Source organism: Cnephaeus nilssonii, assembly GCF_951640355.1.
Source record: "Cnephaeus nilssonii genome assembly, chromosome: 10".
NCBI lineage: Eukaryota > Metazoa > Chordata > Mammalia > Chiroptera > Vespertilionidae > Cnephaeus > Cnephaeus nilssonii.
This window is the reverse complement of record NC_137081.1, coordinates 57,906,019-58,194,376: the sequence shown is the minus strand read 5'-3', so window position 1 is coordinate 58,194,376 and position 288,358 is coordinate 57,906,019. Positions and strand designations below refer to the sequence as shown.

Sequence of the window (288,358 nt, the reverse complement as noted above, 5' to 3'; positions counted from 1 at the left end):
AGAGCAGAGATTTTAATTTTGCTCATGACTAATAACCAACATCTAGAACAGTGCTGAGTACATAATGGGAGCACAAAAGTAGTCACTGAATTAGTGAATGAATGACTATCATCTTGTTTTCTCTACTACGCTGCTGTAAAAAGGAAGGAACTCCTACCATTTGCAACAGCATGGATGGACCTGGAGAGCATTATGCTAAGCGAAATAAGTCAGTCAAAGAAAGATAAATATCACATGATCTCATTCATTTGTGGAATATAATGAACAACATAAACTGATGAACAAAAACAGATCCAGAGACAGAGAGGCATTGATCAGACCATCAAACCTCAGAGGGAAGGTAGGGGAGGGTGGGGATAAGGGGGAGAGATCAACCAAAAGACTTGTATGCATGCATATAAGCCTAACTAATGGACACAGACACCAGGGGGGTGAGGGCATGAATGGGGGGGGGCAATGGGGGGATAAGGACACATATGTAATACCTTAATCCATAAAAAAAAAATATTTTAAAAAATAAAAAAAGTTGAGAGAGGTTTTATAAGGAAGGAAAAGGACATCGTGACTACCAGTAAGTTTGTTTTATGGAGACATGCAGAGGTTGTAATGGTGAAGCAAAGAAAGTAAAGGGTATTGGCCAATATTTGTTGTGTACCTACTTGTGCCAAGCTTTTTTTAACATTGCTTTTAATCTTCACAGCACTCTCTGAGGTAGATTTTATTACCACATTCTAAGATAAGGACACTGAGGCACAGAGATATTAGTGACTTGACTAATGAAACCATACTGTTTGTTTTAAGTAAAATTTAAACCTAGAATTGTTTGACTCGAAAATACACATTCTTTTTACTAATATTGTAATATGTCCCCTCAAAGTTCCAAAATAGAAGGAAAAAAAATGGCAAGCCCAAATACAGAGGTGGAATGGGGGAATACAGATAATAGGAGACAGTTTTACCAAAAAGTAACATAAATGCTGTTTTAGAGACTCACAGGAAAATGTTTCAAAAATAAATAGTGAAAAATCATGTTACGTCCAAATTTCATTGGCTTTGATATTGTTTTTTATGGGAGATATAATTATATACTATTGTAGTTACAATATATATTGAGTTCACACATAATAATGATCATAGCAAACAGGAAAACTTCATTAGCAAACTCTGATTTTTTTTCTCTACTAGAATTTTTAGATAACTTCGAATATTTATCTCAATGGTTACAATTAATTTTAACAGCTTCGGCACTAAGTTCATGGTTGCAATTTCAAGAAAAGTGCACCTAATGAGTCACATATAAGTGAGATCATATGGCATTTGTCTTTATCTGATCTGATATTTTATTGTATATTTTTCATTGTTTCTTTATTAGCAATTTTGTAAGATCAATTTTATAGGAAAAAACAAGTTAGTATATTCTCAGACATGATAGATTGAAATTTGTTTTTCATTACTAATAGTTTAAAAGTTTTTTACAGCTTCACAATTCATATTGTTAATGTCACATATTTTTTTATATTCAAATTTGGCAAACCTTCCATCAAGTTTCTGTCATATCTATATATATAAAAGGTAATATGCAAAGTGTCCCCTTGGGAGTTCAACCAGGAGACCAGGAGTTTGATCGCTCTCTATGATGTGCGCTGACCACCAGGGGGCAGTATGGAACAAAGGAAGACCCGGCCCCAATAGGCCCTGATCGCCAGCCAGGCCTAAGGACCCTACCCATGCACGAATTTCATGCACTGGGCCTTTAGTATAAGCTATAAGATTTTAAGATATTTCAAGTTTCCTTGTGTAGTAACTAATATTTAATATTGTTTGAAATGACAGTAGTCATTAACCAGTTTGTCTTAACCATCTTTGTTATAGTGTCTTATTGTGGGTTTTTTATTATCTTCATCAATGTCAGTAATTCATGTCAAAGCACCAGCAAATTTATACATTTCTCAATGTGTCTGTATGATTCATTCCTCTTTGTTAATTAAATTATCAAACAATTGAGAGCCTGTTCATTCTTTTTATTCATAATTCATCTCTTCCTCTTAATGAACTATAGCTTTTAGTATGATCTGAAAAAAATGTTTTATTTCTCAATATCAGAATAGTTTCTGATGATTTAATTGCTCAATTTATCACTTTTGCTTCATATTTCATTGTTTGATTTAAATGGTCTCTCAGTTTTTAATAAATATTTTTAGAGATGAAAAAGAAGGCATCCTTCAGTTATCTCATAATCAGAAGTTTCAAATTGCTCACTTCTGTTATTGAAATATTCCAAAATATCTTTTTAAATATACTTCTTGATTCAGAATATATTTTTTCCTTTTAACAAAAACATGACCATGTGAATGCATTGTTGGAGTTCTCGAGGCTTTGGAAAGAGCGTGTACATGTGAGTGGCTCTAAGGCTTAAGCTTCACTCATTTCACAAAAATTCTCCTCCAAATGTAGTCACTGACAAATCTTGATCCAGCAAGAAAGAAGCCAAGAGAATAAATACCTCAACATCTCTCTACTGCTGGTGCCTCCCATTGGCCAAACCCAACCAGATGAGCAGATCTGGAGGAACAAACAGAAAATATATAGCCCAGTTAATTGTGTTTGAATAATTACTGTTTTCTGAGTCTTCCATTTTTATAGGATTTATTCCTTTTGGGGGGCTTTTGTGCTTGTGGTCAGAGAAGGAAAGCAAAATAAAGAAAGTGATTGGTATTTGCTCACAGAAATCACTTCCTCAAGAAGCACTTACTAGCCTAAGTATGCCTGTGAATACTGTACAATCTTGGTTCGGCAAAGCATATTCATCCCATAATACATTCACATATCATAATCATTTTGAAAGCTTCAACACATGTCTTCTAATGGTGTCACTCTATATAATGAGATATGCAAATTAGAATGTTATAGAGAGTCTTAATTGCATTATATCATTCAGAGTTGTAAATGTTCAGCTAGTTACAGCCCAGGTAGGGCAATCACAAGAAGAAAAGAAAAAAAGAAATATTCCTTTCACTGTTTGACCCAAAAATGAAATAGACTTACATTGCTAATAGGCATATTAATATGCTCCTCAGACATCTATAGTAACAGTGGGTTAACAGGGATGGCCTCAAGAGATGTATCAGCATTCCTTATAAATGCTTTATGATTCCTGGCTTCAGTGTTTTGGGGTCCTTAGGCACTATAGCATATATTGTTTTAGAGCTTATTATAAACCCCAAGGAATAAAAAAAAAAGAAAAACTTAAATCAAATTGTCATGTAAATATGGCTTGTCATGTAAAAAGAAGAATTGAGCATAACATATCTGCTAAAGAGAAAATGCATTTTCTTTCATATACTTTCCCTGTAACTAAGTACTAATTTCCTTATGTTATTTCTAAACTCTAAATTTTGTCATAATTTGGCAAGATATGAAAATGGAACCTGCGAACCTTTTTCCATCTCAAAGTAGGTGACTTCTTCCAGGTATCACCAACTTCTACTAGTAAGCAAGCAAGGAATCTCTAATACATTGTTCTACAAGACTACAGTAACATGACAATCCATTTTCATATCTCCATCTCCACTGTGCATTATTCTATGCATGTAAGATCAGGTCCAAGAGCAGCAGACCACTGAAATAAAGAATAATATCGGGAGAAACCAAGATGGTGGCATAGGTAAGCACCTAAACTGCTGCCTTGCACAACAATTTCAAAACTACAACTAAAAGACAGAACAGACATCATCCAGAACCACAGGAAAGCTGGCTGAGTGGAAATTCTACAACTAGAAGGAAAGAGAAAAGCTCACGGAGAATCAGAGGAGCTGCAAATGGCTGAGGTACAGAGACACGCGCACAGAGAGGAAGGGCAGCTGAGTGCCTGGCTGGCTTTCTCTGGCGGGAGGGGGAAGGAAGCCCCTGACTGCACTGAACCCCAGTTCCGGCTGAAACCCCGTGGACCCAGGCTCATACGGGGGAAGTCTGGACTGTCAGGTAGAGAGAAAGGCACACAGAGACTCGGCGACTCGGGGGAGCCGCGGCGGGCAGGGGTCTCAAGGCACACGCGCAAGTGCACGCAGAGAAGACTGAATGAGGTGGTTGCTGCGGGCTTTCCCTAGTGGAAGGGAGTCAGAAGCTCCTGACTACACTGAACCCCAGTTCCAGGTGAGCCCCTGGGGACCCGCGCTCTTACGGGGGGAATCTGGACTGTCAGGTGGAAACTCAGGGGAGCCGCGGAAGGCAAAGGTCTGGAGGCACACGCGCAAGGGCAGGGCTGATAGGAAGCCAAGACTGTCTGCTCAGCCCTGAGACTCCACCCCATCCAAGCTGAGCACAGAGGCTTTTGCAATTTTACAAGTCTGGTCCTATAAGGCTGTCTCCAGCACAGAAGGTCTCCCGGCATGGACACAGCTGATATAGCCAATTGGCCTGTAGGTCAATTCCTCCCAGTGATACCAACAACAATCAAGACTTAACTACAACAAGGCTGTACACACAGTCCACAAAGGGGTGCACCAAGAGCGTCCACCTCAGGTAACTGGGGAGGCCAACCCACTGGGCCATATAGGAAACCTAGCACACAAAGCTACCCTACCAACTCAGGGAAGCAGTGAAAATGCGGAGACAAAGAAACAGATCACAAACAAAAGAAATGGAGGAAAACGAACGACTGGATATAGAATTCAAAACCACGGTTATAAGGTTTTTGAAGAATTTCCTAGAAAAGGCCGATAAATTTAGTGAGACCCTTGAGGATATGAAAAAGGACCAACTAGAAATTAAACATACACTGACTGAAATAAAAAATATTATACAGAGACCCAACAGCAGACTAGAGGAACGCAAGAATCAAGTCAAAGATTTAAAATACAAAGAAGCAAAAAACACTCAACCTGAAAAGAAAAAAGAATCCAAAAAGTTAAAAATAGTGTAAGAAGCCTCTGGGACAACTTCCAGCGTACCAACATCAGAATTATGGGGGTGCCAGAAGAAGAGAGAGAGCAAGATACTGAAAACCTATTTGAGGAAATAATGACTAAAAACTTCCCCCACCTGGTGAAAGTCCAGGAAGTGCACAGAACCCCAAACAAAAGGAATCCAAACAGGACCACACCAAGACACATCATAATTAAAATGCCAAGAGCAAAAGACAAAGAGAGAATATTAAAAGCAGCAAGAGAAAAACAGTTAATTACCTACAAGGGAGCACCCATACAATTGTCAGCTGATTTCTCAACAGAACCTATGCAGGCCAGACAGGAGTGGCAAGAAATATTCAAAGTGATGAATAGCAAGAACCTACAACCAAGATTACTCTACCCAGCAAACTTATCATTCAGAATGGAAGGTCAGATAAAGAGCTTCACAGATAAGAAAACGCTAAAGGAGTTCACCACCACCAAACCAGTATTATATGAAATGCTGAAAGGTATTCTTTAAGAAGAGGAAGAAGAAAAAAGTAAAGATAAAAATTATGAACAACAAATACATCTCTATCAACAAGTGAACCTAAAAATCAAGTGAATTAAAAATTTGAGGAACAGAATAAACTGGTGAATATAATAGAATCAGTGGCATAGGAAGGGAGTGGACTGATAATTCTCAGAGGGAAAGGGGTATGGGGGCTTCAGGAAGAGACTGGACAAAAATCGTACACCTATGGATGAGGACAGTGTGGGGGAGGTAAGGGCAGAGGGTGGGGTGGGAACCAGGTGGAGGGGAGCTATGGGGGGGAGGAGAAACAATTGTAATAATCTGAACAATAAAGATTTATTAAATTTAAAAAAAATAATAAGAATATCGCAGGCCTGGCCAGTGTAGCTCAGCGGTTGAGTGTCGATCTATGAACCAGAAGGTCACAGTGCAATCCCTGGTCAGGGCACATGCTTGGGTTGCGGGCTCGATCCCCAGTGTGGGGTGTGCAGGAGGCAGCTGATCAATGATTCTCTCTCATCATTGATGTTGCTATCCCTCTCTCTCCTTTTCCCTTCCTCTCTCTAAAATCAATTTAATATTTTTATAAAAGAATAATATCTTAGATAAATCAATTCTTTATTTAAAAATTACCACCATTCTCTCCAATATCCATCCCCACTCCCTTCTACCACCAAAGCCCCATCACAACCACCACCATCACTACTAGTATATCCCTGTTACCAAGAAACCACTGTGCTGGGACCATACATTTTCAGAGTTTGGAATAACTTCTCTTTCAAGCCACACAGATCTATTTAGAATTCTAAAAATTCAAGGCAAAATATTTCCTAAGATGATCCAACTCTACCATTTGATCCTTGGAAAAAGCATCCATTTTATTCATTTATCTAATGAGCAGTAACACTTAGTAGCTTCATAACTATTTCACATTGAATACATTCAAAAGTTTCTGGTTAACTCTCCAAAACACATTAGCTGAATTGAGCCCATATTTCTGACAACAGCATTACTATCACATTTATCAAGTCTCCTATTTTGTTATTCTTTCCTCCCTCTTATTCACTCTCTATTGCAACTTAATCCCCAGTTATATTAGATTTTTTTCCTTAAATATTTCTCATATTCTATTTCCTTCCTTCTCATTCCCTTCCAGCATCAATGCTCTTACCATTTCATACCTAGTTCATTGCATGAACTTTATAAGTCACTTCTACCCAACCTCTTTTACAAATTACTTCCAAATTAATATTCAAAAATAACTAATTTTTTCACCTTTACTATTTACTTTCCAATTCTGGTTTCTTTGCATCATGACGCTACCATTTAGAGCCTTTTCCCTTCCTTCCCAATTCTGGACGCTAAAGTGGCCACCACACATTTGTTTTATGGTATCTTGATAATTTTAGTCATAAAATTTCCAAGGTGAAAAGACTGTTGTTGTCATCAAATGTAGCCCCTTATTGTCAGAAATGACATATTTGGTAGATGATAGTGCAGGTTCAATCCACTTTTTCTGATTCCACCTTCTCAGGTAAAAGCTTTTTACTGAGGTCAAAGATTGCTGACATGGTGTAAATTGACAAAGGTAGTAGAAAAAGGAGGTAATTTGGTCAAGGGGGTCAGAAAAACACACAACACATAGGAATTCTTATTCAAAAATATCAATTCCCTCATATCTTAGTCCATTATTATACCTTCATTTTTCTGAGTCTTAAAAGTCAGTGGGCTGGAATTATACTGAGTGGAAAAAAAAGCTAATCTCAAAAGGTTACAAACTGTACGATTCCACTTATATAACACTTTTGAAATGATAAGATTATAGAGATAAGGAACAGATTAGTGGTCACCAAGAGTTAGTAAAAGAGGTGGGGGAGGGGCACTGCTTGCTATTAAAAGATAGCACATGGGATACTTGTGACTTAACTTCTGTATCTTGACTGTGGTTCCACAAATCTACCCATGTGGTAATAGTATAGAACTAAACACACACACACACACACACACACACACACACACACACACACACACATAAATTCATATAAAGCTGACAAAACTGAAATAAGGTCAGTGAATTTTATCAATGTCAATTTCCCAGGTGTGATACTATACTATAGTTATGCAAGATGTTATTGTTGGGAGAAACTGAATGAAGGATACATGGAATGTCTTCATACTATTTCTTACAACTGCATGTGACTCTGCAAATGAACTCAAAAATAAGTTTAGTGGGGTTTTTTGTAAGTCAGTGGCAGTGGGACTGTTGGCTTTAATTTGATTTCCAAACACCTTAATTGCTGTCCAGTTTAAAAAGCAAAATCCTTTAGGGATAGCACCAGGATATTCTGGATATGACTGGCATTCCTGAAAGAAAAGCAGAAACATATCTGCTATATCAGTTTTGCTGAGTGTTGACTCTAAATGTAAATGTTAAAGTTAGGAAATCATAGCATTATTGAATAGTGCTAAAGTTTCACTGTCTTGCTTCTTTTTAACATTCTTTTTTTTTTATTTAAAATCTTTATTGTTGAAAGTATTACTTGAATAGTGCTAAAGTTTCACTGTCTTAGACCCTGCTAGGTAGGTCTGATACATGTCTCATAATAATCATTGAATAAATATTTATTGAGCATATACTATATATCAAGATCTTTTATTTTACATTTAGGGTCAAACATTTTAGAAATGGAGCCATTTTAAAGGGCCTCTAATCCAACCCTTTTATTTTATAACACTCCAAACAGTTATCTAGAGAGGTTAAGTCCCTCACTCAAGGCACAGGAAATTGTTCAAACAAACTCAGTATATTTGACCATTTCTCATTTTATTTATTTAGGTAATAAAAAATACTTTTTCTTCCTCACTGTTTCCACTCTTCACTACACATAGAGCTCAACATCCATCCTTCAAATATGCATCTTCCAAAGCCTGCACATGTCAAGGCCATCACAGATTCTATTCTTCTATCCAATCCACAAGTCTTGTTCTTAATCCTGATTCACTATGCCTACAACTGTTATTTCTTCTGTTTTTCTCATGTTATCCCAGTAAAAGAGAATGAGAGAGGGGGAGGGGCAGGAGGGAGAGAGGAAGGGGGAGGGAGGGAGAGAGAGAGAGAGAGAGAGAGAGAGATAAGAATACAAACCCAATGGAACCAAGGAGAATCCTAAATCAGAGCTAAGTCAAGGATACACCTGGAAAAGTGTTAAGATGCCAACAAGAGTATTTGCTATTAGACATTTGTAATACTTTCAACAATAAAGATAATTTTTAAAAGATTATTTGTTATTAAAGTTCAATTAATCATGAATGGTTTGCACGTTCAAAGAAAATGTCTAGAGACAAATTGCAAACAAAAAACAATTGCGTACCTGACACAGCAGCTCAGGTTGGTTTAGCTCATGTGAAGGCTCTGCCCAACCTAAGCCATAAACCTAATCTGCGTGATAGGAGGGCTATAAAAGGATGCCCTGACAATCTATTGAGCAGCAGAAAATTACTTCACAATCATTTTATTATGCTTATGATTCTGAGCGTCTGGAAGGCTGGCAGAACACAGCAGGAAAGGTTTGTCATTGCTCCACAATCTCTGAGACCTCAGCTGTGGTTGTTCAACTAGCCATAGATGGATGGATAACTCAACTGGGCCATATGTCTGGGCCTTCAATATTCTTAACTTGGTATCTGCCGAGTGTGGAATATTTAAGATGATTCCTTCACTCACATGTCTGGCACCTGAGCTGGGATCACTGAAGTAAATGGGGGCTAGCTTACATCTCTCTTTCAACACACATCCTTTCTGCATGACCAGTTTGGACTTTCTTACAACCTGTCCATGGTTGACTTTGAACATTTTTAGGTAGCAACAATTCAGCTCTTCTACACTCCTGATGGTCCTGCTCGATGTTTTACATTATATTATGCCTCTTACATCCTATTAACATTACATTAAACTCTATCTTACATTGAATCCTAAAGTCAACTCTGATACAAAGAACTCTTAAAACAACAACAAAAGAAAAATGGGCCAAAGACCTGAACAGACCTCTCACCAAAGAAGATATACAGATGGCACATAAGTGCATGAAAAGATGCTCCACATTATATGTCTTCATTGAAGTGCAAATTAAAACAACAATGGGACACTACCATATGCCTATTTGAATGGCCAAAATCTGAAACATCAGCAACACCAATGCTGGCAAGGATGTGGAGTAATAGAGATTTTCACTTGTTGCTGGTGTGAATGCAAAATGGTACAACCACATTGGAAGGCATTTTGGTAGTTTCATACAAAATTAAACATATTCTTACCATACAATACAATAATTGCACACCTTGGTATGCACTCAAAAGAACTGAATACTTATGTCCCCACAAAAATACCTGCACAGGGATATTTATAGCAGTTATATTCATAATTGCTGATTATAAACAGCTAAGACATATTTCAGTAAGTTAATAGATTAATAAACTGTGGTACATCCAGACAATGGAATATTATTCAGAGCTAGAAAGAAATTCTCTACAAGTCATGAAAGACATGGAGGAACCTTAAATGCATATTGCTAAGTGAAAGAAGCTACATACCGTATGATTCCAACTACACGATATTCTGGAAAAAACAAAACTATAGGGACAGTAAAAAGATTAATGTTTGCCAGGGTTTGGGTGCAGAAAGAGATGAATAGGCAGAACACAGGATTTTTTGGGCAGTGAAAATACTCTGCATGATATTATAATGATAGATACATGTTATTATTATACTAGTGGCCCGGTGCACGAAATTTGTGCACACGGGGGGGGGGGGGGGAAGGTGTCCCTCAGCCTGGCCTGCACCCTCTGGGACCCCTTGAGGGATGTCCAACTGCCAGGGGATGTCCCTGAAGGATCAGGCCTAAACCGGCAGTCAGACATCCCTCTCACAATCCAGGACTGCTGGCTCTTAACCACTCACCTGCCTGCCTGCCCTATTGCCCATAACCACTCTGCCTGTCGGCCTGCTTGCCCCCAACTTCCCCGCCCCCTGCTGGCCTGCTCGCCCCCAACTGCCCCCCCCCCCGCTGGCCTGATCATCCCCAAATGCTCTCCCCTGCTAGCCTCATGGCCCTCAACAGCCCTCCCCAGTAAGAGGCCCATCCACGGCCCAGCGTGGAACGCTTGCCTCATCGCCACAGCGATGAAGCAAGCATTCCACCAGGCTGCTCACGCTGCCCACTCTCAGCGGCCGACCCCCGGGACTGGGGGACTCTGGTGGGGCTGAGAGGACTGGGCTCTGCCATCTTGTGGCTATGGGCACCGCCATCTTAGTGATGGAGTGATGGTTAATTTGCATAGTACCCTTTTATTAGATAAGATATTTGCCCAAACCCATAGAATGTACCACACCAAGAGTGAACCATAATGTGAGCTATAGACTTTTGAGTAAATATGATGTGTCAATATAGGTTCATTGATTATTACAAATGTATCGCTCTGATGGGGGAAGTCGATAATAGGGGTTTTTGCTTATGTGGGAGTAAGGGGCATATGAAAAATCTCTGTACCTTCCTCTTAATTTTGCTGTGAATTAAAACTGCTCTAATAAAATAGTCTTTTTTTAAAAAAGCTCTGACAAATAGCACTGTAATATCATAGTAAATATTTGATCAAAACTACACATCACCCACCCGGCTGGTGTGGCTCAGAGGTTGAGCATCAACCTATGAATAAAGAGGTCACAGTTCGATTCCCAGTCTGGGCCATGTCTGGGTTGCGGGCTTGATACCCAGTGTGGGGCATGCAGGAGGCAGCCAATCAATGATTCTCTCTCATCACTGATATTTCTATCTCCCTCTCCCTTCCTCTCTGAAATCAATAAAAATATTTTTTTTAATTACACATCACCCCATGCCAGGTTCAGGATACCCCACTGAGAACCACTAGAACAGAATTATTACATTTAAATCAGTGATTAGAAGGGTTTCGGTGGTTCAAGTTCCTAAACATATAATCTGATCTGGATGAGTACAGGCAAAGTTTGTTTCATTGCCACTATAAAATGCTGGGTTGAGTCGTGTTTGCAAATAAAAGTGTAGAAACACTGTTTTCCCCAGAGTAGGCTAGAGCAGATTGCCCAGAAGGCTGAGGATGCCATTGGCACCAATCACTCCGTCAAAGGACTCCCCACCCTTGTGCTGAGCCTTAGTAGCCTGGCCAATGCAGCTCAGCACCCCTGTTCTCCTCCACAGGAAGTATGTGATGTCCCACAGCTCTCATCTTCCTCCTAAAAACTGACTTGTCCAAAAATAAAAAAATAAACCTATCTGTCCCATGTACTCTCCCCTTAGACCCCCAAACTTGTTTAAGAGATAGCTAGATTACTTAGCAATGTAATCCATGCTAATGTTATAGGGTACTCCACAAGTTTACTGCTTCCGTAGCAAGATAACCATTTGCTTTATAGACCCTTCTAGAAAACCTGTCTCCTCTCAAATGAATAATTTTTGTGGCAGGATTATCAGGCTCCACAGCAGGTGTCTGGGAGCAATCTGGAAATAAATGGTCTTTTGTGACAGTCAGATTATATCATAATGAGCACCAATATAAACATTAAAATTGTGAAATCTAACATTAAAATTTTTCATTATATACAACTGAATGTTTTTGTGTTAGTTCATTCTGGAGTCAGTATAGTGTATTGATTAAAATCAATGGCTCTGGAGCCTGGTTATCAAGGCTTAAATTCTGGCTCCAATTTGTTGGCTGCTTGACTTTGGACAAGTTACTTAACCTCTCAGTGCTTCCATTTCCTCATCTATAAAATGGAGAATATAATAATGCCCTCTTCATAGGGTTGTTTTGATAATTAAAGGAGTTAATACACGTAAAGGATATATAGTAAGCACTTGATTAAAGATAGTAAATAATTAGTCATTCATTTGTAACCGGCTTGTTCCCAAAAGGTTTAAACAAGCCAAATGAATAAATAAAAGATTGTGTATGTAAACCAATTCTATATTTATGATGCTATCTTTTTAGGAATAATAAACAAAAGAAGTTGCTGCTGAACAAGAAAAAAACAGTGTTACTCATCAATAAATACTAATTACTATCATCTCAAATCATATCTTTGAAATGACTCAATACTGAGAAGTGAGAAAGAAGAATAAATTCACCAACTAGAAAACAATAAAGTAGAGCTTCCTGTTTAGTTATCTGTATTTCCCACTAGATTGCATTTTCTAAAGTAGCTGGGACTATGACTTTCTTTTCATTTTAATTCCCAGTTCTAGCATATTGCTTGGCACATACCAGGTGCTCAGTACATTTTGAAATGAGTTAATACTAGGAGTCTTAAGAAGCAGAGTATATTATGCAAAACATTAAATTTCTACTTGTCTCTGTAATTCATTCTATGGGGGGATTTGCGACATAGTTATTCTATGCATCAAATTATATTAAAGTCTGAAATGTTCTAGGTCAGCCTAAAACAATGGAGATGTCAAGTTCATGTGTGTATATTGTTTCTAAGTAAGATTTCATATATACATACAAACACTAGAAATGTTTTTAAGTAACTTGCATAGCTTCATTTGTCTAGAAAAAAATCATTTACCCAGATATTTTTCATTTCCTAACAATGTAAACTTAATATCCTCTCCCTGTGGTGAAGGCCTGGGGGAGGGGGCAGGGTGGGCTAGAAGAGGTCAATGGGAGGAAATGGGGGACACATGTAATACTTTCAGCAATAACGATCCTATCTAATAAAAGAGTAATATGCAAATTGACCATCACTCCAACATACAAGATGGCTTCCCCCATGTGGTCAAAGATGGCTGCCCCCATGTGGACACAAGATGACCACCACAAGATGGCCAGCAGGGGAGGGCAGTTGGGAGGGACCAGGCCTGCAAGGGAGGGCAGTTGTGGGCGATCAAGCCTGCAGTTAGGGGTGAGCAGGCTGGCAGAGGAGGGAAGTTGGGGGCGACCGGGCCTGCATGAGAGGGCAGTTAGAGGCAAACAGGCTGGCAGGGGAACAGTTAGGCATCAATTAGGCTGGCAGGGGAGTGGTTAGAGGGTGATTAGGCTGGCAGGCAGAAGTGATTAGGGGCAATCAGGAAGGCAGGCAGGAGAGCAGTTGGGAGCCATCAGTCCTGGATTGTGAGAGGGATGTCCGATTGCCCTACCGGGATCAGGCCTAAACGGGCAATCGGACAATCCTCGAGGGGTCACAGATTGGAGAGGGTGCAGGCTGGGCTGAGGGACACACACCCCCGTGCACGAATTTCGTGAACTGGGCTTCTAGTTTAAAAATAAATAAGTAAGTAAATAAATAAATAAATAAATAAACATCATCTACCAGTATTCAGGTAACACAATGTACATACTTCTAGCACGGCTGGATATGTAGTGTATGTGTGATTTTTGTGAATGCTCCATTAGAGTAAGCATCTGTGTCTTTCTTTTTAATATATTTTTATTGAGGAAGAAAGAGCAATGATGAGAGAGAATCATTGATCAGCTGCCTCCTGCATGCTCCCTCCACCTTCCCATTGGGGATCAAGCCCACAACCTGTGGCCTGACCAGGAATCTAACCATGACCATCTGGTTCATAAGTCGATGCTCAACCACTGAGCCACACTGGGCAGTCTGTCTTTCATTTTTATATCCCCCATGATATAAAAGAAACCTAATAACAGTTAGTTTAATCAATCAATACCTTACTTTCTAAATGAATTCCTCCGTTAGGCATTTTGACCCATAGAAAAGTCATCTTTATCTAAGACATCACCTTCAAATAAGAATGATAGCATCTCTTGGTATTTTGTGTTGGTGGCTACCCATTGTCCTCGGGATGATGTTAACATTGCTTGTAAGGTCCTGTGCGATCCAGATCCTGCTTATTTCTTCAGACCCATATCCTGTCATTTTCTACTGCACAGTGTCCCGGGAGCTCTGAGTGAGTAGCAGTTTATGAATTGGCTAACCAATTCTTTGTGAGGATCAAAAAGAAAAACTTCAAGACTCTAGCCAATCTATTACTCAAAAGAATAATTCTAGGTATAAATTCTTTATCTGGTTGAAATCAATAAGAAAGAATACAGGTTACTCAGCAAGGGCTTCAATGATGGCTCTTTTCTCTGATTTTTTGATTGTTAGTTTCTAAGCATGATATTATCTTGTTCCTGAATTATAATTTATTTTGATTAGAGATTGATTCTTTCTTTAGTAAATATTTATAACTTTGAAACAGATACATTAGGCAGCTGCAAATACATGATTTTAACAATAGACATTATATTTGTTTTCATCATAAGTTTTCAATAAAATATAAATATATAAATAAAATGCCAATGAAATATAAAAGTGCATGATTTCCATAGACATGGTGGCATCTTTCTAACCATACTTGAGTGCTTAACACACCTCCATGCAATAGTGATTTATGCAGATCTATTATTGTAAATGGTGAAATTTTTTTTAATTTCTTTATTGATTAAGGTATCACATATTTGTCCTCATCCCCCCATTCCCATCCCACACCCCTCCCCACGGATGCCCCCACCCCCCTGTTGTCCTTAACCGCTGGTTAGGCTCATATGCTTGCACACAAGTCCTTTGGTTGATCTCTCCCCTTTACCCCCTCCCTTCTGTACCCTCCCTCTGAGGCCCGACAGTCTGATCCATGCCTCCTTGTGTAAATGGTGAAATTTTTACCTTTGCTGAATCTATTGTGTTTTCTAATTCTTTCAAACCCAAATGTTTGTTTTTAATGTGAGCTATACTAGTATTTTAGCTACATCAATATTTATATACTCTTCCTCTTACATAAAAAATCATAATTTAAATATATTGTTTTTTCTTAGGGCATGTATTTTTTATTTCAGAAATTAAGCATTTCCTTGAAAAAGAAGAATAGCATAAAATGGACATTTCTTGATGGAGAAGTAAAATAGTTTAGGAATGACAATTAATTGTTTTCACCCTAAACAGTTTACACCCATATTTTTTTTTTGCTTACCTTAACAGAAACTTCAAAAGGACAATCATGACATGTAAAAATTAAAAAGAGATCATATTCCACAAACATCTGTCTATAGAAGAATTCATAGTCTTCAAGTGGACCATGCAATCTGATACTTTAAAAGGCAACCTGGACACCCAGAACTGCCTTTAAAATCAGAACACATTACTACATTGTGGTTTGGGGTTACCTCTGCATAAGATTTATCTGCAGCAAGATATATATATATATGACAAACCCCAAACTGATTTATCTGCAGCAAGATATATATATATATATATATATATATATATATATATATATATATATATATATGTATGACAAACCCCAAACTGAACTTAGAGTCTGAAGCTGAGAGTTGATACAAAGAACCCTGAATAGGTCTCTTCTTAAAGGAAACAGGTGACATCAGGATCAAGTACTATCAACAAGCTCTTCATGATGAGAGAAAAGAATACCAAGGTCCCTTAAAACCCTTGCCTTCTTGATACAGCTTGTTTCAAAGGACAGGTATTTTTTCCAAGACCTATTATTGAATAAATTTATATTCTTTACAGCAGTATATATTTTTAATTTAAATATGGTTTATTTTGTAATGTGCAAAATTTTTCTGTAAACTTTTCAAGGATGTTACAAACTTGAAGTACTCATATACTATTTATTCTTCTACATAGTATAAAAAATCAAAGAAAACTAAGTTAGTCATTCACACAAAAAGAAGATGTACCTCTTGATCATAGGTTGACTCACCTGTGTGGTAGCTGATGTATCCTTCTTTGCTTCTCTCTTCTCACTAAAGAAAATTAATTATCAGTCATTCCTTGAGACTCTCACAGCCAAAGGCTATTGAATCAATCTTGATAAATGATTTTCTCTGTACTCTATACTTTATGCATTCTTCAAGAAAAGCAGAAAATGTTAGAAAACAATGTGACAAATATGTTTTCAATTAATAAAGTATAAAACAATCAGAAATAAAGTTCAGCTTGTTGCATAACTATAAAACTATTTCTCAAACTAGGATATTCACACTTTTCAAGCTATAAATTACAGTGGAAGAAAATATATTAAACCCACAGGATTGAAATGAGGGGTGGATGTCTCTTGGTTAATTTCATTTGATAATGAAAAAGATTAGTTGTGATTTTTTTTTATTTGCAACCTCATACATGAGAACATGGTCCCTATAGTTGGGGTAGAGGGTAGGGATATCAATGCAGGAGTCTATATAATAGTAGAAAAAGTTTCTTCACCTTCTCTTGGTCCTATACTCCTCCCCACCACTAACCACTGTCAAATGGGTGGTAGCAACATTCCAGAAGGTTGTCTATGCAATATATATATATATATATATATATATATATATATATATATATATATGGCATTATATGCAACACATGCATAGAATAATATCATTTGTAAATGCATATACTGAGATCATATTACACATGCTACATAACTGAAACTATTTATTATACTTAATTATATCCTAGAGATTTACCATAGCCAGATTTATATATCTTACCTTATATATTTTTTACCAATTATGTTGGATTCTATAGTTTGAATAGATCATAGTTTATTTAATAATTTCCCTAAAAGACATTTTAGCTGTTTCAGACTTCACTCTTAGGGACAATGCTACACTGTGCACCCAGGTGGCTTATATTCTTTTGCTTAAGGAGAATTTCTCCAGGAGGGAAACTTAATTTTGGAAACTATTGTCATAGGTACAGCCAAACTGTCTTCCAAAAATGTTATCTCAACAGTTTTAGGAGAAGCCTTATTTCCCCTCATCTCACCAACAAAGGATATTGTCAATGCACTTAATTTTTGCTGTTGAAAAAATGGTCTCTGATTATTACTTGTTAGAAATAAGAGTCCAAAAACAGTTATAGTAAAAAAATTAATTCAGAAAGTCTAAAATCCTTAGTTTTCCCTCGGGAGTTCCCAAAAGAGAGAACAAAGAATAAACAGGAAAAAAATTATCAAAAAAATAATTGAGAATATTTTCTCAAAACTGATTGGCATTCTAGATGAAGAAGGCTCACTAAACACACAGCACAGCATAATAAATTAAGCCCAGAATTATAAAATTTAATAATACTAAAGTTAAAAATGAGATCCTAAGCCCTGGCTGGTGTGATTTGATTGAACATCATCCTATGTACCAAGAGGTCACTGGTTTGATTCACAGTCAGGGCACATGACTGGGTTTCAGGCTAGATCCCCAGTAGGGGACATGCAGGAGGCAGCCAATCAATGATGTTTCTCTCTGATCGATGTTTCTATCTCTCCAACCTATCATGTCTTCTCTCTCTAAAAACCAATAAAACATGTTTTAAAAATAAGTCAAGTTTAATTTTGACTATAAAAGTTATAATAATGTGCTATTGACTGGATTCAAATTATGATATAGCTGCACTGAAAGAATGGAGGAAGTAGAAATGAAAAGAAGCAGAGGGAAGTAGAATAGGCTTGGAAGAGAGAAAATTTCCCATGTCATAATGGGAAGTTAATAAACAAGTATCTAAAATAGGAAAATCAAGAAATAGAAAAGTAATCAATGTTTTGAAAAACTGCTGAATGGGGTTACTTCTGGGGATAGAAACTGGTGGCTTCAAGGAACTGCTGAACTTATAACCCTTTTAATACTGTTTAATTGTTTTTAAACTATATAAATATATTGCTTTAAATAAAAGCTATACTTCATCTTTATATTAGAGTATGGCAGAAAATTTAAAAAGAGTGTGTCTTGTACCAATAGCAGGGAGGGTTCTTGAAGTTTCCACATTGCCCAGTACAGGTCATAGAAAACCAAGTTGGAGTATTTAGAGTTCCTAATAATTACTCTCCACACGTAGCATCTATTGCCACCACTCTAACGCTCAACCCTAAAACCTGAGAATCAGATTATACTCTCTCCTTTCCTTTACTAGTACTCCTCACAGTTAGTCCATTTCCGAGTTATTTCCACGCTTCCTCTAAAGCAGGGGAGGGAACCTTTTTTTCTGCCAAGGACCATTTGGATATTTATAACAGTATTTGCTTAATATAATTCAATTAATATAAATGTATGTTGCTATCCAAAGAGCGCCTAGATTTATTGAATTTCGAGTTCTTCTTGCAGTTGCCTTGGCAGGGCCAGACCAAATGATTTTGCCGGCCTTATACAGCCCTCAGACCAGACATGCCCCCCCACCTCCACCCCCAACTAAAGCATCTCCTGGATGCATGCTCTTTCCCTGGATAGCCACGGTCACTACCTTCATTTAAGTACCCATCTTTCTCTAAATGTCTACCACATCCTCCCAGGCAGTCTCCCTATTTCTTGCGTCAACTTCTCACCCTCGATTCATCCAGTGTAGCTAACGTGATCTTTATAAAAACTTAATCCGGTGATTTTATTTCCTAGTTGAAATTTAATTAATTTCTGCCTATTGCCTATTGGTCAAAATATAGAATGTGAGTTCCTTTGTATGGCTTTACAGAATCCAGGTTCTGAATATCAATCTAACTAATCACCTGCCAATACCCTATCTTGAATTTTATATGCCAGCATTTAAAAAAAAAAAATCCCAGGCCTTTTCATAGTATATGCCTTTAATCTTGCATTCCTTTTTTGTTGTAGAAGTAAACTCCTAAACTTTCTGCAAAACAGAAGATGTTCCCAGCTTTCTTGGGCACTCCATCCCAATATATGGTTCATAGAAGCTATTAACATATGGTGCTGAAAAGTGTTTATTTTTCGGGTATGTTTTTCTTATTAGATTGTAGGAGACCTGAGGGCAATGACTATGGATTTTGTTCTTTGTATTCTCAGCATTCCTGTACTTGTACATAGAGAATTTGTCATCAAGAATGGTCCACTAGCCTGGCCAGCTCGGCTCAGTGGTTAAGCGACAACCTATGAACCAGGAGATCACGGTTCGATTCCCGGTCAAAGCACATGCCCGGATTGTGGGCTCAATCCCTAGTGGGGGGCATGCAGGAGGCAGCCATCAATAATCCTCTCTCATCATTGATGTTTCTATCTCTCTCTCCTAAATCAATTATATATATATATATATATATATAATAAAAGAAAAAAACTGGTCCAGTAAATGAATCCAGAAGAGGCCCTTCACACTGAACATCATTACAAACCACCAAATACAACTGAAAAATTAAATAGAAGGGAAGGTGAAATTGAAATAAAATATATTTATCTTCTCAGAGCCCAGTAATATAGCAATATAGCAGTAATAAAAATAATAATAACTTACTGGGGATTATCATGTACCAGGGTATTTTTCTTTCATTTACAGGTGAGGACATTGAGGCACTGATAAATAGATAAATTGTTCAAGGGAACGCGTAGTACTTGGCAATGTTCAACAAGCATAGATGTTCAGTTGCTTACCAATCATTGCTGTTTTTATTTCAGTGCTCACACAAAGTACCAGGAATCTTGCTCTATCTTGTATATGATACAATGCATTGGATTCTTAAGTTATGGAATAATTATTATCTTGCATTTAGTCAACTCCCCTATTTAAATACAAGTCTTCAAAATGGTTGCCCAGCATACTCCTAAAAGATTATAAAGTCACCATTCCTGTCATCAGCATAAACTAGGTCAATTTTTCCCTTAAAAATCCCAAATAGAAAAGAACAAGGGGAGCAAGACCTATAAACTGAATATTGTATACACTTACAAAAACTAAAAAAGCTCTAAAACAAGGTTTTGTCCTATGGATGATGTAAACACATTCTATTTCCATATACCTAGCTTGTTTTAAGCAGACTAACTTTGAACCTGTAAAGAAATAAGTTTTATTTTAATTACCGGACAAATGTTTTGCTTGCCTTTGGTTAGGTACGCCATTATTTATGCCCTAATTAGCATAAATAATGGCAATTTAGTATCTCTATATCCTATCTAATAATAGAGTAACATGTAAATTACCATCACTCCGCTACGCCCACGATTGGGCGGCAGGAGGCTGGGGGGGCGGGACTCGGGGTGGCCTATCTAGCCATTGAGAGGTACGGATCCGCTGCCACTGAGGGGGGCTACGCTGCTGTTGAGAGGCGCAGGGAGCGGGAGTCCCGCCCCCTGCATCTCTCAATGGCCAGATCGAGGCCAGATCCGTGGCCGCTGAGGGGGCCTGCACGGACACCCAGCTGCGCCTCTCAACGGCAGGGTAGCCAGGTGTCCGCGGCAGCCCCCCACAGCGGCCGTTGAGAGGCGCAGGGGGCGGGAGTCCCGACCCCTGCGCCTCTCAACAGCAGGGTAGCCCCCCTCAGTGGCCACGGACCATCAAAAGCGTGGGAGCTGGGTGTCTGTCCACTCAGGCACCAGGCCTTTCAGAAGCCTCCACCATGCCAGAGGCTTCTGAAAGGCCTGGTGCACCAGCAGACAGGCACCCAGCTCCCCGCGATCAAAAGCAAAAGCGTGGGAGCTGGATGCCTTTCCGCTCAGACACCAGGCCTTTCAGAAACCTCCGCCACGCCGGAGGCTTCTGAAAGGCCTGGTGCACCAGCGATCAAAAGCGAAAGCGTGGCAGCTGGATGCCTGTCCACTCAGACACCAGGCCTTTCAGAAGCCTCTGCTGCGCTGGAGGCTTCTGAAAGGCCTGGTGCGCTAGCGGACAGGCACCCAGCTCCCCGTGATCAAAAGCAAAAGCGTGTAGGGGACCCTACACGTGCATGATTCAATCATGCACTGGGCCTCTAGTCCTATCTAATAAAGAAGGAATATGCTAATTGACTGCCCCGCACTCAAAGATGGCAGCACCCACAGCCAATAAGGAGGAAATATGCTAATTGACTGCCCCACCCTCGAAGATTGCAGCACCCACAGCCACAAGATGGTGGCTCCCAGTCCCCTCAGCCCCACTGGGGTGGCAGGCACAAGGCAAGGCCAGCCCCGCCCCCTCCCCCCCACGCAGGCAGGCTTGGCCGCTCCGTGCACCTGCCTCCAGAGTCCCCCAGTCCCTTCAGCCCCCCAGCCGCCCAGGGCAGGCAGGCCCGGCCTTGCTGCCCAGGGCCGCCCAAGGCTCAGGTAACCAGGGCCAGCCGAGGCTTGCACTGCCAGCAGTGGCAGCAGCAGAGGTGTGATGGGGCATCTCCTTCCCCTGATCGCTGGGTCGCCTCCCACCCCTGAGGGCTCCCAGACTGTGAGAGGGGGTAGGCTGGGCTGAGGGACCCCCCTCCAGTGCATGAATTTTCATGCACTAGGCCTCTAGTATAATAATGTATGTCTATTCTTTCAAGCATTTCCTACGCATTGTGCACATCTTTAGAACATAAGTCATTATTTATAAACCCACAACAAAAGTGATAAGCAACAAAGCTTACCATTGTCAAAAACTCTCATATTCACACCAACTCAAAGACATCTTATTCTTTGGGAAAAAAATCAATTGAAGCTATTCACATATGTTAAAGAATCACTTCAAAAAAACTACTTTTTCTATAAATAAATGCATTCTGTATAAGTCAGCCAAATGTACATAATGTAATTTAGATACACTTGGCAACCTAAAAATACTTGGGAAATTATTCACTAAATCATTCACTAAATGCTATAATATTCTGTCACTGTATCATAATATTTTATATGCAAAATATGCCCTTCCTAAAATGGGTCTAAAAACAGTCATTTCTGAGATGTTTATCTGGAATATAAATGTGTTAATGCACTATGGGATAGAACACTTGAGTGACTAAGAATTTTCACTAGGTCCCAGAAATTTATCAAAAGATAAATCTTTCATTTATTTGAATGACATACTAAAAGTAGTTAGCATCTAAATATTGAAGTGCTCATAAAATTTTTTTCAGAACCCCATTCCATGATACTGTACTCTTGGTTCAGTTGAAGATAAAATGGAATGTTGTCTTTGACATGCAAGAGAAGCAAGGGAAGACAGCCTTAGTCAACTTGTGAAGCCACCTAAGTTTTTTCACTTTATTATCCTATAAACAAGTAAGTATTTATCTAAGAAGATAGAAATTGCTGTCTCAAAATAAATCTAACTTACAAAGTAGGCACTATAAATACCACACAAGTTATGTTATAGTTAATAATAATGTTCTTGAATCCAAAGAAAATTGGTTATGGTGTACAATAATGTAGTGAATTTGAAAGGTTCTAGACAACTCATTTATACAGTCTCATTGCATAAGACTCAGCTTCCTTAATAAGGTCCTTTCATCCTGATTGGCCTTGTCCCATGCTTTCAAAAGACAGGCAGAAAGGAACCACAAACAGCACAGGCAAAAAAAAAAAAAAAATGCATATTCACTTCAAAATTTTTTGTGGTCAAAAACCTAAGCTCAAAATAATATAAAGATTAAACTGAACAAAAGTTTTAACAGGAAAATTGAAAGGTTTAGATTAAGATTCCACAATGGAGCCATTACAAGATTAAAAAGGAAAAAAATTATTTTTTATAACTCAGTATCACTTACAACAAATTTTTGGTTATTGAACAAATTAGAATAATAAAAAAGGCTTTGCCATTAAACAGTTTTAGAACATAGGTATAAGCACTGTAAATATGGTAATCCAAAATTCAACATCCCTTTAAATGATCCGAAGAATTAAGAATGCTTGAAATAAGCTCATCATAAAACTGAAAACAAAAACCAACCTCCTCCTTTATCCACTTTGGTATTTTTAAGTGCACAATTAGTTACAGCAGAAATGTTTCTTGTTAGAAAAGTTTATCATTAGTTTTACAAGAAAAAAGTCAACGATAGCAGATTTGTTTACTTTAATTTTTGTGCAAAAATAAGGTCATTTTTCCACTAAGTCATTAACACAGAAACAAAAGTAAAGCAGTTTAGCAATTATAAATGTTTGCTTACAGCATAGTTTACCTGTGTAATCTCTTTGCTATCGCTTTTAAGGCAAAATGATTACATTAAATCTCTGGGCTGAAGAGTTTGCTAAAATAAAAAACAGAAATTATAACCATTTCCAAAATTAAAAAAATCTCCTGAAGTCATATAGCATCCTCTCCACTTAATAAAACTGCGTAGTAAAATATAGTTTATTGACTTTTATTATGGCAATGCATTTTTAAAGAAATAATTATAATAAAGAACACCAATTGGGATCCCCTGCAGAAGAGGAAGAGGATACCACACAGACACTCTATATGTCATCTTGAAACTGAAAGTATGTGTCACGTTTTGGCATAAAACACACCTATTAGAAATTAAAAATACTCCAGAGAGAGCCAATTGCCTATAATTGACTCAAGCTATCATGCACTGGCTATAAACAACTCCCTCCCCCACCCCCCCCCAAAAAAAAAAGGTAGAAACAAATGTTGCTTGTCTTTTTCTTTCCTTTATTCTAACCAGCACAGTAAATCCACCAGAGTTCAGATATCAACGTTTACTACATCGCTTATGAGAAAATACCTGTATGTTCCCCCGGGATGATACCTCACTGTTTCAAGCTGAAAGTATACGTATAGGAAATATCAGTTCAAATACAGACAGACTATCAGGCAGTATTATCAGGGAATCATACACAGGATCCTATCCAGAAATAATTACACGCAGCCTTCTGCAGCATGCACGCCCTGGAAGCCTGCATATGTTGGCTTCTCAGCAGCCTGACAGCAGGCAGTTTCAAAGTGCATGGGGAGTGGAGAGCTCATGTTAATGAGATTCTCCTTCTGCATCTCTCTACCTCACATGCTGCATCTTCCAGCACAGGAAAATCACTCTCTTACTAAGAGAAAGCAGGAAATCCTACGAGCCTTGAGGTCGCTTCTTTTCTTGTTTTCATCTTGCCATCAATGTTTTTAGATCCATTTCTATGTCTCATTGATACTGGGAGACATCTTTTTCTTTGCTTGGCTTCTAGAGCCGCGTGCTTTGTAATATCCTTCCCCTCACTCCCATGCTTATTATATTTTAAAGTGGCCACTTCGTTCCAGTTAGACTTTTCCCTTCCAAGCTGAGCCAGACTTCAGAGGGGCATGCCAGAAAAAATACTAATAAAAGACAAGTGAGAACACTTCCCACTTCCTTTATCAATTTGATACTGGGCTGAGTTCCATCCACATCGCTTCCATTATGAGGAGCGCAATTCCATGACAGGAATATTCTTTAAAAGAAAACATTAAAATCTTCCTCTCACATTGACCAAGGGAAGATTACCCTTCTACAGAATATATGGTCAAGAGTAGACCTAGTGCTAAGACCTATGAAAGTAGACATGGAGCTATTTTTTGGATAGCTTAATTTAAGATTCACTCTGGCCTTTATTTGAATATGCCATATTTAATTTAAACTACATATAAAGATGTTCATGTTCTAAATTGAAGTACACTATTGGTTTTTGTCCTCCTTTTCTTCCTTCTCATCTAAAAGTTTTCCTGGTAATAAATAAGCAGCCTTTTTTTGCATTAAAAAAAAAGTTAAGTAATATAGTTTACTAATCCCTCAAAATTGCTGCTATTATTTTACAACTAACATCACTTCGCATCATTTTTCTGGGAACCTACCAAATTCCTCTTGACTTCTTTTCCTCCTCTTAGTTATTGCCACCTTGGACCAATCTAAACAATTCATCTCCTACCTTGGTATTTACACTCTTCAAATAATCACACATGGTTTCTTGTCTCTCCTCCCCCTCTACTGCTTGTCTTGTTTAGGTAAGCAACACATAATTGGTTCTTTTCATCTTGCCTCATAAGTCAATTGCTTCAGCCCTTTATCATTTTTGCTGTGGTTCTCTGAAATCTGTCCAATTTGTCAACATCCCTCCGGTGCTAGGAAGTTTGGGGCTGCATGCAGGATTCTGGCACTGCCTCGGCAATGCTTTGCACAGAGAAAGATTAGCACGTCTCTTGTTCTGATGGTGAGAACTCCCTGGGCATGCAGCTTTAAAAGTATAAAAGGTTTTTTTTGCTCTAATTTTACATTGAGTGTTTTTACCCAATTTTTAATCTAGCCTTTATGCCAAGCATTATCATTTCACAAATATTTCTCTTGCATGGATACTCCATATTTCAAATTTGTTATGCTGAGACATACTTGCTTTCATCACTCTCAGCTGAGAAGTTGTATTTTCTCCCTGGATGCCTGACCTCTCTTTGTGCCACTGTATGTCACCAAGTTCTCCATCCAGTACCAAAGATCACTAATATGACCTTTGCCCATTATAAGAATTATTAATAATAAGGTTAAATAAAAACCTTATGACAGACCCCCTACTGAATCACTCCACATCAGGTTATTGCCAGACAGCAGTTGATTTAATTTAATTTAATTTATGAATTTTCAGCACATGTGACAGTGTTCATGTTAATTTGAGTAAGACTTCAGATAAGATATTGTGAAAATGTATCATGAGTTTCATGTTCCTTTTAGTCACCAGTTTTGCAATTTGATCAACGGGTTGTTAAGTTTGACTGCTGTGCTTCAGTCTTCAGTTTGGGAAGTTACTGTTATTAGCTGGAGGGGGAAAAAATGATTAGGCTATTCATAGCACTGGGGGATTGATTTCTCTAAGTGAAAGCCATAGGAACACAGACTTTTAAAAATAATAAGTGTTCATTGCAAAATCATATACATTTAATAATATGCCTACTTTTCATATTTATGGTCCTGTTTCACTAAGTTATCATCAAAATTTATGAATATGTCTACATAATGCAAGTATTTGTATTCTAGTTACAGGAAAGCAAAAAAAAAAATGCTTATTTACAGCTTCTTGTTTATAGTACCTTGCCTTTTCTATATCAGACACTGCTACTTGCAATCTAATGAATGATGCATTTCTCACCCACACCAATTTTCCTATAATCATCAAATTTCATAACTATTTTATAGTATGCTACATTGGAATGCTTATTTTGAATACATGTTAAGGGAAATTAACTCAAGAAAAGACAAGCTCTTGATTTTCTTTTTTTTTTTTTTTTTTTTGCTTCTCAGTTGAGTACATACAAGAAATGTAATGAATGAGTCAACAGTACATATTTTGATGAAAGCAATGTTAAGCATACAAAACACTGCACCTCCAAGAACAAAAACCCTTGCATCTTTACCTAAGTCATAACAGTGGAAATGAGATTCACAGTCTTGTTAGTGTCAGACTACAATCATTCACATTGCCCTACAAATCAGAATAATACTCTTCAAAGAACAGCAGTGCACCTTCAATGTTAAAGTTTCCTGTTGTTTGTGTTTCACAAATGAAAATTTTTCTCAGGAAGATCCTCAAAGGGATGTGAACGGCCTACGGCTTTGTTATTCAAGAAAGAGAAACTGGTGGATAGTATGTGCAACTTGGTCTCTTGATACTATTTGAATTCCAAGATGCAACATTAAATACTTGTGCTAACTGAAAGCAAATTTACGGTATCCTTGTCAAACCCCAGGCCACAGTTACCATGTATGTCATGGAGGTGATGTGCTAGTCCTCAGGGAGAAGGTACAAAGGAAAGTGCACATAAAATGTCCACTCCGGAGGAAAAGCAGCCCTGACACCCGAGACAGAGGAAGTTGCCCCTTTGTCCTCCCGCCTGGAAGTACGGGGCTGTCCTGGCATGTGACAACAGGTGGAGATTAAAACCAGGAGAAACATCTGGGACAGAAAAATGTCAAAGCCTTAGAATCAGTTACCGTCTTACAGAGAATAGCATTTCAAGAGAAGCCAGGTTACGAGCAACCTCGGCTTTAAAGAGGGAAATGGTAATTAGCAACTTATTAGTTCTGAGTTACAGAACTTTGAGCCAAATTTCTCCTTAGACAAGTCTCACTAGACATTAGAACAGACTTTGTATAGCACTCAGGTTTGGCCCACAAGGCAAAAAGTGGGAGCAAATGCTTTTCAGTCAAAGTGGTTGCTTTTTCCAGCACTCTTCTAGCAACAGGATAGTCATAAATTTGAAAAATGTCTCACCCAAGATCAACTAATTCTTTTGAACTCATTTACTGAGTTTCATCTGGAGAACTGACTTAGAAGATGGTTCAAAGGAAAGATGACCACAGTATCAAGCCTCTATCTTATTCACAGAATGCTGTTGTAGTCTCTGATTCTATATATATTTCAGCATGTATTTTTGTACAATATACTTACCTCAAGGCCACCTAGATTTCTCAGTTCAATTGGTAATTCCCTACTAGGGACTTTTTCACCCTTTTCAAAAATAAATGAATAAAGGACCATTTTAAAGGCTACTCAGACTGATTTTAAAACCTATATTCATTACGTCAGATTCTAGTACACAAATTCCTCAGCTTCTGAGAGCATAATAATTCCACAGAATTGCTTTTCCTTATTTGCTAATCTAGGACACTAGCAAATTTGAGATGTTTGACATGGGTCAAATATATTTTATCATATATATTTCTTTAAAAACTAAAAATCAGATCATCTCTATTTAAATAGAGCCCTCTTCTTCCTGCCATACCATGAAAAGCAGTCATAGCCTAACTCATTAAATCATTATTTGCATAAATACCAACAAATCATTCATCCAATAAGCAGATTCATAAACCCCAAATATAAACACCAAAAGCTGCATTTCAGGGAGAAAACGGGCACTCTTGAGGGGGTGGGAATGAAAGACAGAGCAGTACACCATACATGAAATGTCAAACATGTCAAAACACTCATGAATACCAACATCTCCCACCACACCACGACCAATTGTAAAGGTTATTTAGGGCTAACGCATCTGCAAGTGCAGGTTTTACAGCAGCAGATTTAATTTTTCTTAGGTATATTAAAAATAAGGCACTGATGTTTCTCATGTTTTTGTTGCTGTTTCCACACACGTGGCCCATGCACACTACTGCTGAGAGCAGGACCATCACACAAAACACAGATTCTTGGCATCAAATAGGTTCATTATGGATTTCTGGAAGCTTCTTTTTAGCTGTATCCATTCAGGATGCAGGGGGGATAATTAGGCAAAAGACGAAGAAAGCAAATGTACATTCCTCAAAACTGAACGCCCCTGTTAGGGTCTCCATAATTCAACTTTTCAGAACTTCACGTCAGAAAGGCACTTTCAGAGGCCCTCACAATGCTTCCTTGTCCCTAAGTCACTGCTTATGAATTATTTCCGGGTAGCTGCAGACAAGTGAGTTTTATAAAAACAAGAAGCATAACACATGTAGAACATACTTATCCTATTCCCGGCACTGAGATAAGAAAAGCTTAAATTAAATGTCAAAGACGAGCAAAATCTATTGTATAAGCAAACAGCTGACCTAAATCCACCATATTTTGTTTGTCAAGTGCGTATATTCCAATAAATTTTGTAATATAATTAGACTATTTTTTCGACCCTTTGACCACGCCAAGTTAGACGCAGATAGCCTCCTGAAGAAATATTACTCTCAGCTTGACACTAAGCAAAATCTATTTATGCCATTAGGTAGATTGTGAGAGTAGCTTTTAAGATGTGAATTGGAGTTAAACATTGTAGGCCACAAGAACAGGAGAAGTAGAAAGAAAGAGAAAATGGCTCGTGCACAGCCATTTACAAAGTGGTCTGCTCCAGGCTGTGACTAACGTGAACTTGCTGATGTGCAATTTGGGGTACCTGATAGGAAACCGAGAAGCTGGCTAAAAATCAAATGATTACAAAAATTCAAACAGCTTGAAAAGGAAAAACATCTTTTTCTTTTTACTACCTTTAATAAGACTTTTTCAGGGATAAAAACACATGTAGCAATCATTCTCATTCTTTTCTTAAGCAGTAAGCATGCAACCCAAACTCCAAGCATTTACTACAAAAAGCAATCTAAGAGAAGTGTTATTCTCTTTTTAAAAGGAACAAGGGCAATATACCATTATCACTACCCCTATGAAAGGAGTCTAAACACTCCTGAGACAATATTCTCAACTCTCTGCAGAAACCTATAGTCAGCCCTAGCTGGTTTGGCTCAGTGGATAGAACATCAGCCTGCAGACTGAAGGGTTCCTGGTTCAATTCCAGCCAAGGGCCCATAGCCGGGTTGTGGACTTGATCCTCAGCAGGGGGCATGCAGGAGGCCGCCAATCAATGATTCTCTCTCCTCATTGATGTTTCTATCTCTCTCCCTCTACCTTCCTCTCTGAAATCAATAAAAATATTTTTTAAAAATAAGTAAAAGAAACCCATAGTCAGTTTCTTCAGGAGTGGTGGAGAAAGGTACAATCCTGCACCAAGTAGGGCAAAAGCAAGGCAGTTGGACTTACATGTCCGGGTTCTGAGTTCAAATTCCACTCTCCCACCTACTTTACAGGCCAAGACATTTAACAACAGCTTTTAGCCTCACCTCCTCATTTGTGAAATGAAAGTGATAATGTGAACCTCACAGAGTGGAGCTGAGAGGATTACATGACACGCGATCCAGCCTTGCAATCTATGGTAGGTAGAGTTACTGTGATGGGGGAACCCCAGAAACCATGGAAGTTGGCTTCCTATGCGACCTGGCTCTGACCTGCACACTGGCCCAAATCTCTGCAGGCTCCACCACCCCTGTGTAGAGATCGCAGCCCCCTTAGGAAACAAGGCCTTTCAAAGCCCTTCAGCTAGAATTGGGACAACAGGGGATGAACCGCTCCAATGGTTTTGTTCCTTTTAATTCTTTTGTGACAACTTGGAATTTCTGTGAGGTCCCCAAGCCACCTCAAGTGTTACTTAGACCTTCCACTGTAGCCTCCACATCCAACTTTCATCTCATACCTGCCCATCCACCCCTTGCACCTTATGTGCCCTTTTTATTTGCTGTTACTTATCTCTCTCCTTTTCTTGAAGCCCATCCACACTATTGTTGATGCCCTGGAATCCTGTATTTCTAAGACACTTTAGTCCTCATCTTCTATGCCTTCAATTCTAGTATTCTGATTAAATACACCCTTCTGTTTTTACCCCCTCTTCTTCCATCTCCTCAGTCCCCACTCATGTGATCATTGGCAGTGTGATCCATTATATTTATCCATCCCTATCTCTACCTATTTCCTTCAAAAGCTTTTGCTTCTTTCCTTACTGTGGTCAATAGCATATAGAAGAGAATGACTAGCATATGGTGAGTGGGCAATGTGCCATTCACTGCCCTCCCTTCTCTCTAGCTTCCCCCATGAACATCATCGCCGGTCACTCTCTTCCCAGGTACTAGGTTGCCAAGGGAAAGGTAAGGAGGGCAGCTTTACATGCCTATACCCTGGGCCTTACTTGGGATACTTAGCAAGGGCCCAAGCACATGACAAGCCAGAGGATAAAGAGATGTAGAATCCGCCCAGCAGACAAGGCTCAGTGGTTGAGCACCGACCTATGAACCAGGAAGTTGGGTTGGATTCCCAGTCAGGGCACATGCCCAGGTTGCAGGCTTGATCACCAGTGTGGGGCCTGCAGGAAGCAGCCAATCAATGATTCTTTCTCATCACTGATGTTTCTATCTCTTGCTCCCTCTTCCTCTTTGAAATCAATAAAAAAAAAAATTTTTTTTAAGAGATGTAGAATCCCATGGGAGTTGGGAAGGGGTTAGGAGAAAATGGGGGGAGGGGGACAGAAGAAGACTGATCACAAAATTACATTTCTAAAATTCCCTTTTCAGCAGCCCCTCTCCTTCATTTCCAGCACAGTCTGGATAGTCCTCAGTGACCCTCCAACTTTTGGACTGGGACCCAACACTCATAAATATATTTTATACTGTGGCCCAAGAAAAGTTTCAGAAAACAATGCTAAGACTTGTTATATTTTAGCTACTCTATGCAAAGCACCCATGTTTTCTATTCTGTCATTCGTTTATTTCTCTGAAAGAAAAGTATGATCACAACCCATTGTACTGGTTTTGCAAACCACGAATGGGTCAGGACCCTCAGTTCGAAAAACACTGGCCTCCTTGCAGCCTACTACTGATGGAGCATCTTCCCTCTCTCTACCCCGCCCCCTTTTCCAAAGCCAATTTAACGTGAGCTAGTCAACGCAGTCCTCTCCTGCAAGCGTCCACAGGCAGAGCATCTTGGCGGGTCCAGTTCCTCTGGCAGCCCCTGTAGTCCCATGGAGAACACGCACAGCAGTCCCTGGACCACCCTCTACTAACCGGGGGGAGTCTCTAAAGGAAACTCAGGCACTGTATGTGATATGACAGGTAGGGAATATTCTGGAAATCCTAGTTTCTATAAATATAAAGGTAGAAATATAAAGATATAGGAGTTTAGGTAGAAATATAAAGATATAGGAGTTTAGGTAGAAATATAAAGATATAGGAGTGAGAGAGATGAACTGGGGCGGGGGTGGGGGGGTGGGGGGGACGGGGGATGGAGAAACCCATCTCTCCAAGGAACCTGGTCCCTGCTCGGTGTTATGTCCGGTCCAGCTGAGCACGACAAACAGAGCTGGGCTAAGCCCTGTCCCGCAGCCGGTGTCTTCACTGGAGAAAAGAGTGCGCCTGGGCAGGAGAATAACAGGACTGGCTGTTCCTCCACCCGCACCCGGCGCACCACTCTTTTGGCCACTTGAGGAGTCACTACCTCTGGTGTGCGCGGGCCTAGGACTAACACGTGTTGCCAGGAGACCTGAAAGCAGGGCCGGGATGCGCGCGACCTCTCCTCCGAGCTGCGGGGTGGAGCACGTGGCACACGTGTGGCGTGGGTCTGTGGGCCCCTCTCCCGGCCCTTCCCGCAGTTGGGACGCGCCTCCAACTCGTGCCCTGGTGCCTATGGCCCCGCCCACAACTAGGAAAAAAAAAATTTCCCTAGTGTGGTGTGCATGGAGCTCCAACTCCTCTCACGCCTCGGGGAACCCGAGACTGACCACTCATCTGTGGGTGCAGGGAAATCAGGGGGCACCCTGGACTGCACGTGCTCGCGCCGTGACGCACAGGACCTGGCCAGACCACGACTGGAACCTGTTGCCGCCGGTTGGCCCAGTGGGACCTGGAACAGTTGGGAAAGAAGCAGGGAACAGCTGGGGTGGGCAGGGCTGGAAACAGAGGAAACAGAGTTAACCCGGCGATTTCTTCCTAATTGCTCCCGGGCTCCCTCGGCAAAGTCTCCTGGCGCGACCTGCCCAGTCAAACTCTAAGTCTCCAAAACGCAATGAGCAGAGCAGGGCGCTTGCGTCTCCACTTGCGCGCCCAGCCCAACCACAAATGGACACACGCCCTCTCCAGTGATCCTGGGGCCTCAAAAATCAGACACCACTGGGGAGTGGGGAGTGGGCGGTGGGGAGTGAGAAGGCGTGGGGCTGGGCGAAAGAGGTCAGAGCCAGGCTCTCGGGAGTTTTCCGCCACCTTCTGTTGGACCTAGAGCTCCCGACGGAGCGTGGGGCCAGGGGTGTGGCTCTCCTGAGCCCCGGCGCGCGCCGGCGGCGCCAGCGGGACTTGCCCTTAGGAAACGCAAAGTCAAGGTCGAAGGGAAGACCTTGCAGACACCAGCGGTCGTTTCCAGCCGCGCTCGGGAAACACTCGAAGGGAAAATGGCTTTAAATGACAGCTTCGCCATCCTACATGGTTCTGTGTAACATCCAATTTGGCGCTTTTAGTAAACGTAAAAAAGTACAAATGAAAATCGGGTGTTGTGTGTTTCTTTTATTATTAAGAACGAATTACTTTCACAAACGACGGCCCTGTTTGGAATTCACATCTTGCTCTCCCGGTAAAATCAGCTTCGGGAAACATAAGCCCAGAACATGCTGCTATGGGCAACGTGCTCTTTCTGCTTTGAGTGCTGTCAGACGCGGGGAGCTAAGCAGATCCTTTCCCCAAGACGCTTCCGACCGGGTGCGCTTTTTAGTAGCGGCTGAGACCTACGGGGAGAAAGGGAAGACTGAACCCCAACCCCGTCGGTCCTCTGTGAAACTGAAAAACTGAGGCAAGTGCCGGCTCGAGGGGTGCCCGGGAAGCTTGGATGGCAGAGAAATTCCCAGGTGCGCCCAGGAAGCTCCAGTTCCCGTTCCTGGATAACGGGGACAGGTTGGGGGCCGCAAAAAAAAAGCCTTAAAAATCCTTTCAGAGAAGGATGTCTTAGACATCCATAACTCTGTTCAATTGTTAAAGTAATCCTGAAAAAAAAAAGTTTTTACATCCGCACGACTGGATACCCTCATTTTCCCTCTCGCCATGAGAGAACCCCCCTCCTTCATTGTTGGGGTGGCTTCCTGCACACAGGACCTCCAGATCATCTCCTCTCGCTGACAGAGGAGAGACGGGTCCGGAGACACCCACCCCCCAGCCCTCACTCTCCGCAGCCACCTCCGCGCCGCCGCGCGGCGGATGAAAAGGGAAGCGGAGCAGGATGCTGGAGGCGCGGAGACACGCAACGCGCGCGGCCTCTGCAAGTGCGCTGGGGTCGCCACCCTCTATAGGACCTGGTGGGGTGGAAATGGATCCTGTGGCGGGAAACTCTGTGGTTAAAATATGACAATGAAATAAAACTCTGCCCTCACAGACCTGTTTGTATCTTGAAAGTATTCACCGCTGCCGACTAGGTTTAAAATAATTGGATAATTGGATATCCGTGTTGACGCATTGATGCCCGCAAAGCCAAAACGTTCTCCGGGCAAAGTGAAACTGAACCTTCAAGTGACATTCTTAAGTTGGCAAGAAGATCTGTGTCTCTTCGTCGGGCTCCTGGCACTCCGTGAACACGTGTCCCATAAGACTCAGGATGGGTATTTTGAGTGGAGACGGCACTCAAACTCTCTAGGGATGGAGTCAGGCACCACAAAGAACTACACGGGACAGGGTGGTTGGGTGCCGCTGTCATTGCAGGGTGCTATCGGCTCCCTGAACCAGGCTTCTCTCTCTTGTTAGAATCAGGACCAGAGACTCCCCACCCCCCCCCCACCCCCACACACACACACACACACACCCAAAGTGGAAGGCCAGAGCGAGTGCAGCCTGAGCGCCTAGGGCATCCGCAGCGATGCAGCGATCGCCAGGCCCGCAGGGAGGCAGAGCCCCACAAGTAGCAGGTGGCAGCGCATCTTGGTGCTTTGAATTAAGGGCATCTCTCCATAAAGTCAGGGCGTTCTAAGCAACCACTCCAAGTGGGTCTAGCCACCGTGAAGTTTTAAAATTAGACCTTCCCTCTGAACTGAAAGATGTATGGTCAAGTCTTCGGAACAATGATTATGTATTTTCATAGCTGGAACGATGCACAATAACTGACATTCTTAAAAGGACGTTGGGGGAGGAGTGAGAAACGAAGCCCCCATCACAAAGTTTTCATCTCTTCCCAAAGAAGTTTTATGCCACGGCTCGCTTTTGCAATGCAGCGCGTCTGTTGCTTCTCCTGAGTTTCACCCCTAGGAAGACTGGGACAGGAAAAGTCCTTAGCTGCGCGGATCTCAGCAGATCCAGGGGGGATGCCGTGGGAGGATCACAACCCTCACACCCCGGGTGCGCAGCCTGGAGTTGGAAAGCGAGCCAGTAACGGTGAAGCAGAAAAGCACTCGCCACCCTGCGACTTCGGTTTGACAATGGAATGCAGGCGGAGGCGGTGCAGGGCGCGCGCGGCCGCTGCGAGAGGGCCATCCCTCCCTCCCTTCACCCCAAATTCTCGGAAGAGGGGCGCACCGCCCGGCACCTCTTGGCCTGGGGTGATGCACAGCCGCTTCCTGAAGGGAGAACCGGCAGCAGAGTGAGTTCCTTTCTGGGTTCAACTCCCGGGGATTCTGAGTCGGAAAGTTATTGTCTCGGCTGCAGACACCTGGGAGGTGAGGGCTGCCGGCTCTACAGACTTGCAGCATTTCTAAAGAGCGTTCTTTCTGCTTATGAGTGTCCGCTTTGGTTGGGCAGAAGTTGTGACAATAAAAAAGGCAAGCCTCGTCTATTCAACAAAGCCAGGAAAGTGAACACGTCGCTTACATTTCATCGCTTTTGCCCCTTTTGCCCCTCAGTTACCTGCAGAGAAATGCCTCTCCTAAAAACAACCTCAGTGACTAGCAGACCTGCTTTCTCTCCTTAACCCACCCGCAAAACTCCTCTTCTTAAAGGGGCAGGGAGGCAAAGTAAAAATAACCTGAGGAGTCTCAAGGTAAGTTACTCTTCTCGCTCTGTTTTTTAAGAACAATAACACTCTGGAAATGTCAGTGGCCGGAAGGAGGCCGGGAATTCACCGGGGTCAGTGAAGAAAGCGGTCCCCACGATCGGCTCTCTATGAAGTCACAGCTGTCCTGAGGCAAAACTCAGTGGACAGCTGCACAGGGGTGGAGGCTGGGAGGCAGCTCAGACTTGAAGCGGCTTCTACAGCATTAAGTTACTTTCGTGATAAAAGTTGAGGATGGGTGGAATCCTAGAGGTTGTGGTATAACTTACTTATACCAGGCCCAGGACCTGACAAACGGATATTTTATTATTTATTTGAGAAACTTTTAAGGTGAAATATTATTAGAAAACTACAAACTGAACCTCATCACCATCCATGGAAGAAAGAAAGAAGTCGTAAGGAATGTCTCTTCAGAGTTCTGCTCTACGTCAAAGGCCACTGACCCAAGGCCCAAAGGAACCCGAATGCTTGGTCCTTCCACCGACTCTTTACAACAGTGTTAAGTAGAAGAATTAGAAAACTCCGAGATTAAGTACAACACACTTCACATCCACGTTGACTTCCTGGATCTTAATGAGATATTTCCTAAACATTGTGCAAGACAAAAACTTGACAGGACTTTGGGCCTTGCAAAAGTTCAAAAGCTGCTTGGTCTCCTGAATGTCCCTTCTGAAAGCTGCACCTATCAGCCAACTTAACGGAAGAGTGGAGATAGTCTCAATTGCTTCTGATAAATGTAGGTTGCCACCGTGGAAAATTCTGATTAGGGGAAAATATTGGACTGAAATCTCTGGAAATTAGTCCAATCCCCCCAGTTTCTTTTGCCAGCATAGAGCTAGGCTGTCAGTTTGAAACTCAGATGTTGAAGAAGGGGCCTGTCCCAAACCAAACTCCAACTCTAGCTATTGTATATTGCCATTTTTTCCCTCACCCAGAAAGAAGACCGAGTTTTGTTCATTTACATAGTTTATTGTTGTAAACATTAAAATTGTCTTTCTCAAAGAAAGAATTTATCAGAAAAAAAAATCAGTGTCTCTAACTGTCATACACCATAGAAAAAAAAGGCAGTGACTCATATCATGTGCCATACTGGAAATATACAAAGAAAAATACTACAGAATATGGCAATATTAAAATTCTTACTCAAACATAAAATAATATATTAACTGACAATTTTAGACATTAAAAAAAAAACAAAAAAATTCAAAGTGCTCAGTAATTTCCAGGGAGTTATGTGTATTATAAGCACTCTGGAAACAGTCAAAAGCTGCTGCATGCAAGTTTTGTTTAGCTTTAGACAACAAAATAATCAAGATATAAACTTTCTTTTATCAACATCAACGGTACATACAACACTTACAAACAAGGAATGTTGGACGGTGTTACAAACACTATGTGTCCCTTTTGTCAGGATGTTCTGGTGTGTAGTACTTGTGCCCACCTATTTTACAATTGAGAAAATGTTTAAGCTCAGATAACTACCAATCTTTATAAAATCTAACAGACTACATAGTGTCTGAAATACTATTTATATAATATAGACATTACTGAAGTAGCAAGTGCCTATAACATTTCAACCTAGAATCAACATGCTGGTCCCTTTTTTGTGTAGTTATAATTTTTTTTTTTTTTGCAAACAACACTTATCTTTTAGAATTTGCAATATTTATTCATAAATAGGCACAAAATAATTTAAAAAGCCAAACTGCATTGGGTAAAATTTACAAGCCTTTGCCTTCTTCAACTCATGCCACCCACGCAACATTTAGTTTTACTATATATTACAGCTTTCTTTACAGCAGAAAACTTTGAAGTCTTTTAAAGGGCAATACTTATGGGTCCCCTTACGATGTGTGTGTGTGTGTGTGTGTGTGTGTGTGTGTGTGTGTGTGTGTCTGTGTGTGTGTATATATATATAACATTTCTCTTAACTGCAACAACCAAATGTGGCCAAACATTTCCCATCATACATTAGGAATCTTTCTTCTGAACAGTTAACTGATTTTTAAACTGATAATAAAAAGTTTATACCACTGCATTGTGTGTAGTCCACGCTCTAAATCCAGGATGCCCCGAGCCAAAATGCCCTTTCAGGTTCTGCCTGCAGGTTAGGAAATAGCAACAGTTTTTGTTTTCTGTTTTTTTGTTTTCCTTTAAGGATTAAGGGGCTGGGGGCTTATGGATGGGGTGGGGTGGCTAGAGCTGAGACAGCTCAAGGGGTTATCTCTGCCCTTGTGACTTGCCCCCTCTGGACAGTTTTAGGTTTTCTTTCCAGTTCCTTTGAAGTGCATGGGAGGAGGTCTAGAAAGGTAAAGTATCCAGAAAAAGTTTGTCAATTATTGCTGGCGGTGGTACCAAGTCTTCCAGTTTCAGGTAGAAAATGCGCTGTAGACCCTGTGTGCAAAGAGTACGGAGTTCTGGGAGCTTCCCCAACAGTTTGGACAAGTAGTTGGGGCGGTTCAAACCCCCGTTATTGAAAGTCACGTGGTCTTTGAGACAATTGACAATCTTGTTTTGTAGTTCTTCCACTCTCTTGGGTTCCTTGAGCCCATGTCTCTCTGCAGAAAACACAATCCGAAACAAAAGAATGCAAAAAGCAGTTAGCTAGCTGGCAAAACCAGGGAAGGTGGGAGGCAAGGGGAAACTGGGACAAATCCTGCTGGACCGTTTTGGAGGAGAGCCTTGCGCCTGTGGTACTGACCTGTGACCATAGCCAGGGCAGCAATGCAGGAGAAGGCAGAAATGTCGATGTTCATGTTCTGCAAGTTGGAGGAGAATTCAACAATGGAATCAATCCATTCCCCAAAGCCACGAACGCATTGCAACCTGTGCAAGACCACCCCATTGCAAAAGATGAGTTTACCCTCCACTGGGTTGGACCTGCAATTAATACCAAAGAGAGAGAGGGGAGAAAAAGAGAGAGAGAAAAGCTAAACAACTAATTACTTGAAGAGCAATAAATGAGGGATTTAAGAGGCACCTAATTACCGAAGAGTTAATAAAATGTAGACCAGTGGACCTTGAAAGGGTTCAATTTCATAACAATCAAGAACGCCCCCTATCCCACCTCCATGACATTCATCCAAGACTTCTGGGCTCACTCCTTCCCTTCTCTACCTGTTCCTATTACCCTATCCCTCTTTTCCCCTCTTTCATTTCCTATTCTGACCACTTCTCTTTCCTTCCTTTTATTTCCCTTTTCCTCTTTCTTTGCTTGTCTTGATTGCTCTCTTCCTTCTTTCCCAACCTCCCTGATTGCTTCCTCAGTTACCTGTATGCTAATCGCAGCACAAACAGTTCTAAGAAAGCCGATTCAAAAAGCAGGTCCTGGTCGGCTTTGGGCAGGTCAGCAAAGCCCGGAATCTTCTCGGCCCAGCCCCTGATGATCTCCATGGAGCCAGTCAGGAGATCATAGAATTGTTGGATATGCTGGGTGTCATCTCCACTCATCTGATAGTCAGGGTTCGCCTGGAACTGGAATTTCATTTTAAAAAGCACTTAATGAGGTTCTCTAAAATATATAACCCGTGAAATTGCTAACCCCGTTTCTAGTAGTGGAGCCAGGTTTTTATAACAATTAAACCTCTCTCTGACCAGTAAGGAAATTAGATGTTCCGGGGCAATTAATTCAATTAGGGATGGTGCTATGAGGTCGCTGCTTTAAATATGTAAATTACCATTTCCATACAGACTAAATACAGTGCCATCCAGCCCTGGGAAACGTTCACTCTTATCTCCACAAAACAATTGACATGTTAGTATTCATGCCAGTCCCAGAGTGGGTCTCGAGCAGAGACGCCCTTTGCAAATCTTAATAAAATTGCAGTGACTGTGACTTCTAAGTTTGCCCGACACACTTCCTCCAATTAAAGCCCTCACATTCCTCACAGCTGGGGCACAAGAAGGCTCTGACCACTTGATCCCCCACCCCACTGCCATTCCTCGGACACACTGTCTTTCCCTTCCCCGACCCCCAAGCCGCCAGCCCCCACCCTGACGGTGCCAGAGAGGGTGAGGATTAAAGCATCTCTGTGGAAGGTTAGGAATCCATCCAAGTGGGGGCTTTTCACGCAGCCTCCGGTGTGGACATCAGAGGCATAAGCATTTGGGTATGTGGTGGTGGGAAAGGGGCTCAAAGAGGTTTGACCACTCTGGCCTAGCACTTCTTCCTTCCGCTGCACTGTCCTCCCGTCTACACTTGTCTGTGGGTCTGCCCTCCTCCGGTGGCCCTCCCCAGAGCTGTGAGAACACAGTCTTGCTTGCCTCCTTTTATCCTGAGTCTGGGGGTTGGTGACGGGAGTGGGGAGGGGTTCCTGCCCATCTGTCGGTTTGTCCACATGATACCCCCCTCCAGCTTCTTACCCTGGAATAGTCCAGGCTGGTCATAGCCGGGTTGGAGTCGACATGGGCCCTGACGAGGGCACTGATCAGACTCACCGGGGGCGAGGGGGGAGAGGGCTCCTGTGGGCTCTTCGGTTTGGAAGGTAAACGACCTCTCCGGCCTTTTAAACTGTCCGTGCGAACCACTGCAAAGAGAGAGCCGTTAGTGTCACTGGGCCTAGCGGGTCCCAGCTGCCTCCTCGGCCCCTCCCGGGGATGGCTGCAGCTGGGGGGAGTGCGGCCCCACTGCTTGTAAAGCCTTGGCTGACGAGAAGCATAAAAAATGCGGGGCTGTTTTATGTCCTCTTCCAAATGGGTCATATAGTTTAAAAGACGAGAAGAGCCAGTCGGCTTTCTCTAGGGCAGGACGACGGGCAAGCAGGCAGCTGCCCGTAGGTGGAGGCCGGCCGCGGGTGGGGGGACCGGGACACCCTGGCTCTGTCTGTAGAAAGTGGGGTGGGAGTAGGGGCCGCGGTTTCCCCAGGGCACAGACTGCGGAGTGGGCTGCTTGCCCGGACCGACCTTCTTTGACCATCCCAACAGCCAGGCACTTCTGAAACCGGCAGTACTGACAGCGATTCCTGCGCCGCTTGTCCACTGGGCAGTTTTTATTTGCTAAACACACGTATTTTGCGTTCTTTTGCACCGTGCGCTGCAAAACAAAAAGACAATCAAGGCCGAACATTAATTTTCCCTTGAAAATCCAGCAACCCAAGGACTGCAGAAACAATTTCCGAAAGACTGGGGTCTACACTCCCTTTCCACAAACAAACACATATGCCTAACTGCTTTCTTTCTTTCTTTCTTTTTTTCCTTTTCCTTTCTCTTTCTTTTCTTTTTCCTCCCCCAGGGCATGTTACAGAAGAAAATTGATAGCGTTAACATTTGAGCTAACCTTGCCGCTCCTTGCTGTGTTTTATATGCCAAGAGAAGAAGAAGGAGACGCTCAGTAAATACAAATCCGTGGGCATTCATATTATTTACATTCCTTGGAGACCTTCTCTATTTAAAATGATAAGATTATTCAATCAGGATGGCGAAATAAAGAGATCACTTAATTTGACCATAGGGAATTCTGTTCCACTTGGTTAGCTCAGACACGGTTCTCTGTCCTAACCAATTTCAATCTGAACAGAAAGGACGGCTCTGCGCACATGCAAATGACCCTCTTCCAACTCTCGCTCCAGCAACTTGGGGCGGAGGCCTGCCGGGTCGGCTTTGTGCGGGGGATGCGACCCCGGGTCTCCGGGTCTCCGGGGTCTCCCTGCTTTCTTTTCTCAGGCAGGCACCCCGATGCCCCCACCGCAACCTCTGCGGACCCCGGAAAAGAACCTTCCGGGACGGGCGGGAGCTGAGCCGCCTGCACCCCGGCTGAGCGCGCACACCACACCGAGGCTCCGGGCTGCATGGGGGCCCCTACCTGCCTCCGCCGGCCCCGTCCTCGCTCACCTTGAAGAAACCCTTGCAGCCCTCGCAGGTGCGCACGCCGTAGTGCTGGCAGGCCGCGTTGTCGCCGCACACCGCGCACAGCCCCTCGTTGGAGGGGGAGCCCCGCGACGGCGGCGAGGGCACCTGCGTGTCGAGCAGCTGCGACGCGTGGCCGATCTGCAGGCCCGGGAAGCCCATGGACGCGGGCTTGCGGATGGGGTTGGGCACCGCGAAGGTCTGCCCGTCTACAACGTGGTGGCTGCCCGCCGGGTCCGGGTTCATGGGGACGTGCAGGGGCCCGTCGAAGCGCATCTGGCAGCTGGACACGGGGGTGCCGGGGGGCGACTGCTTAAAGGAGAAGAGGGAGAGGCGGGAGACGGGCGTTTTCCTCTGCTCGATCATGTGCGTGGTGGCCACGTAGTTCTGGTGGAAGTTGTGGAGGGAGCCGGGGTCGTCCCACATGGGGCTGTGCTGCACCTGGAAGCCCGGGGTGGAGGACGTCGGGGGCGAGGAGGGCTTGTAGTAAACCGACCCGGAGTGCGGCATCATCTCCTCCGACTGGGGGGGCAGGTGGCTGTGCTGCTGGTAGTTGTGCATCTGAATGTCTTCTACCTTAATGGAAGACTGCTGTCCGGACAGGGGCATTTGGTACAAGCAAGGTGGCTTGACGTCGTAGCCTGTGCTGTAGTTGTCCATAAAGGTACTGAAGCTGGGGAGAGAAGTGGTGGCAGTGATTTCAGTGTTGGTGAGGTCCATGCTAAACTTGACAAACTCTGGAGTTAAGAAATCGGAGCTGTATTCTCCCGAAGAGTGGTAACTGTAGCTCTGAGAAGCGGGGCTGGCTCCTTGAGGCGAGGACCCATACTGCGCCTGAACACAAGGCATGGCTGGAAATGAAACAGGGTAACAATATACACTCAGCCTGGTCAACTGAACCCCTTCTCCCGGGCTCGGGGGCACCTGGAGCTGCACCGGCAGCCCGCGGCGGTCGGAGCGCGCGGAGGGGCGCGAGGGGAAGGGCGGAGTTCGCGAAGGCAGAGCCGCGCGGGGCGTGGGAAAGGCTGATCAAATGAAGACCCGGAGCTAGAAAGCCGCGGAGGGTCCTCCCGGCTCTTTTCAAACGCCTCCCCCGCGACCCCCTTTCCTGGACAACCCAGCTCAAATGAGCCTCTCCCTCCGTTAGCTCGGGTTCAGCAAGCTCATCCTAGAGATGAAGTTGAACTGCACAATGAGAAAGTTGTTCCCGAGGGCGGCGGGTTAGAAAACCTTAAGTTACAGGCTTTTGCTGAGGAAGATCGCATTGCCCCTGGTCTTGATATTTAGGGGATTGGGGGTGGGGGTGGGGTGGGGGCGGGGGGGGGGGAGAGAAAGAAATCAAGTTGCACTAACCTTCAGCCGAGTTACAGGCGTTTTCAAGGAACTTAAAGGTGGACAGTGTCGTAAAGCAATGAAGGATAAAGTTTCCAAGATTTTTAGAAAAGCATTGGAGAGCCCAGCCTGTCAGATCTCCTCCCTGAAATACAGACACAGAAAGCTTCAGGGTGCCTTTCCCGACAGATTCGGCCCGGCACCTGCAGACTCACCAGGCAGGCCCTTCTGTGCCTTCCGTGATTCTTTCACTGGAAACGTAGCAGTTAAAATGAAGGTGTGAAGGAGATGGCTGAAAACAACAGAAAATGCCACCCATTGCACTGTGTAAATCCTTGCAGAGAGAGGGCTCTGAGGAACCAAAGGCATTCCATGGACTTACTTAATTCTTATGAGGCAATAAATCGGTCCCTTTGGTAGGGTGTATGGGGGTGGGGGAGTGTCATTTCCCATTTCAGTTTAATTCTGACCCGAAAAGAGGAAACCAGAGTTTAATAAAATACAGCATTGGAACCTTCTCTGATTTTTTTTCCATTTGGTGAAACTGGCTTTTTCTTTTGGGATTGGGGAAGAAAGTAGAGGTCAAGAGTATAAAATAAGGAAACCTCTTCCTCCACCCCTATGAGTTACAAGACGTTAGTTAGCCAGGCCTGGGCCGCCTGACGATCATCTGAATGTGCTCTTGACAGAGGAGATCGGGGAAACAGGTGAACTGGCAGGTAGTTGTCCAAGAAACTTATCTTTCAACATCTTTAATGGCCAAGGGGTGGGAAGAGCAGGCGCTACTTTTGCAGCCGCATCTTCGGTCAGTTGCAGGGGGAGGGCAATGTCGGGCAGTTGCAGGGGGAGGGCAATGTTGCCGATCTGGTGTTGGCACGGTGCTGGAAGGGCTTTCCTACACAGCAAACGGAACCTTCCCTAACAGCCTGCCATGGCCTGCCTACTTGCTGGAACAAGGCATGCTTGTATCCTGGTAATTTTCAGATGTTCCTACTTGGAAGGCATTCTACAGCATAGATGATCTTATTAAAAATGAGAAAGAAAGCCAAACATCCACACCTTCTGTTGCCCTTGCCCCCCCCCCAATCTTGCTTCATGGGGGAGGGAGGCTAACCAGAAAAAGGGGAAAGAATTAGACTCTTGACCACCACAGCCCCTGAGAAATAAGCCTGTGCTGGATCTTACCCGCCTAGTTACTTCACAGCTCCCTAACTGCACTCTTTACATAGTCTCCCCGTCTGTCTCTGACACACTCACATACACAGCGCGGCGTACATCGAACCAGAAATTTCACACAAATTAGTAACAGGACACTCTTCCCCACCCCTCTCCTTACTCAACAATACCCAGGAAACACCGGCTCCTGGCCAGCCACGGGGACACAGTTCCCAAGCAACACGCAAACTGAAGTACTCTCTCCCTGTCACTTTGTGGGGAGCGTCCGGACCGTCCCCTCGTATACACGGGACTTGGCGTCTCCGCGTCCAAAGGCCACAATCAATTTCGCACTCAGAGCAAACTTCAAGCACATTTATTTCCGCGGACAAGTCCACGGCTCCTCGGCTCCCCGAACTGTGCAAGTCTCCCTGCAAGTCCACCAACGAGGAGCCTGGAAGCCTCTGTTGGGAGCCACCTCCCCGCTAGTGCCAACGCCGGTGTTGGGACAAATGCCCTCGGTAGCTGCGCGCACCTACCCCCCATCCTCCCGCCCCGCTCGCGTTCCGCGCCTCTGGGCGCCCACTTCCAGAGAACCTATACCGAAGAGGTAGAAAGGAGAGACGTGCAAAAGAAGAAAGAAGGATTAAAAAATAAAAATTAAAAAAAAAATAAAAAAGACCGCGAACTGCACGGACGGCACCTACTCATTTAGGAGTTTCCCCGCGTCTCTCTTCATTCATTCAACTCGGCCGAAGTGTAGTTCGCTCTGGGAGTCCGGGAGCAGGGTCGGGGAGGGGTGGGCGAGAGGGGCGAAGGGAGCCGAGACGCCGAGAGCCGAGAGGGAGCCGCGGAAGGCGGCCGGCGGGACCGGCGAGCAGGACCGCGGCGCCGAGCGCGAGCCTCCGGGAGGACTGGCCGCGGCGGCCAATGTGCCTTTGTTTATGTGGCTCGCGCCGCCGCGGCCGACACGCACCTAAAGTCTCCGCGCGTCAGCGCGCGTCAGAGCCCGCCGCCCAATCGCCGCGCCGCCGCGCTCCCCGGACTCCTGGCCGCCGCTCGCTTTGGTATATTTCCGACCTGACGTCACGAGCAGGGCCGATGTTAAGGTGGGAACCATTCTGGGTTCACCTTGGTGACCAGTGTGGTGGGTTTTTTGGGGTGTGTGTGTGTGCTTTTTTTCCGAAAGAGGTGTGACCTCTCCACTCTGGACTGCTCAGCCCGCAGAGCAGCGACATCTCACCCACCTCCCCAAACCCCCGCGCCACCGCTGCCGCCCGGCCGCTCACACGTGAGGGAAGGTGCAACAAAAGCCGGGGCGGAGGGGACCCCTGGTGTGGGCCCGGCAGCTAGCACCTGGACCCGCCGCGATGGGGTGTGCCTGACGGCGCTCTAACCTCACTGACCCACAATCGTCATCTCCGTTAGCGGAGGCGCCAGCAGATGTCCCAGGACTCGGCACGCTCCGAGGGCTCGGGCAATTGGGGTGGGATTTCCCTAGCCCAGTGCATCCCCCCCCTTCTCCCTTTCCCCGTCCCTGGCCGCCGCCTCCTCCTCTGGAATATTCATATTCTCCCCCCCCCCACACACACACACACACAGAGTCCAAGGCGGAAGGGGCTAACTTGTGTTCCCTTCTTTCCTTGCAGTGCCCACGTGCGAGGGAGGACGTGGTGCGTGGGATGGGGAGGGGAGTGGAGGGTAAAGGAGGAGGTAGGCAGTGACCCAGCCCTTTGGGGACCCCAAAAGCCGGAGTGGGGCGTCGTTCACTTTCCCTTCGCAGACAATGCAGCCGAGCAGAGGGCAACAGGTGCGCCTTGGGCAGAGAGATGCCCTAATCCCACCCTATGCGAACTCGGGCACTCTCGACCCTCCTCGGCGCCCATCACCTCCTAGCCTCCCACGAGTTGTAGGTAAATAAATGGACCCTCCTCCGAAGCACAGGGCTCTGACCGCCTCCACGGGAGAGCCCAGAAGGAAAGACAAAACCTAGGGAGGAGCGGGCAGGGTCGCTCCGCTGAGCAGCATGTCCCGCCCTCCCAGAAGTGTGGGCTCTGGGAGCACGCCGCACCCCGCGGCCCTCCGAGCCCCGCCAACTCCGCTCGGCAAGTCCATCCCCCCCCCCCCCCCGCCCCCCGCGCTGATGGGGCAAGGCGCTTTCTAGCAAAGGAAACGCCGCTTCTCCCAACCCCGGGCCGGTCCCTGGGCCTGAGCTGGGCCGGCCTCTGGGGGCTTCCCCGTTGGGGCTAGAAGAGGCTGGGACGACGGGAGGGGAGGGGTCGGGGGCTCTTCCTTCGGCCCGCGGGGTTCCGGCCGCCTCTCCTCTCTCCGCCGCGCTAGCTTCCAGCCGTGGGGGCCCCTGGGCCACTCCCCGCCCCCGCCCTCCTGGGGTTCCCAGGACTGGCCCCAAGCGCCGCGGAACTTAGCCGCGCCTCGGAGCCACCCAGCTCTAAGCTGCACCCCCGCCTTTGCCCGCTCCCCGCCGCCTCCTGCTGCCCAGAGGCAGGAGAGGAGAAGCCATCAGGTGCCCTGCGGCTGCCCCGAGAGGCCGCGGGCTCTCCTGCGCTGCAGCCTCGAGAAAACCTACGTGACCACCTTAAGTTCCCCCAGATGTTGCGACTGCCGCCGCTGCTCTGCCGCCGCTGCGGCTCAGCGGTGCCTGTGCAGGCGCGAGGGGGGAAAAAATTAACCCAGGAAGTGTGCAAATGTGAGTGTGTGAGTGTGTGAGTGTGTGAGTGTGTGTGTGAGTGTGTGTGTGTGTGTGTGTGTGTGTGTGTGTGTGTGTGTGTGTGTGTGTGTGTGTGTGTTTGGGGGAGGGTGTAGTGGCGAGCGAAGGCGTGTGAGTAGAGGGCTCAGGAGAGGAGGGCGAAGAATAGCTGATTAGCATGAGTTCGGTAGCGTCAGAGCCCCGTGGGCAGAGTCGACTCCACGCGAACGAAAGGGAAAAAGTGAGAGTTTGGAGAGCCGGGGAGAAGGAAAGGGGTGGAGGTGGCGGTGACGCAGGGGCGCAGGCATTGACGCACCGGCTCGGCTGCGCCCAAAATAGCAGCTCTAGCTCGGTGGCGCCCTCCCGGGTTCCCTTCCCCTTCCGCCGGGGAGCCGGGCGCGCCCAGGGGGAGCTTGCCTGGATCCCAGCGGTGGGCCGGGCTCCCGGCCGCTATTTTCAGGCAGACGGAAACTCAAGCACAGCCTTGCTGGGGTGGCAGTTATTATTTTTTAATATATTCCTAGGAAAGCGGGGGCTGGGGAACCATGACCCTTCATACACAAATAGGCATATCTAAGTAGAACTAGTTCCTCCGCAGGCTCCTCCACCCTTGTTGCGGTTAAAAAAAAAAAAAAACTAAAAAAAAAACCCACTCCCATAGCCCTGGGTTGAGTCTGGGGACAACGTGAGAATTTTCTCCCAGAGAGTGGGAAAATGTTCTGGAGTTCTTAAAGTGAGCTCCAAGGAATACATACTGTGATTCGTTACTCTGTACCAGCAACCTGTGGAGTCTGGCTTCTTGATAACATAGACTTTGCCCAAGTCTTAATGCACCCAAGATGGAGAGGCAGTTTTCACAGTAGCTTAATATAATAATTATTAATGACTTGGAATGCAGTAATTAAATGTAACATTAAAATGCGAGAACAGGTGGGCTTATTTCCTTCTTACTACAATCCATTTAAGAGTTCTCTGGGAAGAGAACTAGTTCCTGGGAAGCTTTACTTCTGAGACACACCATATGCAAGACTGAAATACTCACTTAAATTATTGGCTAAGCTACTCCTAGAGCGGGCCTTTTCGGTAGGGGTCGGATGTGCTGGGGTGGAAAGGATCCAGTACAGGCTTCAGAAATTGTAAAGGAGGACTATGCTCAAAACTCCAAATTCCTGTGTCCCCACCAGGTTCTGAGGAAAGTGTCAGTAGGACCGCCCACGACTGTAATTGACTGATTCTGTCAGTAGGGGGCCTGACTCCACAACGTTCAGGAGGATAAACACACACACACACACACACACACACACACACACACACACACACACACGAGAGAGAGAGAGAGAGAGAGAGAGAGAGAGAGAGAGAGAGAGAGAGAGAGAGAGAGAGCTATTACTCCTTAGGCCAATCCCGAGGAGAGCGTGCTGCAGGCCCCAATATTCATATTGTGCTGGAATTCATAAATATTTACAAATCTGTGATTCTCTTCCATTTGTCCGGAAAAAGGGAAAGAGTTTAACACATGGAGTTAGGTTCACAATAGATTTTCTTTATTTCCTCCTGCTCATGTTTAACTCACTGTTAGGTCAGGGGGGTAAGCGGGGGGAGATCAAAATGGTAATAAAATCTTTCATTTTATCGCCAAGCAGTTCAAATTGGCATACAGTTTGGAAAAATGAAAGCATGTTTTTAAAAATCCTATGATTACATGTTTAAATAAATTATAGTTTAGAAGAGGATTCCTGTGGGTATATTTGCTAGAACATAAGAAAATGATTTTGTGCATGCAGGTTTAATTACACATATAATGGAATCAAAATGTACAATTGAACAACCTTTTAGAAAATGTTAAAAATGATGCTTTAGGCTAAAAGGAACTGAAATTGTGCATTTATATGACTGCAACCCTTCAAGATTCTTGAACATAGATTCTTGAAAATAAACTATTTCATAACTCAATTAAAATAACAATAATGCTTTTTAGGGCTCAGTATCTGATATAACTTTATATTATTGCCATTTACAGTTATCCCCAATTGGTGGTCTATTTTCTTAACAATTTAAAAGAAATGGGAGTAAAAGTTTGTCCTACCCCTAAGTAGCTCCTTTTTTTGAATCCAATAAAATTTAAAATTATTATTCCTATCAACATATGCTACTATTAGATGACCTCAGTAAAGCATTTAGGAAAGTAATACTATGATATTATATGTTATCATAGTAACCAATATTAAGCAGGACATATTGGCACATGTATGGAAAATATTTTTATAAAAATATCAATATAATATATACATTCACATTTAAACCAAAGTAGAAAAATATGAAAAATCAACATAAATAATACATACATTCACATCTAAACCAAGGCTAGGTAGATTATACTTAATAAAATTGAGCTTTTGGTATAATTTAGAAAGCAAACATGAATGTAATCACTTAGGATTTTCTATCTTAATGCATGTGAAGGGGGCCTTTAGGGATTTACTTCTCTAGTCTCCCAAAATGAACTCAGACTAGCCCTTACAATTCAGATATGGTGAATATACATAACTCTTACGTTGTAAGAATCAAGGTAACTCTAGGATATGTCATAATAAAATTACTTAATGAAACCCATTTTAAGCATAAAAATGAGATATACATTTTAAGTTATATTTAGACAAACACATTCATGGCATTATTTCCATTTGGCAAGGAAGTTTTACTTTATTGATTGAAGGAAAAAAATTTTTGAAAAAAATCTGTTTCTGAAAATGCAAAATCCTTTTTTAATATTAAGGGGTTTGGTTTTGGGGTTTTTTTGTTTTGTTTTTTAGTTTTTTTGGATTTTTTTTTTTTTTTTTTTTTTTGCTTTTGCCACTTCATTTGACTGAATAGGATATTAATCAACCAATAATTTGTTCCTTTGCTATAGGATGTTTAGAGAAAGAGTCAATTGCTTAGCTGACATTCACATTTTGGATAGTTGTGCTTTTACTCAATTTTACCTGGCCCATTTTCATCAAAAACCACTTAATGCAAAGACTTTCAAAAATTCTTTCTTACTTTGATTCAGAACCCAGTTCTAGATGTGCAGAAGAAAAGAGGACATTTTTTTCTAGAACCATCTACTTGTAAATTAAAATTGTAAAACTGAATATATGGTGAAACCTCATGCCACTCAAAAAGTATTTTGCATAATAAAAATCCTTCACCTTTTCTCTAATTTTGACTCTGGACAATCATTGCCTATTCACTTTTACACATTTCATATTTTCTTTTTTATTGTGATAAAATACACATAACACAACTTTATTATCTTTACCATCTTAACCATTTTTAATTGTACAGTTCAGTGGTGTTAAATACATTCACACTGTTGTGCACTCATCACCACCATCCCTTCTAATAACTCTTCATCTTATAAAACTGAAATCGTATACCCATTAAACAATAACTCTCCCTGTTCCCCTCCTCCCAGCCCCTGGCAACCACCAATATTGTCATCTGTAACAACTTTTTTTATTAAGCAAGGAAGTGTAACTTTGGTTTTAGATTTCATTGCTAATTTCAGTAAACATGGGGGTCATTACAATGTACAAAGTCCTAAAAGACATTTTAAAGATTCTGAACATAAGTTGCTATATGCTAAGAAAATATCCAGGATACTTGAAATTTTAAAAGTAGCTATTAACATTAGTAACCATCACAGTATTATATAGCATTTTGTTTAAGTAGATGAAATACATACACGTTGCAACCGTTTTTATGTGTATACCTCATTTGGCTAGTTTTTGTTCTACCTTTAATGATAAAAATAACCACTTTTGATTTTTTTCCTCAAACTAACTGGGTGATAACATAGACTCAGGGCCTAAACTAACCTCTTAATTTAATAAAAAATAAAGATACAATACTAATATGACATATATATGCCATTTTCTCATCATAATTCTGCAATTACCAAGCCTATAACTTTAATACCATAAAAGTAACTTATAGCAAGGACCCTTATAGTGATAAGCAATAAAGCTAATTACCATATCCTTTGAATACATGTAATATAAATTTCATTGCTCACTTAAAAGTTCTAAAGTTAACAGCATAAACTTGAAGTTAAGTAATTAAGTAATCCTTATATAGACACTTATTAAAGTATTTATACATATTATCTTAAATCTACATCTATCATTTTGCCAATTAAAATTAGGACTTTAATTGCAATTAAGTAATTTAATTGCCAATTGAACAGCAAAATTGCTAAGTGACTAATTTTAATTACCAATCATGACTGGGGAGGGAGCTAATCAAGTTACATCAAGCAGTACCAGAGTAATGATGTGAAGAGAAAAAAAAAAGTAGAACAAACATTCCAGGCTACATGCTTTAAAAAAGTAAGAAAGAAAGAAAGAAAACGAGACATAAATTAAATAAATGCAAACATAATCTTATAAATGCATAAAATACTGTATTTCAATATCTGCATACAGAACATGAATAGAACAAGGTTAAAGAAGCCCCTGTCAATCTTCAGTCAAAGTAGGGAAAACCAAGTCAAAATTTTATGTGGTATTTACATGGCACTCACCCTAACCCAGATAAAAACAAAGCTGTATATGTAGCTGAGAATAAAAGACTGTTTTCTGCTTGGCTGGTTAAATATTTACAGATTGACAGTTTTTAAAAATTCTTTAAAAATGAAATGCTATAAAAGAGAGAAACAAGTTTCCAATGCAGCAACGTGAGTTTAAATTTGAGAAGCAAACAGGGCCAGTGCAGTGGGATTATATACTCTTTCCTGCTGGCTCTCCTCCCCTCCCCCACTCACTGGAATGAAGTTCTAATACAGGCCTGATGCCTATTCATAACCTGTCCCATGTTACCTTGAGAAACGCATAAATCTGTCCTATTTTAAATGTTTTAAAATACATTCGTGAATTAAAAATAACAATTAAAAGAAAGCATCTAGGATTGCATCACAATTAAAATTACTTAGAACATGGGGAATATACCTTGTCCTAAAAGTATTTCTCATTTTTTCACTAAAAATAAACATACCAGCTCAAGATAAAGCCTGTAAATCAGAAAGCAACCAAAAAACAAAAACAAAAACAAAAAAACACTGGTAAAAATCTTCTTGGCCATTACAAACACATTCTCAAAAGTTTTCATATCCAAATTATATTAGCAATATGAAAGGCAAGATAATATTGAAAGAGAGAAGTGAGGTTGAGAGCTAAAAAAGGAAGGAAGGAAGGAAGGAAGGAAGGAAGGAAGGAAGGAAGGAAGGAAGGAAGGAAGGAAGGAAGGAAGGAAGAAAGAAAGAAAGAAAGAAAGAAAGAAAGAAAGAAAGAAAGAAAGAAAGAAAGAAAGAAAGAAAGAAAGAAAGAAAGAAAGAAAGAAAGCAGTTTCCGTATAGATAATAATGCTAGCACTTTCCAGCTATAGGATTGCCTTGGCAGCCAGCCACCTCATTTAGAGTAACAATGGAAATCCATCAAATCTTCATTTAAAATAAAGTCATGATGCAAAATGCATATCTTGATTCTGTTACTGTGTGTGTGTGTGTGTGTGTGTGTGTGTGTGTGTGTGTGTATACCAAAAACATACATAGTTTGTATATAAAAGGGCCCAAATTATTCATGAACTATATGTAATGTTATAACTTGAGAAAAAACAAATAGTGCCACTTAGGATTTTATTGACTAATGGACTTTAATTCTGAAATGAAGCATAGCAGGACTTTAGCCTGGCTTTTGAAGGAGGAACACATTAATACCCTCAGGGCCTAACAAAAGGCTGCAATATCTGTTCACGACGATAACAACTTTGTAAGACAAGTTCTGTGTGACTGATTGAAGGGCACACTTACTGTCTATTCAGAAGTCATGAAGATGGAGTCATTATTGACAAGCTCACTACTGATCAAGGTTAAAACTCATTGAGTGTTGATGTCACAGAAATAAAATCTCAGCCATTACAAGATTACCAAAAACAGCCTCCAGAAAAGGTTGCCATAACTCACATATATCTTAGTATGCTCTGTGTAAGAGTTTCTGCTAGATAGACACAAATTATCTTATATTATTTGACAATAATATCAAACTTATTGCATTAACTCGAGCACTAAGTAACCAATTATCAGCCATCACAAAAGGAGAAAAATGGAGAAACATTATATGGTAATTTAAAAACAGCCCTGAAAGGACATGAGGTATAGACAAACTTTCAAAATGTTAACTTTCTGAAACTTGACATGACTGAAAATATATACTTTTAAAGACTGTTTATGTCTATTTTGTATTTCGCTAATCCATCAGTTCACATGAATTAACATGGTTTGCATATTGTTATAAGCAAAGTCTTTTAAAAGATAATATATGTCTATAGCTTTCAGGTAAACATGAAAAATGTTATAGTGAGTCATTTTACTAAAAATAAAATAAAATAAAACACCCTAAGTTTCTTGTTTCTCAGTGTTGCCTCTCTGCATTAGTGAAAGAAAAATGAGGGATACAGTAAAGGACAACCATGTTTATCATCTGAAATTAGAGGCAATAAATTAAATATATTAGTCACCAGGGTTTGTAAAAATAAGACCTGTGAAATATTACAGAATCATTCCAGGAGGATCTGAACAGAGACTTCAGTATGCTGTCACTGACATGTTGGGGGTGGGGTGTTGGGGGGAACAAATGACCAGTACCATCACATACAGGATTCAAGTTGAAGTACACATGTAGTATGTGGTGTGTATATGTATAGAAATTGGTTTCCTCCTTATTTTTCTTATATTTCACATTTCTAAGCACGGTTTTTCTGTAAGTTACTTTCCAAAGTTTAATAATGATTGAAGTTATTGGGAAAAAAATACACAAATACACAAAATTTCAAATAGCTAATGAATGGATTTAGGAGTTCTATTGAAACAACTCAACACCACTTTTCATAGGAGTCCTTTAATTGTGAGTTTCAAAAGTATGGTGTTCCTAAGATTGCTACTCTTAAGTAACTAGCTCTGAAAATCATATTTTCCATTTTCCCATACCCTCATTGATTACTATTTGGAGGGCTGATTGGCAATATCCAAGAAAACAAGTATTGCTAAACTTTACAAACTTTGTATCACCCAGAGGTGAGAAGAGGAAGGCAACACAGAAACAGATTTTAAGCCAGAATGATTGACAGAGCCCCTCAAATATAAAGAGGTGTTACAGAATCTGAAATGTGGCTCTGTAGTTCAATTTATACCACAGAAACGGTGAAATGCTATCTTCCTGTTGTTATAACGTTATCAGGTCAAGGGATATAAATTGTGCCAGGTAATTTATTTTACCGTTCAGAGAGTCATTAAGTTCCTCCCAGAATATATGTGATTGACATCCCTGGAGGTGAAAGGCTAAAAGAACCATATGGCAACATGTTGCATTCCGTCTGCTATCTGCCCATCCGTGCTTAAGCTGCCATTAGCAACATCTGTACCTTACGGAAATCCAGCTGCGCCGACGCCGGCTGACGGAATTGTACTTGGGGGGGGGGGGGGGGGGGGAGGGCAATCTAGCTTAGCGCCATTAACTTGAGACTTAAAGTCTATCTACCAGGACGGATGGAAGCTTTCACAATTAGACGAGACGACACAAATGCTTTATTAAAGTTTAATTTTGAACTCCCAATTAGCGAAACTGCGTTACAAATCGATTGCAATTTCCTAGAAGGCACCGCAAGTTCTCTGCCTGCCTGCCACGTGCGAGGCTCCAGAGCAAGCTTCCCCAGCTCTCGGCCGCTGAAAGGGGAGGGTTCAGAGCTGGTCTCCGCATCCCAGGAAGTCCCTAAAAATCCTCGCCAGCCCCTCCTTCTGCGAGACGGGGGGGGGGGGGGGGCGTAAAAGGACAGATCCCGCGGGAGGGGCGCAGAGGGTGGGAAGGGAGGACTCCCAAGTCCCGGGCGCCCGGAGGGAGTGGGGGATGGACGGAGGAAGGGCGGCGGGAGGCGGCGGGGCGGAGAGGGGAGGGGGGGTTCCTCCAGCACCCCGGCCTCTCGGGAGGAGCCTCCTCTAGTCAGTTACGCAGAAGTTTCTCTTTCGCTCTTGGCGCTCAGCACCCAGATGGGCTTCCGGCGCGCCGGCCTCGGGGCGCAGGAGCGGGGCGACCGGAGTCCCAGAAGGGCTGCCCGGCGGTCACACGCACCCCGCGTCCCCTCCCCCACCCCAAACAAAGCCCGGGTCCGGGTCCAGGATACGTTACCTGCCGGCGCTCCCGGCCCCGCGGTCTCCGGATTCCCCGCCGGCCGTGCCTGGTGTGCGTCCTGCTCCCCGGGACGCACCAAGTGGTCCCCCTGCGGGCTAAATCCCCCCTCTCTCACCAAGTAGGGGGAAGACGGGGGGAACGGGGGAAGTGGGAGCGAAAGCTGGGCCAAAGGGAACTTACTGATTTAAAAAAAGAAAAGAAAAAGAAAGAAAAAGGTACAGCTGGCGAGGGCCGGTCAGGGCCACGGGAAGAAAAGGCCGGCCACCTTTCGGGGGACCGCGGGCGGGCGGGAGGGGGTCGGGGAGCGGCCACCAGTCCCCCTCCCCCGGCCCCCAGCGGCGGCGGCAGCTGCACACACAGAAGCCCATTGTCACCGGCTCCCGACGCGCAGCCCCGCGGACTCGGCCCCGCGGCCAAGCGCGTCAGCGGCCCCGTCAGCCGGGCCGGGCTCCGTGACGCGCGCGCAGCCCGCTCTATAAATAACCCGCCGCCGGGCGCCCGGGCGGCTTCCCAGTGACGCCGGGGCCGGGCGTGGGAGGAGGAGGGCGCCGGGAACAATGAACCCGCCCCGGCCACCCCCGCTCCCTCCGCCCTCCCGCGGCCGGGCTCCCGGCGCCCCGCACGGACCGCGCGCGAGGGGGAAGGATGGAGGCGAGCCGGCGTCCTCCCGTCCCGGTGGGACACCGGGGGTCGGGGCCCCGTGGGGATTCATGAGCTCCACACCGGGGACCGGAGGGGACAGGGAACTTGGCGACGAGGTGAACGCGGGTCGTTGTTGGTGCTCTTAGAGGGATTTAGACCTCTGGGTGCTTTCTGCGCTCTCCCACACGCTTTCTAGTGCAGGTCCACTGTGGGTGCGGTAGTAAATCCTCCCTTCCAAACAAAAAACTTGCATCTTAACTGTCCTGATCTCGCATTTTAAAGTATATGCGTGTGTTTGCATCTCATGGGGTGTTCCGAGTACATCCCACCCCGTATATGGACCATATCCTTGCTTTCCTCAAACTCCACCTGAATTATTTGTCTAGTTTTGTGTGTGCGTCTTTTTGCAAGCCAGGCCTACGTTACTCCTGTAAGTTGGGGTGCCCGTTAGAAGCAGCGTGGGTATGGCTCCCAGGACTGGTGCTGCTGTCAGCCCCAGAGCATTTACATGTCTTTGGGCCTTAGCAAAGGCCTTGAACATAGCACATTTGAATTTTCCAGAAGTCTCCAATCTGTCAATGGTTCTCGAGTTTCATCAACGCTGCTTTCTCTATAGGTACATTTTTTTGTGGGGACTTTCTGTTCTAGCTCCCATACTTGGGCGATTCTGCCTCACACCCCGACACTTCTCTGCCCATTAAGGTGCCATATACAACTGGAGGTAGTCACTTTTCTAGGGACCATCAGTTAATAGACTAGTAAAATACTCTCTCCTCCTGAGCAAAATGTCTTAGATTATATGAACTCCACATTTCCTGGGATGCTGAGAGAGACTTTGCCCATGCAAGCAGAGTGCTGAAGTGAGCTGCATGGATAGAGTAAGTTAAAAGGCTGGCAAAATAATGCTCCACAATCTCCACCCAAAATGGTGTAGTGAAGGGTTCGCTGAGGGGGGTGTTGGAAGACTAGGAAGTTTAGATTTTAATTATAACTTCATTGTACCTCTGTGCCCCCTTGCAGAACTCAGCCGCTCCCTGCCTCAGTTTCCTCGTCTTCCAAAGGAAGGACTGATGGCTTCTAAGCCCCTTTGAACACTAACATTCTAGGACGCCAAAGGACACAATTGTGTTCAGGCATGAAATTACTAATATGAGCACCCAGTGTCTCATGGGAATCGGATAACCAAATGTAGAATAATTTATTTTTTTTCAATTTTTTTATTAAGGTATTATATGTGTACATATCTTACCATTGCCCCCCCCACACCCCACTCCCATACATGCCCTCACCCCCCAGAGTTTCAAATGTAGAATAATTTAGCTCCTGCCTATGATTTTGTGCATTTTACAAAAACAAAGTATATTAGGGCCAGTTGAGAAAAAGAATGAATTCAATTATACCATTAAAACTAAATGCTTCATTTATATGACAGCAGACATAATTACAGTCTGATGATGTTTTAGGCCCTTTCCAACACCATATTCTTTTATGTGAATTAATGACTTATGGGTAGCAAAATGCACTAGGACCATTTTCTCTAATTTTGCCCCCATTCTGGCTTGGGTGGAGGAAGTTTTCTGTTGAAAGACACTTCAGTGAGTGGTATTTGTGGGGCAGGCTAAGGTCTGCTTCCGATGGAACCTCCTCAGAGAGTCAGAATCTGCCTCATTCTCCTGTCTCCAGGTTGGTGAAGGCAGAAAATGTAAAACTGGCAGAAACACATTTAGAGCCAAAACATTTGCTTCACATAGACACTATCAAAGTGTGATCACAACTAAAAGTTAACCAGTATTTTCCCGGTTCCAAAAGCACATCTGTCTCCCTTTTCCATAAAATGTTTGGTATCTCTGATTTCATTTTGTATTAAAGTTCCTTCTTCTGTAACTTAGAAAGAGCTATTTTTCTTTCTTTCACTGCTACTTTACTAACACTTCCAGCTTCTCACATAGCTTTAAATCAAAACTCTTTTTTTCTTATTCCTTATCCTTTTTTTTTCATGTGGTCAATTTCATTCGCCATTATCTTTACCCTTAAATGTTGAACAGAATGAGAATTAGGGTATACAGGCTAAAATTGAAACATTCTCAATTTTAGAGGGAGGAAATAAAACTTGGTTCTAGGACTAATAGAAATGCAGTGGGGGGAATAAAACACACCACACTTTCTTCCAAACAAAACAAACAAACAAACAAAAACAAACCTTCGTGCTAAAATTTGCTAAATAAGAGACTGAAAATATGGAAAATCTCTTTATTTGGGGCTCCTTGATAGCATAAAGCTTATTACAATTTTTCAAACATACTAAAGGTTTTAGAATGTGGACATTTCTCAATATTTTTGAAGTTTCTGTCTACCTGAGGGTAAATCCTTTGAAAAGACTTCTCTACAGTCACAGTATTGAAAAATTTATTAAAGAAACTACTGTGCACTCTTGCCTTATTACTCAGTTAATCCTGCTCTATATTTAGAGAGTGGTGCCAGCCAGGTTGAGGCATCAAAGGAATGAGCACAAATATTTGCCATGTCCCATGCAGTATAGTTTTTTGGTGATAGAAAATTCATTTTGGAAAATATCAAATGGATAAATAGGTTAACAAGAAAAGCGATGGGAGATTCTCAGTACTCCAAATGAAAGGAAAGGAACAACCAAGGTTATAAAACTAGAAGCTTTCTGCATTTACAAAACCAAGAAATGGAAGGTTTTTAAAAGAAAACAAATTCAGCAACATTAACAAGGCTCCCCACATCAGTTCAAAATATGGACATCCTATCTAATAAGAGAGTAATATGCAAATCATCACTCTGCTACACTCACAAGCCACACCCACCAGCCAGTCAGAGTGAGTATGCAAATTAAACCAAAAACATGGCGGCAGCCCCGCCCCCCAGCCGCTCCAGGCCTGTGGGAGTCGGAGAAGTCAGGCGTCAGTGCCTGAGGCTGGCTGCAGCCACGGAGACCAAGAAGCCACCTGCCCCATGATCCCAGGCTTCAGCCAGCTGGAGAAGCTGCCCACCCCATGTCCACCCGCTCCACGTCCTGGGGGAGATGGAGAAACCGGACCCCAGTACCTGAGGCTGGCTGCATCCCGGAACATGAAGAAGCCACCTGCCCTATGATCCCAGGCCGCAGCCAGAAGGAGAAGTCGCCCCCACTGCATCCGAGGGAAGATGGAGAAGCCACCCGCCTGCAGTCCAGGCGCCAGCACCTGCAGCTGGCTACAGCCTGGTAAATGAGAAGCCACCCACCCCGCAGTCCCGGGCACCAGTAACTGTGGCTGGCTGTGGCCTGGGAGACAGAGAAGCCGCCCACCCTGCGGCCCTGGGCTCCAGCACTTGCAGCTGCAGCACAGGCGAAGCCACCTGCCCACCATCCCCTGAGGCTGCAGCCAGCCTGGGCGCCTATGGCTGACCAGAGGGAGGGAAGCCCGGATCCCGGGTGCCTGTGGTCGGCTGGAGGAGGGAATCCTGGGTACCAGGTGCGGGCAGAGGCAGAGGTAGTTAGGGGCAATCAAGCCAGCAGGAGAGCAGTTAGGGACAATCAGGCTGGTAAGCAGAAGCAGTTAGGGGCAATCAGGCAGGCAGGCGAGCAGTTAGGAGCCAGCAGTTCTGAAATGTGAGAGGGATGTCCAACTGCTGGTTATCCCATGAGGGGTCCCAGATTGGAGAGGGTGCAGGCCAGGCTGAGGGACACCCTCCCGGCTGCCCCCCATGCACGAATTTCGTGCACTGGGCCTCTAGTATATACATAACTGCTCCTTTGGATAAGGTGGTCCTGGTTTTGATGGCTCATCCCCAGAACTGCACAGACTTTGATAACTCATTGATGGGACCTATTGCAAACAATGTTGATGTTGAGATATAAATTCTAACATCAAACCAGAATTTTGTTAATAGTGAATTAAAAAAAAATTATTTGTGAAGGTTCAAAGTCCTAGGCCTCTTTGCCCTCTGGTCCATTCCTGGCTCTTCTTTCTTCTGTTCTCTGTCACGAGCAGCATTTCCCTACATTCCTTAGGAGCTGGCTGCCAGCTGGGTCTGACCCATGGGAAGAAACAGTGGGAAAGGGGAGAGCTGGAGGAGGGGAAAAGCAGGGTATTCCTCACTGTGCCCCCACACTCCTGACAAGTGTCCCATGATTCATTTGTTTCTAACCTTCAGTTGTTATTAACACCTGCACAGACTTATGGGGTAGGGGTACAGGCAATCAAGGAAGAGAACAATGCCGAAACCGGTTTGGCTCAGTGGATAGAGCGTCGGCCTGCGGACTCAAGGGTCCCAGGTTCGATTCCGGTCAAGGGCATGTACCTTGGTTGCGGGCACATCCCCAATGGGGGTGTGCAAGAGGCAGCTGATCGATGTTTCTCTCTCATCGATGTTTCTAACTCTCTGTCCCTCTCTCTTCCTCTCTGTAAAAAATCAATAAAATATATTAAAAAAAAAAAAAAAAGGAAGAGAACAACATAGCGAAGTATAACCTGCACACCGCAGCTCTCTAAGACTAGCCGTATGGTCCTGAGGCAGGATAGTAAGATGGGAAAATTGCTTGGCAAGTGGAATGGGACACAGAGACAGACAGCCGATTCAAATTGGCCCCATCCAGTACCCTCACCCACCTGCTTCCTTCTCCCTTGCAAGACCACTCCCTTTAACCTTAAGCCCTCAGGACAGTGAGGTTCTGATCAGCATCAAATAATCTTAGGAACAAAGCCTCAGATCTGAGTTTTGGTCAACAAGAGGTGACATCTAGGCCTCAGTGGTGTTTCAGCTCCAGGCCCAGAAAAGCAGCAAAACAGATGAAGCAACACCATGACTGACATCAGGACCAGATGCAGTGACAAATGACCTCCTACCCTAGTACTGACCAATCATTAGAGACCATGACCCTGAAAGGACACACCTGGAAAACTGATGAATATTCTACTGAGATCCTCCCCTGAGACCTCCCCTAAAACTCTCGCCTTTAGAAAACAGATAAAAATCCTTAAGACAAAGGATCCAGCATAGGCTTTCTCTCTCTCTCTAGAGCATGCCTGTGCCTCTCCACCCCCGCCCCCCTTCTTTTCTAAGGCACATATCTTTTGCTTTCTTACTCCAAGGGCCCTTCTTTAGCCTCTGTAACTTGTTTCCTGAGTCCATGCTGGCTCACTTACTCTGCCTCTGACCTTCTTTCTAAAAGGCTAAATAAATGTCTTGCATTAGTCTTCTTGGCTCTGAATTCTTTCTTTGCCAACCTCAAGGCCTGAAGTCTAAGACCACCGCTTACAGACCCAACCTCCGGCAAATATCAGAGAAATGAGTGGTGGCCTGAGGAGCAATGAGAACAAGGCCCCTGACAACTTGGGAACAGACAGGACCGGTGGAAGGTGGGAGGGGAGAGGGAGGGAAAAGTTTGCCCAAAGTATCAGAGCCTCCTGTCCATTCTACCTTTGAGAACTGAATCCCTGTACCCACCACTTTCCTCCCTCTAAAAATCTGGCTATTTTTTCCCTCTTCCTTCAATTCTCATCATTTTTTATCTGGATTTTTGGCAACAGCCACCTATGTTGTCTCTTGTGACCAGTGGCTTTCTTGCTGTGGTCTGGTTCTATCACCATGGGTGTCTTTCTAAAGAGCACTGGCCCATGATCTCCCCCTGCCAGTATCTCCAATAACAACCTTCTTTCTGCCCTAACTGGTTTGGCTCAGTGGATAGAGCGTCAGCCTGCGGACTGAAAGGTCCTGGGTTCGATTCCAGTCAAGGGCATGTACCTTGGTTGCAGGCACATCCCCAGTAGGAGGTGTGCAGGAGGCAGCTGATCGATGTTTCTCTCTCATCAATGTTTCTAACTCGCTATCCCTCTCTCTTCCTCTCTATAAAAAATCAATAAAATATATTTCAAAAAAAAACAACCTTCTTTCTGCCTGTTATTGTCTTCAGGATTTCTATAGAAAGTAGCAACTTTCCTTTGGAGCTTTGTCTTTAAATAAGTGCCATTAAAGTTATTTGTCATGCTAATAGAATTCCATTTAAAGAATTATCCATTTAAAGATTACCCAAGTTTTCAATATTGAGACAGATGGCACCACAGTAGAAGCAACAATGCCCTCAAAAATCTGTCAAATTGGGGAAAGTAAATGTTCACACAGTGATCAAAAGACTTGTGGAATATGCTTTTTTAAAAATAAATCTATAATTCCATCAAATATTTCTGGTCCTAGATGAATCTGGGTGCGGAGAGATGGTAATACGGGATATGATAGACAGCATGGTGGACTGGTGAACATAAATTTTGGATACAAAGGGATTAATTTGGGGGCAAGGCTCTTCACCTCTGCACCTCATCTTTGTCATGTGGTTATATCAGGGGCTTTATGACACACGGAGCCCACTTAATTTCCTGAAATTAAGCTAAATTTAGCATTTTCAAAAGTCTTCTTCAAAGTTAAGTTTATGCCCAAATTTCTAATATGCATAATAGTTTATAAACACAGAGAAGAGAATGGAAGAACAAGAAAATATGTCCCTCTAACTGTCCCAACAAATCATGCCATTGAAAAGGGACCCACTCACAGCTTTGAAATCCAGTCTAGAGTCCCCATTACCCCTCTAGTTTATATCTCTGGTTTATCTTGGTTGGATGGATAGCATAAAGCTGATATATGGAGTCTTGTCTTCCTGTGTATCATAGAGAAGAACATCACTGATGTCTTCATAAGTGTCATTAATATAAGATTTCTCCTATATCAATAATAATGTGATAATACATTCAACCTTGGTATTTAGTTTACATGCCTTAAATTTAAAAGCTCTTCACCCATTGCTGCCCACATATGCTGACAACTGTTCTGATCCCAGCAGGAGTAACAGATTTTATTTCTAAAGCATTGCAGAACCACAACCAGAATGTTATTATTAGAGGAAAGATCTCATACTGGCTTTGCGATAGAGAAACAAGAAAGAATCAAGATGAAAATAATCTATGCTATTTTTAAATGCCCCACATTTTCAATATTGTAATTCAATTTGGTTTTCAAAGGTAACATTCAAATGACTTAAAATGCAAAAGGTATAATTTCTCATTCCCCTGCCATCCAGTTCTTTCCAGGCTAACCCAATGTTATAAAATGTAAGCACACATGTTTATTTAAGAAAGTATATATATATATTTTTTTACCCTTAACAACTTATTTTGGAGATAGTTTGTATCAGGACGCAAAGGAGTTTTAAATTATTTTTTCTGGTTGCATACTATTCCATTGCAAGGATAGACATAATTTTCTTCACAAGTATCAAGTGAATGGACATTTAAGTTGTTTCCAAACTTTACTAATGCAAAATATTCCCTCTTATTTTACTTGTGGACAAATATTTCTTTAGTATAAATGCCTAGAAGTTGTATTTATTGGTTGAAACTATGTTATAATTTTTTAAGGAATATAATTTATTCATTTTTGAATTGTGATAAAACATTCAAAAGGGCCCTGGCCAGTGTTTCTCAGTAGTTAGAGCATCAGACTGACCACCTGGGGTGGGGAGGGGTTGCAGGTTTCACTCCCTATCAAGGGCACCTACCTGGGTTGCAGGTTTGATCCCTGGCCCCACTCAGTGTACATGCAGGAGACAACCAATCAATGTGTCTCTCTCACATCAATGTTTCTCACTCTCTCTCTCTCTCTCAATATATCTTCCAGTAGACACAGAGAAAGAATGTCTCGGAGACAAATTTTTTGAGAACTTGAATTTCTAAAAATCTCTTTATTCTTCCCTCTCATCTAATTAATAATTTGGGTGGTAATACAGTTTTAGGTGGGAAATACTTTTTTTAAAAATTAATATGCATTGCTCCAATCTCACATTTAAGAAATACAATGCCAGCCCTCGCTGGTTTGGCTCAGTGGATGGAACGTTGGCCTGCGGACTGAAGGGTCCCAGGTTTGATTCCTGTCAAGGGCACATGCCTGGGTTGCAGGCTCGATCCCTAGTGTGGGGCATGCAGGAGGCAGCCTATCAATGATTCTCTCTCATCATTGGTGTTTCTGTCTCTCTCTCCCTCTCCCTTCCTCTCTGAAATCAATTAAAATATATATATTTTAAAAAAATACAATGCCAAAAGGGTGGTGGGGGAGGATCAGAGCAGGCTAGAAGAGGTTAATGGGGGAAAAAGGAGGACCTATGTAATACTTTCAACAATAAAGATTAAAAGGAAAAAAAAAATACAATGCCATTATGATTTCTGCCACAATTTTCCCTCTCTGAAAAGTTTCATGATCTTTGTTGCTAGTGTTCTAAAATTTTTCAATGATATGTCTCAATGTGATTTTATTTTCATCTATTATATTAAGCACTGGATAAGATTTTCAATCTGGAAATTAATGTCTTATAATTATGGGGAATTTTCTTGAGTTATTTCATTGATGATTTCCTCTTAAATGTTTTTTTTCCCTATTTCTGAAAATTACACTAGAGGCCCGGTGCATGAAATTCATGCACAGGTAGGGTCCCTCCCTTCCCTGGCTGCTGGCTGCCAGCGAAGGCCTTCCTTCATTCTGTGCTGCCCCTGGTGGTCAGCGCATGTCATAGCAAGCAATCGGTCTCCTGGTCTAACTTCTGCAGGGACAATTTGCATATTAGGCTTTTATATATATAGATAACTCTTGGACTTTTCCTCCAATTTTACCACGTTTTTTCTACTCTTTTTCATTTAATTTTGCTTTTGCTGTATTTTTTTTTTACAAAATTCATGAATTTTCTTTTTAAAAATATTTTTTTTATTGATTTCAGAGAGGAAGGAAGAGAAAGAGAGATAGAAACATCAATGATGAGAGAGAATCAGTGATTGGTTGCCTCCTACATGCCTCCCACTGGGGATTGAGCCTGCAATCCTGGCATATTCCCTGACTGAGAATCGAACCATAACCTCCTGGTTCACAGGTCAATGCTCAATCACTGAGCCATGCCGGCCAGGCTAAATTTTATTTTTCAACTGATATTCTTATATACTTCCAATTTTTTGTTTATTTTTATGGTGGCAAAATATATATAACATAAAGTTCATCATTTTAAGCAATTTTAGGGGTTACAGTTCAGTGGCAATAGTTGTATTCACATTGTTTTACAACCACCCCACCAGCCATCTCCAGAACTTTATCATCCTCCTATACTGAAACTCTATACCCATTGAAAAATAACTCCCCATTTCTTCCTTCAATCACCCTGGCAACCAACATTTTATTTTATTTTTTCTCTATGACTTTGATAGACTCATATAAGTGAAATCACATAATATTTTTTTCTTTTCTATCTGGTGTATTTCATTTAGTATAATATCTTCAAGGGCCATCTATGTAAAAGCATGTCAGAATTTCATTCCTTTTTTTTAAAAATATATTTTATTGATTTTTTACAGAGAGGAAGGGAGAGGGATAGAGAGCTAGAAACATCGATGAGAGAGAAACATCGACCAGCTGCCTCCTGCACACCCCCTACTGGGGATGTGCCCACAACCAATGTACATGCCCTTGACCGGAATCGAACCTGGAACCTTTCAGTCTGCAGACCGATGCTCTATCCACTGAGCCCAACCAGTTTTGGCTTCATTCCTTTTTAAGACCAAATAATATTCCATTGTATTCATATACCATATTTTGTTTGTCCAGTCTTCTATCAGTGGATGTATGGTGTTTCCATATTTTGGCTATAATGCTGCTATAAACATTGGGTATCATATTTTTAATTTATATTAATATACTAGAGGCCCAGTGCACAAATTTGTGCACGGATGGGATCCCTTGGCTTGGCCAGCGATCAGGGCGATCAAGGCCATCTCGCCCAGTCCCTGGCCGGCTGTAGGAGGTTGGCTGTGGGAGTGCCCTGACCACCAAGGGGCAGCTCTTGCATTGAGCGTCTGCCCCCTGGTGGTCAGTGTGCATTGTAGTGACCCATCATAACGGTCACTTAGGCTTTTATATATATAGATATAGAAATATACTTATATATTTATATATATTTCATGAGTTCTCTGAATGTTCCATTTGTGTAGTATTAATCATTATTTCATAATTCTCTGAGGATATAAGCTGGAAATATATATATTTAAATTTATATATCCTATCTAATAAATGAGTAATATGCAGATTGACCATCACTCCAACACACAAGATGGCTGCCCCCATGTGGTCAAAGATGGCTGCCCCCATGTGGACACAAGATGGCCATCACAAGATGGCCAGCAGGGGAGGGCAATTGGGAGGGACCAGGCCTGCAAGAGAGGGCAGTTAAGGGTGACCAGGCTGGCAGAGGAGGGAAGTTGGGGGTGACTGAGCCTGCAGGGAAGGGCAGTTGGAGGAGACCCAGGCCTGCAGTGGAGAGCAGTTGGGGGGGACCAGGCCTGCAGGGGAGGGCAGTTAGGGGTGACCAGGCCTGCAAGGGAGGGCAGTTAGGGGTGTCTAGGCCTGCAGGGGAGGGCAGTTAGGGGCAAACAGGCTGGCAGGGGAGCAGTTAGGCATCAATCAGGCTGGCAGGGGAGTGGTTAGGGGGTGATCAGGCTGGCAGGCAGAAGCGGTTAGAGGCAATCAGGAAGGCAGGCAGGTGAGCAGTTGGGAGCCAGCAGTCCTGGATTGTGAGAGAGATGTCCGGTGGGATCGGGCCTAGACGGGCAGTCAGACATCCCTTGAGGGGTCCCAGATTGGAGAGGGTGCAGGCTGGGCTGAGGGACACCCCCCCCTCCGTGCACGAATTTCGTGCACCGGGCCTCTAGTATAAATTTATTTTTCCCTGCATAATGGTACCCATTTCCTCCAAGTTGTATTTGGTTGCTTATTTCTTTTGGTCTTGTTTTCCCTGTTAGAGGTTTTCTCAGGTATTTTGTAATCCTTGATTTTCTGCTCTTGATTGAGAATGAAAAAATAAAATCTGATTGGGAGCTCTGAGTGTATGGGCCCTAAGGGGCCCACGGACCCTGAGCTTTACTGCAGGGTGACCTGGGAAGGCTGTTTGTTGGGCATCCCTCCTGGTTGGGAGTATAGTTAGGTCTTTCCTATTGGGATGGTCAGAGTACCAGAGAAAAGCCCACCTATCTCCTTCCTGGAAGGTTGAGGTCTGGCTGCCAGTGTCCTGGGAACAAGTGTAGGAAGGAGTTTGAGGAGGTCTTTCCAATAGAATATTCAGCTCTTCAACTGTGCCTGGCCCCTTCAGTCCAAAATAAAGCCACAGACTTATTCCAAGGTGGGGAGATTCAGTCTCCCAGTGGTATGGAGTTGGGAAGGATATCAAAGGAGGTAATTGCTGCTTCTTTCAGCTCTCACCTCATTCTTTTTGAGCACTGGCTTTCCCTCCTTCACTTTCAGTTCCAGAATTACCCAGTGCTAGCATTTCTTAAACCATTTGAGGTTTCTATTATATTCTTGCGGATGATTCTCAGCTTCCCTCGTGATCAGCTTAGTTTCCACTGTGGGGTCCGCTAAGTCAGTCAGGATTTATCTACCTCCAATTTTCCAAAGTATGTTGTTGTTTAATTCCTCTCTTTCTCCCCATCTTTCCCTGTCTTAAAAAAAAAAAATGTCTTGAAGATTGTTGTCACCATATTTTCTGAAGTGGTGATAGTTAATGTGCATGTGTGTTCAGTTCTTGCCTTAACTCCACACAGGCCCAGCATATTTCATGCTTTTCTGGAAAAGAGGATAAGGATTTCCTTGATTCACCAAGCTTCCAATAGGCTTAGGGATCAGAATTTAGTTTTATTCCATTCATTAATGTAATGTCGCCTTGCTGAAAATTCTCCCATTTCCTCATTTTGAGGGAACATTTAGAAACTAGTTTATTTATCCACAACTAAGGCATTAAAATTTGGCCTAAATCATAGAAAATACTCTTTCTGAAAAGGCAATTAACATGTCAGCAAATTAATCTGATTTTTAGAGATACAATTTGCCTGCAGACACTTTATTAGAAGGAATAATCATTGAGAAAGTATATTTACTTATGAGGGATTTTTAAATTATAAATGATTTGTTATTTGGTCCCCATTTACCAAAAAAAAATGGGCTCCTCTAAAGTGGTCTTTTTGAAGACGTTTCACATATCTTTTCAAGGTCATGGTAATTGGCCAAGTTAAAGAACTGCTGCAAGTAATTGAGGTAAATCTGCAAGAAAAAAATAAACTTAAAAATAAAAATGGCACCTGTTTATTACCCAGATATATCTGTTCCCTCTGCTTCATTTTAGTCATAGCTGTTTAATTTCCTGAAACAGAAAACAAACAGATTTTTTACTAATGTCAGTACTGCAGAGCTAGCATAGGACAGAAGAGCCAGCTGTACTCGATTTCATCTTATGCATCATCAACAAAATTGGCAGCTAAGTTCTGATTTCAGAGCCTTTATGGTTAATGGTGATGTACAAGCTGTGCTTGATTTTCAGATACAAGACTGATCTTTGCTGACAGAAAAATCTATTTTTGATTTATAAATTGAGCAAATTTGATGCAAATTTATTGGTGTAGGATAAACGCAGATCATGAAGATATCATTTTTAGACACATTTCTAACCCTAAAACCACTTCAGTTTATTATTATTATAAGCATCATCATCCTGATAAATAATCCTATATAATAAAAGGCTAATATGCAAATTGTCCCCTTGACCAGGAGTTCGATCAGGGAGCGAGGCCAGCCAGCCAACCGCCCGTGGCCGCTCCTCCCGGCTGGCCCACCTAATCAGCCCTGATTGGGGCAGGCCAGCCAGACCCCACCACTGCAGAAATTCGTGCACCAGGCCTTTAATAGCATTATAATGATGGTAACTAAGTATTTAACTAAAATTGCAGTTAAGGTTTGTGAATGAGTCATAGTATCGACAAGTCTCATACTTAAAAATGTAACAATGAAAAAGAGCAATAAAACTAATTAGCATTCAATTCTATTAGCATCCCTGTCCTGGGTATAAGGCTAATTCAGAATCATATATTGCAAGTAGTCATGGATAAAAGTCTTCTGAGGTTATGTAAAGAATGGTGGAACAAACAGGTGTGGAAAGGGAAAAATATGCTTCCTTGGTTATAAGCTCTTTGACAACAGAAATTGTATCTCAATCATTGCTTAGAGCAGCTATAATATTTTTTAATTCATACAAATCAATTTCATCATCATACTTCTTAATGGTGTACCACTGAAAGTTTTTTAGAAGCAGCAATAATGGCCTTATGCAAAATTATCCTAATATATAAAAACCCTGGGTCCGTTACATCCGCAACGACCGGGAGGCTCAACCTACCGTAAGTCAGTCCTGCAGTCAGTGCTGGGTTGCTGTGGCAACCTGATCAGCCCTGATTGGGGCAGGCCGGCCAGACCCCACCACTGCAGAAATTCGTGCACCAGGCCTTTAGTAGCATTATAATGATGGTAACTAAGTATTTAACTAAATACTTGGTAACACAGCACTGACTGCTGAGGGGGCTGCAAATCAGGCCCAGAGAGAGGCCTGAAGAGAGAAGTAGGGTCTGATCCATAGCCTCTGTGGCATCTGTTGATCAGCACTTGCCTCTCTAGCTCCGGGCCTGGTCAGCAGCCACGCCTCTATTTCTCTCCAGGCCTCCACCGGGGCTGCTGATCATCCCCACCTTTCTGATCAGGCCCTGTTGATAGGCCCAGAGACACTGACTGGCATAGTGTCAATCAACCAATCAGAACTAAATCTGGGTCAACTGTGAGGAGCCAATGGCTGCTTAAGAAGCAGAGCTTTTGATGCTGACTGGCATAGAAACTGACCACTCAGAACCAAATCTGGGTCAACTGTGAGGAGCCAATGGCTTCCTAGGAGGAGGAGCTTTTGATGCTGACTGGCATAGAAACCGACCAATCAGAACCAAATTGGCCATCAGAGGAGGGCAGTTGGGGGCAATCAGGTCAGCAGGGGAGAGCAGTTGGGGGCGAGATCAGGCTGGCAGGGGAGGGATGTTGGGGATAAGATCAGGCTAGCAGTGGAGGGCAGTTGGGGGGGACCAGGCCTGCAGGAGAGGGCAGTTGGGGGCCATCATGCTGGCAGGGGAGGAAAATTGGGGGAATCAGGCTTGCAGAGGAGGGCAGTTGGGGGCGATCAGGCCAGCAGGAGAGAGCAGCTGGGGGCGAGATCAGCCTGGCAGGGGAGGGATGTTAGGGACAAGATCAGGATGACAGGGGAGGGCAGTTGGGGGCAACCAGGCCGGCAGGGGAGGGCAGTTGCGGGGGACCAGGCCTGCAGGGGAGGGCAGTTGGGGGCCATCAGGCCACCAGGGGAGGGCAATTGGGGGGTCAGGCTTGCAGGGGAGGACAGTTGGGGGCGACCAGGCCAACAGGGGAGGGCAGTTGGAGGCCATCAGGCCGGCAGGGGAGCAGTTAAGTGTTAATCAGGCCAGCAGGGGAGCATTTAGTGATCAGGCAGGCAGGCAGGCAGGCAAATAGTTAGGAGCCAGCAGTCCTGGATTGTGAGAGGGATGTCCAACTGCTGGTTTAGGCCTGATCCCACAGGGGTCGGACATCCCCCGAGGAGACCCAGATTGGAGAGGGTGCAGACTGGGCTGAGGGACAACCCCCTGCCCAGTGCATGAATTTTGTGCACTGGGCCTCTAGTATAGCTATAAAATAGTGTCTTAGATGTTCTTCCATCTTGTCCCCACTTAGGAGCCCCCACTACACATACCCAGTTCTTTTATGCTTCCTGCTCTCTATCCCCTACTCTTAATTCATACCTTCCCCCTTCCTTAGTCCATACCTGTCACGCCATAATTTTATCAAAACTTATCTGTCCTTTGTCCAATTACTTTAAGATTTTGCAAAGACATACATGTTAAGAACTTGAAAATATTTATTTTTTAAATATGTTATCTTTCTAGGAATACAAATTTGCTTTTTGTAAGAGGAATTGTTTTTATTTTTTTGCAAGATTCTATTTATTTTTGTTGTTGTTAATCCTCACCAGATGATATTTTTCCATTGATTTTTTATTTTGTCTATTTATTTTTTAATACCAGGAGCCCAGTGCACAAATTCGTGCACCTTGAAAGGAACTGTGGGCCACGAGGTTGCAGTGGGCACAGGGGCAGGTCTCAGCCCATCCTCCCGCCCCCGCCCAGCCCCTCCTGCTGTGGCCCCTGCTCCCACCACTGCTCCCATGCGCTGACAGCTTGAAGCAATTGGGGCCGGCACCAGCAGTGGGTGCAAGTGGGGCTGGTGCCATTAGCAGGTGTAAGAGGTGGCTGCTGGCCCCGATTGCTTTTCAGGAGCAGGGGGAGGTGTAGAAGCCCTGAGGGGCGATCAGGGCCGGCATCCGCCGCTTGCACCTGCTGATGGCACAGAGCAATCGGGGTTGGCGTCAGGCACCGGCAGCTGGTGCGAACAGGGCCAGAGCCCTCAGCAGGTGTGAGCACTGGGTGGGACCGCAGTGTGTGGGAGCAAAGAATTTTTAGTAACCACCAAAGGCTTGCCCCAATGACAGTGACCAGTGCCCCTGCCTTGGTCTGATGCCCCCGCTCACCTGCTCCACCATCCTGCCACGGCCAACGCCCGCCATGTTCTGCACTCTGATGCCTGCTGCTGTGGCCCGCCATGTTCCGCGTGTACCTCTGGAGGTCAGCACACATCATAGCGACCAGTTGTTCCATTGTTCTGCCATTCGGTCTATTTGCATATTAGCCTTTTTTTATATAGGATATTTTTATTGATTTGAGAGAGGAAGGGGGAGAGAGAGAGAGAGATAGAAACATCAATGATAAGAGAAAATCATTGATCGGCTGCCTTCTGCACGCCCCCTACTGGGGATTGAGCCCGCAACCTCGACATGTACTCTTGACCGGAAATGAACCGGGGGCCCTTCAGTCTGTAGGCCGACACTTTATCCACTGAGCCAAACTGGCTAGGGCAAGAGGAACTCTTTTAAAAAAAAAATTATATATGTATATATATATAATTTCAGATAGGAAGGGAGAGGGAGAGAGAGATAGAAATATCAATGATGAGAGAGAATTATTGATTGGCTGCCTCCTGCACACCCCCTACTGGGGATCGAGCCTGCAATCTGGGCATGTTCCCTTGACTGGAAACTACCCAGGACCTCCCTTAACCAGAATCAGTCTGCAGGCCAGTGCTCTATCCACTGAGCCAAATTGGCTAAGGCAAGAGGAATTCTTAAAGACCTGTTGCCAACAGTTGAAATATCACATCTTTCTGTCTATCAAGAGTGGCAAAAATCCATATCCTACAATAATCAACTTTTACTTATTGATTCTACCCAGCTTAAAATGTGTGTTTCTGAAGCATAATGAGATGCAGATAACATCAAGGGTTTTGTGGTCAAATGGATCTGGTTTTGAAACTCAACTCTGCCACTTACTAGCTGTTAGTCACAATTTGCTTGTACAGGGTGGACAAAAGTAGGTTTACAGTTGTGAGTACACAAAACACAGTTTAGTCTTGTATTATTATTCATTAATTATTGTATTAATTATTTGTAAACCTACTTTTGCCCACCCCTGTATTTAAGATAGAACACCTGTACCTGCCTCATAGGGTTGTTGAAGAAGCAAATTAATTCATGCATATAAAATTATTAAAAAATTAATGTTGAGTAATAGTAGGGCTTCAATAAATGTGAGCTGCTATTATTATTTATGTGATCGATATTGTATAAGTATTCTTGCTAAATTACTGGTTTTTCTTGGTATCACATATATATAGCTCTAAATGAATCTGATGCAAGACACCAGTCCCTCAAATAGACAATTTGATGTCTAACATACATATATATATATATATATATATATATATATATATATATGCTTATATATACATATATATGCTTATATTTATAAATATATACATATATTACACATATATATATATTCAAAGGATATATAAACCTATATAAACCAAGAATATGTAAGTCATCAAGCTTTGTTCAACTTTGTTTCCCCAAGACTGCATATAATAATTGATAAATGAGTGTTCAATTTTGTTCAATCCACTATGAAATGTCTTTGATTATAATATATTTTTATCTATTAGGAAGAAGTGGTTTGAATGAAGAAAAAAGATGGATGGATTTTCACACTATATACTTTCACTGAATCAAACCATTTTGTGTGTGTTTCTTCAGTACGATCAAATGAAGCATTCTCTTCAAAGGCCCATCTCTTTGTCATCAGTATAACAGAAACCTCACACATTATAAGCAATAAACCAGTATCCCAGGGCCTAATTTACTATCAAGAAGCAGATTAAATACCTTCAGATTACTAGCAAAATATACCCAAGTATACTCCAGGGGTCTTAAAGAGTTAATATCTCCCTAAGTGCTACCTGGTCTATTATCAGGGAATAATTTAAACATTTAGGGAATGTTTTAATAATATCAACAAATCAACAGTAGCATCAGTGATGTTTGGTCCAATTCTGCAGGGAATAATTAGGTGTGGTAGTTAAAAACCTTTTAGAAATGAGGGAGAAAACCTGTTCTAGAATCATTAAAAATTAGCATCTAAGAGATCATTTGTGGGTACAGTGTTTACTTAGAATTTGCAGTGAACTCAACCCAGGGATCTTTTAAAATTATTTCTATACTAGAGGCCTGATGCATGAAATTCATGCAAGAGTAGGCCTTCCTTCCCCCAGCTGCCGGCACCTGCTTCCCTCTAGCACCTGGGACCCGGGCTTCCCTCGCAGCCCTGGCTTTGTCCAGAAGGTCGTCCAGAAGGATGTCCAGTCTAATTAGCATATTATGCTTTTATTATTATAGATATTGAGTTCAAGTTGCTCTCACAGTGAGTGATTTATGAGTGACTCTTAGTAAGTCTGATATAAAACACTATTCCCTCAGATAGACAAATTGATGTCCAACAAAATCTAAAAGTCTATTTGATTGGAACCTGTTAAATCATTTTTAAAATATATTTTAGTTGATTTCAGAGAGGAAGGGAGAGGGAGAGATAGAAACATCAATGATGAGAAAGAATCATTGATCAGCTGCCTCCTGCACTCCCGCTACTGGGGATCAAGCCAGCAACCCTGGCATGTGCCCTTGACTGGAATCGAACTTGAGACCCTCTAATCTGTAGGCTGATGCTCTATTCACTGAGCCCAACCAGCTAGGGCAATTTTTAAAACTGGAGATACCCGATGTGACTGAATTTTTGGATGTAGATATGAGTGGAGTAAGAAAACCTTGCCCATTTCCATATTTACCAGTGCTTGAGTCTTCTTTCTTTAGAAGCTCAATGCATTTCCACTTAATTGAAGCCTTGCCTTTCCCTTTCTTCTTGAATTGGAATCAACTCACGAAGTCAACAACACTGAGCATCCTAGAGAAGAGGTAGTCTAAGCCTCTAGCTCCAGGTAAATTAGAGTCACTTACCATTCCGTATTACACTGGGGCCACTCAAAAGCAGATGTTCTCATCAAAAGGAATGCTCCTTGCCCCATCACAGTAGTTCCATGTCAAGGTCTTCTCTCATTCCTGGCCACCACATCTGGGAACTGCAGGAGCCAACAGTCGCTTGGGAGCATCACATCACCCACCTTAAACTGGCTCTCCTTATTCTCCAGGAAAGTATCAAACACCCATTCACCCACATTCCTACATCTGACCTCACTTATCATGCCAAGGCCAAGCTCATTTTATTACCCATGGATCAAATCCAGCCCCTTGCCTGTTTTTGTAAATACAGTTTTATTGGAACACAATCACACCCATTTCTTTACATATTGTCTATGGCTGCTTTCGCACTAAACAGGCAAAGTTCAGTAGTTGTGACCAAGGCCATCTGGCCTGCCAAATGTGACATATTTACTGAATGGCACTTTTTAGAAGAAGTTTGCTGACCCGTAGCCTGGACATTCATCCTCATACTGACCTGCACATCCACTCCTGTGACCTGCTCTTTCGCTTCTGCTGCCCACCCAAGCCCTTGCACCCTGCCACTTGAAGCTAACAGTTCATCATCAGCAAATGTGTCTGCATCCTCAACTTCATCTCTGAATGTTCCCTTTGTTCTCTTACTCTAAGTAAAACCTGGATGTGCCCTCTTGAAATCACTTCTGTTGCATCATAGTGAGTGTAGGCCATTTTTCTTTAACATCCTATATAACGTGACAGACCTGATCCTGGAATGGGTGTTCACCTTGCTCTTCAGTGCCACTTCCAAATCTATTCTCCTCCCTCATCTTCTAAAATCCCAGCTCTTTGAAGTTTGTGTCATCAGACTTTGTCATCTATTATTCTTCCTTGTCGTTGTCATCTAGAGAACTCAGTTGCCTTCTTATTTGGTAATGTTAGCACCCACCTGATTGTCTTTTTGTTATTCTGCCATTATTCTCACAGACTTCCTTCTTGCTGCTTTAAATACCTCGTACCGTAGACTCTCAGTTTCTGAACCTTCCCACTTTACAGTAGAATAATGTTGTTCTTCACCCACACGCAGCCACTTTCTCATAGTGTCATACTTTTGACCTTGGGATCATCAATGAATTCATCATCTCCAAATCTCCAAGTTCAAGCATTCCACTCTCTGACTCCTACCACCTCACAGCTCATTAAATGAGGTACATATACACAAACATTTTGATTTTATTAAGACTTTCAAAAATGTTGAGTTTGCGACTGTATCATTGTCAGTCTGCCCTCCTCAGATCTTCTTTTCCCTCTATACCCAGCTTGGATTCTATGATACATTATTAAGACACCCTTTGAAAACACCCTTTGCTCCTTTCTTCTGCCACCCTCTTTCACCTGCTGAGCTGTAACCCTGGTTACTATCAATAGTTTCCATGCACCAAAACAAACAAATATCGATGAGGACACAATAACTACACTGGCCAGGAACACTTCAAATTCTGACTATACACCTCAGTTGGATAGTTGCATTAGTCAGGTTTCTCAGAGAAACATACCAATAGGAGATAAATGATAGATGATAGATAAGTAGATAGATGATAGATAGATAGATAGATAGATAGATAGATAGATAGATAGATAGATAGATAGATAGATAGATGTATTATAAAGAATTAGTTGCCCTAGCCGGTTTGGTTCAGTGGATAGAGTGTTGGCCTGAATACTGAAAGGTCCCAGGTTTGATTCCGGTCAAGGGCACATGCCAAGGCTGTGGGCTCAATCCCCAGTGAGGAGCTTGCAAGAGGCAGGTGGTCAATGGTTCTCTTTCATCATTGATGTTTCTATCTCTCCCTCTTCCTTCCTCTCTGAAATCAATAAAAAAGTATTTTTTTAAAAAGAATTAGTTCATGCAATTATGGAGTCTGAGAAGTCTTAAGATCTGCAGTCACCAAGCTGGAGACCCAGAAGAGTGGATGGTATAGTTCCAGTCTGTGTCCAGATGGCTGAACCAAGAAAACCAATGATGTAAGGTCCAGTACAAGTCCGAATCTGAAGCCAGAAAAAGATGCATGTCACAGCTCCAAGACAGTCAGGTAGAGAGAGGGAATTTTCCAAATGTTTTTCTCAGCCAGAAACACCCTCACAGACATATCTAGCATAATGTTTAACTAAATAGTTGGGCACCTCATGGCCCAGTCAAATTAACATAAAATTAACCATCACAGAAGTCAAGAGCAATCTTACTACTTCTATAGGACTTTTGCATTCCTGCTTTCCAAAATGACACTTCACATCTTGTCTTTGCTCTTTGTATCTCCTAACCCATTTTACTCTCTGCTTATGACATTGTTTCATAATTCATTGAGAAAACGGAAGTAATTCAATAAGAATTTCCTCACCTTTCCAATCTAAAATTGTCCACCCCCCTCACTCTGTACCTGTTCCCTGACTGCCTTGTTTTATTATAGAACAAGTGTCTCTGTTGCCCCTCTATTTTCACTCTGGATTCCATTCTCCCTCACCTCTCATGGGCTTGGTTTCTCAGTTACCTCCTCATCCTCTCCTAAATCATCATTTGTCTACTCAATTACTCTCATTATCACAAACCACCTCTAGTAACTACTTTCTTACACACACACACACACACACACACACACACACACACACCACAATTACAACTGCAACAATAACAATAGCAATAAACAGTAGCAAAATACCCTCACTTCACTTTACATCCTCTTCCAATCGCCTCTTGGGTCTCCACTAAAATGTTTTCTCAGAGGAGTCTTTCCGGCCACCTATTTAAAAATTGCATACAGTTACTCTTTATCACATCATTCTATTTGAAGTCTCCATATTGCATTTATCACTCAGTTATATGCACATTCGTTGATTGTGAATGTGTACTGTTTTTCTCCCCTCAATATTACATTAGCTCTATGAAAGCAGGCAACTTCTGTCGTTTCACCTCTCACATATGACATACATAAAAGGCCCTTAATGTGATTTTTAAACAATTGAATGAACTATTTTCTGTGGTTTTTTTTTCTGTCTACTACTAGACCACAGGATCCTCAAGGGAAAGGACTTCATGTCTTATCTGTCTTTGTAGTTGGTTTCATAAAGACTTGTTGAATGCGTGAATGAATCATTGACATAAATGAGCAATAACCTAAAGATGAAAGTTATTAACTAACATGATGTTCTGCTTTTAAATTTTGCATTGGCATTTTTACTTTAAAAAAAATCAGAATGATTTCTTTTAGGGTAATACTAATTCCTCTAAAACTAGTACTAATTTGTGTGACATACATATTCATCTAAATTAATTTTTCTAACTTTAACTACGGCTTATAAATAAATAAGTATACATTTATGTATGTAGATGGATGGCTATATATACACCTACCCACACATATATAAAACATATGTTAGCCCAGTTCTAAGAATCTGCCAGAGTTTCTTGGTAAGACTTGCCAAATGCAATCATGTGACAGGATGACAGTTCTCTTCTCTGGGAGAAGTCCAGACTTCCAGTGTCTGGGACAGAAATAATATAGACCAAGAAACACATATAGCTGATGATAGATAATTTTTGGCTCCTATAATGTGAGGTTTGGTCTTCTTATTGGGAGACTTCGAAAATCATTAGTCCAGGAATTATTCTTATTTCTACTCAGTTGAAAAATTTTCTTCTTGTGTTTCTATATTCAAGCACACTGTGAAGACAGTTTGCCTGGTCAAGATGGATTTATATTAAACTTTGCCACCCAGTGATAGCATGAGATATTTTTTGCCAGGATAGCTGCCTTATTTTTATCAGTATGTATCAAAATATACCCAATTAATTGCAGCTGCTTTCCCGTTGTCAATAATACAGTACTGCTTACGAGTGAAGATATTTTCATTCTCAGGTGGGACTGATTATGAGGAGATGACAGGGGCACTTCTATGACTGTGTTTATTCACAGAGGATGACACAGTTAGGAGTGCTTTCAGCTGCAAGCAACAAGAAAACCAACAGACAGTGGTTTCAACAAAGTTGGGTTCAGTGGGTCAGTGACATTTAGGCTGCCATCTCTGCAATTTGCTGGCCTTCCCCTCAAAGTCCAATGATGACTGCAGCACAAAAGTGTTCTGGCACACTTGTCCTAGCAAAAACAGTGTTCACGTGCAGCAAGGAGGAGGTAGTACAGGTGATTTTCTCCTTGTACCCTATCCTCTTATCAAAGAGAGAAAATTCTATCTTGAAACCCTTCAACAGACTTCTCATTACACGTTATTGACTACAAGTTGGTCCCATGACAATACCTAGACCAGTTACTGGAGCCACTTTCCTGAGAACTAGGGATTGTTGTTTGATTTCTGAACAAATTAGGGGCTTCATTTGAGAGAATAAAAAGGGGAATGGCTTTACGTTGGCAAGGAAGAGTGCCTCCCACAGAAGGTTGCCAAGAACATTCATGAGGCTTCATGGAGGAGATCGTGCTTAAGTTGAATCTTGAATTCAAGTAGAAGTAGACTGGAGATAGAGTCTTGAAAGGCTGAAAGGCACTGAGAGCTGCTCTACATGTATATGGAACAACCAGAGAAAGGCAGTAGACATTTGTAGAGTTGTGAGGGAAATCACTGCAAAGGTTGACAGGGGCCATGTCATGAAGGCAGTGTGGAGGAAGCAGGAAGTCAAGTTCTCACACCTTCAGGCATGCATTCTGAGATGATTAAAGTTGCAAATAAATACCAGACTGGGCTTTCCCTCCATAAGTGGTTGAGAAAATCTAAACATTTCAAGGACAATGCTGTCATTTCTCTATTTTTAAAGAAGAAAGGTGAGAGTAGTCATTACTTAGGATATTTTTTTTTCTCCCTCTCTCCCTAGCTAAATCTTGCTTGGGGGTCTCTCACTTGTTTGCTAAACCATATCGTACTCAATGTGTTATGGCGCCTCAGAGGACTTGCCAACTACACTTTCTCTGCTAAAACCTTTACAGAAAAGAAGCTGAGTGCTTGGAATGAAGTCAGTCCTGCTACCTTGATCATTATTTACTAGAGGCCCAGTGCACAGATTCGTGCACCGGTGGGGTTCCTCGGCCTGGCCTGTGCCCTTTCACAATCCAGGACCCCTCGGGGGATGTCGGATAGCTGGTTTCGGCCCAATCCCCACAGGCCCAATCCAGACAGGAGGGACCCTGATCCTGTGCGTTGTGCATCTATCCCCTGGTGGTCAGTGTGCATCATAGCGACCAGTCGACCAGTCGTTAGGTCGTTTGGTTGCTTAGGCTTTTATATATATAGATTAGACCAAGTGATGAGTACCTGAGCCAAAAGCTGCCCAACAGGAATGTACCTTATTGGGTATTCACAGACCAACATAACCAGAGTTTTCACTTTGGGAAGGTTAGCAGAGTCAGGGATGGGTGGGTGCCCAAAATGTCCATAGTAGAAACAAGGTGCAAAGGAGGGAGGAGAGAGCAGAGAGAGAAAATAAGAGAAAGAGGGAAATTGAACAATAACTGAGCTCTAGCAAGGAACATAATAAGTCTTTGATCTTGGAAACTAGGGCGGCGGGGGGGTGGGGGGCGGGCGGAACAGAGAGAGTGTCAACTATTGATCAGTTCTTTAGTGACCTGGATCAAATTGTCATCACCATTCTCATCAGACCATAGGAATCATCTAATTTATTTTCGAAATGTGATTTAATCTTATCCCCACCTCCAAAGAATATAATATAGTCAGATATAATTATTAATGAAGGTTGCAATTATATATTATTTTGAATCAGGTTGAATTACTGCTCATTTTCTAGGGTATCTGAGGAGTGAGGTCTTTGGGAAGTCATGTCAATATTTCCTTTGTGTGAATTTGTAGTTAATGGATCATAGAGATGTCTTTCTTTCTTCTCTGGGTAGTTCTGAGTAAGAAAGCAGTAGTTGGCCCTAGCCAGTTTTGCTCAATGGATAGAGCGTCGGCCTGAGGACTGCAGGGTCACAGGTTCAATTCCTGTCAAGGGCATGTACATAAGGGCATGTATCTAGATTGCCAGTGTGTGGGAGGCAACCAATTGATGTTTCTCTCTGTCATCAATGTTTCTCTCTGTGTCTCTCCTTTCCACTCTCTCTAAAAATCAATGGAAAAATATCCTCAGTAGTTATTAGGAACTGAGGGCCAGAAGATCCATGATTCATGGATCTGCCAGGATGAGGAATATAGTCTGAAGGGCAAATAGAAGCAGGATCTGTTCCAGTTGAAGCATACCTATGTCTCCCAGAAGAGTAATTTAGTTCCACATCGTGACTACTCAGAATTACCTGGAGTATTTTGGAAAAAAAAAAAAATTCCAGACCTTACTCAAGTCCTGCTGAATCAGAATATAACTTTTGTGTAGCTGGCCCAGCAATGATGGAGCTTTCTCCTATACACATGAAAAGTGCCCATGTAATGATGGCATCAGGTCTTTCTTGAGAGGGACTGTCTTTTGTTTTCAGATGATGGCTATCTGAAGTTTTGCTAGAATGGTATTCCTTTTATGAAACTGTTGTGACAAAACATCAGACTTTTAAAAAATGTTCTTAATAAAATAAAAATTAGTAAAACTATTGCTAGGTTTTGACTTTGGGTCATTTATCAACATCACTATCCATATTTTTCTGATTTAAAATAAGAGTAATAAAATATAACAGCATTATTTTGTGGATATTAAATGAGATAACATGTATAATATGTCTGACATAAGAAACCCTTAAAATTCTCTCTTCCTAAGTAAGATACTTTGGCTTGCAAAGTTTGCCACCTCGGTGTTAAAAATAAAGATGACCTGCTGTTTCAGGTAAGCGACAAGTCTAGATCAGTGTTGGGCATCAGCTATAGCTGAAGCAGGACTCTGGCTCTAAGATTCTTTCTGTTCTACCCTCTGGGTTTTGGTTTGGCCTCTGGCTAGTTTCTCAAGGAGGCTGCCAGGATCCACATAGTGAGAGAGAATGCTGTTCCTGAAACTAGAAACAAAATCCCATCCCTAAGGAGATTTGACCACCCGTGAGCTAATGACTATGGCCAGGGAATGCCAATCACTGACTGGCTTAGCCGAGGTAGTGTGTTCCTGAACCAATGCTGTGCTAAAGGAGATGGGATCACCTAGTCAGTTTAACACAGCAGGACCAGTCCCTGAAGCTGGAGATGCTATTATATCCCATCAAAACTGAAAGCATGCCACACAATGGGCAAGAGGAGAATTAAAGTTGTGGGAATTACCACAATTCCCCTCAGCCTTATTCCCAAATATATTTGCTATTGGCTACCTGCATACAGTGGCCCCCTTCACAGACCTTCACTGCCTGCTTCTAGTAGTTTGGGTTACAATGAAAGAAGCTACTAATATTGTACTCAAGGGAAAAGGTTATTTACTTCACTTAAAACTTAGAAGAACTGAAATGTTACTGAAGTGTGAAAAATATAGAAAATTAGAAGGGAGAAGAAAGGTTCTTATCTTACCAGAGAAGATAACCATCATTAAAATTTAAAGTATTATCATTGTCTTTCTCTTATGTGTGTGTATATTATGGATAAAGATAGAGATATAGATATAGTATTGATATAGCATACATAGATATAGATACAGATATAGATATAGATAGATATAAGTAAGTAAAACTTTGTATAAGGCATTGTGTATATAATGTATTTTTACATTTTATTTTAAATTGAACTTTAAACATATATGTGTTTTTCATTATAAGAGGAATGGCCATTTTAAAATGGAAAAATAAAGAAGTATAAAATAAAAAGGAAAGAGAAGGAAGGAAGGAAAAATGGAAATCTCATCGTGATACTATTTCTATTTTGCAGGAAGGCATCAAATATTTGTTTTATGTTGCTGAGGTAAAGCTATTTATATTTATGTTTTAAGCATGATTAAAAGAAATGCTCATTTGTCTTAGATGACATAATATTTACCACTGGATGGTTTATTAGTCTTTCCCAATTAAAAAAAATGACTCAGGTAATCAATATGAGTTTTAAAGATGTGGAAAATCATAACTCAAGCTTCCTAGCAATAAAGAATGACCACTATTGCTATACATGGCTCTATTTTATGGAAGAGAGAAAGGGGGCTTGCATATAATAATTCTGTTAGTGTGGCTCACAACTTAGTAAATAAGTTAGCCATTTTCATCTTATTTTTAATCAAAGTAGTATATGCGTATAATTTTAAAAGACAAATATAAACACAGGAGTCCTCTGCTCTACTTCTCCTAGTGAATCCAATTGTCCTGGTCCATCTTCCCAGAGATGAGCACTTTCAGCTCTTTTAGCTTTGTCTTCTAGACTCTCCTGTCATGTTTCTTCATGCTTTTAGTGCCATTCATCATTATTGATTTTTTAAAATATATTTTATTGATTTCAGAGAGGAAAGGAGAGGGTGGGAGAGATAGAAACATCAATGATGAGAGAGAATCATCGAACACCTGCCTCCTGCATACCCCACACTGGGAATTGAGCCCACAACCTAGGCATGTGCCCTGACCAGGAATGGAACCCTGATCTCCTGGTTCATAGGTTGAAGCTCAACCAGCTGGGTCATCGTTATTGATTTAAGACAATACTTAGCTCCCAACTCTAGATGATGAGTATATAGCACTCTTCCACTCCCCCTCCCACCCTCCAAGTATTATTATATCACAATTTTTGGTGAAACCAACATAAAGTACTTATATTGCTGTGTCCATATAAATGTTGTTTAAAGATAAATATATAATTTATTGTGTCTGTATTTCCTTTCTTCTATAACTTTGCTTTCCAGAGTTAATTATTGTCTAATTTTGTTGTTGTTATGTTTTACTTTCTGTATATTTTACATTATTTACCTCTCAAAAATCTTAATCTTAATATTAAAAATTAAACTGTCCCACTGAAGTGAAAAACAGCAATAGAGTCAAACATATCAAGTTCCTCTTTCTTGCTTCCTTGCTTGTTTTGTGTGCTAGCCCCTCACCCCATCTTTCCTCCTGTTACACCTTTTTAGATACCTGTTGTATTCCTGAGCCTTCCCAGTATCCATCCATCTGTTTTCCTTCTTCCAAATGTTTTGACCTCCCCTCGTCAATAATTTCTTTTCACATTATTTTCTTCCTGTGGGTTTATATCATATTTTATTCCTTTGTTTTTATTTTTGTAAAATGTATGCAAGGTTCAGAGAGAAACAAATATAATCATTAACCAGAAGTTGTTTATCCTTTTTAAACAAGTGATAAAACTAGAGAACAACTGATAATATTTTATGTTGTCACTAAACATGGTTCTATGTAAATTGACAGGTACAGATTTGCAAATAAACATTCATGTTCAGCTAATTAACAAAGGAAAAGGAAGAAAGGTTAGGGAATCATTGTGGATTAAGATTTTCCAAAATTGCAGAATTCACCTGATATCACATTTTCAATTGGATTAATGAAAGGAATCCAGGTGAAGTAAGAAAAACTGTGCAAGTTCTTTTATATCACTCCTTCACTATTTTTGATTTCTTAATTCTAAATCATCTCAGAGTTTTCCAGACTAGAACTCCAGGACATGATACTTTCTGAGACAATGCATATCAAAGGATCGTTTTATTTGCCCTCATGCTTGAAAGACAGCTTGTTTAAGTATAAATGTTTGTAATTGTTTTTTCCTTTAAATCTCTTTAGATGTTTGTTTCCCCGTTGTCTTGGAAAGGTGCTGTTGTGCAGGCATGCGAAGATGGCTTTTTGTTCCTTTCCATACAGCCTACCTCGTTACTTCTGAGACTTTTTCTTTTAGGTCTTGAAATCATAAATGTGGACAAATTTGGGTTATATACTATTGACAGTGAAAAATCAATAAGTAGTTACTTTAACATATATATTGACACATTTCTGGGATTAGGGTAAAATATGGAACAATGGTATAATCAAAGGTTCTTTGAATCAAATACAGATGGTCTTGCTTAATGATCTATCCTAATTAAAAGATGTCTTAATTTTTAAATCAGCTTTTCAATGGAGTCACAAGTGAGGTTATAAATTAAAGGCCTGTATGGCCTGGCTGGCGTGGCTCAGTGGTTGAGCATCGACCTAGGAACCAGGAGGTCATGGTTTGATTCCCGGTCAGGGCACATGCCCAGTGTGGGGCGCACAAGAGGCAGCTGGTCCATGATTCTCATCATTGATGTTTCTATCTCCTCCTCTCTAAAATCAATAAAAAAATATATTTAAAAAAATAAATTAAAGGCCTGTAAAAAGCTGAATCACTTAATTATCTGGAAATTTTTTCCTTTAAAATCTGTGTAAATCTATGTTATTACTTGTACCCTCTTTATTTCAAACTCTTTATTTCAGAATGTTAAAGCCATGAAGGCTAGTGTTTACCCTTTTTGTAGAAGCTGCATATATGGAGCTTCAGCTTTTATTACATAAAGTGGACATTGTTACAATCCTACTTTTATGGGCAAAAGAAAGTAAGAAAACTATTTCAGCTGATTTTATTATCATTTCAATGTTTCACTTTTTAAAAAAAATTTTTTTATTAAGGTATTATATGTGTACATATCTTACTATTGTGCCCACCCCACCCCATTCCCATACATGCCCTCACCCCCCCCCCCCCCGAGTCACTTTTATTTTTAATTGGAGAAGTTTTCTATTCAAATTACAAGTGCTGTTTTGATTTCTCCTAATCGTTTTTTTTTTTCCCTTAGTCACTTTTTATTGACTTTGTTCATGTTACAAGAGTTCTTGCTCTGCCAAACCATGCCTGAGAATTCAAAAAAAGAAATGGTACAATGGACAGCCTCTCCCCCATCACACAGCATATTAAAACTTGATTCATGTGCATTTTGACAATTTCACAGTCTTTTAAAAAGTTATAACAAGAGTTGGTTTTAAATCTCCTGCAGGTCTTCAGTTTTCTGGTACAGTAAGCCATTAAATAAGTTTCACATACCCATCTCAGTTCATTCCTCAGTAACATAACCCTCAACAAAATTTTGCTGGGAAAAAAAAAAAGCATACTTTTCAGGGAAAATATGTGGCTTAAGGTCCAAGAGATTTGTTAAAATTTTTGGTTCTTAAATGAAGTCTTCAGTTTAACCAAGAATCCCTTATTTCTCACTTAATCATCCAACCTCTCCTTTGCTTGTTCAGCAGCTCACCCAAACACATCTGAAGGCAGGCATCCCAGCCCACCACCTCAGAGAACACCAACATTATTGCTCAGGAATGCTTGGCAGTCCTGTCAGGAGATCCTGGAACCCCCCAGGAGTCCGATTCCTGTGTTGACAACTTTTATCAAGACTAAAGTCCCACAGAAATATGCTCCCATATCAGGATAGTTTTACTCACCCGTTTGCTTCAATCTTGCCAGTAGCAAGTCTGCCACTCTCCCCATTTGCTTTTTTTAAAAAATATTTTTTGTAATTTTTTGTATTTATTTCAGAAAGGAAGGGAGAGAGAGATCAAAACATCAATGATGAGAGAGAATCATTGATTGGCTGCCTTCTGCACACTCTCCCACTGGAGATCGAGCCCACAACCCAAGCATGTGCCCTGACCAGGAATCAAACTGTGACCTTCTGGTTCATAGGTCAACACTCAACCATTGACCCATGCTGGCTGGGCTCCTCCTAATCCTAAAGGTAGGTCAGGTGTAACCCATTGCTATCTTTGCAGGGCCTAGACAAGCAGTTGGCGTAGTGTGGGTGCACTGTGGCTTGTGTGAATTTATATCAGAGTACTTTTAAGCTAGGAGTCTCGATGGCCTTCTTCTCATCACTGCATGCTCCTCTGGGCCTCCCACATCAGATGGTTTGACTTCTGGCTTTAGTTGTGGATCTTTCATCCGGAAGCACAGGATATTTGTCTTTGAGAGGTCCATTGTCCATCCCAGCCAGGGCACTGCCAACAGCATATTTGACAACATGTTGAGATTTGAGGTCAGGGCTAAGGCACTTGTTGTGAAGCTGTAGTCTAGTTGAATATGTGCTAAAGGAAATGCAAGTCTTGAAACCTGCTCAGGATGATGAGATTTATCTAGATGGCAGAACTATAGCAAACAAGGAATTATTAAATTTCTTGACAAAAAGCATAAGGAATTGGAATTCATACAGCCCAAGAGAGTTTTAGTCAGATTGTAGGCACTGAAGTTTTAGGGACATCACTATTTCTTTCATATCCTCAGGGCATATATACCTCTATAGTAAATCAAACTATATTTTATTCCTATTGAAGAGTATAATCCATTTAATCTCCATTGTCCAACAGAGAATTTTTAAATCATGTTCTCTGACCATTATTTTAATGAGCAAGTGAAGTCCTGTGTAGCTTGAGTATTTCAACAACTGTCAACCAGGCTTGTAAGCAGAAACTACTAGTATAATGGCTGGACTATTGTATTTACCCAATCAAAACAAGATAACTCAAGAATTAAAACAAGCAAAATAGAGCCAGACTCATAGGTAGAGAGCAGGCAGACAGCTCTGGTGGTGGTGGTGGTGGTGGTGGTGGAGGTGCTAGAGGAGTGGGGGGAGTGAAGGGATTGAGCATAAAAGAAAAAAAGAACTCATGGGCATGGACAATAGTGTGATGATTTCAGGCAGGGGAGGAGAGTAGAAGAGGGCATAGAGGGTATAAATGGTGATGGAAAAATACAATACGAATTAATTAAACATCATAAATTATACTCAAAATGCTTGTTTCAGCTTCTGAACTTGCCATGAGTCTGTGAGAGATCTGGTTAGGTTCTGAATGGCCTTCCTGATGGGTAGGAGCAAGCTAACCTCCTACCCTCCCTAGAATTGCTCTACTGCAAACTTCTCTCGTCTCTGGCACCTTTGTTTAGGATCATGATGGCTCAGAAGAGCCAAAATCACTTAGAAAAAGTTTCATTCAAGTCCTAGCCCTATCACAAAATGGAAATCAAAACTAAATAAATCACAAATAACAGTCATAGGAAAGTCCTTAAATACCTCAAATTATAGGATATTTCTTTATCATGCAATTTGAAATTCAAGGCAATAAATAAAATTTTTCAAGGCAGTAAAGGAAATTACATATATATATATATGTAATAATTCAAAGCAATAAGGAACTTCTCAAATTCTTCCCAGAATTACTCTATTTATGTGTCCTGGGTATGACTTAGAGCAGTGATTCTCAACCTTCCTCATGCCGCGACCCTTTAATACAGTTCCTCATGACCTTGCTAGCAGTTCTCAACCTGTGGGTTGCAACCCACAGGTTGAAAACCACTGCTGTAGAGCCTAAGACCATCGGAAAACACAGATATTTACATTATGATTCATTAACAGTAGCAAAATTACAGTTATGAAGTAGCAACGAAAATAATTTTATGGTTGGGGGTCACCACAACATGAGGAACTGTATTAAAGGGTCACGGCATTCGAAAGGTTGAAAACCACTGACTTAGAGTATGCCTCCAAACTCTATGGTATCTGTATTCCAGGTAACTAATTTATATATTCTATTCCATATATATTCTATTCCATTAATTCTATAGAAAGAGCTAACATTTATTATTTCTATGTGGTAGTGTTCTAAGTGCTTTTCATATATTTACTCAATCTCCTTTAGCTTTTGTTATTTCTATTTAGAAACTGAGGCACACAAAGGATAGTAACTTTCTCAAGGATGCACAGGAAAGAAGTAGCAGAACTAGAATCCAATCCTAGGTAATCAGAATGCAGCATCAGGGTGCTTAATCACACACAATAATGCCTCTCTAAAATTCTTAATTTGCTACACATATTTATCAAGTGCTATGATTTTAAATAGACTTTCCTGAGTGGAAGAAAGAAGCAAAGAGAACTGTTAAAAAATGTTAGGACCAAATGTTACACTGCTATGTTCGTTTTTAAAAAAATCTTTCATCACTGCCCTAATGAGTACAAAGGAATGTGTCCCCATCCAGATACAACACCAAACTGAGTGTTACAGAAATGGATATGAACTCAGAATCACTGGTGATTATAGATAAGCGACATGGGAGAACCTAATCTAAACAAATTGATTTGAGCTAAACACAAAGCTCAAGTTAATGGCACCACCTAGAAATGCTCACTGAAAGGCTAAATCTTTGGATTTTTGTACTATTTGGAAGAGGAGTGGGTTCTGCTAATAGGACAGACTTCATGCAACATATGTTAAGAAAAAAATTGGAAGCACTTAAAAAATACAAGTTGGAAGCTCAATCTTGCAAAAGAGAAAAAAAAATACCTTAAAATATTTTGGAGCTTTTAGGAGAAAGTCAATAATAAAATTAGTACGAACACAGAGAAAGGGGTTTATGAGTCAAGTGACTGTTGTTTTTCTAAATGTCAGCATGGAAACCCAAACAGAAAGAGGTAAGTTGGGTCCCTGGAAAGACTGACTGAGAAAGCTGAGTGTTAAGTGTGTGACGCGGTTGATGGCAACCAAAAATTGTCAAGTGCATGATGACAAAGTATTTCCTGGAACTAGGGGCTGCTGCAAGACATATAAACAAGGGTAATGTTGTAGGGGCCTGTGCTTTAAACCAAGGTGGGATCTGTATGTGGCAGTACTACCAGCGGTATGAACAACGTTCCCAGACAGAGGTCTCTGGAACTTGGAAACCACTCGTAGATAGTTTGAGCTGAGCTTTATACTGAATTAACAACCGTTGTATACAGCCGAAGAAAATAACCAACTTTAAAATACAACTTGCTCTCAGCTTTTATTGTGACATCATGGAAAATAACCAATTTTGGAACATAAACTTGCACTCTGCTTTCATTTTAATGTCATGGTCCTGAAAATATAGTACTTGGCTATTGACAGAGACTGGGACTTACTTCATTACAGCTTTTAGGGTTTCACCCTGAAAATCATATTTAATTGAGTTCTTAACTTTAATTCAAAATTGCCTACTCTAAGGAAAGCAGGAAAGTGTGTTCTAGTTCAAAGTTTCCAAATCTCTGTAAGTCTTAATTTTCTCAGCTATAAAAAGGAAGGATTGGTGTAAATCCTTTATAATAGTTTGCAGGGCTCTGGCTGGGTAGCTAGGTTAGTTAGAGTGTTGTCTTGATACGCCAAGGTTGTGGGAATAAGGGTTCAATCCCCAATCAGGGCACATAGAAAAATCAACCTGTGAATGCATAAATAAATGGAACAACAAATTGATGTTTCTCTCTCTCTCCCTCTCCCTAAAATCAATAAAAAATTTTTTTTAAAGTTTGTGGGGGTTTTGGTTATTTTTATCCTCATAAACAAACTCAGATGTTGTTGATATGAGGTCTCTAGAGTGACTATTAGTTTCAACAGAAGAGAAGCCTGTGTGGTGTGTGTGTGTGTGTGTGTGTGTGTGTGTGTGTGTGTGTATCAGACACACAGAGGTAAGCATATATGTATATAATACATATAATACTCATCAGTGAATATGATGTTCAGGAAATTTATCACGCTATAAACTAAATAAGAAACCCTCTGTGAATACCAGAAAGCTTCCCTAATATACTTCTCCAGAACAATTTTTTTCCCCACAGAGTAAGAAAAGCACTTTGCAAATTACCTAAAACACAGTCTAAATAGAGTTGTGACTCCTTCTAAAGCCTTGGGTGTTTCAGGCTCACACCTTACCATTTACGTTTCAGTTGGTGGAAACAATGAAGTGTTTTTGTTTAAGTCTTTCCCCTCTAATTAAACAGAGATGGAACTGAGTCAACAATGGAGTTCTGGAAGCAGACAAACTGAAAATGTCAATAAGCTATTAAAGACATGCTCTCTCTAAATATCTCTCTAAAGATACTGGGAAGTTGCATTGATCCTGAATTCTTAAGAAGAGGTAAAGACCTTTAGATCAGAAAGCAGGACTAAGAGAAGCTCTGAAATCTTAGCCTAATGACTCTATCTCCTTTCAAATTCTTTCTGATCCAGAGGCAGGGAAAACAAGGCCAAGGCTTGTAAATTTTCAAGGAGGGAGAAAATCCCACAATCCTTTGGACATGCAACAATTGTGTTCTCTCCTAATCCTTCTGTAAAACGGAGGAAATTTCTTCAGCAGAAAGCCCCCAGTGCTCAGAAGCAGACTAGCTGGATGGCATACGATGATTTTGTCTTTTATCTATTTTTATACTTGGGGTTGGGATGAGAGTCTATATACTAGTATATTGACCACAGAGCAGTCTCAGCTTCTATAAAACTTTTACCTAACCCATTAGATCTCAAATCTATGGTGATGGCTGCATAAATTTGGGAATATACCAACAACCAATGAACTGTATACTTTAAATGGGTGAATTTTATAGTATGTAAATTATATCTCAACAAAGTTGTTATAAACATTTTTAGTGTGTGGCATAAAATAGAATACAGTTTCTTGAGTCTCAGCCCAAAGGGCTGAATCCCTAAATGCTAAGTCCAGGCAACTGTATTTTAAACATCTCAAGTGACTCCAATGAAATGACCCAAGGTTCACTCTTTTAAGGAAATCTAAAAGAGATGGGTAATTCTACTAAACAAGAAAAAATCCCCCCAAAGTTCAGAATAATCAATAATAATTAAAGGAGTATCCATCCTTCAGATAAATTTAATCCAATTTTTAATTCTCCATTATGAATGTGAATATTATCAGTATTTCAAGAACCATGATAAATTTTTACTGGAACTAGGTCAGGAGTCCCCTCAGATAACTTATATGAGCATTGAATGAGCCAGAAGGGAATTTTTCTTACTGTATATTTTCTTACTGACTCCTCACTAAGACCCTGTTGAGTGATAGGAGCTGTAAAAGTCACCTGTCTTCTACAGATGGGAAGGTAGAGATTCAGCAAGGTTAAATGTCGTGCCTAAAACACCTAACTGATAACTCACCAATCTGCTTGGATACTAGGTTTTCCGACTCCTAGTTCAGCACTCTTTTCACCATAAATACCTGTCTTTAAAAAATGCTTCTTCAGCATGTACCAGCACGGCTTGCCCCTAACCTTTAGAAGCTATTGTTTGAGCACATTTATGAAGTTTCTATTGTTAATGATGCTAAGAACCTGTACATCTTTTTTCTACCTGTACCACAAAAAGAAAATGCACAATTTAACATATTTCCCCCACTTCTCTGTAACAGTTTTTGTCTAAAAAACTGGATTAATGTATATCGCAATGTGGTTATGTGAATGTGTGTGTGTGTGTGTGTGTGTGTGTGTGTGTGTGTGTGGAAAAATAGCACATTATTCTAATGTGAAATTGTAAAACAGAATCATTTACTAATTTGTATGTGAACTGTTCAAAGAAACTAACATGTATTTGATATTTACCATGCTGTAAATCTACCTCCCTCCAGTCATCAACCTTCCCCCACCCCCATTCCTTAAAGACATGCATCTGGCTGCTCTATCCAGACCCCACTATCCCTCTAAGGTGAATTAATGTTCCCTTGAACATCTCAAGCCTATCAATTCCTTGATCATCTCATCTGTATTAACCATCGCCTCCATTCTACTTTAGATATTCACTTCCAGGGCTATGTCATTGCTCTGATCTTCCCTGTCTTTGAAATATTTATTCCAAAGATCCCACTGATCACACCTCAAAAAATTCATTCTCATTTGACCTCAAAAAATTCTTCAGCCGAAACCGGTTTGGCTTAGTGGATAGAGCGTCGGCCTGCGGACTCAAGGGTCCCAGGTTCGATTCCGGTCAAGGGCATGTACCTTGGTTGCGGGCACATCCCCAGTAGGGGGTGTGCAAGAGGCAGCTGATCGATGTTTCTCTCTCATCGATGTTTCTAACACTCTATCCCTCTCTCTTCCTCTCTGTAAAAAATCAATAAAGTATATTAAAAAAAAAAATTCTTCAAGCATCTGGTCAACCATTTCCTCTCTACTTCCTTTCAGGAAAATCTTAGAGTTCCTGCTCACCTCTTTAGTCATACCTTTGTCAATTCCCAAATTTTCTGGCCTTGTTGTCCTTTCATCACAGGCACCCCTTTCTTGGGCCCCACTGCTGGACTGGGGACTCTCTACATTCCTTTCTCCAGACTCATCTGGGTCTCAATGCTGCCTGGAAATTTTTTTTTCTAGTTTTTCTACTTTTATCAAATCTTTAAACATAATGGCTTGGCCACGAGACCATGTAGATGCCCTCTCTTCTTCACAGAGAAAATAGAAGATTTCATCATGGGAAAATCTTCAATTTACTATCACCAAGTATACCACAACTCATCCCTTCCTGCTTTTCTTTTGCTGCAATAAAGCAGGTGTATATCCTTTGTACCCAAGGAAGTCACTTAAGGAACTTTTCACATATCTTTATTGCCTCCCTCTCTTCTGACTCCTTTATATTTTCATTCAGACATACTGAATCTCCCATCTTAAAATAAAACCAAAACCAAAAAGATTGCCTTTATTACCCTTAGGAGTTCTTCTATCTACCATTTGTTCACGTATTTGCTCAAATCAGAAGCATCTTTTATTCCTTCCTTCTTCTTATCCCCTATACCCGATTGACATGCAAGTTCTGCCAAACCCATTTCCTCAGTGTCTCTTTATTCATCTCAGTCTCTCTATTTCCAATGCAAAGGCTCTCAATCAGTGTTGTCCAGTAGAAAAGTAATGTGAGCCATATGTGTAAATTTTAAAATTTGCTAGTTGCCACAAAGAAAGTAAGAAGAAACAATGAAATTAATTTTAACCATGTACTTTATTTAATCCAATGTATTAAAAAATATGATTTCAATATGTAGTCATAATAAAAAAATTATTGATGGGATATTTACCTTCTCAATTTAGACTAACCACATCTAAATAGACGTGTTGCTAGTGGCTACCATAGTGGACAGTGCAGCCATAGAGCATCATCTCTTGCCCAATTCTTTGCTGAATGCCAGGAGAAAGCTTCCAGTTGTTTCCTGTTGGGGCCCCCCTCCCATATGTTCTATATATCACAGCCAGAATGATTTTCTAAAAATAAAATTTCATGTTGTTTTCCTCCGTAGGACTCTGCATGGTTTCTCACATCTATAAGCTTGTATGATATTTACAAGGCTCTGCATAAACTAGATCTCACCTACTTTCCAGCTTCAGCTCTTCCTTTTCAGATTCTATAATATAGCACATACCTCCCCTCCCCCACACCCACTCCCCACCCCCATCCCCCCACACACACTAATTTTATTTTTGGCCTTTAAAGCTACTTTGACCTTCTTGGATTCTAGATCACTGCATATTCTGCTCCTTCTACTTAGAAAGCTCTTCTTCATCCTTCTGGTCCCCATTCATTCTCAATAGGTTAACTGCTGCTCATACTTTAAGTCTCCCCAGAAACCTTCCCTTACATGTGTTCATCCTGTGTGCTCATATGGAACTCTTTAGTTTCCTCTACCATATCCTTTATTGCACAATTGATACTTTCTTTATATTTCGCTGCCTTCCCCTCGTGACAGTCACAACAGGGACAGTACTACCTGTGTCACTTTTTTTTGTCCCCAACTCCACCTAGCATCTGGTAGGTGATAGATATTCACCGAGTAAGTGAATGAATAAATGAATAAATGCCATCTTTTTTTAGTACCAGAAAAAAGCAAAACAAAACTTTTCTATTTGCAAATTCTCCTGTGATTTAAAATGCCTTTTTGTTTGTTTGTTTTTTGTATGCTTTCTTGATTCCTTGGCTCTCACTAATTTTCAGATGAATTTGTTTCCAAAGAAATAATATCTTTAAGGTAGGTTTTAAAATTTCTCATAGAGAATAACTAAAAATTGCATAGCCTCTATTAGAAGAATCAACATTTGATTTTGTAGTGAAATAACTTAGTAAGGGTAACAATGACCTTGATGTCACTAAAATTAATGGGCATTTTACATCTTGGATCTATGCCCTGATTTCTCAGGTGCCAGTATTTTAAAACTCACCTCCACTTTGAAACATTATTTTCCCATTGGGATCCCTAAAACCTTATTCTTCTGGTTTTCCTCCTGTCTCCCTAGCTGTTCCTTTTCATTCTCCTTTCTCAGCCTTTAAATGTTTGAGTTCCTCAAAGCTAGACTTTTAGTTCTTTCCTGTCTCCTTCACCGCTCTCTCCCTAAATAGTCCCATCCAGTCATGGCTTTATTTTCTCTATACCAGTGTTTCTCAAATATACATTTCAATGCCAAATCTCTAGTCTTGTCTCCAAATCTATCATCCAAGTATCTACTGAAGATCTCCCTTTGTAGAGATAATGCATCCCAAATTGAATAAAATCAAGATAGAATTAATGAGCACCTATAAAGCTCACTCTCTCTCCAATGTTTTCTGTTTTATTGAATGATACCGCCATGCTTGTAATTATTCAAGTCAGAACACTGGAAATCATCTTATACACTCCTCTTCTAATCTCTATTTCCAATCAATATTTAGTCAATCAATATTAGAAATTTTAATATTAATTAAGATGTATAGAATTCTTAAAGCATATATGTATTATACATTTTCACTATACATATGCAAATATATACAAATATATTTTCAGAGCTATGAAACTTTTTTCTGGGGATTCCACACAATATTTATATAAATGCTGTTATTACCCTTTTTGTATATCAGTGGGAAACTCTTTAGTTTCCTGAGTAAGTAAGGATAAGGGTAATATCATAGTTGGCATCAGCTTTGTTAGTCAAGATGGACAAGAAATATGAGCATTTGGGATACCAGTTAACATTTATATCTATTTCTCACTTTTTAAGGAGTTTGTAACATAATAACAAAAACTTAGAATTGGAGGGGAGCAGCATGAAGTACAATCTTTGGGAGCTAAACCTCTGAATCCCAAGGAAAATCTACGGCTGCTTTCCTCTTAATTTGCTTCTAATCAGTTAGGGATAGTTAAAACACAGAGGAGCTATTGAGAAAGAGTATCTCCTTAGGCTGTAATTGCCTTTCCTCCCTTTCCCTTTTGGTGATCACTAAGCAAGAAAGTTCTCTATCCTTTCATTACCTAGCGTCAGTGAAGAGGAAAATCACTGGCTGCCATCCAGCCTGTCTGAGCCCAACTTCCCTGGCGGGGCCGAGAGAGCCTTAGCCTGGTGTTGTAAAACTGACAATACAGCTCATCAAAGAGGTAACATATGTCTATATGTTTACTCTGTCCATGAGAGAATAATTCTTTTTATCAATTAGAAGTCAGGTTCTATTATGGAAAAGAGAGATCCTAAATAAAGTGGCTGGAACATGAAGAAAATTTCTTTCTCATAAAATCCAGGTGCAGATAGCTTAGGGCTGGTGGCTCCACAGCTGCTTGGAACCCAAGCTGTGCCCACCTCCCCAGGGTGCCCTCCCTCTTTAAGTTTCAACCCACACTCTTCTCCAACCCTCACTTAGTAGCTATATTTAGTCACAAGAGCACGTTCTGGCAAATGGGATGTGAGGGGAAATATGTCCTTAGAGGAAGGAGATGTGCCTCTTTCTCCAGGGTCTGGCAGGACTGGAAATCTCATCGTTCTGGTGGCCTTGTGTGCAGCTGCAAGTCAGAAGATCTAGTATCATGGAAGGGAGATCAGATATTGGAGACAAATAGCAGCCTTTGGCACAAGTTTAGAAAGGGTTTCTTTCTTTCTTTCTTTTTTAATTCTTTATTGTTAAAAGCATTACATCAGTCTCCTTTTCCCCCCATTGACCTCTCCCCAGCCATCCCCAACCCCCAGCACATGCTCTCCTTCTCCCACCCCCCCAGTCTGTGTCCATTGGTTATGCTCATATGCATGCATACACGTCCTTTGGTTGATTTCTTACCCCCTCACCCCCCCTCACCTTCCCTCATAAGTTAGACAGTCTGTTTGATGCTTCAATGACTCTGGTTCTATTTTTGCTCATCAGTTTATGTTGTTCATTATATTCCACAAATGAGTGAGATCATGTGATATTTATCTTTCTCTGACTTACTTATTTCGCTTAGCATAATGCTCTCTAGTTCTATCCATGCTGTAGCAAATGGTAAGAGCTCCTTTTTTACAGCAGCGTAGTATTCCATTGTGTAGATGTAGCAGTTTTCTAATCCACTCATCTCCATCATGATGGGCACTTAGGCTGTTTCCAGATCTTAGCTATTGTGAATTGTGCTGCTATGAACATAAGGGTGCATATATCCTTTCTGTTTGGAGTTTCTGTTTTCTTGGGATATATTCCTAGAAGTGGGATTACTGGGTCAAATGGAAGTTCCATTTTTAGTTTTTTGAGGAAACTCCATACTGTTTTCCACATTGGCTGCACCAGTCTGCATTCCCACCAGCAATGCAGGAGGGTTCCTTTTTCTCCCATCCTCTCCAACACTTGTTGTTTGTTGATTTGTTGATGATAGCCATTCTGACAGGTTTGAGATGGTATCTCGTTGTTTTGATTTGCATCTCTCATATGATTCATGACTTTGAGCATGTTTTCATATGTCTCTTGGCTTTCTGTATGTTCTCTTTGGAAAAGTGTCTATTTAGGTCCTGCACATTTTTTTTGATTGGATTGTTTATCTTTCTTTTGTTAAGTTGTGTGAGTTCTCTATAAATTTTGGAGATTAAACCCTTATCGGAAATAACATTGGCAAATATGTTCTCCCATGCAGTGGGCTTTCTTGTTGTTTTGTTGATGGTTTCTTTTGCTGTGCACAAGCTTTTTATTTTGATGTAGTCCCATTTGTTTATTTTCTCCTTAGTTTCCATTGCCCTAGGAGCTGTATCAGTAAAGATATTGCTACGACAACTGTCTGCTATTTTGGTGCCCATGGCTTCTTTTAAGATGTTTATGGTTTCCCGTCTTACATTTAGGTCCTTTATCCATTTTGAGTTTATTTTTGTGAATGGTGTAAGTTGGTGTTCTAATTTCATTTTTTTTTTTGCATGTATCTGTCCAATTTCCCCAACACCATTTACTGAAGAGACTGTCTTGATTCTATTGTATTCTCTTGCCTCCTTTGTCAATTATTAATTGAGCATAATGGCTTGGGTCGATTTCTGGGTTCTATGTTCTGTTCCATTGGTCTATATATCTGTTCTTATGCCAGTACCAGACAATTTTGAGAACATCGGCTTTATAGTATAGCTTGATATCTGGTATTATGATCCCTCCAATTTTGTCCTTCTTTCTCAAGATGGCTGTGGCTATTCGGGGTCTTTTTTATTCCAGACAAATTTTTGGAGAGTTTGTTCTAAGTCTTTGAAGTATGCCATTGGTATTTTAATGAGGATTGCATTGAATCTATAGATTGCTTTGGGTAGTATGGACATTTTAATGATGTTGATTCTGCCAATCCATGAACATGGTATATTCTTCCATTTGTTTATGTCTTCCTCTATCTCTTTTTTCAACATCCTGTAATTTTCTGAATACAAGTATTTTACCTCCTTGGTTAACTTTATTCCTAGGTATCTTAATTATTTTTGTTACAATGGTAAATGGGATTTTTTGTTTATTTGTTTGTTTCTCTTTCTGTGAGTTCATTACTGGTGTATAAAAAAGCCATAGCTTTCTGGGTGTTAATTTTGTATCCTGGTACATTGCCAAATTCATTTATTAGTTCTAGTAGTTTTTTGATGGAGTCTTTAGGGTTTTCTATGTATAATATCATATCATCTGTGAATAAGGATAATTTTACTTCTTCTTTTTCAATTTGGGTGCCTTTCATTTCTTCTTCTTGTCTGATTGCTATTGCTAGCACTTCCAGTACTATGTCGAACAGGAGTGGTGAAAGTGGGCATCCCTGTCTTGTTCCTGTTCTTAGGGGAAATGACTTTAGTTTTTGCCCATTGAGTATGATGTTGGCTGTAGGTTTGTCATATAAGGCTTTTATTATGTTGAGGTATGATCCCTCTATTCCTACTTTGCTGAGAGTTTTTATCAGGAAAGGATGTTGAATTTTGTCAAATGCCTTTTCTGCATCAACTGATATGATTATGTGATTTTTGTCTCTGTTTGTTTATGTGATGTATCACATTTATTGTTTTGTGGATATTGTACCAGCCTTGCATCCCTGGAATAAATCCCACTTGGTCATGGTGTATTATCTTTCTAATGTAATGCTGAATCTGATTTGCTAGAATATTGTTGAGGATTTTGGCATCTATGTTCATCAGGGATATTGGCCTGTAATTGTCTTTCTTTGTAGTGTCTTTATCTGGTTTTGGGATTAGGGTAATGCTGGCTTCATAGAAAGAGCTTGGAAGTGTGCCTTCCTCTTGAATTTTTTGGAATAGTCTGAGAAGGATAGGTTTTAGTTCACCTTTGAATGTTTGGTAAAACTCCCCTGTGAAGCCATCTGGCCCCCGGCTTTTGTTTGCTGGGAGCTTTTTGATCACTGCTTCAATTTCCTCCTTAGGTATTGGCCTGTTGAGATTTTTTTTATTCTTCTTGATTGAGTTTTGGAAGGTCATATTTTTCTAGAAATATATCCATTTCCTCTAGGTTGTTTAGTTTGTTGGAGTAGAGTTGTTCATAGTATTTTTTTTTTTTTTACAATCCTTTGTATTTCTGTGGGGTCTGTTGTTATTTCTCCCCTTAAAAAGGATTTCTTTAGACTTAACGCTAATCATACAGCCTAGGGCAGTGGTCGGCAAACTGCCGCTCGCAAGCCACATGTGGCTCACGAGCCGTGGTTTGCTGCTCTGTTGAGTAATGAGTTTGCTGACCACTGGCCTAGGGGTACAGATTTAAGGCTGAGATAAACTTGATTTGACTTCTGCTTTCAACATCTCATCTATAGGAACTTGGGCAAGTTAAAATGTTCTTGTGTGTTTGTTTCTCCCTTTGGTACTTCATGCAAAATTCCATTATAAAATTCACTGGGTTGGATTCCAATTTATCTCTGTGTTCCCCTGTGTTTAGTTAAGCACCCAACACATACTTTGCACTCTCTACCCTTGTAATAGTTATTGGAAACTGTAGTTTCCCTAACTAACAGCCATTTCCTTCTTTCCTTCTACATTCACAAATCATTGTCTTTCATCTTCCAATTTTCCTCTTTCGTGTATCATCTTTTTTCTTTTCCAGATCAGTTGTGCAGTTTGCGTGTGTAAGTTTTCACTGTCACATCAATCCCATTCCATTATTAACACATTTTGTTCCTTTACATACCCCCTTTAAGACTTTATTGGGGTATAACTTACATATAAAATTCAACCATTTTAACTGCACAATTAAGTAATTTTTGGTAATTTTACTGAGATGTGAAAACATCACCATAATCCAATTTTAAAATATCTTCATCACTCCAATAGAATCCCTTATGCCTATTTATCTTTAAAGACACATTTTACCAATTTCCCACTTGAAATTGTAAGTCAGCATGTATTAATTATATGCCTATTGAGAACTCAGTGGGTGCTTGGTGCTATGGGAATTCATATAGAATAAAATACAATACCTAATCTCAAGGGGGTCAGCTAGCTGCAAAATGAGACCTCAGTCAGAGACCACCATGAGAAAGTGTGTGTCTTATTTGTAGCTTTTGTGAATGGGCCAGTACTACACGACTACAGAAACTCCTATGGTTGAGCAGATTGTCTAAATTTGGAAAAATCTTTCATACCCCATATACATGGATATTTTTTCTCCTTCCAGTCTTTTTTAAATTTATTTTTTTAAACTTAAGTAAACAGTTGGTTCCTTCCAGTCTTAAAACACCCTTTCTTAAACTTACTGATCATTGATAGCTTCCAGAAGTATGGGCTTTTGTAACATCTCCCTTAAATGCCATCTTAAATATGTACCTCCTTCTGTTTCCACATATTTGTAAGCAGAATCTATGTTATAGAATTTTCATCTTTCCAAGTAGGATGTAACTTACTGTTCAATAAATACTTGTAATTCTAAATGCAAAGTATGGTCACATAACTTTTCACGTTGGGGTACTTATTGAAAAGAGGAATGTTTATTAACTTTCTCTGAATTAAATGTAACCAGTAGCTTTTTGGGGGCCCCCAGGTTATTATTAATGATAATTAACTGTGGTGATGAAGAATTCTTAGTAGTTATGACCTGAAGATTAAAATAATGTGTTGCAAATTGCCCTAGCTGGTTTGGCTCAGTGGATAAAGCGTCGGCCTGGGGACTGGAGAGTTCTGGGTTTTATTCCGGTCAAGTGCAGATTACACTCCTCCTATCCCTTTCCTAGTGTCTTGTAGAGTCTTTTTAATTAATGGTTGAATTGAGATATAATTGACATATAACATTGTGTTGGTGAGGTATACAGCATAATGATTTAATGTCTGTATATATTGCAAAATGATTAACACAATACGTTAACAACCACCACTAAACATCTCTTGTTGACATGCAAATAGTCTTCAAGCAGAGGCTCTCAGGCTTAGCTGCACTTTGGACTAAACAGGGAGTTTAAATAGGTACTGATGTCTGGACCCACTCCTAGAGCTTCTGATTTAATTGGTTGGGGTCGGGCTCACACAAGCATCAGCATTTTTAAAGGCTCTGCCAGTAATCCCAAAGTGCTGTGAGGAGTAAGAAGTGCTGCTTGGACTGCGAATACGCATGCCAGCTCAGAGCCAGCTCTGATGGAAAGATCCTCTACACCTGCTGGACAGAGTGCCAAGAGCTGCAGCAAGCGAGGGGACGGAACTGTGGAGACAGTGCCAGAGAGAAACGTCACCTGCCTCAAAGTGAGGGCCTAAGATCAGTCGGTGTGAATAGTGTGTGTGTAATGTGTGTGACAGAGAGAGAGAGAGCGGCAATGGGGGAAATCGGTCCCCAATCAAGAGAGATATGAGGAGGGTGGAACATAGAACTGGGCTTTTAAATTAATTTATTGTTAATTATAATTGACATAGTATTATATCAGTTTTAGGTGTACAGCACAATGATTCAACATTTATGTATCTCGCAAAGTGATCACAAGTCTAGTAACCATCTGTTTCCATACATAGTTATTATGATGTTTTTGACTCTATTCCCCATGCTGTGACCTTGACCCAGCTCCCCTGACACCAAATCTCTCCCCTGCTCCTTCCCAGTTATTGTATAATTGGAAGTTTGTACCTCTTAATCCCCTTTCCCCTCGCTTCACTCCCCCAGCAATGATCAGAACTGGAATTTTTAATATTCCGTTACGTTGGACCTTTAGTCAGCCTCTCTTCACCTGTGAGCAGAGCTGGGACAGTTTTATGCACATACAACATAGTGGCAATCCAACAAGTTTTCCTGACAAGACCACCTAATTCAAAACCGGGCTTCCTGTTTTATCTTTCCCATCAACCACCGAGGCTGAAAAACCCCACTGGGTCTTTCTTTTCGATGAAGCCAGTCCCGTAAATCAACTTCACATCCTCTGTTGGCTTCAGAACTTGGCTTCATTTTCTTTATCAAATGCATCTAGTTAGGCCTTGGACTGGTAGAAAAGGAGGAGTGGGCCTTTTACAGGGGGCCTTTTCTGGCTTCAGCTCTGAAATGTCCGAATTTTGTGAGAAAGAAGTCCCAGAAAGGGAGGAGGGCCTCACGTAATGGACAGATTAGCCACAGCGTGAGGAAAGGATCCTAAAGAGGATGTCAAGGTGAGGTCACCAGAGGCAAAGTGCTTCTTTTCCAATTACCTTAATATTACAGTTATAGTTTGCACTGGTGAAATCCTTGGGACGGAGAAACGGCTCTGCCCCTATTTCCTGATTCAGAATCAACTGATGTTCAAATTCTAGGGCCTCAAGATGGAATGCAGGGGTGGTTTGGAAATGTTCTGGCTTGGCGTGGAGCTCCTTAATGACTGTCCCATGACGTGGCTTTTTTCTTTTCTTCTTTTTTTTCTTTTTTTAGCATTCTGTATTATTGTATTATTAGCTCAGCATGTGGTTTGTTCTAGTTAAAAACAAAATCTGATTAGGAGCCACTATTTGTTTAAATTACCGTAAGCAAACACAGCAACATTTATTTTTAATCTAGGAGTTAATGATGAAGCTTGTGGTTTACCCAGTTTTTTTGAAACGTCTGCTTTTCCGCTCTGGCTTTGGGCCTGCTGACCATTTCATTTCTAAGGGGCGACTGCTGCCACTAAGGGAGTGGGCATTCTAGGCCCCCGTTGTGCCACCTGTTGAGGTCCATCTTAGCCCTGGTGGTTGAAGTGACCTTGACCCAGCTCCCCTGGCACCAAGTCTCTCTCTCCCCGGCTCCTTCCCATGAGAGTGTCTGAGGCTTCTACCACCCATCCTTCTCCTGTGCGGGGTGGTAGCAGTCTAAACTGCCTCGGGAAGGCCAAACACATACCCTCTAACTGTAAATAGCTCACGCTATTTACCTAGCAGGCAAACAGCTGGAGAGGAGCAATTTCTTCATTTGGGGCTGGAGTGCGATTGGTGGTGAGGGACAATTCAGAGGAATTCAAAGGTGTTCAGTGACTTGCATTACCATCACAGCAATCAGTCAGATGGGTCCAAGATGTAAGTATCAAACAGAGAAAGACCCATCTTGAGCAAGTCACCCGCCCTGACTTTATCATCATTTATATATAATTAAACCACAAAGAGAGTAGCGGTGTCATTTTCTTTCTTTCCGTCTAGGCCCCATGAAAAAGAAGAGCATGTTGCGAAATCATTTTCATCTCCAAGAGCTGTCTGGAACGCCCACATGCCACCAATTTGCAGAGATTTGGCGCGAACACGTCTTTTTCCGGGGATGAGGGTTTATTTCGGGGGTTGTCATAAGGTTTTCGGGTTCGCACAGAAAGTCCCCACCGCTCCGCTTCAGAAACAGGTCTCCTGAGGCACCAGGGAGACGCTGGCATCCCGGATGCTGGGTCCCCGGAGTCTCCACCCGCCTTAAGGAGGCACCCCGACTTCCGAATCTCCCGCTCGGACGGCGGGTTCGTGGCGGGGCAAGGTGCCCGAGTGTCCTTTACCCAAACCCCAGGCGCCCGGCAAGAGTGCGCAGAGGCTGGTAGGTCCTCGCTGGGTCCTACGCTGCTGGCTGCGCGGGGTCCAGAAGCATCACGGAAAGCAGCTAAACACGGGAGCAGGAGGGGTAGAAATGGGCTACAGAAGCACGCACCAGAATGAACGCTTAAGAAATTAGTGCAGAAATGAGACCAGTAAAAAGGAGAATGAATGAAAGTCTATTCCAGGAGACAAGTTGCCGGCTGGGGGATGTAGCTCAGTGGTAGAGCGCGCGCTTCGCATGTGTGAGGTCCCGGGTTCAATCCCCGGCATCTCCAAACAGCCATTGACTCTTTTTCTCCCCCTTCTATTCATATCCTACAAGGACACAATGCATAACTTTTGCTCTCATGGTTTATAGGACGTCCCCCCATAAAAATCTAAAAGGGAAGCCGAAAACCAGTAAAGCTTCCCTTTCAAAGTAAAAGTGAAACGGGAAATTTGCCGTGATTCATTTCTTTATTTGCATAAGGTAAACATTTTTGAACACCTAAAGACATGTTAAACGAAAATGAAAGCAAAACTGCAAGTTGCATTGGCCGGGAATCGAACCCGGGCCTCCCGCGTGGCAGGCGAGAATTCTACCACTGAACCACCAATGCTTACAGGTGCAAAGTCCTTCCAGATTCACCTAAAAGAGATATTTCCATATGAGTATTGTAATATTTCTGAAATTATATAGTATTTATGTATTCAGTGTTAGAGAAAGCAATGTAATGCTTAATTAAATAATTATCAAAAATATTGAGAACACATTAACATTTACAAAAAATCTCATTAATTTGTGTTGAACTTTATGAGGAGATACTTCTGAAGCTGTCCTTGGTGAAGGAGACAAATGAAAATGTTGTTATGTATATAGAGAATTACACAACTGCCTATCTGTATTTTTAGATATTTAGATAATTTAAAATAACTTACCCCGCCCCCCCCCCCCCCCCCCCCCCGCTTTTGTCAGGGATTTGGAGTAGGGACAAGGAAACAGTGAAGGGGAACTGGGATCCTGAACCAAATTATAAGGATAAATTGTGATGTGAACAGGGAACTTTGAAGCATTGGCGATTCTAGCCAAGTGACCTAATTCTTTAAACTGCCCTTTCTTTCTTTATAAAAGACTTTTCAACATTAACATATGAATCTGATCTCTTATCCTTAGTTTCCATGAAAAGTAAAAATTGAAAACCATACAACGAGGATAGATGAGGAGGAGAAGGTAAAGTGAAAAAATGCATTTATGGAAATGAATCTAAATATATGATAGAAAGCTCTGGATTTAGGCATCATTGGCTCTTTATCTCTGGGAAGAAAATTTCCACCAATTTTCAAAATCACTGAAGACCGAGGAGGATTTGGGGGGAAAGTATTAGAAATTAACAGTAAACACATAGCAGTGTCTAGGTGCTAGGCTATGTAAGTACATTACACATGGACGTTAATCCATCGAGGTAAATATTATAATTACTTCAACTTAATAAATGAGGAAACTGAGGCTCATCGAAAGATTGGAACACATGTAGTATCATATTTAACATCTAGGTGCTTAGCCACCACCCTGTTTGGCCTACAACAGACTAAATCACTGAGTACTTGCACCAGAAATATTGTATTTAACTCAGGATATTCTAGATGAAGAATAGTAGAGTGAGAAACATCATAAAAGGCTACTGAAATAATGTAAGAATTTCTGTTAAAATTTATTTTTAAGGACTTTTTAGCATATGGATGAAGAAAAATATTGAAGACAAATACATTACAGGATTATAAAACATAGGAGATATGAAGAGATTAGGGAAGCAAAAAATCTAGACTATAATTCTAAATAATCTGTTAAAAAAAAACAAGGTCAAATCATTTTACCTCTCTGAACCTCAGTTCTTTAAAATGAGAGAACTGGAGGAGAACTGTGGTCTTTAAATTGCATTCTGAAGGGCTCTAGCTTTCCAGAAGGGCTTCAGGGCCATTGGCTGGTAAGGCCTCCACCAGCTTATGTTTATACTCTCCCATTTATTTGCATTTGTTTGCTGAGTTACATGTCTGAAGTAAAAAAAATAATTAAATAAAATTGAAAAGCCCTGAACTAAATGACCTAAGTTCCTTTGAACTCCGGAATACTATGATTGGAAATAAAATAACAATCTAAAAAAAAAAAAGACAACTCTGTGTGAGAAACACTACCAAAAGTTTAAAACAGGCGGAAGGAATCAAAAATCAAATAAGAAGTATGATGTAATGGCAAACATTATTAGTCGCCTACCAAAGGTCATTTTACTTTCTTTCTTACTAAAAGTTGGGGCCAATCTCCCTCACCCCAGGGACAAATGTGGTACACTAAGCCAGTATCCCATTTTCCTTTCCAAAGATCTATCTGGGATGGGTTTCTGACAGTTCCTGCCAATGAGAGGGACGTATAGTCACCTAGTAGGAGCTTCTGAGAAGGGATGGGAAATCTCTTCTGCCTTATTTTCCTGCTTGTAACACTGCCATATGAGGTATGCTTGGAGCTCCCCAGACATCTTGCGACTTGAAGACTGACTGAGGATGACCCAGCAGAAAGATGGAAAGAGACGCTGCGATTGTATTGATTTAATACACACAGCTTATTTCTGGCCCAGGTTACTATCCTGGGATGTTCTCCTTTCAGACTTTTGGTTAAGTAAGACAATGACAGCTCTCTATTGTCCAAGCCCCATGGAGTTGGCATTTTGTTACATGTAGCCAAAATCATTCAGGGAGTGTGTGTGTGTGTGTGTGTGTGTGTGTGTCCATCAGTTCACACACTTTCTTATACAAGTCTTAGACAAATCTATTCTGTAGAGAATAAATACCTTGAGATTTGGGTAAGGCTAACTTTCCCCCAAATCTGTTTTCCTCTGTCACAATGGTAGAAATGTGAAACAGGTCTAGCCAAATATTTCCCTCCCCACTGTATTTAGAGATGGATATGTGACCACACCAGGGACAATCAAATCTTTACCAAAAGTTTCTTGCCAGAGCTATTAGCAAAGACTATCTTTCACCTGAGTGAACAAACAGGTGTAATTTGTAGCTGAGATGGCAAACATCTCTAATATGACACTGAGCCCCTAGAAGCAGCCGGGCCTGACTGGAACAAATTCTAGATTTTGGTTTATGTGAATCAGTAGATTGTCTTTATTTTTTAAAGTTAGTTTAAGTAGCATTTATATTACTTGCATCTGAACAACATAAATTGAGAGACTATTTTACCACGAACATAGAAATTTAGAGAACTCATTACCCCAGAATGTGATAAAGGCTGAAAATGTGAAAGTATAAGAAACTCTTAGAGAAATTCATCAATGGTAGAATTACAAAGGGACAAGGAAACCCATGAGAAAAATTGGTTGAAATAATGTTAATTCGGTAGCAAGAGAAGCCAGTGAAGATTTTTTCAACAGAAGGATCAGAGCATTTGAAGGGATGACACGGCCAACAGTGTGTTAGAGAAGTGAAAGTTTAAAATAGAGAAATTCACCCAGGAGGTAGTTCAATGGCAGTGGAGAGGCAATGAGGTCCTGAACCAGGGTGAGAACTCTAGCATGAGGTTCATGGCAAGGCAGAATGAGGAAGAAAAATGAATGTAGGAATCTAGCCTAAGTGACCGGCAGAACAGTGGTATAATGTCAGGAAGTCAGGGGGAGAAAGGCCTGGAAGCCACAGGGTGGAGTAAAATGTTTACTCTTGAAAAGACTACACAAGTAGGTGGAGATGCCTACTGGGCAGCTGACATCAAGATCTGGAGAAATAAGGCTGCAGAGGTGGAGTTGAGAGTCAACTGCACAGAAGTGAAAGGTAAGAATGGAGAGGTGGAGGAAATCACAGACAGAGAAGAGAGCTGAGGCCAGAGACTTGGGAAGATCTATTTTAAGGAGTGGAAGGAGTGGAGGAGCCAGAGGTAGAGAAACAGAAGAGTGGGGTGTCAAGGCTTCTTCAGGCCAGCACAGCCTGCTCCCCTTTTCTAAATCTCAGTAACACATTATGACAGATACATGTATTATTATATTTCACAGATACACTCTATATTAATTCAGTTTCACATCTTAGATGCTATGGCAGACAGTGATTTTGTCATTGGTATGGTCAAGCAGGGAAAGACCACAAGATAGCCAACAGTGCCTTCTGGGTGGCACACACTAACACTTTCCCTAGTCTGCTGTGATCCCATGCTCTGTTGAGCGGCCCCACTGAGGTGGGTAGAAAGGAAGAAGGCAGGGAGTTCCATGACATGTTACACAATTGTCTCATTTAGGAAACCTGGTCATTGTGACAGCCCAATGGGCAGGCAGGGGGTTGTAAGTAGCATCATATCAGTCAAGGCACCTAGTCCCTGATTGCTGCTGGCTCACTGTGCAAATGTGGCCAGATTTATATCATCTGAAGAAAGCAAACCATTAAGAAACAGAAATAGTTCATATAATACACAGCCACCAAAGCAATGACTTTTTTTTTTTTTTTAACTTGTGAGCGATTGTATTGATTTAATACACACAGCTTATTTCTGTCCCAGGTTACAAACTAGCCCTGGGGAAATGGTGGAGCCAGTCATTTGGATTGCCCTTTACTGGCTGGGAATTAAATCATTACTTATTCCGTTTTAGAATCACAAGTAGTACCCCAAGGCCTACTTTCCTAAGGATCAAACCAAGGCCTGGAAATGAAGAATCCAGGTGTGGTGCTCGGATGCATGCAGATGTTGAGAAGGCAGCATTTTCCCTGGAAAGCTGTCACTGCAAAATCTTCTTGCTCCTGATCTGCCCATTCCTAGCTCTCCAGCATGTCTCAACTGGACGACAAGTCTGGTTTCCCCTATTAAAATGGCACTGAAGTTCACTGGTCCTCCTCATGCCCATCCCTCTACCTAGTGTAGAGCTTTACCAGCTCACTCCCAAGGCTACCTGGGAAACCTCGGATTTATGTCCTTTGCCATCCTGCCTGCTGCTACCAGTTGAATTTTTTTCCTCCCTCTCCTACTCCTTCCCACTTCTCCCTTTCTCTCTCTGTTTCTTATCTCCTTAATTTTTGAAAATTCAATCATTCCTTTATTGCTGGTTCAAGAATTGATTTAATTTTAAACCCATACAGAGTCCTCAGGGTGGAGGAAATGTGGGTGTAAATTTCTTTTCTCCTTTTCTTGATACCCATCACTGGGCACAGCATTTATTTAAATACTTGAGCTGTGCCCCTTGGCTAACCACCACCTAACTGCAGAAATGGCCATCCTCTCCTTCCCAAGGGCTCTCTCTTCTTCCTCACAAGTCATGTGGTCTTTTAAAATTTGCTTGTTCTTATAAATAACCCATGCATAGGATGCAAAATTTAAAAAGTATAAGAGTATGTGTTAAAATTTGGTGGTTACAAGATAGGAGGGGAGTTGGGAGATGGATGATAAAGGGGAAAGGATTAAGAAGTACAAATTGGTAGTTATAAAATAGTCATAGGGATGTAAATTACAGCAGAGTTAATATAGTAAACTAGAGGCCCAGTGCATGAAATTCGTGCACGGAGGGGAGTGGTTCCTCAGCCCGGCCTGCACCCTCTCCAATCTGGGACCCCTCTGGCTGAAAAATCTCCTCCCCTCCCCCCCCCCCCCCCCCCGAATGCTGGTTTAGCCGATCAGGCCTAAACCAGCATTCGGACATCCCTCTTGCAATCCGGAACGACTGGCTCCTAACCACTTGCCTGCCTGCCTGCCTGCCTGATCGCCCCTAACTGCCCTCCCTTGCTGGCCTGATCTTGCCTCCAACTGCCCTCCCCTGCTGACCTGATTGCCCCTAACCCCATACTGCCCTGATCTCGCCCCCAACCGCCCTCCCCTACCAGCCTGATTGCCCCTAACCCCATGCCGCCCTGATGTCGCCCCCAACCACCCTCCCCTACCAGCCTGATTGCCCCTAACTGCCTCTGCCTCAGGCCCCACCACTATGGCTTTGTCTGGAAGGAAATCAAATGTCTGGAATATGGCTGGTCGACCCAGTCTAATTAGCATATTACCCTTTTATTAGTATAGATAGATTATATAGGATAGGATTGCTTAAATGGGGCGGGGAGGGGGGGCTTTTTCAGGAGGAGGAGATGCTCTTGGCAGACAAAAACACATAATCCCTATATCTGGACTGATAGCCAGCCATATGCACTATACCACCAAATCAGTCATTAAAAAATTGAATCGCTTTCTTACACCTTACACCAAACAGCTGCTGCCCTTAAAACCCCTCCTCAGCCCCTACCTTAGGTTCTGCCTTTGCAGGTCACCCAGTGTAGGTTCTGATTGGTCAGCTTCTATGCCAGTCAGCATCAAAAGCTCCACCTCCTAGGCAGCCATAGGCACCTTGCAGTTCACCCAGATTTGGTTCTAATTGGTCAGTTTCTATGCCAGTCAGTGTCAAAAGCTCCGCCTCCTAGGCAGCCATTGGCTCCTCACATTTCACCCAGATTTGGTTCTGATTGGTTGGTTTCCTTGCCAGGCAGCATCTCTGGGCCTATCTCTGGGCCTGATCAGAGGGGCGGGGCTGATCAGCAGCTACCCCAGGCTGCCGGCCAGCGGGCTGAACTGCTGACCTCTGGGAGAAAGAGAGAGGCTTGGCTGCTGGCAAGGCCCGGAGAGAGAAGCAAGGTCTGATCCGCTTCTCTCTTTGGGCCTAGCCAGCAGCCATGGCCGCTTGCTGATCAGCCCCGCCTCTTTCTCTCTCCAAGAGGTCAGTAGTTCAGCCTGCAACTACAGAGTCCTCATGAAACATTATAGTATAGTAGGTCATAGAACGGTCTAATTTCCCTGTGTTCAAACCTGCCTACCCAGAGCCCACTCTGCTGGTGCTGACAATCCAGAGCATCTCCTCTTCCAAATCTTGGCTTTTTAGGGGTGTGAATTCTGTGGTTTCCTCTTCCCTATTGCCCTGGACTTGTCAACTTTCTTGCTTCTTGGTACTCCCTCTTCTGGGCATTTATCTCTAACTAAAAGCTCTGTAGGCTCAGTTCAACTCACTTGTGAGGATCCTCATTGGTTGCCACTGGGCAATGCTTTTTACAACTGTCTGCCCCCTCAGCATTTTGCACAAATTTAGTTTTCTGTCTATACTAACATAATGGACACATCCATCTTTTAAGTTGTTCATAAATACCTTAAGCTTTTTCCTGCCAGGATTGAGTTATCCTGGCAGTGAAGTTGTGGAAGGAAGATATCTCAATAGAAACTTACAGATTTAACTTTTATTGAACACTAAGAACCATTAACACATGTGTTTTATTTTTTATTTACACTCCTTTATTGCAAGGGGCTGTACTGCAAAGTCATATATATACTGTTTGTCTATTTTGCTCCTTAGCACTCACAATCATCTTATCTTCAGTTTATGCTTAAAAGGTTAATACTGCTATTAGTTACTTAGAGACCTCTTCACTCTTCCTCTTTCCTCTATAATATGTATACAATATTTACCCAAAAAAGATATTGTGCTGGTGAAAGGAATATTCCATTTGGTCAATTAACCGAATGTCTAACACAGGCTAATTATTTCCAATTTAATGTGATTTTTCTCACTTCTAAGATGGAATCTATGTAGTAGAAGAAAAACAACAGTGTTGATGAAAATAAGTAAAACTACATATAGTATTTTTTTAAAAAATATTTTTATTGATTTCAAAGAGAAAGGTTTAGAAAGAGAGGGAGAGAGAGAGAGAGAGAGAGAGAGAGAGAGAGAGAGAGAAACATCAATGAGGAGAGAGCATCATTGATTGGCTGCCTCCTGCAGGCCCCATACTGGGGATTGAGCCCAATTAAGCCTGCAACCCAGGTATGTGCCCTGACCAGGAATCAAACCATGACTTCCTGGTTCACAGGTTGATGCTCAACCACTAAGCCACACTGGCTGGGCACTGCATATAGTATTTTTTTAAAGTATATTTTATTGATTTTTTACAGAGAGGAAGGGAGAGGAAGATAGAGTTAGAAACATCAATGAGAGAGAAACACCAATCATCTGCCTCCTGCACACCCCCTACTGGGGATGTGCCCGCAACCAAGGTACATGTCCTTGACCGGAATCAAACCTGGGACCCTTGAGTCCGCAAGCCGACGCTCTATCCACTGAGCCAAACCAGTCAGGGAGCAAAATAATTACTACCCAAAACCAGAACAATTCTAGTTAACAGATGAAAAAACTAGGGTTTAAGATCCTTCAAAAAGTAAGCAGAGGGTTGGTGTTCTGACTCCAGAGTTTATACTTTTGACAACTGGCCTATACCACATAACAAATTTACTCTGATTTGCGCAACTTTTCAGTCATATTAAGCTCTGTATATTAAATAATGTTCCAGTGAACATTTCTAGCAGTTTTTCCTTTAGCACCAAGTAGCTGGAAGACATCAAGCTAATAAGATGTCTTCTACTCTGATCTTAAGAGTCATCAAAACTGAAGTTGTTCCTCAGAAAGGTAAGAAATTCTAAATATAATTGCCATATTCTGACTCAATGATCCTAAATTATAGAACCAAGATATATAAAAATAACATTTAAATTTTAAATCATTGATAAGAATTCTTCCCATGGAATTCTTTATAAGTTTTAAGAAATATGCCTGGCCAGAAAAATATGTTGGGTGAAAAGCCAACCCCACTCAGATATTAAGTAGTTTCCTTCACTCAGTGTAGCATCCTGAGTGAAAGTGCTTGCTCAAGTCAGTTGAGAACACTGGTAACCACCCAAAGATTCCACTAGCAGTGTTGAGTAATAAAGATGTAAGCTTTATCAGTCCACCTTAGAAAGTACTACAGACAGTTGTGTGAAACTATTGTGGCATGGTATAATGATTAAAAGTACAGGATCTAGTCAATGCTACCGAGGTTTAAATCCCATCCCCATCTCTAGCTCTGTGAACTTAGGCAAGCCATTTACCTGTCTCAATTTTTTCCTTGGTAAAATGGACAGACAACTGTACTTACCTCAAAGGGTTGCTGTGAGAAGTAAATGGGCTAATGCATAAAGTTCTTCCATAGTGTCTGGAACATAATCAGCTTAGCTCAAAAAATGTTAGCTATTAATAATAATAAATGAGAATATGGTAAAACCTGCTTATAATCAGTATAAAAATAAATAACATGGTTATAAGGACAAAGAAATATAGAACTGAGAGAAGAAACTACATCCAGGGGTGGGCAAAAGTAAGTTTACAGTTGTTTGTATGGAAAATAATACAATAATCCTATCTAATAGAAGAGTAATATGCAAATTGACCGTATCTCCGCTACACCCACAAGCCACGCCCACCAGCCAATCAAGAGTGAGTATGCAAATTAACCCAACCAAGATGGCTGCAGCCACAGAGAGAGCAGGAGGCTTGGGTAGCCCCTGGCAATGGAGAAAGCCAAGCTTCCCCCTGCCCTGGCAGGCCCAGGCCTCCGCTCAAGGCTACAAAGTTTCAATTATAGAAGATAAATAAATCCCAGATACCAGGGCCTCCGCTTGGGTCACCGGGGGGTGTGGCCGGCCTGAAAACCACCACAGGCCCCTTGCCCAGGCCACCCCATGCCCCAAGGGAACCCCCACCCTGATCCAGGACACCCTTCAGGGCAAACCAGCTGGCTCCCACCCATGCACCAGGCCTCTATCCTATCTAATCCTATCTAATAAAAGGATAATATACAAATTGACCATCACTCCAACACACAAGATGGCTGCCCCCATGTGGTCAAAGATGACTGCCCCCATGTGGACACAAGGTGGCCACCACAAAATGGCCAGCAGGGGAGGGCAGCTGGGAGGGACCAGGCCTGCAAGGGAGGGCAGTTGTAGGCGATGAGGCCAGCAGGGGAGGGCAGTTGGGAGGGACCAGGCCTGCAAGGGAGGGCAGTTGTAGGCGATGAGGCCAGCAGGGGAGGGCAGTTGGGAGGGACCAGGCCTGCAGGGGAGGGCAGTTAGGGGTGAGCAGGCTGGCAGAGGAGAGAAGTTGGGGGCAACCTGGCCTGCAGGGAAGGGCAGTTGGGGGGGACCCAGGCCTGCAGGGGAGAGCAGTTGGGGGGGACCAGGCCTGCAGGGGAGGGCAGTTAAGGGTGACTAGGCCTGCAGGGGAGGGCAGTTAGGGGTGACTAGGCCTGCAGGGGAGGGCAGTTAGGGGCAAACAGGCTGGCAGGGGAGTGGTTATGGGGTGATCAGGCTGGCAGGCAGAAGCAGTTAGGGGCAATCAGGAAGGCAGGCAGGTGAGCAGTTGGGAGCCAGCAGTCCTGGATTGTGAGAGGGATGTCTGACTGCCCATTTAGGACATCCCTCAAGTGGTCCCAGATTGGAGATGGTGCAGGCTGGGCTGAGAGACACCCCGCCTCCCCTGTGTACGAATTTCGTGCACCGGGCCTCTAGTTAATAAATAAAAATACAAGAATAAGTTGTGCTTCATGTACTCACAACTGTAGACCCACTTTTGCCAACCCCTGTAGTAGCCAAAATATACTTTTACTAAGTTAGCAAAAATAGCAGTTCTTTATTTTATCAATATTTCATAATCTTTTCTTAGACTGTTTGAGGCTATTTTGGTAGAAGTAATGTCAAAATTAATAATCATGATGGCCCTTTTTATTATAGTATACTTATGGTTACAAAGTACTTTCATAGGCATTTTGCTTTGCAAAAACTGTCTGATAGTAATATTTCCTTGTTTTATTAGTGTGGAAACTGAGGGTTAGAAAAATATAGCTATTATTTTAAAGAGGCAGAACTAACACAGGTTTGTTTCTGGTTTGTTTTTTTGTTTGTTTGTTTTTTTTCATTCTAAGTTCTTCAGTGGGAGTATGGAGAATGTAGATTTATATACTTAACACAATTAGTGAATCAGCAGAAAGTATTCAATTGGATTGAGTTTGCTTCAAAAACCCAGTCATGTCTGCTTACATAATTTGCAATGTTAAATTTAAAAGTTTTGATTCAAATGCACAACTCACTTGGAGACAAAGTTTGATTATCCTTATAACTGAAGGACAGAATCTTTATGCCATTCTTGCTGTCACTAAAATTAAAAATTTTAATACAATTACAGAGAACATATTGATCTATTTTCATCTTAGTGTTCTAAATAAAACTGCTTTCAGAACTGATGTTTTAAAGTACACTAATAGTTTTTTAACATAGAAGACCTACAATTTACTACTTACCTATTTTTTTTGTTGTTCTTCAGATATTATATAAACTGAAAGTTAAAACCAACATTTCTGTAATAACAATTCTGAGGCAGAAGAGAAAATCAACGTGAGGTCAAGCATTCATATTAAAATTTAAAGCATAGCTCTATTATCTGAAAGTATTCATAATGCTTTTTACAGATATACTAGTATATAAATGTGTTTCTATCCTAAGAAATAGCTTAGATATTCACATTCTTTATGGAAAAGATGTGAACCAAATGATCTCAAGTTATTTTCTAGCTCTGCAGTTCCATGACATTTTAATGGTTTTAGTAGCATCATATTATTGGTGAACTTTATTTAAAAAGGGAATCAAGCCCTAGCTGGTTTGGCTCAGTGGATAGAGTGTTGGCCTGCAGACTGAAGGGTCCCAGGTTTGATTCTGGTCAAGGGCACATGCCTGGGTTGTGGGCTCGATCCCCAGTAGTGGGTGTGCAGGAGGCAGCTGATCAATGATTCTCTCTCATCACTGATGTTTCTATCTCTCTCTTCCTCTCTAAAATCAATAAAAAATATATTTTTTAAAAAAAGTAATAAACTTTTTACATTCAAAGTCAATGAGATCTGAAAAGTTTTTCAAAGGTAATTATATTTTTTAGCATTAGCATGACTTTAATGAGTATTTACTTTTTAAATTATTGTGATTCCAATGACATTTGAATTAAAAATGGGGAATGTCATCAGTTTCTCCATATATATTCTAAATAACAGTGATGGTCCCAGAAGGGATCAATATGTTGTTAAATAAGGACTGAAGGTATTACATAATATCTAACTAGACTCAGTGATTATATTGTTATGATTCGTGCTCCTATTTCCTCTATCTTTTAGACACTATAATGATACATCCTATATAATAAAAGCCTAATATGCTAAGTGTCAGACCATAGTGTCCGGTTCAACCAGACACTATGACATGTACTGACCACCAGGGGGCAATGCTCCAACCGGTAGGTTAGCTTGCTGCTGGGGTCTGGCTGATTGGGACTGGGCGAGATGGGCCAGACATGCCCTGAAGCCCTCTCATGGTTCCTCTCTGGCTCCAATCGTGTACCAGTGGGGCCCCTCGGCCTGGCCTGTGCCCTCTCACAATCCAGGACCCCTTGGAGGGGGCTTAGGACCCCTCAGTCGCTTAAGCTTTTATATATATAGATGTTTTTATTGATTTTAGAGAGAGAGGAAGGGACAAAGAGATAGCCTCTTTCAGCCCAATCCCCACAGGCTAGGCCGAGGAAACCCACCAGTGCATGAATCTGTGCACTGGGCCTCTAGTGTAGAATAAGAAGGAAGTCTAATCCAAACTTTTTGCTTTTCATTAATTATTTTAGTTGTTCATTAAATAGTTTTTGAGGATTTGTATATGCCTGGCACTCTTTGAGTCACATGAACAAAACAGACAAAAATCCTGTCCTGTGGCACTAACAGTCTAATGTGGGAAGATCAATAAGACACAAAAAGTAAGACAAAATGTATATAGTGGAAAGTGCTGCAGAGAAAAATAACCACAGAAAGAGTGGAAGGTGCTGTTTGTTTGTGTTTTATTTTTTTAAATATATTTTTATTGATTTCAGAGAGGAAGGGAGAGAGAGATTGAAGCATCTGTGATGAGAGAGAATCATTTATCAGCTGTCTCTTGTAAGCCTCCTAATGGGGATCCAACCTGCAACCCGGGTATGTGCCCTTGACATGAGTTGAACCTGGGACCCTTCAGTCCATAGGCTGACACTCTATAGACTGAGCCAAACCAGATAGAGCTATTTGTGTTTTATTGTTAACTAGAGGCCTGGTGCACGAATTCATGCATGGTGTGGGGTCCCTCAGCATGGCCGGCGATCGGGGCTGATTGGGGGAACCGGCTGGCCGGGGGGGAGGGACTGCAGGAGGTTGGTCAACCAGAGGAGGGACCGTGGGAGGTTGGCCGGCCAGCTGCGGGAGGTTGGCTGGCTATAGGAGGTTGGCTGTGGGAGTGCACTGACCACCAAGGGGCAGCTCTTGCATTGAGCATCTGCCCCCTGGTGGTCAGTGCGCATCATAGCAACTGGTTGACCAGTCATTTGGTTGTTCGGTCGTTCGGTCGCTTAGGCTTTTATATATATAGATGTTTTCATTGATTTTAGAGAGAGAGGAAGGGACAAAGAGATAGCCTCCTTCCTCCACATGCCCCCTACTGGGGACCAAGCCCAAAACCCGGGCATGTGACTTGACTGGGAATCGAACCACTGACCTCTTGGTGCTTGGGTCATTGCTCAACCACTGAACACACCAGTAGGGCTGGAAGGTACTGTTTTTTTTTTAAGAAACAGCAGAGGTCCGATGGCTGCAATGGAATGAAGGAGGGGAAAGTGATGGTTGATGAGATAAGGGAGATAGGTGGGTAGGCGGTGGCCATGGTAAGGACCAGGGCTTTGGCTCTGAATGATAAGGGAAGCCATTCAAATATTTTAATTAGAGGAAAGGCCTGACTTTAATTAACAGGGTTAGACTGGCTGCTGAGTTGAGAATAGACTGGGGCAAGAAAGTAAGCAATGAGTCAAATTACAAGTTAAATAACCCATGCAAAAGATGATGGAGGCTGAAACCAAGATGGTAGTAGTGATGATGATGGGAAGTTGTTGGACTCCAAATATATTTTGCGACCAGAATCAGGAGTTGGATGCCACCAAAGCTAAAAAAAAATCAGTCTCAGATAGGCTGTGGTTTGACTAAGAACAAGTGGCCTCTTACTAACAGTTAGCATAGGATCACAGGTCTTCTACCTCACCTTATATTTTTCCCAAAAACCTCACTTGTATAAGAATTGAAACTTGCCCTGACTGGTTTGGCTCAGTGGATAGAGCGTCGGCCTTCGGACTGAAGGGTCCCGGGTTTGATTCCAGTCAAGGGCATGTACTCTGGTTGCGGGCACATCCCCAGTGGGGGGCGTGCAGGAGGCAGCTGATCAATGTTTCTCTCTCATCGATGTTTCTAACTCTATCCCTCTCCCTTCCTCTCTGTAAAAAAAAATCAATAAAATATATTTTTTTAAAAAAAGAATTGAAATAACTCATCCTTTAAAATCACACTGGAAAAAATTTAAATATATATATATAACTTAAACAAATGTATCAGAATTCATGGTTCAAAATTAAATGAAAACATTTCTATATCTTCCCATGCTTCATATCATTTTATCCTAAAATTTAAACTCATTTGTCTGACATAGCTCTGGATTGATTTTTTTCTGTTTATCCAAGTAGTTAACATCTGACTCTATTCCTTCACTTATGCATTCCTTTAAAAGTGAATTTTTTTTTCAGACTTTAAATTGAATTTTAGAGAGAGAAACATCAATGTGAGAGCAGGACATCAGCTGCCTCCTGCACACCCCCTACCTGGGCATGTGCCCTGACTTGAAATCAAACCGGCAACATTTTGGTGCATTGGAGGACTCCCAACTGAGTCACACCAGCCAGGGCTAAAAATGATTCTTGAGTGCCTATAAAGATGCCAGATCCTGGAGCTTAGCTACAACCTGACTCCACTGAAACCTCAACTTGGCTGTCCTCAGTCACTGTTGGTCACTCACTGCTGTGTCACTGATACACGTCTTGATATGTCTATCACCCTGAATTATATTTATCTATATAACTGCCTGGTTTTCTCATAATATTTTAAGCACATTGAAGGATTAAGTCTTATTTTTTCTTTGCATTTTCAGAAACTAGCATAATGCCTCATACCCAGAAAGTATTCATTGAAGGGTGAATTAATCAAATTTACTCAGAAGAATCTGGCCTTGGAGCACTTCCTGTTTTCTCTTTGATCTAATTCCTTGCAAGGTGAAAGAGCAATAAAAAAGGATTGCTGGAAAGTTACAAAATATTATCTACTAGGGGCCCGGTGCATGAAATTCGTGCACTGGTGGTGGGGGGTCCCTCAGCCCAGCCTGCCCCCTCTCACATACTGGGAGCCCTCAGGGGATGTCCTACTGAGGCAACCAGGCTGATCAGGGGAAGGCACCAGCCCCATCACCCCACTGCTGCAGCCACTGCTAGTCACCGCAGCCACCAAGGTGTTTTCATCAACACAGACTCCAGTCCCTTCACCATGAAAAAATGACAACTTTCTTTAGGCATTTTCAAGATGTGTCTTTCATAGGATATGACATTTCTTTCTTTCTTTTTTTTTTTTTTATCCTCACCTGAGGATATGTTTCCAATGATTTTTAGAGAATGTAGAAGAGAAAGGGAAAGACAGAGAGAAACATCAAAGTGAGAGGAACACTTTGATTGGTTGCCTCCCACATGAGCCCTGATCTGGGCCCCAGCCAGGGAGGATCCTGCAACCTAGGTACATGCCCTTGATCAGAATCGAACCCAGACCCTGCGGTCGGCAAGTCTAGGCATTATCCACTGAGCCAAACTGGCTAGGGCAGAATATGACATTTCTTAGCCCTCCAGCAGTGGACCTTCCTTTTTTTCTCCAGGAGTGTGGTGGAAAAACCCTAGATCACCTTTGTGGATTCTTATACCCAAGTTACTAAGAATATTACCAGTGGCATACAGGGAGATTAGCCAATGAGTGGTCAGAAAAGGTGTTTCCTCTGTAGTTCACACAGATTGCCAATAGCCTCCGATCTCTGGCTCCACCCCTGCCAAGGCCTAAAGGCTTGGGGCCTGGGCAGGGGCCCCCCAGCTCCCTCCAATCGCCAGATCCACCCCTGCCAAGGCCTAAAGCCTCGGGGCCTGGGCAGGGGACCCCAGGTCCCTCCGATCAACCGATCTCCTGGCTGCACCCCTGTCCAGGCCCCAAGCCTCTGGCCCGGGCTTGGGGCCTGGGCAGGGGACCCCCAGCTCCCTCCGATCGCTGGCTCCGCCCCAGCTCCTTCTGATTGCCCAATTGCCCGGCTCCGCCCCTGCCCAGGAGCCCCCTGGCTCAGGCCCTTCCCAGGTTGCTCAGGACCCATAGGGGGCCTACCTCAGAGTGACCTGGGTGCTGAGAAAGTTCCCGGGACCCAGGCTGCTGGGTGTCTACATATGCAAATTAACCTCCATCTTTGTTGGGTTAATTTGCATACTTACTCTGATTGGCTGTGGGCATAGCAGAGGTACGGTCAATTTACATGTTTGTCTATTATTAGGCATGATATACGTATATAAAAGTCTAGGTGACTGTTACCACCGAACAACCAGAACAACTGGTCGCTATGATGTGCACTGACCACCAGGTGGCAGACGCTCAACTCAGGAGCTGCCTCCTGGTGGTCAGTGCGCTTCCACAGCCAACCTCCCTCAGCTGGCAGCCGGCCAACCTCCCCCAGTTCTTCCCCCTCCCTCCTCCACTCCCGCACAAGTTTGTGCACTGGGCCTCTAGTTTTATTAATAAGTACTTAGGTATACTCTGAGACTGCATAAAATTAAACATATGCCTTACAATAAAATTATGATTCATTTAATGAGTTAGGCCCAAATCTTATAAATAGGCAATGATTTCCCATTTGTATCTTGTATTCAAGTTCCTAAATAAGATGCTAAAAATAAGTTAGGATTTATTCCTCAGTTTACCAAATATTTATTGAGCACCTGTTATGTCACAGTTTGCCAAACACTCTAAGTTCATGAGATGCTTTTAGGTGGCATGTGCACACTTTAAAAGTTTTAATTTATTTTAATTTGTTTATATTAATGTTTAATTTATGGAAATTATTTCTTAGGAAAATGTTAGATTAAAAGTAAACTACTTAAAAGGTAATTACATTAAACAGTAAATTGGTTTGAAGAAAAATGTTAATAACAAAGGAAGCAAAAATGGTGAGCTGGTACTATAGTGTAACCCCTGACATTTGTTTGTTTTTTTCCTTTTGTAATGCAAATGTGACTTAAGCTTTTGATTGTCCTTTCAAAGAGGCATCCTTCAAAGATGGTTATCTGGAATAAACTCATTGCTAGCCATTGACTAGATAAAAAGCCAGGTCACCTTCCCCAACTGAGGCTCCTTACTATCAGAGATCTTGGTTGATTTCAAGGACTGACCCTGTGGGCCGTTTGTATTATCTTCCTGTGCTTTAAATTCCTGCTATGTGCAAAATTTATCAACAAAGATTGAGCCCAGGAAACCCCAATCCCCCACCTTCTAGCCCAATTAAAGCAGAACCCCGGGCCCTAAATGCTCTCTCCTGTGGCCCCAGGTGTGCTATATAATCTCCAGGTCTAGTAAGTTATAAACTTCAGTCTTTTCAAAGTTTCTTGTTGGTTTTATAGAATGTATCAGGTGACCGAAAAATACATAGGAGTACTTGGAGATACAGGAAAAGCCCATTCATTTTCAGATTTTTCGCATGTACTAGTACAGTGACTCAGGGGAGACTGTTTCTCTCCAAATCCTGAGCAAACCAATATGGAGGAAGCTCTTCCTTTATACCCTTTGGTTTCTTTGTCCCCCAAATATGGATGGGACTTCCGGACCTTTCATGGGCTTTGCAAAAAGCCCCATGTGTTGGGATGGGGGCCATGAGACCACACCTAAAAGCTTGGCCTGATGCCAGCACTATGAATAATGCCAAACTATTATTCATAGTTTATGGCCTCTGTAAAATGGAAGTATTTAGGTAAACAGGTCTTGCAAGACCAGATTGTGGAGAAAGGGGCAGTGACTTAATTATAGGCTATCAAGAATGTACATTAGGCCCTGGCTGGTTTGGCTCAGTGGATAGAGCATCGGCCTGAGGACTGAACCGTCCCAGGTTCGATTCTGGTCAAGGGCATGTACCTTGGTTGCGGGCACATCCCCAGTGGGAGGTGTGCAGGAGGCAGCTGACTGATGTTTCGCTCTCATCAATGTTTCTAACTCTCTATCTGTCTCCCTTCCTCTCTGTAAAAAAATCAATAAAATAAAATTAAAAAAAGAATGTACATTAGGTTACTGGCACAGATTCAGATTGCTAGCCTCACCCCCCCCCCCCCAAATGTCTTATTTTCCCCATCATTCCTCCTCTCTTCTCACCCCCCCGCCCCCCCCGCCCCCTGCCTTGATCCTCAAGCTGCTTTTTCAGCCTTGGGGATTCAATAGAAGACTCGAAGCTAGGGAATAGGGTGTTCAGCAGCTTGAATCTTTTTTCATTTTAATCAATCCAAGGGATTGTAATGGCAGTCCAGAGGTCTGGTCTGGAGTAACATCTGGGGCTGATTGGGCTTGTTATAGGTGGGGTGCTCTCCCGTGTCCCCACCTGTTGCTAGTGAAAGTGGACTTCTTGTGATGTCACAAGAAAGGGAATTTTCTGAGACTTGCTCAGGAGAATTATTGATATTTATTTGCTTGGAATTAACCCCCTGCGTTTCCAAGGTTCCATTTCCCTCCATTCAGACAAGGAAAAAGTCCTCTTTTGAAATAGGAATTTTTAGGGGTGAAAAGGGCAGGTTTAGGGAATTTTTAAAATTAAGGGGGTCCATGGAAGAAACACAGGGCTACAGAGCTACGAAGTTTACATTTCCATAAGACAAGGGAGTTGGGAGAGGCAGCAGTTACATTTCCATAAGACAAGGAAACTCCGAGTAGCAAAAGGTCTATATTTACAAAATAAAGAAGGAGGGCCTCACATGTCCCCTGTGAGATTTGACCTTTGAGCTCAGGAGTTGCTATAGTGACCAAATCAAAAGGGGGGATAGTGGCTAATCAGAGGGGATATCAGGACACAGGGACTTGCAGCCTTTATAAACTGTGGAAGAAGGGATGGGGTGGGACTCTTTCCCCCTCCCCACCTGGGAGTCTGTGCCTGTTCTTCAATAAATTCCCACCTTTGCTATACCATCTTCCATCTTTGGTTTCATCCTTCAACTCCAACGGACAAAGAACCCAGGGGAACACCGCATGTTCCAGTCCCAAAATCCCATATCACTTTTGTCTTCAGCAGAGCTAGGGTTAAAGCCGTTGCTCTGGAGTTTCTGCTTCATACTTACACTGTCCAGTCCAGCATCTGGCTAGGTTAGCTTGTGTTCCCAGCTGCAGTCCACTGCGTAGGGTCCACAGGCCATGGCCATGCAGCTTCTAGGGCCACATTTGTCAAGGAACAAGTGAATGCAAAAAAATAGGAGCGAAGCAAGAACAACAAGAGAGAAAGAATTCCTTTGTGAATTTTAACCTTCTAAGATTTCGCACACTTGCTCCATCCACTCTGGCCAATCCATGATTCCCTAGGCTACCCTAACAGGCTGGTATATTCCCTATATCACCCCAATTTACTGCACATATGCCCATCTTCCCCTTTGTCCCCTCCCTTCCCCCAGTGATCTGCAGGGAATAGATTGGTGGTTCCCTGAAGGAGTGTGAAATTGTAGTTTTCTGGTGAAGCTGCCCAGGTGACCATGCTTATAATGCCTGGCCTTCCCTTTGCTTTTTTCCTATTATTATTAACTAGAGGCCCGGTGCACAAAATTCGTGCACTGGGAGGGAGAGTGTCCCTCAGCCCAGCCTGAACTCTTTCCAATCTGGGACCCCTCGGGGGATGTCCAACTGCCCGTTTAGGCCTGATCAGGGCCTAAACTGGCAGTCATACATCCATCTCACAATCTGGGACTGCTGGCTCCCAACCACCCACCTGACTGCTTGCCTGATTGCCCCTAACAGCTTCTGAATGCCAGCCTGACCACCCCTAACCACTCCCCTGCCAGCCTGATGGATGCCTAACTGCTCCCCTGCTAGCCCGATTGCCCCCAACTGCCCTCCCCTACCAGCCCAGTCGCCCCCAACTGCCTCCCCTGCCAGCCTGGTTGCCCCTAACTACCCTCCCCTGCAGGCCTGGTCACCCTCAACTGCCCTTCCCTGCTGGATGGGTCGCCCCCAACTGCCTCCCCTGCCAGCCTGGTTGCCCCCAACTGCCCTCCCCTGCTGGCCTGGTCACCCACAACTGCCCTCTCCTGTTGGCCATCTTGTGGTGGCCATTTTGTGACCCCATGAGGGTGGCCATCTTGTGTGAGGGCATGATAGTCAATTTGCATATTACCTCTTTCTTATATAGGATTATCTCCATTATATAAGATAACTAGCTAATTACAGTGGTAACAGGTTGAGGCCAGTACAAAGCATGTAAAAATATCAAAAGTTTGAGAAGTAATTATACCATGAATCATAAAATGGCAAACGAGATTTCTACAAACCCCTTTTTCTCTGACCAGTCAAGTTGACCGTGAAGTATTATAGCAGGTAATGAAGCTTAGTTTCAAGAAGAAATAGCTTCTTTCCATTTTTAAGAAGAAAGAATCAGCATTCCAATTTTTTTTCTTGTTGTTATTGTTGGCATTAAACTTATACATCTAAGGGACCTAAAGTTCCTCAGATATTCCCTTTTGGTTTTCTCTTTTTCTTGATCTCTTTTGTCTTTTTTAAAAATCCTCACCCAAGGATATGCTTTTTATTGATTTGAGAAAGGAAAAAAGGGAGAGAGAGAGAGAGAGAGAGAGAGAGAAACATTGATTGGTTGCCTCATATACTCACCCCGGCTCAGGATAGAACACAAAACCTTACGGGATGATGCTCCAACCAACTGAGCCACCATGCCAGGGCCCCCTCTTTTGTCTTTTGTCATCATTATCTGACTTATCATCAATAAGAACAAGTTTGAAGAGACAGAATGTTGTTGAATTTGCATTACCAAAAAGGGAGATTGGTTTCCTATCATCTTCTTAGATTTTACCTAAGTTTTTTTTCCCCACTACCCACTTGACATAATTTTTTTTTAATATTTATTGTTGAAAGTATTACATAAGTCCCCTCTTTTCCCCAATTGACCTCTTCCAGCCTGCTCCTCCCCCCACCCAGGCCCTTACCACTCCACTGTCTGTGTCCATGGGTTACACGTATATACCTAAGTATTCTTATAGTGAAATAAACATCGATGAATACCAATCAAAAACTTGTAAGTGTTCTATGGCTATTTCTGTGTCTTTTTTGTTTTTGTTAATAAAAACCAACCATTGACTTATCTAAAATAAAATATAGAGAATGAGGACAACTAAATTTACATTGCATTTTTTAAGTTCTAACAAACTTTGAAAAATTTCTGTAAGTGTATTTGAAACATAAGGAATTGTGGGATCAAAATTATTACTTGATCCAACATAAATTTTCCCTTTGGGTTTATTGAAAATATTACCATAACGATCTGAAATAATTATTGAACTATTTAATGAAACTTTTGACATCCTAACAAATGTTCAGATTTGATTACAAGATGGTTTTTTTAGCCAGATTTCTAAAAAGACTAACGCAATGAAATTTGTAGCTCCACAGGATGTATTCTACCAAGTTTGCACCTTTTATTTATTTATTTTTAAATATGTATTTTTATTGATTTCAGAGAGGAAAGGAGAGGGAGAGAGAGAGATAGAAACATCAGTGATGAGAGAGAATCATTGATTGGCTGCCTCCTGCACACCCCCCACTGGGGATCGAGCCCAAAACCTGGGCATGTGCCCTTGACCTGAATCGAACCCGGGACCCTTCAGTCCACAGGCTGATGCTCTATCCACTGAGCCAAACCAGGTAGGGTCAAAGTTTGCACCTTTTAAAATATCAACTAGTAATGGTAAATAAAAGCTCCATCATTGCCACTATTTACTTTTAGTTCCAGCTGCATAATTTTACAATTTAAAAGGTTGATCAATAGAAACTGACAAGAAAAATAAAACCAAAACCAATTTTATTTCATTTAGTATTTATTGATCATACTTCAAGCTATTTCAGTCTTTTTTGCTACAAGTACCCATAAAGTCATTTATACCTAGAAAAGAGTTAGAAATTGATATATAAGCAGAAGGGGATAACTAGGGGACTATTAATAGACCATTTGGACCTCATTTTTTCTCATTACTTTTCCTGGAATATTTGTGGAGTCTTATATACCACAGGTTTATCCTTCTGGGATTTTTTTTTTCCACCCAGGTTACTCAATTGATGCTGGAAACAATTTTGAGATACAAAGCTTCTTGATGCATCTTCCCAGTGTCCAGTATTATCTGAATTCTAGGTCCCCCAAAACCAAATGGATGGGATTTCTACTTTTCATGGGAATTTTTTTTGTGTTGGATCTACTCCCAGATTATTTACTGACAGCTATCCTATAGATGGGGGGTTATCAAATTTTAATCTATATATAAATCATCCAGGAAACTTGTTAATGTGCCAATTCTGTATAGCAGGTCTAGGATAAGGTCTGATATTCTGCATTTCTAATAAGTATACATGTGATGCTTTTGCTGCTTACACAGGAACAGCTCTTTGAGTAGCAAAGGTCTACAGCAGAGTTGTTCAACACGGTGCAGTCTGTTCAGCATGGTGTCGTCTGAGGACTACCTACATACAAATTAGCTGAGGATGCTCATTAGAATGCAGATCCTTCATCCTCAACCTGTTTTTACAGAGGCAAAATCTGTGTAGGTGCCCTTTACTCCTAAACCCAAGCATTTTTTAAAAAAATATTTTTATTGATTTTAGAGAGGAAGGGAGAGGGAAAAAGAGAGAGAAACATCAATGATGAGAGAGTATCATTGATCAGCTGCCTCCCGAACCCACATTGGGGATCCAGCTTGCCACAGGGCATGTGCCCTGACTGGGAATCTAACCATGACTTCCTGGTTCTTGGTCAATGCTCAACCACTGAGCCACACCGGTGGGCTAAACTCAAACATTTTAAAACAAGTGCTCTAGGTTATTTTTACATACATTTACTATAAAACGACAACAGCAACTTTGCATCAAGCAGCCTGTCATCTGTACTTTTCATGGGAGCAGAAAGAGGTTCTCGAGTAGGTATGGGCAGAGTGGGCTAGGAGGTAGCAGTGGTTTGCCCTTCTTGAAAATTCTGTCTGATGATGTGGGTCATGGAAATGTGCATGCTAGCATTTCAAAAATGCTCCAACTACTTACACTATGCTTGAGAATTGAAAGGGGGGAAAAAAACCATAACTCTTTTTTCTTTATATCCTTTACCATAGATTACCAGAAAAGTTATCTTTTAAAATTACTGGTCCTTAAAATCTATTTAGCCCCAAGCCAAAGATGCCTTGCTTTAGAGCAGCGATTTTCAACCAATGTGGCAAGGTACACGGGTGTACCACAAGAGGTACACCTGTGTGCTGCAATAAATTTTAGAACATGCAATACCTGACTATTTAGTCAGGAGCACTGACCTTTTTTCCCTTAGACTGTCAAATAAAAAAATGTCCAACAGCCAACACAATAGCCATTCAGTGTGACTGAATCAAAATTATACCTTTTTTTTTGGGTCAGATCAGTAAAAACCTATTTTTGGTGTACCGCTGAATTTTAGTAATTAGTTTATATGTGCCATGAGATGAAAAAGGTTGAAAATTGCTGCTTTAGAGTATGACCTCACCTCTGAGCAACTTGAAGATAAGGAACTCTTTCCTGTTCATGTTTTCCTCCCCTAACCTCATACTGAGGTCAAAAGAGTCAGTATGAGGCTTTGGCTAAAAGTAAATGACAAAGATTTATTCAAGGGTCTTAGGATTTGCAAATCACAAACACAGGTGGGCAATACCCAGTGTTACAAAGGAGAAAGAAAAGTTTGAGAGATTTTACAGTGAAAAGCACACATTTGAAAAAGTCAGTTCTTAGCCCACAGATTGGCTCAGGATGGTAATCTCCCAGATGCCAGGTAGTCTGGATAATGGATGCCAGGTGGCCTGAATAATGAAATATTCTTTCTTAAGCATGACAAGTGGTTATCTGTAAGAGTTATACAGGGTGAGCAAAAGCAGGTTTACAGTTGTTTGTATGGAAAATACAATAATTAATAAATAATAATATAAGAATAATCTGTGTTTTACATACTTACAACTGTAAACCAAGTTTTGACCACTCCCATATACATCTCCAGCACATGAACATTCTTTCTTAAGTCCTTCAGAGATTTATCTATAGAATTTAGGTACGTCCCAGCCCTGGTGCACAACTGAATGTTCAAAAGTTTAAGTTTCAGTTATCCTGTGAACCAAAAGGTCACAGATTCGATTCTCAGTCAGGGCACATACTAAGGTTGTGGGTTTGATCTCCAGTTGGAATGGTATGAGAGGCAACCAATCAATGTTTCTCTCTCTCCCTTTCTCTCTAAAATCAATAAAAACATATTTAAAAAACAAAACAAAACAAAACAAAAAACATTGCTTAAAAAATAAAAAGTTTTAAGTTCCAGACTAGTTAAAGCAAGAATAGAATTGTTTCCTTATTCCTCAACCTACTTGTTTTTAATAATTTAGCAGCTTGACCAGAGTGACTCCATTTTATTTCTTCATTCTTTTCCCTCAACCTCTCTTCTGCTTATCCTTCAACACCCAGCTCTGGTACACCTTCCACTGAAAGCTTTCCTTGGGCAAAGCTAGTAACAGGTGTTAATTTTTTTTTAATGTTCATCATCTTTGATTCAATAATTCCACTAAAAATATATCCTAAAAAATCAATTGAACAAGAAATACAAAGATTTTTAAAGCAATAATATATATAATACAAATTGGAAGCCATCTTTGTAGGTCCTTTGTATAGGTGATTGGTTGAATAAACTATGGTATATCTTCTCCTTGAAATGCTGTGCAATCAGTAAAAATGATTCTATCAATCTATGTTTATTGTCATGGAAATGTATTCTTGATATTATGTTAAATTAAAAGACTTATAGAACATTATATTAATAATTATAATATTTAAAATAAATATCATATTTAGTTCACTGATGTTGGCTAAATTCTTAGTGCAAAGGGCTCTTAATAAACATTTGTTGGATAAGTGATTTCTACTGCCCAGGTTTGTTCTCTAATAATTGTACTTCTATTAAATCATTTATCTTTACAACACTCCACTAAGGTAAGTATCAATACCCATATATTATAGATGAAAAAAACAGATGCTCAGAGATTAAGCAGATTGCCTGGTCATGAAGATAATAAGTGGTAAGACCTGCTTTGAACAATGTGATTCAAAGCCCAATGTCTTCACATATTCTTTTGGCTTTTATTATTTTAAAAAGTTGTGACTATATAGTATAAAACATTCGTATAATGTTTATAGCAAGTTATTAACAGTGGTTAATTGTGGTCGGAATGGTGGGATGACAGAGATACTTTTTCTCTTTTTTGTTTATATGTTTTCATGCTACCAGAATGAACATGGATTATTTCTGTAATGAGATACCTACATTACAAAGGGCTTTTTGGGTTGGTTTCACCACCATCAACAATAAAAAAGCCTCCTTGGCATTTGTCTTTCCAAAAAGAATGAATCATTCCCTTTACCACGCTACGTCAAAACCCAGTTCTACATCTACTTTTTGTCCTTTCCACTCTTTTACAGAAATTATCGTTTCAAAGTTGTTTCTTTCAACTTGACAAAGTTGGAAAATGTATTTCATTCGTCTTTTCATTTTTAGGGCTAATATACTAGTACTGTGCCGGGTGCACCAGACAAATATTCACAGAGATTTCTTTCTTTGAAAAAGATCTTTAAACTAGTAAAATCACTACTGGTCATGCTATTTTCCTTTGTCCCTTTCCTTGTGCAGTAACTGTTATGTGTTTGTCCCTAGTCTCTGCCATGGCAGAGCGAGCCTCCACTGCCCTTTATCTCCTACTGCTAAGAACAGTAGCCACTAAGTGTAAAAAATCAAAACAAAGCACTTTCCCATCTCCCTGAAGGAGTAAAAGCAGTGAAGCCCAAATAATGCTTAGTTACCAAAAGCCACGCCAGGTGTCTAATCGAAAGGGTATTGATTTTAGCTAGTAAATAGCCCTTAATATAGTTGGAACCTGGGTTGAATATGCAGCCTGGTAATTAGCTAATAAAGCAAACAAGAGCTAGAGAGGACGTGGCACAGTTGGATAAGCAGCAGCCTGTCATCCAGGAAGCTTCCTGGGTCTAATACCTCCTCATACGGAGGACTGAAGTTACCTTTAAGACTCCAGGCCTAGTGTTTTCAGCCATTAAATGAGGAAAAACTATAACCCTATCAGAGGGTCTGAGATATAACTAAAAGCAGTTGTAAACGTTTGGCAAATATTACATGCGATAGACAGGCTTCCTGAAGACAGATGTTGCAATTTAATCATCTGAAGGGGGGAGGTTTAATAACTATTTTAGATCATTAGGATAATGTTTAGTGCCCCAGGATAATTATTAAACAATTCTCAGTTTGCTAACTCATCGGATACTCCAGAGAAATCCATAGCCTGATTAATTCTCACATTATTCACCAACTGCTCGGTGAAACTGCAGAGGCCAGTTGGGAAAAAAGAAAAGCAAGAGTGAGCAAGGACCAACTTAGCTAGATATCGCTTTCAAAAAGAAGAAAATCAAGGGGGAGAGGGAGAGAAGGAAGGTATAAAGGAAAAGGGTTAAGGTGCAAAAGATCTAAATCAGAGGTAGGAAATCAGAGGCCTATGGGTCAGCTTCAGCATCCCAATGCGTAACAGGCCTGCAGAGGTGTTTTTGTGGTTGCTGGGTTTTATTTATTTTTAAATTTGAGTGTTGATATTTTCTTAAGTGGAAAAAATATTTTATATGCAAAGTTCAGATGATCATTTTCTAAATTTTAATAAATAAACTAATTTTTATTTTAAAATTCAGAGTATCTAGTAACAGTAAGCCTAATTCACTCATGACAGTAATGGACAAAAGCTGCATAAAGGCTGCCCTTTTATTTTTTCTAAAGATTTTGAATATGAAACTCTTAAGGCTTATGGAAAAATAGACAAAAGCATCTATGCAACAAATACTAATATTTTGCTCTATTTATTATAGCAGTAAGTACTTATATCTATGCATTTAATTTTTTGCTGAACCATCTTAAAGTAGATATATTACTTTTTCTCTAAATACTTTGGCAGACATTTTAGAAAAAATAAGGACAGCTTCCTACATAAATGCCATATTATTATCACACTGAAAAAAATTTCGGTTGTAATTCCCTAAGGTCCTCTTTGCTCAGTCCATATTCAGGTTTCCACAGTGTTCCCAAAACGTTTTCTACATTCATTTTCTTTTCAAACCAGGATCCAATAAAAGCACATGGGTTGCATTTGGTTATGGCACATTAGCCACTTTGACTCTAGCTCAGGCTCCCCTTCTCTTCTATGACACTGTCTTGTGGAGACGGTCAGTTGTCTTGTAGACTAGAATTCAAATCTAAAGGCTTGATTTTTTTTTTTTTTTACTTTTTACGAATGCAATTAAATTTATTGGGATGGCACTGGTTAATAACATTATATATGTTTCAGGTGTACAATTCTATAATACATCATCTGTATACTATGGCATTATATGCTCACCAATTAAATTTATTTGTTATGGGGTCTCCTTTGTGTTTATTATTCTTTTTTGAAAGCTTTAGAGGAAAAAGGTGGCTTTATTTGCTCACTGCTTCTCTCTTTCTGAACTGAAGGAATATGGATTTTCTTAGAAATTGTAAGCTTCAGGCTTCAGGATGCGGGAGCTATTAAAAGTGAGGAAGGAGGCTGGAAGCTGCTGGTGTTGGTGTTAAGTCTTTCCATCTGTACAGAGGGAGGATGGAGAGAGGAGATGTAGAAATGTTTGCTTCCTAAGGTTCCTGAGCCTTAATGTAGTCTAACACAGAACAATTTAATGTAGTCTAACACAGAACAAACTTTTACTTTCAGACGCTTAGGTTCTGTCCATAATGACATTGGGCCTTGACTGCCTCAAAGCATATTTTCACATTCAAATATTTTGAAATGAATTCATCTTACTGTTAATTTAAGGCATCAACCCTGTAAACCATTTACTTGGCTTTGATAGCCCCCAGTTAGTTGGAAAATAATGTGTGAATGCTAGCTTCCAGGGCCCTCAAGGGGTTGCCAATCTTTTTCCACTTGAATATTTTGGAATCCTGATATTGTCAACCTTTGACAATTTACTCAAGATTTTCCTGCCATGGCAGGTGTGGCTCAGAGATTGGATCCTCAGCCTGCACATCAAAGGGTTGGATTCCCAGTCAAGGGCATGTGCCTGGGTTGCAGGTTCATCCCTAGCATGTGGGAGGCAACCAATCAATGAGTCTCTCACACTGGTGCTTCATTTTTTTAAATCATTATTTTTCATTTTTTCAATTATAGTTGACATACAATATTATATTCATTTCAGTTGTACACCCCAGTGATTAGACATTAGAAAACTTATTGAGTGATTATCCTGAAAAATCTCATATCCATCTGACACTTTACATAGTTATTAGAATATTACTGACTATATTCCTATACTGTACTTTATACCCACCCCCATAACTACACTATAACTACTAATTTGTACTTCTAAATCCCTTCACCTTTTTTACCCACCCCCCACCTCTTCTCCCATCTGGCAACCATCAATATGTCCTCTGTATCTATGAGTCTGTTTGTTATGCTTTTTTGTTTATTTTTATTTTTAGATTCAATTGTTGATAGATAAATATTTATTGCTATTTTATGGTTCATATTTTTGAATTTTTTTTCTTCTTCTTAAAGAAGACCAACATTTCATGTAATACTGGTTTGGTGGTGATGAACTCTTTTAGCTTTTCCTTGTCTGGGAAGCTCTTTATCTGACGTTCAATTCTGAGTGATAGCTTTGCTGGGTAGAATAATCTTAGTTGTAGGTCCTTGCTTTTCATAATTTTGAATATTTCTTGCCACTCCCTTCTGGTCTGCAAAGTTTCTGTTGAGAAATCAGCCTACAATCCTATAGGTATTCCCTCATAGGTAACTAACTGCTTTTCTCTTGCTTCTTTTAAGATTCTCTCTTTGTTTTTAACCTTTGGCATTTTAATTATGATGTGTCTTGGTGTGGGCCTCTTTGGGTTTATCTTGTTTGGGACTCTCTGTGTTTCCTAGACTTGTATGTCTATTTTTTTTCACAAGGTAAGGAGGTTTTGTGTCATTATTGTTTTCAATTTCTTGCTCACCTTCTCTCCTTCTGGTATCTCAATAATGTAAATATTGGTTCACTTGAAGTTGTCCCAGATGTCCTTACACTATCTTCATATTTTTGGATTTTTTCTTTTTGCCCTTCTGATTGAGTGTTTTTTGCTTCCTTATATTCCAAATCACCAATTTGATTCTCAGCATCTTCTACTCTACTATTGATTGCTTGTAAACTATTCTTCATTTCAGTTCATGTATCCTTCATTTCTGACTAGCTCTTTTTTATGTTGTTGATGTTCTCACTAAGTTCCTTGAAGTTCCTTGAGCATCCTTATAACCATTGTATTGAACTTTGTATCAAAACTCTTGTAGTTTTCTTGCTTTTATTTCATTTAGTTCTTTTTCTGGATATTTCTCCTGTTCTTTCATTTGTGACATATTTCTTTGTCTCCACATTTTGGCTGCTTTCCTGTGTTTGTTTCTATATATTAGGTAGATCTGCTATGTCTCTTGGACTTGGTAGTCATCTTGTATAGTTGGTGTCCTGTAAGGCCCAGTGGTTCAGCCTCCCAGTCACCTGATCTGAACACTCCAGGTGTGCCCCTGTGTGAGCTGTGTGCACTGTCCTATTGTAGTTGAGCCTTGGTTGATGTTGGTGTTACTGGGAGGAATTGGTTGTGAGGATTGGCTGCAACTACAATGGAAGAGCTGCTGTGAAAGAGGTGACCCTATGGAGCAGGACTTGTTTCAGTGGGGCTTTGGTGCTCACCAAGTTTATCCCTTGAGTGTGTCACTTGTGGAGGTGGTAGGGTTGTAATCTGGCATGGCTGAAGTTGTCCACTGGTAAGAAAGAAAGATAAGAAAGAAAGAAAGATAAAGAAAGAAAGAAAGAAAGAAAGAAAGAAAGAAAGAAAGAAAAGAAAAGGAAAGGAAAGGAAAGGAAAGGAAAGGAAAGGAAAGGAAAGGAAAGGAAAGGAAAGGAAAGGAAAGGAAAGAAAAGAAAAGAAAAGAAAAGAAAAGAAAAGAAAAGAAAAGAAAAGAAAAGAAAAGAAAAGGAAAGAAAAGGAAAGGAAAGAAAAGAACATTGTGACCTGGCTGGGAGTTGTCTACCCTGGGACCTGGGAGTTAACCTTGAAATGTGTTCCATTCTCCGTATCTGAGAATTGCCTATCATTATGGAGTTGCTGAAACAATGGAGTCCCCAAGTCACCTGCCCTTTGCAACCCCCAGCCTGCCTTACCTGTAACCTGTAACCATTATACCCATTCTTATTCCTTTGCCTACTTCCCCATGTGATCTTTGTCCTTCTACCCAATATAACCAGCTGGCTTATGGGGGTGGGGGGATAAGTGGGGAGTAAAGCAGACTTTTTTGAATGATCTGCTGGCAATGCTGGAAAATAAAACACTCATACATTTTAACCCTGCCTCTGCTTAATTGGCTAAAGTAGTGGTTGGCAAATCATTAGTCAACAGAGCCAAATATCAACAGTACAATGATTGAAATTTCTTTTGAGAGCCAAATTTTTTAAACTTAAACTATATAGGTAGGTACATTGTTATTAATTTAATTAGGGTACTCCTAAGCTGGCCTATGCTAAAAACTCAAGGGGCCAAAGAGCCTCATGTGGCTCATGAGCCACAGTTTGCCAACCACTGGGCTAAAGTATTCACAAGCAGCCCAGCCACATTTGTTGTCCAGTTTAAAAACTATGCTCTAATTTTTCAGCCTTATTTTGGCATTTGTTTACTTATTAAAGAGCCAAAAAAATAGAAAATAAAATAATCCAGAAAGCTCTCAAATTTTAGAAGGCTCTGGTATTGCTTAACTCTCTCACACAGTAGAAAATTGAGACCAGTTAAAAAGATGTATATTGCTTTACATGGATGTAAATGCTAATAATGTACTGATGGGCCATCTCTACAAAGACATTAGTGCCAAAGGGAAGTAAATAAAATGCTGTATCAGTTTCCAATTGCTGCTGTAACAAATTACTACAAAGTTGGTGGTTCAAACAAGAGAACTATATTCTTCCAGAGTTCTGGAGTCCAGACGTGCAAAATCAGTATCCCTGGGCCACTCCTTCTAGAGCATCTAGGGGAGAATCCATTCCCTTGTTTCTTCCAGCTTCTGGTGGTTGCTGTCATTTCTTGACCTGTGTCTGCATTATTCCAATCTCTGTGTGTGGCAACATTCATTATCTCTACTATCTGTGTGAAATCTTCTTATTCTCTCCCTATTCTTTTTTCGAAGGATCGGTGTGATTGAATTTAGGGTCTACACTATGATCTCAAGATATTTAATTTAATCATATCTGCAAAGTAACCCCCTCCTCCCATATAAGGCAGCATTCATGGGTTCCAGGGAGGCCATTCCGACTACCACAGGGTAGCTTCTAAGTCTTTGCTTTTGCCGTGTAAGCCTGGAACTTATATTCCTGCTGTTGGACTTTTTACTTAGTCCAAGAGCAGGAATATAAGTTGTGTCTAGGGTAAGCATAATGATAGAAAAGCTAGAATTTCAATCCTCAGTACTCTAAGACCCACTTTAGAAAGGCCATCTTTGTGACTATAGGACTCTGCTCTTACTGCGAAACCGGAGGACAGCCAGGTTGATAGCGAAGAGCACATGCTCGGGAGACATTGCCTTCCTCCATGTTTGACTATTGAAATATATTTTTAGAACACATATTACACTTACCAGAAAAAAATATTTTTAGATGCCCTGACACAAGTTTCTGGCTTCTTATCGCATATCAAGTTGTCTCAGTTCTCAGAAACTTGGCCAGGGTTAAGAGTTAGGCAGAAGGAAAGGAGATTATTTACAGTGTGGTCTAGAGAATTTAAAAATATAGACACACTCCATTAAATTGTCAAATTTCTCCTAGATGAAGTTTTCATTGAACCATTCTCTCCTTCTCTTTTATACCTGCCAAAAAAGCTATTTTAAGAGTATTCTTCAATATGTAACTTAAAGCTAATAGAAAAAAGATTCTCTACTTTTCTATTGTCCATTTTTTTTTTTTTTTTTTTTTTTTTTTGCTGATAGAGGGGGAATGAAGGAGATTTGCTTCTGAGGCCAAGTTATTTGATGAGGGAACAGCACCGGTAACTCTCTGGCCTATGTGCTCTGTGTGTAAAGTGTCTTCCTCTTGGCTAGGCAGAAATTAGGTCAATGTCTACATGTTTCAAGGCTGCTGAACGAAGACACAACATTGTCATTTTAAAACTAATCATGCACAGACACAAACTCTCTCCATTACTATTGTTGATTTACTTTTACTAATCTGATTCACTTACTTTTAAAAATTCATATTAGACCATTACAAACAGTGGTCAAATTTATTTTACACATTTACTGCTGAGATGCAAGCCATTTTCAGGTTATATAACAGGTATTCAGATGTAGAACTGAACAAATCTCCAGTTTCTCGGGCTGTTTACCCTCTGCTCACTTGCCTCTTTCACAGAATCATAACCAGGTTTACTCTGAAGAACCCAGTTCTCCATTTTATATCAACTCCCCCTTAGAACCTAATACTTATTCATGATCTCTGCAAGAGTTTTTTGGGACATTTCTGCTTACCCACAATCTCCCTGCTGCTTTTAAATAGGATGTTACAGTCCAGAGACAACATTATTCAGTTGACATCATCAGCACTTGCTACCGCTTGTTTTCAGGGCTGCCCTGTTTGAGAAACTAAGTGGATGCTGCCTTGAGAAATCCACATTTCCTTTACCCTCGAGACCTTTCAATCCAAGGGAGTTTCTTGGTGCCACTTTATATTGATGCTTTAAATATTTACTTTAAATATACTTTCCCAGATTTTTATAAAGCAGAAATAAAACTTGAAGTACCCATTAAATATACATTTAGTATTTTTACTTCATTTTTTTCAAGGATCATATATTTTCACCTCATTCTTGATCCTAACTCTGAGAATCACTGATGTGGAAAGATTTTCCATTGGCTATTTTTAGACGTCTATAATTCTGCTTTTAAGAAGTAATAAGTAGATGGAAGCCTACAAATGAGCTGTTCTCGTCTCAAAGCCCCAGTGCCACTGGTCAGGTCTTGTTCAAAGATTTGTTTTAAGGTTTTCCTGGATAGTATCATTAATCTTGTAGAAATGTTATATTAACTTTTTTCTTTGTAAGTAGAAAGCTGTAGTTTTTGTTTACAAACTTTTTGTTATATTTTTAGCATTCTCAACTATTGTTAACAATGAATAAGATTATAGGTACACATAGTACTTAAATTATGCAATCTACTCAAATGCACCAGAGTAAAAAAAAAAAAATAATGAACATACAGAGTCATTGGAGCTTGGAACAATGGTGTCTTGGCTCAATGTTGAACCAAGAGTCAGAATGTCTAGGGTTTAGGGAAGAAAACTGACATTGGTGTGCTATTATCACATGGATTATCCCATTCAATCCTAGTTTGATCATTTACTAGTTGTGTTATTTTAGGCATGTTACTTAACAATTTTGAATCTCAATTTAGCCATTTGTAAAAATGAAACACGCCCCCCGCCCCCCTGCTAAAAAAAAACAAAGACACACCTCATAGAGTTACTCTGAGGATTAAAGATTATATGTACCTTGTTAAAACTAATGTTTGTCAGATAAACACTGTGTGAATGTTCACTATTAACATCCTCACTGATGAGGAAACTGAGGTTGAGGGATGCTAGAGAACAGGTCCAGGTTAAAGAACTTAGATAAGGATGGATTTGTTAGCGTGAAAACATTCAAACCTGTAAAGAATTTTTGTGAGTTTATTTGAGCCAAACTGTCGACAATTGTTGGAAGCAGCATCTCAACAGATTGGGATAATGCTCCAGAGAATGGCTGTTTCTCATCTATTTTTATACATTGCAATCAAAGGAGGGGACATAGGTGGGTTACATGAAATCCATTGGTGATAGGTTAGAGAGGTGGGAGAAAGCAAAGTGGGGAGGTGGGGGACCCCTGGGATTGGATAAAAAGTAAAGTGATAGACACATACTTTGGTGGGTGCATGATAGTAACAGTCAACAATTAACATGATAACAATGAAGGAATTTGTGGTATCTGCCCTGGTGCCCAGGCACATTAGGTTGTGCCCCAAGGAGTCTGGAAAAAGGGAAGTTACAAGTTACCCAGACATTTAAAGAATATTATTACAGATGCAAAAAGACAGATAGGCTCAGTTAAGGTAAAGGTTGACCTTATCAGTGAAGATACCAGCCTAGGAGGTGACTACCCACCATAAGTGCTTTTAGTTAAAGTCTAATTTTAGACCATCCTTTGTGGTTACTTTAGGTCTTTGAGTTTCCAAGACTGCCATGCAGGCCTTCCCTGAGCTTGTCAGGTTAGCATGTGGCCCCTTTCGGCCACAGATTTGAAGTCTACAAACTGTTCTCTCTACCAAGTAGTTTCTCATTTTAGTCTTGGTTTTAGGTTTAGCTAATTCAATAACTTCAGACTTCCTGGCCTTAATTTCATCACTTGTAAAACAAAAAATGTGGTTGTAAATTATGTTAATGGCCCCTTTCAATCTTTTTATTTCATAAATTTTACAGTGAGTTTTGGTGACTAATGAATACTTGGGGAAAATTTGTTTTTCTCTTGTGGACCTAAAAGGGGTTCTATGGAAAATAACCTCATTGAGTGATCTGATTATAAATTCTTAATGTCAACTGTAATTAAAAAAAAATTAAATGAAAAAAAAATTCATGGTGGATAGCCACACCTAGGCATATAACATTTTAGTAAAAGATTTATCTTTGTCTAAGAAAGCCCTGTCCATTGTTTCTGGACATTTCAGTTAACACACGTTTGAAATGCCTCTTTTTCAGACCCCTCAAGTAAAACCACCCTGAAGAGAGCACATAATCTTGTCCTTTAATCCAACCCGCCTTGCTTTCTTCCACCTTCATATCTTCTTTTTCAATTTCAAATGCATAAAGAAGCTGCGAACTGCCTTTCTAAGAAGCATTTTCTCAGTCCTTTGAGATCTTGCTTCCAGGTATATCCCCTGCTTGGTTCAAATCCATTTTTATAAAAATTCTTTCCAGGTTTGGATGTTCTTACGTTGACACTCTAGAAATGGGCAGGGGCTAAAACAGCTGGCCCTTGGCATGTGGTGGATGTGTAACTGGTCAATCAATGGGTCCAAGCTGCCTGTCACTAGTTGAGCCAATTAAGCAGAGACAGGGTTGAATCATATGTGAGCGTTTATTCCAATAATGCCGGCAGTATGGGAGAGCAGCAGGTCATCCACAAAAATCTGCTCTGTAACCTCCCGTAAGCCAGCTGCTTATATGGGGTAGGACAAAGTTTACACGGGGAAGTAGGAATTATAGACATGGGGAAGTAGGCAATGTGAGCTGGGGCAGGACTCCATTGTTTAGGCAACAAGGTTGTTAATCTTTCCATGGTATTAGGCAGTTCTTGAATGAAAATGGTTGACTCCCAGGTCCAAAGTTGACTGCCAGGTCCAAGGTTGACTCCCAGGTCCTGGGGACGTACAACTCCCAGCCAGGTTAGAATGTCCTTTCTTTAATCAGAACAAGATAATCACAGTTGATTGAGCATGATTAGTATTTCTTATAACTATATCTAGTCCCCAATATTCTATTTTTGCCCCTAATACATGGTCATTAAAGGTACTTGGTAGAATCACCAGTGGAAGGTTCCCCCATGTTAGGGAAGGTTCACCCCAGCATTTGGGTTTCAGATATCTCAGCAGCAGGTAGCCTTGGGAAAGGAAGGAATTCTTGCTAGTTTTGTTACACTATAATATATAAGATAACCTAAATTCACCTGACACTACTACAAAAGCAAGCTAGATTAATTGCGGGCAAAGTTAAGCTTTGGTAAGATAGGAACACATGGAAAGAAGTAACCTTTTAGATTTGGGTGCCCCTGTGAGGCTGAAAACCCATGACTGTGCTGAAGTTTTCTTAGGCACAGGAGAAAAGACTTAGGTGGCACCCAAGTTATTTGACACCCTCCATTTGAAAGACAGTAAACATAGTTTCATTCCAAATGCTGAGTCATGGCTATGATGACAAGGAGAAACACTTAAGACTTTAACTTCCTAGTTATCAGTAGATGACTTCTGCTGAAGTAATTACTTCAGGTTTTAAATTACGTTATAGTAAGTGCTTCCCTCTTACACCTTCACTCAGTCTTCCATGTTCTTAGCCCTCACCCTATTTACTTGTTTGGTTTTGTTTTAATTCCATGAGCAAAAAGAAGCTGTAGCAAGTGTATGTGTGTATAAGTTTTTTTAAAAAAATATTTATTATTGAAAGTATTACGTATGTCATAGAGACAGTAAAGCAACAAACAGACTTTCAAATTACAGGGGGAAAGTTAGGGAGAGGTGGGGGAGATAAGAAATCAAACGAAGGACTTGTATGCATGCATAAAAGCATAAACAATGGACGCAAAACTCTGGGGGGTGAGGGCATGTATGGGTTTGGGGTGGGGGGGGGTAATGGTAAGATATGTACACATATAATACCTCAATAAAAAAAAAAGAAAGTATTACGTATGTCCCCTTTTCCCCTCATTGACCTCTCCCACTCCTGCCTACCCCCCCAAAAGTTGTTTTTTTTTATATAAAAATATTTGTGGATCTAGCATAATACTTAATTCTGCATTTTGGTTCCCAAATTAATAATTATTCCCCTCTTTCTCTCAAAATTATCTTAATAATAACAAGAAATTGCTTAGTCATATGGGAAATTATGCTCCTGTTAGATACCCCGATCTGTAACCAGACTCAGTGGAATTCTTGTCATAATATGCAAGATGTAGGGGCAGAGATGGAGAGGCAGAGGCTACTTTAGGCCCTCATAAATAGTATACTAAACTTTGAAGCATTATGTATAAGGCTAAAAGGAAAAATTTATTTTCAAATTTTATTCCCTCTAGAAAATACCGATGAAGTAAAGAGGGAATCATTTAAAAAAAATATATATATATTTTATTGAGGAAGGGAGAGGGAGAGAGAGAGAGAATCATCAATGATGAGAGAGAATCATTGATTGGCTGCTTCTTGCATGCCCCCTACTGGGGATCGAGCCCGCAACCCAGGCATGTGCCCTTGGCTGGAATAGAACCTGGGACATTTCTGTCCACAGACTGACTCTCTATCCATTGAGCCAAATCATCTAGGGCATAGGGAATCATTTTGATTTCATAAGTTTCTGTGGGTTTTAAAGTAGAATTATCATAAACCTTCGTTTTGAAATTATCTAGTATTTATCTTAAAAATTAACTTTTTAAAAACCATTTTGCCTTTAACAAAAGTGGATGCCTAATTTCTACTGATTAATTACAAGTCAACTATGTTTTCTTGCAATATTTTACAGCATTATCCTATTAAAAATGTTTTTTTTTTTTTCAAGGCTGCAGTTGAGATTAAGTGTGTGTACAGAGTGGGGGAGTGGAGGGTAGAGGTGGGGTTGTTTAGAAAACCAAGGTCCAGAGTAAACTGTAGGCTGATCACCTTAAGCTTCCTTATCTCTCCTTCCCAACCTCTCCCATACACACCTTTTTCTTTTGGTGCTTTTCCTGAATTCCACTGGATGTCTAGTGTCCTTATGCTTTCCTTTGGTTGTTTTGGGCTCCAACTTTGGCAAGAGAAATCATCCAATGCTTCTGTCTTTTTTTTCCCACCTCCTCTAAATTCTCTACCTCCTCCCATGTCCTATTTCATTAGGGTCTGACTTGGGTTAGACCATTATTGATAAGAACTGAATCCGTGCCGGCTTGTTAGCTGGCAAGGTGACCAGGGCTTGTGGGGAAAATACACAGTCGACATAATTGACCCTGGGGCAAACTGTTCACCTAAGCATTAATTTCAAATCAATAAACACTATTGAACACATATTATGTTATAGGCAGTGTGCTAGGCGCCAAGAGTAAGAAAGTGAATAACAGATGTCTCCATTTTCCAAGCACTTAACTGTTTTGGGTGTATTAGGGGGAAAGAAATCCAGGACTGGCACCTCAATTCAACTAGATTAACATTCTGTGTAACATGCTGCTCTTCTAGAGTTTGGGATTGGAAAAAATGTAAAAGCATTGGTCTATTGCATTGGTTCTCAACACTGGCTGCTTATTAGAGTCACCTGGGGAAGCTTTTAAACTGTGTTTCTCAAGCTTTAGTGTGCCTCCGAATCACTGGAAAGGCTTGTTAAATCAGATAGAAAGGCCCAGCCTCGAGTTCAGGAATCAGTTAATCTGATGTGAAGCCATATTTGCATTGCTATGAAGTTCTCAGCTGATGCTGCTGGCTGCTGGCTCCCAAGGGCCCCCTTTAAGAACCACAGCTTTAAAATATAAGGACTTGCAGGTTCCATCCACAGACTGACTCAATGGATGTGAGGATGGGAACTTGGCATAGGTCATTTTACACCCCACTCCCATTCCAGTGTGTATTTTGGGGGAGGAACAAACTTTCCTCTACCCTTCTACGTTCTTCTGGCTGGTCTAATAATCAAATGGGACGAGAGAGATTAACAAGAGAAAAATAACCAAATGTAATGACATACATATCTGTATGTATGGGAACACCACATACATGAGCGGTTCAGAGTCAGAAAGGGAAAATGGGGTACATATGGTATTCTGAGCTAAAATGACACCAGGCCCTTGGGGCTTCGGAGGGGAGGAAGGTCATGTGCAGGAAGATAAGAACAGATGCTTAGTAATTAAATGTTTGCCCTGCCCTATAGATAAGTCTTAAAACGTTAGTTCTTGTAATACCTCATTATCAGCAAGGCTCCAATTTAGATTCTTTAAGGGAGAGGTAAAAGTGTCTCCATGAGCCCCCCATAGGGTCTCCATTGCCTCAACTTAAAATAACCCACCTGCCAAAATAGCACATCTTGGTGGGGCCTGTTCTGAACCCCTTCAGTAGCCAAGGCCGACAACCACTGTTCCACCAGATCCACGACCCACTGGATAGGCTGGTTTCCTGACGTTACTGAATCTGGGACGCAATGAACCTACACATGCCTCTGGGTTAATTTTAATAATTACGCGGTATTTAAAGAAATTAGTATGCGACTTCATAAAGAACTGGAAAGACCCACCACTTTGAATTTGGTTGAAACAAATTAGGCTGCCTTCCCTTGGAAGGCCTTCCCAAACCGCCCCTGGATATTTTCCAACACGGCGGTAGAAATATCTGTAAAGCGCCAGAGGTCTTCGGAGGAAAGGTCTTCCAGAAAGAAATGGGGTCCATTTATTTGAATCCCATCAGCACCCTCCTGGCTCCACCTGGTCTGGCCTAACCCTGGAAGTTCCCAGTGAGCTGGGCATGCTCAGTGGGCAGGGTCAGGTTTGGGGGGTGCCACTGGGAAGCCTGCTGCTCTACTGCGGGGCTCTGCGCCTCCCCCCACCTGTTCGCGGCTGGGCATCCTGCCCCCTGGGGCCCGGGCTTGGTCCTCCCGGCGGGTCCCCGCGCTGACATTCAGGCGGGGAGTCAGGAGGCCGGGCGCGCCTCCAGAGCGCGCGGGGGGAGCCGGGCCAGGGCTCTGGGCTCTGACGACGGGGGGGTGGGGGGGGGGTTCCCAGGGGTTCGCCCGCCTCCCAGACGCGTTTCTAGGCCCAGGGAAGCCTGCCCGCAGAGCAGGGGAAGCCAGATTCGTGGGCGGGTGGCGAGAAATCAGGTAAGCCAACCCCGCGGGCGAGTGTCTCCTCTCCCGGGCAGGTGGCAGGGCGGCTCGCGTGGTGGACCGAGGCCATCGGACACCTCCACCATCTTCCCGGGCCTAGCGCGGCAAGGCTTTCCTGTCTGGCAGGCGCCTGGCAGGGCGGGGCGGCGGCGGGTCTGGAGTGGGGCACGGCGAGAGCTCAGGGCAGGAACCGCCGCCTGGGACCGGGCCCATCGCCGCCGCCGCGCCGGGACCCCACCCGCCGGGCCTGGAGCCCCGTGTCCCCGTCCGATCGCGTTCCTTGGGCCGCGGAGACCTCGCCAACTCGCCGCCGGCTGGTTCGCAACGCTCCCCCCCCGCCCCCCTCCTCCTGCAGCCGGAGCTCCCGCCTCCACTTCCGCGCCTCCTCGCTGGGCCGGAGGAGCCCGGGCCCCAGGAGCCAGGCCCTCAGTGTCGGGGCTGGAGCAGCGGCCGCGCCCCCGGGCCGCCCTCGGGGCGGGAGGAGGAAGTGCGGGCGGGCGGGGCGCGGCGCGGGGCGTCGGGTTTCACCGGCTCAGCCCGCCCCGCAGTGACATCCGCGCGCGCCCGGCCCCGGCTCTGATTCCGAGCGAGACCGACTCCGCCCGGGCCGGAGGAACCGGGTGCTCCTGCCCTCTCTCCCCTCGCGCCACGGGACTAGTCGCAGGTGTGTGCTTCCTGGGCGCCCCCCGCTCCCTCGCCCCCCCCCACCCCAGGGTGGCCGAGCTCCCTGTGCGACCCCGGCCGGTCCGCTGCAACTCGTGCAGTGTCGGGGTGGGTGGTGGCGGGAATCTGGGGATGGATGGATGGATACTTTCTCCCCAACAGCAGAAGGTGGACCCATTCTCATCTGGGGCTTAGCTGTTTACTTTGGGGGGGGGGGCGGTGGGGGTGGTAATACATTCGCTTCCTTAGCTAAGTGGCGGGACTTCGGGGAGGGGGAGGGAGGGTATTCTCTCACTGAAAGTTCACTGCAAACTTTCGGCTGGTGGGTGTCGCTCCTCTGGTGAGGACTGTGGCTCCCTCCCGAAGCAGGAGAGGGAAGGATTCTAGAAGGGCGCCGAGGCTTCTCTGAGGACCTCACCTGCCGGGGGCTGGCAGCGCTGGGGAGAGGTGGAAGGCGTGGGTGCACAGATGAACTTAACGCCGCCTCCACGCCCCGAGGAGCCACTTGTACGGAGCCAAAGGAGATCTGCTCGGAATGCGCTGGCAGGCCGGGGTAGCCGCTGAATGAAGGGCTGCTCTAGGCTGCCTTCCACCCTGTGGGGAGAGGGCCACTCGCTCCTTCCGAAGGCGTCCCAACGTCGTTCACAAACACAAATTCTCACCCAGTCTTCCTGGCCAGGGCCAACCCAAATTACAAACACATCACAAATATCATGAGGAGAGGCAGCTATAGGAAGAGCTAGCAGCTAATTGAGTCAACTTGTACTTGCATAACTAGGTGAGGGGAGGAAGGGTAAGTTTCATCGGGTCTTTATTGCTTAGAATGTTGCCTGTGTTCCAGGTCTAAGAAGATGTGAAGTTTCTTTTTGGAGTGTGGAGGCTAATGGCAACTGCCGAACTGCTGGTGCCAAGCACTTCCTGGTAGCTACTGGGCAACCTAGTGTCCGAGTCCTACCGTTTCTGCTGGCCATTTGCTGGATGCCATTGCCCAATGGATACCCTGTGTAGCCTGGGGCACCTTGTGATGTGTTTCTCAAAGGGGCATGTGTCAAGTTTAACATTCCCTTGGTTTTACAAATCAGCTCTTCAAATAATGACCCACTTCCTTAGTGAATAATAGATGAAAGGTGGAATTTGGGGTTTGAGGACCAACACGGACAGAGCTGCCCATTCTGGTATCTCACATAGGCACTTGATTTTATAAAGAAATTCTCCACAGCATTAAAGCTGTGCTTGCTTTTCTCTTCCTCTGATTATTAAAAGGTGCAGTGTCCTGGCCCAGTAATGGACAGCAGGGCCACAATGCTACTAATCATCAGTGGGTTTTACATCCCACCTATCCATTTAGTTTTTACAGCTACTTAATCTCATTATAGATATTTAAAAAAATGACTATCATTGTACAAAAATCATATTGGTAAACTATTATACCCCTATTTGGTTATTTGTTTTCTGTCATTCATCACTAGCTTGTCAGTTCTGTGAGAGGAATTGGTCAGCCTCACACAGTTTTGTATTTCTAATGCCTAGAGTGGTGAGTAGCATGTAATAAGCCTCAGTAAATGTTTCCTCCATGAGTGACTAAACTTTGTCCCCCTCCAAGAGTGGGACAAACTTTAGCTGAGTGTAGTTGGGGAAGAAAACCAAAGACTTTGGCATTAATCTATTTAAACTCACTGAGCCTCAATTATCTCCTTGGCGAACTGTGGATAATAACTTATGAGATAATACATGTAAACCTGCTAGAGTTGGACCTGTCAGGAAGTAGACTTAAAAATATTAGCTTTCTTCCTTATATGTTTTCTTTTTACATTCATAAAGGGAAGATTTGGGTAAAGAATACAGTTAGCTAGATAATTTAGCTCTAGCATGTCGTGCATGAATTATCCAGGCTCTCTCCTCTTCAATTTGGTGTGCCTGATTGGGGGGTGAGGGGAGGGAAGATGGTTAGTGGCAGCTAGGGTTGTTAAAGAAGGGAAGTAATTTCCAGATCATTATCTAACTTCTCCTATTTTTTTTTTTAATGTGATGATGTTTTCAAAACTTCTTTTTTCCTGTTTGTCAACCAGACTCACTAGGTTGTCCTAAGTGCAGAAACAACACTTCAGAAAGAGCATTAGAAATCAAATGTATGTAACACTTGGCTTCTTACATGAAGTTTTCTGTGGGCTTGTGCAGCATTATATAGTACCAAGCGAGAGGTAAAGAAAAAGTATGGTTATCCTGCTTTTGAGAAGTTCAGTTTGTTTTACAAGGTAAAATATATACATGTAAAACAACGAGAGACCAATGAAAGACCTTGCATAATCATATACCCAGTGGTAGAATGTCAACTTATAACTATTTAAAAAATATATATTTTAATTAATTTCAGAGAGAAAGGGAGAGAGAGGGAGAGATAGAAACATCAGTGATTAGAGAGAATCATTGATCAGGTGCCTCCTGCAGGTCCCACACTGGGGATGGAGCCCACAACCCGGGCATGCTCCCTGACCCGAATCGAAATGTGACTCTCAACCACTGAGCCAAGCTGGTCTGGCTTAGCTTATAACTCCTGTGGTTATGGAAGGGAGATGTTAATGTGGGTTCAAGTACTTGAGACAATTTAATGGTGAAGAGAATCTCATATTAGCAACAGAGAGACTTAAAGCTTCCTAAAGATTACAGCAGAAAAAAAAAAAAAGATTATAGCAGATCATCTTTGTTTCAAGAATGTTTGCTATTTTGTACTTAGTGTATCAAAATGCCAGCACAATCACCTGCTTTCAAAATGAACTATCTGTGGAAAATTATATTAGAAACCTATAGCAAAATTTTGTATGTGTGCTAAACAGTACTTTTCACTATGTCTCTGCAATTTTAAAGCCCAGGATTGGAATTGCCATGGCCTGTTGCTCTATCCAATTGGGTACAATGGAGTATATAATTTTTATCTGAAGTTTCAGGGAAAGTTACTAGTCATTAGGCTTGGGACCTCTACAACTGGCTAATTTCAGGATTGTTATTTTGGGAGATAGGGAAGAACTGAATGTAAGTAAACCAAGAAGGTATTATCAAAGTGTTTTTTCGATGTTTATCAAAATAATTAGATAATTCCATTAGGACTTACCACCTTTGAGATAAGAGGAAAACTTGGAAGAAGAAACTAATAAAGGGCATGTTGTATATTTCCTTGTTTAGAATTGTTGACAAGATGGGGGAAAGAAATGGAGAATGATGGGATTGATCTCAGGGACATTTATGGAAAAATTGAACCGGGAGCTAATGGTTTAAATGCCTGAGGATGTTCAGATAATATTTGTAATCAGAGTTTGTCCAGAACTCTAATTTTGTGTCCTGACATGAACTTGACTATGATTTTCCCCCTCATTTTCCAGGATTTTCATTTTCTTGTTGGAGGGTCTTACTGGGTCCTTGGTTTAAATATTTCTCCCTACATCATGTCTGTGCTCTTGTTTCCCAGTTTTTAGGTGAAAATTTTACATTGGTCCTTTCAAAATCAGAGTTTTGATTTATGCAGCAGACAAAACATGGTTTTTGAATTTAATTAGGTCAAGTTTTTGTCTTATTAGTTCACTAAAATTAGTGGGGAAAGCTAGTTCAATAGTGGGAAAATGTTTCCCTCCTAACTAATATTTGTTGTTACATATGTATTAATAAAATTTAAAAACATTATTTGGGGATGTCCTTTAATTTTTCAGGCAAATTGAAATTATTACTGATTGTAATACTTTCTTTTTTAATAGATACTGTTAATGTGTGGGGAGATATATATATATATATATATATATATATATATATATATATATATATATATATATATATATATATTTGTTCTTGTTAATCCTCACCCGAAGATATTTTTCCATTGATTTTTAGGGAGAGTAGGAGAGAGAGGGAAAGACAGAGAGAAACATCGATGTGAGAAAAACACATCAATTGGTTGCCTCCTGCATGAGCCCCGACCAGGGCCCAGGCTGGGGAGAAGACTGCAAATTGAGGTATGTGCCCTTGACCAAAATTGAACCCTGGACCCTTAGGTCCCTAGGTTGACACTCTATCCACTGAGCCAAACCGGCTAGGGCAATGTGTGAGTATTTTTTTGAACAATTACTGTTTAATTTAGATTATTATTTTTTTTTAGCCTCGTATTTTTAAAATAGTGATATGTCCTCTGTGGAATCTCATATTTGATCACCTGCCTATATTCTTCTGTAAAATACTTTAAGATAGAGGAGAAAAGAAACCCCATAAACTAACAGAGAGTCTGTTTTCTGAAAATGAGATTTCTACAAGCTGCTACTGTCAAATGAGATGGCCTCTGAGTGTGACTTATTGACATAAGCTGAGAAAGCTTTATTACTTACTTTATATCCAACAATGACCTCTAAGGCCAGTTGGTTGTACAATAGGAACAAAAGTATATGTTCACGGGAAACATTTAAGAAAAATTTTGGTTAAGATTTTATGCTGTTATTATTTCATTAAAACATAAACATCTGAATGTATTTGCAAAGTGGTAAAAATAATGCAGTTCAGAGTATTAGGTTCTCAAAAGTCATTTTCCTTATTTAAGTGGAATAAAGAAAGGATGTTTGGTTTCATTGTGGTAACATCAAAACTGCTTTGATCATATCACCCTCTGCTCCACCCTTCCGAGGCTCTCTCAGTCCTGTTGGATAAAGTTCTAAATATTTGTTGTGGAATTTATGGCTTTTTCATCTTTTTCCCCTTTACTTTATTTTATTTTTTTGCCATCACCATTTATCCCCGCTATACCCTCTCCCTCCTCCATCCTCCATCCCCTACCCCCACCTCAATCACCACACTATTGTCTGTGTCCAGGAGATCGTTCTCTTTTCTTTTTTGTTCAATCCCTCCACCTCAGTTTCTTGCCTTATCTATCTTGTGAATTAGCCAAATTGGATTACTTGGCATCCCTTTAATCTGTGTTATTGTTACTGCTTACCCTATGCTAATGACCTTCCTCCTGCTTCACCATTTGAAATCCTATCAATCCTTGAATATCCTGACCACTGGTTGCCAGTTTCATGATGCTTTCTTTCACAGTCCAGTCAGAAACGTTATGCACGTTATGCACGTTTTCTATATTTTTGTCTTAAATTCTGGTGTTTTTTTTTTTTTTAAATAGGTATAGTTGGCATATTAGTTTCAGGTTTACAATATAATGATGTGACACATGTGTAATCACCACACTAAGTCTAATAATTATCTGTCACTGTGCATTTATCACAGTACTAGAGGCCCGTTGCACGAAGATTCGTGCAATAGGCCTTCCTTCCCCTGGCTGCCGGTACCGGTTTTCCTCTGGCACCTGGGACCCAGGCCAAAGTGAAGCCAAGCCTTCAGCCTTCAGGCTTGGCTCAGGCCACAGCGGAGCCTTCAGTCTTCAGCCTTCAGTCTTCGCTCCGTGCCTGCATATGCAAATTAACTCGCCATTTTGTTGGGTTAATTTGCATACTCACTCCTGATTGGCTGGTGTGTGTCATGGAGGTACAGTCAATTTGCATCTTTCTCTTTTATTAGTGTAGATTACTGACTGTATTCCCCTTTACCTTTTTCACCCGTCCCCCCACAACCCTTTTTTTCTGGCCACCATTAGCTTAATCTCTGATTTTATGAGTCTGTCTGTTTTGTTTTCTTTATTTGCTTTTTATTTTTAAAAAATCTTTATTGTTGAATTTCGTTTTTTAGATTCCACATATAAGTGAAATCATATAGTATTTGGCTTTCTCTGTCCAACTTATTTCACTTAGCATAATATTATGTCCATCTACATTGTTAAAAATGGCAAGATTTTATTCTTTATTATGGCTAAAGAATATTCCATTGTAAACATATACCACATCTTTATACATTCATCTATCAATGGACACTTAGGTTGCTTCTATATCTTGGCTATTGTAAATAATGTTGCAATGAATACTGTACATTTTCTAAACACTTCAACTACTCTTATTTATTCCTGTGTATGATAATTAAAAGTGCATCACTTCCTCTCCTGCAGGAGATCATGCAGAACAAAGGCTGGATCTTACACAGTTTTGTAGACCTGACATGCCCAACCCACATGTCTTGCATGTAGATACCTAGTAAATAGTTGTTGAATGAATGATTGCATCATAATTTACTCATCACTTAATTGCTCAAGAACTAAGTGGTAGAAATGGGTTGGGTGTGCGTAGACAGCAGATAACACTCAGGCAGGTACATCTCAGATAATCAGTTAAACTGGATACTTTGTCTTTTTCAGGCCTCTCCTTTCTCCCTACACATTTGGCAGTTTTGACATATAAAGTATATTTAGGAGGGGGGATGGAAAACTGCATTTGAATTTATAAAACAAATTTATAAAAACAGTCCCTGAAAATCAGGGGAGGGATATACAATTGAGGAGGTCATTTTATATCCGCTGAGGGCTCAGCCAACTTTGCCAGAGCTCTTAGGACTCTTTTCTCTCACTCATTTAACCCTTCTCCCCCACCTGCCCACTAATCCAGTCTCTTAAAGAATTCAGAAAATGAATTCATAACAAGACAATTGATAAAGTTAACTTGTCACCTTCTCAAAGGTTTCTGGGTTCTAAGGGGACAAAAGTCTTGGGGACCATTTATGTAGGCTAGATAAGTGAAGGAGATTTTGTGTCCATTGATAGGAGATTTTGGGGAGCTGTGTTTACGTCTATGCATCCCCGAAGTCACATCATAGCCACTTAAGTGGGGCTTTGGTCAGTCTCTGAAAATTTCAGTTTCTTCCTCTGTTAAATGAGGTGGCTGGACTGCATGGAATTTAAAGCCACAAAAAAGTATGGAGTGTTTTATTACTCTTGTCCTGCCTAAGGGAAATACAGTCTTGGCCAGTGGGTTCTGTTCACTGCTGGACCCTGCCCGAACTTCTCTTACTTCTCTGAGTTTGGGTTTTTTTTCAGCCTCTCTAGATGTAGCATTTACATCTGGGAGATGCTGTGTTCCTTGATCTCCCTCCTGGTTTATGCTAATAGGATCTGTCATACAAGTATATTTTTATTTATTTATTTCATAATATTTGCTAGTATTAACCCTTTTCCCTCACCCTAACCGACCATTAAATAGCTGGTATATTTATCTAAAAAAATATAGATTCACAGGATTTTAAAGTAGGAAGGGGGTTAGAGAGCTAATCTAACTCTGTCTTTTTATTATTTATAATAAATAGTAATAAGTATCATTTATTGAGCAGTCATCATATTCCAAGCACTGTGCTAAGCACTTTGGGCACATCATTTCATATTAACAATGAACCCTGTCACATCATTGAGGGAACAGTTCCAGAGAACTTAAGTGAGTCACTCAAAGCCACATAGTTATTTTCTGGTATGACAGAAACTTCCTTGAAAACTATACAGAAATAGAATCAAAATATAATTGTACTTGCATATCTGTCATGCATTTCCTGCTCTTTGCTACTTTGGTTTCTATTGCTGTACTCTTTGAACTTTGACTTTTAACACTTCCATTTTCTTTTTGTTTTTAAAATATTTTTATGGATTGCAGAGAGAAAGGGAGAGGAAGAGAGAGATAGAAACATCAATGATGAGCGAGAATCATTGATCGGCTACCTCCTGCACGCCCCACACTGGGTATCTAGCCCACAACTTGGTTGACCGGGAATTGAACTGTGACCTCCAGGTTCATAGGTCAACGCTCAACCACTGAGCCATGCAGGCTGGGCTTAACACTTCCGCTTTCTAATACTTTACTCTTTAACACCCACGATATTCTTTTGATTTGGCTTCTAGGAACCCATGACATTTTAAAAATCCTCTTTAGTCTTAATGGATGTGGAAACAACCTATGACTTGATATTAGTTTGCTTTTTGCACTTCTACACCTGGGTTTATGGATGATATTGGGGAAATTAACACTATCATGCTCATTGGCAGTACATACAAATTTATGTTCTTCGGCCACAGTTCTTGCATCTGTTTCTAGATGGCATCTTTTCCCATTTCTTGCCACAGCTTTTCTGAATCTGCAGCATTTTCTTTGAGCCTTTTACCCTACCTGTGCATTTTTTTAAAAACAGAAGATGATTGATAGCGGTTAGAGCAGACTAAACTATCATAACAGAAAGATCTGAAAATAGATAAAAGCACAAGCACAACAGATCATGGCTTGGTTGGTGAATGGCTTTCCTCCACTGGGTGATTCAGGCATTCTGGAACTTTTCATTTTGTTACTCTGCCACCCCTTAGGGCAACATTTTTCAACCTTTTTCTTCTCATGGCACACATAAACTAATTACTAAAATTCTGCGGCACACTGAAAAATATACTCTGAGTGGCCAGATTATTATCCCTGAATGTATAATAATCTGGCCACTCAGTGTATATCCTATATAATAAAAGGCTAATATGAAAATTGTCCCCTCTACCAGGAGTTTGACCAGCAGGCAGGCTGGCCAACCGCCCATGTCCCCTCCCCCTGGCCAGGCTGGCTGGACCCCACCCATGCATGAGTTCATGCACCGGGCCTCTAATATATATATATATATGTATACACACACACACACACACACACACACACACACACACTGAGTGACCAGATTATTATGCATTCAGAGATCATAATAATCTGGCCACTCAGTGTATATTTTTGCCGATCTGACAAAAAATAGGTATAATTTTGATTTATTCACACCAGATGGCTATTGTTGTGTTGGCTGTAGTCATTTTTTAAAATTTGACAACTTAAGGGAAAAATAGGTCAGTGCCCCGACTAGATAGTCAGGCATTGCATTTTTAAAAAGTTCTTGTGGCACATTGGTTGAAAATCACTGTATTTTCAACTAGTGAAAGTGAAAGAGAAGCGTATCTACTTTCTAAATGCTTAGTCTTAAAATAAATGTATCAATTCCACTCACATACCATTGGCCTGAAATCAGGTGCACAGACACACTTATTAGCAAAGGGAGATTGGCAAATGTAGTCTAGCTGGGACCAGGAAGAAGAGAATATTGGTTTTTAGTGAAGAGTTAGCTATCCCCCTCACAGTGTTCTTGCATCCTATTATACTGAGAAAACACAGATAGGTCAACTTTCAAGATTTTACTCTCCTTTCCACATCTACATATCTAAGTCCACCAACTCCATCAATCACTACCAACACTGAGGTAGAGTTATCCAAACTTGTTGCTTTACTCAATACTTCTCATCCCCTCAGATAACTTACTCCATGAAATTTCTCCATGTTCACCTGCATTTTAAATATTTGAAGAATGTTCAAGATTCTTCCATTACAAAAACAAACCAGACTGAAAACCAGAACTATTCCTCCACCCTGCACTCTCCTCTTGCTACATGCTCACTTCCTCCTTTCTTTCAAGCTATGCTTCCTGAAAGCATATTCTATATGTTGTTTTTCTGCTTCTTCCCCTTGCATTTACTCTACAGCTGTTAGAAATTTGGCTTCTACCTTAGATTAATCTGTTCTTGTTATGATTACTGGTGTTCTCCTGACTGGCAAGTCAATGAGACCTTATTAATTGAAATGTCTGTGGTGCTGCTCATTCCCTCGTGAAATTGAACTTTCACTAGGCTACTATGATTCTTTGTTCTTCGTTTGGACTGCTCCTTGTGGATATTTCTAAAGGTTCTTGATATTGGAGTTGCCTCAATTTACTGTCATCTCATTGTAGATGCTCTCTGCACCTTCAAATTTATCTGCTATATCCCATTCAATGATTCCAAAGTCAACATCTCCAACTGGAGCTCTTCCTTGAGTTCAAACTCAGTGAACATTTCTACTTGGATGTCCCACAGTCAAGACAGGACTCACCATCTCTCCCACTCTCTAAATGCTGTCTCTTCTCTAAAATGCTGTTTTCTCCCATCTATGTCATCTATTCATTTGTGAAGTTTATCAATCACCTAATTATGTGCCAGACATTTCCCTACAAATTAAGATTATAGTGATACACAAAACAAATATGATCTCTGCTTTTAAAAAAATATATTCTTATTGATTTCAGAGAGGAAGGGAGAGGGAGAGAGAGAGAGAGAGAGAGAGAGAGAGAGAGAGAGAGAGAGAGAGAGAGAGAGAGAAACATCAATGATGACAGAGAATCATCGATTGGTTGCCTCCTGCATGCCCCCCACTGGTGATCCAACCCGGGCATGTGCCATGAGTGGGAATCGAACACTGACTTCCTGGTTCATAGGTCGACTCTCAACCACTGAGCCACACTAGCTGGACTGATCTCTGCTTTTGTAGAGTTTACATTCTGGTATCGGGGAAGAAGTAGTAATGATTAAATTAAGAAATGACTTATGAGATGGTGATAGCTATGGGATTATTTTGGATTTGGTTGGTTTGAAAAGGCCTGTCCAAGGGGCTGACATTTGAGCTGTTTCCTAAGTGACCAGAAAAAGCTAGCTGTGCAAAGATGAGCAGAGCATTCCAGGCAGTGGACACGGCTGGTACCAAAACCCTACTTGTATTCCTGGTGAATTTGATGGGCAGAAGAAGGTGAATAAACCTGGAACTTAGTGAGAGTGAGAGATGTCTGTACTAGTTTCCTGTGGCTGCTGTAACGAATTATCTAACCTTGGTGGCTTGAAACAGACAGACATTTATTCCCTCATAGTTCAGGAGGCCAGAGTTTCAAAATCAGGGTCACTGGCCAAAATCAAGGTGTTGCAAGTCTGTGTTCTCTTCTTAGGCTCTAGGGAAGAATCTGTTCCTTGCTTCTTCCAGCTGCTGGTGGCTTCCAGCACTTACTAGTTTGTGGTTAATCATTGCAATCTCTGCCTCTATGGTCACAATGCCTTCTCTTCTGTGTGTTAAATCTCCCTTTGCCTCCTATTATAATGATGTATGTGATTGCATTCAGTTTCCACCTTGGAAGTTTAGGATAATTTCTCCATCTCAAGATCCTTTGTTTAATAACATTTGCAAAGGGTTTTTTAATTTTTATTTTTGGTTACATAACATTCACAAGTTCTAGGGTTTAAGATGTGGATATCTTTTGAGTGGATATCTTTCAGTCTGTACCACAATGTACAAGAGAATCTTTAAAAAGTAGGCAAGGGCCAGAAGAGCCTTTTTTCTTTTTCTTTTCTGTTTTCACATTTTTATTGGGGCCACAGGGAAGGGTACCTCCCTCCCTGTTAGTGGAGGTGTTCACAGTTTCTTCAGCCACTCCACGCTTGGGCCCCGTGGGTCCTGGGAATGGTTGGGCACATGGGGCATGCTCCCATCATCTCGGAGGGGCACTGGGTGGTTATAGGGTGTGATCCTGTTGATTATGGTCGTGTGCTTGGTGTAGGGGCGGAAGGCAGGGAGAATTATAGTCCCGGCCATCTCGTTCCAGGCGGCCAATCCTATAGAGCTTTATAAGGCCGATTAAGGCACTTAGTTTTGTTCAACAGTTATACAAGCCATTGGATGATTATGTGCCAGTAAGTGAAATGTGGTTTTGCTATAAAACAGTGTCCCTCTTAACTTCTCATAATGTCTCTCTAAAAAGAAAAATTAATGGAAATTAATTTAAAAATTAAATTAATTGTACTCCTAGCAAGAGAGTACTAATTAAATATTAAGGAATAAGGTTTTGTTGGGTAGAGTTGAGCTTTGAAGAACAACAAATCATTGTTGTATAAAATATCCCCCCTTCCCCAACCAGTTTTGTCCCCTTGTGGGTATTCCTGCCCCCATTCCGAATGCATGCTATCAAAGACTGCTCTGGTTGCTAAAAGTGGACTGGATTAGGGTAGGTGAGGGAAGGAAGCTTGGAAATAGGATTTTAATTAAGAGTCTATTTTAATTGCCCAACTGAGGAATCACAGTTGTATGGACAAGCATTGTGTTAAAGATGGAAAGAAGTGAATGGATTTAGGATATGTTTTTGAGATAGAGTTGGTTGACTGATCTTACTGATAGATTAATTATATATAGCAAAGAAACAGGAATCTAGACAAAGGCTTACAGTTGTTACTTGAGGAACTGGGCCATAAACTGAGAAAGGGAGAACTGGGAGAGAAGCAGGCTTGACAGAAGGCATACAATTCTGTTCTGGGCTATGTTGAGGTTGAGGCACTTATTAGATATTTCTTTAGAGATGTCAGACAATTGGATAAATGGGGAATTTGGAGATTCTAAGTGGCATTTTGGCCGAAGATACAGAGTTAGGAATAATTTGCTGTAGGTTGTATTTGATACTGGATGGCATTACCCATAGAGAATGTATATATAGAGACTGGGGCCATTAGGAGCACTGAATTGTTTAGAAGAGAAGGAGGAGTTGCCAGTGGGATAGGAAGGAAATCAGAGAGTGTGGTATCCCTCAAGTTGAGTTCAAATATTTTTAAAGAAGATGTGTCAGTTATAGTTATTGCATTTGGTGAAATGAGGCCATTTGTGATTTTGACAATCTGACATACAGTTTAAGTAGAAGCTGGATGAAAGGTTATTGGATTGAGTTGTGGAAGTAGAGATAGTGCTTACAGACAACTTAAATAAATTTTGTTGTGAAGAGAATCAGAGAAATGGGAAAGTTCTTGGAAGAAGATACTGGTTAAGGGAGTGTTTTTTTTTTTTTTTTTTTTAAACCAGAGAGTAATAGAGTGAGCTTAAGTAGAGAAGAAATGATAGAATGATTAAGGAACAAGGAAAAACGAATGAAGACAGGAAAGAGTGATGGATAAATGTTGGAGTATAATTCCTAAAGGGCCAGGAAGTGAGGAGATCTACGGTACAAATGAAGAGGTTGGTGGTTACTAGGAATAGGGACATTTCAGTCATAGTAAAAAGGACTGCAGAGCCCAGCTGGTGCGGCTCAATCGTTGAGTGTCGACCAGGAGGTCACAGTTTGATTCCAGTCAGGGCACATGCCCAGGTTGCGGGCTTGATCCCTATTGGAGGGCGTGCTGGAGGCAGCCGATTGAAGATTCTCTCTCATCATTGGTGTTTCTATCTCTCTCTCCCACTTCCTTCCTCTCTGAAATCAATAAAAAAAAATATATATATATATATTTTTAAAAAAAGGATTGCAGAGACAATGGGTAGAAGCTGAAAGGTCATGGATTGAGTTGTGGGAAAATGGAGTTCTTACCTGATTGCTTCTTCTTTCCCAGGGAAGTATGATAATATTGGGGTGGGGAGCAGTGAAACAGGTTTGGGGGAAAAGATTTGCAATAGCTACTTGGAAACATCTCCAGGAAGTGCCCATTACAGATTTGCAGCCATGAATTTAAATTGAGGCTAGCTGTGGTTGTGTGTTTTCTTCCAGGCATTTCTTCAGCTTTGTAGGTGGAGGCTTGGAACAGGTCAATGGTTAGGTGTAATTTGTGGATGAGCCAGGTAATTGAGAAGCAGGAAGAGAGGTCTAAGGGACTTAAGGGTGCTTACAAAGGAGAGGTGATAATGATGGACCTTGACTCTAAACTTGGAAGAAATGAAAGTGAGGGTGTAACTAACAGTGGAAGAAATTGTAGGGTCAATGGATTGGAAAGCCAGATATTGCCAAGAAGATGCTGGAATAGAAAGAAATAGCAGAATAGATGATCTGGAAAAACAAAAGGTGGTGCTCACATTGTGGGATGCTTGAAGTCTCAGAACTGGTGCAAGTAATCAAGATGCCAAATCAGAGGTTATAAGAATGAGAGTGGGTGGCCGAGGCTGTGTCCAAGAGAAGATCACCAGAGGTGAGATAGTTTAGGATTTGGAGGCTCCATGGCAATGTAGAAGATGGCTAGAGTGAAGTGAAATGTGATTCTGTCTGATCCTACCAGGAAAGTTTGGAAAGGGAAACAGCCAGGTGCTCGTCATCAGTGAATGAGGGCAAACAGTAGTATGTGAGTAGATGACAACAAGAAGGGATAATGGGTGGTCAAGTCCAGTGACATGAACTTCAAAACAGGTATGACTTTTGAAAGAGGATAGAGGAGAAATTGGAAGGTGAAAGGTGAGACAATCCATTTCCAGGCTGGGGGATTTTTAGGATAGGAGCTGGAGTTTTTCTCAAAGTATTTACAGCTTAAGTGGAATGGGAATCACAGAAGCAAGCTTTTGGTCTGCAGTAGGATCCTGGGTACCTTTTGTGAAGCGAGGCATTAATTCTTTAATCACTTTATCATAGGAAGGTCCCAGGCAAGGATCTACTTACCATCTGGTTCAAAGACGTTTGGTATTTTAGCAACTGGTACAGCCATCCCTATTTACATTGGTTGAACACTAGGCTTAAATCTGAGTGTATAATCAACCTCCCCTTGATTGGAATAATGGAAAAACAGTGTTAATAAGCTTTAGCCTTAAAATTCCTTGCTTTCTCCATGTTTCTGGGTTTTACCTGGTGGAAGGAACATTCAGAGAAGGGAATATTATGGAGTTTGTAGAGGGTAGACAGTGAGTTTCAGATGACAGAAGGGGCAGGGGGAGGGCTGAGAAGGTGAAAAGTGGGGCAGATTGTTTCTGGTGAAGACTGAGGTAATGAGGATTGTGAGGCATGCTGGACTTGGTCCTGAGATGTCTTGGAGGAAGCTGGGTGAAGACCTTGTGGCAGCTCCTTTTGACTTGGTGGCCAAGGATGAGCAAAAGGCTCCTCAGCGTTTCCATAGCCTTAGGCATCTCCTGGTGGCCTAATGGCCAATTGGAGAACAAAGGCCTCCTTGGGCACCACTCTCAAGTGGCAGGAGACCGCATTCTCTAAGGGCCTCTTCCTAGCCAAGATGGTGGTGTGGTCCCTGGGGGAGGTGCTTTCCCCTATTTGGCAGAAACTAAGGAGTGCTGCTTCTGGAGGCAGTGATCACAGCAACCTTCCCTCCAAATGGATTTAGACTACTGTGCTCTCCACCCCCCTGTCACTGTCATAGGCTTAAGTATATACCCTTAGGAGTTTCTGTGTAGATGTTTACACCCAGTCTCCCGATTTCCCTGCTCCCAGACTCATGTCCTTTCAGTTTATCTCCCAGCACTGCTTCAAGGAACGGGGAATGGGAGAATGGTCTTTTAAATTCAAATTTGATTCTGTCTGATCCTGCAGGGAATGTTGTAAGGATTAAGATAATGTGTATAAACTGACTAGCACAGTCCTTATAACACAGTCTGTAACCAGCAAATATACCTAAAGGCCTTCCTTGTCAATTCATTGCCTACTGGACAAAGGCCAACGTCCTCTGAATGGCATATAAGATCTCCGGAGATGTAGCCCTGCTGCCTGGTCAGTCTCCGCCCCTCCTTCCCCACGTATGACAATTGCACGGCCTCCTGTGTTCCAGGCATATCACACCCTCTTGTTTTGGAAAATGAAATATTCATTCATGCTGTCATGCCTTTGCTCATGTTCACACTGCACCTGGTCAACCTTCAACATTTGAGCTGATTATTGCTTTCTCTACAAACTTGTCCTGATGATGTTTCCTATCTCCCTTTCCCCCCAGGGTAATTACTCCCTTAGCCCCTTTTCCAAACCTTATTTGTAACACTTGTATTTGTTTTAGAATCTTCTCTAACCTATGAATTTCTTAGAGCCAGAAATTATGAATTAATTCATCTGTGTTTACTCACAGGCTACCACACTAGGTGCCTGATGAATATTTGTTGAATAAATGAAAATTCAATACATATTTGAGTTTACAAATTATATTTTGTTTATTCTTTTTTTTGTTTGTTACTTCAACAGTGGAGGTAAAATTTCTGATAAAGGAGAAGAAGAATGAGTGGCCATGAGTTAGGATGGGAGGTGTACTTAATCCTGTTATTTTTCTTTTACTGATGACTTTTATTTACTTGAGTTATGTAGTGGTTTTGCTCCCAGTTGTTATTGTTTTATTCTGAATTGGAATCATGAACTTAAAACAATTTTTACATTAAAACATAATTGGCATACAACATTACATTAGTTTCAGGTTTACAACATAGTGATTTGACATGTATCTTGTCTAGTATGTTACCATACTAAGTCTAGTAACCACCTGTTGCCGTGTACTTGTTACAATATTTGCTGTGCTGTAAGATCCCTGCCAAAGAGTTTACTGCTGATTTGTCTTCTAGGAATTAAGTGGTTTCACGCCTTACATATATGTCTTTGATCCATTTTGAATATATATTTGATATGGTGGAAGAGAGTGGTCCAGTTTAATTATTTTGCATTTATCTGACCAGTTTCTCCAACACCACTTACTAAAGAGTATGTTCTTGCCTCCTTCGTCATAGAGTACTTGACTAAATAAGCAAAGGTTTATTTTTGGGCTCTCTGTTCTGTTCCATTGATCTATGAGTCTGTTTTTGTGCCAGTACCATACTGTTTGGATTACTATAGCTTTGTAATATAGTTTGACATCAGGGAGTGTGATACCTTCAACTCTGTTCTTCTTTCTCAAGATTGCTTTGGCCTATGCAGAGTCTTTTGTGGTTCCATATACATTTTAGGATTATTTGTGCTAATTCTTAGAATAATGCCATTGGTATTTTGGTAGGGATTGCCTGAATATGGAGGTTGCTTTGGGTAGTATGGACATTTTAATGATATTAAGCTGCCCAACCCATGGGCATGGTATTTCCTTCCTTTTGTTTGTGTCCTCTTCAGTTCCTTTCACCAATGTCTTATACTTTTCACAGTATAGGTTTTTCACTTCCTGTAATAATTAGCTTTCTAAGTTTCACACCCTACATCAAACAAATGTAGTTTTCTCATGGTGTTTAAGTATGATGACCAGGCAGTTTCCAGTGCCTTCTTAACAATTGCTGGATTATTGTGGGGAACCTTTTGGAACCTTGGTTAAAATATCCAATTTCTTTTAGCTTTCTTCATATCTTGGGTTTCTTGATCCTACATGAACTGGTTAATTATACATAACAAAGAATTGAGGTCATGTAAATCAGACATCAGCAATAAGAACCTAGTAAGAGAAGAATGGAAAGGGCACGTGTGAAATGAGGTAGCAGGAGTGAGTAACTTCTTAGTGCAGATGGATGGGGAATGATGGATGTTAAGGGGAGAGCAAGGGTATGTTGAGGGGAGGTGGAGGAGTCTGTGGGAATGGAAGGGATTCTATGGGTATGGGTAAAGGTGGTTTGGGGAACACAGTACACTATTTGGCAGAGGTTTATTTTATTTTTTTAAATATATTTTTATTGATTTCAGAGAGGAAGGGAGAGGGAGAGAGAGATAGAAACATCAATGATGAAAGAGAATCATTGATTGGCTGCCTCCTGCACACCCCCCACGGGGGATCGAGCCCACAACCCGGGCATGTGCCCTTGACTGGAATCGAACTCGGGACCTTGAGTCCTCAGGTTGACGCTCCATCCACTGAGCCAAACCAGCTAGGGCTGGCAGAAGTTTACATGAACTGAATGAGTGATCAGACAAGACCCATTTTGACACTTCAGATGGGGTCATTGACTCTGGTTCCCAGGTTCTTGCTATCAGGTTAACCAAAGTCAAGTTATATGTTTTTTACATCTGACATCAAGATATTATAATATAAAGGACACATGTAAAGAAATACCTTTTTTGTTAAAAATATATTTTATTGATTTTTTACAGAGAGGAAGGGAGAGGGATAGAGAGTTAGAAACACCTATGAGAGAGAATCATCGATCAGCTGCCTCCTGCACACCCTCCACTGAGGATATTCCCGCAACCAAGGTACATGCCCTTGACCGGAATTGAACCTGGGACCCTTTAGTCTGCAGGCTGACACTCTATCCACTGAGCCAAACCAGCCAGGGTGAAATATCTTGATTTGTTTAAAAATATCAAGTCAGAGCTGATTGTCTTGACATTTTTGTTTTACATTAGTATGTTCTTTATGGTAAATGGTGCCCAGGGTTTATGGTTGAGCCAGAAAGCAATTCCTCACCTTCTTTGAACTAAAAATAAATTCCAAGAAATATTCTGAATAGAGGGGAAAAACACACACTCTTGTGGGTCAAAGTTGTCCCAGTGACTTGGGTTAACTCAGGCCATAAACCTTTGCTCAAGCCTCTTCTGGGGAATGTTTTAAACCCATCAACTGAACTGCTCAAGACTGATTAGATAGACGCATGAACGCTAGGCTCCCTGTGATCAGCGCTTGACCTCACCTGAAAGAGAGCCTGTTGCCTCCTGACCTCTGTAACAGGTAACCTGTGGCCTGGAGTTAAATCTGTGTTAGATGTTGGGCTTTACAATTTTTGTTTGTTTGGTTTTTTTTTAGAACAAATAACAGTATCCATTCTGTTTGAGAGAATGTTTATTTTGGAGAGCGATGCTAGAGAAATGACGGAAGAGGCCTGCCTACTGTTTTTTCAGGGAAGTGGTGGGATTTATTTTCCAACCCGTGAGTCTTAAGTGCCTTTGCTTGGTCTGAGACAAGCTCCACGTGAGCTGAAGCAGGGTTATGGCCCTGTGTAGATTGGCTGCTTTTGTTCTCGCCTCTGACCCGTTTTCTCTATCACTCCAATTCAGCAATGCAAATGTGGGAGCCCGTTGTAGGTGCTGAGTAATGGGAGTTGTTGATGGCAGGTGCATTTTTACACCTTATTATGTGATCTCAAATTCTCAGTATAACTTGTGAAATAGATGGGATTTTATGGATGAGAAGACTAAAGCTCATAGTCACCCAGCTAGTAAGTGGCTAAGTTGGAATTCAACCCAGGGCTGCCTGTCTTTGATGGTCCCTACACTGACTGCCTCCTGCCGAGAATGTTCTCTAGCTGTGCCTCCTGCAGAGAATGTTCTGTAGCTGTGTTCCTGCATGAGAGCACTGAATTGTCACAGGGTGGGGAGACAGAAGGAATGTTGGCCCCATCTAGGATGGCCTGTCCTTTTCATATTGGCACAGTGGATAGGTGACCCCCCGCCCCCCGCTGGCTGTGTTGTTGGCTGAAGAGTTAACCTTGGGGAACACCAAATTCTAGTAAGTTCCTTCAGCTTTGCAGTCACTGATTTTATTAGTTGTTGGGATTTTTGATGTTGTGTTAAACTTTAAACCCTTCACTGGATGTAATATAAAATAAACAAATTTCAGGACTAGTTTATATGTAGTTTAACTTGGTTTAAATAGTTATTGGGTTGGTGCTCAAGGCAAATTCATTCTAGTTAGTGTAGAGACTGTTCTTCAGAATACGGTAGATAATTTTGTGACATTTTCCAGTTCTTGCTCCAAGATTCCTAATAAATTATAAAGGCAAACAATTCTTTTCTTTTCTCTGTATAGATCTTTTACTTTAGTTCATTAAAGATGAGAAAAGTTGTATAACAGGAAGATCACTCAAGTAATGGTCAGATGATATGGGATTTAGTCAAATGTCAGCTATCTGCAGGGTGCTCTTGAGAATTTTTACTTTTTTTCACTTCTCCCTGCTCTCCGCCCCCCCTCCCTGCCCCCCCTAGCCCCCACACTGGACTTGTTTTTATTACAAGAATAATTCACGCTCACTTTAGAAATTTTAAAAAAGGATTCACACAAGGAAGAAAATAAAAATGACTTAAAACCCTACCATTCAAAGATGAAATGGGTTTTAAACATTTTGGGTATAACCTTCTAGCTTTCATGTGTATGTATGTGTGTATGGGTGTGTGTGTATGCACATATACTTAAAAGAAATACACACACACAGAAACTGATTTATGTACTTTTTTTCTCTTCATAGTTAATTTTCTACTTGCCCATCATCTCATCTATATCCAGAGTATAATTAACACGGAATGAATTAATTCCTAAGCTATAAAGAAATTCTAGAATGTTTAACTTACTTAAGGCTGTCTGCTTACTTGTAGATCTTCCTTCACTTTATCATAATTATTACCAGTTTACAACTGTTGCTTTTTCAAGTCAGTGTGGGGTAGGAGATGCTGATGGCAAACATTTTGGTGGTGAGTTTGGAAAACAGGAACAATGGCCAGAGACCCTGGAGAGCAAAAGGCCAGGGGTATGGGATCTAGAAGTGGCATGACAAAGCTAAAGTACTGATGATCTCAATCTTTTATATGAGGAGACTGAAGTCCAGAGAAGTCTGGCTTTGTGCAGGCCGAGATTGCCCTAGATAGGGTGGAGTATCAAATACAGACTGAAAAAAACCATGTTGCAGGCAGCCGCCAAACTAATGACCCAGGAAGTAGGTACAAGTGCACTGGGTGAGGTCTGGCCTGAAGGTCACTGGATTGATATTGGAGTCTGGAGTTTTGGCAGGAGTTCTATTAGAAATTTCATTTTGTGAGTCACTTGCCTCCTGAGTGCCTCATGGTAAGAACACAGACTCCAAGTATGGGCTCAATTTCTTGGGTTAACTTTGGGTGTCATTAAACATTATCTTGAAATTTATGGTTGAGGAGAGGCTGTTGAGTATAAATTGCTAACGTGCTCTGCTGATTTCCATCAGCTATGTGATTTGACTGACAACAGTGTGAGTCTAGCCCACTGGGGTCTGGTGAATTACATCTGCTGAGCCAGAGTGTTTCTTGAGCTGGAATTGAAATGCATGGCCCTTTAGTTTCCATGTGATGCCAACACTCAGGCAATTGACTTTTGCTCTTCAGTCTCCAACAGGGGGAAGATTATGAAATAAAATGGGAAGAGGCCAACCATACTGAAGATTCAAACCCATAAATATAAATAACTGCAATTAATCATTTGCAGTCTCTCTTGTCTATTAAATCTATACTCAGTGGGTCAGTAAGTTGCTCTTCAGCTCTCCGTCTGTGGTTGGTGGGGAATGTTCCGGGAGCAACAGCTTGTTGAGATGTGACCCAGGGTTCTTTTCCAAGATGAGTCCAAAATCAGTTCAAGCTATAATGAGTTGTGGGGGGGAAATTCACTTGCAAACAACCCCAGCCCAAGGGGGAACAGAAATAGAAAGAGGACTTCTGCTGTTGGCATTTGAGAGGCTCTCTCAGTTGACACTTACTCTTCTTTGCTACCAGCTTGTTAGGCTGAATAAGATAAAACAGTCTTTCAAGTGTGTAAGCTCAGTAGATATTATATTCAAGATTATCCCTGAGGTATTTATTTTTCTATTATGGAATCCTGTTTTTGATTGTGGCTTATATTTTGACTATTTTGTCATGCGATTTGTTAACTCTTTCTCTCTCCTTGGTATGTCCTTTTTTCTTGCTTTCATCTACATGCTATGAACATGGCCAGTGGTGTTCTTAAGTAAAAAATTACTGTTTTTACTTTTAATACCTCAAAAGGTAATAAGGGGTGATCCTCCCTCCCCATCTCCCTCTTTCTCTTCCTCCCTTCTTTCCTTTTCTTCCTTCCTACAAATTTCACCTTATCATTGCACTGATTAAGACCATCCATTGATTTAAAAAATATATATATATTTTATTGATTTTTTACAGAGAGGTAGGGAAAGAGATAGAGAGTTAGAACATCGATCAGCTGCCTCCTGCACACCTACTACTGGGGATGTGCCCACAACCAAGGTACATGCCCTTGACCGGAATCAAACCTGGGACCTTTTAGTTCACAGGCAGATGCTCTATCCACTGAGCCAAACCGGTTAGGGCCATCCATTGATTTTATATCTGTCTTTTCAGAATAAGCGCCTTACAAGGAAGAAGTCATATGTGGCTCAGCACCTGTCTTGCTCTCTGACCTCTTCTGTAACCCGTTGCTCCTATCATTGGGCTGCAGCCAGAGTGGCTTTCAGTGTCCATAGAGGCCAAGTTTGCACACCTGTTTCCTCCTTGTGCACGGCCCTTCTCTCAGATCTTTGGGTGGCTGGCTCTTCCTCCTCAATTACATTTTTGCCAAGTCACCTTCATGAACATTCTATCTAAAGTGGATCCCCGCTAACCCCAGCCAATCTCTAACCTAATATTCCATCTTGTTTTCTTCATAGCACTTGTCAGTTTCAAAGTACTCAATTTGAAAATTGGTCTACCTGTTTAATTTTTGTTTGCCCCAATCTGTGAGAGCAGAGAGATTGCCAGTCCCTAGAGCAGTGCTGAGGACACAGCAGGCGTTCAGTACTAGGAAATCCCAGTTGAATGTATGTTGTAGGACTGAATGTTTCTCCTTTCATTTTCCTTACTTGCGTAGGTCCTTCAGTGAAACTTTCCTGAGTACTCAAACTCTTGCTTTTGTTATTTTCTTAGAGTGCACCATTGCTATCTTTCCCTCACCAACTATAAGTATGTTTTTCATAAGCCAGCTTTTGACAAGGAATATTGTAGATTTCTAGGAGTGGCAGATAGATTATTTTTTTGGCTAATTTATCGGTAAACTCTTCTTTAAATCCATGATAGCACAGAAAAATTGTTCTAATTATTTCTTGAGCAGAAGCAAACAGCTTTGCCGCATTTTTTTCCCCCCAAGAGATGAAAAAAAAGATGAAATTCTTATTTCAATTCTGTTCAGATGAGACAGAATTGAAATAAGAATTTTCTTTTTCTAATCTTGGACTGTGTGCTTGTGTCTGGTTTGAAGTTCTTAATCTACATACTCTTATGAAGTTGGTGTTTTTTTCATCCATATTGTGTACAGCAAACTTCTAGGTAAACTCTTCTGACCTAGAACTCAGGAAGGAAGGGAACAAAGACCTTTGAATAGATAGAGCCAGACTGTTGAAAATCCAAATGCTAAAATGCTTTTAAGTTGTTCCTTCTGCCTTGCTTAGAATTATTTATTTGTATTTTAAACACAGTTTTAGCTAACTTGGCTCTCATTCTTCTGACCACAGTGGTAACAAGTTAGAAGTGAACTGGAGAGCTCCAAGATCAAAAGGGAAAATTACCAGCAGCCCGACAGTTTGGAAGAAACAGGAAAATTTTGTAAAGCAGACAGAAGAAGAATTCAAGTGGAACAGGCTGTTGGTTGGGGCCCTTTAGTAAAGGGGCTGATACTGTTGTCCCTGGTGCTTTTCCTGAGGGCACGGCCCTTTGATAGCATAGTTTGATGTTCATATGGATGGCTCTAAGTCATCAGTAATTGACTTCATGGGCAATATCCTTTATTTAAGAAGAAGACTATAACTTGTATTTTTTTTTAAATTTAAGTTCTTTATTGTTTAATGTATTACATTAGTCTCCTTTTCCCCCCATTGATCTCTCCCCGGCCACCCCAATCACCAGCACATCCCTCACCGCCCCCAACCCCCATCTGTGTCCATTGGTTATCCTATCTAATAAAAGAGTAATATGCAAATTGACCATCATACCAAGACACAAAATGGCCACCTTGATGTGGTAAAAGATGGCTGCCCCCATGTGGACACAAGATGGCCATCACAAGATGGCCAACACAAGATGGCCTGCAGGGGAAGGCAGTTGTGGGAAGTTAGGGGTGACTAGGCCAGCAGAGGAGGGCAGTTGGGAGGGACCAGGCCTGCAGGGGAGGGCAGTTGGTGGGGGACAAGGCCTGCAGGGGATGGCAGTTGGGGGGGACCAGGCCTGCAGGGGAAGGCAGTTGGTGGGGGACAAGGCCTGCAGGGGAGGGCAGTTGGGGGGACCAGGCCTTCAGGGGAGGGCAGATGGTGGGGGACAAGGCCTGCAGGGGAGGGCAGTTGGGGGGACCAGGCCTGCAAGGGAGGGCAGTTGGGAGCTAGCAGTCCTGGATTGTGAGAGGGATGTCTGACCACCCGTTTGAGGGGTCCCAGATTGGAGAGGGTGCAGGCTGGGCTGAGGGACACCCCCGGCCCCTGCGCACGAATTTTATGCACCGGGCCTCTAGTGCTCATATATAACTAGTATTTTAGAGATATTTTAATTCATAAAGTTTAGACATAAAAACACACACCTGTAAACTTCATTCAAATGTAAACTCTTGCAGGGCAGGAGTTTTGTATATTTGTTCTCAGTTGTACGTTCAGTGCCTAGCACATGTTAGATGATCTGTTAATAATTACTGAATGAAAGAATGAACTCAGGACTTATTACCCAATACAGCTAAATAAATAGGGCATTAAGATAGTATCACCTTTAATGGTTAAGGTTTTGTTTTGTGGTGTTTTTTTTTTCTTTCATGTACCTATTGAATGAAGTAAATAATGAAATAATATGAATTTAAAGTTAAAATATCTCTGGACATTTTCAGAGATACTTTATTTATAGGTGGCACGAGGAACCACACATTCAAATGATTTGCCTGAAATCACAAAGCAAGCTGATGGTAGAAACAGCATTACAAGGCAAGTTTCCTTAATCTCACCTTGCTGGTGCTTTTTTAAAATCTTGTTTTGAGAATAAGAATAACATAGAGTCGTTTTTTGTTTTTTTTTTCTCCTTTTTTCTTTTTGTAGCAATAGTGGCTCTAGAGAAAATATTGAGTAGAATCCTTTATCTTCTCATGTTTATGCTTTTTAACATTTTTTTTTTTTTTAAAGCACTGAAGTCTTTATTGGGACATCCAAGCTATCAGCCAGGATGCTATGCCCTAAAGATGCATCTTGGAGTCAAAAAGCAAACAATGATAAAGACCATTTCCCCACGTTCAGAAACTCCAAACATAGCCACTCTTATTTGGTGTTCTCTCTTAGCAACTCACTCTGCTTCCCGTAGCTGCTGCTCTGTTGGCTATATTGACTTGGAGCCTGGCTGTAGGATCCAGTTTGTGTGTGTGTGTGTGTGTGTGTGTGGGGGGGGGGGGTAACTAGTGGGCGGCTGCTGCCCATAGCTGCTTTGTTGACCATAGCTACTCTGCTGTCCATAGCTGCTCGGCTGCCCATAGGTGTTCTGCTGAGAGTAACTGCTCTGATCATAACCAGTCAGCTTTGTAGAGGAATAGCTGGTAGGAGGATAGGATGGTGGTGCCGTGACTGGCTGCATGGGGTAGCTCCCAGGTACCTGGGGATAACTGTAGTTACTCTGTCCATATCCCCGGTTGGGCTGGTTGTAGCCCCCCGTGCTGGATTGAGGTTGACTGGTCTCATCGGGTTTGTTACCATCCTGTGGTCTTGCAGGTGCAGTGGTTGCTGGCTGTTGCCCATAGGCTGGGAAGCAGGCTGAGTGCCATACGCAGACTGAGCTGCATGGGAGGCCTGGGTGATAGTGACCGTAGCAGTGGTGGTATCATAAGCACCAGTGCCATACCCCTGGACAGGCTGACGGTAGGCCTGGGGGGCAGCTGGAGTAGTATAACCTGTGGGAGGCTGTCCATAAGAAGTTGCATAGGCTGTCTGCCCATAGGTAGCAGTGGTCTGAGCCTGGGTATAGCTGACATCAGTGGGCTGTCCATAGGTTCCATAACTTTGCTGCCCATATGCCTGTGTGGTCTGTGCGTATTCTTGAGTGGGCTGGGCGGTGTAAGTGCTGTAGCCCTGCTGGGCTGCAGCTTGGCTGTAGGTACTGTAATCCGTGGACACCATTTTCTCTCCTTCCTTCTCGTTCTCTCAACGTCCATCTCCCTCTCCATTTCTCCCTAGGCGCCGCCTAACATTTTTTTCTTTTCTTATTGTTTTTTAGAGGGGGTGGGAGAGAGAGCAAGTGTGTGAGAGAGAAAGAGAGGAGAGAGAGAGGGAGAGGGAAAATATTGATGTGAGAAACATCAATTGGTTGCCTCCTATATGCACCCCGGCCTGGGATTGAACCCGCAACCAAGGATGTACCCTGACTGGGAATTGAATCTGCAATCTTTTGGTGTATGGGACAACACTCCAACCAACCAAGCCACCCGGGTATGCTATTTAAATTTTAGAATGTCAAATGCGAGGGTATTAGCTGTGTAATGTTGGTACACAGCTGCCTCATGCACAGTGACTAGACTTGTTAATAGTCTAGGACTTGAATGCTTTCCACTTAGGGTGTGTGCCAGTCCTTTTCAAGAAGAAAAGAAAAATCTAAAGGGAGAGGCTTGAAGAGGATGCCTTGTTCAAGTGGGGAAAATAAGATCTTATGACCAAGTTTGTTTTAGCCAAGATGACTAAGGAGGTGGAGATACAGCTTTGCATAGTATTCTTGCATAGGTGAAGGAAGATCTATTTTTTCTCTCCCATTTTGGAGGATGAGGGGATGGAGCATTTACAATATGTTGTATGATTTTTATTCCATAGTTTGGAATGAAATTGTTGTTAGAATCTGTCTCTTCTATTGCCTGATTCTTATTTCCTTAAGGGTCAGTCATTTTTTAGGGAGTATAATTGCTAAGCTAAAAATACAATACATGATTATTTTAATGCTAGTACATTTTAGACTTACTTTGCGTGATGCTTTATGTGTGTAATTTGGCCCTTTGTTGTGAGTTACATCTATACATGCAGCAGGTTATTAGTTAGATGTGTAGGAGAGTGAATTTTATTTTATTTTTGCTAATCTTCATCCAAGGATATTTTCCCATTGATTTTTAGAGAAGAGTGGAAGGGAAGGGGGGTGGGGAGAGAGAGAAACGGCCATATGAGAGAGACACATCGATTGGTTGCCTCCTGCACCAGCCCTGAGCCCTGAATGGGTCCTGGGATTAAGCCTGCATGTGCCCTTGACTGGAATTGAACCTGGGATCTGTCAATCCATGGGCAGATGCTTTAAAAAAAATTATATATATATATATATTTATATATATATATATATATAAATTTTTGATTTCAGAAAGGAAAGGAGAGGGAGAGAGAGAAACATCAATGATGAGAGAGAATCATTGATGGGCTGCCTTCTGCATGCCCCCTAGTGGGGATTGAGCCCGCAACCCTGGCATGTGCCCTTGACTGGAATCAAACCTGGGACCCTTCAGTCCTCAGGCCAAAGTTCTATCCACTGAACCAAACCCGCCAGGGCGAGGAGTGAATTTTAAATGTAAATTTCAGCAGGCTACAGAGGGAAAAAAGCTACAGGTCAGGATGTAAACTGTGGTTAGCTTTATTTCTTGAAGATATTCTCATGCTGAAGGAAGTAGAACAATGTTCTCCCATTCCAGCATACTTCTTGGTCTCTGTTATAACTCTCAGCCATGGTGTGTGCATTAATAGAGTTGTAATAGAGCTGTGATCAAATTTAGGACTATTTTTTTTTTTTTACAATGTAAGTAAATTAAATTAACTGAAATTAATGTGTTATAATTAATTACAAAAAATTATCAGTCATATTTTTTATTAATGAGCTCAGGATTTCATGAACTATGTTCAACAAGTATTATTTAAAATGTTTTTCTAGTGATAAAAATATAATGCAATTGCAATTGAACTTCTGAAAGAAGTGGTACTTTTCCCTTTCATTCAGTGATAAAAATAATTAGGGAAAGTTAAATCAATTGGCATCAGCATTTGAAAATTTAAATAATCCAACTTTTCAAAGTTTTGTATGTTGGAAGTCAGATTCTCAAACCTTCATCTGTGCTACTCAAAAAAAAAAAAGAGATTTCAGAATAATGATCTTGAGTTTCTTTAAGATTTTTTGAGACTTCAAAGAAGGATGACTACATTTAGAAATAGGTTTTTTTTTGGCTGGTGGTTAGAGTGTTGGTCCCAGGACTGAAGGATCCTGGGTTCGATTCAGGTCAAGGGCACCTGCCTCGGTTGCAGGCTCCATCCTCGCCTCGGTCAGGGCTCCTGCGGGAGACAACCAATTGATGTGTCTTTCTTACGTAGATGTTTCTCTCTCTATCTCTTCCTTTCCCTCCACTTTCTCTAAAAATCATTGGAAAAAAATATCCTCAGATGAGGATTAACAAAAACAATATGGGATATCTGTAATTAAGATCCAGGCCAATAGAAACTTAATTATCTAAAACCCTTCTTTTTCCCATATAGTGGCCTCCCTACTCATTTTGTTGATGGTTTCTTTTGCTGTGCATAAGCTTTATATTTTGATGTAGTCCCATTTGTTAATTTCTCCTTAGTTTCCTTTGCCCTAGAAGATGTATCCGTAAACATATTGCTACGAGAGATGTCTGAGATTTTGCTGCCTATGGTTTCTTCTAGGATTTTTATGGTTTCCCAACTTACATTTAGGTCTTTTATCCATTTTGAGTTTATTCTTGTGTATGATGTAAATTAGTGGTCTAGTTTCATTTTTTTGCATGTATCTGTCCAATTTTCCCAACACCATTTATTGAAGAGACTGTCTTGACTCCATTGTATGCTCTTGCCTCCTTTGTCAAATATTAATTGAGTAATGAGTTGGGGCGATTTCTGGGTTCTTTGTTCTGTTCCATTGATCTATATGCCTGTTCTTGTGCCAGTACTATGCTGTTTTGATTACAGTGGCATTGTAGTATAACTTGATATCTGGTATTGTGATTTCTGCAACTTTGTTCTTCTTTCTCAAGATTGCTGCAGCTATTCAAGGTCTTTTTTGATTCCATATAAATTTTTGGAGTGTTTGTTCTAGAGTTTTGAAATATGCCATTGTTATTTTAATAGGGATTACATTGAATCTACAGATTGCCTTGGGTAGTATGGACATTTTAATGATGTTAATTCTGCAAATCCATGAACAAAGAATATCCTTTCACTTGTTTATATCTTCTTCTATCTCTTTTTTTCAACATCCTGTATTAACTGACTTATTTTCAATGGTTGTTGACCTTGTTCTCGCTCTCTTTTTTTTGGTGGCTTTTATTAAACTGATTTGAACCTCTGGAACCAGCTCAACCCTTTTCTGTGCCAACTCCTCCTTCTGTCATGTTTCTAGGCTCCTGCCCAGCTTTGAGCCTGAGGAATGGTCCTGGGCTAACCTCTTCTCAGTCCTCTGGAGCTGTGTGTGTGACCCTGAAATAATATAACTGACCTAACAGTGCTCAGGGAGATTAGGAGGAAGCTTTTCCAAAGTACTTTCTTGCTAGAAGCTCTGTGAACCAATACACAGGTAATGTTTGTCGTCTTTCATTTTCTCTTTGTTTCCTGATTTTTGTTACTTGTTTGTCTTTTTGGAATCCTCTTTCTTTGATTATATTTCACCCCCCCCCCCCTCCCCCACCCGACCCCAGTCTTTGGGTTGGGCCCTTCTGGCTTGGAATTTCCTGGGGAAATGGATTGGAAATAGAACATGCCTTTCCTAAAGCAGCCTGCCTTTCTGATAGGGTGTGAAAGGCAAGGACAAAGCTAGGGTGTGGATGCTGAGCCAGGAATGTGTGATTATGTAGCTGTAGCTTCCTAATCTGCCACAATCCAAAATTTTGGCCATCCGGAATCCGAGGATCCATTGTATTTCTAACTTTTCTGCTGACTTTTACTTGCTTCTTTCATTTATCTCGTTTTATCAGGAAAATAGTTTTCTCAATAGCTTCAGAGAGGTTGTCATTGTTATTGTTGTGTTTATGGCTTTAAAAATTAATTCATTAATTACATAATTTATTTATTTATAATAAGGGAAAGGCAAGAAGAAGGTGAATAAAAGATAAAAGTGGCTACTGTTTCCTCGTGACTTAGTATATTCACTTATTTCTATTGGGATAATCTTTTGAGGATAACCCTTGGGTCAATTTCCTATCCAGATTTGGCCTAAATTCTTTCTTACAATGTTTTAAACAATCCAAAAAAGGACAATTAAGTTTTCAGTTTATGGACTAGGACTTCTCTCTTTTTTCAGAGAAGAGGTTTTGTTCATTTTGTTCATTTATGTCTGACAGCTTTCAAAAAGCATGTGCATTTCTGCAGGACCACATGCTGCCATGTGAGATGTATGTGCCTCTCTGCTTCACCGGGGAGGATTCCTTTTTGGTTTTGACAGTGTAATGTCAGCCCTGGGGAAAGAGAAGGTAGTACATGTTGTGCTTTGATACTGTGTTAAGCACTTTATCAGCATGTTCTTGGTGTGCCTGAACCAGGATGTTCTTTCTTGTAGAGAAGTGTACAAAACATTTGCTATCACACCAATTGGAATGATAAAGGGTTTGCTTTGTTGAAACATGTTTAGTTCAAAACACCCAGAAACCTTGGCTTTTCTAGTTAAAATGAGGCTGCTGGGTGGGAAGGTACTTTAGAGCTCACTCCCCTTTGTTCTATTTTGCTGGGGACGTGCTGCAAGTTCCGTGGTTGCATAGGACTTCCTCTGTTGAGGTCCCGCACCCTTATTTTGTAAGATTCCTATGACCGTCTCCGATAAGTCACTGATTTTGTATACAGGTGGACCTTGAGGCCTGGCCCTTGCAGTTGTACCTTCTGTGGGTTAGATAGAGTGTTATGACTCAACGTAGATGAGGGGGCGTTTTCCCTGCACAGCCATAAGGTAAGTGCCTGCACAATGGAAGTATAAAGAGCTTCTTGCTACTTTGAACCTACCTGCACATGCTATGTAAAGGGCTTCATACTTGTAGATTATTACATCCTGGTGTTTTCATTTTATGTTTTATTTTAATTATTATTATTATTTTTTTTTATATTTTATTGATTTTTTACAGAGAGGAAGGCAGAGGGATAGAGAGCTAGAAACATCGATAAGAGAGAATCATCGACCAGCTGCCTCCTGCACACCCCCTACCAGGGATGTGCCCGCAGCCAATGTACATGCCCTTGACCGGAATCGAACCTGGGACCTTTCAGTCCGCAGACCGACGCTCTATCCATTGAGTCAAACCGGTTTCGGCTATTTTAATTATTTTAAAAAATATTGTTTATTGATTTCAGAGTGGAAGGGAGAGTGAGAGAGAGAGAGAAACATCAATGATGTGAGAGGATCATTGATTGGCTGCCTCCTGCATGCCCCCCACTGGGGATTGAGCCCACAACCCAAGCATGTGCCCCAACCAGGATTGGAACCGTGATCTCCTGGTTCACAGGTCAACACTCAACCACAGAGCCACAACAGTGGCTCATTTTATGTTTTAAATTCCTCACTCATCTGGGTTCCTCAGAGAATGTGATCAGAATGGCATGGAATCCTTTATATCTTGCTAGAGAACACAGATCCCAAGGACTGCAAGGCTTATGATTGAAATGACTCTTCTGAAAATGGTCTTTGAGCTATACCTTCTTCCCCCCTCTCTTCTCCCCAAACACACACTGACTACTCTTGTAAAAGATGAGAAGAAATATGCTTACATCTATGCTGGCAAAAGACTCAAAACCCCGACAAGTCCCAGTTTCTCTTAAGTTAATGGAGAGCTGAAGATTGGAAAGGAAATTGCTGTTTCTACACCAGAGGCCCAAGGAGAGGAGAATTTTTGTGAAGGTGAAGGCCCTGGGTGGATATCCAAGGAAGAGTGATAAATCCATATGGATGGATTTTTATTTATGTTAAATTAAGAGAGACGCTAGGGCTGTAAGATAGGAAGAGGAGTTTGTGAACGCTATTTCAAGAATTCAGGGGCCAGGAATTGTGCTCTTGTTCTGGAATAAATTTGCTGGTGGGTGGTTGCTGAGGGGACCCTCAGCCGTTTTTCAGTGGGTGGTTATTTCTTGTTTTTAAGTTTAAAATGTGTGGTTAAATCATTCAAATATATGATTTAGCTGGGAGAGTAGCCTTCTGTCTGAATAGGAGGCAGAAAGGGTGAGCATTCAAGGACTATTTGAAATAGGATCTGAGTAGTTAGTCTTGTTGGCGTCCTTGTATTTAAAAAAAATAGATTTTTGATTTCAGAGAGGAAGGGAGGGGGAGAGAGAGATAGAAACATCAATGATGAAAATCATTGACCAGCTGCCTCCTGCACACCCCACACTGGGGATGGAGCCCACACCCCCAGCATGTGCCCTGACTGGGAATTGAACCATGACCTTCTGGTTCATAGGTCGATGCTGAACCACTGAGCCAGCTCAGCAGGGTGGAGTCACTGTATTTTTAATGGGACTCCTCAAGGACAGCTAAGAATTAAGTTGAGCCAGGTAAATTGCAGGTTTATATAGAAGCATGGGTTAACAGACTTTGAGGAGTGGCAAACCCAGTTTTTGTTTGCCCAAGTACGTGAATTGTGTAGTTATAGCTGTAGTTCTGGCAGAAGATTCCTCAAACCATAGCTTTACCTCTGACTACTCTTGTGAGTTTGAGACCCACCTGTCCATTTTTTTTTTTTTTTACTGTTTTCTCTAAGTTAGTGTTGTAGATCTCAAATTTCTTTAATTCCAAACTAAGCTCTTCTCCCTTAAACCTACTTCTCTTTCTAAAGCTTAATATTGTAAGTTGAGAGCAGTCCCCAGTTACCAGGGTAAAACCCCTTGTGGTGTTAAGTCTCTTCCTGCTTCCTTTGTAGTCGGTTGTCAGGTCCTGCCCTGGTTTCTAATTTGGTGCTGTCATTAGATTTCTGCAAAGCATCAATCTGAACTTTTGAAATAGTCCTAAGCCAGGCTCTCATTCTCTCACACGGGGACTATTTCATTGCCTGCCATCGGTCCCTCTGTGTTGATTATAAGCTCACTCTTCATTTCCTTCTAGGAGTTTTATGGTTTCAAGTCTTACGTTTAAGTCTTTTTTGTTGTTGTTGTTGTTTAAAGGGAGCTCTCACATTTTTATTTACCTTTAAAAATTTTTTTTGTTAATCCTCACTCGAGCATATTTTCCATTGATTTTAGAGAGAGTGGAAGAGAGAGGGAAAGACAGAGAGAAATATTGATGTGAGAGAAACACATCGATTAGTTGCCTCCTACATGAGCCCCCACCAGGGTCCGGGCTGGGGAGGAGCCTGCAACCTATTTACGTGCCCTTGACTGGAATCGAACCCGGGACCCTTGGATCTGCAGGCTGATGTTCTATGTACTGAGTCAAACTGGTTAGGGCTATGTTTAAGTCTTTAATCCATATTGAGTTGATTTTTGTGTGTGATGCAAGATAGTGATCCAGTTTCAATCTTTTGCATGTGGTTGTCCAGTTTTCCTACCACAATTTATCGAAGAGAGTATCTTTTTCCCAATGGAATATTCTTGACTCCTGTGTCAAAAATTAATTAACAGTATATTTGTGCATTTATTTTTTGAGCTCTTTATTTTGTTTCATTGATCTCTGTGTATTTTTATGCCAATGCCATACTGTTTTGATTATAATAGCTATGTAATATAGTTTGAAATCAGGAATTGTGTTATCTCCAGCTTTGTTCTTTCTCAAGATTGATTTGGCTATTGAGGGTCTTTTGTCTATCAGAGTATTAACAGCACTCAATATACCAATATAGCACAGTTAGTTATAAGACAGAATTACAAGACAGACTTTGATATTTAATCCTCCAAATTGATTGTGATCCTCTTCAGGGTAGTTGATACACCCACATATATATTTAAATGAGTACCCTTTCATTTAGGGTTTTGTTTAGTTGGGCTGGTGTTCCTCTTGCAAGAGTTAGAGGGCTGGCACTGGCCTGTGCAAATGCAGGAGTTACTCTTGAGTCAATGTATTTGTGATTTAATTCATGGGCTATTATATATGGACATCAAGCTATGCTGACTAAGCTAATTTTTTGTTGTTGTTCATCCTCACCCAAGGATATATATTTTTTCCATTGATTTTTTAGAGAGTGGAAGGGAGGGGTAGAGATAGAGAGAAACATCGATGTGAGAGACATATCGATTGCTTCCCTCCTGCATGCTTCTGGACCAGGGCGGTAATCGAACCTGCAACCGAGGTACGTGCCCTTGACCAGAATCGAATCTGAGACCCTTTAGTCCTCGGGTCAATGGGCATTCTAACCATTGAACACCCGGGTAGGGCCTAAGCTAATTTTTTTGTATGATTTTCCTACCTTTGATTTTCTCACAGTTTTAGTTGCAAAATGTAAAAATTTATTGATATTCTTATTCCCCTTTGCTAAGTTACTGGTTGCAACTTTTACTTAGAAGGAAACATCTTTTCTTTTTATAATAAGTGCAAACTTTTCTCCTTATAATGGGATGTAAATGGGTATAAGAAGCCCAGAGCATGTGGTTTATATTTATCTGGTTTTACATTTCTTTCAGCATTGAAATAAAGTTCTTACATTATCTGGCAGAAGGTTACCAGTAGATATTTTATCAGAGGGCTCTTCACTGCCTTAGTCAAGGGACTGTACACTTTGAATGAGTTTTGAGAATAGGACTTTTCCTTTGGGAGTAACAGAAAAATATGGGGCGTCTCTTTGAGAACAAAAGCAGGGCGGAACCACCCACTGCTTAAGAACATACTAGTAGACTAAGTTGTGGTTTTGTCACTTACTAGGGAGTGGCCTTGGGCAAGTCCCTTATTGCCTCTTTTATGAAATTAGGATGTTGTAAGGTTGATGTGAGCTGATATATATAAAGAATTAAAAGCATAGTACTTACTATATTAGCAGATAATAAGTGGTAAATATTAATCATCATCATTGTCTCGTCATCATCATCATCATCATTGTCATCTTAGGAGAGCCAGGTCAAACTGACTGATTCTGTGCTGTGTGTGTGTGTGTGTGTATGTATGTATGTATGCGTGCGCTTTTGTTTTTGAATTACTTGTAAGAGTGATTTATTCATTACAACTAGCTAGATGATCTTATGGATGAATTTGATCACAATAGAAATAATGGTTCCCTAAGTATAGATTATCTTATGAAACTATTGAAAAAAGAAACTATTGATTATAGTCAATGTTATTACTAACTTTGCAAAGTAAGTATTAATGCAGTTTTTTGTTAGTATTAGTGGCTTATTGAAAAATCCCATGAAAATATGCCCCTTAGCAAGGTTTGGTTTCAGAAAAATGAAATTTAAGCTGCATAATAAGGTGAACAAGGAATACAGGAACCTAGACAACTGGAAAAATTGTCTCCAAAATTAACTGGCTGAGGGATCACCTTTGCTGAAATATTTTCATTAACTGTATTATATGACATCCCTCAGTTGGCTGTGTTGATGTGTGGTATCCTTTCTGAGGTCATAAATGCCATTATCAACAAGACAGAAGCAGTGATACTGAGCTAAAGTCAATCAGCTATAAAACACATCCCAAGGAACCACCAGGCTGCTGTTGGTATGGGGAGGGCAGATACATACATTGTTTAGGTAAATAAAACTAGGTCTCTATTGTCTGTCCCTGCTTGTCAGGGGGACCCAGTTAGCCTGGATATCGTATGCTATCTTGTCTGGGCTGCTAGGGTTTCTGTTGTGCGATCGGCACTCATGTGAGCATTTACAGCAGTAGTAGAAATGGTGCTGGTGAGCTGTAACAAATGGATGCCTTCCAAATGGGCTAAATTGTGGTTTCTACTATCAGAGAAACCTGGGACATGAGGTTTTGTTTATGGTTGACTGAATGATGAACGGAGGCGCCTAGCCAGCATATCCCAACTGTTGTGCACAACTTGGGAGAGAGGGGCTGGTTGATGGAGAGAAGGGACAGTCAAGAAGATGCCTCCAGCAGCAGAGAACGTGTGTATGCCTGTGAAATAGTTTTTTGGTGAGAATCTTAATAATAAAGATGAGTCTTAGACTGTAGGAATTTGTCAGAAGGAATGAGATCAGAGTAAAAATAAAGTTTTAAGAAATGCCAACTTTTATTTTAGTAGATAACTTATAGTATTCCAAAATAAGTTTTCTGTGGAATCCTAGTTACCAACTGCACTGCGGTTCTTTGCTTTAGGACCCAAACATTTTAGCTGTCATCATTTACATTGAGATGATAAGTGTTCTTTATTATCCTCGGTTAAAACTGACTTCATATCAAATACTTTCTTGAGGCAAGAAATATCTGTAGAGTATAAGGTGTGTTGTCCAGACAGGTCAGACCTCCGCCCATTCAGGAAAATAGGGTAGTGACTTCCCTGAAAGATGTGGGTGTGCCGGCTCCTTTTGTGCGTAAATCTCAGGCAGGTATTATGGACTCTAGGTTCGAATTCTTCTTAGGTGATCACACAGTGTTATCTTTTTTTTTTGTTTAGAAGAATAAAAACTGGCAAGAGGTGTTTTTTTTTTTGGTGGAATTTTTTAATGCATTTTATTTTATTTTATTTTTTTGGTTTCTGAAAATAAAGAATATTTAAGTCTTTAAAAAAGCTTTAAAAAATGCCATGAGTCTAATAGCAGAAATATTTTTACAAAAGGTGAGAAGAAAGACAGTCAAAAGCTAACACAAAGCAAGACTTTAGAAATATATACAGTGAGCACAAAAGAGTACTTGGTCTGGAGGGTTTCCCTTGAAATAGGGGTGTCAGGCAACTTTGGCTAGAGATAACTTTTTTAAGTTTCTTTAATGAAAGGAGCTACAGCAGTGTTAAAACCGCCACCTTGTGAAGGGATAGAGGCATGGTTTCCTGAGACTTTTTGTCTGTAAAGCGTAGACTCTTTTAGGGATAGAAATGTAAGTGTGTGGGCTTTGGGCTCTACTGAGAACTTCATTAGGAAGGGAAAAACTCAGGGAGTTATACCACAATGTGAATTAAACACTTGACAAAGAACCTGAAGCGGCATGGGCATGGAGTTCATTGTCATGTTGAGTGACAGAAGACTTCTCCTAGTTCTCCTTGCGGAGGGGATTAGTGGTTGAACAAATCTGCGAGGACAGTGCAGTTTTGTCAGATACACAATGACATTTCTTTTTACAGCTCTCTTGACTTTATACTGTTTAAATAGCTTCGGTTGTCCTTTAATTTGCTTTTCTTTCTTTAAGTCCTGTTGGAAGGGAGCTTTTGTATAGTCAATTCCCGTGTTTATGTTTTTGAATGGAAATACTCAAAATGGCATGTTAGTAACTTACTTACTTTATATTTTCTTTTCTAGGTTAACATAGTTTCATAAATACACAGTCTCTTTATTATTTGGACTGTTCATGCAATGAAAATCCTAATTAACTTTTTTTGTTTCCCTTTCCTTTTTTTTTTTTTGTAGGCTAAGAAATGGCATTTAAGAAGGCAGTAAAAGGGACTGTTCTTGCTGGAGGAGGTGCTCTTGCAACTATTCTAGGCCTCTCTCAGTTTGCCCATTACAGAAGGAAGCAAGTAAGTAACGGCACATGTATTGATTATACTATAAAACTTAAATCTGTGAAAGAATTGTGTGTGAGGCATGTGTATGCTAATAGTTTTATTTAGAAACTAGAGGCCCAGTGCACGAATTCGTGCATGAATGGGGTCAGGCTGGCTCGCCCCGAAGCAGGGCTTATTGGGCCAGGCCAGCTAGAAGGAGGGGCCGAGGGTGGTTGGCCGCCTGGCCCCGCCCCCTGGTCAAACTCCCAGTGGAGGGGACAATTTGCATATTAGCCTTTTATTATACAGGATTACTTTCTCAGTTTGATCTGAAAGACACTAATTTAGAATATTGCCTTAATGATCCTTGAGAAATGCGTGTATCTGATTTAAAAAAAGTAAATTTCTTTATCAGAAAGCATTATATAACTTAGCCTCTGTTTGCTCTTTGGTTTTAAAAGACTGCTTCATTTCCAAGTGCCAGCGTTTGTTCATTTAGACTTCTCCTTGTTTCATTCTTCCAAATGTCTGGATACCTTCTATGTTCCTGCCAAAAGGTTGTCTTATTAGAAGGCAGGCAGCTGAGAAAGGAAATGGAAAAGAAAGAGCCTACATAAAAGGCCCAAATGTGAATCTTGGTTTTGTTTCTTAATGGTTTAGTTCATGTAGAACTACTTTATATTTGGTAAAATTTTTATAAGGGAAAGACATGAAAATGTGATTGGTATGAAGTTTCCAAATAATTTAAAGTGTTCAGTTTATTTTTATTTTATTTTTCCCCTTTGGAGAAAAAAGGCACCACAACTATGCCTTCCTATAGTTTAAACTAATGCCAGGAAATAATTTTGGTGAATGGTTTTGCTTTTTTTTCAGGCTTGAAATGCTAGTAGCCACCTCAGTAGTCAGTGTAAGTCCCCCAGGACCTAAGGACGTTTTGCGATAACAGCTGGGTGGTGTATTCTCTCGTTCTCTTTCTTTTGTTTTTGGGTGGTGCATTCTCTAAGCAAAGATGGAGATGCAGGAATGTGGGAAGCTATTTCTGGCTGGGTTATCTATGAACTACTCCTTTTTTTTACACTTTTGTGATAACCTTTAAGCCATGGTTGTCTTACATTGGTTGTTTTGGTTGCTTTTGGCTATAATGAGGAGGAGCCAGCCACAGGCTTGGAGTCCTATATCCTGAATGGGAAATAATACTTTAAAAACACATATTAAGAAAAATCAATTTGCTGGCTTATAGTTTAAAAAAATTTTTATTTTTTAGTTTTATTGATTTCTGAGAGAAAGGGAGAGGGAGAGAGAGATGGAAACATCAATGATAGAGAATCATTGATCGGCTGCCTCCCGCACGCCCCCTACTGGGGAACGAGCCTACATCCTGGCCACATGGCCTGGGATGGAATCATGATCTCCTGCTTCCCAGGTCAACACTCAACCACTGAGCCAGAGCTAGTTATTTTTAAGGTTTATTTTTAGTGCTTCCTCCTAAAGATGGACAATGTTGAACAGATTAATTTGTCTTTTTCATTCTTAACTTTGAGCACATTACCTTAAGGTTTCCCCAGGAGTACATGTTACAGGTATTATTAATTGCCTAACTTGTTACTGAAACTTAACTTTACCCATTGATAATTTTTGATGCACACTACCTTCTTTTAAAATGTTGTCTTGGTTCCTTAAAAGTAAACGTGAAAAGAAAAAAAATTTATATGTGATAGTTTTCCTTCTATTCTTTCCCTTGTAAATATAAGCTAATGTAACCGACTTGGCACCTGAACACTTACAGAACTATTCAGTCACCAAATGTGCTTTAACCATTGATCAACTCTGAGAATCAACCTATTTGTATTTAGAATACAATCCCTGTCTGCATTTTAGGAGGGAAGCTTTGTGCGGGGAATATCAAATGAGCACAAGCTAGGAGCCGGGAGCCAGGAGAGACAGTACTGTGGGTACAGAGCAGGCTGTTGAGGCTATTTCAGAAGTGCAGTTTTGTTTGAAACTTGGACTTTAATGGATTTGATTACTTCTGCCATCCTTAACCAGTGCTATCTTTAATGATACTGGAAAATGCCAGTGTCAAAGGTAACGACATTTAATATGATGAGTTGTTGCTAAATTTGTACATGGTTTATGACTTAACCACAGTAAGCATGTTCTACCTCAGAGCTTATAACTTAAGTTTGTACCGGGGGTAATATGCTGTTGTTTTATTTTTTTAATGTTTGATTTCTTTTTAATTTCAAGGGATAGAACAAACAGTTGGTACTGTCTCCAGTTAGAGGTGAAATTTAATCATTAAAATAAAAGGCAAACAAGGGTCTGTTGATTTCTGGGCCTTTTTATCATTTTCTCCTTCCTACATTAGACATCCTGACCACCCTAATAGCCAAAATGAAACAGATATCAGCAGTTCGAGTCATTTATAATTTTAAGCTGACAAGTGTTTTTGAGAAAAATCACCATAGGCATATTCAGTCAATGAGTTGCATATGATATGCATCCAAGTGTGTGCATTCTTTTGTGGTGATTGCTGTCCCTTTAAGCCACTGCCAAGAGCATATTTTGGGTAGCAGGTTGAGATGTAGCCATAGGGATTTCAAAAAAAGGGAGAGAGAATGATGGGGAGGGAGCAAGGGGGAAAAGGAGACCAACTCACTAGAGCCATTGACATAAAATGACCACAGGCCTTAGCTGTCCTTTCTCAGAAAATATCTGCCAATCAGAGCCATCCTGGGCAGGAACATTTTCTTGACTTTAACAGTCAATAAAAACCTGCCCCTTGATATCCATTATTTGGCTGAAGTTTGTAGAAGTTTGGCCTTAAATGTGACTAGGCATGCTCCTTTTTTAAAAAACAGAGCAATACTTTATAGTATTGGCATATATATATATATATATATATATATATATATATATATATATATTTCAGTTTTCTAAGATGATTCCAACTGACAAACTCTCCTCCTTTAAGAATAAGTTGGTGTTGAAAGCCCAAAATGCTGATTCCTGAGAAAGCTGTCTCTTGACTTTAAGTTGAGGCACATTTTGCTGGCATTTCTATACCCGCAGTTCTGTCTCCCCTGCCCCCTAGCTTGTGCTCATTTGATATTCCCAGTACAAAGCTTCCTCCTAAAATGTAGATGGGGGTTGTATTCCAAGTACAAATGGGTTGATTCTAAAAGCTGATCAATTGTTAAAGCACATTTGGTGATGGCATACTTCTGTAAGTGTTCAGGTGCCAAGTCGGGTTATATTTGCAAGGGAAAGAATTTTTAGAAGTGAAACTATCACATATACTACTTTTCTTTGCTTAATTGAACAGAAAACACAATGAAATTGAGTAAGAGGTGGTTCACTTCCCTTGTACCCAGTTACTTGAATAGGTGAGGAAATAGAGACATTTGTGCAGATGCTGGCAATTCTGGGGGCAGGTTGGGGGTTTACAGGTGATAGCAATGATTTTTTGGTCTCACTTTACTTTGTAGTATGGCTTTTCTTCTTACAAGCACATTGATTACATTTCTATTATGTTTTTCAATGGTGAGTAATGTCCACTGTTAACTCAGGTGAAGCCTAGAAATATATATTTTTTTCTTTTGAGATAAATGAAGTCATATTTAGAAGGGATCGAGATCATGATGTAAGGAGAGAGCTATTATTATCATTATTATATTTTCTTTTGGAACTAGGCAAATTAAATCTTCAATTCCGGTGAGGAGGCTGATAGAGGAAAGGAGATGAATGGTGGCTGACTTTTGACTGTGTCCACCTGCAGGGGAGGAGGTTTGTGGCCACACTACACCCCCATTCCTTGTCCCCCTCCGTTACGCATGCAGTGGTTGAGTGGTCTTGAAGAGGCTTTCTGTTCATTTCCCCACTTCTTTTATTTCCTCACCCATAAGTAGGTGACTAAGTTTCCACAAAAAACTTCTTGATTTTTCCTCTCCCCAGACCAGCCATATGTCAAGGGACAGGAAGCTGAGTAGTAGGGTACACACATCCCAGCTCTGTCTTAAGTCCCACCAGGGATGTAGCAAGCAACCAACTTCTGCAGTGGTGTGCAGATTTTCAGGAGCAAGGCATTTGTCACTTCCTATTTAGTATACGTCTGTTTAATAATAAACTGTTAATGGGAAGGGACTTAGAAGACATCCAATCTTCCTCTCAGTACAGAATGTTCTGCTGTGGTTCTTTAATATCTAGTGAAAGAAAAGGGTTACTTCATAGGAGACCTTTTTTTTTTTTTTTTCCTTTTAATTCCAAGCTGATAGGAGAATGGAGCTGATGAATAGGAGGGTTTATATTAGGAGAGAGGGCCTTGGGTATTTTAAAGCCACTGAACAACCTTAGTGGCTGAGGGGCAGAGTGGAGAGTGTAAAAGTCATGGCTGCCTGAGGGTTCTCAGGGGGGTGGGAAGAATGGATGTAGCCGGGAAGAGAATGGAGGCAAAGATTGGTGGGAATGCAAAGATTTAATGAGGGGCCCCTTAGGCTTTTGACTTTTCATAATAGACCAAGGCACTTTTTGAAAAGCTTTTTTAAAAAAACTGAACATTTATTTCATACCTTCTAGGTCCTAACTGGAAACATTGGTGTGATAGTGTGGGTTTCTTTTCAACCCCAGTGGTATATAGCTGATGTAACCAAGACCTATTTAGGTCTGAGGGTGGGCCCTCTCATGTAACACATACTGGGCTTGTTCCTTCCATTACCCACTCTTGAGGTGTGGTGGGCTTTGTGAACCAATGCTGAGGTGGAACCTGAGAACCACTCAGAGCTTTCTCAAAGCCCGGATGTGAAAGTCTTTTCTTTTTTGCACCAGACATAGGCAGGGAGTGGGCTTAAGAGTATGGAAATCAAAGTCTCTTATCAGTGTAAGGAGTGGTATTAAGATCAAGGAATTGAGAGATTCCAGTGATTGATGTTTTATTCCTGAGCAACATAACAGAGAGGACAAGAGCATGATCTTTGATGCAGTCTTTGCAGGCTGCCTGTATCTAACACTGCTTCTTAAAAATTAAGTGACTATGGGAAAAATTATTAAATTCTCTCAGCCTCATCCCCACACCCCCGTAAAATGAGGAGAGGAATGGTACAGTAAGTCTTTGCTAGGTTCTGTGACTTTAAGTGAAATGATGTATAAGAAAACCAATGCTACCATAGGCTAATTGATATAAATAAGATTTAAATTCCTATGAATGGACCTTGAGAGTTTCATGCTAAGTGAAATAAGTCATATAGAAAAGGACAAGAATCATATATGGGGTATAAAACAGAAAGCAACAAATGAACAAAGCAAACAAACTCATAGATATAGACAACAGCATGAAGGTTACCAGAGGGAAAGAGGGGTTGGGGGAGGTGGAAGAGGGAAAGGGGGTCAACTATATAGTGATGAAAGGAGCTAGACTTTGGGAGGTGAGCACACAATGCAATATACAATAATGTATTATAGAATTGTACACTTGAAACATGTTATTAATCAATGTCACACCAATAAATTTATTTTTTTTTTTAAAAAGAGTTAATTTCTTATGGCATCTCATCAACTTCATAACAAAATGGTGTTATTGGGGGACTGCTGTACTTCCCTCATAGGATTGTGGAAGAGCAATAAAGCCTGGGAGAGTATCTGGAACTTAGTAAGCTTTCAAAAACCATTAGATATGATTAGATTCCTAGGTGATGTGACTATGAAGTGTGCTTGTAGTTGGCAAGAAAGTTGTTCTTGTCACTGGGGAGTCTTGCATTCAAGGACACCTTTTTAAGACTTTGAGGTTAGTAGCAATCGGTATGTCTGTCATCTGAGGTGGTTGGAGAATGGGTAGGAAACAGTTATACAAACATCCTCTTGTTTTTTCTTCTCCTTGCTTTCTGATCTGAAGATGAGCCAGTAACAAGGTAGACAATCCCAGTTATTGACTTAAACTCTTTCCAAAAGTTGTAAGTAATAAATTTCATAAAGTTTCCACTGTTTCTTTCTTTCTTTCTTTTTTTAACTATGTAAGCTGATATGAGTTATGGCAGATTTATTTGTTTCATCAATATTTCTCTCTCTCTCTCTCTCTCTTTTTCTCTCTCCCTTTCTCTTTTTTTTTAAAAAAAATATTTTATTGATTTTTTTACAGAGAAAAAGGGAGAGGGATAGAGAGCCAGAAACATCGATGAGAGAGAAACACCGATCAGCTGCCTCCTGCACATCCTCCACTGGGGATGTGCCCGCAACCAAAGTACGTGCCCTTGACCGGAATCGAAGCTGGGACCCTTTAGTCTGCAGGCCGACGCTCTATCCACTGAGCCAAACCGGTTTCGGCTCTTCCTTTTTCTTTAAAAATCAATGAAAAATTGAAAAAAAACTTGCATTTTTTTGGTAAATCAGAATTTTCGTATACCATTTTAGCTTCAAGTACAATGCAATTTAACTTATTCTTTCCTAAAATCAATGATGTAGTAATAGTTGTTAATGACAGGATCTTTCTGCTTTGCAAAACAGTCTCACTTTGTAAGAGACAGCAATTCACATACTTTTAGTGGCTTCCTAAATACTGTAGTTCCTTTTGCTTTGTGTATTACTCAAGGGAACATGGAAAAAGTCATACTGGCAATGTGTTAGGTGGGTTTAATTATAGGTAAGCCTTTGTTGTTAATATCATCAGAAGCTATGAGGAAAAATATTTATGCTAATGAGAGGCAAAGTGATACATGCATTATTAAAATCTACGGGATTTTAGATATAAATAAGAGTTAAATTCCTATGAATGGACCTTGAGAGTTTCATGCTCAGTGAAATAAGTCATATAGAAAAGGACAAATTTAACTCTTATTTATATTAAAATTGTTCTAATTTTAGTCTTTCCCCCTCAATACATTATTTGTAAGGGAGTCTAATAAACCAGGGCCTTTTGATTGGTAGTGCCAATGCCTCAAATTTCAAAAGGTTAACAAACAACAAAGAATAGAACGATCATATCTAATCAAAGGAAGACATACTTTGCAGTTTATTTTAATGGATACTCAGATGAAAAGATGTTTAGCTTCCTGAATGTGTCTTTTATACAAGTGCGGCCGGGTTTTGGTGAACTTGTTGTTGTGCACGGGCTATGAAAGTTTTTAGAACTCTAGTTTCCTCACAAAGTGAGGATAATGTCATTTACTCCCAGGCTCCTTCCCCTGCCAAGCAGTAAGTCAGTCAGTATATAGAGGCCAATGATCACAGTACCTGACACATAGCAGGTCTTCCGTATTTATTGTACTTATTTCCCTTTCCGTGATAGAGGATATGAAAATTTGGAACAGACCTAGCCTTGTTAGGCATAATAAAAAAAGCTATGACACCAGATTTCTTTAAATAGCTGAACTTTTGGTTGATATTATATTGCTTATATTAACTGCTGGACAGAGAAACTGGTAGACGTCAGAGAAACTTGAAGTCCAGATGAGTAATAATAGAAGAGAAACCAAAATCCTGAGCGTAACACCAAATGCTGGTGAAGATGTGGAGCAATAGGAAATCTCGTTTACTGCTGGTGAGGATGTAAAATGTTTGGTGGTTTCTTACAAAACTAAAAATACATTCTTACCATATGATTCAGCAATATCACACTCATTGATATTTACTCAAAGGAGTTGAAAATTTATGTCCACACAAAAACCTGCACATGGATGTTTACAGCAGCTTTATTTATAATTGCCAAAACTAGGAAGCAACCAAGATGTCCTTCACTAGGTGAATGGAAAAATAAACTGTGGTATGGTACATCCAGACAGTGGAATATAGAAATAAATGTTATCAAGCCATGAAAAGACATGGAGGAACTTGAAATACATATTACTAACTGAAAAAAGTCACTGTGAAGAAGCTATATACTATATGGTTATAACTATATGATGTCTGGAAAAGGCAAAACTCTGGAGACTGAAAAAAAACCAACAAAAACCAGTGGTTGCCAGGGGTGTGTGGGGACAGATGACCAGGCAGAGCACAGAGGAGTGTTAGGGCAGGAAACTGCTCTGTATGATATCATAATGATGAATACGTGTCATTGCATATTTGTCCAAACCCACAGAATGTATACCACCAAGAGTGAGCCCTTAAGGAAACTATGGACTTTGGGTGATTATGATGTGTTATGTAGGTTCATCCTTGGTAAAAAATGTGCCATTCTGCTATGCATATGTGGGGGCAAGAGTTATATGGGAAATCCTTTGATTTTCCTCTCAATTTTATTGTAAACCTACAACTGCTCTAAAAAAAAAATAAAGCCTTTAAAAATATACTTAAAATCTTAAACATAGCCCCTGGAACATGTCAATTAAGAAATTTAAAATCATAAAAATTTACTTCAGCATTACTTTTCAGTAGTATCTTGATTGAATATAACTATATGCATAACTATATATATAAAACTATATATATATTTAACACATTTAATATCTTTTTTTTAATCCTCACCCGAGGATATTTTTCAATTGATTTTTAGGGAGAGTGGAAGAGAGAAGGAAAGACCGAGAGAACCATCGATGTGAGAGAAACACATCGATTGGTTGCCTCCCATAGGGGCCGGGGCTGCAACCAAGGTTTGTGCCCTTGACTGGAATCGAAATTGGGACCCTTCGGTCTGCAAGCTGACGCTCTATCCACTGAGCCAGACTGCCTAGGGCAGCACATTTAAATAACTTTAAGAATTTAACCTCAGTTGTAAATATTTTCTGGTTCCTAAGCTAAAGCATATCTGTGGGTTTGAAATGAGTATAACTTTTCTTGAGCACTGATGTAGCTGAAATTATGTGACACATTTGCTTACCAGATTGCTTTTAACTTCGTGAGTCAATTCAGGCTAGCAGACTTGTTTGTTCTCTCTGAGTAAATAATCTTCCATCTCCAGAGGCATTTTTCATAGTTTCATAAACAGCCTTTCTCTGGGGGGGAAAAAAAAAAGCACAAAACAATGCCACAAAGCAACACACAAAACTCACAAAGTACTGTAATAGCAGCTGTTCTTAAATGGTCTTCATTTTTGTTGATTTTAATATTTAGGTGGAAACTACATTGTTAGATACCATGTGAGGAATGTATGTTTAGGAGGAGAAAGGACTGGAGTTGAGCGATAGGGGTCTCAGTCCTCCTTGCCTGCTTAAAGTGCTGTCAGCATCACTTCTGTGAAATACGAAGGGAGAAACAGCTCTGCACCGGTGCGGAGGGGCTGGCATTTAATGATCTATCTGTCCTTTTGGAGCTTCTCCATGGATTTATTTTTCTGTAAACGACGGGGCCTCATCTGTCCCAGGAAGATTCTGAACCATGTACAGACTACATACAAACTAGGCAAGCTGTGCATCTTGGGTTTGAATGCTACACATATCTCATGTTTGGTGTATTTAGTGGAGTAAGCTATTTAGTGTAATAAACAATGCCCAAACCTCATTACAGTGAAGGTTTATTTCTTGCCACATTAAGGTCCAGGGTGGATAGGTTGGGGACTTGTTTCTTGGAAATTATTCAGGAACCTCTGTCCCTTTATTCTAGTGGCTATTACACATTATAGGGCTTTTTAAAAAAATATATACTTTTATTGATTTCAGAGAGGAAGGAAGAGGGAGAGACAGATAGAAACATCAATGATGAGAGAGAATCATTAATCGGCTGCCTCCTGCATGCCCCCTAAGGGGATCGAGCCTGCAACCCACGCACGTGCCCTTGACTGGAATCAAACCTGGGACCCTTCAGTCTGCAGGTCAATGCTCTATCCACTGAGCCAAACCGGGCTTTTTGACCTACTGGATCATTTTTAGCTAATCGTAAGGGAAGGTGGAAAATGTGATCCTGTAGTGTTCTCGAAGAAGAGAAGAAGTTTGGTTACACACCCATCCCGCCATTACATCTGTGTCCTGACTAGTTTTTGATGTAATTTCTTTTGATGAGAATTTTATTGTAAGTTTGTGCCAAAGATTCTATCATTCATTTACTTCTCTTGCTTATAGAACCATGTGCATAGATTCCTGGAAGGACTGTTTTTCCTCCTAGAAACACAACTAAATATATTGAGGCTGTGTCTGATATCTAAAGCTTGATGAAGATTCTGAATGCACTGTATTTTCGATAAGGCCAGTTGAAACTATTCTTAACTACTCTATATGGTTCACTGTTTCTTCAGAGGCATGTTTCATCAAAGCACTAAAATTATGCAGACAGAGTTGGAAATGTTCTTTGAAGAGCATCCTATCATCTTCCTTATAATTTTGGTTTTTATTTAACACTTAGCTCCCAAAGTGGGGCCATGGCAATATCTTTGCGTTCTAACTCACACCAGGCTTTCGAGGAGTTTGTGATGCTATTTTACTGCTGGCATACAAAATCAGCGAGGTTAACTGTACTGTTGTAGGTCACACAGTGAGTCAACGGCTGAGCTATGATTAGCGTTGACAGCTGGTGAGCTTCTAGGCTGTTGCAAACTGAGCAACACTGACATTCATTTTGATTTGACTTTGCATTTCATTTTCAACTATTTATTCATTTTAAGGTCTCTTTAAGAAACTTTTTGGGGATATTGTGGGACTTGGGAAACTTTCTATAAATGCTTGGGGGAGAGTCCTTCAGCTTTTCCCTCCCCATCTTCCTGCTTAATAGTTAAGTTGTGTTTATGTTAGGCAAGCTTCCTCTAGTTTTGCAAATTAAGAAGAAAGTAGATGCTTTAAGATAAGTTAGGCAATATTAATTTTACTTGCTTATTTTGAAATTTGTGATTTTTCAACAATGAAGTTTTGAGATCTAATGATAAGCTTGTGAGTACAAACTAGAGAAGTTATAAATATGTGTAGTATATTCGATGAAATAATTCACAAGGAAATGGAAAGTGTGCATCACAAATTTGACCCAAAATGGTTTTGAACATAAGGTTAAAATGTAGCCAGTGGTCATCTGGATTGCTTGGTCATTTGATTCATTGGGTAAGCATCTTTAAAAAATATATATTTTTATTGATTTCAGAGAGAGAGAGAGAGAGAGAGAGAGAGAGAGAGAGAGAGAGATCAATGATGAGAGATAATCATTGATTGGCTGTCTCCTGCACACCCCACACTGGGGACTGAGCCCATGTCCCAGGCATGTGCCTGACTGCGAGTTGAATGGTGACCTCCTGGTTCATAGGTCGACACTCAACCAACTGAGCCATGCCTGCTGGGCTGGGTCAACATCTTACTCACCTGAGAGGGATGGGAAAAGAGTAAGCCTTCTTTTAGTTCTGTATCCACTTCTAGGTATATGCATTGGGGAAGGTTTTAAGGAAAAGTGCTGTTTCTTGGAACCTGGTTGTCATCTTTACTGCCCAGGGTGGCTGACTACAAGCTGGGCAGAGTCCCTGGGCCTTCTGATTACACTGTCATCAACACTTTCCTGCATTGCTGGTGTCAGAGAGGCTGTTGGATCTCGGGGCGCAGGTAACCCAAACATATAGGCCAAGATAACCTAGCAGAGGTGAGGACATATGATTTAGAGTCAAACCTGGGATCCAAGTGTGATTCCAGTGACTCAGTGACTTTCCTAAGGAATCACAAAACCCAGTTTCCTCTCTGGTCAAAGGATGCCTCTCTTCTGCAGTAGCCATGACATCTAAAGGAGCTAGCATGTTAGAGTGTGTGGTCTAGCAGCAGTGAGGCAGTGACAACTCTCATCTCTTCCCTCTCTGCCTCTCGGATCTCAGGCTTCCTCTCCAGATCTTCTAATCCTCAGCACCCTATGGGAATTGAAGAACAATGTCAAGTTTAGACACCTCTAAACACATATTCTATGTTTTAAAAATATTTATTTGAAAACCAATGAAACATATTTCTTAAACCTCAGCTTATGTAGTCTATTATGATGTGAGCTTATTTGAAGGCAGACAGAGCCAAAGGGTTTTTCCTATTTTTCAGCTATAAAAGCTTTTATAATGATACTAGAGGCCCGGTGCATGAAATTCGTGCACTTGTGGGGCGGGGCCCTCAGCCCGGCCTATGCCCTCTTGCAGTCCAGGAGCCCTCGGGGGATGTCTGACTGATGGCTTAGGCACGCTCCCTGCAGTTGGACATCCTTAGCCCTGCCGCGGAGGCAGGAGAGGCTCCCACCACCACCGCTGCACTCACCAGCTGTGAACCCGGCTTCTGTCCCCTGGTGACCAGTGCGTGTCATAGCAGCTGGTTGTTCTGCTGTTTGGTTGATTTGCATATTAGCCTTTTATTATGTAGGATAGTACGATTGCTATTAAAAAAAGTTTCTCTGTGATTTCTCAAAGGAATCCCCTCCACTTAAAGGTTGGATAGCACTTTCAAGGTGAACTAGGACTCCATTCTCAGCCACCCTGGAGGGATGGACTTGTCTTGATTTCTCTTGTCTGGTCCCCAATGGAGATGACAGTCTACCCATTTGCAACTGTTCTTACAGAGTAATCATGCATCCATCACCAAGTATGTTTACACTGAGAAATGTTGCTTACTGTCATGTAATTACAGGAAAACCACCAGTTTAGGATCACAAAGTGACTCAGGAGGTGAAGGCCATTAAAACAACTTAAGATTCACTGTTAGGAGGTGCTTGTTGCATTTTACTTTCCAGGAATATACAGATATTGTCAGCCTGTTTCAGTGACAACAAAACACAAAGCAATTTCCCTTAAATTTAACGGTTCCATTATCAATGTGTGATTGAATCACATAATATGGGAGAGAATGATAGTTGCAGCATGAAGTGATTTGCATGAAACCCTACTTTATACTCCAATTATTACTCTCCATGATTACAGGACAACCTGGTTGTTAATTGCCTATGGTCTTTAAATATGCGCTTCTTTCAGAAATAGACACTAATTATTAGATCTTGTTTTTGGTCTCACCCGAAGTTGCAAGTGTCTAGGCTATTTTTTTTTTTTTTAATTTGCAAGGCTAATGGTGCACAGGCATAGTGAAACAGATCTCATTCTGACTCCCATTCTGTTCTCTGGGACGTACACTCTCAAAGACTGAGCTTGGCTTTCAATTCCATGTCGGTGTTCAGTGTGCCAGTTTGTCTCTTAACAAAAGCTTTATATTTTCTATCAGAATGCTGGAAGGATTTTATCTTTTTCAAATGTATATAAAAATCTGCTTACACATTAATAAAACAGCTACTTCCTCATAGTCCATAATAATTAAATATAGTCAGAAATAACATGAAAATAATATTCTATATTAGATCTTCTAATTCTTCTAAGATAAGCATTTTTTGTTGGGGAGCTGTGGTTGGAACTGTGCCAGGAAAAGGCAGTTTGCTTTGTGTGTTGGGCTTTCCTTTCTCCCGGCATCAATGGCTGAATTAGGAAATAGATTCTGAATCTGGTAGTACTGGGCCTGTCTTCGGTCAGGGTTGGCAAACTTCTGCTCCTGGAAGGGCCAGACTGGTCCCATGAAGCCAGTGAATGGGAATGCTGGGCTAACAAGAGCAGGGGTCCTGCCGAAGGGAGTTACTACTGTTCACTTTCAGCAGGTTGATCTCAGATGGACATTTTCTAGTTTTTATGTGGAACACATCAGGTTTTAAATATTGGAAGTGTAGCTCACGCTTTTGAGAAAGTACTGTGCTGACTAATTCGCTAGTATGACTTCCGGTTTTAGCACATGCTATTGAATACTACTTCCTTCCCTGTTATTATCACCCAGATAATGTATTAGTCCATCTTGATCCGATTCAGCTGTAATTTCCAGGAAACTTTCTCAGGTCTGGACTAGGGGTGCCACTTGTTGCTATGGTAGCCTCTTCTCTGTCTTAAATCCAGCTGTTCAGTGATATTACAATTTCCTTTTTATCTTTTTATTTTGTCCTCCAGTGTGTAGATTCTTTGAGGGCCTTCAGTACCTATTGATGGAGTGGCAGTGGGTGAGATATCTTCTCAGGACACAGAAGAGAGTTTGGTCTCTCAGGTGATTTAGAACGGGTGGCCTGTCCAAGGCTTCTCCCAGAATCTCGGCATCAATCCTGTAATGGGAGCCTGTCTCCCAGATTCCCATTTACTCAAACTGCCTTAGGAAGAAGGAGGGTGAGAAGAGGGTTGGGGAGATTTGGAGCACAAAGGCCTCTATTCTCAGGGCATGCTGTGATTCACCACTGCTGTTTCCTTCCTGCTGCTTCTCTTCTTTATTTCCCCTCCATCAACATATTCTAGGGAAGGTAGAGTGCAGATGTGTTTTTGTGACTCAAAGCCATATGAAGCCAAAATGAGTCTTTCTCTTGTCATAATTAGAAGTAGGGCCTTAGGCTGTTTACTGCCTCTAAAATAAACGTGGTGCTTAGCTTCTCAGTTGCAACACTTTCCAGCTTTTATGAAAAAAGTAAACAAAAATAAAATCTTATTTTAAATGTAGTGGCAGAAATTAAATAAATTATCCTCAATAGCACCGTATAGTTAAAAAAAAATTGTTTTGGGAGGACTGTTCAGCAAAACCTCCACAACAAAACCATACCAAAAAAACAAAACAAAAAACTTTCCGCATTTGGCAACTGGTGATAACTCATCCTATTATAACTATTTAGTCTGTTTCCTTATTTTTCCCCTCATTATGTGTAGAGTCCGTATGGTATGGCAATATAAAACTTAGTATCCATTGCCAGGCGGTGTGGGTTCAATTCCCAGCTCTACCATATAGAGTGCTTAACTTCTCTGTTCCTTCTGTAAAATGGAGACCATAATAGTGCCTAGCTCATAGGGTTATTGTGAGGAGTAAATGAGTAGGAAAAAAAATCTTTATAATAGCTCCTGATACAGATTGACTATAATATATATATTTACTGAAAGATGAGACAGAGGGCCGAAGACCAGGACACAGGCTTTATTAGAGGAGAAGGACCCTGCCGGGCTGCCTCCCAAAGGAAGAGAGCACATGTGCAGGAGTGAAGACGCCTTTTGAGGGGAGGAATGGGAAGGGGTGGGGCTTAGGGTACTCGGCACTCGCTGATTGGTGGTTTCATATAAGGCACACAATTAGGCACTTAGGGACTTAGGAATCGGGGGCTTAGGGTATTTGGCAGGTGCTGACTGGTGGTTCAATGTACAGTCCATATAAGGTGCCTGGTTACGTGCTCAGGAATGTCTATGCTGCAGGTACAGGTTATGTCATACTCCGTCCATCAGTTGAGGGAAGGGAGGATCTATCATTCCAGGCTTTTGGTAATATTTTTTAAAAAATTGAGAGTCCAGGCAAGGTCAGGGGGTGAAGGTCCATCTTCCGTAGCTACTTCCAGGTGAGAGGGGGCATTGTTAGGGGCGTCTACCCGGGGTCTCAAGGATTCTGGTGTTAGGTTCAGAATTCAATGCCAGATAGATCTCTCCCACCTTCTGGTTGGTGAATGCCTGCATTCTGTTCTGCAAGGAACTAGTGAAACAACGCATGAGACAGGGGCCAAAGAGCAAAATTAAGAGTATAGATACCAGTGGGCCTAATAGTGGGAGGAGTCATGGGGTAAGTGAGCGAAAAACAGTTAGTGTTTTCCGTGCTGGATGAGGGGAGGGGCACAGCAGCATGATTTCCCCAAGGAACTGGTTGGTGAGGTCTTGAGAGTGATCCTGTTGAGTCACTTTGGAGGTAAAGCTGGTCCTGAGGCTGCCACAGCGTCACTTGTCTGGTTTTGCTGCTTTTCTGGGCCTGGAGCTGAAATGCAACTGAGACCTAGATGTTATTTTTAGGGGGAAAAGAGTAGGGGTCTCAGTTGTCTCACTAGTGATATGAAAGGGGAGAATAGGTTACTCTGGGGGAGAGGTTCTTGTTTTCCCAGTTTTGCCCCTTGCTGGGCATCCACATGTTTCTTGTAGGTCCTGAGACAGGGTTTCAAAATAGGTAGAGCAGTGGTTAAGCTTCCTATGGCAGTACCAATCCCTGCTGTGATGCTGAGGGTTAGGAGGAGAGGGATGATCTGGACTCCTCTTTTGTGTCAGATATGATGGGTTATGGGGACAGGTAAAGACTGATTATTGGGGGCTGCATCTACATTGGGTGAGAGATAGACGAGAGTACAGGTTCCTGTCCAGCTGATGGGGAGACAGATATATGTGTTTTCCCCACAGGGGAAGAAAAATCCCTGCTCATGGAGACAAGCTGATAGGTGTAGGGAGAAGAGGTGGACTAAAGGGTATGAGATTCCTTTTTCTAGTTCCACACTCCAAGCTGAGAAGGTGGTCACCATGGCGCTACCAATAAGGGGTGATAGATGAGTGATTGAGATTGTGTTGCAGTGAAAGTGGGAAGGAATATTAGAATGGGCTGTTATCCAAGGGAAAAGAGAAAGGGAAGGAAAGGAGCAGTGGAAGATGAGGCTGGAGAAAAGGCAGGGGGAGGAGGGAGTAGGCCCCAAGCCTGTTCCCAGGCTAGCCATGCCTCCAGCGGCTTCAATCCCAAACCGCCACATTCTTCCTAGAGATAATGATCATAGAGGAGATAAGGAGATAAGGCGTTTACAGTCCAAGGAATGGCTCAGTCTTGTGGGGTGAGAGAGTGAAACTGAGGTAGGTGACTGTGGTTTGGGACAACTGGGTTTTATGAGGGGATGCATGGTAGCCCTGGCCGGGCACCGAGGTAGAATGAGAAAAGAGTGAATGGGGGAATTTAGTAAGATGCAGTGTAGACGTGAGGTGGCTAATGGCTGTGAGACTGATCCGTCAAACCCCATAATAGAGACTGAGGAGTGAACAAGGGTCCCAGCAAATTCGGAGGGGGCAGAATAAGTGGCCCTAGTGTCAATTAAAAGGAGATCAGCTTATCTGCCACCACAGTCATTACCCGAGGCTCTGTCCTGGTGATGTAAGTCTGTGGGGCCCTGTCAGGGCCTGGGCAGCTTCTTCGGTGGCCAGTCCCAGGAGGTCTAGGAGCTCCAAACTGGATCCAGAGGGTGGCCATGCTGGACTGGCTGAGGCCAGACCCGGAGGAGCCATACTACAGTCTGATTTCCGGTGGCCTTCCCTTCCGCACCTTGGGCAGGGCCCAGGCGGGGGTCTCGGGTTTGAGCAGGACTTGGCTCAGTGTCCTTACTTGCTGCATTTGAAGCATGGGCCCGGAGGAGTCTTAGCCCCTGACTTACCACAGTTGGAGGACCGGCACTTCGTTTGGGGTTCCTGAGAGTGGTGGCTAGGAGCTGGAAGGCCCCCTACTGGGCCTCAGCCTTGGCCTGATCTCACCTTTGATTTTGGATTTGGGTCTCCTTGTCTCTATTATTAAAGACCTTAAAGGTCAGGTTAATGAGGTCTTTTTGAAGGGTTTGTTTTTGAAGTTTGCATCTATTTTTGAAGTTTGCGGCATATGTCGGGGAGTAAAGGTGGTCGGGTCAGTGGAAAAAGAAACCTGAGATGCCTCTCAATCTGTGAGGCTGGACATAGAGATTGGGACATGGACTCAGACTATGCCCTCAGTTCCTGCTGCCTCCCTCAGGGGTAGAGTGGACCCAGGAATAGAAGAGGCTGTTGCGGGAGGCAGTCTTTGGGCCTGAGAATGGGTGTTAGATGGAAAGGTTTTGGAGCTCACGTTCTCAGGATTCGGGCTCTCAGGAAGATCAGAAAGTGAGAAGGGAATGGCTAGCCACCTGTGAATTAGGTTGCTGGCGGTCACGGGAGTGGAGATTCGGCGGAGAGCACAGGGGAAAGAGGGCGGTTAGAATTCTCAGAGGTAGAAATGCCCCATCCTACAAGGGTGGGGCCAGGAGGGGCTGCGCAGGGAAGGGCGTGCAAGCACCGCAGCCACAGCAGCTGCTTTTCTGGCTCAGCTGCCATCGCCACCCGCAGGCCATTGGGTGGGACCGGTGTGTGTGAAGGAAAAAAAAGAGGTTAAACCTACTTCAGGAACTGTGAGGAGGAAGTTATCCTGCAGTCCAGCATTGACCTGGGAAAAAGAGTGCTTAGTCAGGGAGGGACAGGTTCAGGGTTGTAAGGAGATGGCGGGAGTGAGACACATGGAGAGAAATGATCCACTGGGTCAAAAGAGTCAGAAGACAGAGAAAGGGGTTTGAGAGGGCAAAGAGGACTTTGCGAGGAGGATCTGATGAGTGGAACATGAAGAGTAAAGTGAGGGGCAAGAGCGGGAGGGTGGGAGGGGGGGTGGGGAGGGGGAAAGCCTGTTCGTAGGAATCTCTGAGGCCTCCTTGTCTGGTGGCAAAAATTATCTAGATCTCGGAGGATATTGGAATCGAAAGTGCCGTTTTCGGGCCACAGAGAGATTGTGGCCAGGTAGAGCTTCTTTGGTTTGATGTAGCCAGAAAGACCAAGGATCGAGAGATTGGCAAGAAGACACCCTAAAAGTGTGTTATGAGGGGGTTTGGATGAGAGTTTCCCATGACCGGAGGGAAGGGCTACCGAGAAGTTGGGGAAGGAACAAGAAGCGTCCTTCTTTTCCCTCAGCCAACCTGTAGAGAAGGTTCCAAGGTCATCACCCCGAGACCTTTCCCGTGGAGTAGAGCAGAGTTTTCCCGGCCAGGTACCTGGGCTTTTGTAGAACGTAGAATGTGTAGCCGAGTAGATGGGAAAACTCTGAGGCCCTTCCAGGTCAAGGGAACCAGGGGGGGGTGGGGGGGGGGGAAAGTCCCTGAAGCCTACCGATTAGAAGGAAGCAATGAGATTCCCACATGTCCTGGTATGGTAGGGTTCGAGAGGTGTTCTGAGCGGGCCAATCAACTCAGAACCATGCCACCGAGCAGAGCCAGAGCAGGAGTCAGAAGCTCGGGGCTAGGTCCAAGGATCGTCCAGGCTCACCCAGGTTCGACACCAAATGAAAGATGAGAGAGAGGGCTGAAGACTGGGACTACAGGCTTTATTAGAGGAGAAGGAACCCTGCTGGGCTACCTTCCAAAGGGAGAAAGAGCACATGTGCAGGAGTGAAGACGCCTTTTGAGGGGAGGAATGGGAAGGGGTGGGGTTTAGGGTACTCGGCACACGCTGATTGGTGGTTTTATATAAGGCACACGATTAGGCACTTAGGGACTTAGGAATGGGGGGGGGAGGCTTAGGGTATTTGGCAGGTGCTGATTGGTGGTTCAATGTACAGTCCATATAAGGTGCCTGGTTAGGTGCTCAGGAATGTGTATGCTGCAGGTACAGGTTATGTCATACTCCGTCCATCAGTTGAGGGAAGGGAGGATCTATCATTTACTTATTTTTTTTAAGTCAAGTTTATTAATGTATAACTTGAAGTGCAATTTTTATGCAGTAAAATTCACACTTTATAATATACACTTCTGGGAGTTTTGACAAGTACATAGAACCATATAACCACCACCACAATCAAGATACAGAACATTTCTATTATCCTTAAAAGTTCTTTCTTATCCTCTTTGTAGTCAATCTTTCCTGCCCCTAACACCAAAATCCTGGCAATCACTGATCCATTTTCTGACCCTATACATTTTTGCTTTATAGAATAGCATATAAGTGGAATCATACCATATATACACTTTTGAGTCTAGCTTCTTTCGCTTGGCACAAGGATTGGCAAACTTTTCAATAAAGAGCTAGGTGGTAAATGTTTTAGGCTTGCAGGCCATATCTCTGTTGATACTCATTCTACTATTGCAATCATGGATGATACATGAATGATTGTGTGTGGTCGTGTTCGAATAAAAATTTATTTATTAAAACAGGTGGTAGTTGCCCTGGCCAGTGTCTCAGTTGCTTGAGCATCATTCCATGAACCAAAAGGTTGCAAGTTCGATTCCCAGTCAGGGCACATACCCAGGTTGTGGATTAGGCTTCTGATCAGGGTGTGTATGGGAGGCAACGGATTGATGTTTCTCACACTGATGTTTCTCTCTCTTCCCCTCTCCCTTCTTCTCTCTCTAAAATCAGTAAGAACACATTAAAAAAACACACACCCAAAACAAAAAATACAGGTGGCAGCCAGATTTGGGTGGAAAACCATAATTTGCTGACATGACTTAGCATAATGAATATGAGATTTATTCATATTGTGTATCTATCAGTAGTTTGTTCTTTAGATTGTCAGTTATTACTCCATTGCTTAGATATATGGCAGTTTGTTTAGTCAGTTGAGGGATGTTTGAGATTTTCCTGATTTTTGGCAATTATAAATAAAGCCACTGTAAACATATTCCTATAGGTTTTTGTATTAATATAGGTTTTCATTTCTCTTGACTAATTACCTAGGAGAATTGCTAGGTTGTATGGTACGTGTATGTTTCCCTTTATACAAAACTCCCAAACTGTTTTCCAAAATGTCTGTATCACTTTGTGTTTCTTCCAGCAATGTAAGAGGGTTCCAACTGTGTTGTATCCTCACCGGCACTGGTATTGTCTACTCTAAAAGACTGTGAAGAATCTTGGAAACTAGAGTAAAGATATTTACCCTTAACTTAAATTAAGTTGGAAGCTCTTGAAGGGTTTTACACTTGGAAACAATATTAGTTGGGTTTAAAAATTATTACCTCAGGTGAAGTGTAGAGAATGGCTTGGAAGGAGGCATGGCAAATGTGTGAAGATCTGTAGGAGGATATCATATTAATATAGGGGAAAGAGAAGACACCTTGACTAGAAAGATGGCAGTGAAGATTAAGTGATTAGATGTGAGAATTTTTAGGAGGTGGAGTTGGTAGAACTCAGTGATTCATCAAATATGGGACTTGAGAGAGTGATACACCCAACTACATGTATAATGGTACCTTCACCGAGATGAGGAACATTGACAGGGAAAAAAAGTATGGGAAGATAAAGTCATCAGTTCAATTTTGAAATATATGCGAGATGTCTAAATGGAGGTACCAAGTAGGTAGTTTGATATCTGGCTCTGGAATAGGGGAACAAAATTGGAAGTCTGTGGTATAAAAGATATCTGACAATATGGAGGTTGAAGAGATTCTCTAGAGAGTTTTTAGTGATCTGAGACTAGTGACGGGGGCAGATCCAAGAGGAACCTCAGTGTTTAATGTTAGGTAGAGGGATATACTAAGGAAAGTAGGAGAGAGCTGTTAAAAGGAGAGAGAGAGAGAGAGAGAGAGAGAGAGAGAGAGAGAGAGAGAGAGAGGAGAGAGAGAGAGAGAATTTGAATTTATAAGATTGTATCCCAGAGAGAGAGCAAGAGAGAGAGAGAGAGAGAATGAGAGGGAATTTGAATTTATAAGATTGTATCCCAGATGCCAAGGTGAGTGAAGAGTTATGTGTGTGCTGAGATGACAAGTAAATCAGGGATGGAATGTGCTCATAAAATTTACTAGTAGAACTATAGTGGACATTAGCCAGTTTTGCTGGTAATGGCGGTGGTGCTAGTATATATGTAAAAATTATACTAGAATGAATTGAGGAGTGGGTAGGATGTGAGGTAGTAGAAAAAGCAAGGGCATACAGGGCTTTTAAGAACTTTCAGGTTGATTACTAGAAATGTGTGTTAAGAGATGTTTTTGATTGTTAAGATGAGACAAATTAGAGCGTGCTGGTGAGAAGGATGAGCAGGGGATGATGACAGGAGAATCAGTGTAGTCAATGGAATGACATACCCACAAGGCATGAGGGATACCCATCGATCAGATCTAGTAATCTTGGGGAAGAAGTTCAGTTGAATTTAATATTCATAGTTATGACCTGTGAACAGAGAAAAATATGGGGCTTTTAGCATTACCAAATTCTAATGACATATATCAAGATATACTGCATTAGAACTTGAATTTGTTTTTCAAGTATTTCTTAAATTATTTTTCAAGTATTTCTAGAAAACTTACCAAACAGAAAATGTCAGGAAAATTCTTTTGCTGTGTGAAAATGCACTGACAGTTTAGTCACTTGTCAGTCTCATGGCCCATTTGAAATCCTCAAATGAAAGACTTCCTCATCTGAATGGCCATAGTTCAGTGCTGTGTGTGTGTGTGTGTGTGTGTGTGTGTGTGTGTGTTGTGTGTATGTGTGTGTGTGTGTGTGTGTGTGTGTAAGTAAATATTTTTTCCTTATTAAATGATGGAAGGTATAGACCATGACTGAAAGTGATTTTAGTACTTAGCAGTTACATTTATTTAGTTTGTTATCTTAAATGTATGTAAATGTGAACACAGGGAAATGGTTTTTAGCAGATAATTAGGATAAGTTATATGAAGGAGAATATGATTTTGTGGCTTGGCATCAGAATTAATACCCTGAAAAATTATGGTACCTGAGTATAAACTTTTGTTTTTATGATACTTAATAAAATATGTTTTGAAAGTTCCCTTTTATATACTACTAAGGAATCGAACAACAACAACTCTTTGGTGGTGATACTTTATAGTTGACCAATTACTTTCATGTTACTGTACCATTCAGACGGAGGTTAACTCAGAGAGGAAGAGAGAGAGATCACAGGATATTATCCTATTCTACAGGTGAAGAAACCAAGGTCCAGAGAGTTAATGGGTCAAAAGTCACATTACTAGTAAACAAGAGTGCTAAGACCTAAACTAGGAACTGCTGACCCAACTCTAGATTTCTTTCAGTGTACTTGATGGCTTTTATAGAAATCCAATTGGCCTGATTATAATTAAATCTGACCGCAAGGAGGAATTTGGTTTACTTTAAGTGAATAAAAATCACTTAGAACAATCTCTTGGTCAGCCATAGATCACCTTTTCTTGAGCAAGCTGTGGCCTGTGGTTCAGAGCATCATACGGGGCCCCTGCAGCAGAATTGGGAAAAACATTGCATTATGGCTGGTCCAGATGCTGTGATTTAAAGAAAAGAATACAGAAGTGATATGTCTGTGGGTAATGATTTCTCAGAGCCACGTTAGCCAGCACTGTTCATTATAGTGAATGAACCTCATGTTAGCATTTTGGGGGAAAAACGAGATACTTATCTATTTTTCTAGTCTTTTGTTTCTGACTTCTGACAGCTATTTTTTTTTTTTTAAAGACCAGCCATCATTTTGGACTTAGGATGATAAGTTACATTCTAATGAGAGAAGGTCATTATTCTTTAGGGGGACTATGGCTGGATTTAATTATATTATTGTTAGAGCTTTCAAAAATCAAAACAGTGTATATTAAATGTATAAAATTTGTAATTTTATAGTAAAACATTTAATGGGCAAAGCTCTGACTATAATCTTTGAAAAATATCATTCCCATTGGCCGTAGCTGATTATTTAAACTTGTGTTAAACAGATTCTTTTTAAACTTATAGACCCTCAAACTCCAGAATATATTTTTATCAGGGGAATTAAGGAATGAAGAGCACATACTTTTAAGAAATTGTAGAAAGTCGTAAAGTGCTTTTGAAAACCTCCTCCTTTCAAAACTTTTAAATGTTATTTGAGTGAATTGTTGCTACCGGATAAAAACATATCCTTATGTTCTCTATATACTGTCTTAGACAAGGTATTTGGGAATTGCTGTATGGTGTGGGGAATAATTAAACTTGTCTGTATATGAAACCAAATCAAGCAGTTGAGAGGTTGAATCTGAAACCAAATGTTCCATGGCTCAGTAGTTGTCATTCATGGGGGAAAAAAAACCCACCTAGATTTTAAGGACTTTTTTCTTCCCAAGACAGTTGGTCGTATAACTCCATGTGGACTATAGACTGTGGTCTAGCTCTGGTATTCCTTATCTCCTTGCAAATCTCTTTTAGTATGTTGTAAAATTTATTAAGTGAGCATTCCAGACGAACAACTGAAAATGGTCTCCTTTTACATCAGATGAGCCTGGCCTATGTTCAAGCAGCCGAGTGCATTTCAGAACCTGTGAACAAGGATCCTCCTTCCCGAGAAGCTCAGATACTGACTTTGAAAAACACGTCTGAATTCGATGTCCTTGTCATTGGAGGAGGAGCGACAGGGTGTGGCTGTGCACTGGATGCTGTTACCAGAGGTAAGTCCTGGTGTGGATGGATATGACACAGATAAAGAAAGTTTCCACCTTTCTTCCCCAGTACAAACACACAGTCGGCCTCTATGCTGCTAGCCACGTTTCTGTTGCATTTACTAATTTTCCATCCTTTGTGAAACACCTTCATATATTTTTTTGATGTAGGCGCTTGCAGTTTTAAGATTAAATAGAACTTGTTTACACCAAAATGAATTTAAAAAGGAAAGTTTGTATTCCTGTGATTTTTATGATCTGATGTTCTTATAAATTTTTTTAATATATAGTAAAGTAAATATACCTCTATGAAATAAGAAATATTTGTATATGATCTGAAATCACATGTCAGTAAAGAGTAGAAAAGATTTATTAAAGTGAATTATTCTATTCAAATAATTATTTTTGTTCCTATATCTCTTAAAATAATTTCTTCTAGTGAAATACGGACTGCAGTTTGGGAAACTCCAGTGTATGAGAATAAATTGTTGCTAACCTATTCTCTCTCAGTCACTCTATTAGTCAACATTAGGAAAGACATTATGAAAGTTCATTAAAAATGGAAACATGTCCCTAGCCGGTTTGACTCAATGGATAGAGCGTCGGCCTGCGGACTGAAGGGTCCCAGGTTTGATTCTGGCCAAGGGCATGTGCTCAAGTTGCAGGCTTGATTCCTAGTAGGGGGCGTGCAGAAGGCAACCAATCAATGATTCTCTCTCATCATTGATGTTTCTATCTCTCCCTCTCTGAAATCAATTAAAAGAAAAAATGGAAACATGACATGGAAAGAAAAGCATTTTGGTATGGGACACCAATGCTGTTACTTAAGATATATGGTTATTAATATGGAGTCACACACACACACACACACACACACACACACGGCAAATTAGTTAATTTCTCTCAGGTTCCTCATCTTTCAAGTAAGGAAAAATATCTTCTGTGGATGATGTTGAGAGGATTAAATGTGTAGTCATGAAAATGACTTGAAAACAGTGCTGGTCACACAAAGTAGAAGCTCAGAATATTAGAGATAGTATTATAGCTGTCATTATTAACATGAAGGCAAAACACTTTTAGAACCAATTGTCCTGCTGAAATAATGCTTTTTGGTGTCCTTATAAGTATTGAATTGGGGGCAGAGTACTGCTACAAGGAATTTTGATTCTGGATATTTTAGGTACTACCTAAGGTTCACTATTTATTTGCAGTTTCATGCTTAATGATAATAATCCTATCTAATAAAGAGGGAATATGCAAATTGACCATCACACAATCACAAACATGGCGGCACCCAGTCCCCTCAGCCCTGCCAGGGTTCGGGGGGTGGGGGGAGTGTGGCAGGCACACAGTGTGGCTGGACCTGCCCTCAGCCGCTCAGGGCCAGCCCGAGGCACAGGCAAGCCTCAGATGTCAGCCGCCCAGCCGCCCAGGGTGGGCCCGAGGTGCAGGCAAGCCTCAGATGGTGGCTGCCCAGCCACCCAGGGCCGCCCGAGGCTCAGGTAACCAGGGCCAGCCAAGGCTTGCGCTGCCGGCAATGGCAGCAGCAGAGGTGTGATGGGGCATTGCCTTCCCCTGATCACCAGGTCACCTCCCGCCCCTGAGGGCTCCTGGACTGTGAGAGGGGCCAGGCTGGGCTGAGGGATCCCCGCTCCAGTGCATGAATTTTCATGCACTGGGCCTCTAGTTTATTACATAAAAGGATTTTCTCAGATTAAGTTACTCCACAGCCATCCTAGATTTTGTTACCTTACATACTTGGTAGAATTTACTCTTACAGAAATGAATTAAATTTAAGATTTAGGGTCCATTTGGTGTGGCTCAGTGGTTGAGCATCGACCTATGAACCAGGAGGTCATGGGTCGATTCCCTCAGGACACATGCCTAGGTTGCAGGCTCAATCCCCAGTCAGGGGTGTGCAGGAGGCAGCTGATAGATGATTCTCTCTCATTATTGATGTTTCTATCTCTCCCTCTCCCTTCCTCTCTGAAATTAATAAAAAGTATATTAAAAAAGAAAATATTTAGGTACACAAACAAGCAAAACAGTGCCCTAGATTTACTGTGCTTGCACAGGACCTATACTTAAATTTTAATCTTTATAGATTTGCTAGCTAGGTCCTTTCTGTCATTTCTAAATAATGGTAAATACAAAATATAGGGCCTGGAATCTATTCTGTTGCCACAGACCCCCATTTTCATATAATTTCCTGTCTCCATGGTTTGTAATTTGAGCCAGATTATCCTTGGGCATGCTAAAGCAGATGGAAAGAATATTTATAGTTGTCTTAAGGTATTTGAACTCAACTCTTTCCCCTGGAGGCCTGGGAAGGAGAGTGGAAAGAGAGGACACATTCCAGAAATAATGAGAGGCCTTGTCTGGGACTACCCCAACCTGTCCTGGGACCATCCCAGTAGTTAGAATTTACCAGGTGACAGTTTTCTATGTCAGAAGGGATCATTTCTCCAGTAGGGTTCAGAAAAAAGATATTCAGTACATGCTATGTACTGAAATGTATAGTAATTCTTTTTATTAGTTCCACAAATATTTTCTGAGTACCTGTTGTATGCATGGCAATATGTAAGGCACTACATGAGACTATAAAGATGATTGTTATGGTTGGTGCCTTTACGGTGCTCACCGTTCTTTAATGTGTGTATAGACTGGATTACATTATAGAGACTATGTGTCTTTCAAAATGTTTGGAGGCATTATGGATGTGTAAAGGTGAGGGTGGTCATAGCTAAAAAGAATGGTTGAGAGAAAGAAAGCTGCTCCTTAGCATAGATATAATTTTTATATTTTTATTGATTACAGAGAGGAAGGGAGCAGGAAAGAGAAACATCAATGATGAGAGAGAATCATTGATAGGCTGTCTCCTGCATGCCCCCTACTGGGGATCGAGCCTGCAACCTGGGCATGTACCATTGACTGGAATCGAATCTGGGACCCTTCAGTCTGTAGGCCAATGCTCTATCCACTGCACCAAACCAGCTAGGGCAGCATAGTTAGAATTTTAATAGGCAGACATTGCTGGCTGAAAGTGTTCCAGTCTGAAGGAACATGCAGAAGGGACGGCATGGAGGCAGTGCATGAGGGAGACAGCACGTGCTTCAATTCAGAGTACCCAGGCTGTGGAGGGGAGAATGAGAAAAGGATGGACAGACAAAACGGGTCCTTGTGCTCCAGGGAGAGTACTCTGGACTTGGCTTTGAGATCCTGAAGAGCACAAGGATTGGTGAAGAGGAATGGATAGGCGGCAAGGAAGGAGCAGGCATGGGCATGCACTTTTAAGAGATCCAGACACATAATAGAAAGGAGGTCACTTGATAGTATAGTGTAAGGGAGGTAAGAGGCATTTCTCGGAACAGAAACAAAGGGCAAAGATTCTAAGATATAAAAGAGGAGATTGTGTGGCTATTAAGAGTGGTTCTATTTGTAGGTAGGATACTGGACTTCTGTGTACAAAAGGTTTAGAACTACCTTATGGAGGATGTGATGGGGGTAGGTTACGTTGCTGAGATTAGTAAATGTAAATTTGTTATCTACCCAGGATATTTGTGTGTGTGTGTGTGTGTGTGTGTGTGTGTGTGTGTGTGTGTGTGTGTATCTGTTCCCATGTCTGTCCAGTATTGCTCAGAGTGGAGGCAGAAACATTATATAATTTGGTATAATCCAGAATTGATAAATGACTGGGTGTTAATGATAGGAGGAGAAAATGAGAAAAGAGTCTATGAGGGCAGAGGGAATTGCTTAAATGGAGACCTAGGACTGACAGGGGAAGGCAAGGGGAGTTGGAAAGCCAGCTTCCCTCAAAGAGTTAGGGTTGTTAAAGGACTGTGAATGAAATAATTATAAGCCAACCACTATTAAATGCCTTTTATTCCTTTTCTCCTTTTGAAAAATCTTATCTATGCTTACTTTTGTGCATTTTATACATATATCCTTTTAAAAATATGTTTTTATTAATTTTAGAGAGAGGAAGGGAGAGAGATAGAAACATCAATGATGAGAGTCATTGATTGGCTGCCTCCTGCACACCCCCTACTGAGGATCGAGCCCGCAACCCTGGGCATGTGCCCCAACTGGGAATTGTACCAGTGACCCTTTGGTGCACAGGATGATGCTCAACCCACTAAGCCACACCAGCCAAGGCTACATACCTATATCTATATATATAAAGAGGTAATATGCAAATTAGGCCTAGACTCTGTAACAGTTCATGACCGGACAGCAGGAGGTTGCGTGTGCAGGTGAGGCCCGGAGTGGAGACGAAGACAGAGACAGGGGGGCCTGCCCGAGCCAGCATGGTGGTTTGGGAGGCCCCAGAGTGGACACAGGCAGGGGGGCTGGGGGATGCTGCGAGTCAGGTGCGGGTCCTGGCCCCCCGCGGGGTGCCTCCTCGTATGGTGGGAGGCGGGCGCCTCCTTGCGCGATTTCAATTGAGCGCTGGGCCTCTAGTATATTTATAAAAATACAAGATCATACTGTAGTTACTGTTTTGCAGTGTTTCTTTCAAATATTAGTATATTTAGTCAGTCTTTACATATATACAATACACATTATTTTTGATGTGAGCCAAGTACTGAATCAGCTCTGAGAATACAGAATAAGATGTGGCTTTGCCCTTAAGGAGTTATAATTTATTAATATTTGCTGAACAAATACATTTTTTCCTTTGGGCAGTGGAGGACAGTCGGTAGTGATCAGGACATCAACCAGTTAATGAATAGGTGATTGTGGATAGTGATAATTTTGGAGAGATAAGGGTTCCCAGAGTCTGAATGTTGACCAGACTTTTAATTTTTATAGTTAGTAACAGCCAAGAAAGTGCTGTACTTTTAATATATCTTGGCATATTGACTGCTGTCATTTACAGTAATTGACTGAATGTGTTATTTGATATATGTGGAATTGTGATTTATAAAGGGGATGGATGAACCTTAGTTTGTATTTCTTTTTTTATGCTGGTAGCTCTCTGGGGGTAGCCTTTATAATTATAATGTATAGAGATGCTGAACTTAATCTATATTTATCCTTTTACTACCATTCCTGATCATATCAGTGGCCCTCTGAAGTGTGAAATAGTCATGGGCATTTGGTTAATGAATTGTGCATTGTTGCTGTTCATTCATGGAATTTGCTCTTTTATTATATTTGATGCTTCACTTAACAACAAATTTTGCTTTCTCTGCATTTGATATGTTTTTACCAAATTATTCCTGATTGTATCCATTAATCTTTAGTCACATTTGACAAAAATAAATTACTGTGATCTTTTAAAGTTACCAGTAATAATTAGATTTTTCAGGACATCAAAGTTTTGGGGGAACACTAGATATTTAAGGGCTTGTATAAAAATGTTTGTACAAGCTTTTTGATAAAATACTATGCCCCAGTGCAATTTGGGTAATGGATAAACAGAGTACAAGGAAGAGGAAAAAGTCATGAAGTCTTCATAATGAACATTTATTTGCATTCTTACCATCTGCGTTTTTTGGGAATCAATTTTCATTTGGGAATATTATGTTATAAACATAGTTTGCACAGTTCTCACGTTCTCCTATAGGTCTCTAGGGGTCATTAGAAATTGTTTCACTGTTTAACACCTCTGTGTCCAGTTCCTGGAAGCCCAGTTGTGGGCACTTTGTCCCCAAAGAGAGCTGGAATGAAGGGAAGTTGATAAATATATTCACTCTTTCAGCATTCTTCAAGTTGTTTTTATTCAGTTCTTCATGTTCTTCAATGTGACTTTACTTATGTATCAGGAATCACCTAGTACAGTTTTGGTTTAAAATCTGATTTATAAATGTAACCTTTATGGTTTCTATTCAAATTCCAGGGAAGACTGCTTTTCGCGAGAGGAAAACAGTAATTATCGGTCTCTTGTTTAAAAATGTATGTGTACTTTTAGTTTATGAGTAGATCCAGCTAGCAATTCTAGAATTCTCACTACAGTTCCTTCAAGTTTAAGGCAGTACAGCACAGTGATTAAGGACTCAGGTTGTAAAAACTTAGAATGAATTGGGATCAAATTTTGACTTCATCCTTTACTAGCACCATGACTTTCCACAGGTGTCTTTTTAAAAAAAAATTTTTTTTTGTAATTGATTTTGGAGAGGAAGGGTGTGGAAAACAGAGAGAATCATCAATGATAAGAGAGAATCATTGATCGGCTGCCTCTTGCATGCCCCACACTGGGGATAGAGCCCACAATCCTAGGCATGTGCCCTGACCTGGAATCAAACCGTGACCTTCTGGTTCATAGGTTCACACTCAAACCTATGAGCCACGCCTGCTGGTATCTTAACCTTACAGAGAACCCCAGGTTTCTCAGACACAAATGAAGGAATGTAATAAAACTCGTTTGCATAAGTAAAGATTTACAAAAAGCAGGAGGTGTGTGCATTGCAGACAAAATGCAGAAAAGGGAGAGCCTTGGAAAATAGTGCATACAGGTTTCTACCCCTTCACCATTTGTACCTTCTCCCACCACGAGGGAAGAGAAATTCTTATTTCAGAAGTAGAATCACAGCTGGTGAAAGTTTGCTGGACACTGCTAATTAGACTAGATTGCAAGTTTCTACTAAAGTTAATGTGGAGATTTAATGTAATTTTAATTAATATAGTGATTTTCTTTGGCAGGAGTAGAGAAACTTGTGCTAAAGTTTATCTGGAAAAATAAGCCTATGAGACTTACTAGATTAATTTTGAAAGGAATAAAGATTAAGGAGATAGAGATCAGATATTAAAGTGTCTTCTAAAGCTAGTTTAATTAAAATAGTTTTTTTTAAAGGAATAGGGAGATCTTACAAAAGTAAGATTCTAAAATTGATCTAAATACATATAATTTAGAATATGGTAAAGACAACATTTCAGGTCTGTCATTACTAGTTATTAATAAGTGATGCTGGAGTATCCACTTTCCCAAATACACACACACACACACACACACACACACACACACACAAACACACACACCCCCACACACATTCTGCTTATCATAATTCATGTGGATCAAGGATTTAATAAAATACTGTAAAACTATTATAAGAAAGTATATGAAAAATTTTTTTAAAATGGAGTAGGAAAGATGCTTTTAAGCAAGACACCAATAAAGCCATTTTTCTTTTGGAAAATCCTGCTAAATTTGATTTCGTAAATATTAAACTTTATCTATGGCAGAATTATAACAAACATGTGATAGTGGGAAATATTTGTAACATCAAACGGGGTTTGTGTCATAATTATTTTCAACTTTTCTACATCTATTGTTTTAGTATGTTATGGTATACTGCATATACCTGGATTGTTTATGCCGAATAGAGAGAATCCACCTTTTAACAGGTGAATTTGATCAATTTTCATTTATCTGATTCCACATGCATTTATTTATTTATTTATTTATTTATTTATTTATTTATTTATTATCTTTTTTACCTTACTTTTTCCTCATCCTTTCATTCTTTTGTATTAAAACAATGAGCATCACTTTCTGCTTCCAGACCTTCACCTCTGTAGATAGAGTTGCCACCACCATCCAGTCCCATCAGAGACTTTCCCAAAACCGAGGTGAGGCTCCTGCTCCTGTGTTGCTATCGGGCATCCTGCTGACCAGCTGGTGGTCCAGGTGCTGCTCCCCGGCGGTCTGTCTCCCTGCCTCCTGGGCACGTCCCAGCTGATAGTGCACAGTTCACAGTGGGTAGGAGGATCCTTTCACAAGAGCCAGAGCCTTTCTTCAATCCTTGCATTCAAGTGCTAATCTGGCATCTTTACCTTTCCTTCCTGGGAGACCTCTATTCCTCTTACCCTTTAGGAACAGAAATCTTGGATTCCTTTGCCTGTTTCTAGTCCCAGAGCCCAGCGAGACAGAGGCTGTGAGGGCTTGACTACCTGCTACATTTCTGGTCCATGGAGTGTTATATATATATATATATATATATATATATATATATATATATATATATATATATATAACTTTCCCTGTATTTAGAGGATTTCAAAGCTGGAATAGCAAAAAAATGGGTGCCTGGATTAATAAATTAGGTACATTCAGTTATTGAAAAACAATTTATAAGTACTTACAGGGAAAATGGCTATACTATATTGTAAGTTGAAAAACAAGTTGTGAAAAACACATACCAAAAAAACATGTTATGAAGAGTGAGTTTGTTAATTTTATTTGTGTTTAAAGCTAAGCGGTATACAAGTTGTATACTTTCATAAGCATGGAAAGTTTCTAGTAAGATACAGGGGGCATTTTTGTATTAGCATTGGTTACCTCTGGGTTTTGTCACTAGGAAGCCAGTGATGTATTATTCTCTCTTTGCATCCTTTCATATTGTTTGGATATTCTTCCTCTCATTGAACATTGGCTGTTTTTATAATAAAACTAGAGGCCTGGTGCACGAAATTCGTGCACAGATAGGGTCCCTAGACCTGGCCGGCGATCAGGGGCGATTGGGGCCTTCCTTCCCTTGGCTGCTAGCTGCCGGCCAGGGCCTTCCTCCCTGCTGGCTGCCAGCTGCTGGCTGGGGCCTTCCTTCACTCCCTCCCCCCTGGTGGTCAGCGCATGTCATAGCGAGCGGTCGAACTCCCGGTCATCGAACTCTTGAGGGGACAATTTGCACATTAGCCTTATTATTATATAGTAAAGTAAAAAGTAAAAGCAGCAAAAGCAACTCCTTTATTTTCCCAAAATTATATTATTACAATTAATGTTATGGCTTAATACATTTTTGAGCCTGCTGTGTTTTTAAGGAAAACAAGAGTATTCAAATGATATGTTCTAACTTCACAAAGTATCTCCATTAATGGTTTATCTGTTTCCTAATATAAAAATAGAAATAGGTACTAAATAATCCAATATTATACAATTCTATAAAATGCTAACATTCAGTATTAGATTATGATCAGGAGGATTAAAAAGCCAGGATTACTTTGCAGCTTCACAGGAGTGTTATTTTTTAGAGAAACTGATCCTTCATTTAAAATGTTTAGCCTTTGGGTTAGTCCCTTTTCTTATTAATGGCAATGACTTTTTGAAATACAAGGGTAAGTGCCCAAAGCTTTTCTAAAGATAGATAAACTCCCTTTTCCTTAAATGATATCATTTTTCTTTCATGGGACATGTGGCTTTAATACCTGTGCTATAGTACCAATGTACAGAATGTCTCAATTTTTAGATTTGTGTGTTATTACCTTGATGCCTGTGATGGTTATTTCATAGGGATTACTCTTTCCTTGCTATTGAAAAATAGCTAAAGTATGCCATATCTAAAAATTTATTCTAGTGAAATAATTAAAGATGCAGAGTTTAAATGAAACTATGATCTTGCAGTTCTATCTGTGACATGAGGTAGGAAATAACCCAAAATTGAATAAGTAAATCATTGTAAATATTTAGTGTAATATTATCCACACATTAAAATGAAATAATAGGAAAATATTTATTGACATGGAGAGTTGTTTACACTAAACATTATTAAATGAAAAACAAAAAAAAAGGAATCATCATATGATTCTTACTTGGAAAAATGTATGTATGTGATCATATACATGCATAGCAAGTGTGAACATTTAAACACCCAAATGTCAACTGTGGTTGTCTCTGAATGGTGTGATTACAGGAGAGTTTTATTTTGTTCTCCTTACTTTTTTGCATTTATTATATTGAGCATGTTTTTATGCATAATAAGATAATCAGTAAAAGGCATTAAAATATACTTCTGTTCTATTTTATGCTGTGAAAGTTAAATGTCGTATCATTCCTCCCCTTAGATGGTAATTATCCATCTATATTCATCCAACTCTCTTTTTTTAAATTAAAAAACTTTTTAAAATTTTAATTATAGTTGACATATAATATTATACTAGTTTCAGCTGTATAACAGTGATTAGACATTTATATAACTTATGAAGTGATCTATATAACTAGACTTATTGGGTTTATCACTTCATCCAGCTGTCTTATTTTTAATTTTAATTTTTAATATATTTTTATTGATTTCAGAGAGGAAGGGAGAGGAAGAGAGAGATATAAACATCAATGATGAAAGAGAATCATTGATCGGCTGCTTCCTGCATGCCCAACACTGTGGATCGTGCCTGCAGTCTGGGCAGGTGCCCTGACCGGGAATTGAACCGTGACCTCCTGGTTCATAGGTCAATGCTCAACCACTGAGCTATACCGGCCGACCACCCAGCTGTCTTGATTCATGAATTCGTTTACTTGGAAGTACTTGGTAGCTAGAACTTCTCATTGAAGTTGAAAAGACAAAGCTATAAAGAGCTGTATTTAGTTCACACCCCTGCCCCACACAGAAGATACAATTTTAACTTGCTAAGAGATGGGCTGAAAGGTAGAGTTCAAGGTGACTCTATTCTTCTACTGGAGCTAATCCTTTTATTGTTTCACCTAAGCATTTCAGAGTAATTTTAATCCAGTATTAATACTTCACCACTGTCATGAAACTCCTGAGAATACTTACTAAAACCAATCAATAATAAAAACAAATAAAGCAATAATAGCATTGTAAATGTTCTGGTTCATCTCAGCAGTGATAGAGCTTATTGATTTCCATAAAGAAGTAACATCTGAAAAGAAAAGAAACAAAAACTATTTCTCATAAAATCTTGAACTAGTTGAATGAATTACCTAAATGCAGGGAGGCCAGCCCTTCATTGCCAGCCATGAGGGGAGGCATTCTCTCTGCTCTGAAGGAAGGCCTTTGAGAGCTCCTCAAATACAGTCAGGAGTAGAGGCTTGAAGCCTGGGGACATTATTTCTGATGCCCTTCAAATTTGTTTTCCTTAAGAATACAAAATGTTAGCATTGATTGTCACTTAAAATATTGTCCATTCTCTTTGAGAAGATAAAACAGCACCTTCTTTTTACTTCCTTGCTTTATGCTTAATGTATCAGAAAACTAAAGTCTTAATTTTAGATCAGTATTTTGTTTTTCTTCAGATCAATAATTTTTGAGGGGAGAACAAATTTGCATTTTGTAGAGGTGGAACGGAAAGGAACATCCTATATAATAAAAGCTTAGTATGGTAAGTGTCTGATCATCTGGTCATCCGTTCAACCAATCAAAGCTTAATATGCTAATGATATGCTAAGGCCGCTCAACCACTTGCTATGACGTGCACTGGTCACCAGGGGGCAGACTCTCCAACCAGTAGGCTAGTTTGCTGCTGGGATCCAGCCGATCGGGACTGAGCAAGATGGGCTGGACATGCCCTGGAGCCCTCCTGTCGTCCCTCTCTGGCTGGCCAACCTCCCACATCCCTCTCCGGCCCCAATCATGCACTGGTGTGGTCCCTCGGCCTGGCCTGCACCCTCTCCCAATCCAGGACCCCTCAGGGGATGTCGGAGAGCCAGTTTTGGCCAGATCCCACAGGCCAGGCCGAGTGTTAGATAATGGTTAATCAGCTGAGGAATGTATTTTGAGAAACAGTTATAACTTCTAGTACTGTCTTGACTTTACATTGTCCCCCGCTCCTCATCTATCATTCTTGTCAACAAAGATAAGAAATTCAGAACATTTAGCATATAACATCAGTTTAAATTTTTAAAATATTTATTTTTCTAGAATATTTAGTTTTTTTGTGGTTCCAAAAAACTTTTGGTAATGCTTTCACATTACATTAATATATCAGTGTAGCTACAATTTGATTTTTATGTTTTTTGCTCTGGAAGGAGCAGTACCATTTCTCACCAGGAATTCTGGTGGGTAGCTTGATGATATGACACTGGAAATAATGGGACAAGAAAAATAGCGTGGTTTGACAGAGAAGCCCATTTTAACTTTTGTTGGTATTCACTAGGGTTTCTCACATACGTACATGTGAATAACTTTTTAAAATGTCCAATACTTGCAAAAGCAGTTTTGAGGCTTTAAAGTGTTAGGTCTCACTTATCTATCCTGAAATAGCTTCCTGAGATGGCTTGCTAATTCCTAGAGTAGTTCCCTGCCTCGCACTGTCAGTTTGGGAAAGGAAAAAAAAAAAAGTATTCTGTTAACACAAGTCCATAAAATTCTCTCTTCGTAGCCCTGTAAAGCTAGGAATCATCACTGCCCTGCTCCTGCTCTGGCGGGTCCCCCTAAATGCCCTCCTGCCTCCAGCTCTTCTCCTCCAGCCCTGCCCTCCAGGCCCACTCTTAGAGAAATCTTTCTAGAACATTCATCTGATTTATCAGCTTAAAGCATTTTGGTGGTTCTCCTGATAGGAGCACAATAGCATTTCTCAAAAACAATATCTGAGAAACTCTAGAAGATTTTTCAGTTTTATTCCTCTTTTTGTAATGATTAAAAAAAAAAGAAAAATTAACAAGCACACCCTTGTTCTTCCAAACGGATACCTGGTGACTGAGCACAGGATTCAAGTTCATGCTCATGTGAGAGAATCATTGATAGGCTGCCTCCTGCATGCCCCCTACTGGGGGTTGAGCCGGCAACCTGGGCATGTGCCCTGACCAGGATTCAAATTGTGACCTCCTGGTTCATAGGTTGATGCTCAACCATTGAGCCACACCAGCTGGGCTGATGCCAGATCTTGTACTTTCGAAGGAAGCATTTGCTTCTCAAACTGATCCATGACTTTCAGCCATGTTCTCAGAGGCATTTCCTTTTGAGGAGATTGGATATTACTTAACTTGTTAGACAGTGGCCCACAGGACAGGATCTAAGTGCTCCAAAGTAGACAAGAGGCCCTTTGTGATAGGCCTTTTACCTCTCCCCCCTCTGGGTCCTTCCCATTGCCCCTTGAATCCTGCACTCCAGTCCCTGAGGAGGGACAAGTGGCTCCTACAAAAGTTGGGCCATTTCAAGCATTTGCCTTTCTGTTGCTTAAGCTGATTTTGGCCAGTGATCCACCTTCCCTCCACCTCTCTGCAACACACTCCTCTGTAGACTCAGCCTTTCTTGAACACCCATCCCAGGTATTTAAAAATTCCTGCCTTGGCTGTCGTTCTTGTTCTTCGAGGAAATTGCACCATCAATAAACTACCCTAAAACGTAGTGGCTTGAAACCACATTTATTATCCCAGTTTCAGTGGGCCAGGCATCTGCGTGTGCCCTGGCCTGCCTCTGGCTCGGAGCCTCTCACAGGATGCAGTGCTTCCAAGCAAGTCATATGCTGTTGGCAGGACCAGTGCCTCACAGGTTGTTGGCCTGAGGCCTCCATTCCTCATGACCTGCTGACTGGGGCGTCCTGCGGTTCCTTGACACAACATGGGAGCTTGCTTCTTCTGAGCAAGTAAAGAGGACAAGGAAAGTCAGTCTTTTGTAACTTAACACAGAAGTCACGTGCCATCGTTCTGGCTGTGCCCCATTCATTAGAAGCAAGGCACGAGGTCCAGCCCACACATCAGGGTGAGGGATTAGATACTAGGAAGTGGGGATTATGGGTCACTACGATGCCCTCTACCACAGCCAGCAGGATGCCTTTGGGCAGGCCCAAGTGGGGAGCCAGGGACTGGCTTGGAGGCTGCTTGACTATTCTCAGTCTTATGTCCCTGCCTCTCATGGTACGGGCGTCTGGATGCCAAGACTGTGGTTCTGAGGTTGAAAGAGAGGTATATATTACACAATCTGGCTCTTAAATGTCATTTGAAAGTCCCCCTCTTACCCCCCCCCCCCCCCCCCCCACATCTGATCACAACTGAAGAAACACAGTCTATTTCAGAGCTGGAAAAACTCCCTATGTTGGACTTACTAAGGCAAGGTGATAATAGCTCACCAAGACAGTGCATTTGTAAGAGAATGCAAATGTAATCTTGATTACACACGTTGGGGCTTATGTCCTGAATTTACCTGCTAAGCCAGAGTAAGGTAAGAGTCCTCTGTCTTTTCAAATGTAGTACCTATGAAACCTGGTGGCGCTTTCTGCGCCTCTCTTTGGGCTGGGAGCTACTTGACAGCTCAGTCCATGCCTAATTCATTTCCGACATCATCACTTAGCTCTAAGTTGGCACTAAACTCTCAATATTCATAAGTACTAATTTGATATAGTTTATTTTTTATAATACGCCCAGTACTACATTTACTAAACTCTGAAAGGGTATTCATACTTGAGAATTTTACAGATCTTCCTCTGCCATTAATGCTTAAAAAGAGGGACCTGGGTCTATGATACCTGTAATTTCTGTGTTATTTAGCTCCTTAGTTAGAGCATTAGCAGTTTTTGCCCTTGAATCAAAGTTCTCTTCTTTCCTCTCCACGGCTTCCAAATATTTTGTCCTTTTGAGTCAAGGGAATTGGCCTGATTTTATGATGACATTTGGGTACGATATTTAAACTGTTAAAAGTTATAAAAACGACCCTTTGGTATTAAATGTAATGAATGGCTCTGAATTGAATACATGCACAAGTTCTCTTATATGAGCTTTGTGAGCCCAAACTGCTCCAGTTACATATTCTCATTGTAATTGGATTCCATGACATTCTCTCATCCCCAAGAGTATGCCAGGCCATGAAAATTCCTCATGGCTTGGTGTTGATATATACTTTGGGTCTTTTGAAGTTTTGAATTTCATCTCTAACTAGTGTATGGGCCTCACAGTACTGCTGGTCCTACCCAGTCCTGGAGAGATAGGGGTGTCTCTACAAGAAAACCAAACCAAACTAACTTAATCTCTAAGAGATTTATTGCAACCCTCAAAGAAAGGGGGAGGGGGATGACTTCTGAAACTGACCTTTCTTTGCTCAGCCTCACCTTTACCAAGAATATTGTCCTTTCTTGGGTTCATTTGTACTGGCTTGTATTTTTCTTTGTAAGTCCACAATATTGTGCTTGGATGTCTTAAATTAGACCAGGAACTCCTCAATATCAGGGGTTAATTTTCTTCTTCTTCTGTTGTGATATCTTTGATCTCTTTTCCCATTTTATAGCCTCTATAATACCATTCTAGAAAATTTCAGGAGCCAGCACATATGAGGGCTAGTCTAGGCTCACTGATGATGCATTAGAGTAGATTGGAGATGTGGGGCTGGAACAGGTCTGGCCTCTTGTAGTGAGGGATGAATGGGAGTTCCAGAAGGACTTGTAAAAATGACTGAGTTAGCCTCCTGGGTAAAGATGGGTGCAGGCTCTCCTTGGACCCTCTAAAAGCACCAGAGTTTGTTACTGCCCTGAAATTGTACTGTAATATTTCCTAGTTGTGATTCATTCACCGTTTAATATGCTTCTAGTTCGGCTTTGACTTTTCCCCCAGGAAGAGACTAAAATCTCTTCATTATAATATAGACAGTGTACTGCACTTGGAATACAAATTTATCCATGTTCAGAGTAATTTTTCTTGTGATTGTCTCTACCCTGGAGAAGCGCCTTTAATGAATTACATACAAATTGTGTAATTTAAGAAGTTAATTTGGTTTTCTGGTTACACAGGACTAAAAACAGCCCTTGTAGAAAGAGATGATTTCTCATCGGGGACCAGCAGCAGAAGCACTAAATTGATCCATGGTGGTGTGAGATATCTTCAGAAGGCTATCATGAAGTTGGATATTGAGCAGGTAATTGTGTATGCTGGTTGTTAAACAAAAATTGCGACTATGCTTTTTTCTACCCAATTAAATCAGTGTTTTTTTTTAATGGCTCCTAACATTTCTTCCTGTTGGAAATACCTATTTAGTGTAGTCTGCTGCAATATCTTCCAGAAGAGGTGTGCCGGTTCTTTCCTGTGGTATTATGTTTATGGGCAATCAGGGGCTTTTTCTACACAGGCATGTCAAAGTAGCAGATTTACAAAATCACTTTTGGAGGTGTTGCCTTTTCACAATGGTGATTGCTTTTTTTCTTCTTTCTTTTTGTTTGTTTGTTTGCCAATAGCCACCAAATTGCTACTTCCCCAGCAATTTCGGGGAGCTGTGCTGTAATACAGGGGGAGTATTAAATTGATCCCCTAAACTGAAACTGCAGCCATACGTTAATCTTGTCGCTGACATATTCTTAAGGGAAGATGATCTGAGTCATGCTTTTCTTATGTCACACATTATTGTGTCCAGTCTGCCACCACTTGAAAACTGCCAAGGCAGTGTGGAAGATGACATTTCCCAGAGGGCTAAAAAAAAAAAAGAAAAAAAAATCAGCCGAACTCCGTATCTGTCTTCCGTACGGGAAAAACATAGCAGCACTAACTTGACATTGTCACTTGTGAATCTGTCCCCTTTTCTTAGGTGTCTCTGCGACATCGTGATGGCTGCAAGGAAAAGAGCACAGGGTTTAGAATCAGATGGCTTTGGATGTGTTCCAGTTTACTACTCAATTTTTAGGAGCCTCAGTATTCTCATTTGTAAAATTAGTATCATACTTGTAATGCTTGTTCTTCAGAGGGGTCTAAGGACCAAAGGAGTTGAGAGATAAGCTTTTTTATAATACTCTATAAAATACTGTGCAACTCCTAAGCATCATCTCTGCTTGGGTTAGTGGAGGCCAGAAGGGGATGTTTAGCATGCATTTGAACAATCTGTTATCTCTTACATGGGGAAATATTACAGGGGACTGAGAAAAGGGACAATATAGAGAATGCAAGATAAATTGTTATAATAATCTTGTAACTCCAGTCAGGAAAATATCTTACACCTGGGAGCTCTGACAGCATGTTTTTCTCCTATGCAAATACAGTTAAGGTTTCTAAAAAATCTCTCCGGTTGACAGCATGATGTATTATTAGAAATTTGATTAGGAGGGAGCTATCCTCGCTCAGAGGTAGAGAGGTTTGTGTGTATCAATCAGTTGGTGGGGTGTCTATTTGCCATTTGAAAATATTATGATCTGTTACTGCCAAACTAATTTTCTCTGTTTTGCTTTTCAGTATAGGATGGTAAAAGAAGCCCTTCACGAGCGCGCCAACCTACTAGAAATTGCTCCCCATTTATCAGCTCCATTGCCTATAATGCTTCCAGTTTACAAGTAAGCATTTTGGTAGCATCTATACACATTTGCTTCTCTGGGGTTAATAGAGAACAACACAGTTTTAATGGAAATATTCCCTCAGTTTGTATTTCTTAATGTAGTTTTAATTAGTCGCAATCTTTAATCATGCTCAAATACTTTCCTTAGTTGTATTTAAAAGTGTGGCTTTTCCTAAATCACTCCCTACTGACCAACCTCCAAAGGCTACGTCTTGAAGGCAAGGAAGCTGTGTTCTGTATTTATAATTAGTAATTTCTTATGGCAGTTTCTGGAAGGATATAGATTTGCTTTGAGGAACACAAGAGGCCCATTTGAAGACTAAAACGCAGAGCCCGAAAGTATCCTGCTGCAAAATCTGAGCCTAGTATGTACCAACTCCAAACCTAAATCACTCTGGGTCATTTTCAATTTGTGCATTAACCCAAACTTTGTTTAGAAGTGTCAGATATGGCCTGGCAGGCCTGGCTCAGTGCTTGAGCATCGACCTATGCACCAGGAGGTCTTGTTTCAGTTCCCAGTCAGGGCACATGACCGGGTTGCAGGCTCGATCCTCAGTGTGGGGCGTGCAGGAGGCAGCCTATCAATGATTCTCTCTAATCATTGATGTTTCTGTCTTTCCCTCTCCCTTCCTCTCTGAAATCAATAAACAATACTTCTAAAAACAGTGCCAGATTATACATTATAAAACCCGTTTTCCTAATATTGTTAAAACTATTCATGAAGTTGCCTTAAATTAGAGTACAGGTAATATGAAAAAGTGGATTCTGTAATTTTGTTAGCCATGAGTGTTGTGGGGGACCTAGAAACAGATTTTACAATTGTCCACATCTTGTCATAGATTGCTTAGGACACCTTAAGCCAGTGGTTCTCCACCCTGGGGATCCATTAGCGTCACCCGGGCCCCTTCCTAGTTTAGCTAAATCAATCTCTAGACACGTGTTTATTTTTGATGCTCTCCAGAGAATTCTAAAATGCAACGAGGTCAAGAGCCATTGCCTTCCAGGTGATTCATTGAAAGGCTCACCGATTCATTCACTTACATAGTTCAGCTGGGCTGGTGTCAAAAATAGCGGTGCCGTTCTGTTTCTTTTGCAGTCCACTTCTAGACATACTTTGCTTTTCTTAAATGAAACGTATCTAATAACGTATAGTGACATGCGGTGATGTTATACACTGTTTCTAAAGAAACCTTTTCCCCTGTTTATGCTGTAGGTGGTGGCAGTTACCTTACTACTGGGTAGGAATCAAACTGTACGACCTGGTAGCAGGAAGTAATTGCCTGAAAAGCAGTTACATCCTCAGCAAATCGAGAGCCCTTGAGCATTTCCCAATGCTTCAGAAGGACAGGCTGGTAGGAGCAATCGTCTACTATGATGGTATGTGTTTCTTTGTTTTGTTTTACAAGATACTTTACTCTCACTCATGACCCTTACAGTATATTGCTAATGAGATAGTTTTGCATTCTTCATTTTAATGTGAATCTTACAGAACACACAGATAGACACACCCACTCGCCATTTTCTCTAATACTAGTTAAAAACCTCCGTGTTTTGCTTTTCATATGTTTAATTTTGCATATTTCTTTTCTGCTTGGATTTCTACTTTGTATCTTATGGTTGGTTTGGTCCATTTTCCCTCATTATGAATTTGGGCCCCACCTTCATGTCATTTAATATGTTACATGTTTGCCAGTGACTACTTGCCTTATGAATATATTATAATGTTGAAAGGAGCTGAGGATCTGTTAGGTTTTCTAGATGAAACCTCTATTTTCAAGGGGTTAGAAACCTAGAGAAAAATGCCCCCTGGGCTGAAATTGACATGTTTGTAGTTTGCACAGGACACAATTCTTGAACATATAATTTATGATGAAGGTGGATGAACATTGCATTTATTAAACCAACCCCTCTGTTTTTATTGCTTATTTTATTGTTGTTGGATGTTTTCTAATAGTGACATTATTTAGTATCCATTTGCCATGTGTTCAATGTTCATTTTGTGTGTGAGCAATATAATTTTGTATACTTTTATTTGAAGGAACTCTCCACTTATATTTCCAGATGGACCACAATACAACATAAAGTAAAACAGGAAAAGCCATTTATGAAATTCTTTATAGTTTTAAAGGGTGTGTGGAATTAGCAAATAGTCCAAAGGTGTTTATTTACAAGGAAATAACTGGATATAGATATTGTATATGTTCAAAAAGTCTTAGAAATTTTGTGACACAATAGGTTCTATAGCTCAGTGAGTTTTTTAAATCTCCATTATGTGATGTTTGTATTTCATGTTAGGTATCTAAACTCTTAGTGAGAAAAAAAATATATATTTAGGAGGCTTTGATATTTATGTTACTTCATATTATAGGATATCCTCAAGACCATCCCACCTCCCCCCATTGTTAGGTTTCTGAATCGACTTGGCTACCTGTTAGGCTTTCATGTGGGAATACAAAAAGTGTATGTGCAATGGGGACAAACTCAAGAAAATGTCCTAGGAGCAACATTAGGGAAATGTTAAGGGTCTTAGACAAACATTAAAAGCTAGAAAATTCACAGTTGACAGTGCCCATCAGTATGTGAACACCACGGAGGGTGGGGGGCACTCACCTACACTTTTGGTACCCTTGATGGAACCTGTACGTTAGGGACAACCTTAACTGTGAATTTGCTTTCTCAGCATCAGACCCTAATGCTAGTCCATTGTAGTTTACTGCGTAATTACATTGAAGATGGTTTGGTCCAGGAGGAGTAAGACGGTCCATTCTACTCATCCTGACGTGGAAGTATTGTATTCTTTGCCTCTTACTGCTAATCCCTCCTGCACAGACCCTCTAGACTTGTTCATGTGAGGATGCTAACTACTTTTACTGTTTGTTTGTTTTTGTTTTTAATGTGTGCATATCTGAGTCTCCTTAAGAGGATTCTTAGTGGATATCATATCTGATTTTGTGGCATCTTGTCTTATGTTGGCTTTAATATTGTTATGAATTATAAATTCTTTTTTCAAATGTTTTTATTGATTTCAGAGAGAAGGAGAGATAGAAACATCAATGATGAGAGAGAATCATCAATTGACTGCCTCCTGCATGCTCCCCCCTCTCCACCCCCAACCCCACCCAGGGATTGAGCCCAAAACCTAGGCATGTGCTGGGACTGGGATTTGAAACGTGACCTCCTTCCTGGTCCATGGGTTCAACCATTGAGCCACAATGGCCGGGCGAATGAATTATAGATTCTTAAAGGGAAATCTATGTCACATACGCAAAAAACACACACACATGACCCTATTAGAATCAAGGGGATCAAAAATTTCTTTACTTTAGAATTGGCTTTTACAGTTTGTTATAGGTTGCAAAATTGAGTTTAGCAAAGATTATCGAAAAACTTAAAGATCATTATGAAAATAATTTCATGTTGACATTTGAAAATTTATTTTAAAATCTTAAGTCTTGAATAGAAAGGGTAAAAATAATTATATTCTGGTCCTTTGAAATAATTTTCTTTTAATCCTTGTTCAGAAATGATACAGGCCCAGCTGTGTCACTCTTGAGAAATGATATAGGCCCAACTGTGTCACTGAGTCGTTCAGTCGTTCAGTAAGTTAACACAAGAATGTGAACCAAAGTGTAGTTCTGTGGTTTCCCAACTGTGCTCACAGATAGGACAACTCCTGTTTTACCCAACATGGTGATGAGCAAATTAAATGTCAACATGGAAATCAGGTACAAAAGGGAGCAAGCATATAGGTAAAGGAATTAAATGCAGTAAATATATGCTCAGAGAAAGGAGGGAATGCCTTACCCCTTGATCAAAAAATAACATCAGCATCCTGTTACCAAAGTATTTCAGAGGAAAAAATAACTTCCTGAACATTTACTTTTGCAAACAAGGTCTAAAATTGTTATTTATAAGATAAACCTTTCTTAACAAGAAAAAAAAATTTTTTCCATAACTAACCATTATGAGAATGTAGTAACAGTCACCCAGATGGTTTCAAAATGCATTTGAGCTTCTTGAAATAACTTTTTTTTAACTTAAAAAATAATTTATTGAGGTGAAAGTCGCATAACAAAATTACCATTTTAAAGTGAACAGAAGTAATATTTATACCTCTCATCTTGGGGGAATCTTGATTATGATAAAAAAAAAAGTGGCACAAGTAATTGAAAGAACTTTTAAATGCTACCAGAAGTTTTCTGAACGAAAAACTCTTATTAGTGATACATTAGACAGCTACATCAGCACCAATGAAAAGTGAAATGTAGGCGTGTGGAAATACAGTGACACAGACTAGAAAACATTGCCATTCACTTGGACTGATGGCTGAAACAGTCTAAGGTTCCTTCCATACTGAGATGTTGAGCTGAAGATGTTCCCTCTGAAGTATGAAATGTACAAAGGTAAAAAAAATTTTCTTAATTACTCATAAAGGCATTTCATCCTAAATAAATAGGGATGGCCATTGCATATGATTAAGGCCAAATATATTCCCTCCTCACAAGTTCAAAAGGTCATAAAAGTAATTCCATATTTTTAAAAATGTAGTAATTATAGTGGCTGTGCTCAGCAAAGGTATGATCCATTGCCATGTTTTGTTCTTAACTGCTGAAAACAAACTCACACATATAGAGGAATAGCTACCTTTTCCTTTTTTTTTTTTTTTCAGTGCAGACAAAGTAAATGTCAGATTTCTCAGTAAAATCCATATGAAATGAAAGTTGGAATACGAAGTGACATACAAGCTTGTATTTTCTTCTTATATTCTGTTAGAGAAAACACAGTCAGCTCACTGGATTTTTGACTGAGACATGTCCGAGTATTTCCTATCTGCTCTTTGCCATCTCCTACCAAAGAGCTATCAGCTGACCCCGGCCATGGCCGTGACCACTGGTCAGGGGTTCACCAGATAGAGAGTATGTGACTGATCCAACTCTCCTAAGTCAGCGAGAAGTGTTGAAGGCCTGACAGGCGTGGGTGACTGGTCCGGCTGTGAGATTAAGTGAACCAGCTGTGGAGAGGAAGCAGGTTTCCTCAGCGCTTTATTTTGTCTTCCTCTGTCAACTTCTATCTTCCTGTTCCCAGAGGAGATCTTTGATGCCATTCCTCTTGGACTCCAGTCATCCGATTCAGTGCACAAAAAGTGAGATATAACTAAGAATCATGAAATACTTAAAACCATTAAATTTCTCCATTAGGGTTTTCTAAGATACAACTGGAGAACAAAAATACAGCTTTAATTTTTTTCTTTTGAGAGTCCAGTCATGGACACAGAGAATTGTCTGTTATTTCCTACCTGATAATGCCCTCAAGTATTCCTTGTGCACATATGAAAACAGCAACCTACAAAAAATTGCATTAGCTTTCCTAATGTAAATAAAAGTTGGTTATATCCATGTTTTAAAGGGGGAATTAAAACCTAGGTTTTGTTAGAATATTCATTTTTATTCCAACGTAAAACTCACAGCATACAAATAGATGAATTCTGCTGGCGAGAGAGCAAAGCTAATTTAATCTCTGGCTCCCCTGAGGTAAATGTAGTTCATGGTCCTGCCCCCGCCCCAACCTCAGCTATAATCCCTGGCTCCTGGAGGTAGGGATGCACTGAAGTGAGGAAAATTCTGCAGCAGGATATAATGATCCAAAATGACAGGGACAATAATGACAATGAATTTCATGTCTCCCAGTCATGGGCTGGAGATGCTTGACTAGGCTGACTTATACAATTAAATTGTTACAGGTACAGCAGGAGATGCAGTTAGCTGTGTGCTTTGGGGAACGATGCCTCTGGCAAGAGGCATATTGTGGCATTCAGACTCTTTTGTTAGGAACAAACTATTGCTCCTCTAGGCATGCACCTGCAATTGTACACTCGAATAAAGAAAGCCCGGGTTAAAGACAAGTCTTTTAAGGTGCTGATTTTATCTGCTTTGAAAGCTTTAAAAAATTAATTATCCAATAACAGAAAGGTGATATTTTTTGGTCTTATTGTTTTTTTGTTGTTGAAATCCTGGAACATAAGTCAAATCTAAAGATGGTGCCTTTAATCCTCATTTACATTATATGCAAACAGCATTGTTGAACTAATTGGGTGTCATCTACTTTGCATATGACAGACACATTAATTTCTTCAGAGGAATAGAAATAGGTTGAATAAGTAACTGAATGATGTGGATTTACAAACAAAATATCAGTGCTATTATGCAAGTTTGGCTACCTGCTTCTTATTGCAGTTCTTATAAGTGTATCGTGACCTCTAAGGCGGTGTGAGTGAGCCTCATGGGTGCACAAGACCATCCACTGCTTTTAAGAAGAAGATATTAGAATTTCTACTTAGATCTACTTCTATCAATATCAGAATTCCTACTTAGATCTATTTCTATCAAATTCCATATAAATGCCCTTTTATAGCCCAGCCTGTGTGACTCAGTAGTTCAGGAGGTCATGGTTTGATTCCTGGTCAGGGCACATGCCGGGGTTGTGGGCCCGATCCCCAGTAGTCCCCAGTAGGGAGGGGGTGTGCAGGGGGCAGCCGATCAATGATTCTCATCATTTATGTTTCTCTCTTTCCCTCTCCCTTCCTCTCTGATAATATATATATATATATATATATATATATATATATATATATATATACACACATATATATATGTATATATATATATATATATAAGATAAATTAAAATCCTGTTATATATGGTTCAAATGTCTATAACATATAAGTACAGGAATATATATACACACATAATAATACAGACATGTGTTTATAAATAAACATCCATATTGAGGTTATATGTTGACATTTACTATACTGTTGTAACACTCGACTTAATTTTTCTTTTTTGAACCACTGGGTTGGTAATTTGTCATCATGTTATGTTTTGGTAACTGACTAATTTTACTCTTATCAAGATAGATGTATTCAGTGAGAAGAAAAATTCCTCTAGAAGAGTAAACATTACCAAATCCCTTTCTTCATTTCTCAAGGTCCAATTTCTAGGGACTTTGATGGAGGTGTCTAGGAAAAAACAAACCCAAAATCTATTGACTAAGAGGGTTTACTATCTTGGGAACCTCAAAATTATCAAAATATGGCATGATAGATTAAGACTTACTTATTGTTTTTATTTCCATCCTAAAGTAAAGATATAATAAATTTATTTTAAAATGTAAACTTCTATTTGCCAACAGTTTTCCAGGCTCCTTTTCAGATCCTTATTATTGCACATACTGAGGTTTAAATTTGCATAGATATTGATACATACAAAAGACTATAACACACACACACACAGAGTCTTCATTTTTATCTTAGGTAAATATTTAAGAATTGTTGTTTAGTTTTATTTTTAAACTTTGTAAAAGTATAATGTGATCAGTCATATAAGTTGATATAAACACTTTGGAAAACAATTAGGCCCTCGTAGTAAAGTTGAGCATGCATATGATACCTTGTGATTCAGTAATTCTCCTACTAAGTTTATGCCCCAGAAAAGCTTACAAAGTGTCCACCAGGAGATAAGTACAGAAAAGTTCATTGCAGCACTGGGTATAATTTCAAAAGAGGAATAATTCAAACATCTACTAAGAGACAAATGAATAAATATCTTATAGTGTAGTCATAATATGGAGTAAAACACAGCATTGAAAGTGAATGAATAAAGCTGAAGTGAACAACACAGAAGAGTCTTAGAAAAAGAATGTTGAAAATGCCACAAAAACTTGTCTCACAATTGTATCACAATCATACTTGAGAACTGCTTTCCACAGTATTGTAGTGCAGTTGAAATAATAATATGGAAACAGACGCCTTAGGTTTACAAACTTTATTGAGTTTTCAGCCCCACATTCCACATTTATGACTTTTAAGTTTTTTTTTGTGTGTTTTTTTTTTTAAAAATATATTTTATTGATTTTTTACAGAGAGGAAGGGAGAGGAATAGAGAGTTAGAAACATCGATGAGAGAGAAACATTGATCAGTTGCCTCCTGCACACTCCCTACTGGGTGTGTGCCCGCAACCAAGGTACATGCCCTTGACCGGAATCGAACCCGGGACCCTTGAGTCCGCAGGCCGACGCTCTATCCACTGAGCCAAACTGGTTAGGGCTGACTTTAAGTTTTTATAATACCTAACTCATAGGGTGTTTTGAGGTTTAGATGACTTAATAAGTGTAAAATAACATTATAGAACATTATTCAGATATTAATTGTTTTATTGGGGTCAATTTTATGGGTAATCTACAGTATATAAAATTCTTCTTTTCATGAAAATGTTCCAAAGGGAAGCATCAGTTCCACTAATGTCCCTTTATACATTTAAAATTTGCAGCTTTCCCCAGATAATTCGTAAAACATTCTTAGGAAAAAGGAACATGTTGTGCAGATAAACATGTTCCACGTAAATATATAATCTTTGAAATTTAAGAGTTAGAAAACACACATTCTAAAAGAACTTACTCTAAAAATTTCCACCTCTTAGACACTGATTTAAAACACATTTATTTTAATAGTTCTCCTTGCCCATCTGCAGTTTTACACATATATTAAATGTGTAATTTTTATCTTGAGTTCCTACTATCAATTTTCCATTGTATTTCTTCACTTGTTTTCTGTGAGTTACATAAATGAAACTGACATTATTGCTCATATAGCAGGCATTTTTTTTTTTTTGCCCCCGAATGTTGCCTTTTTGCTATTCAATCTATCTGGATACCAACTAATGCTAAATGAAGTTTGACATGTACCCCTAAGAAACAAAACTTATAAATTGTGGCTTCAAAGGAAACCTTGAATAAATAGGACACATTTGTGTCCACCCAGGCTAACATCTAACATATGGTTTAGCTTCCTGATGATGAGACAGAGCAAAATAGCCCCTAGGAAAGTATACAATTGTTTATTGCTCATTTGACTAGTATGTATTAAATACCAGGCTTTCATTCTCTTATAATTAGTTCTATTAAAGAAAATGAAAAGCACTAAAAAGTAGATTTGATCAGGTGTAGGATACTGAGATAGTAGTCATCCATATTATGCTCTGTATATAAAGGCTTAAAAACAGTGCTAAATTCACCAATAGAAGGGTTTTTATGCATAGAAGTTGTTTGAGTATGTAGTTCTGGTGTATTTATGTAAGTTATCTACTTCTCACTGTTGCTAGTTGACCCTTTTTGAAAAGATGTAGGATCAAAGGCAATTGCTCTTGTATTACCCATTCTCCCCAGTTTACTCACTCACCCAAAATATATACTAGTATTTATGGAGCTCCTACTATTTTTCAGACATTGTGCCTGGCATTAGGGCCAAATGCAGTAAGGACAGAGTTCTGAGCTTTCGGGTTCTGAGAGAGTTCACTGCATGGATGCCAAATCTTGTGCCAAACACGTGGTCCCCACTACCAACAATGTTTTACATTTGTAGAGTAGTGTATAGTTTTCAAACCATTTTTCCTCCATAAATTATGTTAGTTGACCCTGCTCAGTATGTAGGCTGGAATGAGATATTATGATCCCTGTTTTAAAGGAGAAGGGTATCATAGCTGAATATTTGGATCAGTATTTTGGATATGTGGGGATGTGAAAGTAATTTTTTTTTTCTTGGCTAAAAAGAAAGAGTTTTTACAAGGTATGGATTATAACATTATGGCTTCTTGAAGTCTGTCATGTACTTTAACAAAAAACTGCAAATGTAATGAGATTAATGAAATGAACTTCCCATTTCAACACGAAATCTCATGGTTTACCTTCATCTATACTCCTATCTACTTCCTACTGCCCCCAGATATTTCATCCATGAATATTTTAGTTTGTATCTTTAAAGGACATTTGTTCTTTAAAATACAACCACACCTAAGATGTTTGATAATAATTTTTTAATATCAGGTCATGTACATATGTTCCCTGTAGTCTTCTAACCTTAGTCCTGATTAAAAAAAATAAAAATAAAAATCAACCTGTAAAACAAACAAAATCTTATTTAAGGTTCATATATATCAATTCATTCCTTTTACCTAATAGGTTTTCCATGCCTTCCTTTGTTTCCTTATGGTTTTATTTACCAGTTTGCTATATTTCTTGGTCACTGGTAGTTAAGCTTGTTCCATTAATCTGTTGCTGCTTAAGCCACCCAAACTTAGTGGCTTCAAATGCCAGTGTACTCTCAGTTCTGAGGATGGATGGGCTCGGCTGGGTTTCTCACTCAGATCCCTCTATATTTGCAGTAAGATGGCAGCTGAGGCTGGAGTTTTTCTTAAATGTCTAGCTTCTGGGCTGAGAAGGCTGGAACAGCTTGGGGGCTCCTCATCTGTCTCACTGGGGCTTTTCTACACGGCCAGGCTGGACTTTTACGTAGTCAAGACTTTTTATGTCGTAGCTGGCTTACCCCGATATGAGTGTACCAAGAGACCAAGGCTTAACTGCAAGTCTTCTTCTGACCTTGGAAGTTATAGTGCCACTTCTACCACATTCTGTTAATTACAGTGAATGAAAGGGGCAGCAGTCACTATACTCATTGCCTAGAGAGGTTAAGAGGTTACAACATGGTATTTTCCTAACTCTCTTTCCTTCTTTATATGTTGGATTTCTTATAATGTTCCTGCATCAATTCTTTGCCTACCTTGTTACATTTTGTATAAAATGTCTGGATAAATGCTTGAGTCTTTCCATTAATTGCTAGTTTTTAAAAAGAAAGAGTTGGTGTTCCAGTATTCTCCAAATGTTATGAGAATTTTTTTTGACTACCAACTACACTCATGATATAAAACTTATTTGATGTGTGTCAATTCATTACATGTTGATGTTCAAACTGTCCTATCTCTGGCCTGTGGGCACCTCCTCAGGTCGGCCCTTTTAATATGCCGTCAGTGGTGGATGATGACTTCTGTGTTACCTGGTAGCACAAGTTATATCCAGGCTCTTCTTGAAACTTTCCTGCCCTAGACTTGGAAGCAGCCGTTTCTTCAACAAGCTGTGATTCCTTCCTGTGGGAGATGGTCATCAGAAACCAAAATCACTTTGCTATGGATGTTCATTGCTACTGATTGGTCATTATTTTTAGGCCTTAGAGTAGAAAAAAATAAGAAAAATGTTTTGTTTAAAGAAGAAAAACATGCCCTGGCTGGGTGGCTCAGTTGGTTGGAGCATCGCTCCCTTCACTAAAAAAAGGTGCTGGTCTGACTCCTGGTCAGAGCACATACCTATGTTTTGGATTCAATGCCAGTCAGGGCACCTGATTGATGTTTCTCTCTCACAGTGATGCTTCTCTCCTCTCTCTTTCTCTTTGTTATACATATCCTCAGGTGAGGATTAAAAAGAAAAAAAAAGAAAAACATGATGAATTCTTAGACATAATTCCACTTTAAATTCAGGAGTACATGCCTTTTATTTAACCTCATCAGTCATATCTCTAAAAACATCACTGAATGCAGTTCAAGATTTTTGTTGTTGTTCTTATATGCCGGCCAATGAGGATATGTAGACAGATTACTGTATTTTAAAGCTACTTGACATAGTTCCTATTAGTGTTTTTATGTCACTAACTCAATATAACAAATCAATTTAGTTTTGCTTTAGATCATTAATAATTAATAATTTATTATTTATTTATTTATTACTTCAGAGGGGAAGGGAGAGGGAGAGAGAGAGAGAGAAACATCAATGATGAGAGAGAATCATTGCTTGGCTGCCTCCTGCACGCCCCACAGGGGATTGAGCCCACAACCCCGGGCATGTGCCCTGACTGGGAATCCAACCATGACCTCCTGGTTCATAGGTCGATGCTCAACCACTGAGCCATGCTGGCTAGGCAGGAATTTATTTTTTTAAAGCTGTGCTTTTGCATAATAATTATGTAAAATACAAAGTTTCAAGGTAAAAAGTAAATATAAACACTATTCAAATAAGGCTAGCTTCTCTTCCTATTCCCTCTACTGTATTCCCTTCTTCTTAAATATAAGGTTTTTGTTTTTTAAGAATTTTGGTATATCTTTTCATTGTATGTATGCATGTGTATGCATATCTGTATATTGTATGTACAATTGTGTTTGCTCCCTTACCATTTCTTAGATAATATTAGTGCCTTGGTTTCTCCCCCTCCCCCCACCCCAGCTAACAGTGGGTATTTTATTCCATAGTAGTATAAGGAACCACAAAGTTTTGAAAAGATGAATTTAAAAGCATACAAGACCCCAATTCTACAGAATTAAATTTTATTGCTATGTTAGCTGCTTGGATCAATATATATCCATTAGTACAGCCTTAGCCATCAGTAAATAATACTTTCAAGTTATTTTTCTTCTTATAAATGAAAATAAAATCTTTTTTTCTTTGGACACTACAAAACAATGGCACATCCACTACATACATTTATTTATTTGTTTGTTTGTTTGTTTGTTTAAAAACATATTGTTATTGATTTTAGAGAGGAAGGGAGAGGGATAGAAATATTAATGATGATAGAGAATCATTGATCAGCTGCCTCCTGCACACGCGCTACTGGGATTCAAGCCTGCAACCCGGACATGTGCCCTCGACCGGAATTGAACCCAGGACCTTTCAGTCCGCAGGCTGACGCTTTATCCACTGAGCCAAACTGGCTAGGGCCACTACTTTTATTGTATAGACTTTAAAATTAGGCTGTGAGTTGCAAATCCATAATTTTATCATTATATAAAACATGCTCTGATTTGTTTAAATTTGCTGAAACCTAGTTCATATCATCTGCTTGTGTTGAACGGCAATCTGCTTAGTCAAACTAAATGCTCATGTTAATTATAATGATTTTAAAAAAGATGGGTCTGTTTTACATTAATACATACAGTTATATACATAGTAAAATCTTATTTTTTTTAATGGTACATTTAAACATATTAGACATGAAACTAATTAATTATAGTTTACAGTCAAGGTTTAAAACGTTGAGAGATTTTAAGCTTTTGTTTTAGAGACGTTAGGAAAACACATGCTCAAGAACTATAAGCCATATTTAAATGTGCTGCACATTGAAGCTTAAGGTAACTATGCAATATGTTTGTCTTAAAGTAATTTTCCTTCGGAAATTTGATCTCATGGGTCATATTTGGAAAAGCGGGGAGTGGGAAATATTTGCCACTGGAATGTGGGAAATAGGAAATAAAAAGCTAGAATGATTTCTTTAGGAACTGATTCTCTTGCTACTTGATTGAGTGACAATATAATGTCTCATGTATCTGTTGGCAGAGTCTCTAGGTGCCCACTGATCTATCCACTCTCGTGTGTTTTCTAACATTCTTTTGAGGGATTGAGAGTCTTTGCTCAGATAAAATTATTTGAAAAAGAAGAAACAGAGAAAAACAACAACAACAGTAGTCAAATCCATTTGGAGTTTTGTATACACCACGCAGCAGCTTTCTTAGTGTTATGTGATTCCAGGCTGGTGTCTCACCTCACAGGAAATAGTAGTAATACAAACATCTCTTCAATAAAAAAGTGCCACACTTTAGTTTCAATATCTGTTCTACAACCAACCTTGGTAACATTATATAGAAAAACTGTGAAAAAAAATTATTGGTACATAGTTCTTATAAATAGACCTAACATCTTGGTAGATTCTATTCTCTGGAACCAAATGGGCCACTATTTTAGATTGTGAATTTCAAACTGGTTTCATTATTACTATTAATACTTACTCATATCACACTTCATATTAATAAAGCACTGCTTAGACCATCATATCTGCCCACAGAAAACGTGAACCACACAACACCTGCTTTAAAAAAAAAACCCCTCAGTTCTGCCTATTAAAAACACACACATCATAACTGACTTCCCACACAACTTATATAGCTGCTGCTCCTTTACTATCTAAAACCAAATAGGTATTCTTGCATTCTGGAAAAACTGTTACCAATCTGTAATTTGCTACCTATTAGGAAGAATAAGTCTTTTGAGCAGAACATGATAAAAAACACACACTCAAGAATTAGATGAACAACTATCAGATTAAGAACAAAATCAAATAACTTGTACTTTATGTCAGTAATGATTAATACATAACCCTGAATTAACTAGGGATAGGTAGCACCAAAGCCTCTCAGTAAACCAGAAGCTCCGTATTTACCAGGAGTTTTAGATCCTTCTAACTTTAACCTGATGGCTGCAACAGTGAATGCACTGTTTCACTTCCCTTCACAGAGGACAAAGTCTGGCTGAAATCGAGCTGAGATGAGGCTCCCAAGGCTTCTCTTTCTCTCTCGATAATTTTCTCTGTGCAACGCCTTGTACCTCAATAGCTACCTCAAGCTGTTTTGGTAGAAGAAGGGGTACAAATACATGATCATTATTTACATGATCAAGATTTACAAATTGGATAAATTCACTATCACCCCTTAAGGGAATGAAATAAATTCAGATTTTCTTTTTTAGTAGTTGTCTCTTCAAGCAGCATTAAACACACACACACACAGAACAGTACATGCTAGTAACAAGAAAAAAGTATTGTGTAAAGTAAGATTAATATGTATTTTTACATTTTTCCTCTATTACTTGTATATTTCTTTTTCACACTTTCGGGTAAAACTGGTGTCTTTATGATCCTTAACCTTTTGCACTCGGATGTCGAGTGTGACGGTTATTGAATGTATCAATAATTTGAAATATAAAAAAATCCAAATAAATAAGTTTGTATGAAAAGAAACTCCAGTTTTTTATTCTACTGCCAGGCTTTGTAAAATCTGGGGTATTTAAAAAATTAAGTCCCGAGTATAATAAAGGAATCGAGAAAAAAGCAAGCGAGTGCAAAGTATGACTAGAGAGAAAAACGTATTTCTCCATTCAAGTATATGTATTTTTTATTTAAGTAGCAAAAAATCCTATTTAAAAGAAGGTAAGCATAAACATGATTAACATAAACATAATGAAACAAACATACAATTTTAAATAATATTTGAAGTATATAAATACCTAGAAGCAATTAAATACCTCATCCACTAAAGATTAATTTTTAAAATTTGCTACATCTAACCATCTCTTTTCCGCACCCCACCTCAAATGTGAATAGAATTAACTCACCCCATACATTTGAATGTAGACAAAATTTGTCTGAAACTTGGCTTCTCCCCTATTGGTTATTATTAGTAAGTATCTCTATTCTGCAAGCCCTTGACTGCCTCTAAGTGTTATTGAGGGCCTCTGTGTGCTGGGTGGTTGTCTATGACCGAACTCCCCATCCCCCCCAACCCCCGCCTCTGTGCTCCTCTAGATCAGATTTGGAATAAGTACCCTTCCCTCATTTCATGTCTTATTTGAGCTACAAACTGCAGACTATTTTCCTTTCTTAATTATCTTCGAATTTTGGCATTTTAGCCATTTTCCACAGATACTGAACTTGAAATTCTAGAGACACCAGAGGGCCTGACCCTATCAACTCTCTTATTAAAATTATTCTGCTGGCTGCAACAGCAGTTACTAGTTGAGCATAACCAACAAAATAATAGGAATTAGAAGGCTAGTGAGTAAGAGACAGCTTGGGGAAAACAATCTCTGATTTCCACTTTACCACCAGTATTTGATATACAAATCATGCCTTTTCTAGTATTGGACAGACCACATTAAAGCACGTTGCCATAAAGTTTTCCATACTCACGATGGGAAGGAGCTGTAGCATCTTGTGTCAGTTTGGAGTCTGTGTGCTAGAGCAGCTCCTTCAGCGTGGGCCACCTACAGTCAGCCTAGGGGTGTGTGTGTGTGTGTGTGGGGGGGGGGGGGGGGTTGTATGGGGGGCGGGGATTGCCACCTCTAATCTTTAAATGGATCCTCTACCTCTACTGGAAGGAGTGTTTCCCAGGGTTGAAGAAGCAGCAGCCACTGAACATGGAGTGTTGAGTAGGTGGCAGCCACTCTCATTGCTTTCAGTTTTGATCTGTCCAGATAAGTAGGAGACCTCCAGAAAATTCTGGGCCATTGCAGCATTCTTGGCTCGATCCTGATGGTCTCTGTGTGCATAGATTGGCTTAATCTCTGAAAAGGAAGTAAGGAAAGGCTGAGCAGTCTTATTTTCCCCCATCAGCTCTGGAGCTGTGAGATCTGAAGGAAGGTTGGAGAATGGTTTGAAAGAAGGAATTGCATTTTCGTTTCATATTTTTGCTGATGAAGTTGCTGCTCCCCAAACTACAGGGCTTCTCTCCCGGCCTGTGTTTCACCTTCCAGCCTTTTAAAGTCCATTAAAGAGGCTGATTCTGTCAGTAGGAACTCAGGTTTGGATCTTAAGCCCGGAGTTGGTTTTGTTAAATCTACCCTCCCAAAGCTAGTGAAAAGTCCCAGGATGTAAACACTGCTGAACTTCCTGTTGTATGATTCTTGGGAGGAAGTTGACTAAACGTTGACATGCATTACTTCTGCATTGAAGTGTGCCTACTAGGGGTCTAGGCATAGGTTATATATTGCTTCAGTTGTGTAGACTCTAAATATGAATGTTTATATTTTCTAAGGGTTTATTTTTCTATGTCTCTGTATTAATTCTTCTTCAAGATTGACCTTTATGTATTAGTCTTGGGAAGTTTGGAATGATTATAAGGGAAGCAACACTTTGCATAGCAAGATGAAATAATTTATAGTTTCATATCTTTCTAGATGGGATAGTATTCTTAGTTTTTTAAAAAATATAACTAGCAATTTTCTTTATTTATTTATCTCTTCAGTAACCATATACTAGCACCGTGCATATAGTTCATGTGATCTGTCTTGGAGATGCACAGACTAACATAATGTGATACCTTTCCTCAGAAAGTTATTTGAGTCTTAAAGCAGACCAATGACTTTCAGTAACGGTGGGAGTTCTATGAGAGGCACACACCTAGAAAAGCTTCCTAGGTATGGAACACTTTGCTGAATTGTAAGAATGAATAGTACAGCCAGGTGAAGTCATTGGAGAGAATGTGGAAAGGAACATTGTGGCCAGAGGCAAGCAGGCACATGGAAGTAGAAGCAGTTGTAGATAGATCTTGAGCAGAGGGGGGTGGAGAGGTGGGAGTAGCAAACAGGACCTGGATTATGGAGGGACAGCCATGCCACACAATAAAGGGTTTATTTTGAACTCTGCGGGCAGTGGGCATCCAGTGAATGAAAACAGCATTTAATGCAGGGAACTCAGAACCTAGGGAACATATTTAGGTGATTAGTAGGAGGTGTTTTGGATGAGATTTAATGCTAATTTGAAAGAGCCCAGGCCGAGAGAGAGGTAACGGCACAGGAAAAAGAAGGCATGACGTGGAGCAGTATCCTCTCGTTGCTTACGTTTCCTGGACAACTCCAGTGTCCACTGACTAGATTTTCTTATTCTGTGATAGTTAGCTTAGCCTTTTTAGTTTTCTGTCTGCTCTTTCTAGTCCTTGTTAAGTCTTCCTCAATTTGGAAGTGGATTAATAAATTAATGTGAAGTGTTTTCCACACTTTTTAAAAAAAGGAATAATCTAGATTTTTAAAAACTTTAGTAATGTGGGCTTTAAAAAAATCTGTAATTGCCCAACTGGTTTATGTCAACATTTTGGAAAGAATATCAGTCTTTAAAATGGCATTAGAGATATAAATCCTTGGGGGAGTGAAGGATGCCTGGTGCATGCTAATTTTGTACTTATCCAGGTGCAGGAGAGAGAGGAGTAGCCAAAGCTATAGATAGAACAAAGGGATGTCAGTTGCAACCTGGTCTCAGTTTGGGCTTAGCTCTCTACTCACTAATCCCATCTCAGAACGTTATTGGTTTATTTATTTATTTCTAACCTGTATCATATTAAGATCTTACTTTGACAAATCGCATTTTGATTTATAGTCTGTGCTTTTGGCATGTGCTTTAATGGCATTAGCCAACTCTAGACACATACTGAATTCATTATGTACCTTATGTATGTAAGTAGTAATACTTCCTTTTAATGAACATACGGTCACATCAAAGTGCTGTGAGGTTGTTTTACAAAAGCGTATTTGTGCAGTGCTCCTCGGAAGTTGGAGACGTGTGTTAAGCTGAAGATTAATATGCTGTATTTAAAGTTATATTTTAATGGAGTAACATATTATAATTTTGCTCTCTTTTTAAGGCAAATAGACTGTTATAGTCTGGGTCTTTTATTCACATAGCAATAACTCAATAAAAGTCCATTGTATTATGTTTATATGTATGCCATGTTTTAGGCTCCAAAACTCTTAGAACTAAAAATTATTCAGATAATAACTTAACATGTGCCATCACAATCTCTGCCCAGAGGGAAACTTACACTCTTAGGAGATCTATATGCATATATAAAAATCTTAAGCAGCCTGGCTGGTTGTGGCTCAGTGGTTGAGTGTTGACCTATGAACCAGGAGGTCACCGTTTGATTCTTGGTCAGGGCACGTGCCCCGGGTTGTGGGCTCAGTCCCTAGTAAGGGCATGCAGGAGGCAGCCAATCAGTGATTCTCTCTCACATTTGATGTTTCTATCTCTCTTTCTCCCTTCTTCTCTCTGAAATCAATAAATATATAGTTTTAAAAAAATGCAACAATTTCTGGATATTCATTTTGTATCCTGCTACTTTGCTGTTCATTTATCAGTTCTAGTAGTTTTTGGTGGAATCTTTAGGGTTCTCTATATAGAGTATCATGTCATCTGCAAATGATTTATTAATTTTTATGAAAAACAAAGCATCATGTAGATTAGTTGACTCACGATGGCTGTTTAAAAATTCCGTTAGGGCAAACATATTTGAATCACCAAATTATGATCAGGATTCTGCTTAGTAAATAGCAAATTTGAGCAGAAGCAATTGGATGTTATTGTAGCTTCAAACAATATCAGTTAGAAATATATTTGTGAAGTGAGCCTGAAGGTTTGTTTTGCATTGAAAAAGAATTAAATTCTTACTTTTCTGCCTCTTTTTAGAGTTTCAAGCCCCCCAAAATGTTTTGTAGTAAACATTGAATCTGGATGGCTCAGAGATTATTCTGATAACTGAGAAATGTTAATGACTTGGATAACAGATTAAAGACCGTCTCAAAGGAAGAGGGAAGGTAAATTAATAGAAGGAAATCTTCATGAACCATAATAGCTTCATTCTTTAAAAAAATATTTTTATTGATTTCAGAGAGGAAGGACAGAGAGATAGAAACATCAATGATGAGACGGAATCACTGATTGGCTGCCTCCTGCACACCCCACACTGGGGATCGAACCCGCAACCCCGGGCATGTGCCCTGCCTGGGAATCAAAGTGTGATCTGGTTCATAGGCTAATGCCTCAACCATTGAGCCACGCCAGTCGGGCAAGAATAGCTTCATTCTTACAATGGTTCCAGTTTACTAGTGCTTCCCCATATGCTCTACTTGGATTAGTTCAGTGGCTCTCTAGAAGATTGGCCGAGGAGTTGGCGTAAACCCTCCTGTGCAGATGAAGAGCAGACTCTGAAGGGTAAAGCACGTGTCAGCCTGTGGCAGCTGCGTCCCCATCTCAGGTATGCCGAGTCTCCAGGCCCAGTGCTCTCCCTGGGCTGCGGCGACTTAGCCAGATGTTCATGTCAGTGTGATAGTGCACATTTTTTTCAGACAATCAGGACATCGCACTCTGGTCAGGCTGATTCGATAACAGTTTGATAAGGCGTGGAATCTTTCTGTGATTAGGGAGAGAGATTTGATAAGATACAGACAGGACTGGCCCTGCAACTGATAAAGGTTCTCCGAAGGCTGCTCCCACTTAGGATTCCCCGGCTGGTCCTGAGCACACGCTTCCGTGTATTTATTATGTAGCTCACACTCGGAATCACCCCTGGGGCAGGCTGAGCCATTCCAGCAGGTTTGTAAAAAGTTGTGTGCATGCACTCACACACAAATGAGGAGAGGAAGACGGGAAGGGGGTCCTTTGTAAGTGAAAGGACTCACTTTTGCCAGTCCTTTATGCAAGGTGTGTTACTTTCAGAAAGGCTTCATTTACTTTGAAGTAGATTCTTAAGTTTTCAGTTGGTTTATTTGAAATTTTGTGATTGCAACTTATAAAACTGGGAGAGCCCGAAGGATCCTGCGTGATGATAAAGTTCCACTCGGTGGCTCAAGCAAGGAGGAAACTGAGGCACAGAGGTCGGACTTGCCCAGATTTTCCGACTTAGGCAAAAAAATAAATCTGGCTGGCCCTGGCCGGCTTGGCTCAGTGGATAGCCTAGGTTGCGGGATCGATCCCCAGTAGGGGGCGTGCAGGAGGCAGCCAATCAATGATTCTTTTCTCTCATCATTGATGTTTCTAGCTCTCTTTCCTTCTCCCTTCCTCTCTGAAACCAATAAAGAAATATATTTTAAAAAATCTGGCTCATGTAAGGAGAAAAGTGTCTTTTAAGAGGACATTGAACAACAGGCAGAAATAGGGAACGCTGAAGACAATTGAAAAATAAAGGACCAAAAATGTTTTGCAGCAACTAAAGCCACAGGCAAAATCCTGTTCCAGAAATGGAACTTCATTGGAGACTTTAGTGCTCATGGCCGTACATCGAGGCTTGTTGTGCCACCACTGCTGACATTTCTGTTGCTGCTGCTGCTCTGCCTCCACCATCAGATTGGATTCCTGCGTCCCATGCTCTGGGTCACTATCTCTAGATTGATGTCTGTATTGAGAGCATCCAATTGCTGGTGCCAGGTTAGAGGCCTGAGTTTTTCCGTGCGCCTTCTTTCTCCTGCGGGTGGGGCAGACTGCCAGCCTTCAAGGCTTGCATGAGAGAGAGAAGGGGGGGTCAGATGCTGGGAAGCAACACCAAACAAACAAAACCCAGACAGTTATCTATTACAAAAACACATCCAGTTAATGACTGTTTGAAGCATTAGAATGTGAGTCTTTTGACTTTTCCTAATTTTTAGCAAGTGTTGATTTCCTTTGTAAAAACTGAAAGAGAAATGAAGTCCCCTAGATCAGTGGTCGGCAAACTGTGGCTCGCGAGACACATGCGGCTCGGGAGACACATGCGGCTCGGTTTGCCTCTATGTTGACTAATGAGTTTGCCGACCACTGCCCTAGATTAAGATTTGGTGATGCTAACATTTTGAAACACTCTGTTATCCTGTCAACACTGTTTTCCTCTGGATGGAAAAGCGTTCTCCGGTCTTCCTATCCTTTGTGATGCACGCTAAAGAATACCTTGCTTGTCAGCAGTGAAAAGTGAAGAAAGAGAAAAAGAAACAAAAAGAGCAAGCAGTTTTCCTGAAGTGCAGAGATGAGAGACTGCTGTGGCACATTTCCGGGGAAAGTTTGCTACATTTAAAAAATATTTTAGGCAACCATATCTGTTAATTACGGTGTAAAGTGGTCTTGACTTTCTAGTAAATTTTTTAAATATTTTAATAATGATAGTTAATATTTGTTATGTTGTAACATACATTGCCTGTCTCCTTATTCCTCATGTTAACCCTTGGTCAATCCCATTACTTTCCCCCCTTGTAGAGATGAATGAGAATCTTAGATGAAGCAACTAGTGTGAGGTTTCCCAGGTGCTGAGGATGGGACTTGCACTTATGCACACAGTCCTTTGAAAGAAGCTTGCAAATCTTCCTATAACATGAGGGAAACAGAGAGATAGCTGGAGCACTGTGTTTGGTGATATTTTAGGAAAACTGTGGAGGAAAGAGAAAGGACGTGTGCTAGGCAGTGGAGAGACTTTTTGGAACTCGAGACTTTTCCAAGTTAGACTATAATCTTGCTCTTGTAGCTCAGAGTCCTGGAGCAGCTGAGCCAGCCTGTTTAATAAATATTTGTAAAAGAAACAAATTTCAAGCATTTGCAGAACACCTTGGATTAAGAGGCCTTGTGTTCCAGACTGCAGTTTTCAGTAAAGCGAGACCTTTGCCCTCAAAGCCAGACATTCTAAGATGGCTTATCAGTGACTTTTGTGCATTTCACAAACAACCAAGGCAAATGACCTGTGGCTTCAGGCCACATGGTTGAATAGTCTGCAAGAGTCCCTCTAGTAGGTCATGCTTTCTGACTTTTCACCTCATTTCAGTTAATTGCTTTTGTCACATTGCTCCCTTCCCATTTTTCTTAAAAGTATAAAAGCCTACTTCTGGTTTGCGCTAGAGAGAGAATGAATTGTCCTGGGTAGTCATCGGACACGAGGGGGTCTTCATTGTAAACTGACATAGAACATTTTTGCACAGATATAGCTGATGAAAACCCAAACAATTCTGTTGTGTGCAGTTTACACGTGGTTATATTTGTTCAGCTCTAGCTAGATTTCTAAGTATCTGAAAAGTAGAAAACTTACTCTTTATTAGATTCATTTAAAACTTTTTCAAGAAAGGAAAGTCGTGAGGGAATAGAAGCTTTATGTGCTTAAATATGTCACGTTAAGGCACTTCACAATGTTTCGTTTATATGGGGCCAAAGACCACAGATCCACGCTGATTGCTAATTATTTAGATTGTAAATAGCTTATCCGAGAACTTAGGGAGAAACAAAAGAAGCATGAAGGAACAAAAGGCCCAGGATAATGAAAAGGATATTGCAAAGAGAAAGGCCGGGCAGAATTATGATGCAGGTCACATCCTGTACCTGTAGTTAATTGTACCTTTGTATTTAATAATAAAAATGATTACATGCTTAGTGCTAACACGTGCCCCTTCCTGAGAACTGTAGTCTGGATAAGTGACAGCAAATTACTCCAATTCATAAACTTTGAGTATTATGCTTTTGTTTTGAGTTTTACCAGTCTATTCTAGAAGACATTTCCTGGAAAAGTGTACATTAACCCAGGAAGATTTTAAAATTTAATTCCTGATAAGTATATTTAAAATATATGTGAGTACTTTAAAGTATGAGTAAAAAAAATCACTTTCCCAGCACTTTTTAATCAAATGGAGTTGTGTTAATACCATAGTTGCATTTCTGGTAGTTTATGCTTCGTATAAGCTTTGGATATAATTGAAAATTAGCAGTGATTACAGTTTATAGAAGGTGGTCTTGCTGTTAGGACTTACCTTCTTTGCATTTTCTCTACTTCTTGCTCATCTTGACCACTTTCCCTAACAGCCTTGTCTAAAATATAGCCCGACCCAGGGAGTTACTCCCCCTGCCACCTATTTTCCCCTTTACTACCATTATTGCAATTTTTAATAATCTTATTACTTTATTTTGGTTGATTTTTATCTGTCTTCCCCATGTGGTTCCGTAGAGCAGAGACGAGGGTAGTCCTATTCTCCCTCCTTGGTGGATCTCTAGTGCCTAGCATCATGCCTGGCTCACAATATGTACGAGGTCAATATTTGTTAAAGGGATCTGCCACTTGCTGTCCTAATCATACACCACACGCTTGCCTTAACTTTATCACTGGCCTTCTCTTTTTGCTTCTGTTTTCACCAGAGATTTTGTGATAGGAGACATGCTGCTTCCATTGTCTGGGTAGCTAGGTAGACAGACAATAGCCCCTTGATTTAGTGGAGAACACAGCCTTTAGTGGGGGTAGGACTGAGGGGTTGGGGACTGTTCCTAGAATCTCTGAGCCTTGAGCACATTTCCTTTATTTGACCAGTGATTATGTTCCATATTCATGTCCATTAACTCATTCATTCATTTGTTCAACAAATATTTGAATATCTACTAGGTAGCAAATGCTATGGTAGGTGCTGTGAAAACAAAATTAATAAGATGCTCTCTGTTCTTTTAGGAACATCAAAGCTCCCTAGGTCTGCAATGACTATTTGTGTGTCTGTTGTAAACCCGGTTCCTAGGATAATCCCTGATACATTAAAAGCATTGAGTACATGTTTGCTCAATTAATGAGTGTTCAATGCAAATGTTTAGAAAATAGTTTGTGCTGTAATAAATGTGCTTATAAAGTGCCATGGAAGCACAGAGGAGAGAAGGCTCTTGTGACTGATAGGAGCCAGGGAGGTTTGGTGAAGGAAAGATGAAAAGTTGAGTAGTGTAGAGGTAGGGCAAGATGTTTCATGGAGGAGGGACAACACGAGCAACAAGCCAGAGGTGTGAAAGCGCAGAGTTGTGTTTGAGGATGGGCACTGGGGTCAGCCTGGAGACTGAGGGTCAGTGAGAGGGAGTGGTGGGCATTGAAGCTTTGGAATAATGACCAATTCCCTTATTCAGATACCATATGCACTGAATAGCTCTTGTGGCACAAACTAATCAACTCACCACAATTTAGTTATAGCATTTTTACAGGAAAATGAATTGTGTCTTTTTTTTTTTTTTTTTGGTTATTAATCCTCACCTGAGGATATATATTTTTTTCCCTTCTTTTTTTTTTTTAAGAGAGAGAGAGTGGAAGGGAGGGGAGAGACACAGAGAGAGAAACAGTGCGAGACTGGGGCTGGGAATTGAGCCTGCAACTGAGGTGTGGGAATTGAACCCACAACCCTTCGGTATGAGGGCCAACCCTCTAACTACCGAGCAAAACCGGCTAGGGCTGGATTGTGTTCTAAATAGCCATCTTATAATGCAGTTTTGAAGATATAACCCATTGTTCAATTGGGACTATATAAGAAAATTGGTTACATTGCTTGTATAAGTTACCTATTGCCACAATCCCACACAACAAACAACCCTTAGTCCCCAGTAGCACAAAAACAATTAGGATTTACTGCTAATGCACTGGAGCAGTCGGGTTCTTCTGATCTTGTCTTGGGTTGGCTCAGAGATTTTTCTGCTCTCGGCTCAACTTGCACTCAGGTATGCTAGCTGGTGTAGGATGGCCTGGGCTGGAATGAATGACTGCAGCAACTTGCCACATGCCTCTCATTGTCCTACTGGTACCAGCAGGTCAGCCTGGGGCTGTGCTTTTCACAGCATTTGAAGAGCTTCCCTTTTCTTTTTTCCCTCACATCCACTGACATTCCATTGACCAAAACAATTTCACATGGCTGAGTCCAGAGTCAGAGTGGGAGGAGATGCTGTGAAGACATGTGGCAAAGGGCATGTCTGCAAGGAGGGGTGAAGAATTGGGACAATTTTTGCAATATACTACATAGCCCCTAAAGGCCAATCAAATCACGATTGCATTATAACTCCGTATCTAATGTAAGAACATGATTTCTGATTTTATTTTTCTGATTTACTTTATAAAGCACCTGTTTTTGGTCTTTATTAATGCTCATTCTCTTTTTAGACATATTGGGGCAAAGTCAGAGAAACCAGAAACGAAAAAATTGAAGTATTGAAAAGAGTAGTAGCTAGCTATTGAAGATCAGCCATATCCTCATTGTATATTTTCAGAGGGGCCACCCAACTCCTCTCCTTTTATAGGACACTGAAGCCCAGAGAAGTACCGAAACATGTGACCCAGTCATTCCAAGTCCAGAGCCACTCACCGATATGTCTTGTGAGGTGCTAAACTGTTTCCTGCACCCCTGCCACTAGCCATAATTTACTTACGGAAATGCATTGTTGTCACAATTTACTCTGAAATAGAGGTTCTCATTTTGAGTTTTCCTTTTTACATTTATTCATCATATGTATTTAAACCAGAATTTAGTCATCTCCTTACACACACACACACACACACACACACACGCACACACACTTCTTTTTACTCTGCCTCTATCTGCACTCTTCCCATTAGACAGGGAAACTTTAAATATAATGATTATATGAAATCAGCTTGAGTTTGGTAGGTTATTAGCCTTGAATTGTCTTTGTCTGTCTGCTAAGGAGAAGTTGCCTGAGAGGTCACTGTGACACCGTCAGTCTGAGACAATCTAGCGTGCCCTGTGCGTTTTGTGGGAAATGGGATGGAATCTTTGGAGAAGTATTCTTTCTTTCATACATCCTTTTCCCCCTTCCCGAAGTAGTGTCAGGGCACAGGGAAATGGAAGGAAATGTTCTCAACATTTCTTGTGGCAATTTTAATTGCTTATGAATTTTTTGGACAGGTGTTATTTTAATCAAGGACTATTTTTTTCTAACAATTAGACTTTCTGTGTGAATTCCTGGGTCTGTATTGATAGCTCTGTGCACTGTATATGCCCATTTTTTTAAAAAAAAATATATTTTATTGATTTTTTACAGAGAGGAAGGGAGAAGGATAGAGAGTTAGAAACATCGATGAGAGAGAAACATGGATCAGCTGCCTCCTGCACACTCCCTACTGTGTATGTGCCCGCAACCAAGGTACATATGCCTGGGACCCTTGAGTCCGCAGGCCGATGCTCTATAAATTGAGCCAAACCTGTTAGGGGATGTACATGCCCATTTTAAAGTATGCTGTATTAAAATAAGATTGTATGTAGAATTTCACAACACTATAGAATTTTAGATCCAAAGGATCAGGAAAATGCCAGGTAATTTGTTACCTAGGGATTTTCATATTTACTCATTCTTCATACCGTTTACACATTCAATGACTACTTCTCTTTTTCCAACTGTTTTGCATGATAACTTAGCTGCCAAACTTTGAAACCCTCTGAGTAGAGCAATATTGCTATGTCTCCAAAATATTTATACTTGAGGTCTATCCTATGATTACATCCTAAAATATTTTCCACCCAAAATATCTCGCACTAACCTGTGTGCGAGGCCACTGAGGATGAAGGCAGAAATCCTACTCTACCACCACTGACCTACATTCTGTTCAGTGGGTTGATTGAACATTTTGTTTTTCTAAACAAGGGAAAACAGTTATAGTTCCACCTCTTCTGTGCTTCCTCTCAGAAGCACTGCAAGTTCAGAATGTGCACATATGTAAGATTTCAAGTGCAAAAGGAGAGGAGTAGGAAACAGATTTTCACAGTCCCCGTCTGGGCGCTTGTGTAAGTGCCAATGTAAAGCTATTCGCTGATTAGTGAATAGTATGTTGCCTGGCTCTGAGGAAACAGATTGGAAAATCCAAACTTAATAAGCAGATCAATTGGGTGGGGGAGGTGAGATTGTTGTAGCACATTCCAATGACATGCACTGTTTGTCAAAAACTTTTTTCTCCAGAAATGAAATTACAGGAGGCATGCAGATACCTTGCAAAATGTCAGGAATGGGGGTTAGGAGGAATGTAGTTAAGAAGAGTGAAGATATACCACTTATCCCAGGAAGCATACACTGCAAGCATCTGGGTATCTCAGGGGACAGGCTGACTTTAATGTGGGTAGGGGAGGAGATCTACCCTGAATCCAAGGAGGGAAATGAATTCAGCTGAATGTCTGCAAAGAAGGGAACTTCTGGGTAGAGGTGTGAGCTCCCGGGCCCAGAGGAAACTCAACGTATTCATCAATTTCTAGAAGCTTATAATAACTGGATTTGCTTTCCCTGCAGAGTAAGGAGAAACTTGTGGGATAAGTCTTGAGGGAATCATACATAACCATTTCTCCTTTCATCCCACTTTGGGTTTAAGTTCAGATTTTACACATTTCTGGGTTTCCCTGCTCTCCTTAAAACTTCTTGCAACCAACTCATTGAGGTCTGAAGTTCTTTAACACTAGACAAAGCATTCCATAGTTAGAGATAAGACTGTAAATCGGTATACTAGTAGATGAGAAAGTTTTATAAAATTTATATATAATTATGAAAAAGTTAAATAATTAAGACTATATATCTAAGGCTATAAATAAATCTTATTTATTTGTGGATTTTGGCTATACTTAACACTTACTGGATACCTGTTCTGTGCTTGGTACTAACAAGAAAAAAGAAAGATGAACAAGTAAAGTTTCCTGACTTCCCATGACTGGAATGAGGGAACATGGCAAATCATACAGTAATTACAATGGGATGTAAGTTGTATGAGACTGGAGACACCTGTATCTCTCTCACCATTGGTTGTTCCCTGCATTTGTCACAGTGTCTGACTCATAGCCAAAGCTTATTGTTTTTTAAGCTGATGGATATATGGATGAATGTAGTATCATAAAGCTAATAAAAAAGGTTTGTACACACTATAATGGTGACGCAGAAGAAGGAATGAACAACACTGCCTTGGAGGGATGCAGAGAAGGGGAGACTTCATGGGGAGATGCTTGAACCAGATCATGAGAGATGAATAGGAATTGCCTGGAGCTTCCACCATGGTACTGCAGCCAGAAGAATGAGTGTGGGTGAAGGCAAGAAGTTGTGAAATAACACAGATGCTCAGGGATTTGCAAATAATTTCATAGTCCTAGGTAGTGAGAATAATGGGAGTAGAAATGTGGCAGATGAAGCCCTTCATAAAAAAGTGACGTACCTGATTCGAGTCAAAGCAGGTGCTGCTGGGTATCAGGGCAGGTGTGGAAAAGAAGGAGCAAAGGAACTTGTTTCCCCCTCACACTTTAACTGAGCTTGGTCTTGTTTACCTTCAAAAGTATTGGGACTTAGTGGGAACTTAAACCTCGTGCTGTCTGATCAGATAGGCCCACTAGAAAAGAAAATCTCCCAATGGGGGAAACAAGGGGACATATGTAATACTTTCAATAATAAAGATTAAAAAAAAGTTTTGGATTTGAAAGCTAATTAGGGAGGCATTTCTTAGTATAGAAGCCACAGAGCTTGATGAACTATACAAGTACTGCTCCAGTGAGATTTTATATTTTCAAAGACATTAAAAGAAAGATTTTGTATTTTCAGAACTTAGAGTTTTATTACTAGATGATTGTGTAATAGAGATACCATTTAACAAAAGCATCTGTCATTTAATAAATGGGATTTCTGTCTGGTTCCTTTGAATAGTGACTTCATGTAGGGTTCAAAATAGCCGAGTCACACATGGCTTTCCAGAGACCTGCCATGTGTGTAAATCAAGGCGCATCTGGATGGGTGAGGGTTTCCCACTGCACTCACAGGTCCTGGGCTTTTTGAATTGCCCGTGATGTGTTTCATTGTTATGTGAATAAATCTACTAGAAAGATTGGATGGGATGGGTACTCTCTTTAGTTTAGATGTATAATTTCTTTAAGGAGAAGATCTATAGTAGAATTTTTAAATAGTTATTATTTTATTTTATTGATTTCAGAGAGAAAGGAAGAGGGAGAGAGATTGATCGGCTCCCACACTGGGGATAGAGTCCACAGCCTGTGCTTGTGCCCTGACCTGGAATCCAACCGTGACCTCCTGGTTCCTAGGTTGATGCTCAACCATTGAACTATGCCGGCTGGGCTATAGTGGATTTTTTATTTTGTTGCTTTGGACTCTGTGTGCATTTAACTTTGTGGAATATATTCCAATTTTAAGTAAGGAGCCCTACAGTAATAAAAGTTGATTTCTTAAACATTAAATATACCTACTGACTGTTCTAATAGCAACTTTGGGGTCATGCTAAGTTGAAATTGATAGACATGCTACCCTTCTTCCTACTTCTATCTCAGGTCCGAAGGCTGCTGTTGTTTTCTTTCTTCTACTTTCCTTCTACTAATTTTTTGATAAAATAACTTTCATTCTGCATGTTGAGGTTTAATATGGGCTCTTCACTTGATAAGAGGATTTCATTTTGAAGGAAAGGTTCTTGGCAGATTGTATTAGTCCAGCGGCTTTAGAATAAGATGTTTGTGGGGAGGGGCGGCGGCATCTCAGTCATCGATTCTCTCTTTATAACTTTGCCCTTTTAGCTGGAACAGATTACCTGTGTTGTGCTTCTGGCTCTGCACAGACTGAATCACAAGGAAGAAACTTTACATAAACCATTTATACTAAATGTTTGGTATGCTGGCAACATAAATCAACAACAATATTCATTACAAATTCATCCCTTTATCAGTATTATCTTGATAGAACTGATCCCAGTGTGTGGGAATTTGAACCCTGCTTCAATACATCTAGCCCTGGGTAATTAATTATTCAGGGCACAGAGAAGCTGGCCCCTGCAATGTAGAGTAATTCTTCCTGGTCAGCGTTAACTCCACTGGCAATAATAAATAGAAAAAGTCTCTAGTGATGCCAGTATTTTAAAGTGATTAATCATCTTTCCCCCCTTCCGCTCCCCCTTAGTTTTCTTTAACTAGGATTTTTTCAGCAATAAATCTTTAACAATACAGGTAGGAATTGTTCTGTAATTAAATTTTGCCCTGCTTAATTTCTTACCTTTTATGTGTGCGATTAAAAAAAAAAGTTACATGTTAAGGAGCTCTGATCAAAATTCAGACCCAGAAAAAAAAAATCATTTTATAGAATACTGAGAGATTCTGTATGGAAGATTAAGCTCTTGATTTTGAATATTAGATAGCGCACATACTCATAAAAATTGTTAATCAACACCAGTTGGGGTGTCAAATATTCTGAAGTTTCGAATTGCTTCTCTTTCATGCATAAGGGTTGTCTGTATTAGGAAAAGTCTGACATATACATATGTTCCCAAAACTGAGAGAATAATTACTTATTGCTTAACTTTCAGATAATCGGTCTGAGCTCTGCAGGAAAGGGAATTTTTCGCCCTTTCCGCGGCACAAAAGTGCGCTTGCTGAAGTGGCAGGTAAATGCCTGACCAAGAATGACTGTGTATTTTTAAATCCTGCCCTCTAGAGCTGACCAGCCATCATTTATATCCTGGGTGACAGGGACAGATGTGACATATCTGTTGTGACACACTTCTGTACCACCAGCCTGTGGCTGGAGGTGACTCCTGTCCCTCCTCTTTCCCTGCTGCAGGACAACACAACGACGCACGGATGAACCTTGCCATTGCTCTCACTGCTGCCAGGTACGGGGCTGCCACAGCCAATTACATGGAGGTCCTGAGCTTGCTGAAGAAGACAGACCCCGCAACAGGGAAAGAGCGCGTGAGCGGCGCGCGGTGCAAGGACGTGCTCACAGGTATGCCAAGGCTCTGGCAGGGAGCTCTTCTTAGCATCTTGCCTTGCCTGTATAATGACTGAATTATAATTTTTCTGTCACTTCTCTTTGACTTAAGCAGATTTCGGAGTCATCTTAATTATATCCTTATTGTCAACAGTGACTGGTTTAACGTGAAAATTTTTCCTTGTGGGACCTGGCAATTTACCCCGAATAATGATGATGATAGTAATGATAATAAAATGCAATCATAATAAATGCCCACAAAATCCCCACAGCTATGAATGCATTTCGTTTTCTTTGCAGAAACATGTTAATAAAACAAAATAAACGTGCAAGTTTCAGAGTATCATTTACATGACATAAACAGTGCATTTACACGTTAGAGTCAATCACTTCACTTTGGGTAGATTTTCATTCTTGTCCTGATTCTAAGGCCATGTAGGCACCCTTTCAAAATTACACCCTTTCTTCAAACAAAACCAGCAACGTGGAATATATTGTCTCACAGCAACACTGCTTACACGTTTGAGGTTTAAAGAGAATGCAGCTTATTTACTCATCTCCTTTTCTTCATATTTGGCACTTGGATGCTGGGCATTTTGCAAAATAACCGAGAGCTGAAATGAAAAAGTCGCATGCTCTCCCCCCAGCCCTCAGTTTGGACTTCGTTTTGGAACATTTACTCAGGTGTGAGCCTTTTGTATGGCTTTTCAATAACTCTGGCTGCTCATGTCACTTAGTGTGGTAGACAATATACTTTGCCATAGGTGGAGCTAATAGATGAATTAATAATCCAAAGCACCCGTGAGCAGAGAAACAAATGGGGTGTGTGATTGATGCTGCTTTCTTTCACAGGACAGGAATTTGATGTGAGAGCCAAATGTGTTATCAATGCCACGGGACCTTTCACAGACGCCGTGCGCCAAATGGATGATAAGGACGCCGCAACTATCTGCCAGCCGAGTGCTGGGGTCCACATTGTGATGCCTGGTTATTACAGGTACTGGATTCCAACTCTGTGATTGTCGCCAGAGAATGAGGGGCACAGACATTGTCTGTATTTAGTCTTTTAGCTCACCTCTCTTAGTAACAGATGAGGAGAAATATGTCTAATCTCTATGTTGTACACCAGAAACTAATGTAATACTGTATATCAACTATAATTAAAAAATAAACTAAAAAATAAGAGGAGAAATAAGTAAAGGAACTCATCCAGAAGACAAAATACAATTTCTTAGCTTTAATGGCAATACTCCTTTCTACGAGTTACCAGTAATGATTTGCGATCCTTTTTTGTACTTTCTTTAGTGTAGTCATCTTCAGAGAATAAGCCTTAGTGTTTCAGAATTTTCATTTTCATTAAACAATTAAAATTTAATTTTGCAAATATTTTCACAAAGGACTTTAAAAAAATATATATTTTTATTGATTTCAGAGAGGAAGGAAGAGGGAGAGAGATAGAAACATCCATAATGAGAGAGAATCATTGATCGGCTGCCTCCTGCAAGTCCCCCACTGGGGATCGAGCCCACAACCCGGGCATGTGCCCTTGACTGGAGTCGAACCTGGGACCTTTCAGTTCACAGGCCGATGCTCTATCCACTGACCCAAACCTGCTAGGGCTCATAAAGGACTTTTTAATTAAAAAGTTAATTTTATAAAACATCCAAATTTACTTATGAAGAATTTGAAAATAAGAACCACTCAGGTATTTTTATGTTTACAACTTCTGAAATATATTTTGAAAAATGTTATAGCAAGTAAAAATCAGATATCATTTCTAATTTATCATAATAACACAGATAATCAGAAACAGAGAAATGGTTAGGGATAGAGATGAAATAAAAATATCTATTGCCCTGGCTGGTTAGAGTGTCAGTTCACATACTGAGAGGTCGCAGGCTCCATTCCCAGTCAAGTTCACGTACCTGGGTTGTAGGTTTGATCCCCATCCCTGGTTGTGCAGGAAGTAACCGATTGAGATGCCTCGCATCTCTCTTCCCTCCACCCCCCTCCCTCTCTTCTACTCTTTCTAAAAATCAATGGAAAAAATATCCTCAGGTGAGGATAAAAAAAAAAATCATTTTCATTCTACTTTGGGAGAAATAAATATCCCCATGTTTAGTTAGCACTTTGACCTGCAAGTACTACACAGCCTGCTGGAAACCTTGGAGGCATGGTTGACTGCCCAGTTCCCTTCCAGCTCTATTGCAGATGAGCCTCTTGGCTTGGGAATGCAACTTGGATTAAGAGTTTATTCCCTCTTAAAGGCACTGACCTTGAGCAGCTGTGATACTGGCAATCCAGAAGAAAGTTTTGCTCTCCATATCAAGTCATTCTCTTGGGTGGGGTGAAGAGATCTCAGATGGAAACATCTCTCTGGGTTCATCAACCAACCACACTCAGCAATTATATAGCTCAAGGCTTTCACTAGGTCCTCAGGGGTGAGTTAGACCACAGGGGCTGTCCTATACATGGTCTGATCATAACTGAAGACCTAACATTTCAACTAGAACCTGCTCAGTTTGAAAACGCAGTGAGCTCATTAGCCACTGACTCCTTGCGTGGAGGCTACTGAATGGAGAGCAAGGACTATGCGTAAGTCTATCTTGTTGGGTTGTTTTCGGAGTATCTTTATGGCATTTATTAAGCTTGTCATGACCCTAACAATTCCACATGTGGAATTCTCTTGGGCCATGGTAACAGCTTTTTAAAATTTATTTTAATGCCAGAAAACCCAACACACAGAAATAATTTCTTTTTAAAGGTACTCTTTAGTTTACTGAAGAAATCTGGAATTTTCGTCAGAGTTGTGGCTTTGCTATGCTCTTACAAAAGCAGCAACAATACACCAAATGGCTGAAATGCATCTCCTTATAGCCTAAAGATTTTTTTTTTTTACCACTGACAAGAGGTCAGTTTTTTTCTATAAGTGTCTGCATACTGTTAGCTCTACCACTGATTGCTATGTAATTAATAAATTGATTTCAGTTTAAATACAGGTACTTCAGGAAGGCAATGGTCTGCATGAGAAAATTGTTCATTACATTTAATCCTATACACACACACAAATTAGCAGGAAGCTTTTTTGCTCCTGATGTCAAGTGAATCATACATATTGAAAAAGACCCATGCCTCCCTCTGTTGTATATACCATCACCATAGTTGATATCCATTTTCAAACTTTAGGGTAACAGTGAAGAATTAATTCTTTATAAGAAAACAAACTTTTCCCTAAGGGAGAGCATGAATTAGGTAATTTAGAACTGATGAAAGCTATTTCCAAATGGATTCTTAAATTTTTATACCAGACATTAATAGCTTTGTCTTCCCTCTGTGCTTGTTAATTTTGTGTTTGACACATATGTCTTCACTTAAGCAGTTGATTCTCTACAGGTTCCAGTTACGTGTGTTGGTAACCATCACCTTCACCCTTTAAACTGCTTTTATTGCATTGGAAGGTTTTAAAGGATTCAGTAGTTATGCTTTTCTAACAGCATTTCATGTCTAGGTTGCCGTATATTATAATTTTATGCTGAAGTTGATGAGGTTTATTGAGTTATATAGGTGTATTACATGATATCTAGCCCATAAGATGACCATATATAAGATATGCCAACATATAATTTGTTGGAATATGGAATTTATCTTCTTGTTTCAATATAGTACTACTTATAAAATTGAAAACTTGAACTTTGAATGAGTTAATATGCCCTTACATTAAATCTGTCACTTTTCCAATCCCAAAGTGACAGATTTAATGTAAGGGCATATTAACCCAGGATCAAATTAGATGCTTACAAAACACATATTTAACTAGTTTCTTTTAAGATTTTAAGAGAATCTTATAATAAATATAAAGATAAAAATATAGTCATATAGAGACTGAAAATACTCCATACTTATAGTTTTCGATATATAAAAATGAAAGTGAAAATATTTTTTTTAAGTAACCCTGAGTAAAGATGAAATCTTAGTTGAAGGTTTAAATGACTGACATACTTCTGTGATGCTTTTTGCATGTGCTAAGTGGGGACTGTGGCCCTCTCTCTCCTGTTTCTTTCAAGTAGGCTGTAGAAAGTGATTTCTTTTCTCCAAAGGCTGTGTAGACATGGCAGGCATATCATGAGGCTGATGGGTTTTGCAAAGAAAGATTAGTCTTCCTTGTGGTTTAAATAAAGAAAGTGCATTAGCTGAGCAGACTGTGGATTTCCTTTTCATAAGACATTTTTTTAATGATTTTAGAGAAAGCAAGAGAAAGGGAGGGAAACAGAAAGAGGAAGTGAGAGAGAGAGAGAGAGAGAGAGAGAGAGAGAGAGAAAGAAAGAGAAACATCCATGTGAGAAACATTGATCGGTTGCCTCCTGCATGTGCCCCGAATGGACCTCAAACCCAAAACCTGGGTGTATGTCCTGACTGGGAATAGAACCCACAACCTTTCAGTGTACAGGATGATGTGCTAACCAACTGAACAACACTGACCAGAGCAAAACAATATTATTTTTTATTTAGGAGTTGTTAGTGTCTAATCTTTATATATGTGAATCAATCAGGGCTAAAAAAATTTTTAAAGGGAATCCTATATAATAAAAGAGAAATATGCAAATTGACTGTACCTCCACTACACCCACCAGCCACACCCACCAGCCAATCAGGAGCGAGCATGCATATTAACCCAACCAAGATGGCGGAAGCCATGGAGCTAGAGCAAGCAGGAGGCTTGGGTTGCCACCGACGATGGAGGAAGCCAAGCTTTCCCCACTCTGACCTGCCCTGGCCTCTGCTTAAGGCTACAAAGTTTCAATTATACAAGATAAATAAATCCCAACAAAAATGGCCGCGGTCACGGAGCTGGAGCCAGCAGACGCTTGGGTTGCCTCTGGCGATGGAGGAAGCTAAGCTTCCCACCGCCCTGGCCTGCCCTGGCCTCCGCTCAAGGCTACAAAGTTTCAATTATAGAAGATAAATAAATCCCAGATACCTGCTTCCAGCCTATGCTTGGGTTGCTGGGAGGTGTGGCCGGCCTGAAAACTATCACAGGCCCCTCGCACAGGCCGCCCCACACCCCAAGGGAACCCCCACCCTGATCCGGGACACCCTTCAGGCAAACCAGCCAGCCCCCACCCATGCACCAGGCCTCTATCCTTTCTAATAAAAGAGCAATATGCAAATCGACTGTCATTCCAACATACAAGATGGCTGCCCCCATGTGGTCAAAGATGGCTGCCCCCATGTGGACACAAGATGGCTGCCACAAGATGGCCAGCAGGGGAGGGCAGTTGAGAGGGACCAGGCCTGCAAGAGAGGGCAGTTGTGGGGGGACCAGACCAGCAGGGGAAAACAGTTAGGGGCAATGAGGCTGGCAGGGGAGGGCAGTTAGGGATGACTGGGTTGGCAAGGGAGGGCAGTTGGGGGGGAACCAAGCCTGCAGGGAAGGGCAGTTGGGGGTGACCAGGCATGCAGGGGAGGGCAGTTAGGGGCAATCGGGCTGGCAGGGGATCAATCAGGCTGGCAGGGGAGTGGTTAGGAGGTGATCAGGCTGGCAGGCAGAAGCGGGTAGGGGCAATCAGGAAAGCAGGCAGGTGAGCAATTGGGAGCTAGCAGTCCTGGATTGTGAGAGGGATATCCGACTGCCCGTTTAGGCCCGATCCTACTGGGATAGGGCCTAATCGGGCAGTCGGACACCCCTCGAGGGGTCCCAGATTGGAGACGGTGCAGGCTGGGCTGAGGGATACCCCCTCTGCCCCCCTGTGCATGAATTTCATGTACCAGGCCTCTAGTGATAAACATAAAAGGTTGACTGTATGCCCTTTTAAGTTTGTGGGTATAAGAGAGATTTCTTAAAAATTTATTTAAACCAAATGGAATTGTGTTTCCTATTGCAGAAGTTGCATTAATAGAAGTTGAAAATAGCTCCCAGTAAATACTGTTAACCCTGGCTTGCTTTGAGAATTCAGTCAAATAGAAACAGCCTTCTGAAGATTTGTAGTGTTCTATTTGAATATGCTACTTTCAGATTCCTACCACTCCTTTAACAACTTCTCCAAATGTCTTTGAATGGTTAATGATACATTCAAACAACAGTTTCTAGTGACTTAATAACACTATTGGATGGGGTTTTGTTAATTTTTTTTTTATAGTTGCCTATCATTTCCATTGTGTTTTCTAATTTGGTTTTAGAATATAAGCACACATTAATGAAAATTCTTGATTAATATTTTGGAAGATTTTATGTAATCTGTCAGAAGAGGCATCCTTGAACTTCGATTTCATAGCATAATGCACTAGTGCCTTCTCTCTGCGTAAATGTTTTCATCACATTCTCCTTTTTGGCCTTATCCTAGTACATTATTATTTTAGTAGTAGTAGAAAACTGAGCCCCTTTCTTATGGCTGTACTCCTTGAGATTTCTGTAAAATGAAATAAAGTAAGAAATCTCATATTTGGTGAAGTGGTACAAGTTCATCTAGGCAAAAAGAAGTAAAGAACTTTTTGATTACGTTTTAGTTTCTAGAAAGTTGACCCTTCACTTTTCTCATGTGCTTCTGAGACCTTCTACTAAAAGATGTGCCAAATGTCAAATGTCCCAGGAAAATACTTCTCATAGACTTTAAAAAAGGTTGAAGAGCTATCTTTAATTGACCATCATAAAAGAAATTATAGACATTTATCTCGCTGACATTATCTGATGTGAATTGTCCAAAGAATATAAAATCCCAAACAATTGTAAGTTGAAGTCCACTTTCATAATTAACCTTGCATTTTTGAGATGGGGAGGGTTGGTTCTGCTGTGGAATATTATCGTTATCACACTTGCTCCATTACTTTTTGTTACCAAAGTTTTTTTTTTTTTTAATATTTAAATTTATTTTTTATCCTCACCAGAGGATATGTTTTTTAATTGATTTTTAGAGAGAAAGGGGGAGGGGGGAGAGAGAGAGAGAGAGAGAGAGAGAGAGAGAGAGAGGGAGAGAGAGAGAGAGAGAGAGACATTGATTGGTTGCTCTCCATATATGTACTGACTGAGGATTGAACCCACAACCTAGGTATGTGCCCTGAATGGGAATTTAGCCTGCAACCTTTTGGTGTATAGGACGATGCTCCAAAGAACCGACACACAGCCTGAGCCAATTTTGCTTTTAAAGGAATTTTTAGGTTAGTTTGGTGGCAGTAAAAATAACAGCTCATGTTGTTCTTGTTTGTTTATAAAGATGTGATGAATGAAATAGGTTGTAGATTAAGATTAAATTTTTACTAATTGCAAAAATAAAAACATGTTCCTTTTATCTCAGCCCAGAGAGCATGGGACTTCTTGACCCAGCGACCAGTGATGGGCGAGTTATTTTCTTCTTACCGTGGCAAAAGATGACTATAGCTGGCACTACCGACACTCCAACCGATATTACACACCATCCTATTCCTTCGGAAGAAGACATCAACTTCATTTTGAACGAAGTGCGTAACTACCTGAGTCATGATGTTGAAGGTAAAGTATCCATTCCCTTAAGCTTGTCTTCTCTCTTTTATAAATGTCTCCCAAACCATTCCAGCTCTCCAGGTGACTGCCATGTCTGCAGTCTGACTCATCTTCACACCTGCCTGCTCCAATTCCTTCTTCTTCCAGAAAATTTATGAGAACCAAATTATAACACTGTGGGAAGAGGTTGCCTTTCTTTTCCTTCTATTTTGTGCATCCACATGAATTCACACAGTCCTTTTCTGGTAATTTTTAGTGGCACAATTGGAGTGCTGCACATGAACTCTAAACATACATGTTCTTTGAGAACAGTATGAAATATTTGTACTGCTATTTAAATTCTAGAGCTTGGGAAGGTCTGATTTACAAATACAGGGTATTCATAGGAAATAATTAGAGAAATGAGAGCATAGAGGTATATTTTAAGAAGCTTTGTGAGCTGTTACCATGTGGAAGGTAGAGTTTTGACTGTGGATTTAGCTAAGAAGGGTATGTTTGCTTGAATTGAAAATGTCCAAGTTTACTTAATTCCAATGTTAACCTGGGCATACTTTTATTTAACTTGGATGTCATAATATTTTCTCCAATGAACATATATAATGATTTTTTTAAAAATCCAGGCTAATTTCAGAAGTTTCCAAATATTATCCTTCGATATTTCCTCTGTCAGTTAACAACCTCACCATCCATCTAGTCACTCAAGCTAGAAATGGCATGTTTGTCTTTCTTCGCTTTCCATATCCATTCTGGTTTCTATCATTGCTCACTCCTTACACCCCCTTTCAGTTTATTGCCCTGCTTCACTCCCGTCATTTCTCACTTGAACAGTTACATTGGCCCCCTAGCTGGCTTCTATTTGTCAGGTCTCTGTCCCCACCCAGTCTGATCTTTCCACCAGAACTGTCTTTCCAAAACACAATTCTGATCATCACTTCCCTGCACTAAAATATCCCTTGACTGTCTCCCCATTGGAAAAGTTCTAAACTATCTCCCATGGGATCCAAGGCTTTTCACAATTAGTCTTTGCAGGTTTATATCCAACTGTACTACCTCTGTGCATTCTGTGGTCTAATCATTGTATTACCATATCATCAGGTCATGCACTTTTATACCTCCTCCTTGTTTAGACTGAAGGCTCGCTCTGAGATACCTTCCCCTCGACTTTTCATCTTTTTACCTAGATTCCCATAAAATGCTGGCCTAGTATATCACATTATATTATAGGTAGCACTCTGAGATGTTTTTTCACTTGGAGCTCCTTGAGGGTAAGGGTTTTTTACTCAGGTACAAAGCTTGCTGTCTATCTGGTATGCCACTCATGATTGTTTTGAATTAAAATTAATTAGTAAGAGGTGTCTTCAAGGTTTTTGACACATTAGCAGCTTGGAAATCATTCTGTGTGAAGGTAGAAGGTTTAAGATTTTTGAAAAATAGTCTCCATTTATATCAGGAATCTTCTATAATGCTGGCTTCAGTGGAAGACATGCAAAGACGATTTTTGTCTTGATGTGACTCACTGGCATCTATGGATCCTTTTTTCCTAAAGAATTTTGTTTATTGTGTGATCACATATTTACAAACAAACCACTTTGAAAATGGTTCAGGTCACTCTCCTAGTTTAATTGATTGATCCACAATTTACAATTTTACTTTCTTCTAATTTCAAGTAATGGGTTTTATTTTAGTAGAATCTCTTTGGATGTCTGTAATAATAGTATAAATATATTGAATACATGTAATCGAAATCTATCTCGCTAATACTTAGGCTCACAGACAGTTATTAGGGAAATAATCATGATTTGTTTAATATCCATATTTAAATAATCAAAGTGCTTTGTAATTTTAGCTTGATCCCTTTTGCAAGGGAGGAGCTTCTTCTGGGTATGATTATATTTTAATACATTGATTATTGTTAATGAACTATGCTTCATTTCAAATTTATGTAAAAAGTAGGTTTATGTCTTGGCCTTACAAACAGGAAGTTTGATTGTTGGAGCAAGAAATAAAATTAATTCAGGAGCAGAGAGCTCTATGTTGACAGTTTCCAAATTCTTAAAGTTCAAATGCAGTAACAATGAGAAATCTAACTGCTTACATGCGCTGGAAGGCTGTATGTGCGGGAAACAGATTTGGTTCCAAGAGGCTGTCATGCATATCCCCGTAGGTGGGGATTTCCACCAGTGACATAAGCTCTGGGTGTAACAGAGACTGGACCCTGCATCCTGCTCTTTCATTCTGCCCATCAATAAAGGGAAGACTTTTGCCCTACCTGGTGGGAACTGGTTGATCTATAAAGCTTGTTTCAGTTCACATACCTTTTGGTAATCAGGGAATTGGTGAAACTAACAAATAGTTTTTGTCAATTCTGATTTCTGATCAAAGTGGTTGATTGAAATGAACATCTAACACTAACTCCAGCCTTTCTCTGGTGGTCTGGGGACTTATGAGAGGAGGAGTTCTCCACATAGCAAATACCTGGGATAAAAGCAGGGATCTCAGCTCTTTCACATACTTCATTCATTTTCCTGTGCACCCCATCTGTCACAGCTTCCTACTTATAAACTTACCCTTCGTTACAATGAACAATGAATGATTCTTTATAGTTGCTTTTCATTTTTATTTCTAAATGATCGAGAGCCTCATACTTGAGGAATTACCATCAGTCTTGGAAGAGTGTTAGCTGAAGGATGTCTATATCTTAAAGTGAGACATTCAAATTTGTATTTTTTTCTCAAGGAATTTCTCTTCTCTCCTGAGGAAACATGGGAGAAAACTCACTGTCAGGAACCATGGAGTCATTTGATGACATGCTGTTGCTATACATATTTTAATCTTTCCATTTGTGTATAATGGTTAACACATGCTTTATTTTTTGTAAAGTCTACCATTATTGAGCACTTTTTATGCTACACACTCTGCTAACCATATTGCCTATATTATCTCTTTGATTTCTCAGAGCAACCTTCTGAGGTATATTTTAATTCCCACTTCATAGATGAAGAAACTGAGTCCCAGCAGTCTGAAGTTTCTTGCCAATAAATCTTTTGTGTCGGGGACATGGTGTGAGTTGAGTACAAGTCAGTCTGGCCTCAATACTTGTGCTTCTGAAAATGGTACCATTCTCTGATTGGTAGTTTCAGGTTTCATGATGTGATATTATATTTACTGCGGAGTGGATTAAGTCTCAATTCATTTTATGGGAGCTGCTCAACACTCTCAGAATGATAACAACCTTTCCTCTTAACTGGCCTTCTTTGAATTTGTATATTAAACTAGAGGAGATCCCATGTTTCCTAACTAAAACCTTGGGCTAAGCCATCTTCTTTACAGATTCAAAAAATTTAAAAAGTTTGATTTAGATCCTAGAGCAATAATCATTTTAAAAGGATTTATTAAATGGATGAATAGTAAAATTCTGACAACAGTTTCTGAGCCTCCCCAAATGGCTATATCCTTAAGGAAAAAAAAAAAAGTGTCAAATCTTAACACTCCATGCTGTTCGCAGCAGCTGCCACACTTCTGCAAAATGCGTCGGAACAATTCTGCAAAGCATTTTGCCTGTTGGGAATAAGACCATGTCTTCTTTTACGATATAGAAAGCTTTCCATTCACAAGCTGAATTTTCTAGATTGCTTGTTTGTTCTTTTCTGAAACGAGTGGGTAATTGATAGTTGTGCGGTGCATATCTGGTTAGGAAGAAAAATGATCCTTTGAAAAATGTATCATTAAGTCTGCTGTGTGCAGGTTAATCAGAAGGATGCAGTGGCGAAACTAAGCTACGACTTACAGGGATTGAGAGAGACAGAAGATTTGCCAAGTGCTTTATCCATGTAGTTTTTCTGGAGTGCTTCTCTAGGCAGCGTTTCTAGTTGTGCACAGGTTTTCACATATGCAATTAGGAGTGTTTATAGATTGCCTGCTATTCAATTAACAACTGCACCGGCCATATCAACTCACTGCAGACCTGCCTTTTCACTGCCAGAGATTGTACCAAGGTTATCAACTTACACAGGCTTGGATGTCTTCCAGCTGTTTAATTATAGTGTCACATGTTTTGCTTTTTCTAGTTTCATTAGTTTATAAATGTAATATGGTATCTTATTTCTGTGATTAACACTTCATTTCAGCAGGTTAAACATGCTGGTAGAGAAGTATTGATTTCTGACACTATTTCCCCTGTGTTCACTTAGATATTTCACATGCTTTTTATTGATTTTTCGAAAGTGGCACACATGAGAAAGAACACCCCCAAACGTATGGCTAAATTACTGATGTGAAACAAAAACACACATTTAGCTCTTAATTGTCACTTCCCAGGGGCTTCATTTTCTATTAATGTTAAAACAAACACTTGTCTTGCCAAGTTTTTAAGAGTAAAAATATTAATTATAATTTGAAAAATCACATAGTATTTAGTCTTTTCAACCAGCTGTGAACAATGTCTGTGCAAACTTTACTATTTCTGTGCTATTTTATTCCTTATATGTTATATATACTAAAACCTGAATTAGTTGTTTATCAGCATTGTAATAATACTTCTTAGACATGATGGTAGGACAATTTTATTTTCTAACTGCCCTTTAGAAAATATTGCCAAGGTCTTATATACACTCTGGAGGTACTCATGTTTTTTGTTGTTGTTTTTTTACATCTGGGCAGTTGACACTTAAAAATCAACTAGGTGCCATCAGGGTAAGCCACTCTAAAAAAGTGGTGTTAAATGAGGCTTTTTCTCAATGTTAATAGTAGTGTTATTTCTTGTCATCTTGTTTAAAGTGTTCATTTATTTTGAAAGGGAATATTCAATTATTTAAATATAGCCCGGCTGGCTTGGCTCAGTGGTCGAGCATCGACCTATGAACCGGGAGGTCACAGTTCAATTCCCAGTCAGAGCACATGCCTTGGTTGTGGGCTCAATCCCCATTGTGGCATGCAGGAGGCAGCTGATCAATGATTCTCTCTTATCATTGATGTTTCTATCTCTCTTCCTGTCTGAAATTAATAAAAATATTTAAATATATATATATAGTCATTAGAAATTTCATATAAAACCTAGCATATTGGCTCAGAGGCCCAAATATTCTTGTTTTTTGATTTGGTAATGTCAGCACTTCTTGTTTGATATAGAAAGTTCAGAGAATGTTTTAATATGCCACTTATTGATCACTATACTTGATCCCCCACTTAATATTTACTGATCATATATATATGAGAACTATACATATTATACATTGATACAATATATAAAGTCTTAAGAAATAGTAGAATTGTCATCACTGAAGACTCAACATGGTGAGGGATAGGAGGCAGTAATGAAATCTTGTTTAGCTATCCTGGCAGTATGAGAACCAGAAAAATCAAGATGAATCTTTGAGCTCTGAAGCATTACCACTTTGAGCTGAGTTATTTGCTTCACACATTGTACCATGGAGAGTTAAAGTAGGTGATGTTCACTACCTACTCTTGGCTATAACCTGAGTGATAGAACTGATATCCAGGTAAGAACTTGAGGGTAGGAATACTAAACTGAGTAAAATTACTTTTATATATATATATATATTTTGTGAGATTAGTAAGAGAGGAGGATAGTCTGAAATGGTAAATATGGAACATGTTATGACAGTAAAATTATTTGGGTGAAAGGAGAGCAATTATAGCAAATTGTATTCTCATGAGCGAAGGAAGTACAGTCAAATTTCACAGAAAAGTTGCTCCATTGGAGATGTGGGTGAGGGGGCCATGGTGGCAGTCACCAGCTTGGTGATCTAGAAGGACAAATCTAGATCTACTACTTGGCAGCTTTTACTCTAGAGCTGTGCAATGTCATAGCCACATGTGGCTAGGTAAATTAAAGTTAGTTAAGATTAAATACAACTTGAAATTCAGTTCACATGAACCACATTTCAAGTGGCTGGTGAATTGGACAGTAGAGGTGTGGAACGCTCACCACTGCAGGAAGGTCTGTGGGGCAGTGTCACTGCAGAATCTGGAAGGGGGTATGTATACCTTTAGAGAAGGCAATAGTCAGTTTATTAGAGTCATGGAATTTTTTTGTTTTGTTTTGTTCTATAAAATAATGTATTATCTTGTAAAAGAAGAACTCTGGATATAAGAATGCTCAAGAGGTGGTTAATTTAGTGACTCCGCAGCATCTAAAGTGCATGTCTCTTTATTTCTCTTCACTCTGCCATTCTCCAAGTTGGGTTCATCCTGGGGCTGTTTCCCTCATGGTTCAACATGGCTACAGCAGTTCCAGGCAATAGTAAAAGGTTCTCTACGCGGTCGGTCTACTGCATTGGAATTTCTTTTTTTTCAGAGAACTTTAGTTAGTGATTGTTTAACAGTGTACAATGTTTCCAGTGTGGGTGAATACTGTGGGAAAATATTACTGTGGGTGATAATGAGAGAAAGCTGTTAGTTCAGTTAGTTGCTGTCTTTTATACAAGTGGTTAGAATTTATGTTTCATGTGTTTAGCAATGCTCTGTCCCATGGACGTAGGTTATACTCGAGGGCTGACTTGTCATTACTTAAATTTGGGTGGTGAAGAGATACAAGCACTTTATTCTTCAGCAGTAAATAGCTGAAGAATAATCCGTAAAAATCATTAAATCTCAAGGCTGAGAGAAAACTGGTAGGGAGATAGCCTGATCCAATCACCCTCTGGTTGAATAATATAAAAATTCTACAGGCTATGAAGACTGATTCATATTTTAAATGTGATTTAAAATTTGATTATCCTTTTAAAATAAATTTAATGGCAAAATTTATCTGATATAATTCTTAGGCTAAGAGCAGAATGTTAAGATATCAAGCAAAGTAAAAGAAAGTTCCTAATACATTATGAATTCTTCCTGGTAGTGTTTTCCTTTATTGAGTGTCAGTTTCAAGAGCAGGATTAAGAATGGTATCAGTATGCCTAATGCTTTAGTTAATGTTCCTCTATGAATGAAAAAAGTGTTTTAGTTCTGTCTTTTTCTTTCAGATAACACAATTTCATAGAAGTATTTTTCTTCCTGTTATACCAGAAAAGGGAAAGCATTCACTACCAAGATTATTTGCATATGCTTCAGATTTACTCTAGAAAGCCTAATTTTCCATGAAATAATTTTAGAATCAAGTCAGAGGGCTTTAAGAGTTGAAACCGAATTCCTGGTCAGCGTGGCTACCTAAGGAATGTCACAGACACACTCTGCAGGCTTTGTGGTGACCACAGTGACGTTCTCAGTGGTTGGCTAAGTTTTATTTTTAACTCAGGGTGATTTGAACTCTAATGGAAAATAGTGGTAATTTCCTAGTTGGGCTTTTTGTAAAGATTAAAACATTACATACTTTATGTGATATTTTAAAAGACTCTTGTCGAACCCTGTGAAGCAAAAATTAACCCCTATTCCGTGTGAGCCATTAGGCTTAAACCTATGAAAGAGAATGCACGCATCGGAGGGGCAGGGCGAGGACTGAAACCCCAGCATCGAGACTCCCTTGTGGGCTCATGTTGAGAAGCCTGGACGCCTGAGGCTTTCCTCACCAGATTATGTTTCTTCTTCCTTTGTTTCAGACACAGTGTTTGGATATGGGTTTGATTAGCCACCCCTGTAGAGGTTTATGGGCACCTCTTCTTTCAGCATGCAATCATGTTAAGAGTGTGGCCCTTAAGGAGCCATATTAAAATATGCTACATTTAACTTAGTTCCAATATAACTTAAAAAAAATACGTTTTTATTGATTTTTAGAGAGTTAAACACTTAACTCCCCATTCGTCCCTACCCCTCCCTCTGGTGACCACTATTTTACTTCCTGTTTCTATGAATTTGACTACTCTAGGTACATGATATAAATGGAATCATAATATTTATCCTTTTGTGCCTGGCTTACTTTACTTAGCATTATATTCATCCATGCTATAGTGTGTTTCGGAATTTCCCTTTCAAAGCTGAATAATAATCCATTGCATATACTAGTATATAATATATTTTATTTATCCATTGATCTGTTTGTGGACACTTGGTTTGTTTCCACATTTTGGCCATTATGAATGATGTTTCTATGAATGGAATTCTCTCTGCTTTCTATTCTTTTCGCTATGAACCTAGAAGTATAATTGCTAGGTCATCTGGTAATTCTAATTTTTTTGAGGAACTGCCATGCTTTTACCCATAGTAGCTGCATCATTTTACCTTCCCATCTAAAATACACAAGATATCCCAATTTCTCCACATCCTTCCCAACATGTGTTACTTTCTGTTGTTTTTTTTTAAAATAAATTTTTTATAATAGCTATCCCAATGGATATGAAGTTGTGTATCATTATGGTTTTCATTTATATTTTCCTAATGATTAGTGATATTGAGCATCTTTTTATGTGCTTATTGGCCATTTGTACACCTTCTTTGGATAAATATTTATTCAAATCTTTTGCCCACCATTCAACCGAGTTGTTTGTTTTTTAGTTATTGAGTTTTAGGAGTTCTTGTATATCCTAGATATTAACCCTTTTTCAGATATATGATTTGAAAAAAATTTTCTCCCATTACATGGCTTGCTTTTTCATTCTGTTGATAATGTCTTTTTTAATGTATTATTTTAATTTTTAAAATAATTCTTTATTGTTGAAAGTATTGCATATGCTCCATTCCCCCCCAATCACCCCCACCAGATAATGTATTTTTATGTACAAACATTTTTAATTTTGATGAAGCCCATTTTATCTATTTTTTCTTGTGTAGCATATGCAAAAAATCATTGCCAAATCCAATGTCATGAATCTTTCCCCATGCATTCTCTTCTAAATGTTTTATAGTTTTAGCTCTTGTGTATAGGTCTTTGATCCATTTTAAGTTAATTTTTGTATACAGTGGAAAGTAAGGGCACACTTTTTTTTTGCATGTGAATATCCAGTTTTTCCATTTTCTTGATGTTTTTAAGACTATATACAGTCAGTTTTTATCACTATGGGTAATGACTGGGAGTAAGATGAAGAATGACCCAAGTCATGGTTGAAGCAAAATTGTATTTCTTTAGTATCCAGGAATGGATTAACTAGTTTAACCAAAGTAAGTGCAACAGAACCAGGTAAGCAATCACCTCCCCACCTCCCCAGAGTCTGCATCATTAGGCAGCTGTTGAATTTGTGCGCATGGTTAGTTCCTTTATGTGGAGAATGGAGAGGAAAGAAGCTAAGCCAAACCTGAAGCTGATCTGGCTAAAGAAGAGTAGATTCTGAAAGCTCTGCCTTTAGGTTTTGCCCTTCCTCCGATGGTGTTCCAGAACCACAACTAGGCTACTCTTTTTAGCGTTTTTATGTCAGTAATGAGTGCTATGCAAATGCTGTCCAATTTTGTTTTTATATAATCAATTTTTGGTATTGAGGGGTAATCTGTTTTGGCAGAGATAGTAAGAAAAGTTTCATAGTATCTTGACTTTTCGAAGAGTTTCCAAACGCTGTAACACAAGTATTGTGTACCTATATTGGGAGGAGACATATCTATTTTTGTGGCAGTTATAAAGATAATGGAATGAAAAAAGAAAAAAAAAGTAGAGTATGGAAATTGTCAGCAGTTGAGAGACCGTGATTCAATGGGTAAGAATGTGCTGCTCTATCATTTATAAGATGTTTGCTTTGGGCAAGTTGGTTTAACTTTTCCAATCTTTTTTTTTCCATCTGTACAGTGAGAATAATAATAACCAATGCTATGGGGCTTTGTGAGGTTAAGTGAGATGAAATGTGTATGCCAAGTGCTTTGACAAGGCTAGGCCGGCTGGAAATGCTCAATTAAGGATCTGTGTCTTCCCTGAGAAGAGATAGCAAGACATATTCTAGGAGAAATATAACAAGTCATAAGTCTATTAGTTTGTTTTTATTTTGTTCCTGCCTTTTTTGTTGTTCTTTTTAACTACAAATTATCCCAGCTGAAGCTTGCTAGCATTTGTTTCTTTTGTTTCCTCTTTTCAATTTTTTTCCATGAAGATTATCTTTGTAATAAAATAAATTGATTTTTTCTTGTACTTATCTACTCAGTTCTTATATTTAAAGATTTTCTCTCCCCCATCCCCCCATTTTTAAATACCTTTTTATTGATTTCAGAGAGGAAGGGAGAGGGAGAGATAGAAACATACATAATGAGAGAGAATCATTGATTGGCTGCCTCCTGCATGCCCCCTACTGGGGATGGAGCCCACAACCCGGGCATGTGCCCTTGACCGGAATCAAACCCCGGACCCTTCAGTCTGGACTCTTTAGTCCGCAGGCTGATGCTCTATGCACTGAGCCAACCAGTTAGGGCTTTCTCTCCCTTTAGAAGTGCATATTCATGTGTTCCTTTTGCTGTACTCTTTTCTGCTGATTAACTATTTCATAGTTTTGTTGAGATGTCTCTGAGTAATCCTCTTACCCCTTGTCATTGATCCTTCCCAGTGAGGAGAGGGGATGTACTGGCAGCGTGGAGCGGTATTCGTCCCCTTGTGACAGATCCTAAGTCGGCAAACACTCAGTCCATCTCCCGGAATCATGTTGTGGATATCAGCGAGAGCGGCCTCATCACAATAGCAGGTATGGGCATTACCTTGTTACTTGGGGAAGCTTTAGAGAGGACCTTGTGTTCAGTGGTCACACTGGCACCTCTTTGAACTATAATCAACAGGCTTTTTTTTTTTTTTTTATGATTCTGAGTAAAGGCTAACATCACTTTGCCATATTTTTACCAAACAACAGGTGGACTTGTTATTCTTACGTTGATAAATGATTAAGTATAAAAAAATAAGGGGTAGTAACCTAATGAATTATTTACTAACTTGTTTGTAGGGGGAAAGTGGACAACCTATCGCTCTATGGCAGAAGATACCATAAATGCTGCTGTCAAGGCTCATAATTTGAAAGCAGGACCAAGTAGAACAGTTGGGCTTTTTCTTCAAGGGGGCAGAGATTGGAGCCCCACACTCTACATTAGGCTTGTCCAGGATTATGGACTTGAAAGTGAGGTGGGTGTGTATTGCTATATCATCTTACTCTTTACCTGCCTACTAGTAATCTCACTATTACCAGTAGCAGAATCAGCAACCGTGTGGCCTCCCTTAATTCGAATTTCCTCTTGTGGGGTTCATTTCTGTCTGTGTACTGTGGACGTGAATTAATGGAGAAAAGGAAAAAAAAAAAAAAAAGAGGGGCTTATTTGCCTTAGGGGCCTAAAAAAAACAAAACAAAGAAACAAAAAATGAACATTTTAGTTTCTCTTTTAAAATCTAGGGTTTGTTTGCTTTGTTCCTAGCAGACAGGACATCCTACATTCTTTCTGTCATGAAAATCAGGGGAGCTGTTCTTTAGAAGTGATATTGGGAGCAGAGTGAAGCTGAAGCTCCATCCGTCACTGATACAGTGATACATGTGTAGTAGAGTTCATGCTGGCCTAAGCATTTGGGGCCCAAGTGGTTTCCTCCCACAAAATCAAAATCTAATACTTTCCCAGAACTATTAGTTACAGGCTGTAGAAAGCTGACAAGATAAGCTTGTAGTTTTTCTTTTTTTTGCTTTGCACCTACAAGTATTGATATTCAAAGTCCTAATGCAGTTTTGTTTCCCTAGGTGGCACAGCATCTTGCCTCCACCTATGGGGACAAGGCCTTTGAGGTGGCCAAAATGGCAAGTGTGACTGGAAAAAGGTGGCCCATTGTTGGAGTGCGGCTGGTGTCAGAATTTCCATACATTGAAGCAGAGGTATGTGAATGGCCATATGGGAATCTGCATGGGGTGCCATTCATCTGTTTGTTTTTCATCTTTTAAAACAATTAAAATATGGCTAAGTTTTAATGCACATATGTGAGCTAAAACCTGGAGTAAAGTGTCTGCTCAGCCTAGATATTTTTCATTTATATATTTTTATTTTAACTCTAAATTGGTACTGATAATGGTACCATGATAGTAGAAAATAAAGGATTTCTTTCTCCTCCAAGAGCTATCCCAAGTCTTGTTAATTCCCAGTTGTTTGCCTTTTTGTGAATTTGCAACTCTGGTACCACTCATGTGCTCCCTGATGATACATCTTGATTTGACACTTAACTTCTCAAAGATTTATGCTTTGTTTCTCATCAAGGTTTCACATTTTATGAAACAGAGACCATGCTTTATATTTACTTATAATTCACTTCACCTTAAAACCTGGGTATCCAGTAAGCATTTTGGTTACTCGGAGACTGAAATCTTGGGACAGCTTAAAGAGATGAGACCATAACTTTTTGATACTTGTTCTTTGCCTACTCAGCTATGTAAATTAGCATCCATACTATGTATAAGCAAAGAGGTATGTGATTACTGTGGACAGTAAATGAGAAGTGAGGCAGTTTGCATGTTTGTGGCAGGTTCTATTCAGAAAGAAGGCATTAACTCTTGACCAATTTGTCCCAGTTTCCAAAACCCCTTTGGCAGGCTGATGGGCAACTTGTATGATGTCACTATTTGTCCCATGCCTGCCACAGAACCATTGTTTATAAAGAAAAATGTCACTTTTCCTAAGCATGATTGTTTTCAGTAAAGTTTTATTTCCGCTTTAAAAAAAACACCTAAACTACTAATTTTACTTTAATTCAAAATCAGGTGAAATATGGGATTAAGGAGTATGCCTGCACCGCAGTGGATATGATTTCACGTCGCACTCGCCTGGCTTTTCTAAATGTCCAGGCAGCAGAGGAAGCTCTACCCAGGATTGTTGAGCTGATGGGCAGAGAACTGAATTGGAATGATTCTAAAAAACAGGTATTATATAGAAGTCTTTAAAATTATAGTAACCATTATAAACATGTAATGTCATGATCTGTTAGTAGAGGCTAGCATAGTTTTTGTGGTGACTTTAGATTTCTTGCCAGTTCTTATGAGTGTTTGTGTGTGTGTGTTTTATGTTGCCAAGTCTTAGGAAACCAGAAAGATGTTCTTGTACCAAAATGTGTTGGTTGTTTCTGGAAAAACCCTTGTAGAAAAATGCTATCAAATTCATGGTCATAATTCCTGAAAAAAAAAATAACATAATGATTGTGGGTAGACCTTTTTCTGATTTTCACTGAAAACATTCTTAGAATGTAATCTACAGTGAAATTCATACTCCTGTGAATTTGCCTTTGGTAGGAAACCTATTGCCATCAGTTTTACTGCTTGACCATCAAATGCATATTGATTTGTGTCTTTTGAAATTTTATATTTACACCCAAATTAGAAAAAGAAAGCCAATGATGCTCAGATGCCTACATATACAGCCCTGGGCTTATTGCAATAAACAGAAGATCTTCATTTTTTTTTAACCCAACTATTATGATATGCAAAGTCACTTTCATGTATTCATTCAAAAAATACTTTCTGTACTCACTGGTTTACTTCTTTCCCTCCTAGTCTTTATTGAACCCATTTCATTTAGGCAATTTTGCTGCCACTTTGTTGTAGTAACTCTAGTCATACTCACCAATAACCTCTAGCTTGCTCAATATACTTGTCAATGTTCCATCCTCCTTTTACTCAACTAAATAGTGGCATTGACACACTTGGTTCCTCCTTGAGCTACTATTTGGAATACCACCTATCTTAGTCTACTCAGGCTGCGATAATAGAATGCTGGTACTACAGACTGGATGGCTTCAACAACAGGCATTTATTTCTCTCAAGTCTGGAGGCTAGAACTCTGAGATCAGGGTGCTAGCATGTCTGGGTTCTGGTGAGAACCCTCTTCTTGGCTTTCAAACAGCTGCCTTCTTGCTGTGTCCTCACATGGAGGAGAGAGAGAGGGAGAGGGGGACCCTACTCTCAAAGATGAATTTAAACCTAATCACCTCCCAAAAATCTCCATCTCTGAATTCCATCACATTGAGCTTCAGCATACCAATTTGGTTGATTAGGCCTAAAGCTTGATATCATAACCTGATCTAAATCCATTAGCAAATCTCATCATATTTATCTTCAAATCATGGCTTGAACTCAACTATTTATTTATTTATTTATTTATTTATTTATTTATTTATTTTGATCTTTATTGTTGAAAGTATTACGTTATGATGTCCCCTTTTCTTCTCCATTGACCACATCTAGCCTATCCCTGTTGACCCTTTCTTAACACGTTTAACTGCTCACCCTGATTCAGCATCTTACATGGATTGTTGTAATAGTTTCCCTCCCCTAAACCAGGGTCCCTGCTTTAACAACCTCAGTGATTCTATTAAAACATAAGCCAGATCATTGGATATGTCAGTCTGAAGTTCAGAGGGAACAGCTGAGTTGGTATGTCAGCCATCAGACTGAATGAGATCCAGGGAGTTCATGTGGCTAGATAACAGCAAGTAGTCCAAAGACTGAGCCCAAGGCACTCCATAATTTAGAAGCTGGAGAGAAAAGGAAGAATCTGGGAGAGAAAAAGGAAGTTATAGCTAGTGAGTTTGGAGAAAGTCTGAGAAGCCTCAGGAGAGAGCTGTGACCAGAAGGGAAGGAAGTATTTTAAGAAGAGGGAAGGAATCTGCTGTATCAAATGCCGCTGATAGGTTTAGTAAGATGAGGACTGACAATTAACAATTCATTTGCTAAAACTTCTTTCTTTTACTCACAGTAAAGCCAAAGTCATGACAATGGTTTACAAGGCCTTCATGATCTGGCCACCACCTTTCTGATCCCTGGTCTTCCTTTCCATTATTCACTCCCCTTCAACCCATAGGTCAAATTGCTTTTCTTCATTCACTTTCTGCTGATGCCTCTGCTTGGAATGCTCTTCCCTGGATATCCTCATGGCCTCCTCCCTCACTTCCTACTGGTCTCTACTCCAGAGACCTTCCTTAACTGGGCAGAATAAAAGAGCTCCTTCTCCCATTTGAATGACGTTTTCTACTCCATTTCCTACTTTATTTTTCTCTTTAGCATCTGTTCCCATTTGACACAGGTTGTATTTAGTTGTTTATTTGTTGTCTACCTTTCTTCCAGGAAATAAGCTCCCAAAGGAGAAGACATAATCTGTTTTGTTTCTGTACACTCAGGGCCCAGCATATATAAGGGGCCCCAAATAAATATGTATTGAATCAGTGCATGAACATTATTGAGCATCCATGTCATCTGTGTAAGGAAGGATTGGGCATATATTCTGTCCTTACATTTTTCTCATTCTGGTGTGGATTCCCAAAGATGGTTAATTATCAGTCACCTGGGAATGTAGGGGAAAGGGCAGAGTTCGAGGGTTGTCTTTAGACCATCAGAGTCAGAGTCTTCAGGGGTGAAACTATGGCCCTCCATTTAAAACTTCTCTTGTAATTTGAATGCATTGTATTGTAGTATGCTGCTGGTGGAATTCACCAGTTGAAGGAGCTGCTTAAATCTGACCACAACTCTATCAGGCATAAACCTTTACCCCCATTTTATAGTTGAGGAAATAGGCTTAGGGCGTAAGTCCCGGTCAGAGTTCATACAACAGTAGTAAGTTGTGCAACTGGGATTGAAAGCAGTGTTCTGATCCTAGAACATACGCTTTTCCCACCTGCCCTGTTGCCTCTGCTTTGGTGGGACTGGTTTATAGCTCTTCCTGTTTGGAGTTTTGATTTGATCAATTAAAGCTATATATGGAGGCAACACAGAATGAAACTCACTCCTGTGCTACTGCCAATCATTTTTAGCATATAGAAGGACTGAGGATAATGTGTTCCTGTAAAAATTATGGTTGGAATGATTTGAATATGCAGGAAGATATTTTGTGCCAGGAATTCAGGCTGTAGGAGGTAGAAAGGAGGAAGAAATTTCTGTAAACTGGTGTGTTCGGCCCTCCCGAGGAAACTAGATTTAACTTCAGTTCAAATTTTATGAGCAGATTTATGTACTCAGGAATATTCTCCCATCCCCCTCAACAAAGAAACAGAAATAAAAGATCTAAAGTTATTACTCAGTATCCGAGACATTGGAGTGTTAATGAGGTCTGTGGACAGTCTGGAGAGAACAAAGGAGAAGGGGAAAAAAAGAATTAAAGGTTAGAAAGCTGGACTTCTGAGAAAAGGTTAAAAGCATTGGGATTATTTAACCTGCAAAAGTGAAAGAGGAACAAGGTGATAAATAACCCTCTGTAGATGAATTGTGCTTGTTTATACCAGTCAATACTTAATGAGTGACTTGTATGCTGAGCATTATACCAAATATTTTAGGGGAATAATAAATAGCTCATAGTTTCAAGGACCTTGAAATCCCATTGAGTAGTTATAACACATGTGTACCTCAGAAATGTGTGTATGTTTTCCAAAATGTAGAGAAATATTTAGAGAACTGTCATTCAAGACCAAATTCAACCCACTTGGAAGAACCAGTTAGGGAGAAAGGCATTATCTAAGGACAGTGGGAATCGAGAGAGGAGTTGCTGGGCATATTTAAAAAATAGAACACTGCCAAATTGTGTCCCACAGGGTATAAATAATGTAAGTCAAAAGACGACTACATGGTCAAAGGAGTGAAAAATTATGAGTTAAACAAATGAAATCATTTTCTTCAATGTAGGTGATTTGGTGCCTTTAAAATGCTTATGTGCACTGTCAGTCTCTAAAAAGGAACTTATTCGGAGACAGACTCGACTCTCACATTTTGGAAGGGCTGGGAAAAAGGAGAGTAGGAAGTATTTTGGGAAATGCCCCCATAGGATTTGGTAAGGAGGTTTTATAACTTTCAGACTAAGCATGCCTTTCATTGAGAGACTTTAAAGAGAAGACCACTTAAATAGGTTGAGGAGTCTCACAAAAAAAAATTCTTTCAAAATTGATTTCAATGAGGAAGAAGCCAGTGAAGAAATGAAGTGACTGAAAAAAAGCAAGCTGATAAGCAGCAAATTTAAAACATATGGAAGATAAGTGCTCAAGAATGAAAGGGTATCTAGGAATGATATGGATGTATATAAATAGTGTCAGGGATTGGCTGACTGTTGGAAAAAAAATGCTAAGGACAAAAACAACAACAACAACAACAACCTCACAAGAAACAACTTTTACAAATGGAAAAGAATGCCAGTGAGGCCTAACCTAGATGATTGTTTGATGAGACTGGCACCATATTCTTCAATGCGGGAGAAAAGGGAGAACTTTTCAACTTATAGTTTAATACCAAATTTTTTTTCTTTTTGGTCAAGGAGAATGATTTTCAGTGTGAAAAGAGAAAAATAAATATTGGTAAGAGGAAATAGATATTTAAATAGAAGGTTGCTCTAAATGAGTTTGTATGCCAACCCAGAAAGATTATACCTCAGGCCACTCACAGAATTTGCAGATGGAATTTATTTAACCACTGTTGAGATTTCAAATATTGTGGCAAATAGAAACAGAACCAGAAGACAAAAGATGGGCATATGTAGCACCAAATTCCAAAAAGGGGAGAAGAGAGAAAAATATAGTTTGTAACTTATAAACTGGTGATCTTAGCATTATTCTTGGAAAGTTTTCTAGATTATGGCATTTTAAGTTTATTTTATTGATTTAACAAGAAGTGTAGTGATCATTGGAAGCTAGTAAGGAATTATTTAGGAAAAAATCATTTCAGATATCTCATTTTCTTTTCATAAAGATTAGCAAGATTGCTAGATCAAGGAAATGTTATAGAAATGATGTATTTGAATTCCTTAAAGCATTCTGTGAAGCCCCATGTGATATCTTTGTAATCAAATGATCACTGTTTGTCACAAAAGGTCTCTGAGGATTCCGTCCTTGGTTTGACCTAGTCTACCTTGCTTCAAGTGCTGAGATTACAATGTTGATGGCATGCATCTTTGGCACACCAATAATAAGAACTGGAGGGAGAGTGAATGTTTAAAGACAAATGGAAGCAAGGGGTGAAATTTCTTTAAGTATAATTAGAGATAAATGGCAAACCTTGCAATACGTAGAAACACGACTCCATTCATTCATGATAGATTTGACAAGGCTTCCCAGTAACACATGCAAAAATGAAATATGGTTTCTGTTATCTGTGAATACATAGCAGTTAACAGTAAATCATGGCTGCCCCCAAATGCAATTGTAATCCTAAGCTGCATTAATAGGAATCTTATCTCTAGATTGATGAAGCTAATAGTTACTCCTTCCTAGGTACTTGCTAATCCCAAGCAAATTGGAGCAATTACAAAGAGACGGGTTTAATCTCAACATAAAACTTTTCAGCAGTTGGAGCCATCCCTATATGGGCTACTTTCAGTAGTATTGAGTTATCACCCTATTGTGAGAATTTTTTAGATGGAGAACTCCTGCTTCCATTTTTGGAATGTTGTAAAGAAAATGTGAGGCTAGGGAGATGCATTGGGTGGATTCTAGGGAAAAATCACTTCCAACTTTGAAATTCCATGATTCCTTGCTTGATGGTGTGTGAAGAAATCACATGGGCAATGAAGGGAGCTGAATTAAAGAGCTTGTTCTTGGAGGGAAGCATCCGAGAAGCTATTTCCAGGGAAATGAATCTTGACTGAGTTTTACAGAATCTGACCTGGTAAAATCGGTGCAATGGAGATAAGTTGTTCTTTATAACTGGTGATTTTCTTGTCTGAAGAGAGTAATCTATCCATGAAAAATGCCTTTTGTAACTTCATAGACAAGTCCTATATATACCTTATATATCGTGTGTGTGTGATATCAGATAGATCATATATGGTATATTTTGATAATATATAGTATATATTAGCTGAGAATATTTTAGCATTTTTAATTTTATATACACTACAGTTATTTTTCCTTTTTCTATAATATATAGTATGTATTTTATTTATATGTTTATATTAAATATATATTTATATCATATAATATTTCTCCTAAGAGAAAATAAAGTAGGAAGGGAATAATCTCAGAAAAATAGTTTGTCTTCCCCTCTCCAAGAAAAGGGACTTGTCATCTGCATAAGATCCTTTGATGGGAAGTCTGGGGAATTTAAGACTTGCATTAGTGAGCTTTCTCTAGATTGTGCTCTATAACAAACAACTGTAAAATCTTATTAGCTTACAATGGCAAGCATTTACTTTTCACTCATATTACATGAAGGCTGCATGTTAGCTGCTGTGGCTCTTTTCTATATGCCAGATTATCTTCAGGTATCTCTGATTTATTCCCTTGTCATGGCAGAGAAACCAGAGAGGCAAAGTTGTGCAGATGCTTTTAAGTTTTTACTCAAAAGTAGCCTATGTCATACCTATTCATGTTCTGTTGGCCAAAGTTAATCATCTGTCCAAGCTCAAATCAATGGGTTGAGAACTATACTTATGGCAAGGGGAGGGAGGTTGGTGTGTATATAATATATATATATATATATATATATATATATATATATATATATATATATAAAAAGGAGGAAAGAGGTATTTGTGAACAATATACAGTACAATAGAGTCATTTTGAAAGTTCTTTGATGAGAGACAGACATGATGAAAACTAATAATGACTGCCTGGCCAGTATGGCTCAGTGGTTGAGCATGAACCTATAAACCAAGAAATCATGGTTCAATTCCTAGTCAGGGCACAGGCCTGTGTTGCAGGCTCGATCACCAGTAAGAGGCATGCGGGAAGCAGCTGATCAATGATTCTCTCTTATCATTGATGTTTCTATCTCTCCCTTTTCCTTCCTCTCTGAAATCAATTGTGTGTGTGTTTGTGTGATTTTTTTTTTTTTTTTTAAGAATGACAATGTTCTCAGCAATAGTATCAACTGAGTCTGGAACATTTGAGAAAACAGGTAGAACTAGTCAGGATAGCTTGTTTCTTCTCATTACTCAGTAACTTCCACCCAATTATCAGAATCCTAGTGACAGAATTTCAGAATAGCTAATCTCATGTTGTCTGTCTGGGTATACTGCAGACTCCATTGTAAGTAGTTGTTTAAGTCCTATATATCTTCTTCACTTCTAATTGCTTTTTTTTTTTTTTAACCAAAACCACAGAATTTGGTCCTGTAGATTTTGCTAGTGGAAGAGTATTCTGCATTAAAAGGAAACAAAGTAATAAAACATGCAACAACATGAATGAATCTTAGAATCATTATGCTGTGGAAGCAGTCAAATGCAAAAGACTACCTGCTATATGAGCCCTTTTATATGAAACTAGAGGCCTTGTGCACAAAATTTGTGCACGGGTAGGTACTCTAGGCAACCAGGGCTAATTGGGGCCTTCCTTCCCCCAGCTGCTGGCTGCAGACTGCCGGCTGGGGCCTTCCTTGTGTGCCTCCCCCCTGGTGGTCAGCACATGTCATAGTGAACAGTTGAACTTCCTGGTCGGTCGAACTCCTGAGGAGACAATTTGCATATTAGCCTTTTATTATATAGGATTCTAGAAAAGGCAAAACTTGTGACAAAAAAACAAACAGATCAGTGGTTGCCTGGGGAAGAGATGAACTGCAAATAGGCAGAAGGAAGCTTTTTAGGGTGATAGAAGTGTTCTATATCCTGATCATGGTAGAGTATACATCAAACTACATACCTGAAATAGGTGGATTTTGTTGAATGTAAATTATACTTCAATAAGTCTGGAAAAATAAAAATGTGCTGGTCAGATAAGTGAGGATGAGCTAGCTTCTTTTTGGAACACCAAAAGAAAAAAAAATCAATACATATTACTATAAATCTTTGAAATTTGTGTGTGTCTGTGTTTTAGGAAGAACTTGAAACAGCTAAGAAGTTTCTGTATTTCGAAATGGGTTATAAATCTCGATCAGAACAGTTAACAGATAACTCTGAAATTAGCCTGCTGCCTTCAGACATTGACAGGTACTTCTAATAAGTTTCTTTCTTTCTCTCATTTTTTTTTTTAACCTACATAAGTATATTATTCCATTATTCAACATTGTATTCCAGGTACAAGAAGAGATTTCATAAGTTTGATACAGACCAAAAAGGCTTTATTACCACTGTTGATGTTCAGCGTGCATTAGAGGTAATATTTTTTGACTCAATATCTTGGATAGCAAAAGAATGCAAAGATTATATTAGATATTTTTTCCTTATCTAGGTATTTCTATGGGTAATATTTCTCTTTTAATTTTTGAAAAGTTGGTAACATTATTAAAAGGATTTGCATAATTTTTAGTTAATCTTTATTTTGTGGTTTAATATAGAGTATCAATATCCAAATGGATGAAAACACACTACATGAAATTCTGAATGAAGTAGATTTGAACAAAAATGGACAAGTTGAACTCAATGAATTTTTGCAGGTGAGTTGTACTGAAAGGAAACAAATGTATTTGTGTGTTTTTTTGTTTGTTTTTTTTTTTGTTTATTTTTAATCTTTTGGTTGTTAATGGTTGCTCCAGAATAGAGTTTGATGGCCACACAGTTGTCACTTCATTCTGAAAAGAAGAGAGCTTGAAGCCAGCAAAGGTTGATATGTCTGCCTTCAAGGATGCATGTTCCACATTCTTTTTCCTTTTTATAAGACACATTCTGTTATATTGGGCAATTTAGATTAAATTTAAGGTAATTATGGCTTAACGGGGGTGAATAAGAAGTATGCTTTTTAAAGAAGTATGCCATGGAATACCACTGCCGGACCATTCTTTACCTGCTTCAAGGAGCTAGTAACACAACATTTCTAATGTGGAAAGTAATTTTTTAAGGAAAAGCTTTAAAAAAATCATTGTTGCATTCATTTCAGAATCATATTCACTTGAGATCCTGAAATGTAATTATTATATTCTTACATTATAAAGAACCTGAAAAACAAAAGAAAGGGAACATGCATTCTGGGGTCAAGACCATATAATTCAAGCATTTCTATTTTTACTTACTCGCGGCTCAATTCTTTAATCGTAACCATGAAGGAAATGCCTTTTGCTACTTTAACTTCAAACTGGATGCTGCACATCATTCCTTAAAAGAGAGAAATTCAACAAACCCATACATTATTGTGGCTGTCCATTGGACTCCGATAATATGAAGTATGTATTGGTTTCCAAGCAGCCAGGTTTTTTTCTGTAGTGCTTCTTGGGCAGGTATTTCAAATGAATGCCAGGTCTTGCTTGCACCATGGCAATGATGAATGCTGAACATGAAATAAATTAATGCTGGGGATTTTGGTCAATGTCAGCCCTTTCTTCACTGTGTCAAGTTAAACAAACAAGATCAAGGCAAAGGAAATGGTAATTGTCTCTCTGGAGATGAGCTGCAGATAAGAGCATTGTTGAATCTAAATGCAGAAAATTTTCACAGGTTGTGTCCAGCATTACAAAAAAGGATGTTTAGTTCTTTAACTTACCGGTTAACTAAGTTCACATTTTGAATTGAGGTTAAAATTTGTGCTTGGCAATTAGAAATCATTTAATACATTTTTGTCTAGTTTGTTTTTAGAATATTTTATGTTTTGTCTCAGTATTTTAGAAAACTTGAAAGAAATAGCTTATGTTTCATTTCATGTGTTGTAAATAAGCAATAGTGCTTAAGGTTGGAAGACCTAGGGTTTTAGAAGCAATAAGAATCAAATTTTATGGATATACTCTCTGGTTTGAGTTTTGAGTAATTTTTTGAATGCAATAGAGTTAAACACATACAAAGTAATTTAACCCATCTGTGGGTTTTCTTGCACAGTTTTTAAAAATTGAGTATTTCTTATTTTTTTGTCCAATTCTTAATGAAAGAGACTCTTCATGCCTCTACTACATACAAATAGAGTCTAATTTTCAACTTAAAAAATGCTGATCATATTTCTCATGAAATATGTTCACACCCAAATGTTTTTTTCCCCCTCCTTATAATATGGTTTCAAGATACATGTAATGTTTAAAGAAACTTTGAATTTTTAAAGGATGGTACATCATACAATGTTTATGGATAAATAAAAAGCTCCAGTCAGTTCTATCAGATTTGTTAGCTCTGATAAACTTTGAAGGTCTTCATGCACTCAGAGACAAAACAATAGACAATAAATTGTTCTGTATTTAGATGTCAGCATTCTTTATGTTACGTCATTTGTCATATGTAAAGTGTGTTGTCAGGGTTGTTTTTTTTATACAATTTTTTCCCCCTCGGGATTGAGTCCATGTTTACCTCATCAAACACCCTTGTCAGTATAGATTTGGTTTCTCAATAATCCCCACTGGAAGGATCACTACAGGTAGCACGTGGTTGCTTGACTTTATTTTTAGGTTTGGGCTCTAATGTCACTTCTGCATGTAGGAGTCAATCTCTAATAGGCAATAGCTTGTGAAGCAGCTTTTAATAAGGTCAGGAAATTCTGATCCTGCACCTTGGCACATGCCTCTGACTCTTCTTCAGAGCCATTTAAAGAAATATATCTCTGTAAGCTAAAGACTATAACCCTAAAAAATATTCGAGTGAATGGCTGACTCAGTTCTCTTTTAAATAAGTAAATAAATAAAAGATTGAGGAAGTGATACTAGGAAAAGCAAATAGTTAAAATCGCATAAACTTGAAAAGGAAAAAAAAAATCCCTATGCTTATAATGGCGAAGTGCCTTCAAGATTAAAGGCCTTTGCCCACTGACTGCATGTAATTTCAAGACTAATTCTGATTTTATCCATTGGATAAAAATGAATTAGCTAAAATCTGGGCTGCGGAATGCTTTTAATTCTTAAGGTAGATCTCTGGGTCCATTTTCAAGTACTTAAATGTAAATTACTTTATCAAGTCTTTAAGAATTTGGATTTAGGGGAATTGAAGTTGTCAAGTACAGTAACATTAAAAAAAAGAGTAGTTAAATATAGATCATGGTTTGTCTTTGTTCAATCCCTGAGATTCGTTTTTAAGATTTTAAAATGGAACTCAAGATTCAATATTTGAGTTGCTCAAAAAAATATGCACCCTGAGCACATTAAAGGCCAAAAAAAATGACGTATTCTATTTGCATTTAAAGGCAGGTGATTTTGCTAGATGGGTGTAGCTTTTACAGCAGTGATAAAATACCTGCCCGTGCCCCCATTTCTGAAACATTCAAAAATTGTCCTCTTTCGATTTGAGCTGGAGGACCTGTGATGGCTTTTGATGGAGCACTTAATGACCTCTGCCTACAGCAAAGGTGACCATTAAAACGCCGTGGAGGAGGGAGTGAGCCAGTCTGCCTTCTGAATCTGTTGCGTGTTTTCTCTTTAAGCTGATGAGTGCTATTCAGAAAGGAAGGGTGTCTGGAAGCCGGCTGGCGATCCTACTGAAAACGGCAGAAGAGAACCTGGAAAGAAGGGTTCCCATTCCGGTGGACAGAAGTTGTGGAGGATTGTGAGTGTGAGCAGTGACTCCTCAGCCAACACACGTAGGAACAACAAATCATCATGTAACAACAGTTACGAAATACAACACTCCAAAATAGCGGATATGGATAGCTGCTTTAAAAAAAACAAAACAAAAAAAAACACTGGGAAACATTCCAAAGCTTTAGGATGTTGATGTATACCCCTTCTTTGTATCTGCCATTCACTCTAGCTTCTAAAACGTGTATTTTATCCCTTTTCCTCATTTTTGATGCACCCTGCCTTAATGTTTTGTATCCATTTTGTGACCGATTAGACTGGACATGCTCTCTTTTTGTGTATGTGTTCATTTATTCTCATTCAATTCTAGAGGCAGAATGCTTTGGCTGAAATCGAAAAAAAGACGCTGGAAGAATTTTGTAACATACACAAAGCTTGATGTTAAGCTTGTAGATCGTATTTGTTCTTAAAAGAAATGGAGCTGAGAGTGGCCTATTAAGAGAAGACCTCTCAGCCACTCCTTCCTCCAACTTGTCTGCCTTCCCTCTTCAAACCGTTTTCTATGTAGAGCGCGACTGGCAAAGCTGGAGAGGGAAGGGAACATTTAGATCTGGTTACAGGAGCAAGTCTGAAAGAGAAACTCTGAGAGCTTCCAGAATCACAGGTATAAGATAAGGATAGCATTGACATTTCTGGGAGTTACAGTGATAGTTTCATCTCAGCAATTCGTTGTGTTTTTTTTTTTTTTTTTCCTCCCTCAGTCACTGCTGGTTTTTCTTTGACTATTATAGTTGCCAGGAAGATTCTTGCTTTTTTAACGTTCAAAACCGGCATTTCAGTGGTAAGTTAGATGTAATGGGATGAGACTGAATTTCTCAAATCTTTACAGGAGTAATTAATACACTTAAAGCTTAAAAACCTGTGTTTATTAAAGACCCACATATGATAGCACAATTTTTAATCCCCACATCCTAAATGTTAGAGCGTGTGACATTGTCAGACATGAACTGTTTTGCTTCGTTTACTGCATCCGTTTGGGGGAGTATTTGTAAACAGACAGCAACGAGGGTAGAAATAGCCCTTCGGTAACTTTATAATTATTTGTAAAAAGGCACAACACTCAAGGTCCTTTTGGTTACCGAAAGCCTTTCTCATTCTGTACTCAGTGGAAAAGTTCTCAACCAACCAAAAAGAAAAAGAAAAATATAAAACCACACAAACATACACTCACACACATTCCCCCAGCACACATACACATACACAGACACACAAAACAAACAAAAATCCAATCTGTATTGCATTTCACAAATAATGAATTGAATTTAAAGGGCTATTTTGGTAGGCTTTTGCAATATTTTGTTGGCATTTTAGCCAGTCACCTGAATATTTATTTTTTGTGCTTCCTCTTGTGAAGTTAACTACCTATTTTTTGTGTCTCCAGATCAGGTTGTGTATGTGAAATCTAACCCTTTATTTAATGTCAGGTTTTCACTGCACACACTTAAAGTCTTAGTTTTTTAAACTGGTACATGAAACGCTTTTGCGCAGTTATTTCTGTGTATGTCAATATTGTAGACAATCTTTATGCATCTTTTGAGTGGGGTCTGAGCCTGGATGTCATAGTATAAACACTGGAAATTCACTCAGTTAAGCACCCATCCTCACTTCTGAAACAGTTAAGGTAGCATCTTAACTCCTTTTGTTTTAAAGGATGTTTTAGACTTGCCACTTCGAAAGGAAAACCTAAAACAGAGCAAGGGATGCTCTGAGGTACCACTGTGAAGTTTTTCTTTCAAGGTCTGATTTTTTTTTTTTTTAATACTGGCTATTTTATTTTTTTAAATAACGGAAGCTTGTGACTTTGTAATTTAGTATTTTTCTATCAGGACAATACGTTTCACTGTTTGCAATCCAGTGACACTTAACAGACAGAAGAGCTGTCCTTTCAAACATTACAGGTGATGTACCACAATATTGTATACTTGTGTTCTCTGTCTTTCTCTTTTTCTAGTTAGAGGTGATAAGGATGACTTGTATCCTCCCTGAATCCATTACAGTAGGGACCCGGCTTAAGACCTGACTGGCCTGGGCAGAGCTGTGTTTGTAACACACGCCTTGTTTGTGCACGCTTTGCTGTGAGTGAAGTTCCTTTAAGGACAAAGAAAAGCACACTTTTCTTCTCTTGAGCATATTTGCTTTTGCTTAAAATCTGCTAATTCTAAAACATACGCTCCTTCATCGATCCCAGAGACTCATCTTGGAAACGAGCTGGTTCCAAGTCTTTACTGTGAATAAAGCACCCCCACATTGTGGTGTAAGTTCTTAATTAAACCTGTACAGCTTCTTCACCTGATTTCAGAAATGAAGCAAGAAATAGGGGGATAAGCCCCTGCAAAACCTACTCCAAATGCAAAAGGATTTTCTGCCTTTTTATATAAATGTGATGTAGACGATGCTGTGAGGGTGGAGGTGGGGGTGGGGAGTGCAGAGATTGTCTTTTATCAATCAAGTGATTTCTTTCAAGAGCCTTTAAGGGGATTCAGGTGAAGGAAACCCCATCTGTGGTGGAGACCTGGATGGTCCTCCTTTAAATAGCTGGACCACAGTCATACAGGAGTGATTATGCTGGATTATTTGTGAAGCCAGGGTTGCCTGCCTCATATCCATCATGCTGTTTGCAAAATTCTTGCTTTTAATCAATTTATACTGAGTGTAACTTTAGGGTTTCTACAATTAAATGCATGCTCCCTATTCTGCTTTAGTTTCTAGCTTCGTTTTGTCTTTTTCAAATTATGTAGATTTCTCTTTTGTACAATGAAAATTTCACTCTGGCTTTTACTAAACATACTGTCAGAATGATCATTGATCTTATTCCCTTTTTTATGTATTTGTATTTTGGCCTATGAATGTAATAATATTGATGTCAGTGACACTATAACTTGCACTGTTTTGCATTATGTCAGCCCTTTTTAGGGAGTAAAAAAGCCCTACTGTGTTTTTAAAGAAGATCAAGTATAAGCCCAGTACCGAAGTAGAGATACATACTGCATGTTTTCATGGCTCTTTTATGTATCGTGTTGGGTTATTGTTCTAGATTGGACTGTTAAATACTGTGTTTGAGGCTGGGTTGTCATTTTTATAACTGTCTTGGTGTTTTATCGCCATTATTTATTACTTTTGATATACGGAATGAGCTGCATGCATTTATAGAGCAATAAGAGGATGTATTTAATGTGCCTTGTTTTTAACGGAATAAGAACTGAAAGCATGAATCAATAAAACTGATTAAAATGGTCCATTTGCTGGCATTTTGATGTTACTTGCAGTCAGAGAAATAACTTTGATTACTGTTGAAGTTTTTTTTTAAAAAAGTTTGAAAATATGTTTACAAACTATGTTTTTAATGGCACTTACAAATTAATTCTTTTAGCTTGAAATTTCATAATTTGATCTCAAAAGTAAATCTCTGCATAGACAGATGTAATTTTTTGAGACTGCCAAGATTATTTGTATTAATTTGTTGCTGCAGCCTTTAGGGCATGACTTCTGGATTTGTGCAATCCTATTCTAAAATTACATTCATCCTATTACAACTAACAGCTGAATTCTTTTTTTTTTTTTCTTTCTTTTTTTTGTCTCCAAGAGCATTTCAGCCTGAGGGTTCTCAGGCACACTGATGAATTTTATCATAACTAAAATCAATAGAAATGAATGGGAAAGATTACATAATCCATTTTGATCATCTCACATGTCAAGTTAGTACAGGGTTGCCAAGTGTTGATAAATGCTCTGACAGAAAAAATGCTATATATTTTCATTGTCGGTAAATCAGTAAAGCTGTTATCAGTTTTAACACAAGTTTTACAATGCCCATGTTATTTTATAGGTTTTAATTTACACACGTATGTGGAGCATACCATATGCTCCATTTGAGGTTTAGATGCACTGCCCCCTGGTTTTTGGTGCTCAAAGCATGTGTGAGCTTCTGAAGTTTCTTTGGAATTGCATAGAATACCCAAAGCCATAGCCCCCCAAGACAGACTGGTAACAATGAACTGTTTGTTCAGTGCGTGGAAAAAAATATATAGCAGTTCGAAACATTGTTCATTGATCTAGCTTATCAAATTTTATAGCACTTTAAAATTTGTCAACATAAAATTTGTCAAAGTGGATTGCTTCAGTTTTTGAAATGTATATACAATTTCTGATAATCAAAGGAAAATGGATACTAACATTGATATTTGCAAATCTTTGTCAATACCACATTATCATGGGTGTTAGATTCCACCTGATGACATCTGACTTATGAAGGAGGCACAACAGAAGTTTTAAATTGGTACGGCACCCTTCTAATGAGAGGATTTCTTATAGGAGATGGAGTTGATGAGCCTTTTGTGCCTGCACTTTGTATTTTAGGCCTCTAATTAGCTACCAAACTTGTGAAATACATGCACATAACACGATATATGTGAGGCATGATGACACCAGGATAGTCCTGTAGATCCTGCACAAAGAAGGTTGTGGGCCCTTTGCAAAAAGCAATAATTATCTTTGCATTTTGTTAAATATTTGACCCAGAATAATAAAATTTACATGATCTAAGCAAAACTGCTTTAGCAAAATGATCAAGGCCATCTTTGTTCTCCACATTTGGCATTAAATTGCATTGCTTAGCACACCCTCCCAGCAGTCCCCTGTTAGTTACCTGCATTCATACTGGAGTTGCTTGAAACTGAAAGCTGAGGTATGTGTCTTAGAGTCGTAGATAGCATATCATGTTTCAGTGGAAGAGATGGGAGGATCGAATCTCAGAGTACCCACCTGGGATGTTAGGGCATGGCACATGGTACAACTGGTTCCACCAGCTTCTGAGCCATTCAAGCCCACTCTTTTGTGTCTTAAGCAGAGTATCTGCTCTCATTTTCCAGGTATAGTGACTCCCATAGAGTTCAAGGTCACTTCTTCAGTGGGGGCTGTTAGCTTCCTTCAATGTGGTGTCTCAAGGAGTTAGGATGTGTCAACATTTTTCTTTCTCTTTTCTTTTTGGTTCTGATACTTAGAAAAAAATAGTTTTGGTTAGGGAGAATCTTGAATTGGAGGCTGTTTTAAACTTATACTGTAAAACCGGCTCTAACTTTTTTGTGACTTTAAAAAATCCAATGTAGGTATATCTGATTTTGCTTTAAAAGCTACCTTCCCGTGTCTGTCTAAGCAATCTGAATGTAATGAGATCGGATCAACATATCACTTTTCTTTAACCTGACCTTAATACCCTCTGCTAAGTGATCAGTTCCCTCTCACAACCTCCTTCCTTCAAAGGTCTCAGAGTAAATAGCTGCTGCTTCTCCCTTCTAATTTGTTGCTTGTTAGATTTTCTCTCCTTTACTTAAAATCAATTGTTTTGTTTTTCATCTCCCTCATTAATAGGTTTACAATTCATTCTTATGCATGCAGAGTTTTTCCTATCTAAGTTAAGAAGCTGTAAATCTTAGATCCATTGAAATGACAGTGAGAAATATTTCATTTTATCCCATGAATCACTTGCCATCCTTATTGTAGAAAAATGGCAAAATTATGGTGTACCATGTTTTCATAAATTACTCTGCCCCACCCCTCCCCCCTCCAGTTCATTGCATTATTTGTTTGGAAAAACTGCAAGAGTCAGAA

At 40.4% G+C, this 288,358-nt stretch overlaps 2 protein-coding genes and 1 pseudogene across 9 annotated transcripts; 1 reads left to right on the top strand and 2 right to left on the bottom strand.

Annotated features, from left to right (window-relative positions):
* Positions 1 to 37,339: 37,339 nt before the first annotated feature.
* Positions 37,340 to 55,126, bottom strand: NR4A2 (nuclear receptor subfamily 4 group A member 2). Of its 6 annotated transcripts, XM_079782207.1 has the most exons (9): positions 44,472 to 44,702; positions 42,631 to 42,754; positions 41,719 to 42,128; positions 41,263 to 41,586; positions 40,336 to 40,465; positions 39,796 to 39,959; positions 38,705 to 38,907; positions 38,135 to 38,313; positions 37,340 to 37,991 (listed from the first exon to the last, which is right to left on the bottom strand). In XM_079782207.1, the coding sequence occupies exons 3-9, from the start codon at positions 42,124 to 42,126 to the stop codon at positions 37,735 to 37,737; spliced, it is 1,665 nt and encodes a 554-aa protein (XP_079638333.1). In that variant the 5' UTR covers positions 42,127 to 42,128; positions 42,631 to 42,754; positions 44,472 to 44,702; the 3' UTR covers positions 37,340 to 37,734. The 6 variants fall into 6 exon arrangements, with proteins under 6 accessions (XP_079638333.1, XP_079638331.1, XP_079638329.1 ...); XM_079782205.1 differs by lacking the exon at positions 44,472 to 44,702 and adding an exon at positions 54,691 to 55,126 and having other exon boundaries at positions 41,263 to 42,128; XM_079782203.1 differs by having other exon boundaries at positions 41,263 to 42,128.
* An 87,054-nt stretch (positions 55,127 to 142,180) lies between these two features.
* GPD2 (glycerol-3-phosphate dehydrogenase 2) lies at positions 142,181 to 286,049 on the top strand. 2 transcript variants are annotated; one of them, XM_079782932.1, is made up of 17 exons: positions 142,181 to 142,295; positions 179,582 to 179,691; positions 203,313 to 203,484; positions 218,869 to 218,993; positions 220,295 to 220,392; positions 221,608 to 221,771; positions 250,922 to 251,086; positions 251,924 to 252,068; positions 258,361 to 258,554; positions 268,958 to 269,092; positions 269,345 to 269,520; positions 270,122 to 270,253; positions 271,130 to 271,288; positions 279,148 to 279,260; positions 279,348 to 279,426; positions 279,608 to 279,706; positions 282,598 to 286,049. In XM_079782932.1, exons 2-17 carry the CDS (start codon positions 179,590 to 179,592, stop codon positions 282,721 to 282,723), a joined length of 2,184 nt encoding a protein of 727 aa, XP_079639058.1. In that variant the 5' UTR covers positions 142,181 to 142,295; positions 179,582 to 179,589; the 3' UTR covers positions 282,724 to 286,049. The 2 variants fall into 2 exon arrangements, with proteins under 2 accessions (XP_079639058.1, XP_079639057.1); XM_079782931.1 differs by lacking the exon at positions 142,181 to 142,295 and adding an exon at positions 142,733 to 142,965 and having other exon boundaries at positions 282,598 to 286,048.
* On the bottom strand, positions 167,411 to 168,317 carry LOC307106059 (RNA-binding protein EWS-like; annotated as a pseudogene). Its single transcript has one exon. The product of its transcript is annotated as an RNA-binding protein EWS-like (transcript).
* Positions 286,050 to 288,358: the final 2,309 nt, after the last annotated feature.

What these genes read in the sequence shown, in the direction of transcription:
- NR4A2 (XM_079782205.1), bottom strand. Translation starts at nt 42,126, where the DNA reads ATGCCTTGTGTTCAGGCGCAGTATGGGTCCTCGCCTCAAGGAGCCAGC. An exon ending in GCTGCAAGGGTTTCTTCAAG is followed by an intron (nt 40,466 to 41,262) that starts GTGAGCGAGGAC and finishes TTTGTTTTGCAG; the next exon opens with CGCACGGTGCAAAAGAACGC. An exon ending in TGTTGGGATGGTCAAAGAAG is followed by an intron (nt 39,960 to 40,335) that starts GTCGGTCCGGGC and finishes CTCTCTTTGCAG; the next exon opens with TGGTTCGCACGGACAGTTTA.
- GPD2 (XM_079782932.1), top strand. Translation starts at nt 179,590, where the DNA reads ATGGCATTTAAGAAGGCAGTAAAAGGGACTGTTCTTGCTGGAGGAGGT. An exon ending in GTGCAAGGACGTGCTCACAG is followed by an intron (nt 251,087 to 251,923) that starts GTATGCCAAGGC and finishes TTTCTTTCACAG; the next exon opens with GACAGGAATTTGATGTGAGA. An exon ending in GGAATGATTCTAAAAAACAG is followed by an intron (nt 271,289 to 279,147) that starts GTATTATATAGA and finishes TCTGTGTTTTAG; the next exon opens with GAAGAACTTGAAACAGCTAA.